Source organism: Bombus flavifrons, chromosome 8 (assembly GCF_040668555.2).
Source record: "Bombus flavifrons isolate JBK064 chromosome 8, iyBomFlav1_principal, whole genome shotgun sequence".
NCBI lineage: Eukaryota > Metazoa > Arthropoda > Insecta > Hymenoptera > Apidae > Bombus > Bombus flavifrons.
The window spans coordinates 1,416,110-1,704,467 of NC_138449.1; the positions used below are offsets into that span (position 1 = coordinate 1,416,110).

The window sequence follows — 288,358 nt, forward strand, 5'->3', positions numbered from 1 at the left end:
TCAGACTTTCTCTTTCCTCCTTTTACCATATGCTTCTACGTTGGAAATATTTTCGTAGAATGTCTCTTATCAACGCTAAATGAAATTCACTAAATTTTTGTTTCGAAGCAGTAGATTTTTGATATAAAATATATGCATTATATATAGCTAAATCTAACAAGTGGAAAAATAATTTTTTGTACCACTTTATAGTTTTCCTTAGGGAATTAAGTGTACTCAAAATCATACCAACTCTATCTACAGAACCCATGTTGGTATTGTAATTGACAATACATGATGGTTTCTTCTTATATAATCCTGTACGATAATCCCTTTTCTCAGATTCAATCAATGCAGCTGCATTTGCAGAAAACAACATCCAAACCTCCTTTTTATCATGCCAATTCCATTGTCAAAAACTACTATTTTAGTCTTTTCCGTGCACAGTTCTAATTCGGCTTACTTTAAACATTTTTTGAATCTCTTTAGCAGTTCTTTTAGCTCCTGTGTTCTATCTGCCATCAACACAATATCGTCTGCATATGTTAGTGACCATACCTTTCTTTCTCCTACTACTATGCCCCCAGCTTGTCCTTTCCTTAGTTCTTCTTCCAGTCCTGCCACGTAGATGTTGAATAACGTCGGGCTCAACAGGCACCCTTGTCTGACTCCCCTCACAGTCCAAAATTCTCTTGTATTGTGGTTCTTGACTCTCACTATATTTCTTGTTGCTTCGTATATTTCTCTAATCCTTCGGATTAGTTTTTCGCTAATCCCCATTTTCTCCTCCAGTTTCTCTCTGTTTAGCCTGTCAAACGCCGCTCTTAAGTCCGCAAAGCAGGCATATAATTTCCCTTTTTCTTTACTCAACTGTTTGTCTATGATGTGGTTTATCACATAAACTCCTCTTCCTTTTCTTAATCCAAATTGGCTCTCTTCCAATTTGTCTTCAATCTCTGTCTTCAGTCGTTCGTCCAGTATCCCTGCGTAGATCTTGTATGCAGTATCCATTAGTGTTACTGCAACATTTGTAATAATACCATGTATCGATCTCGTGCCATTATTTTGCGGAAAATATTGCTTTTCAACAGTTCGCCCGTAGATCAATATTCTCTTGTCACGTCGAAGACACAAGAAATCACGAAACCGATAGATCGCCGGTGATCTCGCGTCGCAGTTCGAACGTTTCACGAATAAGATGAAGCAATTGAACTTCGTATAAGATGATGGAAATTTTATTATATAAATCCAACAGAGTGATGGTTCAAAGTGTTACAACAGAATAATGAGTGTGCGCTAATTTAGGAGGGGTTTTATATGGAGGTTTTAGTCCCTTTGGAGGGTTTATCGTCGGATGTATATCAGAGGCGGCTATTCAGTTACTGTTCAGTTATTATTTCGGTAGGTGTGGCATACAGGATGTTTGGGCTACTTGATCACTGCTTCTGAGCGGGTGGCCGTCCTTGAGCGTGTGACATTCCCCCCTTCTTAGATTCGCTTCGCTCCGTTGAGGCTCTGGTGGGTCGTCTGATTTGTCTGATTCCGTTATCTTCATTTTCTGTAATGTTTTGGAAGGTGATGGTCCCATGGGCGGATGGAGGAATTGGTGTGGTTGGTGCTTGATACATATTGTTTACGTAAGCGGTAGAGCAAAGTATTCTGATACATACATTTTTAGGAATTACTCGACTTAGACATTCGAAAAGTTTACATTTATATAATATATATACTGTTCCTAGTCCTAGGGTTATGTATCCTAATATTTGTAATGTTGAAATGCCATATTCTCTGAGTGAGTTTATACGCCGTTCGAATTATAAGCTATTGACTTGTGTTTGCAACGCATTGAGGTTGACTTTGTATTGGTCAAAGTTGTGAGTTACCTTTGGAGTCGTTTCTAATATTTCTTCTAGCGTTGGGATGTCTATTTCTTTGAAACTGTATGAACTATTTTTAATTTTGATTTCGTAAAAAATATTTTTATGTGCTCCTCCTATTTTCATAATATTATTGTCGTATGTGCTAATTAAACTCGGTTGTTTGATTTCTAAGATTTTATGTGTTTTACATAATACGTCGATCTGCATATTTTTCGTAGGATAATGATATAATGATTTTCAGTCTGTAAGGGTACGAACGTCAATTCTTCCAACTTGAATACGGCCGTTGGGCAAGTTTTTACTGTCTGTTGATTATTAATTAATTCGATTCTACATTCAGGAGAATTGATTCTATTGTGGCTTGGTTGAGTTCTCTTACAAATGTGGACGATTGCCATTCGTTTACAATATTTGTTTAAGTAGTGGCAAAGGTGTATTGTTCTGAGTTGGTTACTATTAAGTCAGTTTCTACTACAGGCGCGATAAATACAGAGTTCTGCTTGAAAGGTATCGGATAAATTTTTGTTATTTTCCACTCGTTACCTTCTAAAAGTGGCACAGTTATCGTATATATAAGTTTGTTATCATTTGCCCATAATTTTAGTTTACTTAGATCTAGAATTAGTTGAAAATTTTCAACTGAAGGTTCGATATGGTTACTCATAAAGTTTTGTTTTGTTATTTGGTCGAGTGTTGTTAAGAATTGTTTAGATTCTATAATTTGCGGTTTTATGATTCCTTGTTTTCCTAATATGATAGTGTTAAAAATTTCGTCGATGTTAATATGGAGCTCCGATGTGGGAAATTCAATCTGAATTAGTGAAGAGATAGTTATTTCGTTTTTTTTCGTCATGTTTTATTAGTATTCAAAGTACTAGTTGCATCCTGTGGATTACCAGTCAGACTGTAATGACATGACATACAATTTTTGTATCTGAATGAATTTCGCTTTTCTAGATCACTTTTCTAGACACTGGGCGTATGTAACAACACTATGCTAGATGTTATGGTCATAGTGTTAATGGTATTCTGGGATCGGTGTAGTCATATCGTTATTGTTTCTGCCATTGTTATCACCGCAGACATCCAACTCAACAGGAATGCAACTCTCTGGCATTTTTCTCAATCCGTCGTGACTGTATTTGTATGATCGTTTACCATCTAATGTTTTTGAAGTATACCTATCTCCTTCTAAAATCTCTGCTATAACAAATGGATCCTTGAATTTTGGATCTAATTTAGTTTGATTTCTTTTCTCATTTTTGCGTAATACAAAATCACCAAGATTAAATTTAACCACTTTAGCTTTATTTTTGCCAAATCTATCTAACTCCGATATGGCGGATTCAGTCTGAATTAGTAACGAGATCAGTATTTCGTTTTTCTCGTTATGGTTTTCAATTTTGCGTATATCGTTGGTAAGGTTTTCGAGTTGATTTGTCTTAGTGTTGTCTAATACGTGTCTGATAAGTGCAGTTTGCTTACTAAGGATCGTTTTTATTTTTTTGTTGGAGTCAAACAATGTGTCGTTATTTTTGTTAATGAGTTCTAAGTCTTCTTCGTCAAGAGTTCCGAATAGAGTTTTAAATACTGAACCTATGACGTTGAACAGTCCGCATTTGCTTCTATAGTGCAATAACAATTTGAGTTGATGCGTTAGGTTCTGGAGATTTCTATACTTAATTTTCTTTCTTTTCTTTGTTTCTTTGATTTTTTATTGTTTGTCCATCTTCTTCACTGCCCTCATGAGTTCTTCGTTAGTGGTCTCGTCCTCCTCTCTCCATTCCGACGCATCAGCTTCCTCTTCTTCCTCGCTGTCCTAAGGGGAGAGGGAGGGGAATCTCTCGGGCTCTTGAGGGCAGGCCTCTTGTCTCGGGAACAAGGTTCCAACTACCTTGTCCAGCGTTTCCGGGTCCTTGTTCTCAGTCTGTGGGGGGCCGGCGGCCTCAGCTTTGTTAGTACAATCTTATATGGCCGTCCCCACGGGTCTGATTCAATCAGCTCCTTCCAGGACCGATCCTTAGCTATCTTGATCTCCCGCTGTAGCACCTTTCTTGTTCTCCTATAGACTGCGTACGTACGGGAGATTTCTTCCTCGCTTCTGGTCCACCTGCTACGCTGAACTCGGGCAAATCTTCTGCGAGCCTGCTTGCATTGCTCCCTCAATTTGGCTATATCCGGATTCCAACAATATACCGTCCTTCCGAGGTCTTTACTCCTGGAGACGCGTGGCATCGCGGCATCGCATGCTGCGCTCATCGTTACCCAGAGGTCCCTACCCCGGTCAAAGCCGGTGCAGGGTGACGGGGAGTCCCACGAGAAGGTGAGGTGAGTGGTCTTGGCAGATATGGGCCCGCCAACTTCTCCGAAATTCTCCCCACCGAATCAGCGAGCTGACGGGTACCGAGGCACCGACCAGCCGCCACCCAACTATAGGAGAATATCAGATCCATCGAGGTTTCCCAGGGCGTGGTCCTACGCCCCGAGAACCCATACCCGCCTCGTGCCCCCCGGTCGATGTCCATGACTTTACATGTCCATGATTTACGCGTCGTTCAACCGGCGTGCGGCTTTCGCTTTGGACTGCGTAATTTAGCTCGTTGAGGTTGACGTCGGGATCTTGAGTTGAAAGATTCTACAGTTTCTGATATTCCTTGTTTTAAATTTTCCAATTTATCTCTGCAATTGCTAACAGCAATTGGAGCTTGACACTTTTTGTCTTAAGCATGAATATAAGTCTTCAAACGAGTTAATCTCTAAGTATCTTATATTCCTTTTTTGCGTTATAGGTTATCTTTTCAGTAAGTGTAAGACCTAATAGGAAGTCTCTAGCACTTGCCTTGCACCTGGCTCTTGCTTTGCGGACTGATAGAATAAAATCTTAAACACCTACGTCATCTCCACCCCGTAGTGTCTCAATAGTGCGTATGGCCTCTCCTGCTTGGAGGCCTTGTTCTTCGCCGCAGTCGTTTCTTTGTCTAGTCGTAACGTGACTAATTCGTTGTCTCCGTGAAGTGTTCGGTCCGTCGGTTTCGTCGTCTGTCATATTATCGGCACCGGTTTCTAAGTGGGTTTCTATAATGTACGAAAGCCAGCTTACCGAGATTCTTTGTAGATCCTACTTTTGATCAAGGAGGTGACCGTGGTCCTTCGCTGTAGAATCCGTACAGTCCCTGTTGAAGTTTCTTCTTGTCACGCCGGAGACACAAGAAATCACGAAACCGATAGATCGCCGGTGATCTCCTCGCGTCGCAGTTCAAACGTTTCACGAATAAGGTGACGAAATTGAACTTCGTATATGATTGTTAGGGAAGTGATACATTTACACTGTACATGAGAGTGTGTGTGTAAGGGTCAGAGGGCGTCCAGGTCTGAGTTGAGACAAAACAGTCGTCGTTAAGAAGCAATTAAAAGAGTCGTTTGGCGACAAGCGTGCGTGCAAGACGTTCTTCAGAGTGTAACATAGATGTATAGCTGTTGTGTGTGAAATAAAGTCAGTTATTTGTATTTCCAAATCCTCTGATTTCCTTAACAATGATAATGGAATTTTATTGTATAAGTCCAACAGAGTAACGGTTCAAAGTGTTACAACAGAAAGGTGTCGAGCGCTAATTTGTGAGAGTTTTTATGCTTCTCTGGAGGGATTATCATCAGGTGTCTTTATACTGAGGTTTTAGTCCCTCTGAGGGGATTATCTTCAGGTGTCTATCAGAGGCGGCTATTCCGTTAATATCTGATAATTGTTCGGATACTGTGGCATGCAGGATGTTTCGTCAACCCTATTACTGCTTCTGAGCGTGTGACATTCTTGAACGTGTGACAGTCACGTACGTCTTCTGAGTACTTGACGGAAGGACCTTAGAGATATCGATGGCCCATTAGACCTGTCTGTTCTTACGCTTTATCGTGGCCTTGCTTATGTTTCATCTGTCCTTCATAAACAACCCTTCAATGATGCTATTATCACATAAAATAAAAAAAGGAATTGAATATGAAAATAAAAAAAGAGAGAATTTATTTCCTAACACTTTGTTTACGCTAATGACAGTTTACTTTCGAATTCGATTATTTTCCCTTTGCCACCCCTCAATATCCCCACTATCCTATTCTTCTCGAACATTCGGCGGAAGGACCGTTGCGATATTGGTGGCTCATTAGGCACTTCGTTTTGACGATATACATTGTTGCCGAGTGTTGACACATCCTTTTTGTTGTCATAGCCCATTGGTTTTGAAGTGTCCCGGTTGTGACACTATGCTATGTACCGACGAAACCGTTGGAAAGATAATTGTTCTTTGCAGCCTAGTGCCGCTACAGAATTTCTTGCAGGAAAATAGAGTTTCTTTGTCTAAGTACAATTTGCACTCTTTAAGGGAAATGTTTGGTACAAACAAATTGTCACTAAATTAGTAATAGAAATACACACGTAATTTCTCAATGGTTCAGCGGTGGAGTTTGATGTAAGGTGCCCAAGAAATACTTGGCGATGTTCAACAATATGATTTATTTAACAATCAACAATTAACGATCATTGCTTTCGACTTGTTGTGTACAATTCTCGATTACCACTGAATTTCTCGTTTCTCGACTTTTTTTTTTTTTTTTTTTTTTTTTTTACGTGGAGAAATCCTCATGGACACCCGCTACTGTGAAAACAGCAGCGGGTAGTGTCGGACTCTTACCGACTAAAACTCCACGGTGGCCTGTCCTGACGTTTGGTCGAGGGACACCCGGGCTCTCTTGCGAAGTACTACCGGGGTGCCCCCTGTCGTCTATCTCCCTGTGTAGATCTTGAAGGGAGACGTCCTGTTCTTGCTTGGTCCGTTAAGGGGGGGGACCACGCCCCCTAACGCCTCGATCCTGTTCTCACGCTCCTAAGGCGGCGGTTGCGCCGCGCCTTCGTGGCGTCTGGTGTTTCTCTGTTGCTGCTGCGACGTCCTCGAGGGATGGCGCGATCTTTCCCGATCTCTTTCCGCCCGCTCCTTCGCGAGCATCACTTGCTCGCAGTATGTGCGGACGGCCCCGAACTCCTGGCGCCCTCTGAGCATCGCCTCGACGACCGCTTCGGGGGCTAATCTCTCGCCGATGTCGAGCCGCAGGACGCGTCGCGGTTCTGCCCACGCCGGGCAGTGCTCCAGCGTGTGTTGCGCCGTGTCCTCCTCTTCCTCGCAGTGGTGACAGATGGACGTCACCTCCCGCCGAATCCTGAGCAGGTACTCGCCGAATACTCCGTGGCCGGTGAGCACCTGCGTCGTCCTGAAGGTTAGCGGGGCCCCGCCCTGTTCTCTCCAGGCGTCCCAGTTCGGAAGCACGGCGCGAACGGCGCGATGTGGTCGTACGGCGTCCTCCTCCACCAGCCGAGAGCGCCATCGCTCCCAGATCTCCGACTTCGTCTCCTCCCGAATGTTTCGGACCGTCTGGCTGTTGGACGGTGGCGCCGACGTCGAGCGCCTGTCCGAGCTCGGACCTCTCAGGTGTTCGTACACCCTTCGGAGCGCGAGGGCCTGCAGCTCGAACGGCGGGGACGCCGCCAGCACGGTCGCCGACGCGTAGGACACCGTCCTGTATCCTCTGGCGATGCGGATGGCGATCGTCCGCTGCAATCTTCTCACCAGGACCAGGCTGCGACGACTCGCCGCCAGATCTTCGGCCCAGACGGGAGCCCCGTAGAGGACTCGGGACCGGACCACTCCCTCGTAGAGTCGGCGGACTCCCAGTCCTGCTCCGCCGATGTTCGGTAGGAGGCCGCACAAGGCGTTGGCCGCGGCTGTCACCCTGGGGACCAGGAGCTCGAAGTGCGGTCCGAACGTCCATCCGCTGTCGATGGTGAGACCCAGGTATCTCATCTGGCGTCTCACCGGCACCTCTTCTCCGTCGATGGTCACGGAGAGGTCGGGAGGAGGGGTTCCTCTGCGGCGTTGGTCGAAGAACCAAAGGGCCTCGGATTTGGCCGGCGACACTCTCAGCCCGAGCGTCCGAATGGCGCGTACCGCGCATGCCACGGCGTTCTCCGCGTTGTTCACCGCCTCGTTCCACCATCGTCCCCCGGCCAGAACCAACGTGTCGTCGGCGTAGCAGACCAGGCCCGCGCCCGGGGGCACGGGGCATCGGAGGACCGAGTCGTAGGCCGTGATCCACAGCATGGGTCCCAGGACCGAGCCCTGTGGCACGCCGCGCTCGACGCGTCTTCTCTCTTCCCCGTCCTTTCCGCTGTACAGGATCCACCGGTCGCTCAGGTACGCCCGGATCACCCCGACGAGATAGGCCGGAACCTCGAAGTATCGGAGGGCTTCCACTATCCTGGTCCAGGGGATGGAGTTGAAGGCGTTCGTGACGTCCAGCGATACCGCCAATCCCACCCCTTCGCGAGTGACCGTGTCCTCGGCCATGGATCGGACTCGCCTCACCGCGTCCACCGTCGAGCGGCCTCGGCGAAATCCGTACTGGCTTTCGTGCCATCCGGGCGTCCTCTCCGTCATGTGAGCCTCCAGACGGGCGGCGATGATTCGCTCGAACAGCTTCCCCACCTCGTCGAGCAGGCATATGGGCCTGTACGCGGACGGCGAGTCCGGCGGACGATCCTCTTTCCGCAGCAGAACCAATCTCGCCGTCCGCCACGTCCGGGGGTAGACACCCTCCCTCAGGCATCTCGTGTACAGGTGTCGCAGGCGGGGAGACATGGTGTCGATCGTCTCCGCCCACACTCGGCCTGGGATTCCGTCCGGACCCGGTGCCACGTCGCGGGATGCCATCCTTCTCGTGGCTTCGAAGAGCTCCTCTTCGGTGACTCCGAGCTCTTCGCTCCACTCCGTCGTCGTCACCGCCTCCTCGTCGTCGTCGCCGAAGTAGGATTGCCTCGCGTCCCTGTCTTCCGGTGGGAACAGAGTACCGATGACCTTGTTCAGCAGCACCGGGTCCATGTTCGCGGTCAGCGGGGGCGCCGTAGGTCGCAACTTCTTCGTCGCTATCTTGTAGGGCCGCCCCCACGGATCGGATTCGACCGCCTCGACCAGCTCTGCCCAGCACCGAGCTTTCGCGATCTTGATCTCCCGCTGAAGAGTGCGTCTCGCCTCTCTGTACGCCTCGTAGCAGCTGGAGATCTCCTCTTCGTCGCGCGTCAGCCTGCGACGGCGGGCCCTCAGGAATCTTCTGCGGGCTCGGACGCAGCTCGCTCGCAGCTCCGCGATCTCCGGTGTCCACCAGTACACGCAGCGATCGCGTCTACCGCCCGGGACGGAGCGCGGCATCGAGGCGTCGCACGCCGCGCTCATGTGTCGGCGAAGTTCTTCCGCCTCCTCGTCGACGCTTTCCAACGATGATGCTGCTCCTGTTGTCCGTCGGGCGTCCCAACTCCAGGCGGAGACGGTGGCCGCCGCCCGCAGCAGGTCCTTGTCCCTCTCCTTGAGCCGCCATCTCGGTGGTGGGCGGGATCGATTCTCTCCTCGCCGTCGGGCGTCGTTGTCGTTGTCGGCCTGTGTAGCCTCGGGGGCCACCTTCATCAGTATGTAGAGGTGGTCGGACAGCGTTTCCATCCCCTCGGCCACTCTCCAGTCGTGGATCCGCCTGAACAGCTCCGGGGTAGTCCACGTGACGTCGACCACGGAGGACCCCCTCCATGCCACGCAGGTGCTCGCCGAGCCTCTGTTCGCCAGCACGAGCCCGAGACCCGCGGCCCAGTCGGTGAGCATCCTTCCCCGAGAGTTGGTACCGGGGTTTCCCCATTGCGTGGAATGGGCGTTAAAGTCCCCGAGGACGAGCGCCTGGCGGGGAAGGCATCTCCTGACGCACTCGCCGACCCTGTCCAGAAAGTCCCCGTAAGCATCCAGGCCGATGTTGGGGGAGACGTAGACGGCCACCACCGCTATTCTAGCCCACTCGACCGCGACGAAGCCGCGGCCGCGATCGAGCGGAACGCCGGGGGCGCTCGAGGCTGACGTCCAAGTTATCGCCGTGGCTCCTTCCAGGTCCGCGATCCAGTTGGGAGCGTCGGGAACGCGGTACGGCTCGGCCACCGCCGCGAGGGCGACCTCGTTCTCTCGGATGGTCTGCGAGAGCAGATCTTGCGCTCTTCTCGACCTACCGAGGTTGCATTGGAGGAGGCGCTCGAATTACGCGGTCACCTCCATGGCCTCCTCCCGACCATCCGCCGCTGCTGCTTTCGCGGCGCTTCCTGGACTCTTTTCCGCCGCTGGCTCGCGGATTGGTCTCCTCTTCTTCTTGGTCTTCGGGGGCGCGCAGGCCGCCCCGCCCATCCTGTGGTTGGCGGGTGCCCCGAGCGACTCGCACAGAGGGCACTTGGGAGCAGAGGCCGGACAGCCTCTGGCTCGATGTCCGCTACCGCCGCACCTGTAGCACAGATGCCCGCGATCCACACCGGACACGCATGTTGCGCGCACGTGCCCCAGCTCCAGGCACTTGAAGCACTGGAGGGGCCGCTTCGGGATCGCTCTGATCCTGGCTGTCGACCAACCCAGGGCGATTTTCCCCGCCTGGGCTAGTTTGCGGGCTCCTGCCACCGGGCATTTGATCCACACGGACCCGAGGCCGCCCCTGGTGGCGCCGATCTCTCCGATGTGCATCTCGGCGCAGCCGCATCCTGCGGCCGAGGCCAAAGCTCGCCGCAGTTCGTCCTTTTTGACCGAGATGTCGATCCCGGTCACCCGAAGCTCGGCCATCCTGGTTGGTGTGGCGACTCTCACCGCCGTCGGATCCAGCGCCTCGGCCAGACGCGTCGCCAGCAGCGTCGCCTTTCCCCTGTCCCTGTCCCCAGGGACTCTGATGATTATGGCGCCCGTCATCGCCTTCCTCATGTCGACGGACTCCACACCCACCTCCGAGAGCGGGACCTTCGCTCTGGCTGCCTCCAGCACGTCGGCGTACGACATCCTGGCTCCCTCGTTCAACGTCAGAGTCACCGCGGATGTTCGCGGTGCTCGAGGGAGCGTGACCGTCTTGGGTGCCTGCGGCGGTCCTCTTTTCGCTGCGGCGGCGCTCGGTTTCGGCGCGCCTGTCGTCCTTGTCTGCGGTAGCCGCTGGCGTCCGCTCGTCGCCGGCGGAGCCACGGTCGCCCCGTTTCTCGCCGTCTCGACTCCAGCGGCGGCGGCGGCGGCGGAGGCGGCGGCTGTCTTCTTCCGCTTCTTCCGTTGTTTCTTCCCCCTCGATTCAACCACTGTCCACGTCTCGCCACCCTCCTGCTCCCTCGGTAGCGACGCAGTTTGGGAGGCACGTAGAGTAGCGGGGCGGTCCGCGCTTCGACGTGCGTCGGGGGTCCTTGGTCGTCGGTTCCCGAGCAGCTCCTTGATGTCCTTGACGATGGAGGGTCTGAGCTCCCGGACCTCCTTCTCCAGGGCATCTAGGCGTGCCCTGTCGCTGTTGTCTTCCCGCGGAGGACGGCCATACTCGCACAGTGGGCCGGTGCATCGCGGACACTCCTGAACGCGAGCAGTCAATATCGCCAGCTATTGGCGAAGGGCTGCGTTCTCTTGCTCCACCGCGGACAGCCTCGTGTCTACGACGTCGCTGTCGCGCGCCTGTCCGGTCCTCCTCCTGCAGGACTCGTGCTTCCAGGCGGCGGTGAGATAGCTCGCCGCGTCTTTTAATGTCTTTATGCACGTCCCTTTCAGGTTGGACGATATCGTCGCAACCCTCATGATTTCGGAGATGCGCATCGTCACCTCCGCGCTGACCTCCGCGGGCGAGCTCGTCCTTACGAGGATGTCCAGTTCCTCGGGCACGTCCGGGGTCGTAATGGCGACCCTCCTCTTCTTACCCCTGGACGTCGCAGAGGCCAGCGACGAGCGCGACGAGATCGAGGCGACGGACTCCTCGTCGTCGGACCTTACCCGCGTCCGCGGCCCTACTGCCACCGATGACGTGGCATAGTCGATCAGGGGCGGAGCGAGAAAAGCGTACTCCGACCTGTCCGTGCTCCTGAGCGAGCTCCTCGTGCTCCTCCTCCTTGGAGATTCCTCCGCCATCTCCATCCCATTGTCCTCGCCAGACGCAGAAACACGTCCGGGGGCCTGGCGGTCCACCCTCGAACGGCCGTGGTCGTGAGATGACGACGCAGCGGGGCCCACTTGACTACCCACGACTGCGCCGGTACTGGGGTCTCCCTCCCCTGCACCGTAAACGTTTTTACCTAGTTTCGTGTCTGCCATATTTAGTTTGTTTGTTTGGTTGCCGGGTCGTCAACAAATCTGCATCCTGGTGCCACTCACTCTTTCGCACCCTACCCCGGTCAAGGCCGGTGCAGGGTGACGGGGAGCCCCACGAGAAGGTGAGGTGAGTGGTCTTGGCAGATATGGGCCCACCAACTTCTCCGAAGTTCTCCGCACCGGATCAGCGAACCGACGGGTACCAAAGGCACCGACCAGCCGCCACCCGACTATAGGAGAACATCAGATCCATCGAGGTTTCCCAGGGCGTGGTCCTACGACCTGAGAACCCATACCCGCCTCGTGCTCCCCTCTCGTTTCTCGACTACGCTTGTGTCATGTAAAAAAAATCGAAGATGAAAATAAAAAAGGAGAATTTATTTCCTAACACTTTGTTTACGTTAATGACAATTTAGTTCGGAACTCCAGCCGTGACTTTCCAAGACTGAAGCTCTTACAACTCGACTTTCGATCGGATTCGATTATTCCCTTTGTCACCCCTTAATGTCCCCACTATCCACGCGTTTGTTAGGCGTCCGCGACCGTTGCCACGCACGCCTTCTCGAAGATCCGGCGGAAAAAGAAATTGTCGATCTCCAAACAGGAGTTCTTTATTTCCACTCAATTTATACAATAATTAATCCCATAAGTTCGTGACGTTTTTCGAGCGGTTATATATGTTAAGATTGTTTATATACCTTTCAGTTTCATGAAAAAATGTAATCCTCCCCTCGTACAACTTCTTACCATTTTTCTGGTAGGGCCATTATTCCGTCTCGATAAAAGTTCTCTTGTTTTTCTCTAAAATAGTCAATATTTTCACATTTTTTTACCTACAAAAAAGTGTTGTAATGCTCTGAACAGGTGGTAATCAGATGGGGCAATGTCTGGGGAATATGGGGAATGTGGTAAGATTTAAGATAACGTTGTTCCTATTCACTAAACCTGGTCGTTTTTCAGCTAGTGTTTCCCTTAATTTTTCTAACTGAGTGCAATATTTGTCTGAATTAATGGTATCACCACTAGATAAAAGTTCAAAATAGAGTATTTCTTTATAATCCCACCATACACACAAAAGAACTTTACGTGAATGTAACCCTGGTTTTGCGCAGCGTTGAGGTGGCTGATTTCGTTGGGACCAGCTACGTTTACTAGCTACGAATACTTTATAGTATTCGCGGTTCGTAACGATAGACTTAATATTCAGGTTGGTTCGGACTTATTTAGACTGACTTGCGTAATTTTGAGAGAAGTTATTTATATTCTTTTCATATATTTACTTATATATACTTATCATATACATATACTTATCATACATTTCTGAGAACGAGTAGAGTGACCGGATGTTACCCCGACGGTCACTCATTATAAGGCTCTTGGAATTTACTATCTTATCACGCAGTTGGTCGTATTTTACCTCTGACAGTTGCCGCGTACGCTTTCTTCCAAATATTCGGCGGAAAGACCGTAGGGATATCGATGGCTCATATTATGCATATCGGTCTTACGCTTGGGTGACATGCTTTGTATCGCAAAGACGTCAGAAAGTTTCGTCGTCGAGTGCAGCCACAGTTCATATCTTGCATACTTAACAAATTAAGTTACTTACATTTTATTCCTTGAAGTACTCTTAAAATAAGTTGGCTGCATAAATTATTTGTCAAGATAGGTGGGAGAGATGGTTGATTGTGTGATGTCAAATGACGAGATAACTCTTGTTAAAACGTAGGGTATATTTTGAAGCAATAAAAAGATACAAGAATGTTCGCTAGGACGCTCGGTATTAAATGAATTCGTTAAGACGGTGTGTAATTCGCTGATGAGATCGCACGTAACTGAGACTGATGAAACCCTCGTCTCCTTACGATCCCGTTCGTTTATATTATACTGGTCGAGGGGGTACCAGTAAAATTCCAATCGCTTTTGTTAGACGGTTCCACGTAGCGGCGACATTGTTTCTGCCCGGAGTTTGATTATTAATACAATATGTGTGTATCCTACGATATTGATGCTCCGAGGCAAAACCACACGTGGTTTGATTTGTCCTCGAGCATGTGTACCGCTACAGATATTTGGACTGTTCAGTAATCCCTGTTCATACCTACTAGCGAACTGTACTTAAGCGATCAATTATTTTCTCTTACAACAGATTCAATTTCTCGTTTGTAATATAGCAGGATACAGTATTATTATTTGTAAGAGTTACGTAAGAATCGGTGACCAATCTTGTCGCAAACCCTGAATCGTCTTATGGAATTCTTTAAGAAACGGAGATTTCAATGTACCTTAAAAATTCTGTAGGATTTTTTATATTTATTTAAAATGGATTAAACAGGAAACTATGGTTATCTCACGCGAACTAAATACAGTAATGTGTTATAACTAAGACACTTAAACAGTTAATTTACAACTCTCGTCACCACGGTTCCAACGCTCTCTTTCACGCGGACCACACTCTGTCCCAACGCTTACCACACTCTCTAATTTCTCAACTCACGACTGCTAATTCGTCTTTCTCCCTTAAAACGTTGACGCCGGTGTCACGTAAAATAACACACACACAAAAATAAAATAAAATAACAAATTTAAGATGAAAAATAAAAAAAGGGACTTTATTTTTTTTTAACACCTGGTTTACAATTTGCTTCCGAGCCCTAAGCGTGACTTTTCAAGACTGACTCTTTACAACTCGACTTCCGATCAGATTCCGTTATTTTTCTTTTGTCACCCCTCAATATCCCCACTATCCGCGCGTTTGTTATCAGTCCATCGGGTTTGAATTATGCCGATCGTGACACCGGTATGCATCACCGGTGGGTCACACATGTCTGTCCCGTGAGGCGGTGTATATTACCGATGGGCCACACGAGTTTGTTTTGTGAGGCGTGCATTCGACACAGAGAAACCCTGAATATGGGCGCCGGGGTCAACGTGTTAAGTATCCCTTTGTCTTTCATCCGTGGCCATGGTCGCGTAGACCTTTTTCCGCATAAATATTCGGCTGAAGGACCGACGACATATTGATGGGCCTGTCGGCAATTATGCTTTCTTGCAACATTGTTTATGGTTCACGCAAAATCAAAAATTGTCTTAGGTCATTTGTCCACGATACTACAATTCGATGATAATTCTTCAATTGTGCAGTCTTATAATTGTGTTATTTGAATGAAGGAAGTATAATTAGGAAAACTAAGAACTCTGTGATCTCAGAAGAATGAAAAAGGTGAAAGAATGGAACGTACACGTGTATTGAATATGACTTCATTTTATATATCGTCGATAATGGATAGAGAAATCGAATTACAGATATGGATATTAAATATTAGGAAAAAAGGAAACCGGTTCGATTCGTACGCTACATAAATATATAAGCTTTCGTGGTGATCAAATGACCGAGGTTAATATAATTGCAGTACTTGACACCACGACTCGTGTAATTTTCTACGAAGGAGTGTTCCTCCACTTAACTTCCAACGACATCGAGAATTGCCACGATATTCCAACAGAATAATTTAATCAATGTAAATAAAATATAGAAAATTGTTCTATTTTGTTTCACTTTTTACTCTTGATATCGACATTTGTGAATGCGTCGTGTAATATTAAAGTAGATCGCGCATATCGCGCTATTCCATTTGCATAGCAAGAGAAAGGTAATAACCACCACTATATGTTTAGAATATTTTCCATTCGTAGTATAACTGTGTAATATTTCAACATCCTTTATATCGAATATTTAAATTTCATAATGGAAAATTAATAAACTGAACGTATTCTTTCTCCCGTCTCATTTTTCTATATTTTTGGCGAATTTATTTTACGGTTTTTATTAATCAGTTCTCAAACAGCGAAGGTTAAATCAATTCTGATTTATGCAAATACGTTACGTTTATTATTTTCTAATCGTAAATCATATTTACGTATTATTACTGCATCAACCTATACGAACGATTTTGCCTTTTAAGTTTTGTTATGACAGAAGTTAAAAGCTTTTTCAATCACTTTTCGTTTTATCGGCATAAAATAAAATATTCCACGTTCATGGTGACAATGAACCCTAGCTGCCGCTAGGCGGCAGTTCACAAATGTTCATTCGAAAAAAATATCGAACCATTAGAACCAGTTCCGTTCTTTGAACCGTTGACAAGAATTTCCATGAATTTAGATGAAAATTCTCGATTTCTCGATTAACAATCGTACCTAATCACGATTATTGGAGACACACAATACAACGTACACGATTATCGCACGGGTGCTCACTATATATTTCTCTTCAGACCTCAAATAAAAACAAGTGTAGCGAGCGTAGAGGAACGTGATCGAGATACCCGATGTTCCGGTCACCGGCGAAAAATGTGATGTGCGAAAAACGTATCAAAAAACGAAACTGGCCGATGTTATACGGAGGATTTTATCTATACATATTAAACGTGCACGATCTATATATATATACATATATATATAATAAATAGGCTCGATCGATCGCGATAAGATTATATTTTTATATGTACATATGGCGTTCCTTCTTGTTATCTTATTAAATTATATCGATGAAGCGGTAGATAGAAACGAACACTGCGATCGAATAGCGTATCCAATTCGAAATAAGGGAAAGAAAGTGATCGGTTCTGGCGTGATCATGAAGTATTGGCGAATCGAACGAATTACTTTACTCGATAAATATTTCATAAGAATCGAAGGCAGGTCGGGAGCACTGATTTTATAAGACTAGTCATCGAACGCTGTTGGACACGATCGTATAACGTTTCGTAATATCTTATTTCGCGAGAAAAGTAGACTTATTGCATTGTCAACTGGATGCATCCTACCTTCAATAAGTCTCTTATATATCTGACTGCATTGTAATTTTATGAAACTCTGCGACGAATTTGAAGGGAAATTTTTAATAGAAATATCTCATTTGTTAGCGACGAAACGTTCGATCGAACGTTTAATCACGAAGACACGTCGTTTCTGCGTCTTTCGTTGAAATTCGCCGACAAAGAAGCGCTTTTGACGAAATTTAATCTCGTTACATGATCCTCGCTGGTGATCCATCATGGAGGAAAACAAAAAAAGACAGAGGGAAAATACACGTTTGGGATAACGAGATTTCCGGTGGAGCCGTAGATCCTCCGAACATGCGCGATTAAATCTTGCTCGATTTTGGAGGTGACGTTTATTTGGCTCACATGGTAAATTCGTATGGCATTTTTCACACACGAGGATCATCCATCTCGCGCGTATTCGAATAAAAATGCTCGACCAGGAACGGAACAATTTCACGTGCGATGCAAACGACATGCAAGATCGAAAATGGCTAGCTCTTTCTCATTAGATATACCAGATGTAATTCCATTTTGATGGACTGTTGCACGTGTGAAATTGAGCGAGTGTCGTGCATCGAATAAATTACAGAAATTTCTATCTAATTGTTATTGCTTCTATATCAATGTTACGATATAGTAACAAATATGTACACTATAATTGTCGGGTTAGATAAATCGATCCTGTCCAACAAATCGAATACAATTCGACACAATGTTTGATTGTAACGTAAAAAGAGCTACCATTGTACCGTAGAACATGCATGCGTTAAATAGGCTGGCATTAAGAGAACAGGCAGTGGTGGTCCAACCGAGTTTCGGGGCTTGTCACGCTCGTAATGAGATTATGTTTGCAATGCGGCAACACGATGCGACAGGAAATGTTACGCGTGGTCCGACATCGCCGAGAACTGTAGGAACTGTGTCACGGAGCTGAACAGAATTTCATTTCATGCCGGACGATGAGTATTGTAATAATTCGGGATTCATAATGCGATCTGACCAGGGGAATTATGTTTCAACGGCTGTACAGATAGTTCGTGGTCGCTCATACTTGATCGTTTTGGTGTTATAGGCGTGAAATTTCAAGTTAGAGTACCTACATACTATGCCAAAGTCTTAGACTATTCGCGTTATAATGTGTAATAAATCCGCGTAATAATGTTATAGTCATAACCGAATATACTTGCAGGAAACATTTTCGTATGTTGATTATATCATGGAAATGACGTTTAAGGTATTTTTTGTTAATGTTACTTGTTTATGATCTTTCTTAATTTATAAATTTGTTAATCCTGTAAGAGGAATAAATTCAGAAATGGAGATTGATTTTGTAAAACAATAGGTAGCAAAGTTGTAGCAAAATGAAGTATGTTAAGAAATTACTCGGCAATTAAAAATATCTATTGTTATACCAAACGAAGGAAGCTTTCTGGAAATATTCATTATTTTAAATAAATAATTATTTCTTAAAATAATTACTCAAATACTACATAGATTATAATATAACCAACATTAAGTATTCTTGTATACATTCCTGAAAAGAAAATTCTGCTTAGTAGACGATCTAAGACTTTTGCACAATGCTATATATCACAATCAATTTGTAATAAATCGGAATAAATATTAACAAGAAAATGTCTTAACGTATAAGTTAAAGGAATTAAAGGTAAACCGTGATGTCTCTCTGAATTGAGGACAAGTAGAATAAACCTGCCACTAGCCAATCATTCTATCGGCATGTATTCACCCCTGTAAACTTATTCCAGTTAAAATTTATTTTCACGATGAATAAACCAATAAAAATTACTATAAAGCGTTTTGCATAATCTCATCTCATATGAACAACTAAAAAGTGCTGGATAAGGAGTTGAATCTTAAAGATCATGTGTATAATTAATTAAAGTTAGAAAGGAAAGTTGAAACTAATATACTCGAGGTAAATTTTGTCTCGATAGGATACTGATCTCAACTATTGAATCACGATATAGGAAAATTCCGTGAGGAAGTGAGAAAACATAACAGTACGATGCATGCGTCAGGATTTCGCAAAATTGTGCTGTCAACATCGTGTCACGGTCGCAGTCTGTCTGGCAACCTACAATTTGCGAAAAATACAGATCCCCTGCGCAGTCAGTTTATAAAATGTGTCAGATTTTCACCATTTGTTATAGTAGTGAACGAGTCACGTGGTTAAACATACATCATTTTAATTTCTACTACCCTAATTGAGATACAGTTTAGAACTCCATTCATCCGAATCACCTTTGTTAGAAATTTCAGTTAGTGGCCAATTAATCGAAGTTCTATAAACTGAAGTGAATTCACATTCGCTTACCAGCATGTGAATTCCTATTATTTGAATGACAAATCGTAGGTAATGTAGAGAATTAGTGAACTTGTGTTACATATGCTATTTAATATAATTAGTAATTACATAATATCCCGTGGATTCGGATAAATGAAGGTTTACTATGTATGCAACATGTAACAGGAAATAGTTATTCACGAAATAGTTATTTCTCCTTATTTACAAAATTCTATTATACATATTTCTGCAATTTCTCAAAATTTTTCTATTAAACTACGCCACTGTTATTTTCAAACGCTGAATCTTCAAAAATACAATTTTCCACGGCTGTTTAATTAATTCTCCATAATTTCAAAATTCCTTTCGCCTACCTTTAACCTTTATACCTTTAACACTTTGACTGCCTCGTCGAAATCACATACTTCGCTCAGGACGCCACGGGAGTATTTTTATTCTTCAAAGCATATAATTGCAAAATAATAATAAATTGTTGATGTAAGACAACATTCTTCTCCAGTGGACCGTTTATCTTATTGGTGGTAACGGGTGACCACCGTGGCGCCTTGGTAACAGTTGATAGCGAGATATTATAACAAGGCTTCGTTTATTTCAACAAACCATTCGCATTCGTTATTTCGTCGTAAGCGAAACATCTAGAATATATTTTTGAAACGTGTACAAGATATTAGTAGACAATAGTTGCTCATTCTACATATAATAGTAAGGTGAAGAGACAAGCGTGACATTTTTATGATTTCGACGAAACAATCGGCTAAAGTGGTAGAGGTCCGCAAAAAGAATTATGTTTGTAATAAACCAATGGTAGTGGTAGATTACAACAGAGGAAAATGTGTTGTAGATTTATCGGATCAAATGATAGCACATTCTACAGCACATAGAAGAACCCTCAAGTGGTATATCAAATTAGCTTTCGAGGTATTGCTAAATACATCAATTTCAAACGCGATGATACTCTATAAACAAGCAACGAAAACAAATATCAAGGTATCAGCTATTAGCAGAACAAGACGGGCAAGCGTACCTGGCACGAAAATGTTGCATAGAGTGCTATAAAAAGAATTTTAAACAGTTAGGATCAAAAATTGCTAAATATCGAATCAAAAAGGTGACCACCTATTGTCCAGACTGTATTGATGAGCCACGTTTATGTTTAAAGTGTTTTAATAACAGTGCACCGTTAGATGCAAGATTCTCATTTCTTTTTTATTGATATTCTAATAAAAATGTTTAATTGTTCAATGGGACACTTTTTATTTCAAAATATCTTCTATTTATCGGTTATAACTAACTGTCAATTTTCATTCAATTTTTACAATTGTGAGAAGTTCAAGCGCTCCGTTCACCAATGACCAAACGTGGCAGTCAAAATGTTAATTCCTCTTTGTAAACAAATTAGCTTCCTTATTCGTGGCTGAAAAGTCGTGTCTAAGATAACTAGTTCGACGTATTATCAAAAATCAAACTCGCTTTATTGTTGGAATTGAATCGAAGTTGAAAACCGCATGCGGTTTTGCGCGCGAATACGTGAACAAACTTGGTATTCGCAATAATACGATAGATCTGGCTAGTCTGAGAGCACCTTTTGGTCAGATGCAATTGCACATTCTTCCCACGGCCGCGCGGCTCCGCGTGCTGATCTTCCAGCTACCGAGCTGCATTCCCCGAATGCGCTACCCTAACTATATGGCGAGAATTTGGTCGCTATCGGGCCACCAATTTCTCGGCCCGCCAAGTGTCAGAACGCTCTACGAGTTCCCGTCTAACTACCGCTAGAGATAATTGGAAAGTTTTTGTAATACGTGACTCTTAAGTCGAAATCGGTGACCCATGGACAAATATCTTTGTTCGAAACTGTACTAGGAAAGATTTTTCAAGGGATTTCCGTGTTTAAAATCGAGGAAGATAAAAGAATGGCTTTGATTTTGAAGAAAACAGAGAATGAGATGTTTCAGGTAAAACAATTTGGCTATTTATTTTTCTCCATTTAAAATCAAGTTGAAAAGAATTAAACCAGTTTAATTCAAAACTGGCGATGAGATTTACAGCTCCGTTCGGCGATATTTTCACGTCGAAGGTTATATCACGTGGATATGCATGGCGTGTGTGCTGCTTAAACTTGTATCGCAAAGGCGGCTATTGTACGCTGGGAACCAGACGTTTCCAACAATGGGAACGAAAATGATATCGCTTGCTAAATTAAACCGATGTACCGAAGAACGTTACAAGCACGATATTGTAGCCGTGTTTCTAATTTATCCGAATGTATTAGCTCCAACAGTGACGTGTTCAGATGCTTAATTAACAACTCCAATGTTACATTGTTCGTATCGTTATTTGTGTATCAAAGGCATTGTTCAATATGTATTGCATTGTATAGAAACTGAAGTTGTACGATAATGTATTCCACACTTTTCTCGAATCAGTTTTCGTGTCTACACGATCTACTCAAAGTAGAATTATCGATAAATAGAATGTGAATATAAATCGAATTAACACTATGATGACCAGTGACGTTACAGTTGTGTCATGTGCGAGCATGTTAACTATCTTAGTTTATAATTGTCATTTGTAAATTTTGCAAAATCTACAGATTTAAGACATGTTTTTCCAACCTATCTTAATTTTAACATTATAAAATAGTTTATTAATTTTTAACAGAAACGCCAGTCAGTAATGATAATTACATTCGAAACAATAGTTTGACTAATAAGTCAAATATAACATCGTAGCGTTAATGTTAATGTTAATTCGTCGTTATGTCTCTCGTTGTTTATCGTACGTTTTTGGAAGTCTATCTCTGACCTATCTAACTATACAAGAACACCTATATAAACCAGATAAAATCGAATTTAGTAGCCGTTTCACGAATTTCTTGCTCAATAACAAATCAAAGACGGACCATCCTCCGCTCCGCGTGCAATGAATAGAAGAGATATTTGAGCGCACGGTGCTCCCGCCTGCCGATACATTCCAAATGAACGAAAGAATGTGTTAAAGCGACGAACGACAGAAAGAAAAGATTACCACTATGAACTAGCGAGATAAGTTGTATAGCTGTTTATATATAAAACCGTACTACGATACGATAAGTTACGTAAAATACCTTAAAAGTCCTTAAAAGTTATTTATCGACTTCACCGCTGTAAAGAACGTTTAAACTCGACGTAAACGTAAATTCGACGCGTCCAGGCCTGCACGCGTGCATTCTTACGAGAGTGAGCAGAGTGAAAAGGCAAAACGGAAGCGGAAAGAAGAGCGAAGAAGATGACGGAAGAAAGGCGAGAAAATGAGACGAAAGAACGAGAATAAATTACGAGAACGGCTGGACGCGTCCGCTCGCGAAGCTGTATATGTAAAGCAATTGTGAGTTATTAAATAAACGAATTGAAAGCACCATTCTGGCCGCCATTCCCTCGGGGACACGGACCGTTTCAGTGGATCGGGGCAAAAATAATTTCGCGCTGGCTTGATATCATTACTGCGGGAACAATTACGAGGTTTGGAACGGGCGAGCGAGAGAGAGAGGAGAGGAGAGAGTAGAAGATAGAAAATCGAAAAAGGAGAAAAAGTGCTTCTGACCGAAAATTGTTTTGTTCGTCAAGCTCGAAACGACGAGTCGTTACGTTGGCTTCTAACTGGCGAAAGAAGCACTTCGTTCTCGTTTCTTTCAATTTTTATCTGATCTTCCACGTCGACGTTTAACTCGACCACGATTTATTTAGGATTATCCAAATTCTTGTTTCTGCAGATGGTGACGTACTTTCTTGGGATATTAAATATCGTTATTGAAGATAGTTTGGGTAAGTATGTAATTAAAATTGAAAGATTTGTACGGTGAAACTCGAAAGGAAATAGATATTCTGGCCTTCGAATTAGGACCAATCGAAACTTTTAGTATCATTTTCATTTTTACTTAATAAAATTGGGACCAAACTTTATCACAACAGAGTTTTTTAATATAATAAAATCAACAATTTGTGTTAATGACTTGTGTTCCTCTCACTTTATTAAACATCATGAACTTTCTTGTCACTTGACACTATTTTTCGATAAAGCGAAAGAACTCTAATCTCAATTTTCTCGGAAGCTAAGCCGAGAATGAGAAAGTTTTATTCTATGTACTATTTTTACTTTTTCCACAAGGAATCACATCGTGCCCGCTTTTACTATTCAGTCGGATCATGCATACATGACTATCTACAGTACTGTACTGTACTGCATTGTATTTGGTAGATAATAATATTAAAAGCCAATTTGTCACTCCTAACATAGCGTTGTAGTTAGAAAAAAATATTTACATGTGATCTTGCAATTCTGTAATGTCAAAAGCCAATTTGTCACTCTTAACAAAGCGTTGTACTTAGAAAAAAATATTTACATGTGATCTTGCAATTCTGTAATATTAGAAGCCAATCTGTCACTCCTAATATAGCATTGCAGTTAGAAAAAAATATTTACATGTAATCTTGTAATTCTGTTATGAAAAATGCTCCATTTTTAAAGAATCAGATCTTGGCTCTTTAAGAAAAGAATTCTTCAGAGTAATCTATGAAAGAACCGTACAAGAAGTATCAAAATTCAGACGGCTGCATTTTAAGACAACAGACAATCGACGCGTTACTTTAGAGCGCGTTTATTTAAGTGTATTTGATTAACATAGCTAGCAGATAATCACGACAAAGCACCATTCTACGACGGCAGGAAACTACCTGCGGATTCATCATAGAACTCCATCCACATTCAACAACTGTGCAAACTGCGTCGAGTGGACGAGGAAATGATATATATTCCCCGACGGAGTAATAGTTAATGAATCAAATAGAAGAAGAGATTTCAAAGGTGAGTATTGTCCGACGAAATCTTTGACCATTCCTCCCCTCTCTTTCTCATTCTGTCGTCTGTTTTACGTTGTCATAAAATTCTATTAACACGAACTACCCCACACCAGTCAAATTGACTGGTTTTACCATTTTATTTTAAAATTCTTACTTCATGTTATATTTTTTTCCCGCAATGATGTAATGACTTTCGGAACGATAACTAAAAGAATAATATAATGAATTTTATTTTGTTTTTTATGCATTCAAACTCAGAATAATTTTGCATCAAGGCTACTTATACCAGTACCAGTCAAAATGTAAATGTACTTTTCAAAGTGTAAAAGGGTCCTGCGGTCTGTTTATCGAACCCCAATTAACCAGTTTCCTCGCTTTCTACAACTTGCCACACGTTTTTAAAATTTTTATTGCTTATCGTTCAATATGATGATATCAGTTATCAGGAAAATTCCACATCGATCGCTGGATCGCTAGATAACATTAAAAATACCACAGTAGTCAAAACGACTGCTTCTACAATTTTATAAATGTGTCAAGCCTCGTTTAGAGATCATGGTTCCAGATGGATTAATAATACCAAAAATGTGCTACATAACATGGAATTCCTTCCGTAAGAAAGTAATAAATCAATTAACATAAAAACATTCTATTATTACGTATTTTCTAAAGACCAGTCATTTTGACTAATTTTTGGTAGAAATAGCTTCGTGTTAACTATCGGTAGTTCTAGTGTTAATTTCGAGTTAGAAAAATTTTCGAGATAATCCCGTGTATCAGCTGATAATCTTGATGCAAGATCTCGTTTAATATGCTGTACGTTAAACTCTTTATTATCAGCGCAATAATTATCGTAACGATTCATTACGATGATAATACGATTTAATACGAGATTGTTAATATCAATGTCCTCTACCATTAGAATGTTAATATCAATAATATAACTGGAAGAACATCGTGTATTTCGAATTACCATCAATAATCATGTACCTACACCGAATATAGTCTGATTATCCTTGAAAGATATTATTTATTGTTTGATCGATAGTCTATGAGAAAGATCGAGGAGATTTAGTTGAGATGAGAGTGGAAAAATGGGCCGAGTCATCGCTATTCAGAATCAAGATAATCGCTACCGGGGTAATCCGATTATAACATGCTCCTGCAATTCACAGACGACATAAAAGAAAGTGATGGATGACCGGGCATCCCAACCAGCCCAAGACATCGAATTAATCGCTTAACGCAGACATGCGTATTAGTAATTCGATGAGATTAATTGCACGAGCTTGATAATTTTAAACCAGGATTTCAATTTCCCGCACGATTAAATCTCAATTCGATCATCCTCGAGCACAAATCTGCAGATTAACATTTTGTTTTTCGTCTTGTTTCGGTTGTTAATATTTTCCATCTAAATATGACCTTGCACGCGAAAATTGAATATTGAAAATTTATAAGACTTAAAAGTTGTTATACATCGTACGAGATATCAAGGAAACTGAGAAGAGAAAAATATTATTAAAAATGTAAATGAGAAACTTTTGTTTGTGCTTTTTATATTACTACCAATACATACCACGCTTGTAATTATTCTCGCTTCTCCCCCTTCTTTTTCTTTAAGGAACAGGCTGCTTTTTTTAACACTTTGACTGACACGCCGAAATCACATGTTTCGTTCAGTACGCCACAGGAGTATTTTTATTATCCAGAGCATATAATGGCAAAATAATAATAAATTGATGATGTAAGACAACATTCTTCCCCAATGGACCGTTTATCTTATTGGTGGTCACGGGTGACCACCGTGGCGCCTTGGTAACAGTTGATAGCGACATATTATAACAAGGCTTCGTTTATTTCAGCAAACCATTCGCATTCGTTATTTCGTCGTAAGGGAAACGTCCAGAATATATTGTTGAAACGTGTACAAGATATTAGTAAACAGTATTTGCTCATTTTATATATAATAGTAAGGTGGAGAGACAAGCGTGACATTTTTATGGTTTCGACGAAACATTCGGCTGAAATGGTAGAGATCCGCAAAAACATTATGTTTGTGATAAACCAATGGTAGTGGTAGATCACAACAGAGGAAAATGTGCTGTAGATTTATCAGATCAAATGATAGCATATTCTACGCCACATAGAAGAACCCTCAAGTGGTATATAAAATTAGCTTTCGAGGTATTGTTAAATACATCAATTTCAAACGCGATGATACTCTATAAACAAGCAACAAAAACAAAAATCAAGGTACCAGCGTTTAGAATGGCACTCGCAATGCACCTTACACAGTGCCATTCATCAGAGCCGTCAAATATACTTATTCGACAAAGATTGCGACACGAAATGCAGAAGAAAGAAGGGCAAGCGTACCTGGCACGAAAATGTTGCATAGAGTGCTATAAAAAGAATGTTAAACAGTTAGGATCAAAAATTGCTAAATATCGAATCAAAAAGGTGACCACCTATTGTCCAGACTGTATTGATGAGCCACGTTTATGTTTAAAGTGTTTTAACACAGTGTACCGTTAGATACAAGATATGTTCTCATTTGTTTGTATTGATGTTCTAATAAAAATGTTTAATTGTTCAATGGAGCACTTTTTATTTCAAAGTATCTCCTATTTATCTATTATATTCAAAATCCCTTAACTATCAATTTTTATACAATTTTTTCAATTGTAAGAAGTTCAAGCGCTCCGTTTACCAATGACCATCGCAGGAAAAACCGTGGGCGGTCATATATGACCAAAGTGGCAGTTAAAGTGTTAGGATAACCACAAAGAAATCTGTGCAATTGAGAGCAAGTGGAATGCGTCTGCCACTGGTCAAACATAGGGCATTCTATCGGAACCCACTTAGCCTTTGTAAAATTGTTCAAACAAGAATTCAGTTTCGCGATTAATGAACTGTTAATTTCCAGCTGTGCATATTCCAGGTAGCGACAGGTTATTCCAATGGAAAGTGCGAACTACGTTGATCAATAAAATACACGTAATGAAGAAAAATTTAACGAAGCCAAAAACGAGCACTGGGAACCCGCGGTGTCTGTCCGCGAATAAAAATAAAGGGGTCGGTTGAAACGCGTAATGGCATTATATCGACTTCATTTAAATTCCGGGACGGGCTACCAAGAATATGAAGAAACAAAGGAAGAGAAATGTGACTGCTAAAATGAAATCTGCCGCGTTCAATGCAATGTTTACTTGCTTTTCTTATCTTTTTCCTTTTTCTTCTTCCTTTCTCCACTTTCTTTTTTTGACGACTGTTGCATCACTTTAAGTTATAAAAAATTGTACCACTCATTCAGGGAACCTCGAATAATAAAACATTACGATAATTCGACATCACGGAACGATACATGAAAAAGAATTTTTTCGAGACAATAAAAAATTATCTCGATAAATGCAAATGGAAAATATCAGCTTACGAAAGTATTTAAGCTTTTACCAAAGGTAACATTTATGTCCACATTATACCTGTTATATAAAACATCTTCAAATCTCATTAGCGCTGAAATGAGAAACGACTTTCACGATTATATGTAGTTTCATTAATATTATTGATTACAAAATTTGAAACCAACCTAAAAATGTATATAAAAGTTACAAAATGTTTACTGTAAACATACTGCAAACATTTTAATAAAAAAAAATTAGTATCCAGCGTGAATAAACATATTTGGCAAATAATATGTGTTAAATCTAGTCCCACTGAATATTGAAATTGATTAATATAATGGTTAATTGACTGTTCACTTATTCCTAACTTACACTGAATATCTTACATCTTCTATCTATATTTCCAAATTTGTTTCGAATCTTACCGATATAATTATGATAGTCGAGTCTCATTGCGGGGCACTAAAATTTCAAGATGTTCCATATAATATCTACACCTATACCTACATTCAATATTTTCTACCTAATATCTTCATGAGGTAGTCTAGGAAATAGCAAGAATTTCAGATTCTTTTCAAGGCTCCTCGAACGACTTGGTCCGCGTACGTGAAAAGTTTATGGCGATTGGCAACGAATCTCCACGATCTTCTCGCTGGTCCGTGATTCCGAGTCATTCAGTGAGAAGATAAACTGCCAATCGATGTGTTCTGTTCGTTGAAGGATTTATACCCGCATGGAACGTTTCTTTTTTCATCGATATCAACGCCTGATCCGAGTGTTTGTCCGGTGAGAACTGATTTGTCCAGCAACGATCGATCGTACCGAATGTTCTTGTTAAATCAAGTCATCTTCACTATGATATTTTGTTCATTTTCTCGCGTCCTGCAATTTGTTGCAACATAAATAACCGTTCAAAAGACAATCCGTAATTTACGAAAGCAGAGAACTTTGACGCGTTTCGAGCTCATCAATTTTAGTTTCGAAAGTATGTGGAGTAGCGAACATTTTTATGTATTTCTTGGAGTTACGACACAGCGCATCTCTTTACATTACGTTCGATGGAATTACATGGGAAACACGCCAAGCTTCCAGAGTACTGTTATTTCGCTGTAACACGACTAATTTCGGGAGAACATCATAAAAAGGATATACTACGTCAAACGATGCAGTCGTTTCGAATTAGAAAGCTTCGCACGTATCTTTATTATAGTTCGCTCGTTATATTTTTTAAAGCAATTGTGAAATAAATAACAATCGTAGTATATGTAGTATATACGTAGCAGCAGAAAGTTACGATGGCTATTTTAATCCTATAGCAAAAGTGATCAGGATGAATATAAAAATTCTAGTAAGATTAGAAATATAAAATAACCGAAAAAAGAAAGGAATTTATGTATTGTTTCAATGTAGAAATGAATGATAAATTTTTCATTTATTATCATTTATTATTCATCATTTCATTTATTATTAATCATTTTTTAGATATTAATCATTTATTATCAGTTTTATTATCATTTTCTATAGAGATATTTATTATATTTTATAACTTTATTTCAAGTAATTACTATCGTATTTTATATTTCGTATAAATATTTTGGTTTTTCTCACACCAAAGAGATATAAAATTTGCATTTTCTGCTGTTTCCAAATTACACTCATACTCTTTCAAGCTAAACATTTTTAAAAATATTCAATTAATACTGTCTTTTCCAAGCATCTATTTCATGACAAACGACACCAAACTATAGGAAGTTTCAGTTTACGAGAAATAAACACGCGAGATGAGATACGCGGATATGTTTATCCCACCTTTCAATTTAAACAAGCCATTTCTACCGATTTAGCGCCACCATTTTTCTCATGAAAAGAGAAAAACCCGGAGAAGAAGCAAAAACAATCGAGCGATTCGTTCAAATTACAGTTTCTCCCCTAGACGGAATCCCCTAGATAGATTTTCGTCCATGGAAAAGTCGTCTTTCCGTTTACCCTGGGAACGTAAAATTAACCGCAACTTTTTCACTGGGGAAATTGGAAAATACGTACGAAGTGGGAAAATGAGCTGGTTAGCTGATTCTTTTCAGCGTGCTGCTCTCTTCCTGGTCGTTTGTTTTCTTGAGTGGAGTCGAGATTTTAATGGGAAAAGTTGCGGCTGGTGTTAAAAAAAAATGACAGTGGGGGGAGGGGAGAGAAAATCGGGCCACGATCTCGCGGTTAACATTTTCAGAATTTAAATAAGTACAAACGGAAGGTAATCCAGTCTTGATCCGCGTAACGGGCACGTTTTGCCCGTGGTGTTCGTGGAACACAGGAACGTGTCCGGGTCACTTGGTACCCTGGACAGTTGCACAATCTCGTGGGATCCATGAATTTCCTGGTTTAAAACCTCGGTCACCCAACCAAGATTTTATTCCGCTTTCCCAACGAGCAATGTACCCGGAACGCTGCCTTTCCGTGGCTCGTTCAATATTATCTGGAGTGAAATTCAGGAAAAGTTCAAAAAAGTTAAAGAATAGAGTAACATTGAGATTGTATCTCGATTTCTGTAAAAGTAACCAATTTGAGGAAGATTTAGGTTAAGTAGGTAGACACTCTTCAACTTTTTTCCTATATCGATGAATTTATTTTTTAGCCCTATTCCCAATAGGTTAGAGTTTATTTTAGATAGTTTTTATTATATTTATGGGACACCTGAAGGTGCAGAAATATATGAAATATATACAATGTGCAAAATGTTTACAATATACCAATATCCAATATTAATATTGAAATATTAATTAATCTAACGTTCCCAAAACTGTTTCCATAAGTAATTATCAAATAATTTAATTAATGATTTTAACGTAAAGATACATATATCAGAACTTTTTGGTAAAAAGACACGAAAATTTGTAGTTACAGTATTAGGTAAATAAATCGTTGCATTTTCTTACAAGAGATAACAGAACGAAATTAATACATGCATGCATAAAAGTACTCGTCCTTGGCACTCTTTTAATACCAAATCCGAGCCAAAATAGTGAGCTACAGATTTGTTTTCGCAATTAGTACAAACATGAAAATGTAACGTTTTTATCGTTAACATTACACGTATATTATTTTTATCACATTGTTTATATATATTAGGTTGTGCGGATAGTCGTTCTTTCACAGACGTGTTTTTCACACCAGCGCACCTTCATACAAACGTGAAACCAAATCTGTGAAATGTCGCGGTGTTTATCTCAACAGAACAAAATGGATCGTACGTAATTCGACAAGATAATTGTAGGATCTTACTACAATTAATTTACTATTATCTAATTTAAAATGGATTAAACAGATGTTGGTTGTTAAACAGAAAACGATGGTTGTTCAACGTGAACTAAATACAATAACGTACTATAATTAAGACAACTAAATGGTTAATTTGTAACGCTCTTTCACACGCGAACCACGCTCTCTCGACAACGCAATTCGCACTCTCTGACTTCTCAACTAACACTGACAGTTGATTCGTCTTTCTCCCTTAACATTCCTTTGTCTTTTGTCTTAGCCCCACCACGCACGTATCCAGCAACCGCTCGTGGCCAGAGTCACGCAAGCCTTCTCCGCGTAACTATTCGATTGGAGGACCGACGATACATTGTTGGGCCTGTCAGCGCTTAGGCTCTCTCGCGACATTGTTTATGGTTCGCCTGATATCTCTTAGGCCACGATACTACATATTTTTTTTTTATTTGGAAGCAGTTTACAATCAATTCTCATTGAGAGTTATAAGTAAATTATTCTGGCGTGGTACTATAACGTGAATAGTAAATGATTATCGTATATTTGATTCTAGCTGAATCTAACGTTTAAATCTAACGTTTAAATGCGGATCTAATCCGTCGTGTCATGTAATTGAGTAACTAATGGGTTTTGGTGGTTGTTAATTCTTATGTTATATTTATTACTGAATTTGGATATTTCTTCTTTAACTGTGGGCATCTTAAGGTCACGATGTATTGTTTCGTTGGTAACATACCAAGCTGCATCTATTAAGGATCTTAGAGTTTTCGATTGGAATCGTTGAAGAATTTCTATGTTGGAATTACTCGCTGTTCCCCATAGTTGGATCCCATATGTCCAAACAGGTTTTAATATAGTCTTATATAGCATTATTTTACCTGCACGCTTAAGTTGGAACATCTGCCAATGAGTCAGTAGAAGTTTTTTAATTTAATTTAAGTTGCTTGGATTTATTTACGATGTGTCGTTTCCATGTCATTCTTCTGTCCAGGACCATGCCCAGATATCTGACTGAATCTTTGTTTGGAATTGGAATATTATTTATGATCTCCTGTGGACAGGATTGTTTTCGCAGCGTGAAGGTTATATGACTGGATTTATTTTCATTTATTTTGAAGCGCCATTTGTGGAACCACTTTTCTATAGAGTGGAGACCTCGCTGGAAAGTTGAGGAGGAATTATTGGGTCTGAGTGGGATGCTAATAAACCTGTATCATAAGCAAATGTTGCTGTAGTTATCTGTGTTAAAGTTGGTAAATCGGCAGTGTAGATGGTGTATGTTTTGGTGTATATCAGCTTCTATTGGAAATGTCTACATAATACAAAACAAAAAACGTTGTGCGTCTAGTATTTCCTCATAAAACGACAGAAACTTTTCGGACAACCTAATATTTATTATATTTACGTATACAATTGCAGTAATAAAGAAAAGAGAACTTATGCGCGAATTATTTCGCAACCAGATATTCAAAAGCGTTTACACATTATTTTCTCCAGAAATTGACTTTTACATGTTCCAAATTACTAGTTCACCGTACATCATTTCGTTTCATCATTAATCATCTCTTAAGCAACAATTTTATCGACAGCTGCACGAATTGCTGGTCGAAAAAATCAACGAACCGTGACCGAGTGTAAAACGCGATACTGGTTTTAACGGTCATCAAGCCTGTGGAAAAGCGCTTGAACACCAGATATAGTAAAGTGGGAAAATTCAAGTTGACGACAGGAAGGAACGGGAAGCTAGGGAAAACTGTGACGGTGGCAAAAAGCGTCAAGCAGGCTCGAAACTTCAGCCCGTATGACAAAGTTTCAGGGTACGGCCAGTTGCAAAATTTATTCACCGCAGCCCTGCGATCCAGTGTTCCACGAAAATTAATATATTCCGCTTATATAAGTAACGATCTACCCCTTTCCCTCCACCTCGTTCTACATTTCAAATCTGCGTGGATCCGAGACCACATTAATATTAATAATATGTCCAACAATTGCCGCGATCGACATGGATCCGGTATATTACTTTGTAGAACTTTTCTCTCTGTACCTTTCGCTCTAGCATCTTCTTTTAAAATGGTATGTTTAACAATGGTATGTTTTTCTCATTTTCATTACTTCTTTTTAAAAAAAAGTTTAACTGAATGTAAATTAATGAATCTAATTTTTACATAACTTTTTCAATGGCTAACATAGTTCATTATCCCAGATTTATATAGACATAAAAATTATCGATTCTAGAATTAATTAATTTTTTTGATGAAACAATTTCAGTTCCTTTATTTATAGTCTGTTTTAAACTAATTTATATATTAAAAAATTGTCTAGGTAAGATAGGGAATGTCAGTAAAATTTTTATTTGCAACAATTTTTATAGCACTTTTTCTAAATTTAAGCTCATGGCAGATAATCGCACGAATATTCTGGTTATTCGTGACAACGAATAACGAGGTATTGATATATGTATTATTAATATTCTTAATAATAAATATATATAATTTATAGATAATTTTTTCACCTTTAATGTGGTTGATAATCAGAGATCAAATGAAATTTAATATGTGGCACTGGTACATCGAATTAAACTTTACATTTCTGCTTTTCAATAGATTATTAATATGAACGATCAGGTTGTTAATAATATTCTGTTAAAAGTTACATAGTTATTGTAATAATTTTACTTGCGGCTATCGTTACCGTTACTATCCCTTAGTGTTCGTTAAACGAACGAAGTACATTCATCAGCAAATTAATCCACTATAATTTTCAAACTGCTCGCTTATTATCCCAGTTGCAACTTTGCGGCGTAAAGTATAAGAGAAGAGAGAAATATCCTTGTTACGCGGATATCATAATCAAATCCCATGTGTCAATGGAGAATTTTCAGTTCACATTCTACCCTCACGTTCGCGTTTTAAGTAACCGTGATCGTGCGTTCGAAATTTTGTCCAGAAAGGAGAAAAGAAATAAAAATGCGGTGAGGGGAACAAAAGCGACGAACGAAATAGCAAAGCACGTGAAGGGAGCATAGGGAATCGTCGATTGAGTAGAAAATTCAAGCGGTAAAAAATACGAAATCAAAAAGAGACGAACGCGTCTGCGTGAAACTCATCCCCGTGAGATGGCTCGAACTATGTCACGTTCCTGTGCTATATCGCGTAATTGGACGTGAGGTGTTAATTCGCACCGAGTGACCGATCACTGACAGAGACAGAGATCCGTTGTTTCGGAAAAAAAAAACGCCGGCGATTTCGGATCGAACTTTCTATCGAGTGATCTGTCAGCATGCTCGAGCCCTTTACCCATCGAACGACAAATTAATTCACTTTTTTTAGTTCACGTCGCTCTTGCGTTGGTTGATACATGGGAAATGTATTGTGTTATATCACTATCCCTTATAATTGATAAAATGATAAATCCAATATAACGCGTGAATGGGTAAAGGAACTAATAATATTGAAACAAAAAGGACCAGCACGTTTGGTGAAAATACATTAAAGCCGATAAGAACATGGACAGCCTGTGGACGATTTACTATGTTACCTTTCCGGCATAAATGGCCGATTCAATTTTTATCCCGGCAACGGTATCCGGTCAGTGGATACATAAATCTATTTCGTGCAACTTCCGTGATGTCGGTTGCTGATAAATTGTCTTGTTGTCACGAAGCGGATCCACAGTATGCTTCATCAAAGTCTAGTCGATAAACTATTTCAACCCCTCCAACGTACGCAATTAATGATACAACATTTCATTTCGATTCGCGCGAGGTTCCTGAGGGTGAATTTCTTTTTCACGATCGAGTCACCGGTAGCTTCGTGAATGCCAGATAAATTGCCGGCATATATTTTCACAATTTACTTCGTAGAAGAACGCGACACGATGGACGTACTTCGCGAGCCTGTTTCCACCCTTTCGAATAGGATTTCCAGTCGTAAAGGGAGATGTGTGTTTCATGGTCTTTGTGAATCACTCGGGGCTTTCGAATGTTTCGAAAATACGTATATGTGAATACAAAGAGAGAAATATATTTTATCAGACAATATTTTGCGGCCGATGAATATATTCAAGACCGTTTTTTGTGCTATACGAAGTCAATAGAATCTTAGACATCGATCTTCCATAGCATCGTTGAACAATAAATTTTTTCATAGACATAAAACAACTCGAGAAAAGATATGGATAAAGGAACTGGAGAAAATAAAAACTCCTCACAGAATATTTACATATGAATAGCTTTTATATCTTATGACAACTATTATTCAGTTGATCATTAATACTTATAATTGTTTTCCACCTCTCCAATAATTCATTTATTCCATCACTTTTGATGTAATAATTTTACTATTAAAATATATCAGAACTTTCCAAGTAATCTGAAGTGGATGTTGGATGAAGTGCCCAAGAAATACCCTTGATGTTCAACAAAGAGGTTTATTTAATAATCATCGATTAATGATCAACAATTAACCCCTTCCCGTACTTTATCGAATCAGACTCGCGATGAAGATTTTGGCCCAAACATGTTTGGCCCAGATACTTGGGCCAAACATAAATATCGCGAGTCTGACTCGCGACCAGATACTTGCGCTAAACGTAAACATAACAAGCCGAGCTCGCGGACTGTTTTTTGCCCGTTACGATCGTGACTGAATGTTAGTTGCTGTTTACGAACATCAGTCTAGTCTGTTTAGCGCGCGTCGATGTCTACCGCTTGGGCCCGAGTTTCGTCGAACTAAATGGCACGGAAAGGAGTTAACAATCATGCTTCTCGAATGTGTTTGCTTCGCTATTTCGCTAGACTTTTCGCATTTCGCAGCTCGGAACGGAATGAATCTTTTCTTTCTTTTTTGTCGCTCCTCAATATCCCCACTATGCTATATAAAGCCATATTAAAACCTGTTTGAACCTATGGGATCCAACTATGGGGAACAGCGAGTAATTCCAATATAGAAATTCTCCAACGATTCCAATCAAAAACTCTAAGATCCTTAATAGATGCAGCTTGGTATGTTACCAACGAAGCAATACATCGTGACCTTGAGATACCCACAGTTAAAGAAGAAATATCCAAATTCAATAATAAATATAACATAAGAATTAACAACCACCAAAACCCATTAGTTACAGAATTACTTGACACGACGGATCAGATCCAGGTTACAGTACCACGCCAAAATAATTTACTTATAATTCTCAATGAGAATTGATTGTGAAAAGTCTACCAAATAAAAAAAGATATCCCCACTATCCACGCGTTTGTTAGGCGTCCGCGACCGTTGCCACTGTGACATCAATCCACATCAGAGACCAAGGCCACATACCGCGGGCAAGATGGCATCCAGATGTCTACACATCCTTATCGCGTACCCTCAATAGTCTTAAGGACCCACCATAAATCTGGTCATTTTCATAGTTAAGGTCCTTCAGACCAAACAAGGATCTTTTATTTCAGGTACCCTTTACATTTATTGTTTACCACGGGAAGATACGGGAAACTTGGTTTTTCTCACGTTTGGTATCTTCTGTTAGCAATTTTCTCTCGAGGAGCTAAGACCTTTCCTAGTCCACCAACCTTCTTATGATCCAATCGAGAGCAATGTCTATCGCCCTCACTTTCCTAGCCAAAATTGTCCTTAACGAATCAGCTCATCTCGTGGCCTTAGACACACCCACCCCTAGCTTTCCTCCGCCACAACATTGTCACTAAACTTCACTTATTCTCTATCCTTAGAATGGTCGACATCTTTTTACCGAGTTTCTATCCTTAGACCAGTCGCGTACTTAACGCATCAGTGTAACTAGGTTTTATATAAAGTTGTTGGTGTGAATTGTGATTTATGTGTATTAATTCAGTGTGTATTCCATTATGATTACTGAATTCATAATAAAGTTTGATAAAAGGAAAGTTAATAGTTGTGTTACGGCTCAACCTTCTTGTTTTATCATCTAACTCTCAAGTTTTCGTGACAGTCGCGAAGCCGTCGGGAAGTTCCGTCGTCGCCTGCTGCCACAAATCTAATATAAATGGATTTGTGGATTTCTATGTACGTATGGGACATTAGTATCATCAATACCCAAGGCACAGTAATCGCTATATTTATTAGTTAAAAAATTTTTCCACCTAGGTTCCATTTTTGTAATTATATTTATAAAAATGTGAACATATATAAGTATATTACAGATAAGTAAGAATACTCATACTCGAAAGTGACTGACTCTACCACGGAGCGGATCATTTGAAAATAGAGCGCAGGCGAAAAAAGAAATCATGTTGCGTGAAGCCACTTATTGAAACATCGAGACTTTCGTCCGCGATTCCCTTTATGTCGGAATCCAATCGAAGAGGAGACGAGCGTGGGACAAAAGAGTGCATCGAGCGCACCGCGAACAAAGCACTTCGCTGTTCCGCCCTCACCATAAAATCTTATCAGTGAAAAGCTTCCCCTTCTGCATCTATGCGGCACGTATCGGCAATTCGAGCAAAAACCAACGCTATTCTGTTCGGCGCCCGCGATATGCAACATATCTCATCGTAAGAAACCGAGAGTAAGAGAGACTGCTTCCGGTCACCGTAAACTAAAAGATGGGCGTGATCAGAATACAACTATTTGTCTGGAACAGTAGTCGGGGATGGAAGAAGAGAACGAAAGATGATCGATTTTTATATTATATTGAGTGGTCCATGGAGTTCCTCGATGATGGAAAGATTATCAGTAATAGAGTTTTAATATCGTTATATAAAACACACACATGACATCCTTGGATATGGTTCATCTCTCTTTCGCGTGTTCACGGAGGCATATATACATATGCATATCTCTAGACCCAATATCGGTACCTCTTTTAAAAGTTAAATCCTGATCTTTCCTCATCCGAGTGCACACTAAATTAACTTCTATCTATCGTTGGTTGATTGAAAGTTTATGTTGAATCATCGTTAGGGAAACTGAAATATTTATAGATATGTTCGAATAAGTTCAATAGTTCCGATGAAATTTAATATTCGTGTTAAAATACAGATTCAGCGATAATCGCTCACGACCACATTGTTTGCCGCAGAACACGTGTCGCGCGATTGCTCAAACAAGAAGCTGAGCACACTTCGACCTATTTAGGTCAGTCCTTACGTATCGAGCCCTTAAAATGTGCCACGAGTCTGCTTTATTGCATATTTAGCACACTTGAAAGAGTCACGAGTATCGATCTTTTTCAGAAAATTGGTGCTAAGAGTATCACGAGAATTAAATATGTCGCTTGGTTAAGACCAAAAGGTATCTTTTCTACTTTGTTCTCTATATATCTCATTCGATGAATAAAAATGAGACGCGTAGGTAGGTGGTAGGTAGGTAGGTATGAGGTCATAGGTAAAAATATATTCTTTCATCTTTGAAAGAAAGGACGCAATAAAAGGACGAGTCTAAAATTGGACACTACTTAAACGGACGTTTAATTTAATTCTGTTCTTCAGAGTCGGCTAAATCGGCGGTCTTTTTACAAGAGCCTTTTCTGTGCACTGATACGTCGCATCCTGAATTTCTAGTCGCGACGACGGTATTGGATTTGATTGAGGTCTCAGCCTTTGATGTTCGCGAATCCTTTTCTTGATTACGAGTCGCGCGTGTGCCTGCACCATCCCCGTGTATTCTTCTCGATCGAACAATATCCTAACGCAATAACGTCGCGATGAGAAATTGCTCGTGGCTGCATTCTCTGTCGTGTAATTTACCAAGAGGTAAGTATTAATCTCTCGTACATAAAATCGAAGAATTATCCAAAAAATAAAGTGGAACACACGATTAAAACTATAATGACAGAAAATTGTCGAGAAATCAAGGGATACAAAAGGTATTCTGGCAAGAATTCTAGGAAAACCATGTTCAAATTATGTAACGCGATCCTATTCACGATTTCTAACACGGAATTCTAGAGCGTTGGACGTTTTATTCCCGGTATGGTCGACGTTTGATGAAACGAGAGTGCGGCCAGCTCGATTCACGGAAATTTCCATCGCTCGGAAACACCTGCGGCGAATTTGGGAGACCATCGAACAGAACTAATGTTGCTGGGCAATTTGTAACGAGACCAGCTACGCGTGCACACCAATTCAGAATGTGAGACAGCGGATCCCAGCGTCAAAGCACAGATAAATTACTTTGTTTTGGCGGTGAAGAACCACAGCCTGGGGCTCGCAGACATCAATATCAACGACTAATGAGTTATCCCTCGCAGCTTCCTATCGACGTGGAGAACCAACCAGCTTCGAACCTGTCACTGAGTTCAAAATTACCGGAATCTGTTAAGCTACTTCGAAAAGGATCAGGGTAAATATTAGACATCGCTATATTAATCTATTAAGACCGACTCAGCGAAATTAATTTGCTCAAAGTAAACGGTACTGAGAGAACGTAAATATTCTGAATTTCATATTATTTTGACAAACTACAAAAAATACATTAGAATAGAAAAAGAAAACATTTCCATATAATAGTTTAAATATTTCAATTTTGTTAAACTGCTTAAAACTATATGGTCTATATAGAAAAGACATTAACTTTCATAACCACATTGTTAAAAACCGAAATTGAATAACGTAAATTGTGTGAGAAGAAATTGCGAGTGAAATGTTATATTAATACACCGTTAGTCTCTAGTGAGTTCACTAAATTAAAATATATAATAAATTGAATTCCTGTAATTTAATATAGAAATGTAAAATTTGTGAATAATAATTTTAAAATACCAATAAGAGGAAGCGGAAAGTTTTCAATGACTCTGATCTAAAGGTATCGAGAGTTAACTTACACAAAACAATTCCTCCGTGTACTTTTCGTCCAATTAATCACTCTTTTATTCGAATAGACCTGAAAGTTCATTGTTCAAAGATAACAGAAGACGCGAGTGGTTAATCTGTGTGGAGTGTACATAGCAGCGTCGTTTTGTTTGCTCATACGAAGATTCTTGAACGCTGGAAATCGCCAAAAGTTCGAATTGCATCGCGGAAAATTGCGGTGAAACTCATTTCACGTTATTCAGACGGCGATGCTTGAGAGCACGGGTCGCGTCTTGAAGCGGTTTCAAGATCGAGTGCATTGAAACTTGCCGGCTCGACGAATCTAATCTCTTTCTGATCGATGTGAACATCTGCTAGCTATTTTGTAACTTGTACCAATTACATTTTCCTGCTTTGTTGAAGACTCGATAAGGATAGGAAAAATAAATAAAATGAAAGAAAAATTGAGGAAGATTTTATTTGAAGGCTACAGATGAAAAATATGATACTTCTTTATGCTGTCGACCCATTCCACGATTGTACAAATGTTACTCATCCCTTCAACAATTTTATATTAAGAAAAAACTTCTTTTTAGCCATTAAATAATAAAAGAATGAAACAAATTGTTACGACCGTTCACGGAGAGACGCGATTGCGAGGAAACGCGTCAGCGAGAGGCGTAAATTCTCGCCACGATTTTGATAATCGACGCCGCAAATCAATCGTTCCCCTGTTTCGATTAGGATAACAGAGGCAGTTCAAATGATTGTAACACTGAATTAACAGGGTTAATATAAGCTTCTATTTTTAACAATATTTAAAATTATACTTAACACTTTACAAATGATTTAACGATGATACAACTAGTTTATTATTATAATTCGACTCGACTTTATAGTATTTCTCGACGTATTAGTTTGACTAAGCGACCTTGATTTCATTTCTCTGAACCTTTCGATGCATTCGGTTTGACTCCACGTATGACACTGATTGCCCTTCGATTTTTTCCTTTGTCTTCTCTTGGAGATGACCCCCACCACGCTCGGGCCTCGCGACCGTTCGCGCCTATGATCACGTATGCTACCTTTTTTGTGTAGGTAAAATAACGGACCGAAGGCGAATCGATGTTTTTTTAGAACTCGCTGCATGACGACAACTATGCGCTTATCGCTACATTGTGTATATTTCGCCGATCATGTAAGACGATCTGTCTGCGACACTGTAGTACCAAGAGAGACGATTAGGAACACGGCCTATAGTGACCCTCGGGGCGTAACACAAATGAACAAAAATGATCATATTATATCTTATGTAGTCTTCACTAATCTTTCTTTGGATATAAACTGTATTATCGACTGCTCGTAATCATAAATAGAACAAAATGCAAGATATAAGATCACGATCGGATTTTTAACCTTATTAATTGGTTTTTTCATTGCTAACCGGATTCCACAGAACACTTGGTCGCTCGATATTCTACAGCTGTGACCAAACATTATTACAATGCTGGATTCTTGATGACGACATTTTTCTTCGTGAACTCACTAACGACGTCAAACCGATTTTTTTGGCCTACCACCGCCACCAGAAGACGTGATGTAGTACATGTCTCGTTAATAACACTCGATGACTCGATCATAACACCTCGATCTTTTTAGATCATAAAATCTCACTCCCCCCTGCACACTACTCTTCTTCTGGCGAATAGAACATTTACAAAAACTCTTTGAAGCTATATTTTTCTCCAGGCTTATAGCGATTCGTTTCCCTGTTGGATACCCGACAACCCTCGAATTCAACGAGTTGTTCTTGTGAAAGTAAGATTTTTCAAATGTTAGAAACTCGTTGCTATTCGTAATCTCTAACACTGATAGTTTGGTCAATATCAGGTCAGGAATTGTTAATATTTCGATAAAAGTAGTTCTGCTTCTTGTAATTATATCACAAATTTATTTATTGATAGGATTCCAGTATATAAATAGGAAACTTTTAAGAAGCAAGCACATTTATTAAATGGCAAAACGAGCGAACACAGCGCAGATACATAGAAACACATCGAATGTATATTAGAAGCAAATACTATTTTCATTAATTATTCATGACAGCCCTTGGATGTGGAAAGAATTCATTCCAATAAATAGGATGTATAGCATTTTCATAAGGAATTTCTTCTTCTAGTACCTCGAGAGATTTAAACGATTCACTGAGCCATAATATGATAAAATAAATCAATTCTACGAAACTAATGATGCTGATGCCAACGTAAAGTCCATAGAGTCCTCCAACTTCACCTATAAAATAAATATTTTTTAACAATTGCAGATTTGCAAGTTATAAAATATTAAAGTATTACATTCGACATAATTTCGAAATTTTCTAAACTCAAATATTTCAATCTTATGAATTCGATGTATGTATGTATAGATATAGATATATCAAAAATAGACAAAAATACAAATATTTCCAAATTTTGTGGAATATATTTAAGTATATATCCAGATTTAGACAGACACAAGAAGAACTCCAGCCTCTGAAGCTGACGCATGCGATAGCCTCAGGTATGTATATTCGACAGCTTAACGAAAACAAATGGCCCCAGTGCTGTGTAGCCATCTAGACACTCTGTCTGTTACTATTCATTAGGATTAGATAGTCGAAACGCTAATAGGCTATTAAATCGGATTCGAGACAATTTATTTATTATGCATTTGTTTTATTACGCTAGCTAATTATAATATATATTATAATATATATATTAAATATATGTATGAAATATTTTAACATTTATTAAAGATGTTTGACTGACGTAGTGATTTTCTCCGTCCGTTACGTATTATTGACATTTCTAAATAGCGCGATAAAATGTTGCAATGCATCGCGAGTGAACGTATCATATTTTTCAGTTTATTTTTTACAATTATATGAGTGCTAATATCAGAAAAATGTGGCCTGAAATGTGTATAAATTATGTTTATTTCGTTTATCGTTGTGGAATGTATACTGGTCAAAGAGGTAAAAAGAACAGTGTTGCCAGACTGAATAACTGGGAATGGACAAACAAGTAAGTGAAAATACTTCATACAAGATTTCTTCATAGAAGAGAAACATTCAAGTAAATCACTTTAAATAAATAATTGAAATTTCATCACAGTACGTTTATTTTCTTGTAATTCTTAGAATAATCGATAAAGTTGAACAAACAAAATTAAATGTTTTATTGCCATTCGTTACTAGATGAGAAGTAGAAAGGTTATTGTTTACAATGGTCGTAAATAATTTCATCTACGATGATTGTTAAGAACGAAAATAATCGATAAAGTTGTAGTAGGAATATCCTATAACCTATATCTTTTAAAATTACGATAATAGATCTTGAAACAGTGACAGCATGACATGCAATAGTTACTAGAAATATATTCATTGTATGTTTTAGTTGAAATATGGAGAAGATAAAATGTATAAATACTTACCCAAATACTCGTACCAACGAGTAGTCACGTCTTGTTTCAAAAACTCGGTTCCTGAGTTTGAAAAATACACGTGCAGAACACTATGATTCGTTACGTTCATATCTGGACTAGGAAGTATTTAAAAAGAAGTTAGTAATAATATGTGCATTTAACAGAAATACGATAATATTTTAATATTCTCTTACAATAATTCCGTGTCGAAGTATCCAGGCTCTATGTTAGATATAGTACTTTGTACATAATATCTCATATCGTCACATTCAGGGTAACAATCTTTGCAATACATTGTTGCATTCTGATCATCGAGCGAGCTATTTAAATTATTGTCCTTATAAGGTACGATGTTAAATGCTACATCTGTTAATTAATTAATCGATAAAAAATATCATATATAAATTTCTTGTTGAATTTAGTTGATTGTAAATATAAGATAGTTTCTCACCGTAATATTGCAATAAACAATGTATATTCTCCATATTGCAAGTTTTGTGGAAATCTGAAAACGATTGATAAAGCAAAAGTTTTGGTCGATGTTAGAATATTACAGAAATATTTTATACTTTCTTAAATGCTAAAGACAAGATAGAATCAAATGATGCAATACGTTGATTACTAATCGAGTTTCCATTATCTAATTCATGCGCTAATATTTGTAATAAAAATAAATAAATTTATATAATAACTATCTTTATATTGTATTTCACATTGTGTTATGTTATATTGTTAAAAATTCTAATTTCTAATCTTTGAGGTTCTACCATTGCTCAATTGCAAATGAATACTAATCAAATTTAAAAAGTTTCTTATTAGTGAATATTTATTGTTAAAATATAATCTGAAATTAATAAATAATAGAATAGGGGAGTGTTTGGATTCTTAAAGATTCATTTGCCTCTCTTACTTAATTAAAGTATCATACGATAGCTACAAGGAACGTGTAGTAAAATTACACATTGACTCAGATTTGATATTTAGAATGAAAACGTAAACATGTACATTGCTTTCTTCCAAAAACACAAATCTCCATCATCTGGACATTATTTCAAATTCGAATTCTACAAAGCACTATAATAACTCTTAAACTTTTTTTTAAATTTCAACTTAAAACAGACTATATTTTCTTTCTTTTTCATAGAAACAAACGCTTCGTCTTAAAATAATATTACTTTAATTGAGAATTCAAAACAAACGATCCTGTGAAAAGAGAACGAGTTCTACCGGGAATAAAGTAGTTTTCACCTTCGTGATATGGATAGAAAAACACTCTACATTTGCAATGGTTCCATACGTGCTTCACTTTGCAGGCGACTATGCAGTCATTATAGGTATAAGTCGTGTGGTCCGAAACGTATTCGTCGGGAAAAATGCAGCCCCGTTTCTGCATCGAATATGGGCGAATATTGTCGGTACTGTACAATCCAACCGCCTTCAAACGTACGTACTTCTCGGTTAATGGGCCAAGCAGAATGTCTGAAACGCTGCCGCTACCCGAATCAGGGTAATCGTAAGGGTCGAATATCATCACCTGATAAATATGCATATCGGTATTGTACTATTCGGTTGGCAACACAATGAAATTTCTATGAAAAATTCTGAATTGGTCGTTTTCGATAATTCTAACGTTAAAGAAGTTTCATGGATAGCTCACCTGTCTCTAATTGATTGCATTACAAAACTGCAAACATTTATACAAATTCATACTTTTATTAACATAACCGGAACTTAATTAGAGATCTATTTCCTTTATCAAGGGTTATAATATACTTAGAACAGTATATATTTTTTTATATTTTTATTATATATTTATGTGTATTATATACTTTCTTGAACGTTCAAATTTTTTATAAATACACAGACATCCGCAGATTGGCCATAAATCTTTAGAAACCCTAACTAATGCTCATTCAATTCTTTCGTCTTCGACATTGTATCGACATGACATTGATCGCGGATTTTGTCATTATCATCTAATGACAAAAAATTAATAAAAAAATTTATAAAAATATGAATTTGTATAAATGTTTGCAATTTTGTTATGACAATCAATTAGAGACGGCTGAGCTATCCATGAAACTTCTTTAATGTTAGAATTATCGAAAACGACCAATTCATAATTTTTCATAGAAATTTCGTAAATTTACGACGGTACGTTTTTGGATTTTGTCCGAAACAAAATGTCATGGGCGATTGTGATTTTTTGCAATGTATGTATATAGGAAAAAGCTTATTTATTCTTATATTTTTGCATTTTGATTTCTTTAGTACAAGTTTCATTCTTTGATTGTTGCTAGTTCTATTGGTTATTAGGTTATTGCATATTAAATGTCCTTTACGAATGGCTAAATTGATTTAAAATGACTATTTTTAATTAAAACAAGGTTCACTTCAAAGAATCGATTCATTCCTTTCTACGATTGTAGACAAATTTATCGATTCTAGTTTTGTAAAATCTGGTGCTCTCAAATATTGAAAATTGCTTAAAAATGAAACGTAAAATATATTGTATTCGCTTTGAAAGTATCGTCCCAGTGCAGAAAAAATAGAAACAAGTTCTTTTATTGTTATTTTATATAAAAGAGAAATTCGAGAGTTTATAGTAGAAGATTAAAACGAATAACACTTTTGAAATACGCACAAGGATTTTTTGCGTACATTTAAATGTCCGAAATATGGTTCGCTTGCTCTAAAAGAGAAGCAATGTGATCACACGAATAACCATCATACGCTCGTTGAGTTCCTTCGCTCAAAAGTTCCGCGTTCTGTATTTCCATCAGGTGCAATAAATCCGTTTGAATAGATTTCGTTTAAAAGAATTTGCCCCTCTCTAGTTCCTTCTTCAAATATTCCGACCAATCTATCACGTTTCCACATGACAACACAGTAAACCATTTTGCATTTCATAATTTGTAATTACTCGTGCTTTTCCCCACGAATAAATCTCAAATCGTTATAAATTTAAATGCTTAAAGTAACATTTAGAGCATGAAACCAGTGTTTAGAAGTGTCATTAAATGGTACACAACGCAGGAAACGTGCATTGGACAGTGTGAATGGTCGCAATGCTGGACCAAGCTTTTTCAAACACGAAACGAAACGTTGCGTTGTGTTGCTGATGACTTTCGCCGAGTTTTTGTCAACAGGCATTCGCACCACATCGTTGACGACCATGTTCGAACGAACAAAAAACAATTAGGAATGCGAAATGGCAAGATTTTCATGTTAAATACTTAAATAATTATTTGAAGATAATAATATTTATAATTAACCCTAGAGTTGATCTCTAATATGTACCTTCCGGTATGTGAAATTATCTTTCTGTCTCATCTACTAAACATTTGCATGTCTTTAGTAATTGCAAAAACAGGAAATGTGATAAATATGATAAGTAGAAATATAAGAGTAATATAAAACAAAAAGACGATAAATAATTACCTTCCAACCAATAGTGGGTAGTATCGTGTAAAAATAATCATCCAATAAGGGATCCATCGTCACAGTTAAACCGTTCTGTATACCTATGTCTCCGACATAATACAATTTAAATTCCTCCTGCTTAAAAAACCTATTACAAATAAAATTAAAGAATGTCGAAGGATTATCAATATTATAATACTGGGAAAAAAAATTATGGAAGATTTACTTAGGAGCATCACCAAAACTCTCGGCAATATAATTAAAAATGCAACAGAATCCATTTTTCGTTTTTCCGACACTGAATATATCAGAGCAATTCATTCTCTGATTGCGAAAATGACAGTTGAGTAACATAGACGAACACTGTGGTGTTAGCTGAAATTTCCTTTGCTTTATTAACTCTATAAAACTAGATTTTTTATGATCCAATAAATGAATTACGTATTACCACAGAGCATGCATATATGTATGTATAATTACTGCTACTCACGCGTTCCATTATGTCGGTGATATCGTAATTATTCCCGTAAAACTTGGACATCAGCTGAATAATCTGAGTGTAATCACCAGCAGTGGTAAATGGCGAATCGTACAAATCACCGACCTTCCGTATTTCGTGAAGAATTTCATTCACGGTCAAATTACTGATTTTCGCTTCATACCTGACACTCCAACGAATGCAAATTAAAATCCTTTCAATTGATAAAATTTTGGTTAAAATGTAACATTTATTGGTGATTGAACACAAAACGCAAGCATATCAACGAGAACGATAATCGAGCAGCGTAATTCATTCTCAAGCGAATGATTCGAACTATTTGCGCCATTAGTATCCTTTGGTTGCCCGTAAAACTTAGCAAACTATCCCTCCCGGGGTGTCATTGGATTCGGTGCATATTAATACTTGATTAAATTGGCGAAAGTTAATCGGACGCAAATTAGCGTTCATTAAATCGGCTGGCGCGAATCGATAACTATGTTAGAGCCGCTAGCCGGCGTAGCCCGACAATGAACACGTTCACGGTGATTATCACAGTGATTAGGTGGCGGCGGCTGACTGCCGGTGCTTCACGGTTCTTCAACGAGGTCACGCTTTTCGAGTGCAGTTATTGAAATTATCCGTGCCGGTGCAATTTTCTGCAGTGCGGCGAAACGACGTGCTATAACCCTCGACCAACTTATCCTCCCTACCAACCCTCTTTCTCATTCTACTCCACCCTCTTTCTATTAAACCCCGTGGTTGCTACGCATTAAAAGCCACGATGCTTGCTCACAATCACTCCTCGCGAGAACACCGGTGTTTATTTAATACTCAACAGATCCTCACATTTCAGTCGCGAGTTTCGTGGCGGATTGAAGACTTATTCTGTTAATGGTGCAAACAGAGACGGCTAGAAAGACAGTAATCAGAGCTGGTGAAAAGGTTAGGTTTTCGTGTCGTGGTTTCGTCCATAAAATTTAAAGGCTGTTCCCACGCTACCCGTTCAAATCGCTTAATTAAAACGAGATCGCTGAGGGCTCCGGTTTTTAATCGAACTCAGACGTTCAGGTAGTAAAAGAATGAAATTGGACGATGATTTTCTTGTTTTCTCTTTCCTTTTCTTTTTTGTTTTAACAATGTAGTAGCTCGTTTGCGCATAGCTTATCGATTTTCTGCTTCGAATTTTCATTATATGTATTTTAACTTACCGGGGAATTTTATTTCATTAGTTGGAAAATACTCCGACTCTAACGTGGCTGTTACTGGGATATCTTTGTACGCCTGATAAATATTGACCATCTGGAGAAAGCCGCAAATTATGGAGATTATGTATACGAGAAGCCATAGGAACCTAAAAATATTCCAAATATTTAAATACTTATATATTCGTTCTTCTCTCGTACAGTGTATTGATTACACAGATTTTTACTTTTTAAATCAAATTTTCCATAAAATATAATGTCTCATTATAGGAAAGGTAATAGCTAACTGACGAATGAAAAGACTCTCGAGTTCGCTTTTTTAATGAACATGATACGCGTTTGATTGCCATTAAACACCCTTGATGCTACGTGAACTCCTATAAAAAATAACACTTCAAGCACTCGTAAAACGACGGTTCACTGCTTTTTTCATAGAAAATGAAAATCTCGTTTATTACCGAATTCGTTCTATAAAAGTCGCGCACTATACGTAACTTTATGTTTAATTATTCACCCTCCATGGCGTATCATTTTCCCTAGTGGAACACTGAAATTTCATTGTTATCTTCCTTATTCCTTCGTTCATTTTTTTAGTCTCATCTTTCCTGACTTTAATCCTTCATAAAATCTTATAAAATAACACATCGAACTACAAGATCTTCCTGTACTCAAGATTTTATGGGATTTATGGCTATATGCCTTGAATGTTGCCAAAGGAAAATATTTTTCCTTAACACAGATATTCACGAAATTTTCTTCATGAAAATATTCAAAGTATAGTATTCTTTCCAGCATTTGATGCGCAAATATAAATTTGCATATATCCATATACCATTTTTAGATATTCTTTTGTTCGCCACTGTATAGTATATAAAAATACATCGAAATGTAATACTAATATTTACTGTGTAAAACAAAAATCTCTCCTCTTAGTTTCGACTTCTCTACTTTATGTTAATAAAACTTATAAAACTATGAAAATCTTTATAAACATCTGTATTCTAATGAACGTTTCTGGATTAAATTTTACCAAGGTCCTTGTGCTTCACGATAAATTCACTACAATGGTAAAACTAACCAACCAGGTTCAATATCGTAATCTTGTAAGTAAAAAGGTACCTGCATTTTTTCTTTATGATTACATTACCCTGTTACGCGATACACTGGATACGCTATTTAAAGCAACGAAGCGATCAAGTATCCTAGGAAATTGTGCTTGGTGCATCGAAGAATATACTGAATATAGAATGAAGATAATATCGTGTATTTAACAGGAAGCATTTCAGCGAACGATCAAATTAGTCGAACAGATAATCGTTTGGTTACTCAAAACGCAACGTATTTTGCCGTGCATATGAAACGGAATAATTTCGTAATGCGATTATACGCGATTACCTGAAACACTGGGAATATCCATATTCCATGAATTTCACTTACTTCTCCAACCAGGTTACTTCATCTTTCAAAAAATACTTCAGACCCACTAAAGTTGTGTGCTTGCAGTATAACCGCCAATATTTCGTGAATACTCCGCTGTAATTCAATACGACAATGTGTTTGCTTCGATTTGATATTGGACGTTCGTAAGGAACGTTGAACTTTCTTCTATCTTCTTCGTTCATTGTACTCGTATCGTCGTATCGTTGATCCACAAAATTGTGAAGCATGATTCAAGCAAAAATAAACGAAAACGCGAGAAAATAATGAATCTTGTTCAACGATACTCAACGTAAACTCTTGTTATCCTAGAAAAATTGTAGTTAGTTATTAATCAGTTTATTACTTATAGAGAATCGAACATGGAAGAAATATGATGCGTAGAATCATAGTTCTCGTTGCGACGCGGATAGAATAAAATAAGCGTGGATGAAAAAATTCCGGATTTATATTAGTGAATACAATCCTTGACTAAGATGTGCGTATGTTTGGGCAAAAATGGAAGAAAATAAACATAGGCGAATAAAACGAGTTAGATCTAGTTACGCTCGATTTGAATTGTACACGGTGGAAATTGGCGATATCGATTGAGTAAATTCTTAATTAAGTCTATGGTTCAACTTTTTTACCTAGCCAAACCGGTTGTTTTTTTGTTTAAATATTGCAAAAAAAGGAAAGAATGAAAAATATATTAAACAAAAGTAAAGCGAGATATATATGGCGATAAAATATTTCTGAAACACGTTTATGTATACCGATGGATGGAGTGTGCATAACCAAAGTTTCAGCCGCAGTTATACTTCAAACGAATATATTGGGTGGTTGTGCGACGTTCCATTGGCAGAATTTCCATCGACGACTGGGCGCCACGTTGTTCCTCGATTAGAATCGTAAAACACTAGCGGCCTCGTTTCGCGTGTTGCACGTGTCGCATGGGTGACGGAACGATTCCACTTCGAAAAGATCGCATATCTTAAACCATTTAATTACTGATACGCTTCGCTTATCTCATGCACAGTCAGTCGCCCGTTACCACTGGAAAGTTACGGATCGTGCTTGCACATCGTGCTTCGTAACATATCTATTGTCCTAACGTTACGCTCTTTCGCACATTCTCATTAAACGTGTCTTTGGTTTCTAAATTGTATAAGATCGCTCCTGAATTTATCTACATCTTTTTCCTCTTATACATCGTTTGTTGTATCATTCTTTAAGTGGCAAATATCTTTTTTTTAAGATGAACATTTGAATACCAAAAATCTTCTCATTTTTTAGAGATGAACATTTAAATACCAAAAATCTTTTTATCCTTTTAAACACCAAAAATATTCTTTTAAGATGAACAATTGCGAAAGAAAATCTATTAAGGATAGACGCATGCGCTGCTACTACAATAATACACGGCTAATTTTCCTCCACATTATTTTTCCTCGGAAAGATCCTTATTTTAAGTATTGGGTTGTAACATATGAAATATGCACTTTTTTTGTATCAATCTTTAAATCTTCTTTCCAGTAGCTTTATCTTTATAGATTTATCATTGTATACTATTTTAAAGTTGAACATTTTTTTTCTATAACGTATGATTTAGTGATATATCAATTGATAAAAGCTTCATGTGTTCACCTAATAACAATGATTATTTTGATATTATATTTTCATGTTATATTGTTCCACTCGATTAGCTTCTAACAATTGTGCTAGCCAATGGAAGAAATGGTACATCAATGCTCAACAAGTGAGTCTAACAAGTAACTAGAATCTGCCCTTTCGACAAGTTGTCCTTGAATTTACCCTGTAACTAGTTATTAAGGTCATAAAACTTCGGAACTTCATCAGGTGTCAGGTTCGTGACTGGAATGATCTAGCAAGGTGGGTGGCAGTTTAGTCGCTAATCCAGCCTCGACTATCTCACGCTCTATCGTTTCAAGCGTGTCACAAGCCGCCTGATGTTGCGTACGTGTGCCGTTATGAAAATGCGTGGTTCGCCGGTCTACGCTCGTGAATATATTATAAGGAGGATGTACGTGTAACCGTGGGTTGCAATCTTGTAATCCTGACACAGGCTCAAAGAACGAGTTAGCTGTACGTAAAGTAGATCAAGTTTACACGACGTTAATCGAATCACTATACTCGACCGTCTTCCTCTCAGTCGCCCTAAATCTTTCCCTCGTCCCTTAGTATTGTCGATACGAGAACGTCTGTAGACAGGATGTGTCTCACCCTACCTCTGTAGAATTATTCCTCCGTGTTTCCTCGTGGAAACGTTTCGTGAGTCTCTGCTGAAGTTCGCACGAGGATTCCGTCGAGGAACCATCTTGAGTTGAGAAATTTATTCGCAATTGTTTGCCGAGGTATTACCCGCCGTTTGAGTAACTTGCTTTCGTTTACTCGGTGTTTCATTTGGGTTTAGTATGACTGTTTTATTGCGTAATTTAATTGCGCTGATATTCGATTAGGAGAGACGATTCTGTTGCGTTTTACTGCCCGGAGTCTGACTAATGGTTTACTTGTACTATTTTATCGCCTATAGGATAATAAAATTTACTTAAAAGGAAGGCTGTTTATATAATTTAGTAGCATAATAACATGTAAATGCAGCTTAGAAATAAGAATAATAGATGAAATTTATTTTATTTACGTCATAGTTCATTCGTATTTCAGTTATGATTATGAAGAATTGATACAAATCAAAGAATTTATTAAACTCTGCATTTTCCCTTTTTATTAGGTTGCCCGGAATGTTCTTTTCTTTTTTTAAATAGGAGGCGAGTGTAAAATATATTTCCTTCCGTGTACTTTTCTTAAAATAATGTATGATCCTTTCTCTTCTACGACCTTTTGCCATCTCTTCGGGAGCCTCATAATGCCATTTTTCCAAAATTCCCTTGGCTTACTTTTAAAATATTCTTCGAGCCCGTTTTTCATTTCGTTTACTGATTTGAATTTTCTGTTGCGAAGAAAGAAACAAATAATAGTCCAATGGTGCAAGGTTTGGAGAGTATGGAGGATGTGGTAAAACATTCCAATCAAACTCTAGAAGTTTCATTCGCACCGCTAAAGAAACACGTAGCCTTGCGTTATCGTGGTGGAACACGACGCCACGTCTGTTCACCACTTCAGGATGTTTTGTGATAATGGCTTCCTTAAGTTTTTAAAGTTGGGTGCAATATTTTTTACTGTTGATCGTTTGCCCTTCCGAAAGTAATTCGTAGTAGAGAATACCCTTCCAGTCCCACCAAATTGAAAGCAGCACCTTCTTCGGGTGAAGTCCAGGTCTTGCTACCGTTGGAGGACACTTATCTCAACTCGACCAAGTTGTAGAAAATCCAACTTTCATCCCCAGTAATCAACTTTTTTAAAAATGGCTCTCTTTTGTTGCGTAGAATTAGCAAATCGCATGTCAAGATTCGATTCAGGAGATTGCTCTCCGTCAGTTGATGGGCGACCCACACTTCGTAGCGATTAACGTACCCAAGCTTTGTCAAATGTTCATGAATCGTTGTTCGCGGGATGTTTAAAACATCTGCTATCTCACGAACACTAAAGTTTGGGTTTTCATCGAGGTAGGCCTTGATAAGGTCAGTATCAGTGGTGGATGGACGACCGTTGCGATCTTCATCTTTCAGATTAAAATTTCCGGCTCTAAACCTCCTAAAGCAATTCCGGACTGTTTGAGCAGTTATAGACCGATCGCCATAAACGTCACAAATCTCCTTTGCAGTGTTTTTAAGCGTACTATCTTTTTTAAAGCAGTGAAACATAACGTGGCGAAAATGTATCTTTTGGTCTTCCATCTTTCACCACGCAAAAAACACTCGATATATTTTCTACTAACGTCGAGAACTGTTTTCTTGCCTTACCAGAGGATAACTCGTGACCACACGATTGACGGTAGAGTGATTTGGTGGTTTGTTTACTTAAGTAGAACGAGATAAGGCCCCGAGCGGCGAACGCAAAAATCTTTCCGGATGACCTAATGTTTACATTTCCTTACGTTACCCTATGTTTACGTTCCACGTTTATTCGTTTATTCTATTTGTTTCCGTTTGGTATCTAACTAGTGATATACTTATATTACGTGGAAAATGATGTATTGCGGTATACCATTGATTAATAGACCCACTAATTCTATCAATACGCATATAAAATTGAAACCTAGAATATGTAATCAATCGATGCTCATTTTATACTCAGTAGCACGAATCAAAGCAAAGCTCGTTTCAATAATTAATAATGCTTTGTTTTCTGTAACTGCGTTGCCTAGGTTTCGTGGCCTCACATTAGATCCGTGAAAGGCGATAATTCGTAGAACATGGAACTGCGTATTTCCACGATGAACATTTGTGGTATCATATTGCCTTTGTGAGATTCAATGTAACTGTACGTAGTTATCATTGTTGCTGCGCCTATGAAACAATCACGACCCTTCGTGTATCCTCAGCGCTCCATCTCTTTGCTTGTTCATATTGTTTAGTTGGAAAATTCATTAGAGAACTAATTACACAGGATATACGGTCGGTGAACAAGGATTGCAAAGCGGAAATAGGCAACGATTTAATTTATCCGTTCCTCATTCGCAATGAAACTGTAAGTATGCTACAGGCTGAATGTTTGAGATCACTGCGTGCTCCGTTAAAACTCATAGAAATTTAAAAGAATATTAATTTAGAATGCTAAGGTCTTTTTAATAAAAAATAAAGATAAAGAAAACCTTTAATACAAAATTTATTTTGATAGTAGGGAATAGTAACCAATAAGAACCCCAGAATTTATTATCATTGCTAAGTGGTTGATTAATTCATAATTTTATTTTATATTTTAATAACAATTTTCTAGGAAATGTACATTTTTAAATTGTATCACTATTATAGCGAACCACAGGATTAAGAAAAGGTCAGCTTAAAATTTTGTTATCTTAAAAAACTTTCGTAAAAGATTTGATCGAAGTAAGGCATATTAATATTAATATTTAGTAGATTAATTCCAAATTAATAGTAAAATTGGAAAATTTAGATTCTAAATTCAATTTACATAAATACACTTGGAAAAATAATACTAAACTTTTTGGTCGATCCTGCGTCTTTATTTATCCGATTGCTATCGTTCAGAAACACGTTTTCAAAAAAGATATCGGAAGATTTTTAGATCATTGAATGATCAGGGAAATAATGTTAAGTCGTGCAATATACTACGAAAAAAAAAAAAAACGGAATATAATCGACTCTTTTGCTGCCTGAAACGAAAACGTAACCATGAGACGGATGCTCTTTGAACGGGCTACGATCTTTTTCTTCTTTGTGGATATGCTACGGACGCCGTTATAAAAATTCATCTGGTTGCCTACGAACGAATTTAATGACGACAGGCGGTTTGTGTAATGCCTAAAATTGAATGCAAAACCGCGACACCAGATCGGTTCGATAAAACCGTCAATTCCTATGTGTAAACCGGTGTAACGATAAAATCCCTGAACAAACAACTACGAGACATCAATTTCTGCTTTGTTTCTAAATAACAGCCCGTGGCGCAACGATTAACCCTTTGCACTGGGAATTTTATTTCAATTTCGTTAGCAGCAGCTCGCAACGCTTTTAAGTGTTTTATTTGAAATTTACTTTAACTAAAAAATAGGACAGTTTAAATAAATAAAGGAAGAAAGAAATTCACTTAAATACCAGTTTTATTCACACTATTGTTGTATTTTGTAATTTTTAAGTGTATGATATATCTTGAAACAATTTCCAGGATGCAATCCTGCTTTTCTTTCGCACGTCTCACAAAAAATGGTGGGACTGAAAGAATGTCGAGTGGGACTTGACAAAGGAGCTTCTGAGATAAAAACTGATGTCGAGTCACACTCGACATAGGAAAGAGGGTTATTGTTCGACCAATCTGTTACGAACTGGGACATTTCGTGGCGTTTTCCAATGTAAATGGTGTAAATCGCGAAAGGATAATCTGACATGAAACTGAGTTTATTCTCTGGGGAATTGTAATGACTGGCGTCTTTTCTGAAAGCTCGTAATGGTGCATTACTGAAACAGGATAATCGAGTAACAGATGAAAACCGAGTGGTTATTCAGGGAAGTAAAACATAATTATTTGAGAAAGAGATTGGTTAGAACCATGAAAACGTTCAGATGTTTCCTTTCACGACGGTTTGTTGAAAGGAAATCTATTATGATAGTCGAGCAACAATTAAGGGATATCAATATCTATTTCCACAAAGGAGCAACCAGGCTTTTGGAACGCCGGCAATAATTCACTCGGCTGGATCGCTTATTCACGCTGAATTTCATCTTCGTCTGTGCTGGCCGATGCAAGTCGATCATCTCGAAACCTCAAGCACATTCGAATGATCGAGTTTCATAACGACGACTCGAATAAAGCTACCTGCAATAGTACAAATGACAGCATCGAACGTGTGTATAGTTTGAAATTTTAACCTGTGAAATATATTGTTGTACAGGCTTTCATTGCAATCGAACACGATTAATTTGCGTTTTTTTAACACGAACAAAGAATGGTCTTGATACGGCAAAATTGGTTATTTAATTTATTAAATTATTTAATTGGTTATAAAGTATTTTTGTGTTATTTCTATTTTGAAATATGTTCCTGATTATTTCATTTTATATTTAATGAGGAATATCTTGTCCATAATCCGATCTTGATCCCAATCCCGGTCTTAAAAATGTAATTTAATTCTTTCGATTATTATCCAATCCTCGAAAATGATTAATAGTAATGGTTGATACAAATTTAATTTCTTTAATTAAAGAGACAGCAGTAAAGCTGTTTAAACGAAGTGCAGTGTACTGAATAAAACATTGTCCCGATCCCATTCATTGTCACAGACCATCCATCCACTTTTAACATTATCGACAGACAGTATTTTCACGTCATTTCGAATCATGGAATTATACCAATGGCGAATATCGTTGACGCTTGTTATAATAATAATATGCACCAGTCGTAAAAACATCAATTTTATGTTTCGATCGTTTTAGTAATTTTTCACGCAATTAATTGTATGATTTAAACATTAGGAATCATCAATAAACATGTATATGAGATATTCATATTAATATTTACCGAACCACGCTACAAGCAAGGTATTGTGCTTGGCCTTAATGTATGTGTGTGTGTAGGTGTGTTTGTGCTACTGTAATTTTAAAACGGCTTAACCGATTCTAACCTTATAGATCTCAATCGATTCGTGTCCATCCCCGGAGTGTTGTACGTTGTATATTGAAAGGATATTGAAAATATAAAATAACGGAAGACACAGACTGGTAAAAAAGTTCATGTACCTAAATCGTTGAATTCAGGAAGAGAATGCTGTATCAGGCAGTCATAGTATTTCTAGAGTTTAATCGTCATTGTGACAATTTTTAATTAGTGCGGGTGACCGACTGCGGCATTTTCAACTCTCTGCGCTCCGACTTTTATTTCAATTTCGTTACCAGCAGCTCCCAATGCTTTTAAGTGTTTTATTTGAAATTTACTTTAACTAAAAAATAAGACAGTTTAAATAAATAAAGGAAGCAAGAAATTTACTTAAATAGCAGTTTTATTCACACTATTGTTGTATTTTGTAATTTTTAAGTGTATGATATATCTTGAAACAATTTCCAGGATGCAGTCCCGATTTTTTTTTCGCACGTTTGACAAAAAAAAGGTGGGACTGAAAGAATGTCGAGTGGGACACGACAAAGGAGCTTGTGAGATAAAAACTGATGTCGAGTCACACTCGGCATAGGAGTGCAAAGGGTTAAAGGTTACTTATCTAAATTCGGTAACTGTACCAGTTAGCTGCTTAAAAATATCCGAATGTGTAATTGTCTCATATTTCTGAGTGAAACATACATATTGTCTTTTTGTAATTTTTTTTTAGTTTTGCACAGACGGGTATCATTTTTTACAAATATTAATTTTTTTATCTTATGCATTGAATATTCCATTTGATATACTTTTTCTCACTGACTGATAGTATCACGCGTCTATTGCAATCGATAATAATTAATTTGATCGAATTTGTTTCTCTTCCTTGCAACTTCAATACAATTAATAATGAGGAAACATTCGGAATTATATTGCACATATATTAATATTAGAAATTTTGTATGTGCATATGTGTGTATGTGACTGAAACCTATAGCGTATCTTTCATTCGTCTCTGCGCCACGCTTGATGAGATCAGCTTTAAGGCTTTAAACGAACCTGTAGCAAAGGCTTGTTAGAAAGCTTGCAAGCTTACAGCGCGCAGTATTCCCTTGTAGAGTGCTGGATTCCCCTTTGCTAAGTCCCAGGAGCAAGAAACCAGAAGAATCGCTAATTCCTCCAGGAAATATATGTCTTTATTTTAATTCTTCCCGAGGTTGAAGGTGGATATATGAAGTAGCTTATAGAATATTTTCTGTTTTCGATAGTGTTGAGGTTGACTGATAGAAGAACGAGTGGATGAATTTGTAACAGAAAAATATATTGAAATAAATAAAGGTATAAGTATAATGTATAAGTTTATGCTGATCCAGACCCTCACGCTTAGTGTGTTACAATACAATACAGTCGATAGGGAGCACGTTCATATATTTATAGATATTACCAAAAAAGTTAACCTTGTAGCTCTAGCTAAAGGCTACAAGAAACATAAATAGAAATCTATTTATTAGCTGCTTTGTTCCTAGACCTTGTAACCCAAAACATAATTTATATTCAAGGGCACAATAATATGGACCTCTCCGTATTTAGAATATTTTTGTTTCACTAAATTCTATTTTCTGCGTAACAGCGGTCTCCAAGCCACAGATGTACAAAAATAAAGATGTAGAGTTTTTCTTGAAGTAATTACTTCAACAAATAGTATTCCATTTTTGGTGAATTTTAGATATGATACAAAGGAATTGTTAAATTAATGCAAAGCTAAAGTACAAAGCTAATACCAAAGAAATTAAAATGAATGAAATGCGAAAAAATACATAATGAAGGGGAGAAACAATATCTTATTTTGTCAATATTTTTCATAAAAAATCATTTAAATCCTCAAAATTGCACCGTTATTAATCTGTACAAATAAATTGTGGATTCTACTCTCTATTACACGCCACGTTGTTGGTTAATGAATGATGCCCATTAATAACTATTCATTTTCATAAAAATTATTTTTTAACCATTGTCTGATTATTATAAAGTATTTATGAGACTACTGTTTTTCGTTTTAACTATTTCTGTGGCCAGTGCCTGTCTTTTATCAATAATAGAAAATAATCTCTCGCTCCGACGATACCTTCCCAAAGTACACTGCTCTATCGTGATGGAATTGAGACTTAGTATAAGACTGTACATTCGGAGAAACAATGCTATCAGCCGAAAAGGAGAACTCGAGTAGTGACGGAATCCAGTTGTCTAAGGAATGAAGAATTACTCCAATAAAATGTGCAGCGGAAGGCAAACGCTAAAAAGAATTTCAAGAGTAAAAGGAGCGGCGTGGCAGGTGGAGGAGGAATTTCAGCGATGACAAAACAGGGTCAAGACACCGAAAGGGGAAGTTCTAGCAATTTACAAAGAACACTACGATTTCAGAAGTAACGATAACAATGGGGTCAGGAACAACACCACAAAGATTCATTACAAGATTCTACAATAATATACTGCTGTACTACGTACCACAATAACTATAATACTACAAGAAATAAATATAATGAAAACTAACAAAATACACAAGAAAAAACAAAGTTTACAAAAGTGAAGATACAATTAATTTTAACGAAGCTGATTTTTAGATTTCTATTACAAGATATCTTGTGATTTTAAGAAGCACAAATCCGAAATTTAAGAAGCAGAGGTACAAAAGTAAGGTGAAATTGAACTACATTATTCAAACGAACGTTGAAATCGTGAAACGTGCTAATATTTACGACGAGCTCAATCACGTTGATTCTTTGTCGTTCTCGCGTACGAATACAACTCGCCCCAATAAATTGACTGTATTGGCGTTTGTTCGCTCTCGGCCCATTTTCCATCGGTCGGAGTTGGTCCCTTTAAAAGCTCGAGTACGAACAGTCCGACGAAATAAGCGAACTCGACGACCACGATCAGGCTGAAACCGACGAAGATGCCGCAAATACCGCTAGCTTCACCTGTAAAACGTCGATCGAACGGTTAAATTACTTCCTCGACCACCTAGAACCGAATTAGGATACATTAAGAAGGGAAGACAGAAAAAAAATGAAGAATATTCTCAGAAGGAGGTAGAGGTTCTGAAGTATATTTGCATTATTATCATCCTCATTACATCATGCAATAAATAAAGTATCAAGGCATATGCAAATTTATATTTTTATAAAGCAAATAAAGAAACAGAGCCTAAGAGATTTGTTTCATCTATCAATGAATATTTTTTTGCACATTTTTATGTATTTTTACACTTTTAGGATTCCTATAAATGCAGAACTGTAAATAATTTAGTGACAAAATTCTCAATCCTTCGATATGTTTTGTTGAAGTGCAACTTATGAAACGCACAAACATTTTTTCACTCAATGGGTGAAATAACCAATCACTATATGTCAACATACATGCGAACACGTGATCATATTTGGTCGAACACGACTGTAAAAGCGTGTGAGTGGTGAGAGTACGAAAACAGTTAAAAAGGGTCGCTTTGGTGGAAAAAGAGGTTGTTGTTGTTGTTGGTTGATGTAAGCTGTAAGTTATGAGTTGTCGTTAGTCGTTAGGAGTTGATTAGTTGTATTGGGATATGTGTCATTTTGTGCGCTACACTAGATTAGCCGAGTAGTAGTGACACACATATATGAGTATGAGTGTGTTGGAGTATGTGCATGCACAGCGTCTCGTAAAACAGATGAATGCAACTGTTCCGTTTGTAGTGTGGTATAGAAGTTGGTGAGACAAAGAGAGTGTTGAGACGCGTGCAAATGTGAATCGACGAAGATCTTGTAAATCACATATTAAATAAATCCGAAACTATTTTGATATCAATTCTAAATGTAATCTAAGTGTTCGTATACATTTATTTCGGCGATTAAGATCCACAATTCTCAATTAATACATTAAAAAGTAGTTTTAGTTAAATAATTATAGTTTTCTGTTTTATCATTGTAAATAAATATGTAAAATAAAATCATTATACATATACTTACTGAAAAGTCATAAGTCACGGAAAAGTCGTTTACAGAAAAAAAATTTCTAAAATAAATTGTTACCTAATATATATAGTATAATGCAGAAATTGCTTTATAACTTGAAAACTAAAGTCGGGCTTTGGATTGTGAGATCGCCCCTATTTCCAATAATTAATTACTAAAGCTATTTCAATTTTAAGTATTTTGTAATCTGTAATATAGCTGTAAACAAATGTAACCAATTTTCTATGTACTACTGCAATAAAATTCATATCTTCATTGATACAACTGAAGAAACGTAATAAGCAGAGATTTATTTCATATGCATAATATTTCATATGCATAATTTGAGTGATTCGTATGTTTTTATGTTTTACACCTTTTGCCTTTCTGTAAATACGTTAATATCTACAGTCGAATAATAAAATTCTCAGTCCCTTTGTGTATATACGTTTAACACTGATTTTCCATTAAACTTTTAATGCCGTTACTTTGTTACTTTGTTACACGTTACTTTGTGGAAAACGTGTTTATATTTCCTTGTTACAGCTACGTAATATTATGTCACCATGCATCATGGGACAAAAACGTTTCCTCTCCTATCCCGTTACGCAAAGGAAGAAAGCGAGTGAATTTTCCTAACGAAAAATGTATGTTCTTTATCCCGAGTGTATTATATTACTTGTAACCGGTACCACGAGCGTATGTACATAGCACAATAGATCAACTCGTAGCTGTTTCCCTGTTTTTATTTCCTTCTTTCGAGTCACTGACCAACAGATTACACCCCCGTAGAAACCTTGCGCTACGAACCTTTCGTTACACAATGAAATCGTCTGTATTTTGTGATCTTTGCTTTTTCGTTTCTCGAACTTTGCCCTGGGAGTTTCCAGTGATGCTAGTGTCGCTAAACGAAGTCTCTTAACCTCGTTTTTTTTTTACCCTTGAATGTTTATTCTGCACCGAACACTTTGAGCTAAAAATTTAAATGCAAATGGAAAAGGAGAGATCTGCTGGAAATTTGATGAATTTGAAATGACCGATGCTCGAGCTTGGACAATACTCGAAACGATAAAAGATAAACGAAATAGAAATGTATATTATTAATCGTAAGAAAATATTAGCTCATTTCACTTAGAGAATTTATAGAGAAAGATTATATTGAAGAAAAATTATAGAGGTACAAGCGGGAAAAGGTGCGAATAAGTCGAAAATATAGAATACAATTTTTCATATGAAGCTTTGTTTTCAAGGAAATTAATTTTAAATATTCCTCTGGTAGGGAATTTTTTTGAATTATAAGGGACTTGTGAATTAATAATCTACGTTTATGTTTGTGTTTATTATGGTGGAGAATTAAAAACACCGAGAGATACGAAATATTCATGCACGATGAACTTTATTATTTTAGAAATTGTAAAATTCCTCATTCTATTCTAAATATACAATAACTGTAATAAATAATAAATACAACTTCATTATGATAAATCATTCTGAAATTAAGTTTCTATTATTGCATACAATTTATTATATCATTATATATTGGCGTAAAATTTATGGATTCATTCTCTGTTCTCCACAACAATATAACCAATACAAGTATAAGTAGAACTATTAATTCACAGCGTGACGCGCTAACTTTTATCAATAAAATATTTAATCTCCATTTTTTAAAATAAAGCTTCATCAAATTAAAGTAAGGACAAATTTTATTCTACGTTTTCAAGTTATTTCTTCATCTAGAATCACTCTTTTCCTGTTTGTCTTAAAAATACTTTAATTTTAATATAGACTTCACTCACCCATAACTTCATACCAACGATAAATCACGTCTTGCTTCAATTTGATCGTACCAAAGTTGTTAAAATATATCGTCAGCAGTGATTGATTCTTGATTTCCACGTCAGTTCTTCGAATTTAAGATCATATCGTTTATTACAAGATGATAGAGCCATTAAATAGATATTTACTTACAAAACTTCGGCAACGTGTTGATTAGACTCCAAACCAGACATAGCCATCTTCGCATTATACTTCACATGGCTGCATTCAGGATAACAATTATAGCAGTACAATGTCTTCGTTTTATCCATATTTTCATTGTTATTATATAGATTTTCATGTGGCACCACGGAAAACCATGTAGCTGTAATTTAAATACCAATCAACGTGTAGACTTTGTTTTATCCTTATAATATAATCAAATACATATCATCGTTAGAATACACAAGGAATGATGAATTTCGTAGCGTTACAATTAATCATGGAAAGTTCATTAATTAATCAATTTCGTGTAGAGACCATGGCACAATGATAACTCGGCCGGACAATTCAACGCTGTTACATGATTGACGTCACGAGAATTTCGACGGTGCTTACATTTATGTTGCGACAAGCACGGCACATCTTCCAAATTGCAGACCCTTCTAGATTCTGGAAATAAAGAAAACAAATATCAAAGGGAACTTTTTAATATTTTGAGAATACCAATAATTAAGTGTTACAATAACCTACGTAAGATAGCTTTAATTAAATATAACCAAAATGAGAAAATTTCTAATCCTCGTAAAAACACTTGGGAGGAAATATTAGAGTGAAAGGCACTGAATATGCTAAGTCGGAAAATACAGCTATTGGTAGTGTGGAATTATTCAAGAAATACGATTAAAAGACATGAAAATTGCAAAAGACAAAACTACACGCAACCCTGTTTGACGAAACTACTTTGAACAGAAACATTTGCGAGTCACGAATAATAATATAATATTAAAATATTATAGATAATAGTATTAAAAAACGTTCTAATAATAAAAATATGGAAAATAAGTAGAATAAGAAGAATATTAATAATACTATTAAAAATACTAAAATGATTCGATCTGAATTATTCAAGAAACGCCGTGAATATCGTAGCGCGGAACCTAATGAAATGGTTTAAAACAAAGATAAGCTTAAAGTTCTCTCACGGTGTGATATTAGAACTACCTGAACTTTGGGAATGCACATTCTGGTTGGTGAAATTGTAACAACTTTGAACCATCTCGGGAAGACCTCGTTAACGAGTCGGAAAACAAATGGTGCGAGACTTTAATTGAAATTAAATTGAAGCAGCGAAGCATTTAGAATACTTTCTAGCTTGCTCCATTCGTTCCAAGAGTATTATTATTTTAATAAGCAACATGGCAACATTAAACGTTTCAAAGAACGAGAGCAACGATATGAAACTATTGTCGGATTTACGACAGAATTGTAGCAATCTTCTTTCGTTTCGTTTAATACCCCATTTCGTACGATCCGCTTTAATGCTTTAAGTCGTTGGGAAGCTCGCCGGTAAAAAAGGTTGCTCGGCAGATGGGCCGAGTCTCGTAGTTTCTAATCTCAGGAGAAAGGGCAGGGTGCTGTTAATGTCTTGCAAAGGCCTCAGCCAGTCTACGTCGTCGCGGTTCATTTCGACGCAGAGTGAAAGTGAAAATAGGAAATGGTGGAGGACCCTTTCAACGTTTCTCACGCTTCGCGGTGTCGACCTTGTCGCGCCTGTCTCTGCTTTTAAAACATTACGCGCTGAAATAACGGGGCTGCTGGGAAAGCACGATCCTGCGTTTGCCTTGCTTGTTTTCTCGGTTAAGGGATTAGAATTCTGGAACGCGCCAGTTTCACGGAATCTTGTGGGAAGAATTAGTAATAAGCATGTAACGACTCCTAAGTTTAATAAATTAGAGAAACCCTAGTTTCATTCAATTAATATCCATAGTCCTATTTTGTGTATACATATATATATATTCAAATGAAAGTTTTTTTTTCTATGAAATTTTATTTTTATTTCTTACTTTCATAGTATATCAAATTTTTGCAATCACATCTATAAATAAAATAGTGTGCCAATATCTTTTATAGTCACTGTATTACTAACCGGAAATTAAAGAGCAAGAAATCTGCATGAATGAATAGTAGAGATTAATGATAATAAAAGATAAAAATCTAAAAGTGAGCTAATTTAACTATGTGGGATGGAAATACCTAGGACAATGGCATAATAACATTATGATATTTAACAAGAACTGCGTCGCAATTCAACATGGGTATTTTAATGTTTGTTTCAGTAGAAAACAATACACGAAGATTTCCTTACTAAGTACTTGAACAATACTCTAATTCAAGCTTTGTATTTCAAAGAAATTTTTTGAAAAAATTGTCACTGTTAGTTACATAAATTCTACCAAATGTCCAAATTGGACAAATTATGAATGTAAACAACTACATAAAAAAAAAAAAAACTGTTAGTCACATCGAGCTCTTATAGAAAACCGACGAAATTCTTATTTCTTATTCGAAAAAAAAAACACTTGATTTTGTAACGAGAGTTTCTTTCTTATTTACTCAAATTGCCTTATAGGTACAACCCTTTTTAATCCACAATATCACGTCTATTTACTAATTTCAATGTATAGAGAGATGACGAATCTTACCTCGATTAGGTAAAAAGAAAGGTATACACTTGCAGATTTTCCACATATCTTGCGTCTTGCAATCAACGATGCAGTCGCTGTAAGTGTAAAACATCCGAAGGGAAGTCATTTCATCCTCGAATACACAATCGCGTTTCTCCAGAGCATACGACATTATACTTCTTATGCTGTAAAACATGATTGCCTCTAGCTCCACGCTCCGGTGCACCCTGGGCGAGACTAGAAAGTCGATCACGCCTCCACTTGTCATGTCCGGATAATCGTATGGATTAAAGATCGTCACCTGATAGCGTAAAATCTGCCCATTAGACTTTCAAAACAAAATAAAAATACCGCTATCTGTCCGTCATTCATCGTAGAAAATGTCAACGTTTATGAATAACTACGAAATAATCGCGTCAAACCGACCAGCGACGAGTGAAATATTCACGTGGTATATTTACGTCGTAAGCGAATCGTTTCTAGCAAGAGAAAAAGGAAACTGCAATTTGCATAATGCACCGAACCTCGGCTGTTGCGCGAGATAATCCTCACAAGCTACCACGATCCACATTTCTGGCGGCGTGATCACGACCGAGACTTGTTTCTGCCTAATTTCTGGTTGAATTTTCGCCAAATTATTTCGGAACTGACGAAGCTTGTCTTCGATCCGTCGGAAATTGTCGACTAGCACGTGATATTAATTCAGAATTTCGTGGAAGATCGTTGTACGATCTGACGCAAAAGGCCGATCAACAAGCAATTGACCATTATGATCACCGTCGATCTAGTTTGATAATATTTGACTTTAATAATCCATTAAATGTCGCGCACGAATACATCGACGATGATATTATTCGAAGATTTTAGCTGAATGTTAAACAGCTTGTTTCGAAGAATATCTGTGCGAGACGAGCAACACAAGGAAGAAACGCCACGTCCATAGAATTAAAAATTCCGTAAGCGTTCCGTGCAGGCGCTAGCTTCAACTCGGCTGATGAAAAATTACCTTCCAGCCGGCGCTCGGGAAAATAGGGTAGAAGTAATCGTCCAGAAACGGTTCCAGCAATACCGACAGCCCGCCGTTCTCGGTCAAATTTTGCACCTTCATCGATTTCACTCGGTGACTGACCTCGCGGTTCCTGCGAACATGATCGATGAAAATTCACAAAGACACAACGAAAAAATGGTGAATCGCGTGCACGAAACGCAGTTGTTACTCGTGAAATAATTTTTATGCAGCGAGAAAGAAATGGGAAGGAAATTGCACCAACGTTAACACTAGAACTACCACCAAATTGACTGGTTTTACAATTTTATTTTAAAATTCTTACTTCATGTTATATTTTTTTCCCGCAATGATGTAACGACTTTCGGAACGATAACTAAAAGAATAATATAATGAATTTTATTTTGTTTTTTATGTATTCAAACTCAAAATAATTTTGCATCTAGGCTACTTATACCAGTAAAATGACTGGTACTTTTCAAAGTGTAAAAGGGTCCTGCGGTCTGTTTATCGAACCCCAATTAACCAGTTTCCTCGTTTTCTACAATTTGCCACACGTTTTTAAAATTTTTATTGCGTATCATTCAATATGATGATATCAGTTATCAGGAAAATTCCAGATCGATCGCTGGATCGCTAGATGTTAACATTAAAAATACCACACCAGTCAAAATAACTGCTTCTACAATTTTATAAATGTGTCAAGCCTTGTTTAGAGATTATGGTCCCAGATGAATTAATAATACCAAAAATGTACTATATAACATGGAATTCCTTCCGTAAGAAAGTAATAAATCAATAAATATAAAAATATTCTACTATTACGTATTTTTTCAAGACCAATAATTTTGACTGGTTTTGGTAAAAATAGCTTCGTGTTAACTATCGGTAGTTCTGGTGTGAAAACACATACGAAACATGAAACGAACAGAAATTTACACGCGGATCTGTGCATGAACACGGTCAGGAGTACTGAAAAATAAATTTCTCGCACGCGGTTGCGACGCTGCGCTGTCCGAATAAATGATTCATTGACAGGACGCAAAGAGAATTTAGGTGGTCTGGAAACTCACAAATGCGTGTCGTCCCCTTTAGTCGCGTAATTGAAGGTACAACAGAAGCCGTCCTGCGTCTTGCGGAACGCGAACAGCTCTGAACAGTTCCGTTCCTCGTCATGAAACCGACACTTCGACAGCATGGAGGAACATTGTGGCGTCAACTGAAACGTTTGCCACGTAGACATTGGTTAATGGCAGACAGAAATTTCATCAAAGATGAAAGCACTGTTAGAGGATATTACGGAAAGTATTAGGTTGTCCGAAAAGTGTTTTTCTTTTACAGTCACGTCTTTTACAACGATGCATCTTTATACAAACATGAAACCTAATCTGTCGAACATTGTGACCTTTATTTCGATAGAACAAAATGGATCATACGTAATTCGATAAAATAATATAAAACGGAAAATATTGTACATCCATTATTTCCTTATAAAACGAAAGAAACTTTTCGGACCACCTAATACAGTAGTTTACGTGCTGAAAGAATAGATGACACGAAATATTGGAATTTAAATAATGTTAAGTCATTCGATAAGTTCGTGGATTACAGCGTGTTGGAAGAATAGAATATTTTTTATTTGGTAGAATTTTTACAATCAATTCTCACTGAGAATTATGAGTAAATTAGAAAGAATAGATGACACGAAATATTTGGTTCATATGATGTTAGATTATTCGATAGATTCGTGGCGCGATGCGTTTATAGTTTTTATCGCGTGTTTTATGAATACAGAACGATAAACAACAAAAATACCGATCTTAACAAAATCACATTCGGTCTAGAAAAGGCACTTGAGATGAAAAAGCTAGTGAATGGCAAACATTCTGATTTTAGCTCACTCGTTTCATTATGTCGGTGATGCTGTAATAGCCATTGTAAAACACAGTGAGAAGTTGGTCGATTCGATAGAATCGGTTTTGCGGCTTGAACTCCGAGTCGTAAAGATCGCCCAGTTGCGAAATCATGTTGAGAATCTCGTCGACGGGTAAATCAGAGATATTCGCCGCGAAGCTGAATGTTAATTAAATGGAACTTTGAAAAAAATTACAAGGAATACTGGTTTTGATAAAAGGTTTATGCAAAACTCTTGTAAAATATGGAGCACGCGGAAGGAAGATGTAGATGCAATTTTTTAAATTGTTCAGACAAATTTTCATGGATACAGCTGGTCAATTGCGCGAGGTGAATGAGTAAACGATGTAATATAATAAAACGTATTCGTTAGAAGGCAGTCGGCGATCGATGTTCTCCGAAACGTTTCGGTGAAAAATTAAATTAAAAATTCTATCTCATGAAAATTAACGGCTGGACGTTACATACGCGGACAAGCGGCCAAAGTATCCATGGAAATTAGTCGCAAATTTACATCAGATAGAATTACACGGATCGAGTTAAATATTTATCCTCGTCGTTATAAATCATGATTAAGTGAAACAACGTTAGTTGCGATTTCAGTATTAATTACTCGTTCATCTCTCTCGTGCTTTAGAGAAGGAGAAATACAACGCTATACGTTGCATATTAATGGGAATTTTTTTCAAAGTAAATTTAAAGTAATTCTCGCTAACCGAATATTAATGGCCAGTTTTTGCAAATTCGAAGCTAATTAGGGACACGTTTTTGCGTTCCCTTTTAATGAACGTTTCCTTCCATCAACGCGAGCAACTTTCTAAATACACCGGCGCGGCGCGATATTATCGCGATGATCCGAAAACTACGGAATAATGTTACGTGTTCGCAAAAATATATCACCGGTACCCTTTGTATTTAAATTATGGATCTAGAAATATTGGAACGAAGCATAAGTTTAGATTATAGAGGGGGAAATTTGAAATCTAATTCAGAGAGAAGTGAATCATGACATCCATATATTGTACTGTCAATTATGAAAATAATTAATCCGACAGATTAATATATAAACTGATGAATAAAAATATTGATACCGATCAGATTATCCTTGTAAAATCCTGCATAAATCTTTGTCTAAATTGCTCTGTAAAACATTATATTATTTTCGAAACTGAAATTTAAATATAGCATAATTCAATATCGTTAAGCAGCTGAAAAATAAAAGTAAATAATAAAAGTAGATATTAGACTGTTTCTATTGGAACATAAGATTGCAATGAATGCGAAATCGATACAAGAATCAAATCCAGGAAACGATACAGACTTAAGAAATTAATTTAGGAGTGGTAGAAAAACCAGTGTGGAATTTTTATAGCAATTACTGGGAATAAAGATTTTATATGACACATTTAATAATCGAAATCGATAACCTAATTGTTTTTAATCCTTGAAACTTATAATTGGATAAAGAATGAGATTTTTTTCAAATTTGTACAGAATTTTGTAAGGATATCTAGTCTGTACCATTCACTATTTATTAAAATCTACGTATAAATTTACAAAATATAAAAAAGGGATATTAATATGCTGTTGATAATGTACTGTTCAAAATAATAAATACATTGCATCATATTTCTCTGACAGTGCTTATAGGTCATGCTTAAACAAGCACTTGACAAATATCCATTCTCAATATTTCATGATAAATAATAAATATGCAGAACTGGGCACGTTACAAACTGCTCCGTACGACAATATGCTACATATTGTACGTACATCCCTATATTTTTATATATGTAGTCCTATTATATAAGCATCTGGTGCTACTTTAAACTTTATATCCTACAGAAATATTTTCTCTGTTTTCGTTTTACAACAAAGTTACAAATTCGAAAGTTGAAACTTGATTTTGGCTATTATACAGTCAAACTCCTAGCGTTTGCTCATAAGTTTCCTCATAACGCTGATGCTGAAACTCCTCAGTGAATTTTCCTCGTTTGGAACGAATACGTAACAGCGGCTTTGTACGAAATAGAATTTTCGGGAATGCAGGAAAATAGCGGTGGAATTCGTTTATGAACGAAAGGCAATTCTAAACGCGAAGCCGCAGCTTCGGCCGCAATTGAAATTATTCGTGCAGCGCCATTCGGTGCTACGGGGTGTCCAATGAACCTAACCGCCCTGCGCTCGATTGCATTCTGCTTCCTCCGCGGCTGCGTTTCGGCCCTTCGTCAATGGCACTTGTGTTTATTTAATACTAGACGGTGCTCACATTTCGTTTGCCAACTCCATCGCCGATCGACGACTTATTCGATTGATGCTGCAAATCGCTATGCCTTAAAAAAAAACAATTTGTATGAAATCGTTCTCAAAGAATCGACAATTTCGTTGAAAATTCCTTGCTTTATGATTTTTTTTAATGACTATTACTTAAGTAAGCGAGTGTTTATTATAATCCATGCTTATTATACATACATATATATGTATACACACAATAAGACAAATTATAAATAAGGACCAAGTAATGAAACAGAATACATAAAAATTTGACTAAATCAACGCAAACAAAAATTTGCATGATTTCAAGAAAAGAAATTAGTTTAACAAAAACAGAATTCATTGACAGAATAAATAGAACTACAGAATAAACCGAGTAATAAAATATTGACACGACAATGGACTTTAGCAGAGTTAAATAAAGAGAAAATGCTCTTGCAGTAAGAATAAAGGTTCCAAACAATTTCAGCCAGATAGTAACTTTGGAAAGCTTTCAGGCATTTTAACTGGACGTTCATTTTACTTCTGAAGAAACTGCAGCAATTTTCGAAGTAGTTGGAATAAACGATCTTTCGATATTGAAGCATCCAGCTTGTCTCGTAAAAAAATTACTCGGTCCTATTTTTAAACAATAGCACAGCTAGATATACAAAAGCATGTTTAATTTACCTGGGAAATTTAATTTGTATGTGGGAAAGTATTCCGTTTCGACGCTAGTGAACAGCGGATTCTCCATAAATTCGAGATACCCGTAATAAATCGTGCAAACCATAGCGGGCACCGTGACCGCGTATACCAGGAACCATAGCGTTCTGAAAATATCGTCCCGGAAAACTCGATCGGATGAATTTTTCCGCGTGCAACCGCGCGAATTTCAGTTAACAAGTTTTCTCTCCACCCCGTCGTAAATTCTAAATATTTACATCGTGGAATAGGCTTTCGTCGAACGTTACGATGCGGCAGTACACAGGCTGTTTCAAAAAATGTAGCATGCAGCATGTAGTACTCATTACATGAAACAGATACGTTTGAACAAATATGGCTCTAAAAATTTGCCAATCCTGAATTATTAGAACGGAATCACCGATGATAGCAGTAGTTTAGTTTAAAGTTTAATTTAAGTTAACATGAAGTCTATTTTAAAATTGAACGAATTAATCTAGTAATAGAATAAAGTAGTACAATAAAGTATTCCAAATGACAATCTAAGACAATAGATAGCTACTTTAAAGTTGAATATACCCAAACTGTCATGAAACAACTAACTAACACTTTGACTGCCACATCAAAATCACATGTTTCGCTCAGGACACCACGGGACCATTTTTATTATTCAAAGCATATAATGGCAAAATAATATTAAATTGATAATGTAAGACAACATTCTTCCCCAATGGACCGTTTATCTGATTGGTGGTCACGGGTGACCACCGTGGCGCCTTGGTAACAGTTGATGGCGACATATTATAACAAGTCTTCGTTTATTTTAACAAACTATTTGCATTCGTTATTTCGTCGCAAGCAAAACGTCCAAAGTATACTGTTGAAACGTGTAGAAGATATTAGTAAACAGTATTTGTTCATTCTATATATAATAGTAAGGTGGAGAGACAAGCGTGACATTTTTATGATTTCGACGAAACATTCGGCTGAAATGGTAGAGGTCCGCAAAAAAATTATGTTTGTGATAAACCAATGGTAGTGATAGATTACAACAAAGGAAAATGTGCTGTAGATTTATTGGATCAAATGATAGCATATTCTACACCACAGAAAAACCCTCAAGTGGTATATAAAATTAGTTTTCGAGGTATTGTTAAATACATAAATTTCAAACGCGATGATAAACAAGCAACAAACAAAAATTAAGGTATCAGATTTTAGAATGGCACTCGTTCGCACCTTACACAGTGCCGTTCACCAGAGCCGTCAAATATACTTATTCGACAAAGATTGCGACACGAAATGCAGAAGAAAGAAGGGCAAGCGTACCTGGCACGTAAATGTTGCATAGGGTGCTATAAAAAAATGTTAAACAGTTAAATTGGACAATTAAATCGGACCAAAAAGGTGACCACCTATTGTCCAGATTGTATTGATGAGCCACATTTATGTTTAAAGTGTTTTAACACAGTGCACCGTTAGATGCAAGATTTGTTCTCATTTTTTTTTTTTTTGATGTTCTAATAAAAATGTTTAATTGTTCAATGGGGCACTTTTTATTTCAAAGTATCTTCTATTTATCAGTTATATTGAATGCAATAGAATAGAGTGGGAAAGAGGGGAGGTAGACATATAAGAAGAGAAATAGACATAAGAGATGTAAAACCGAAAGTTCGTCCAAAGCCGAAAGGCACGGACTAAAGCAACAATAAATAAATAAATAAATATCAGTTATATTCAAAATACCCTAACTGTCAATTTTCATTCAATTTTTACAATTGTAAGAAGTTCAAACGCTCCGGTTACCAATGACCACCGTGGCCGGTCATATATGACTAACGTGACAGTCAAAGTGCTAAACAATTTAACAATACTAAACGAGAGTAGAAATTTTTGCTTATTTTCATTAGTGCTACATTCTATACTGTACCCGCAACCTTTGGAAACAGCTGTATACAGTATCTGTATAAGCGTCGAAATTGTTTCATCGTCAACACGGTTTATTTGAAATTCGTTGCGTTTCGCGTGGAAATCCATCGGTGCGTGCACCTGCGTCTAAATTACCTGTCGAACCACGTTGCTTCCGAATCCACGAAGTACCTGAATCCAGCCAACTTCGTGTACTTGCAGTACAGCTTAGAGTATTTCATCAGCGTTCGCGTGAAACGAGATCTGGACCGAGTCGTACGCGTCTCTAACAGCCAATCGAGTGGAACCTCGAATTCCTTCTTACATTTAGGTTTATCCTCGTACCAAACTTTCATTTTGCTCTCGTCGTTACAGTTAATTCTGGAAAAACTTCCTGATCACGGATAACACTGTGCTCGTCGTATTTTTAATATTGCGTCGGCCATCGTGAATTTATAAACGAAAACACGGCCAAGTGAAATTACGGATTCCAATGAACGCGATAATTCGAAACGCGCGAGTCGCTCTCCGTAATAATAATAACGTTTAACGAAAAATGAAATTTAACGAAATCCCATGAAAAGAGAGGCGAATAACCGTATGCGAAAGGATCTGAAATAAAACGTATAAAGAGGTGTGGAATATGGAAATCCAAATTTTGCAATCAAGAGAAAAATGTTGAAACTCGAAATCACGTTATGTTCGATACAATTATACGTCTAGCCATTCGCTTTCGGTATTTGCATGGCGACTGTAGTTCGCAAACGTAAATTACTCGTCCCATCCTTCTCCTCTGTTTTCTGTCACGCGTATCGTTCTTCCGATACAAGTATGCAAGCAAAGCCGCGTATCTCTGGCATCGTTTCACCACCGATGGTCATCGCTTGTTTCACGCACATCCACGATAGAATCCTTCGTATGCTCGTGGAATTTGTTACGACTTTTGGACCTGCCTTTGTAATGAAATTTTTAAATGCAAGTATATAGCAGGGAATTGAAATAAATATTACGTTGTCGTAAATAAAAGTACAAATTTATTATGAAAATAAGGAAGAACCTGAGCACTATTCTTGAATTCATGTCGGTAGAAAAGCTATCTATAAATTTAATTATCTCCATGTTCCATCGTTTAAATACTTTCATTTTTTTTTCTTTTTTTTTGTAATAAAAAATATTTAATCTCACGTTTCTAGTTTCACGATCAGCCATCGATAGTTTGATTAAAAAGGACGACACGAAACTGATCGATGAGCGATAGTTGAATAAAAAGGAGAAGAAGGGGGGAAAACGAAGTTTCGTCCAAGTTTCCCGAACGTTCGCGAGTCACTGATTTCGCAAACGTCTCTTCTATTAACGTCCTTAACTTTCACGAGAAAGTTGGAGCTGGTTGGAAATCGAAGAGACAGATTTTCGGCTATCCGTGTCTTATCAAATGATCCGTAACCGAGGGTGTAACAGCCATCATCAATTTACCGCAGCGATCATCATCGTGACATCCGAATCGCGATACTGCCTGAATTAAATAGAACTCGAACGATGATTGATCGGTTAAGTTGTTTGCGGGTGAAATATTAATCAAAATTTCGATCCCATAAAGGATTTTTTGAATTGATAGTTGTAAATGGTTTGAATGGCTTAAGGGTTATTAGAAAGCTGACGTTTATATTTATCCAGAACTATTAATCTTATAAATATTATTAGGACAGTAACATATTTGAAAAAGTGTGCATTACGAGATATTTACAAAAATTAAATCTAAAAATAAATATCATAATTACTAAGAAAATTATACTATTTAGATAACAACAATGACATAATTTAAAGTAAACCTGTTTGAATAATTTAATAATAAATAATAAAATAATAAAATAATTTAAACAATAGTAGTTTAATATATAGAAATAATATTATAATAAATTTATGTTTAAAATTTCACATAAATTGAGGATTGAAATATAGAAAAAAACGAATAGCAAAGAATAGCGAAGTCATAATTTCGAAATCGTTGCGCTCTCTTTGGAACGGAAACGGAGTAACGCAGTGTCGCGATTGCAAATTGAATATTAATGACCACTTTATGGATTCCGATCGAGTGAAGCTAAAGCCGAATTAAATATTAATGAGGCCCTTTCACAGGAAGAATTAATTATAACATTCGCGTGAAATCTGAACGAATCATACGTATTATGAATTTCAAATATTCGACTTCAAAGAATTTGCTAGTTCCGCTTTTATCTATGTGAACTATAAAAAGTCAATCGATTGAACACATGCATTCATTCAAAACAACTTTATTTTCCTATCAAGTTTAGTTGTTATGTATATAATCTTACATAACAAATCTTGATATGATATATTCAAAATCTTGAACATTTCTTTTTTTTTATTTAATTCTTTACATTCGCAATTTGTCCAATTTGGACATTTGGTAGAATTTTTTAGCTGTTTGATTATCATATGGGTGGCTACCCCCAGTGGGATACCATCTTCATGTCAAATCTTGAACATGAACGATGAAAGACGATATTGATTAGTCGAACACGGACTAAATGAGAATAATTCTATTTATTCAATATTACTACTTATAATTTTAGCAAGTATGTAATTCAAAATAGAAGATTCATAAAAAAAGAAAAAAAATATAGTGCTAATCTGCACTGTATGTAGTCTGCGACAAAAGATTAATAAGGAAGATACACTGCAGACAAATACCAAAAATCTTGCATCAGCCGCACCGGAAGTTGCTGTGCAACGTTTCATTAAATCACGATACACCGCGATGTATCGTTACACGAGCCTCACATTTTCTCGAACATTATGTCATTCTTTTCGCACTGTCTACCTTCTGTGTGATTTGCGGCCGGCTTGATTTGCGGTTTCTCCTAAATTTAACCACCCTGCCTCTCATATTAATTTCTCTCATCTACCAAAATCATATTTCTCCGCATGCAAGACTATCGTGATAATTTCGTTGCTACGAAACGGTCAAATGTTTCTAATGAAAGCTAATTACGTTCTCGAGTATTGAATTTTGGATTTAGTTCCTTCAGATGCAACATTTGAATAAATCTGTTATAGTTTATTTAATTTATAAAGTTTGTGAATTTATGAGTTTAGAGGTTTTACGTTCTACGTTCTAGTTATCTACGTTCAGATAATATTCAATTTTCTTCGTATAAATAATTGTTTATCTCACATAGTAAATAATTCTAATTAAATAATATATAATTAATATAATAATGATTTAATACATTTTAAATACTATATATTTTCGTGCATCTTTATAACTGCGATATCTTTGTAATTTTCATTTCTGCCATGTCTCTATAATATATTACTCTGTCATAAATCTAATAGTTAGTGTTTATGCCAATGATAGAGCCTTGTGGAAATTTTTACGAAATTGACCAAATTGTTGTCTAGCTTCATAATACACTCCTCGTCAAAAAGATAACCCAGGTGTGCTATCTTTAATTTCTCAATAACGCGTGTAAAGTTTTTCGTCTGTAACGTGTAATATCGAAGCATTATGAGCTCAGAATATGCGGCTTGCTGGAAATAAGTCACAATGTCGCAGATGTTTGTACACAACAAAGAAAAACTGTTCCATACTAAGGTCGAAATGATAACACACTCTGTTAATATGTTGAGAAATTGCTCAGTAGTTCATGATCTATCAACGAGTAAAGATTACAGTACAATATTATATAAATTTGTAAATATGGGACGCGGAAAAAAATTAAACGAGTGTGAAAAAAGCAAATTTTTGAACTAAAACAGCAATAGTTATTAGTAGCAAAAATATCGAAAGTAATAGGAAGAAGTCGTAGAGTAATACACAATTTCTTAAAAAATGTTAAAGATTATGGCAGAAAGAAAAGTACTGGTCGGCTGTCATCGTTATCCGATCGTGATAAGCGAGCAATTTTGCGTGTAGCTTCCAACTCGCAGTTAACAACAAAGCAAATAATGGAAAAGTCTAGTGCCAGTGTTTCAAGTGTTCGTCGAGTTCTACTATCCTGCAAAAATATCAAGAGGCTAAAATTGAAAAAGAAACGAAACACAAAGTAGAACGTTTACGCTTTGCAAAAGAAAGACTGCATTGGAAAAAGAAATGGAGAAGGGTACTATTTTCAGACGAAAAAGATCCAACTTGGATGGTCCTGATGGGTTACAATATTATTTTCATGACATAAGACAAGAGACAATGTCAGCAATTCGACGACAAATGAGAAGAGGTAGCGTGATGGTTTGGACTGGCATCGGTTATTTCGGCAAGACAAGTATCAAGTTTATCAATGGGAGAATGAATAGCGTCCGATACATAAATTTAATCAAAGAACAAATAAAAAATCATGCAGAACGCATTTCTGAACCTGATTATATCTTTCAACAAGATAATGCACCTGTACACATATCAAGATTGGTCCAATCATACTTTAATGAAAATAATATATCTATTTTGCCGTGGCCTGCACGCTCCCCGGATCTTAATATTATTGAAAATTGCTGGGCAGAACTTGTTCACGGCGTATACGCGAATGGAAAGCAGTATCAACACGTACAACAATTAAGAAATGCAATTATACGCGAATGGGATACATTAAGTCCAAATTATATCCAGAAACTATATAAATCGATACCAAATCGTACAATAGAAGTAAAAGAAAATAAAGGGGGATGTACCCATTATTAAATAAGTATATACGTTTGATAAGTAATTATTGTTAGTTACAATTTACGTTGATTATTATTTTCTTATTATACATGTGCTATCATATCGTCCTTAAAATAAAACAATTTTTTTTGTTACACACTAAACCTCATAATGTTTTTAATTATTTTCAACGAATCGCATATCTTGAGCTCATAATGTCTTGATATTATACGTTACAGATGAAAAACTTTACACGTGTCATTGAGAAATTAAAGATAGCACACCTGGGTTATCTTTTTGACGAGGAATGTAGGGTGCTTTTGTTCCTATGATTTTAAAAACTCATAGAGCTGAAACACAGTTTCAAATAGACATACAGAGAATTCAAACAGTAGAGTATGAGAATCAGTACCAAAAAATACTTAGAATAAAAAATATAAAACAGGAAGTTAATACATAGTTAGAATACAAGTTAATGTATCATACAAAAATCTCGTACAACAAAAACACGTGTATGGCAATAAATGGCAATAATCTATTGATTTATACAAATTCCAAATCCATTTACACTTTGATTATTCTTCACTTCAATAATATTTTCTCAAACTAGAATCATTCAAATCAGAAATTTAAAGTATAGAGTAATTACACTATAATAAGTAATTCGTATAATGGTGCAATATTCAGCGGCGATACTATCAACGACCCTAATAACAACCATAACAAGAGAATTTTAGGTATCTTTGTCTTATTTATCATCTCGGCTACAGTCATATAAATTTCAATTATCTCAAGTTAGCCCTCTGATCCTCAACGAGACACACACGAAACGCAACGTACTTGTATGGCTTGAAATATTTTATTAATGTTCAGAAGCCGCAGATTTGGGCTTCAGCTAGGGATTTGCGTGTAACCCGTTGCATACGAAACTTCGATTTCTCGATGCCATACGGTACCGTTTCGTAGTTCGCGAGAGATTTCATTTGTTTTCTGTGATCCTAGAACGATTGGAATTTACGATACGTCGAAGTGGATCAGTGGCAATGTGCAACGGATCCCTCTTTTCACGAGATAACTCTTAAAATCGTAGTTGTTTAAATCGGAGACAAATTGGAGAAAAACCGCGGAAAACTGCAAACATGATACAGAATGAGATATGCAAATGTTATCTAAATACAAAATTTGAGAAAACCAAGTTGTATTATATCCACATAGCACAGTTATGTATTCGACGGTCGCATGGCTGGCTCTCACCTTTGGGATCCCTGTGCCGGTTTCAGCCGGTTTCGTTTACATTAGGGATCATAAAAAGGTGCGAGGCGATGCTCTGTTTCTACTCGCGATGTGCCAACGATGGAGAATATAGTGAAAACTGGGTTATACGGTCGACGTTCGATTCATTTATCGGCGAATACTGTTCGGTTTGAATGATTTATGTCGTTTGAGCTATGACAGAGCTGTACTGCTGTCGCACCCATAACTTCATCGTTTGTCTTGTATGTTTTAATTTTAGATAACATTTTCGTATTAGATTGAAAGATATGATATTTATATTTATTTATTATTTCATATTTTATATTATACATTTATATATTTATATTATTTTTGTTAAGATATGGAGAGAACTTGGAGAGAATAAAAAGTTAAACTTTATTTACATATTAACTAAGTTTAGCTATACACGTGGGTTACTCTCTGAAGTCACTCTCATTTGCTTGCTTTTTTTCTTCTCACACGTACAATACAAATGTACTATCTATTTAACAATTTTATATTAGAACAATAAATATTGTCTGCTTTAGGTGATATAAAATTCTCACTTTTGATGTCTAACCGCCTTTGCCACTGTTTCACCATCGGAATAACTTTATCCTTCGTCTTGTCGCATGCTTTGATTTCAAAGATATTGTATTTCTATTTACAATAAGAAATATTGCTTACTCCAGATGATATCCTACTTTCGTAGTCTCGTTGCGGTATCTGACTTGTGACAGAGTTATAATACATATTCACAGTCTCCATAATCTTGCATTTCACATCCCTTATCTTGTAATAACATCTTCTTATTTGAATTGAATTCAAAGTAAACATACTCTTAACAGTACTTTTTATTACATTTAATGCTACTATATTTTCAACTTTCATTTTGAAATAAATAAATAAATAAAGTACACATACTCTTAACAGTACATTTTATTACATTTAATGCTACTATATCTTCAACTTTCATTTTGAAATAAATAAATAAATAATATAAACACACGCTTAACAGTACTTTTTATTACATTTAATGCTATTATATCTTCAACTTTCATTTTGAAATAAATAAATACATAATATAAACATACTCTTAACAGTACATTTTATTACATTTAGTGCTACTATATCTTCAACTTTCATTTTGAAATAAATAAATAAATAAAGTACACATATTCTTAACAGTACATTTTATTACATTTAATGCTACTATATCTTCAACTTTCATTTTGAAATAAATAAATAAATAATATAAACATACTCTTAACAGTACATTTTATTACATTTAATGCTACTATATCTTCAACTTTCATTTTGAAATAAATAAATAAATAATATAAACACACGCTTAACAGTACTTTTTATTACATTTAATGCTATTATATCTTCAACTTTCATTTTGAAATAAATAAATACATAATATAAACATACTCTTAACAGTACATTTTATTACATTTAGTGCTACTATATCTTCAACTTTCATTTTGAAATAAATAAATAAATAAAGTACACATATTCTTAACAGTACATTTTATTACATTTAATGCTACTATATCTTCAACTTTCATTTTGAAATAAATAAATAAATAATATAAACATACTCTTAACAGTACATTTTATTACATTTAATGCTACTATATCTTCAACTTTCATTTTGAAATAAATAAATAAATAATATAAACACACGCTTAACAGTACTTTTTATTACATTTAATGCTATTATATCTTCAACTTTCATTTTGAAATAAATAAATACATAATATAAACATACTCTTAACAGTACATTTTATTACATTTAGTGCTACTATATCTTCAACTTTCATTTTGAAATAAATAAATAAATAAAGTACACATATTCTTAACAGTACATTTTATTACATTTAATGCTACTATATCTTCAACTTTCATTTTGAAATAAATAAATAAATAATATAAACATACTCTTAACAGTACATTTTATTACATTTAATGCTACTATATCTTCAACTTTCATTTTGAAATAAATAAATAAATAATATAAACACACGCTTAACAGTACTTTTTATTACATTTAATGCTATTATATCTTCAACTTTCATTTTGAAATAAATAAATACATAATATAAACATACTCTTAACAGTACATTTTATTACATTTAGTGCTACTATATCTTCAACTTTCATTTTGAAATAAATAAATAAATAAAGTACACATATTCTTAACAGTACATTTTATTACATTTAATGCTACTATATCTTCAACTTTCATTTTGAAATAAATAAATAAATAATATAAACATACTCTTAACAGTACATTTTATTACATTTAATGCTACTATATCTTCAACTTTCATTTTGAAATAAATAAATAAATAATATAAACACACGCTTAACAGTACTTTTTATTACATTTAATGCTATTATATCTTCAACTTTCATTTTGAAATAAATAAATACATAATATAAACATACTCTTAACAGTACATTTTATTACATTTAATGCTACTATATCTTCAACTTTCATTTTGAAATAAATAAATAAATAATATAAACATACTCTTAACAGTACATTTTATTACATTTAATGCTACTATATCTACAACTTTCATTTTGAAATAAATAAATAAATAATATAAGCACACGCTTAACAGTACTTTTTATTACATTTAATGCTATTATATCTTCAACTTTCATTTTGAAATAAATAAATAAATAATATAAACACACGCTTAACAGTACATTTTATTACATTTAATGCTATTATATCTTCAACTTTCATTTTGAAATAAATAAATAAATAATATAAGCACACGCTTAACAGTACTTTTTATTACATTTAATGCTATTATATCTTCAACTTTCATTTTGAAATATATAAATAAATAAAGTAAACATACTCTTAACAGTACATTTTATTACATTTAATGCTACTATATCTTCAACTTTCATTTTGAAATATTTTCCAAGGACTTCAAAGACGTTTCCTTCGAAACATAAAAATTGATAAAAAATGATTCCTAATCCTCGATATTGAGTAAATTTTAATAAAATTTTCATCAAGTTACTCGAGTTGCTACTATTAATATCAAATTGTATAACTTTCATGTTCGCGATTCAGCGAAAAATTATCATTCTAAAGCACACAATATTCTATTACAACGGCAATGCCGTTGATCGTATAACGATCACTTAAGTGTATATTCGCGAATTAATCTCGAGTATAATCCGCGTTCACCAACATACCGCGGACAATCCAATTTAAATAGCTCGGGGATCGGGCGTCGTGCTGTAAATTGCACACAACACGCTGGAATGGAAATTACGTTGACGAGATTTCTCTTCTACCGGAAGGATGACGCCCCTTTTACATACGGGGAATTTCCAGGTGAATCGCCAGCGAAACCGTGAACGTTATTTTCCCGTAACAAAATCAAGGCGGTGCGTCGTCTTCTGAAAAAGAGGCTTGTTTCTGCAGTCTCGTTAAGATCGTTTAAAAGGATAGACAGATGTGGGGAAATTTCAATCTTCACAGACTTTCGCTCATCTTTAAGGAAATAGAATCACTTTTAATTTTTTTTTTCCTTTCAAAAAACCTGATAAAATCTAGACAAGAAGCTTTTATCGCATAAAAGTCACGCGATTAAGGTTTTATAGAGGGACTTTTATTGTTCTGCTTTTTTCTTTCTTCTCTTTCCACTTTTTTTTTTTTTAATTCTCGTAGTATTTAGAAAAACAACTTGAATTCGGTACGCATTAGATTCGTTATTTCCACGATGGCATGTAATTAAATAAAACGAGCCACTGTTTCTTTTTCGCGAGAAAAAAGGAGAATCTAGGTTAAAAATTAATCACGGTCTAAGTTTCCTGGAAATTTCCACGGCTGAATATGGAACAGTAGCGTTTTATAAATATGATAATTAGCGACATGTGCAGTGGAATTAGCGAAACAGAAGGAAGCGATTCGAATATTCGTGTCTCTGTACGACGCGTCTGATGACTTAACCCCACATATATCTCGATAAAATAATACTGAACCTTGAGTGATGGACTCGCAGATTAAATTCATCTGTCTCGCTTTTATGTTTGTTGTATCGCAAATGGATTATCTATAATTATTTAACAAGCTTAGAGATGTAATTTCATTGAATACATTTACGCCGTTGTAGAAAAGGCACCAAGGACAGATTCGAAACGAAATTCAATCTTCCCGCGTATGAATATACAGGGTGGTTGGTAACTGGTGGTACAAGCGGAAAGAGGGTGATTCTACGCGAAAAAAGGTCGAAAATATAGAATAAAAACTATTTTTTCAATTTTTTTTTTTTTTTTTTTTATTTTTCCATCGAGACAACGATCTACAGTGAGATCCGTTATAACGAGACGTGATAAAGTGCACGCGTACCGAGCGAAAATTCAAAGTCGATTTTCTCGAAAACAAAGCCTCAAACGAAAAATTTTTATTCTATATTTTCGACTTCATTTTGCGCGTTGAATCACCCCCTTTCCGTTTGTACCACCAGTTACCAACCACCCTGTATATCGTTCTCGTGACAATTATTTTAAATAGCGTGCTACAATCGATTTCGTGGGACCGTTTTGGTACCGTCGTTATCCGCGTATTACGAATCGCGACATTAATCAACCATACAAATAGTTTTGTCACCGCTATTAATTTATAATGCCCTAGTAATATCCTCCTATAAATTCGTACCGGACTCATGCACGCTGCTCGCGCATTTCCATGGATTACCTAAATGACGCATCGAAACGGTTCGGTAACTGATATTGTCAGTCGAGAAGCCTTGCGCGCTAATTGAACAACGGCCAGGCATTAATTTGAATATAACAAAGACTATTGGAAACCAAAAACTGCAAAATTTAAAGAAATTATTTATGTTCGATCACTAAAGTCTATTTATATACATTTATCGATTTCGTGTATTTGACTTATTCAAAGAGATTGAAAATATATTTTGTCACAGAATCAGAAATATATTTTGGAACAGCAATTAAAAAGACGATAAACGTTTAATTTTATCATATCATCGTTAAACTTTAGTTTTATCTCTAGTAAAAAAAGAAAAATAGTATATAATACATACAAAAATAAAGATAAATAACGATACGTCATAATATCTTGATATTGTTGATAAAAATAATTCGCTGTAGCACTGTTCGTTGTATTATATCTCAGTACGGTGCTGGAACGAATCTAATATCGTTATTTATAATATTTCAAATGTATGGGGTCTGTGTGTTAAGAATAAAATTACAAAACAAGAAAATTGCATCCCATGTTTTCACATCAAAGAGACGGTTAATTCCTCTGTGACTAAAAATGAAGATTACGGACGATCTTCCGGCAGAATGTAGTGAAAAAACAAACGGGAAGAAAGCGAAAAATTCCATTTTACGCTGCGACTTTGGGCATAAAAGATTAAGTGGAGACTTAATTACGGTTCGTATAGCGAAATGCTTGAAGGAAAACGCATATATGTAGCCGGGTGGACGCGAAGATAAAGGAAAGGAAATGAAGGGAAACGCGGCAGCGTTTTCATGCGCGGGAAAAAGAGGTTGACCCTTTTGTTTCGTCCTTAATTGCGTGACTAGTCGCGTTACGTGTTTTTGCGTCTTATCTCAACCTTTTGACCAGCTGCATTTCCGGCTGCTATCCTTTGTCTCCGTGCTCTCGTGTTTAAAAAATCGTCTGCCCGCGATTTTACAACCATAAATTTGTCCGTGATATACTTTGCCAAGTTGTTTCTCGAAACGCTTAAGAAACTCAGTGACGTTTATATTATTTATGCTTAGAATGAAACGTCTTCTTTACTTATTGAAACACGTCAAATTTTTGAAACGTTATCTACTGTAGTAGCGGACAAAAATTTAGGACGATGATATGTAAACCGGATTACAAGCATTTTATACTCATATTATTATTATACAGGGTGATTGGTAACTGGTGGTACAAGCGGAAAGGGGATGATTCTACGCGAAAAAAGAAGTCGGAAATATAGAATAAAAATTTTTCGTTTGGGGCTTTGTTTTCGAGAAAATCGACTTTGAATTTTCGCTCGGTACGCGTGCACTTTATCACGTCTCGTTATAACGGATCTCACTGTAGATCGTCGTCTCGATTGAAAAATTAAAGAAAAAAGAAAATTTTTATTCTATATTTTCGACTTCTTTTTTCGCGTAGAATCACCCCCTTTCCGCTTGTACCACTAGTTACCAACCACCCTGTATATTGTTCTTTTATTCGGTTTGTCTCTTTGGAATGACATAACTGTATGTTTGACCTGTAGAGGACTTGTGCAGTATGTTTGACCGTGAGGTTTATTGAACGAGATTGCTCGTCGTTAAAACCGTCGAATATATTTAAAGTAACAAATTAGTATAGAATATAAAGTAATATATTAGTATTGTAGTATCGTGGACGAGGGGCCTAGGGGGGGTGTCGTGCGAATTATAAACAAGCGGTTGCTGAGCGTGTTCATGATGGGGCTTAAACAAGAGATATAATACAAAAGGCAAAGGGTTGCTAAGAGACATAAACGAATTAACAGCAGTATGAGTTGAGAAGCCAGAGAGTGCGGATTGCGTTATCGAGATAGTGTTGTTAGCGTTGTTGAGAGAGAGTTGAATCTGTGTTGACGAGAGTTGTTAATTAATTATAATACGTTGTCACGATTAGTTCATGTTAAATAACCATTGTGTTCCGTTTAATCCATTTATTATTAATAAACTAATTGTTATATTTACGATACCTCAGTATATTAGTATATAGTTAGTTATATTCCCTGAGACGATCGTACAGTGTATAAGTCGTAAAATAGGCTTGTTAATTAACGAGTGTTAATTAGATCGATAATTCGTTGATAACTGATCGACTATCCTTGCGATTGCGTCCGCATATTTATACTGGTCGGGAGAGAGTCGGAAAATTCAAATTCGTCTTTGTTCGACGATTGCACGTGGCGGCGACATTGTTTTTCTCGGAGTTTATTTATTCTTACTGTTGGAATACAACGATATTAATCACGTACAGATGAGGTGATCGACCGATCGGATTATTCCCTTCGTTGCCCAGCGCTATCCCCACTAGCGTGCGTTCGTTAGATGTACCGCGGCTGCTAGCGCGTGCATGCTCTTCCGAGAATTCGGCGGAAGAAGTATAAGGATATGGACGGAACATTCGGCACGTCGGTGTCGCGCTTTGACGGCATAGCGCTTTGCATCGCGAAGCTGCTGGAAGGTTCCGTGACACGTGCCGCCACAAAGACATCCACATAGGTCACACTCATTACTGTATAGAGAGTGGGGATTCAAAATCTTTTCAAGGGCCATGGATCACTTAGTCAGTCTGAGAATAACTAGCCAACTGTCAACATTCATAACGTTTACTTGTATTTTACTATAACTTTGTTTAATAAAAATCATATAGTATTGTTTCAATACACACATTGTGTCTTCCACAGTTTATTAATCTTAATTTCAAGATTAAATTCTAACACTTACATTACGTGTATCCTAACGATCTTGATACTCCGAGGCAAAACAACAACATGATTTGACTGTCCTCCAATTCATGTGCCGTTACAGACCTTCGTAACCTCAGACCGTCAGTTGTTAAATACAAACAATATAGTAGTTACAGCAGTTAGTTACCGCTTAGCACTTGTAAACAGTGGACATTAGTTTAAGACGATCTGTGTAAAACGCGAGTATGAGTACAGTTTTTGAACATTTTGATTCTGAAATGTCAAAATCATTGTTTAGTGTACCTTTTACTGCTTAAAATTCATTTAAGTAGGAACAGATTATGGGTAAAACAAAGAATTCACTTGAAAGCGAAAGGGAACAAATCGTAAGTTCACCTTCACCGAAATAGCAAATATAGTGAACAGATCAGAAACGACTTGTAAGCAAGCTTGGTATAAATTTTTAAAGGCAGGCATGTATTGCGATCAACCGAAAAACGGAAGACCTCGAAAAACAACGCCAAAAATGGATCGCCGGATTCATCGATTGAGCGCAAAGGATCGTTTTCGTAGTGCTGCGGAGATAAACTATAAAAACGATACACAAATTAGTGCTAGAACTGTTAGAAGAAGATTAGAAGACTTTAACTGAAGAGGACGAAAACCCCAAAAGAAACCACTGCTGAGTTCTAGAAATCGAAAAAGACGACTTGCATTTGCTAAAGCTCGTAAGCATTGGACAAGTGAAGATTGGCAAAAGGTACTGTTTTCTGACGAATCGAAATTTAATCGCGTCTCTTCTGACGGGATACGGTATGTTAGACGTCGAATTGGCGAAAGTTTGAAAACACAGTGCGTTTTAAAAACTCTTAAATATGGTAGTGGGAACATTATGGTGTGAGCGTGTTTTTCTCGAGGCGGCCTTGATCCGATATGTCGTATCAGTGGAATTATGGACCGTTTTCAATACATGGACATACTCAAGAACACAATGTTGCCTTTTATTTTATTTTTCAAAATGATAATGATCCGAAGCACACGGCTCGGATTGTGAAACAGTTTTTGAAGAAGAAAATATTACCGTGCTGCCGTGGCCATCGCAATCATCAGACATTATCCAATGGAGAATTTGTGGAGCATCATAAAAAGACAGCACAAGATTATAAACCAAAAAATTTAAATGAACTTTACTCTACAATTGAAAAAGCTTGGAGTAATATTGCGGTAGATCAGTGTAAAAAATTAATAGATTTTATGCCAAGAAGATTCACCGAAGTGATAAGAAATGACGGATATTGGACAAAATATTGAATTTAAACAAAAATTGTGTATATTTTCTCACCAAAAATTAATACTTTTTGTGTAGTCTTAAACTTTTGACCGACCAAATATTATACAGATTTCGTTCCTTTTTTATAACTTAGCTACTGAGCAAAATATCAAAACGAAATTTTTTTCGTAAGTGTACAAACAAATGTCTAACTAGTTAATACCAAAAGTAGAACACTGTATTTATACTTTTTATGGAAAGTAAATCAATTATTTATTTCCTCCATTTCGTCTTAAACATTCAACGTGACACAAGTCTGTGAAATGTCTGTGTTTGTCTGAACAGAACAAAAAACGTTGTACGTCTATTATTTCCTCATAAAACGAAAAAAACTTTTCGGACAACCTAATACAATGTGTAAATGCGTAGGAAACACAATTTGCGTAGATGAGAAAACACAAAGAGACGCAAGGACACAGAACAAATACGAGAGGACTGTTGGAAAAAAGAAAGTAGAGACCCAATGACTATTTCTATACTTTTCTATTTCTATTTATCTTTTTTATTTTTATTAGAAATTATTTCATCATTGAACAAAACATATTTCTGATTCTTCTTGATGAAAATTGTCTGAATTTCTTTCACCAACGATAAAACCATGAAATTCGAATTATTAAACGATCATCATTTATTCGGAAGTCGAAGCGATCAAATTATGCGTGACACTCGGTAATCCTCGAGTTTTCACGCCCACTATTTTCTGCGGATGGAAACGGAGTGACGAAAAGACGAGAATTAAGAGGAAAGTCGCTGCTTTTTCTTACATGAACGCAGTCGAGTCGCAAGCGGCTGTAAAAGAAGATAGGAAGGAAGGCTGGGGCTTTGTTAAGCGCAAATTGAATGGGTAGCCGCATCCTGCTTTTTCTACCACATCGTTTTGTAAAGGCAAGCAAGGTTGCTCCTTTTTAAGCGGCGACGATCTCGCTTATAAAGATCGTTTCGATAACATACGTTCGCTGCGATTTATGCTTAAAGAAAGGATTGGGACGAAGATACGGAGCTGATGCTGAAATCTGGAATTTTTTTCAAAGATAATCGTCTGAGATATTCGCTTATACTTATTCTTAGTGTCAGTGATTTCTGCCACAACTTGTAAGATTTATCTTTATTCATTTTTATCATAATGATAGAGGACAAATCAAGAACAATTTGGTACAGAAAGTATTTTTATTTTGCAAGAAAATAATCGTCTGAGATATTCGCTTATATTTATTCTTAGTGTCAGTGATTTCTGCCACAACTTGTAAGATTTATCTTTATTCATTTTTATCATAATGATAGAGGACAAATCAAGAACAATTTGGTACAGAAAGTATTTTTATTTTGCAAGAAGGTAAATAGGTAAATGCTATAATAAATACAATGGTGTGCCTATACTATTTGTAGCCATAGTATTGTAGGTTTATTAGCGTGACGCCTGCTACGGTGATAGATTACTATTGCAACAAACAGCTAGAAAACCAGCTGAGAAAAGCGCCATTGGATAAAATGTATAGACCAATGTTCGTGATTCGAAGAAATATCGTGACGCTTGCAATTTATCTACTATGCGATCTTCTTAATTATTTAACCTATCAGATGCGCAAAATTAAAGAAAAATATACAACAGAATTTGAGAAAGAAATAGAAGAGAATTTATGATCGAAACGATTCTTCATGTTCTAATAGATATATTGTCTATCACTGGGACTAATAACCGGATAAACAGAGAAAAATCACGTTGCACGCGCGGAATTAATAAATCGTTATTATATCTAAACATTTGCGCATGTTCAGTTGATACGTATAAACAACATGCGGCGCTGTTTGCTGATTTCAATGCACGCAGACGCGTTAATTCGCTCAATAAATGAAAAGCAAATATTTAACGATATGGGTTGAAACTCTGCTACGGAAAGAAAAATTCTACTGAAACAGGCAGTTCGAATGAAAAAACAATGATCGCGGAGTAACCGAACGAATGTAAACCAAAAAAAAAAAAAAAAAAAAAAAAAAAGAAAAAAAGGAAACAAAAAAGAATCGTTTATAGATTACAAAAACAGAGTCAATAAAAAATTGTAAACGATTCACAGGTGAATGAAACCTGAACGAATTAACTTGAAAAAGTGGGAAGCTCCGGAAGATTGCAACGCAATTTCACATTTTGCAGTCTTTTTTAATTAATTCACCATAGCTAGCATCACGTTGTTGCGTTAAGAACCAACCTCTAACGTATTCACGATTAAGCTTTGTGTGGTTCTTCCATGAACAACTAAAATATTCACAAAGAGTAAAAGGATCGGTTGTTATCTATCAAGTGTACTACGTAATAGCAGCAATTTAGAGCCTTTACGTGAGCTTGTGTGCTGGAGCACGGTCGCGTAGTCTGATGTACGGCTAGGAAAAGGGTCAAAAGAAATTATTTGTAACGCAAGAGATTCTCACGTGGCAGACGAGATCCGGCCGCGTTGCTTCGTAACGTGGTACACGATGAGAAAAGGGACACACTTTGTTAAATTGCACGCAGCGTATCTCGTTTCATCTGGACGCTTTCTTTGTTCCTCGTCTGACAAAAGAAGTATCCTCGTGCAACCATCTTCCTCTGCCATCTGATAATTTTCAATGAAGAATCCAAGTTCCATAACGAGAAAAAGGAAGGAAATCGTCGATGAGCGCGGAAGAATCGTCCTGTTTTCGAAAACAGGATCCACTTAGCGTGATTGCGTGTATAAACGCGATATGATCGCAAAGAGACGAGCAGAATAGGGGAATAGAGGCGTGGAATCGTAAAACATAAATTACGAGGACCGTTAGCCATTGCTGTACGTCTCGTCCTGTCTTCCATTGTTCGTCAACTTCTCTTTGATCGTTAAGCCATCGAACTCCTCATTTTTAATGCATTAAAGTACGCCACTACGAATAGGTCGACCAGGAAGACACGAATTCTGCAAAAATTTATCAGCGATAGAAAGGAGACGAATGAGAAAGAAAAGAAGGAATCGATTCGTGTCGAATAAAGCTGGACCGATGCCGAAGGATGATCATAATAAAACCGTGGGACCGTGTACATTCCGCGGAATAAGAACCGAGAATATTCTCAACGTAAGAAAGGAAGGTGTTAGCAAATGCATGGAAAGATAAATCGACCCTCGTCCAACGTTCATATTTTACTTCTCGTCTCTGGCTGCTATGCTCGGTACTAGGAGACGATTTAAAAAATTGCAAAGTCAAAGATGTTAAACTGGGACACGGTAAAGAAACGTGGTAAATTAATTAAAATATCAACTGACGTTCAAAGAGACAACTTGGATAGGTAACAAGCTTTCGTCTCATCTATATCGGTTTTCAAATTTGTATATATATTTAATGCATAAAAGGCTTAGGTATAAGAGATATAGTACAATCGCAAGAGTAAAATCGATTCGAATGTCGGTTCGAGAAGAATGATCCTGCATCGACGATGTTATCGCAAATTCAATTACGGACGAGAGATATAACGAGGAGTATAATTATTACGGGTATCGTGTCTTACAATCTTGCCTAGTGGTTACGCGAATCGCAATTAACCTCGCGCGTTATTTCGAACAATGTGAGCCTCGCTGTGTAACTTAATCCCATTGCAAGAGCTTCGGAATCCATGGGGAGTGTTTACGAGTACGCGGTTGGAACAACTCCCTGCCATTTGAAATTCTTATGATACCACCGAAATGAATCTCGCTGATGCATCAGGACCTATTGCACTCCAGTTACGCTTCACAGTATTTACTTTTTTTACGTTGTACTCATAGCATTTGTAAAAATTTTATTGCACGGTTTCAAGAATGCCGAATAGATGAAATTGTAACAACATTTTTATATACTGATATAAAATTCTAAATAAATATATTAAAACGATTCTTTAATACAATTTATTGTAATATTTAATATAATTTGGCGATGTAGAAAATATGAAGAAAGTACTCAATGTTAAACTTGTATTCTCAATATCACTCAATAATTAATTTTTACTATAATCAAAATACATCAAAATACTTCAAATACATCTATAAAAATATCTATATTTATCGAAGAGAAAGATATAGAAAATTCTTGCTTCGTATCTTGCTTCGTTGCAAACTAAACCGGAGTTAGATTTTGTTATATGAAAGAGTGGAGAAATATACCAAACTGACTAAAATGAAGCGTGGCAGTGTCGCGGTATTATATCATATATTTACATAAAATACTGGAAACGTCTAACTTAACATGCCGCGTCTGCCTATGACGGTAAAATTATTATGATCCTGGGAACATTCAATCGACCGCGTTCATTCAAGCATACAGTCAGTTAGAATTTTTCCGAAATATCATACGATCTGAAGAAAAATTATTGAATTCTCTTTCATACTAAAATGATGGAATGTCTCTGACAAATACACAGATACATATATTGTATCTTTTTATGCTCCATTTAAACGAGCCAATTTTAATGATATTATATATTACATATCATGGTATTATACGTATCGGTATCTACATATGTGATCCGAAATGTAAAGTTAAAAATTCATTCTATTAATAGAGAATTTGCCTTAAACAAGTTCTGATCAATACTGAATAATTTTAGTATTTTTATATTAGGAAATGAGCATGAGGAGAATGAAGGTTAACGAGAAGTTAACCAGAAGGATAGAGAAGATATACGAAGAAACAAAAAACGTAGTGAGGATCAGGAACCATAACACAAAAGAGTTTTGGACAGTGAGGGAAGTAAGACAAGGGTGCCCGTTGAGCTCGACACTATTTAACATCTATGTGGCAAGGCTGGCAGAGGAAATAAGGAAAGGTCAAGTAGGAGGCATAGTGGTATGGTATGGTCACTATCATATGCAGATGATATTGTATTGATGGCGGACAAAGAAGAGGAATTAAAGGAAATGATGAAGAAATTTAAAACATTCCTAAAGGAAATGGAACTGCAATTGAGCACGGAAAAGACTAAAGTAATAGTGTTTGAAAAGAGAAGGAACAGTGGGAGACAAAGAGAATGGAGATGGGACGAGCAAGAGCTAGAAGAAGTGGACAAGATAAGATATTTAGAGTACATACTGCAGAAAAATGGAAATGATGAGAAGCATATTCAAGACAGAAAAAAGAGGGCAACAATTGCGATGAAGAAGACATGGAGCGTAGGAGAAAGGATATTTAAGTGGGACTACAAGAGGAGAATGAGGATGTTTGAAGCACTGGTGGAGAGTGTGGCGCTGTTTGGAGCGGAGGTGTGGGGATAGAACGTAGAAAAGAGATTAGACAGAATAAAAAGGAGATATGTGAAATGGATTCTAGGCTTAGACACAAGAACGCCGAATTACATTTTAAGAGAGGAGTGCAAAATAGAGGAAATAAGAGAAAAGGCACTGAAAAGAGCAATAACGTATGAGGAGAAAGCCTTAGAATCGAAGAAGGAATTAGTAAAGGAGTGTATAAAGAAGAGAGAAAGGAATTGGGGAAAGGGTCAAGAAGGGAAAAGAACAAGAAAAAGAAAGAAGAGGTTAGAGGAGGCGAGAGAGGGAAGGACACAAGTGGAGGCAGGAGATGGACAAGAAAGGATGACAGCAAACCGAATCATAGAAGAAAGAAGGAAGAGATAAACAGAGGAGAGGGAGAAAAGGATAAGGGAATCTAAGTACAATAGATATTACAGAAACATAGCAAAAGAAGAGCTACCAAAGTATCTAGAAAGAAAGATGAAATGGAAGGACAGAAGTATGGTAGCAAGATTTAGATGTGGTAACAAAAACAGAGCAAGGGAACACTGGAAAGAGGAGGGAGAAAGAGGATGCAGATTATGCAAGAAAGGAGAGGAGGACTTGAAACACATATTAGAGGAATATGAGATAACAGGAGGAGCAAGGAACATGGTAGAAACACTAAATGAGACTAGAGAAGGACTGGCAGAATTGAAAGCGATAATAGAGAAGAGAAGAGTAGCAGAAGTGGGGGAGGAACGACTGGAAGGGAGCACAGCAAGGAAATAAAAGCCAAAGACGGAAAGAGCACTTAGTTATAAGTGTTAGTTATAAGTTAGTACATAGAGATAGATCAAGGAAGGTGCAATAGTTAAGTATAAGCAGTTGTATATAGTTATAGAAGAGCTAGTGTAAGAGATATATAAGTGATGTAATGGAATTATATAAGAAATGTAAACCGAAAGTCGTCCAAAGCCGAAAGGTATGGACTAAGTATAAATAAATAAATAAAATAAATACTAGAAAATGAGCAAGAAAATATAAATATCCAAGAGCTAATTCTTAAAATATAAGAAAGAAAATATATGTAAAAATGATTACATAAAGACTGAATCGTAATAGAAAGCCGATGACTACCTACTACTATTTTTATTTGTTTAGAAAATTCACGAATTCTTTGAAATCCTACCTCAACAATTCAGAGTTAATATAGTATTATAAAAGAAATAATCCAGAAAAGCAATATAAAATTTAAATTTCTCCAAAAATCACATCTAAAAGAAATCCATATTTCGCTTACGAATCATTCCATTTAAAAAGATAAATCTGATTTCACATTTCTTGTACATAACACAATACCATTAGAGATGATATCGCGAAGAATGAATGGAGGGCTGGAATCTCGATCGCTGCCAATCGTCGAACGATCTCCGTGCAAATGGAGGAAAATCATATTGGATCGGGCAACGATCGAGCTATTCCTAATCGCCGGCTATTTCGCCGCGGCACCGAGCACGTGTATCTGATGCACCGAAATAGTGATTTGTGGACATCAGTCAAACAGTGCCACATGTTACCAGTGGACGTCATAAACGCGCGTCATATCGTTGTCGCCGGCTGCGTTTCGTGTTTCCCAAGTGCTTCTCACTGGCACACTGCAATTTCAGCCATCGATTGTGCTAAATATCGCGAGAAGTTGCGAAATCTCATGCGATCTCGATAGACGAATCTGATTTGACGACGATTTGGAATTAAAAAACGACTGGCAATCACTTTCGAACAATTCTGAATAGCAGAAAAGGAAAAAACGAGGGAAATAAAGGAGCAAAGGGAATCAGGTGGAAAATGAAGGCGACGCGTTTGCGAGCATTTTACTCAGCCTTGTCATCGAGCGGAAAAAAAGGCGAACTTACTGGGAAATTGAATGCAATCAAATGCAACGTTCGTACGGTCGGGCGTTCATGAGATCTCTGCGAGTTTTTGGAGATCGGTTCGTTCGTGGCAATCGTCTAGAAACTATGGCGATTCATAGGGCGAGCTTTTTTACCTCGTCTGGATTTTTCACGCGTAATGAATACCGCTGATCTATAAAGAGTGGAAAAGAATGGGATCGATAACACTTTCTCCTGCGATGAAAATCTACTGAAGAATAAAAGTTTGGTGTTTCTTCTACATGTTGTAAAACTAGAACTCAATCTCTTCGAAGTAACGAGTTTTAGATTGTTAGTTCCTGAAATTAATGAAAACGTGCAGGTGCTCTCAACAAACTTTTTGAAATTTCATTAAAACTGTAATAAGATAAAATTATTATATTGATAAAATTTGAAATCAATTTGAAAATGTATATAGAAACTAGGAGATATTTATTGCCAGTAATTAACTGTCAAAATTTACTATTTAACAAATCCACCACAAATAAGATACAAGTGATTTTCAATCGTCAAAAAGCAATTTCATGAGAAATCACATGGGGACAGATTGCCTTAACGCAAGAAAACGCTAATGCAATTGACAGCAAAGTTACACCAACGTTTCGATCATTTCACGTGTAACAACGCATCCAGACGTAAATCTTCATCCTGGGAATTCTTTGGTGATGCAATTTATTTCGCGAAACCTGTATGCCGACATAAATATTTTCTCGTTTCATTCTATAATAAGGATAATTTCATCGAGACTTGTTACATAAATTATTAATTCAATAAATTACTAGTTCATTCATGCGCATATTATTTGTTTAATAAATGAATACAGTCACTAAAAATAGTAATTTGTATATAAATATTACAAATATTAAATTAATTATGATATGGATATTTTTACTCGCAATTAATAATCTATAGTCAATAACTTTGCTAAAATTGTATGTACATAACAATCTTTTTACACTTTATAAGATCATGTTTATTTAAATAAAGTATATTTAACATCATGCAATAACACATTTATTTTGTAATATACATAAAATAATAAGCAAACAGTTTTTGGTAACTTAGAATAGGATACATTAGGTATAAATTAATTATAAATTACATTGGATATAAAGTAACATTCTGTAGCATTTTATTTTAATAAAAATGGCGTTTCTATAATATGTATGAAGATTTCTATGAGTGACTATTGTACACTGACTAGTCAGTGTGAATATTTAATAATTTTAAAATATATGAAATGTCACAATATCAATTAAATTCTAGAATAGTTTTATTCGATATATAATCGATTAATAACATTCTGTAGAAAAGCTAAATCGTTAATCCTACCTGTTGATTGAAATAATGTAATATCTAATATCATGATTTAATATTTATGACAATAAATATGCAAACTTTAATGAATTAATAACACGCTTTTCATAAACAGTAAACATCAAAGGTACATTTTGAGATGCATTATGCATATCAGCTATCTAAGAAATATTTATCTCGCAACATCGACAAAAGATTCGATGCATTCCAAGGCTCGTGTGTATCGAGATCCGAGCAATTCCAGCTCTATCTGACAGCATATCGACGCTCCTTTCAACCGACAACTCTGATCTGTGATTCGATGCCGCTGATAAATCTTTGCACCACAAGAGGCTGGAGGATTTCTCCGCAGAAATATTTGAGTAGTTCGATAACGGGCAGGATTTACGCGCGACCCGTCAACGTGGATCCTTCCCAGGCTGTTCAGATCGAGCAACACACGCTACTGAGAATTCTTGGATCATCCTGTCGATATGCACACGATACGCCTTCATAGCTACATAGCGCGTTCTTCCAAACTCTTCCATCATCTCGCTTCCGTCAGCTTGTAAGTGAAACTACCGTGAATAAGAAGTATATACGTCCCATTTATTCGATCATACTTCGCGAGTTTGCTAATAATAACTAAAATACTTCGAATTCTTTGAAAAAAACCTCGATTTCATTGAATTGAAAGAAACAAAATCTACAAAATTTAACGAGAAAAGAAGGTTGAGAAATGAAACTTTTATTCGTTCCTTCGTTCGAAATTCCATCCGATTTCGTGATCATTGTATGCTGTAACACTACGATATATTCTATATCCGAGTACTGTATATTCAGAGGGATCGAAGAACTCGATCAGAAAGCGATGCATTATTCAGACTGCATTAATAAAACAATTTTTCGTTTCTGATTCCATACAAAGACAGTGTAATCTTGATAGAATAAGTTATTTCGTGTATTGTGGAGTCACAGTGTGATATCAACTCGAATCTTGTTAAACGTTCATTCGCGGATACTGTCATTGGAACCAAGGTAAACGCCGAGAAGCGTACATTTTGCGAGAATCGACCGGATGTTATAACGTACGTGCGTGGAATACTCGGGACTAGACATCCGAGCGGTTTTACGCTACGCGATATTGGAATGAAAGCGGAATGACTTACGGGCAAAAGAGCTACTTTATCCACGCCATGTATCATTCGATGGGGTGGAAATATATCGAGTCGTTATTTTAGCAGTACACATTATGAAAATTGTGTAAATTAATGGACGTTCTGTGTACAACAATTTATGGAGAATTTTGGGAATAAAAGTCAATAGAATTTTATTTTATTATACAGTCAACCCTCCTATAACACGCTTAATTCGTCCCGCGTTGTATCGAAACCGTGTTAAGCGAAATCAAAACAGTGTTATGGAAACATTCGTGCTATATGGAGGTTGTCTAACTTTATTAAGTCGTGTTATATGGAAGCTGTGTTATAAAAATATCGTGTTATAGGAGGACTGTATATGTCGCAATTCTTGCATCATGTTATATCGAAACCGTGTATTTGGAATACCATATTATAAGAGACTTTAGTGTATAAAATTTTACTTTGTTGAATTTTAATATTATCAATTTGGAAATTTTTCAAGTTTTTGTCATGTATCATTCATTGCAATAAAAATATATATAGAGTCGTTATATGAACGATAATTTGTCGACAATTTGCAAAGAAAGGATTACATTTTATTATTTATTTTTTAATATTGCAAGCTTCATACTTTATACGCTTTAATACTTCTAATATGTTAATGAAGATTTTCCAATTATTCGATAGGATAAAAATATATTAAGTCATTATTATGATAAAAATTACATTATAGATTGATACACATAATAAAAATGTTCTAATTCTTCGTCACATATCACAAGCTATAAAATAATGAAATGAATTCTTTCAACAGTAAATATTATAAAACTTATGTACCTAAATGTACGTTATGTAAACAATAATTTGTTGAGAATTTTTAAATAAAACGCTTTATTATTTTACTACTTTTTAATATTGCAAGCTCGATGGTTTTGCAAGTTTTAATGTGTTTGCAAAGTAATGGGGATTTCCAATTTATCGATAGAAACAATTCTCTCCTTACGTAATATTCGAAAAGTATCCTTTGTATGCAAATTGTCTGGGTAAAAGGAAGACAAATACTTTACGTAACTTCGTCACAAACATCGTAAAAAAGTCTATGTACCTCCTCTCTCTCTCTCTCTCTCTCTCTCTCTGGATAATTTTGTTATAAAGAAAGTGTGTATTTCCAAGGATATCGAACAGTTTAATGAGCACACCATGTGATTATTAAAAATTAATGACATTAATTTTTAATCATCAAAGCAGTATTAAGATGTCAACTGTAAAAATAGTACGAACGGCGGTGATATTCAGATAGATTTTCGTCATTAGGCTGTGGATGTTTATGTAAATCCATATTTTTATAAATACAATTAAGGAAATGGAGTGTAAACGATGATTTGTTTCACATGCTACGTAAGTCGATAAGTGAGTTACTCTTGTCTGTAGAGAGCATAACCACTAAAGAGAGTATAAATGAATAAAGAAAGTATTGGTAACATAAAATTGTATATAATTAGTACTTTTCAACATAATTCTCCGGCATCAGCGAAAATTTGTTATAAGCAGAAACTAATTTATGAATTGCATGTTCAAAGCATTCAAGTCTTCATTTTCCAATACCATTTTAATATTGATCGTATAACAGCGTGTATTTCAAATCTGGACGCATTTGTTACATGACGCTTCATGTTTAACATACCATAACATGCGATTGACTGCAATCAAGTTGGTACTTACTATGCATCAATGTTATTAACTGACCTATGTATCAATGTAGATCAATATACAATCAAATATATATTTACCCTTCCGTAGGTAAATTCAGTTAATTCATTCCGTGTTAAGTGAAGCCAAAACAGCGTGATGGAAACATTTGTGTTATATACAGGGTGGTTGGTAACTGGTGGTACAAGCGTAAAGGGGGTGAATCTACGCGAAAAAAGAAGTCGAAAATATAAAATAAAAATTTTTCGTTTGGGGCTTTGTTTTCGAGAAAATCGACTTTGAATTTTCGCTTGGTACACGTGCACTTCATCACGTCTCGTTATAACGGATCTCACTGTAAATCGTTGTCTCGATGGAAAAATTAAAAAAAAATTTTTTTTATTCTATATTTTCGACTTCTTTTTTCGCGTAGAATCACTCCCTTTTCGCTTGTACCACCAGTTATCAACCACCCTATGTATATATGACCAAGTTTAAGTCGTACTGTATGGAAACCGTGTTATAAGAATATTATGGTATAGGAGAGCTATCGGAATTTTTGCACCGTGTTATATCGGAACCATGTTTTCAAAGTACCGTGAAATATGTGGATTGAGTATATTACGAACAAGTATTATATTTTGGATATCTTACGAAATTTTGTATTCTGTGCATTTTTGCATTTTAAATTATCCATATGTGCATAAACATCTGTTACCCATTCATCACCGTACAATATGTCTCGTCAAGGAATTCTACTTTTAACTTTTTCCGAAAGCATCCAAAAATCGCTTTTGCATATAAAAATCGTGCAGCGTCGCATCGAAGATTTTCGCCACGAAATGGAAAATAACAAGGAAGAGAAAAGAAAACGGCGGGGGATAGAAAGGGAGAAAAAAGAAAGGACAACAAAAGAAGCATCGCGATTGGCCAGAGGCGTCGAATCAAATAGTTCGAAAATTTCATTCCTCTGCGGCCGTGCAAACAACGATGAAGCACGCGAGCGCTTCCTTTCGCTGGCGAAACGCAATATGCCTAGCAGAGTGGTGCGAACAACTCGCTCGGAGCATGTTCGACAACAGAGATCCAATTTCGGGCGGCGACGTTAAGCGGCATACGCCGATTTCAAAGCCTATCGATCGTCGAAGGCTGTGGCGACGACGATTCAATTTTCTCCCCGGCGACACTTCACGACACGACCCGATAAAGCGGCAAGGTTAATCGCTGTAATACGGATTGCACGCGTTAACCTGGCACGCGCGTGTTAAACGAACCTTCGCTCGCGATACGCACACCTGCAGCAGGCTCATGTTAAATTTTCACAGGCTTACCCGAGTAACGACTCTGCAAATATTCTTTGTTAACGACCCAGTACGTTTGTGTCAATTGTTGTTGAGTGATTTTTCCGAAATTCTTCTTTTTATTTATTTTTAGGGGATCCATGGTTAATTGTAACAATAGTTTTAAACGATCGTTGTTTGACAGACTTTTTAGAAATTCTACAGTTTATGTATTTTTACAGAATGAATAGAGATAAGTACAGAATTGTATAAATAATGGCTAAGTAATGATTGTTGCTAAGAGACCCTTTCGAAAATTATTTATCTTTTAATGTCTATTGATAAATGGAGAATGAGAACAGATTAATAGATCAATGTTAAGAAGATATATGTATTACGATGATAAATCATATTTAAATTTGTTGAATGTTTAAATGAAAAATAAAATTATCTCTTGCTACTATCATTGAACAAAACTGTTGGGTATTAACAATTGGAGGAAATAATGATTCATAAGAAGCAGTATACTTTCCATTATACAAGAATTAGATAATACAATATTACTAATCAAATTATAATTGTGACTAAAATTTTAACATTGAATATCGAATTGCGAATTCTGAATTATTAATCTGAAATTTTTACTATATAAACGTTAGAATACATAGAACATTAATAGTTTCTCGTTTAGAGCGTCAATTAAAATAGACGAACAATACAATCAAACAATTTCATTGGAAAAGTAGCTGGCAATTGTGGCATTCCGGTCACGTGACGAATGAATTGCCTTGATATTCGCGTTCGTCTCGTAAACGACTTGGTTTTAATTCGATTTCTCGAATAGGCCGACGACCGACATACACGATTTTTATATATTTTTTAAATATATAAAAATATTTTTTTATTATTGACACAATTTTTTCAATATTTCTTGATTAATTAACAAACACCGTTCAGGCTTGTAACTGTTATTAGACGATATTTAATTATCAAAATTGATGGTTGAAAAGGTTGAATACGTTTGAAAACCGTTCATCAAATATTTGTACGTCAATATATTCACGTGAAACATATTGACGTAGCAATGAAATCTGCTCCAGCCAGAGAATATTAACAAATAGAGCTCTGTGTTTCCCTCTGAAACCGTAACTCCACGAACAAATACAACGAACTGTCCTGTTATATATTCATTAGCAAATTGACAAATACAATAGATACACGCTAATCGTGTTTTATATTCCTCTTTGAAACCTTCCCAAGCTATTACCAAAATTTCTTATCTGGAATACTTCTAGCCGTTTTACACACAACGAGTCATTTTACAAGAACATAGTCACATAATACCATTGGAGGAGATGATCGAAGAAAAGGTAGACCAGATTGTAGGAATGTTTCAAGTTCAAACAAGATTCGCCTATGAAAGCTCAAACGAACCGTAACTTGGATATTTTAAGTATTGTTAGCGTCGTCCTTCTCCCTACGTGAGCCTTCCAGTAGCCGTTGCTAACGATCATAACGCGGTGACGAAAATCGGCCAAAGATCGATTGGCACGTACCTCAACCGTGTTTAATACTTTGACTGCCACGCCGAAATCACATGTTTCACTCAGAGCGCCACGGGAGTATTTTTATTATTCAAAGCATATAATGACAAAATAATAATAAATTGGTGATGTAAGACAACATTCTTCCCCAATGGACCGTTTACCTTATTGGTGGTCTCGGGTGACCACCGTGGCGCCTTGGTAACAGTTGATGGCGACGTATTATAACAAGGCTTCGTTTATTTCAACAAACCATTCGCATTTGTTATTTCGTCGTAAGCAAAACGTACAGAATATATTGTTGAAACGTGTACAAGATATTAGTACTATTTGCTCATTCTAAATGTCGAGTTATCATTAGGTTTAGGGGCGTGTAACGAATCTTTATTTGGACTAGAAGTCGTTGTTGTACAATAGAGATTATATTTACTGGTATAAATATGGTTTTTACAGAATTTGACAAATAACCGTGGTAATTAGACACTCGAGATGTTAATGACAATGATCTTAGGTTCAATAACGAATCCACGGTCAACGGGGAAAACTCTTTGTTCAATAGAATATATTTTGAAACACAAAGTGACGTTCGCTGGGACACTCGGTATATACCGCTCGTAAAGACGATGTTAAAACTCTCCAAGGAGATGGCACGAATAAAAGACTGATGAAAACTTTTCTCTCCTTACGATCGCGTTTGTTTTGTTGTATACTGGCCGGGGATGCCAACAAAATTCCAACCGCCGTTGCTAGGCAGCCGGCGTAGCGGCGACATTGTTCCTGCCCGGAGTTTGATTATGAATACAGCGTGTGTCCCATAATATTGACACTTGTGAGGCAAAACCACACATGGCTTGATTTGTCCTCGAGTCCGTGTGCCGCTACAACTATATTTTTTTAAGGAGAACTATACAACTACTCCATACCTTTGTTAGGTAAAAGCGTCCATCCCGTGACCGTGGCTACGTTCAGTGACCAGTTGTGTCACCTTGAGCCCAAGCCCACTGTCACAAATCTCGGCCAAACATAATCGAAATGAATCATAAACAACTACTTCTAAGTTTTATTATTTAAGTACAGCTATAATATATAGTCTAGACTAAAGTATTGGGGATCTTCCCAAAAATTCCAAAAGAAAGGCTCCGATGTCCTTTCATCTCCAACATGTATATAATAGTAGGATATGGTCACACTTCTAACTTCAATTATATGACTATAAAGCAGCATTTACGATTATTTTCTAAGGTGTGTTTATAATAATATTTGTAGATTACCCCCTCAGAGATATGGATGCAAACATAGTGCACCGTTAGATGCAAGATTTGTTCTCATCTATTTTTATTGCTGTTCTAATAAAAATGTTTAATTGAAATTTTATTTAAAAGAATCTTCTATTTATCGGTTATATTTAAAATCTCCTAATTGTCAATTTTCATACCATTTTTTCAATTGTAAGAAGTTCAAGCGCTCCTGTCACCAATGACCACTGTGGCATCACAGGAGAAACCGTAGCTGGTCATATATGACCAACGTGGAAGGCAAAGTGTTAAGGCCTTCGATAACGGATTGTTTCAACCGAGGGAACATCTTACCAGGCTAACTTCGAGACGCGTGACTTTTGATTTGGATCCTCTGTGCCTTGTATACCTCTCGACGAACGATCAATCTTCTGGAAAATTGAGATTATCGCGGGTCGACCTGCTTCTTTGTAGACTTTGAACCCTTCTCCTTTTGCTGTAAGAGGCCGTGGAAGAACGCAGTGAGCTTTGATTACTGTAGGAGAAACATTGAAAAAAGATGGGAAAAGATCTGCAGTCTGAAGTTTTTTCAGCGCAGTAGGTACAAAGAAATGCAAAATTGGTTTTCATCTTAAAAATTAAACTTTATCCAATATTACACTTCTCTATAGTTCTTTATTTTATACGTGAGGGTAAAAAATATACATTAATTGTTTTCACTAATTTTTTTTTCATAATTTCTATTATGATAATGAAACTATAACGAAGAAAGAGAAAATTTCCTGGAAACTTATTTTTGGCAGTAAAACTCTTCTTCCATCCTATCAGATATTAGTATGATTGTTTTTCATCAATAACTAGACAAAATACAAAATGTTCATTTATAATTGCATTCTCGTTATATGATTGAATTTGAAATAAACCTAAAGAAACGTAGACGATATTAATACCATAAATTATAGTAGAATCTTTCTTATCGAGAAAGGGGGACGATTTCTGAAATGAATACTACATTTCGACGAGATATATCTTACATCTTCATCGTTCAATTCCGGGATATAAGCGTAGATCGAACGAGGGAACTTTTATTTGCTCAATCATATTACGTAGCCCTGGATGCCAGAGGAAGCTCCACGAGTCGAATAAGGTCAATTCTTTGTAATCGTTTTCCACGCAATGACAGCTTGATCTTTCAACTCTCGAAAAAACTCACGGACCCTATCATTCTCTCCGATAGATACAGAATTCCCTCGATGATACAATTGACCAGAAATCGTCGACGGGAAGCTTATCATTTTCTCATTTATAAAAAGACAAAGTTCCTCGTTGATGTCAAAGGATAACAGATAACGAAATGACTAATTGCTTGAAGATCAAGGTTTTACTTAAACGACTTTAGTCCCAATTACAATATTGACCTCTGAAATAGTAGTTCCTCGCAGCGGGATATTACATAAATCTCTGCTTCGAATTAACTAAAGGAACACGTTTGAAGATATTTGCTCGAGAAGTGAAATCATTTTTCGTGGGTAAAATAATTTCTCTTCAAGCTGAAAGTCTCTTCGCTATTTTCCGCACGTTCCCGCATCAACTTCTCCATCGACTAGCGAATATCACCTTTCCTGTCCAGAGAGTATTTTTCGAAGTCGAGGAATCCTCGAACGTGTCCAAAAAGTATCAAGGATTAATATTTAAGCGAAAAGCGGACAATCTTGTTTCATCAAAAATTTAAACTCGATGATTTTGAATATTTCCATCGGGAAAAGTGCTTGGAAAATCCAAAGCTTCGAACGTGGATTAAAGCGAAGTGGGTTTACTTCGAGTTGAGGATATTAACCTACATATGGCTATCATATTTCCAAAGATATTTAGATTTATCTCGCGACTTCTCAGTTCTGTTCACGCAGCATACTATCCTTTTAAAAGGATAAAAAATGAGAACAAATTTTGAAGAATTAAGGTAATAATCAAACATTTAATTAATATATTTCATTTGGAACGTATATTGGAAAAATATCTTGAAAAAAAACTCGTTTTAGTTTTAACCCAAAAAGAAATCTTTGATATTTCCGGAAAATGTCCAACAAGAAATTTAAGTGAAAAATTGCGCATATAAATAATGATTCTTCCATTTTTCCTGAAATTTAAGAAATTTTCAAAAAAATACGATACAGTCAAATATGAAAAAACGTAGCGAGGTTAATATATTTAATTGCAAACTTGATGATCTTGTTTTGAAAAATTACATCAAAAAATGCGAACGTTAATTAACTAACTCTCTGTTTAAATTAACGTAAGCTCTGTGAAATGAAGCTTATACAAACATCTCACTGGAATCAAGATTCCATCCAGGGAGTTAACATAACTTCCATCGCGCCCATACGCGATTTGAACATTCCACCGCAAGTTAATCGACGTTCTACACGAAATTCATCAGCTTTGTCGCGCGTACATACCAGAGCAAACGTTCAATTCTGGACCAATAGCCATTACGTCACGGGATAATCAAAATCTCAGCACGTACAGCACGTATTATATTCCCGATCGTAAGTTTGTCAAGGATTCTACCTTGAATTAATCAAACTTTATGTGAAAGAGCTTTGCAGGGTGAAGTTTATCGAGGACTGTAAGAGACCTGTATGATATGAAATTTCTCGATCGACCGTTTGCTAATAATTTTGCTTCTTTGGCCAATCCTCCTAATTACCAATGACGCGAGCTCTAAACGAGCTAAGAAGTTCTTAGTGCTTAGGTCAAAGAGAATCACGAAGAATGCCAAGTTTAAACTGGAATATTCTTAAGTAACTTTAGGAAAATCTTCGTTGATAATTAACACAATAATACAGCTATACTAATACTACTACATGATAATACTAATTTATAATTAACTTTATTTCCAAAAACGCTTACTGTTCTTTAATTCCCTAAACTTGCACTCACAGAAGGTAACAGATTTCATTCGAAATGTTGCAAATATTTTTCTAACACTTTTCAAATACATGACATGGATAGTATTGGGTAGTATAAAATGTTCGTAATGTTTTTGACATTCGATACCTATATTCTACTGTATAGATTGATTGTTTGGTTAAACTGAAACAGGATTTATTTTATCTGTCAAATAACAAAATACTGCATCCATGCAAACACTACTCTTATTGTTAGTTGAATGTTAAATATAAATGTTAAAATTAAAGAGGAAAATTCAGAATTGATTCAAAGAATAAATATTATCTTTCAATAAACGTGTTATTAGTAAAGAAAAAGTATTGTTTACAGTGATTAAAATAATATTATGATAGTATTGTTACAAGACGATAAAATTAAAACAAAATTCTCATGGTGTTAAGTTATATCTACAACAATGAGAAATATTTATATCGAGACACATTCTCTTTAAATTCTTTTTAACAGACAAACTTTTTTAACAACTCGATAATTCTTTCACTATAAAAATACCAGAGTTTTTATTTCCTAATATTCCTTTTAAATACATACGTTGAAAAAGATTTCTGTTGAATTATTTTAAACTTATTTTAAACAAAACACAGAGAAACATTTACGTATGTCTCCTTAAAATCCAAAAACACACGAATATTTGCTTCGAAACGAATCATCTTTGTTGATCCATTTTAAAAACCATTGGTTCAAACTTAACTGGTCTTTCTAGCGTTAATGAACCACGTTTCCTTCAATCACCTATCATCCTCACACCCTACCGATCACCTGTCACGTCGAGTCAACTTGATAAGTGCGTATCGTGGTCAAATCGAAAGCTACAAGTCAAACACTCCTCTCGTGTAGAACACGAACGTGTTCCCATACAGCACGTTGTAATTCGCGCGTCACTTATCGGTTCTGTACTCTGTGCTACTTCCCTCACACGTGGAAATCACGGTCGGGCACACGTTTTATGCAGCCGCGACTCCACACAGGAAAGGATAACATTGCAACGCGAAACCACGGACGCTTCCGGCGATCGGCTGCCACATAACGGCGTCATTGATCAACAGAACGTTTCATTTGGCTCGATAGAGGGACGCGAAATTCCTGTTGGAAGTCACACTCGTTCGCGTTTATTATGCACTGTCCCGTGAATCGACTCATTCAGGTGCAAATCGAACCGAATTGCGGTCGAGTGTCGGCCGGAAAGCGTTCGCGCATACTGTTCACGTGATTACCTATTAATCGGCCGATGAAAAAGTTTGTCACCTCTTCCTGACGCTCTATTCCAATGGTTTTGAAGTACCGTGTAGAGGATTGTGTAGGTGTTTAGTCTTTGTATAGGTTGGTTGGTTTGTTCGAATAACGAGATAACTCGCTGTTGAAATCCGTCAAGTGTATTTTTAAATAATTAATAAATAAATACAGATAATGTCGCTGAGACGCTCGTACTAACAAATTCGCTAAGACAGTGTATAATCGCTAAAATACTCGCTGATAACTCGTTGGTAACTCTGATATTACTTCGCGCGACTAACTGATAACTGATAACTGAAATCCTTATGATCGCGTCCGTTTATTTATACTTCAAAATTCAAATTCGTCTTCGTTTGACAGTTGCACGTAGCGGCGACATTATTTTGCCCGAAGTTTATTTATTATTACGTTATGTGCATCCTAACGATATTGATACCCCGAGGCAAAACAACAACATGATTTGAATTGTCCTCTAGCTCGTGTGCAGCTACAATCGGAACTGAAGGGTTACAGAATTTTGACACGTTGGGTGTCACACGAATTTTGTGTATTTATCCATAATGTTGAAGGACAATCAGTTGTTTCAAAGCGGTACACTTTTATATGATGGATACTCTCAAAAGCTAAACTAAACTAACTGCATCTTTTTGTTTCTATTCGAATATAAGATTAGTATTTTAGAAGGGAGGATGAAGTGGAAAGACAGAAAAATATTAGCAAGATTCAGATGTGGAAACGAGACCAAAGCAAGGGAATATTGGAAAGAAGAGGGAGAAAAAAGATGCAGGTTATGAAAAAGGAAAGAAGAAGACCTGAGAATGCAAAATAACGGGAGGACCAAAGGACACAGAAAAAATACTAAACGAGACTAGAGAAGGACTAACAGAATTAAAAACAATAATGGAGAAGAGAAGGGCAATACAAGACGGGGAGGAACGACAATAAGGAAGCACAGCAAGGAGGCAAAAGCCCAAAAGTTGCCATAGTTTTAGAGACAGAATAGTTAAGAGAGTGCAATATAATAGAATGGATAAGAGGGAAGGTAGATATATAAGAAGCGAAATAGATAAACAAGATGTAAAACCGAAAGCTCGTTCAAAGCCGAAAGGCACGGATTAAGCAATAATAAATAATAATAATAATATAAGATTAGTATTGAACTTTTCAAAAGACAAATAACTAAATTATATTTACGCTTGCTTATTGTCAGAACATTATGTAAAAAGATCATAAATTTTAATGTATGTTTTTTTAAAAATGGTATCTGTGATATTGTAAATTGTAAAAAACATTTATGACACCATCATCTTCCTCCACTTCTAAGTTTAGGGAATTGATTTTATAGTTTCTGCACGATTCATATAAGTTTCTGGAAAGAATAAAATTATTTAATCTTTTTATAGTAACATTCAGTACTTCATATTATTACTACGGTATTAAAAATGTTACAAATTTTACAAATGTGACTGTCCTTTTAATTCAAATGCTTTAATTAATTCCAATATTGCTGACCACTTATGACCATCACTGACAAATCTACTTCCGGTCACCGGTAGTTTTACAGTAATTAACGTGTAAAATTTTCCACTAAAAATGGTAAAAAGGTGAATCTTGTGACTGAAAAGAAAAATTGCATTCTATCGTTTAATGTGGGGAAAAAGAAGGAAATTTCGTACGAAGAAGACAGGGAAATCTGAAAGTCTGATGGCACGGTGGGAAAGGTGAGGAGAAGTTGCTAAATTGCGAATCATTGTAGCGAGGTTTTGCATTACTTTTCCAAAGTACCTCACCTTAAAAAGAAGGATTATGTTGCCGCAACCGGGCGTTGAGGAAATGCATGTAAAAATAAGACGAAGCTCCTGAAAACCTTAAACCACAACGACACTGTAGAAAAGAGGAAGCAAAAGTCTCTACGTTTTCAAACTACGGGCCACGAGCTTTGCCAATTTGCATTCTTCACGGCTGTCAAGATCTCGGTCGTTTTGTTCTCTATTTCCTTCGCGTCTCTTATTTCTACACGAGTGAAATTTAATACAACGATCAAAATCTGAGGAAAATACGTTTACAACAGCAGATGATAAAAATAAAATTCAATTTTCGAAACACAAATTTGTGTAATTGATATCTTCTTCTCGTCAGAGGAAATAATATACTCCTCGCAGTATGAACATTATAACGCGTCAAAGCCACATTCTGAACATTCCGTACGCGTTTACACTAAATTGTATCGGATAAAAACGTCACCATATAAAAACGTAACTCTTCTAATGTACCAGTAGATACAACATGAAATTTCTCATATTTAAGCAAATTCATATTCTCAGTTGAGAATTAAAAAAATGGAACCGAAGCAATAATTTGTTTGATCTATTAAATATTGCAAGAAGCATTGTACTATACATTGACTATCCTACGTATCTTCACATATTGTGTTATGTATTCTGTGGATTTTTACATTTTTAAATCTTCCATAAATGAAAACCACTCGTTAGATTCAAAGATATAAATTTCTTCTATAAGTTGCTTATGAGTTAAAATTTTCTAGGAACCAAAGATATAACTATTAAGACAAACGACATTTTAATATCTTCAATTTCTATGTAATATGTTTTCAGATTAATTTTTATACAAATATATCTAACACATGGTTTCATGATCCGATATTGTATACACCAAATACACCGTCTCTGTTACTGGGTGATTTTATTTGTGACAAATATGCAAAAACTTGCATAATTTTCAAGGAGTTCTCAGCTATGAACGTGCATGTATCATCTTTAAGGAAATGCAACGAAAACTTGGTCTAAATAAATTGTAATTAAGCGGCCTTTTAAGCGGCGAAGTTGAACCGACTCGTCCGCGGCAAGTGGATCTTTTTTCTTCTTCCTAGTGTTACGTAACGCAAAATATGCGAAAAAGTTATGAAAATAGGCGAGGATTGTCGACCAAAGTCTCTCGCCCTCGGAAGGTTGGCAGCGGTATAACGAGAAAGAAAGATTCTTCGCTTTCAACCGAAGGATTCCTTAATGTGCACATTACTAAGTAATTAATTACTTAGCTTGGCCGCTAATTAAGAACTTTTGTTCTTTACCTACACTTCTCTGTCTCCAGCTCTTTGATGAAGTCGATGCGTCAGAAGCATCTCTGTGTATTCACTGCTCTTTTTTTCTCTTCCCTGTTAATTATGGAATTATTAAGTTCCTCAAGAAGCTTATCAAAGTCGACATTCTGCAAACTATGCGTCTTTTCGTAACTTTTAAGAAGGAAGCGTAAGAAGGACTGAACTGTAAATAATATGGATTAATACCAACCAGTTATTAACTTTGAGATAAACATTTTTGTTCGACCTTCAGAGGGTTTGAAATTTTTAAATCTGAATACATTAATGAAGAAAGTGCAGCATTTTGAAAATTCAAAGAAATTGAAACTGAATTTTCGTTTAGCCAAACTTGTCTTGTAAGTGACAACTCTTAGAATAGAATTTCAAAATCTGATTTATGTTCTCCGTTTTTTTACTCTGTCTTATTATAGTATTACCACGTATTCTTGAGAAATTTACCATAGTCGATATCATGTAAATTTGCATCTTTTGGAAACTATTAGGAAAACAGCATTAAAAGGCGTGAACTACGTTTAATATTGAATTAAATACCAATCATCCATTTTCGTTAACTCTGAAACAAACACTTGTTGTTCAATTCTCCAAGGATTTGAAATTTCGAAAGCCTAATACTAAGTGTAAACTCAAAGAATAGAATCTTAAAATCTGACTACCAAAGTCCAAACTTTTTACACTCGACGTCAGTAACTCCGTTAAGTCCGTAGAAACTGCGTTGAAGTTCCAACTTGGAGCAAGTTTACCACGGAAGGAAAGAAGGGAAAAATCGAGACTTAAAAAACAAAATAAAGGAAGAAGAGCGAGAGGAAAGGTCCCCGAAGAAACGTGCAGCCCACGTGGAGCTACTCGAAACTCAATTTTCCTTATGCGCTTTGTAGCTTTCTTTGGTGAATAAGGTAACCCTTGGTAGAGAGTATCACGTACAGCACGAATTCTTTGTGCTCGTATGAACGAGTAGAATGGGTATCAAGGGCTGAACGTAGAATCGGTAGTATACTTCTGGAAAGAGTATTTGAGGTAATTCCTCCGTCCCAACGGTTTACCCTGAAATTAACAGTTTAAACTCTGTTGACTGCTACCATGTTCGTGAAACCGATCATGAAGCGAATAAAAAAAAAGTTATTTGCTAATAGGAAATATAAATGAAAGTTCTTGAAACCTGTGAAGTTAACAGTCTAATCATCTATCTGTCGTCAAATTTTTTTACAAACATTTTTAGAGCAATAATCTACCCAATCACAAGTCCTGTTGCAAGTAAGTGTAAGTCTAATTTTTTCAAGTTTCAGAGATTCCCATAATTTTGTTTTCTGTATTATATTATTATTATGTTTATTATATTATTTCCTCTTCATAGATTCTACAATTTTATAAAAGCTAACAAAGTTGAAGTATTTATGACATTACGATAAAGTATAGTTATACAGGGTGGTTGGTAACTGGTGGTACAAGCGGAAAGGGGGTGATTCTACGCGAAAAAAGAAGTCGAAAATATAGAATAAAAAATTTTTTTTTTTAATTTTTCCATCGAGACAACGATTTACAGTGAGATCCGTTATAACGAGACGTGATAAAGTGCACGCGTACCAAGCGAAAATTCAAAGTCGATTTTCTGGAAAACAAAGCCTCAAACGAAAAATTTTTATTCTATATTTTCGACTTTTTTTCGCGTAGAATCACCCCCTTTCCGCTTGTACCACCAGTTACCAACCACCCTGTATATCACATAGTTGCCAATAAATTATGCAGAAAACATTGAGCATTTAAATATCAATTAAGTGTCCAATACCTTATCCATCTAAACATAACGTTAAATAACTAAAAAATGGCAAAATAATGTAGTACGATGGGAATGTAAATAATCCTCAAAAATAGTGAATATTATCGATTACAATAAACTTTAAAGTTTAGAGTCATAAAGCGACAAAAAAACACAAAAATGAACCTCCTGATTCCCATAATAATAAACGTTATTTCAAAAATACCATTTAAAAAAATAATGGATTCCTATCCCGGAAGGAGACACGAATAAAAGTGCGAGAAGGAAATATAGTTACCCGGAATGCTCTTCCACGTTTGTTGCAAGACACCGCGCCGTGACAGCTTTTCCTTCGTGCCTCTACCGACATTCCTTTGGCTCGTCCCAGTGGAAGACCTCGTCATCCCTCTTTATTCTACTATTCCCTTGTTTCCAATCGCCACCTCAGCAACGGCCATCCCCCTCGGGCCATCCCGCGGGAAGACAGCGGTACCTAATTCCCACTGGGAGAATCATCGGAAACAAAGAAGCCGCCGATGATGTGTCTGGCGGACCATTCGGCCGGATAATCTGGCTACCATTCCAGAAATGGGATCGATGAAGAAGAAGGAACGAGAATTCGGTAGCGGATTTCGTTTTCAACCGGGGAATTGGAAATATTGAAGTTCTGACTTTCTCATTCGCTTTTTTTGCGATTTTCGTAATTCCATCCCAATTCATAGATTATGTTTATAGAATTTGTATTAGATGTGCACGAAGTAGGGTCAGTCGTAAGGATAACGCATTTACGAGGGTCAACGAGTGACTCTGTACCTATTGGCTCGTATGTTTATGTTTTGTCAAACACAACTTGGGAAGGATACGTGATACGCCACATGGAAACCCCCATGTGAAATGCAAGGACGTAAGATAACGGACCAGGAATGATGGAGGATGTTTGTTAGGTGGCAACGAGGCCATTTCCCTTCGTAGGAGGGTCTTTCCTTCCCGTAACACGAACGAGCAGTATTGTATCGAGTCGGAGGTCAGCTGAACATCTTAGAAATAGCGACAGTGAAGCGTAATTCAAATTGTATAATTGTATAATTATATATGTTTATAGAAATATAAACCATTGCAAAACATATGTTTGTTACCGAGTATTAACTGACTGAAAGATAGAACATTAAATGAAGTTACTTTGAATGTTATTCGTTATTTGAAGCTTCGAATAATAATGGCTAGCTACTATATACAAACTATATATAAACCATATACATATTGTAAGATCTTTACTACAATTAGTTTATTTACAATAAATGGATTAAACAGATGTTGATTAAACAGGAAACGATGATTGTTTAACGTGAACTAATCACAATAACGTATTATAATTAAGACAACTAGATAATTAATTTGCAACTCTCTCTCGACAACACTAGTGTCACGTAGGAGACACAAGAAATCACAAAAATGATAGGTCGCCGGTGATCTCCTCACGTCGCAGTTCGAACGTTTCACAAATAAGGTGAAGTAATTGAACTTAGTATATAGTAATAGGATTTATTATACATATCCAACAGAGTGACGGTTCAAAGTGTTACAACAGACTGATTCAAAATGTTGCAACAGACTGGTCTCGAGCGCTTGTTTGGGACAGTTTTTATACTGAGGTTTTAGTATATAGTATATAGTATATAGTATATAGTATATAGTATATAGTATTTAGTATATAGTATTCCGTTACTATTTGGTTATTGTTTCGATGGCTGTGGTATGCATGATGTCTTGCCTATCCTATTACTGTTTCTGAGCGTGTGGCCTTCTTGAGCGTGTGACACTAGCAACACTACCTCGACAAGGCAATTCGCACTCTCTGACTTCTCAACTCACAATGCTGTTAATTCGTTTATGTCCCTTAGCAACCCCTTGTCTTTTGTCTTAGCCCCACCACGCACATGTTCCGCAACCGCTTGTTTATAATTCGCGCGACATCCCTGAAGCGCCTCGTCCACGATACTACAATATTATCTATACTTCTTGATACGATAGGTGAAACGTTACAACTTAATAGAATGGTCAAGAGTTTGAATATAAATGGCTGTTGCGTTTCATTGAGCGATATATGCTTGATCAGACATACAAACACACAAATACGTAACTATATATGAATATTACTGTTGAGAATTGTGGATCTTTGAAGGCGAAATAATGTTATAAGTACACTAAATTTATACTTGGGATTAATATTAGAATAGTAATATATTTATTTTATGGACGATTTCTTATATATTCATCGACACACACTTGCACGCGTCTCAGCACTTTCTTCTATACCCGACTGTTAACCGACTGAATAGTTTACATTCATCTGTTTTCGAGATACCTCACACATACCTCCACACACTGATACCCACATACAAGTATCTCTATTACACATTTAACCCAGTCCAGCACAGAAAATTATGCATATCTCAACAATTACATTTTGTAACAAGAAAGATCGTCTATAAAACAAGAATTTGTAAAACGATATATATCTAGTTGAGTACTATTGTTTATAACGTTTCATTAAGAGAGTAACAGTAAATCTTGTGATTGAATTGATGAGAAATAGACAGTAGTAATGGACAGTACTTGGTCAGACACCTGCAAGATGCGTATTAATGGCCTTGTTGACGCCAGCATGCGCTCTAGTCCCAAGTAGTATATACCGTATTTAGTCAGACGCGGGATGTCAGAATAGTTCCTCGGTCAATTAATCAGGCCTACGGTAACAATTAGGTATTGTATTGTTAGATAGAGTTTCATCCTAAGATATACACGCACAATAGTTATATATATCATGTCCATAATAATAAATAACGGAAGACTGGAGCTCTATATAAAATTCTAAGAAATTCATCTTCACTGCGACCGACTAACAGGTACCACAGGAAAGAAAACATATTATCTTCCTACTCTTCACGTGCACAGGTCAAACGCGTTAAAAATTTATTAACTAAGTTCAACTTGCAGCATAGTCATTGTCGAGAGAACCGCCAGAAAGATAAATCGGTCCTTAGCGGCTTGCCGATGGATGAGTTCGACGCTTTTATAAATAATGTTACACAACATCTGTAGACGCTGCAAGTATCTTATAGATTCTTAGAAAGTTCGTCGAATGTCAGCCGATCTGTTGAAAAACTTTGAAACTGCGTCGATAAACATCGAATCGAGGAAAAAATATTTCTTTTGAGACAAACGAACTAACAGGAAATTCTCTGGAGAATCTTCACAGTAGAATCGTATTTTTATTGGCACTCCGGAGCGTCAACCGATCGTCATTCCATGAGATCACGTTCGTGATTACGGAGAAGTCTCCTCGGAGAAGAAAACTTTTTATTCCGCAAAACATAGCATAACCTCGCTGTGCTTTAGTTACCATCTTATCGAAAATTGATCTTTTATCACGAGATAAGACATTAATCCTTCGATAGATCTTTGTAAAAGTGTTGAGGTCGACTGATAGAAGAACGAGTGGATGAATTTGTAATAGAAAAATATATTGAAATAAGTATAGGTATAAGTACAGGTATAGTGTATGCTGATTCAGATCCTCAGTCTTTAAGTGTTACAATACAATAGGAAAATAATAGGGAACACGTTAATATATTTATAGCAAAGGACATTACCAAAAAGTTAACCTTGGTGTGTAACTCTAGCTGAAGGTTACAAGAAACAGCAATAGAAATCTACCTATAGCTCTTTTGTTTCTAGATCTTGTAACCCAAACAAACAACATTTAAAACAAAATGTAAAAACAACATGTAAAACAAAATTTATATTCAAGGGTACAATAATATGGACCTCTCCTTATTTTGAATTTTTTCCAGATCACGAATATACAAAAAAAAGGTGTAGAGTTTTTCTCGAAGTAATTACTTCAACAAAAAGGATCGCGGAAAAACGTAAACAAAGTTTTCAAGAATTCTGCGGTAACCTAATCAAAAATCAAAGTATGTATCACTTTTTTCCATAAAACAGGAAACTTTCTCTCACAATCATACACAGCTCGAAAAACATCATACATCATAATATGAAACGAATTCATCTCCGCGTGTTCGTGTCGATTTCCACCATCCACTGATCTCCAGTGTAACCGATTTTTTAATAACTCTCAGCCGGCCCATTTACCCTCTGTGCGCTTAACGAAAGGATCTATCTTAAACGCTGGAAAGAACGAAGGAAAAAGATGAAACGGTAAAGGTCGGGAAAAGAGCCCGGAACCCGCAACGTCGTTCTGCAAGATAGAGGCCCTCGAAGGTTTTATTGGCTCTGCTCGTCAAGCACCTGTCAGTCGCTCAAACATGGTCGTAATTACGAGCAGATCTCATCGAGGACTGCCCTTCTGAAACAGATCTTGTCTCCTTTCTCTTTTCCTTTTATCATTTTCTCGTCCGTCTATTCGGCTGAAAGACTCGAGACTTCAAACTACTCGCGTCGACCTCTATTTCCATCGTGTGTGTGAGACAAGTGCTTCTAAATTTTTCCAATATTTCATTATGTTTCACTTTGAAATTTACCGTTCATTACCCGCTTGCCTCTTGCACGCTTGCACCGTACGATAAAGTACGATATTATCGGATACACTTTCTTTCTTCTTTTTCCATCGACAAACCGACCGCTTTAAGTTTCAAGTGTCGTATATCTAATCGTATCGCTTATTACGTCCTGTTGCGCCACAAGGACAATCACTTTTATTCTCTTCTTTCAAGTGGTTTTCATAAATTTATTTAGAACGTGAAAAATGTGCAAAAGGGTTTATCTCAATCTTTGTCTCTTTGAAGAAATAATAAATCAATTTCTTTCTAAAACTGCGCTGTTTAATATATTACAATCAGCAATTATATCGAATATTTATATAGAGCAGAAAAATGTGCAAAAGCATTTCCTTTTCTATCGTCATTCCTTTGGAGAAATGATAAATCAATTATTTCTAGAAACTCCAGTGTAATAATAAATCATCCCCCTTCGATTTAAAGACATACAACAAATAACTCTTCCCATAAATCTATGTATGAACGTTTCATTTACAATTTTCACAACGTTTCAAGAATATTTAGCTGAATCAGGGCAAAATCACGTTTCGATCCTGTACTGCATTTTTCAAGCGAGGTGTGAGCCTATGAGCGCTAAAAGCCCACCCCATAAACGAGGGTATCTCTTCGCAGCACCATAAATTCGGCTATTATCGAAAATCCCTTTGGCGTGTTCACGCGGCTTCTGGTCGAGGCGCATATGCGTGGGACGAGGCGGAAGTATCGCGGACCGTATGTGTCCCCAAAAAGAAACGCTTTATACCGTTTGACGTTTATAACTGTAATCGCGTTAAACGGAAACGACAGCTTTGTGCGTTTCCAGGCACCGAAATAGATACATTGCGAACGATTCGCCTGCTTTTTCTACCATTACTTTCAACCAGACATGGTTATAACGTATCGAACGTCTATCATATTTAACTTATACAGGTTTAAAAGTTATTAATATGTAGCGACACACGAGCTAGAGGACAACTCAAATCATGTTGTTGTTTCGCCTCGGAGTAGCAATATCGTTAGGATGCACATAACGTAATAATAAATAAACTTCGGGCAAAATAATGTCGCCGCTACGTGCAATCGCCAAATGTAGACGAATTTGAATTTTCCGGTTCTCCCCGACGACTATAAATAAACAGGCGCGATCGTAAGGAGTTCAGTATCTACCAAGTGTCTATCAGTTATCAACGAATTATCAGCTATCTTATTTACGATTTATACGCTGTCTTAGCGAATCTATTAGCACGAGCGATTATTGTCTGTATTAATTTATTTATCATTTTAAAATATATCTGACGGTTTTCAAGAACGAGCAATCTCGTCTTACAAATCTCACGATCAACCATCCTCTACATAATCCTCCACAAATATTGCAAGAACTATAATTTCGAATATAACTTTCTCCAATCAGTCGGTTATCTTCGTTAAAAATTAATACAATATAGTTCTTGTTGTGTTTATAAAAACATAATTTTGTATCTGTTTTTCATTATTTTAAGTATATAACAAAATTAGAATTTAGTATAGAAATTAGAAATTAAGATATTACAAGCTCGTAAATTATCGTATTTATAAGTACTATCAAATAATTCATATCTTTCCCGTCTTTAAAGATCTTAGTTTGTAGTTTTCTACTGAACTAATTTTTTTATAAACAATATCATACGTTTAACATATAATCATTACGATTAATGACAAAGAGTGAAGTGATAGTTTAGGTGGCTTGTGTGGACCAACTTCTGTAATTATAAAAAATTATCACGGAGTACCACTTAATACCAGAAACTAAGAAGGATAAAGACACGATGGAAATCAGAAAATTGCACAGCGGAAAGTCGCACAAATGACTTTAAAAGTTAATAAAACCAACATCCGGAAATAGATTTTAAAAAGCAGGAAAAGTATATCCACGGGTCATGAAATTAAATTTTATTATCTCAAAATACCGGAGTTGAAAGCTCTTGAATGTGCCAGTGCACAATATACAAAATTACATGTACAATATTTACATATACTCTGTTAGAGATTGGTGAAAACAATTTGCAACACATTTTCAGCAAAACATTTCGCACTGTTGTTCGTTTCGTAACAGATTAACAGAACACGTAGCGCGTGAACGCGAAAATTTCGATGAGATTCGCCTGGATGAATGACGATTCAACGTCGCTGTAATATCCGGTCGAACTTTGGTGAAACGCTTAATAATTTCGAGATAGAACATCGCGATGTGTCGCGTGATGTCATCCGTGTCGAAAAGTTTCGACCCCGGTAATGCATACGAGAAACAAGAAACCGCGGAAAACTTTTCGCTCGACGATTGCCCCGGAGAATAATTTTTATTCCGCGTCCACGGTCTGTTCGGTCTCCAGCCACATAAATTATCAGCAGTTACGTACGTATAATCTGTTTACCAGGCTGGCTTGCCTTATACCGTAACGACAGGCATTTTTAAAGCGTCTCCAGCCGGTTCTTTGTCTCCTGTCCCCCGTTTCGAACAGTTACTACTAGTATCTCCGGTACAGTAACGGACGACGAGAATCTCCGATAGAAGTAGCCTCGATGGTCGCCAGTTAAATCGAGGACGTTACCGTTAATTACTTCTACAGTTCGTAAAATATTGTATTAAAAGTATTAGAGTAGTGAAAATGATCAATTAAATAATGCTTCAATTTCTGACAATTATACTACTTTACGAATTATACTACTTTAGAAATTGGTAGTTCTAAATTTAACATATTTAATTGCATTTTTTATAACAGCTGATGGAAAATGTCTAACTGTAGATTAAAATTCAGTGTGAAAAATATCAGTGGAAGTATTCACTGTAGCAGATAGTTTGTTAATTAGTATTGAATTATCAATAGCTAATCACCCAATATATTGATTTAATTTCATCAGTCTATTTCGATGAGGAAAACACGTTCGCAAAGGCGTTCTAGAGGAGATGGATATCGGGTAAATTAATTTTCTTCTACGGAGAAAGTTAATGGTTTGATAAAGTGTTCCTCGAGGGGGGCTAATTACAATCGGGGTATAGGGGTGCAAAAACGGATACGAGGTATCCAATGAACAATGAACAACGTGCCCAGAGTAGCTATTTATTAAATAGGAAAATGAGCGCTAAAGTTATTTCGTCGAGATCTAGGCGATATGGACAGATTTATCGTTCGTAACTACGTAATATATTCGTAAACAGTGAACCGACTTTCTAATCTACGATTTTTCCTTGTTTCTTCGCTAGAATGTACCTTGAAGATGTCTGTTAATTTAATTTTCCAACTGCATTTTCGCGTTCCTTGAAATGTTTTCACATGAAGGAAAAACGTTAAACAGTGTATCACGAGTCTCCATCTTTCTTGTAGGCGATGAGAGGGATGCGATTTAACCTCTTTTCGAACCGAGATTTGACAAAGTATCGTAGGTCTTTGGTCCCGCGAGGACAGTAACTATCGTTAGAAGCAGACGCTTCCACTATCCCCCCAGTTAGCTGCAAAATTAATCGATGATAGTTCCGCGTAACGATACACGGTAATCGACTGCCATCAAATATTTAGTAAACCAAGCCTTTTGCGCCGTGAGAGTAAATTTCTAAACAGTAGACCGGTATCATGGGACTTCTGAGCTATCGCACGTTTATGGAAGAGTAAATCTCAGCAAATATTTGGTAAATAACCGCTCATTATTAATAGTGTAATATATTTAACAGATTGACTCTGGTAGTAAAAGATTTAAGCATGAAATTTGAAGATTAACGAGGAACAAAACTATACAGACACACAAGAGATATTTTGAAATAGCATCTTTTTGTGATTCTTTTTAGAAGGGAAAGAAAGAAATGAAGTTATTGAATTTTGAGGTATGGTATAATATATATTTAACGAACAAAAATATTTTTTTTAAAGTAAAAAAGAAAATTATAACAGATTTCTAAGCCTATTTCATGGGCTGCAGTTTTCAATCGGCGTGAAAGATCCACCTCGTAATTCTTGACCGAAACGGAAAAACCAAAAGAGGATTAAATTCTTATATATTTTTCTTCACGATGAACTAAAAACGTTCGTCAAAAAGTTTATTTAAGTAATTGTTATAGCACCTTAAAGTTTATTTTTTCCTTTTATAAAACACATTTTTTCTTTAAACCCGCCAAAATTTTTAATTTCACACTATTTTCTGCCTTTTTTTTAGAAAAGGAAGATGTGGACTGAAAATGATTGAGGAAGCGAAGGAATAAATTAGAAAAAGGACATATGCTTGCAAAAACTGTAAATTATTTGTAGTCCTTAAGACAAAAATTAATAAAGATCTAATAAATACCATACTTTTCAAAGTCAACATTAATTAAATACAGCAATATATGAATCTAATAACTGCACAAACAAAATATATAGAACCTTTCATTTTAACACATTTTACTTGTTCTAATATTAAGACCAGGCTTTCAACGAAAAGACGTCTTTAGCAGCGAAGCAACTTTCTTACTTTCTAGCGAACCACCCATACTTAGACGCAGACAGAGCTTACGTTGATTCCAAGGCGTTCCCATTTCACGTGATTTTTGACGCTGATTCCCCCTGAGAGCTCTTACACAAGCCGATGACAAGGTTCACCGGTCTTAGCACCGGTTTCATCCCCTCGCGAACGATTATCGATCACTATCGAGAGGCAACTGGGAGTATAGATTAGTTTGAAACTCGAATCAATTATACGCACGACGAGGAGGAGGCGGCTCGGTCGGCCAGACGAGCTCGGTACACCAAATCTAATTAGTAATGCCGATTTAGCAAACCCTAATTGCGCGCCAACATATCACCCGCAATTTATGCGACACCCGTGTTATGAATCACTGGGGTCCAACCTCCATGTTTTCCTGTCAGCCTCCAAACCACCACTTTCGTAACGTATGTGCGTTACCTGCGTGCAAGTCTCCGCCTTTCTCTCGCCGATTTCATATTAATTTCCATACTTATCGCGATGATCGTGACCGTGGCTTCATCGTGTTGCGAAATCTCCTCTGATGGCGTTGGAAGCCGCGCTTCGACTAATGCCCCGCATTTCAAACACGCTGACGGTGATGCCGTTCGCGTGTGATTCGCTTGCGGCTCTCTGAGTGTGATTAGAGGTCCCGGAAAATGATTAAAGTGCTCCCTGATTGAGGGATATCATTGAAGAGATTTTGGGCATTTGTGAATAACTTGTGGAGTGGATTCAGAAGATTTTATGATATCGATGATTTAATGAATCGGATAATGATCAGCTTACGCGTAATTTCGTTGCATAATAATTGATCTTGCAATAACGTGATTGATCCGAGCAGATTTATAAAAGCATTAGGTTGCCCGAAAAGTGTCTTTCTTTTGTAGACCAGTGTCTTACAACAGCGCATTTCTATACAAACGTGAAACCAAATCTGTGAAATGTCGCGGTGTTTATCTCAACAGAACAAAATGGATCGTACGTAATTCGATAAAATAATACAAAACGGAAAATGGTGCGCATCCGTTATTTCCTTATAAAATGAAAGAAACTTTTCGGACGACCTAATAATATATAGATATTTGTAAACGAACGCATGATAAAATTTGTCAACGAAGTTATTATATTTCTGTCACATGTTAGCCACATATATTTTTCGTATTACGTATATTATACGTATATCGTGTTATTCGTATGTGTATATTTTTCTAGGCGAGTAGAAAGAAATAAGAAAAGAGAACAGAGACCGCTGTGAGAAAATGTGTTGTTATGAAAAGCAGACTATATATTTGTGAATATACTTTGGAATAAAATACAAGAATTTTAATGTAGTAAACAGATTAATCTAATTCATCAATAAACAAAGGTGCAAAACTTCCATCCATGGCTCTAACATCGATAGCGTCCACGGTGCTGATGTTTCGTCGTATAAACAAATTAATCGTTAAAATCGAATGCATACGATTAGCGGTAGACTGATTCATCGATAAGCTGTCATTACATCAGTCTGCTAACGATCACGTTACCGTACAAACGTTTTAATAGTGGCGTTGATACCCCGACCGCTTTGTTCGTGGCTACGTATAAAACTCATTAACGATATATTGAAATCGAAAGCGATGGTAACGCGCTCGAATTTGCGGTCGATAATGTGAGGTATCCCCGTTTGTTTCGTTATTGTTCCACACAGAAAAATTTGACAAGACGTCATAATAGATTCCTATGTTATAATTTTAATCTTATTAAGAAAAGTAAAGTGGATAATGATTACAACTTGCCATTTAATCTACAGAATGTTTAAATCGCATTTAAATTGCAACAGCTATTTAGAAATTAATAATGGTCGCTCGTATCATTCTAATAATGATCATTATTACATGGTCCGCGTTATTATGATAATTACAACATTCGGAGACCATTCGATCACCGGCAATTAAATTATGAATAACCAAGTTACTTGCGTATGAAATCGGGAATAACAATCGCTTGGTCTGGTATATTGTTAATTTATTTCAATTCATTTTGTCGGACGTAATAATCGAGCGAACGTCGAGTCGATCGATTTGCACAGACACCTATGATAGGGTATTAAACGGTCAGCCAACTTCTGACAAATTTAAATTGATGACTGTAACGGAGCCCATTTTTCGGTTTATTAACTTTCGTCGGTTGTTTAATTGAAAGAAATGATTAATCGATGGCGAAACTATCGACGTACGGGCCTGGTAAAAAGTTGAAAATTCGCCTGTAACCTGGCTATAATCGAATCCGTGTGTAGGTATGTATCGATTTGTCGCGTTATTGGTTCACCGAGGACAGACTCCCAATCAGAATAGAGGTAGGGGATTGAAAAAAAAATTAAAATTAATCGTTGCCACAACCCCATTTCGGTTTATTAGTTTCCTTTCACTAGCCACTATCAATAGAAATGATTAATCGTTTGCCATTCGATGGCTAATTAATTGAAAGCTTTAATCTATCGATGTCGTATATCTCGTCGTTAAAGGCGACTCGTTAAACGCATACCTACATTATTAGTACAAATTAAACGGTTCATCGATTCAACATCTTCTCGTCAATCCTCCTCACCAACGATTGCAATCGAATCAACCGAAATTATAGACATAATTTCCACGCTGAAACGTAGAAATAATGAAAGTAACGATGAAAGTGAACAATTCGATTAGATCAGAGGCAGCAATCAAAACTGCATCAGACCAGTTGATTAAATCGTGAGCTGACTGAAGTTTACGTTCGATAATTGCAAAATGATTTCTTCCTGGCGCTGCTGAACTTCTGTCTTCGACTTCGACTTCGTAATTAGTTTCTTCAAGTATCGATAATTCAGTTTCAACTTTTAAAATGCCACGTTTATCGCGATAAATCCATACGAGATCGAATTTTTCGACCACTTGACAAATTATTAAAAGAAATCGATGATAATATCTTATCGTGAATACGATGGAAGAGCTTTCCACAGGGACAAATCGTTGAAAATCTCCTTCTACTTCTCCAGGGAGCTGCCATAATTTCAAATAATCGAAAAGTTCGCTGGGGGAGAGAAGTTCTGGCAACTCAATTCACTTTGACAATTCTTCGTTGAATATCGTGACCGTCTTCCTTCTCCGTGAAAGACGCTACTTGTTTATGCATTCACCAAGACGAAAACTCTATATCTGTGCGACGTCCGGTCCCGTTAGAATCCACCTGTACGATTAATTCGTTAAAAGACAATGTTTATTCTACGAAAAGAAAACACGATCTATAATGTAGTCTCCAATTTCACGAACATCACTGAACTTTCCAAGCATCGTTGCGAAGTGACAGGAAGTAATTTTGTAGTTTGCAACATTGCTGCAGATCGCTCTAGAGAGTTTCCGGTGTTTCCCCTAGTTTTCGAACAGTTCCAACAGCGTTGAAAAGGCCGTTTAATGGGCATTCGTAGAATATCGCACTGTTCCTCCATTATTGTCGCTTTTTTGTACCGTTATTTTACGAAATGAACATTTGACGATTACATTGGACAATTACAATTTCACAAGCGATCATTTGATCTTTGTATATCACAGGAAGAGACTGGTACGTCAATTTGACATAGTTGCATCCCGTACTATATTTAACATGTGCTTATCGCATTGAGCGTTAATCATCTTATATTAAACTTTGTGTCCGACCACATAGTCGACCAGTAGTCCTAAGCTACTTAACCGCGTTCTATAGTAGATGCCTGGACATTATCTTTTTTTTTTTTTTTTTTTTTTTTTGTTTAACGTGGAGGAAATCCGCGCGGACACCAGGTCGCTTCTGGGGAAAAGCGGCGTGGTAGTGCCGGACTCCAACCGACTAAAACCTCCACGATGACCGTCACGGCTGCGATCGAGAGGGGCCCGGGAACCGGTGTAAGCGATACACCGGGCCCGCCTGGACATTATCTGCGACAATTGTAACGTTTCTGTTATTATCTGTTATTACACAAACTACTAAACTAAATGCTTCATCTAAAGTATCTTTGAATTTCAAACAATTACAATTAACTTATTCATAAATAAAAATTCAATTTGAACGTTCGATTAATATCCAATCAACATTTAAGCAACTTTCACCTTTTACAGATAATAGATTAATAGATTTATTTATAAGCGATTAGATCGATTTAGTCGATAGATGGCAGAACATCCGAAAAGTGTTGTGTAAGTGTGATATCAGAGACGATACTACGGTCAATTTAATTGCTTTGACGCGGAACGACTCGACAGTGTATTTGAAATTTATGGCATTGGCTTAGCGACCATTTCATCAGACGTCGTATACAGCTGAAAGCTTCTTCAGTGAATACATTTATTAAGCAAATTGAATGCGGTGTCATATTCCTTATCAATATTAGAAGCCTTGACCGCAGAAGGAATAACATCCATTCCACGTCTTACATACATTTCGATGTAGTATCTTAACAATTTCTGATAAACAATTGGGATCGTAGACCTCGTCTACAAATTAAAATTTTAAACGAATAACTTTCACGAGGTTACGGTCTTAAATTTAAATCACGGAACATTTTCACGTTACGACACAGTTCACCAGGAAATAAAAGTTGGCAGTTTTATGAGGACATGCGCGTTACGCACCCTGCGATAAACCATAAGACGACCATTTCGTTGGGCTTTATTACTGTTTTCCATCTTTTTAAATTGTAAGGATAAACACATGGATATCTTTTTTACTTCCCCTCCATAAAGCTGGACCTTCGTCTAATGGTTGGAAAATGTTTAGGATTACCCAGAATGAAATTACAGAAACAGACTGCAGGATTGCTGAAAAAGAAGCGTACAGCAGAGATCTTCTTCAGTTTCTATGCATACGCTATGTAAGGTATTTTCAACGCGGAAAATTCTCCTATAACACATATGACAGAAGATAACATAATATACTATAATACCAATATAATATCAATTTTAAACTTTCTTAAATGAGAAAATTACATTTTGGTGTCGATGTTATTCCTTTAATAAACTTGCACACGAACAGAACTAAAAAAGTCGGATGACTTTTAACTGCGATAAAAAATAAAAGATACAAATAACATATCCTTTTTTGTTGATGTAAAAGTTACTATAAGAATAATTATTTATTGGATGTTTCAAGAAATACACGATACTTGTCATCCTCTAATATCTTTCTATTGAGATCGCGTGGAGGTATAAGGTGATAGATTTTTCATATTGAATAAATTTAGACGATCATGAAAATACTTTTATTTTATACCAGATGTTCCATGTATACGAATTAAATATTCTCAGCATCTAACTATTCGCTCAACACTCTCAACGTGATATCAAACTTCGCTTTCTTTACTCTATCCTTTTACTGTACGCTGAAGAAAGTATCCGCAACTCGCTAATTAACTTCCCACGAAGAACAATAATAAATGAGCGTTTAATATCATTGTTTATTCCCACGAAGGCTCTTGAATTTGGCCACGAACTCGAACCGAAGTTTGGCCTGAAGATTCTTCGTGCAGAACTTTTGTAGTATCATCGGTCCGTAAAACTTACCGAGGTCAACTACCTTTTGATGCAACGAGGCTTCCGTCACGGTTAATAAAAGACAATTCCACGGTGACCACTCTTCGTCATTTCGAAATCTCACCAACCTCAACTCTTCTAAATTATCGTTTTCAGAAATGGCCGATTTTCCGTGCCAAATATCGTTCACCAAATGGTAAACGGCTTTTGCATCAATAACAAAAGCCAGACTGGTGTAACAATAGATTCTAGCTTCACGACGTCTTACATCACGAAGAAGTCTTTGATACGGCTCGTATACGAGCCGAGGCCCAGTGCGAACTCTCACGTAGAGACAGTAATTGCACGAAGAGGAACGGGACCATTTCTCGCGTGGGAACTTCTCGAGAGGCAATAGTCTGCCGCAGCTCCTGCAGATAGTTTTACAACTGGTCCGGAACCAACTGATCAGCCTCGAATCCTCTCGCTCGTTTCTCAAGGACTCCCTTGCCAATCTCAAAAAAGCCATCTTCAGGCCACTTCTTAACCAATTCAACTTACTTTCCTCCACGTTACGGGTCAACAGATCAATCTCTTGATTCAACAAACGTACCAGTTCATCAGATTCCTTACACGTATGAGGCTCTATATCCTTTCTCAACTTAGACAACATCTCAATTCTTTCCTTAACAGTCATATTTTCCTTCGACAACTCTTCGAACGTGCCTCTAAAGCATCTGGCGTGCTGTACAAATGGTGTAATTACAGGAATCGATTCTCCATGACTGGTTTTCCATACGACAGGCTTGCACAACTCATCCAAGAATTTTCTGTATGATTGCTCTCTCTTTTTTAATTTGATAGTGGTTTTCCTCGAATCAATAGCTCGCAGTAGCTCTACCTCCTTTGATAGGATTAAACTGCACAATGCGATCCTGGACGACACGAACAGCTGTTCACTCGCACTCTTCGTCTCGTAGATACGCCAACGATCCAGCAGATTGTACAGCAACTCGAAGTCCGCCCTGGTACTCGGCGACGTGCGGTTTAGTATCACGAAATCCCGGCTGCGATAGAATCTCGGTACTGGCTGTATTTGCCGCCGGTTCGTGTTCTTAGCGCAGGCTGAAACGCCGCTCGACGAGATCGTGGTTTGCCGGCCGCGGTGAGCTCTGCGGGCAACGTCGAACAGACGTTTGAACAGGTGTTCCTCGGAGATTTTGTTCGTCGCCAAAAGTTTACGCCACGGAGTTACGAGCTCGTGTGCGCGCTGTGTTCTTCGTTGACACGTTCGATTCGAGGAAATCCAAAGGATTTTAGGGAACAGACGGTTTGGCGAAGTTCGGGGGTTGAAAGCTGGGCTCTTGGAAATATTTCATCGGGTGAAAAGTCAGTGGAGAGCATTAAGCGCCAAGTACTAAACTAATACTTTGAATTGTAAAACTGTGTAAGTTAATCGAAGTAACAATTCGATAAGGTTGGAGAGGTTTAAAATTGATCTATATTACGTTAAATTATTGAAAATGGCGTGAGAAAGTTTCGAGTCCCGGAACAGTGAAATTCTGTTCTCTTAACCAGTTTCTCTTCGACCTACCTATGCAACGCGAGTAAATTGTGTATCTTACCGCAACATCGAGCTTTACGCTTCTCTTCGTACCGGCTAGAGCACTTAATTAATAAAAATAACTGATTTAACGAAGCTTCGTGGCTTTATTTCTGCCAGTCACGAGATATGGCGAAAACCTCCCCTGTCCTGCTCGTATTCTACTCGCTACCTTAATATCCGCCGTTCGTTACTTTACCTGTAAAACCTCTGTATCTTTACGATGCTCTCTAGAATCTTCTCGTTCGAGTAATCCTTGAATCTCGGTTCCTTGGAATTTCTAAAACTTTGTATAAATCTGTCACGGACGTTAGGAAAGAAATTCGTCTGCACTTCAACGTCACATTCCACATTCGTAAATTTATTCACAGTAAAATTTGTCTGCGTTCTTTTGTCATTTTTGTCATCATGTTTACCAGTTTGCGTGCACGTGTTCCGATAAATAGTTCCAGTCAGTTTGTGTTTCCAGCCAACTAAGTATGATTGTGTTTTAATCTCTGAATTTTCCATTTGAACTTTAATTAGTCATCAGTGGTATGGCTACACGGTCGATCGAATTAACTATGAAAAAAAAAGGAGAAACGCGGTTGTGAAAGTATAACCATGGGCTAAGAGCTAGCCTGAAGATAATGGTAATGTGGCTAGTAAAGAAAATTACTGTGCCAAGGTTTAAAGGATTCGTTCGGAGGATTGCATCGTCCGCCGTTTTACAATTCCAAACGAGCGTTGTTGGACTCCACGAGAGAAAGAGCGACCGAAACTGACTACTCGGATTTAATCGCTGGAATTGTTTTTGCGTGTCTTCCGACTTCCACCGTCGTTTTCCACGTTGATAATCGTTTTGTTTTACTTTCCTCTACCTATCTTTGGATAATTTCCTTGTGTAAGTTTCTTCTCGATTTTAAAATCGAACTGATCTTTGGAATACAAAAAGATTCTTAATCTTGTTGTCTTTTTCTTTTCTTGGTGTGATAAATAAAATTATTAATACCTGGAAAAAATGGAGGACCAGCGATTGTAAAGTTTGCACTTTTCTCGATCTTCAATAATTTCCTCCTAGAAGCTTCTCCTTCTTGTAACCAAACTGCACCTGGAAATACAAGAGATTTCTTGATATCTTTTATTCTTTCATCTTTTTAACGTGGAATACAAGTAACGAGCCCATTGTACTCTGGGAAAAATAAGAGATCAATTATAAATAAATGTAAGGATCGTTGTCCTTGAATCTCATTTGCCGTAACTCAATATTTCACTTGATCTAATTGTAGAATTTACACGAAATCCATAATTTAGGCTGAGTAAATGCAATTCGGTATTGTCCATTACAAGTGTATCGCAAACCAGAAGTCACATGATACTCTGCACAAACAACGAACAGTAACATTGGAGGACACGTGGCGCATTGTAAACATAATCACGTGCCATTAACAGTGTAAATCACTGATGTGACATTAGAAATCACAAAGGGCAAACAGGCTGTCTGGTGAATCTGGCAACCTCATAAAATACCGCAAATGCAATCAATGCAGTGGGCCCCTATTAAATGCAATTTAAACATCGATTACTAAACTTGTCACTTATTCGTATACTCTCTACTGATTCACAAAAGATGTTTATGCATACATAGAATGTAAGAAAGTTTTTAGGAAATTATCAATTTAAAATTGTTCAGTTCCATTAGAATAAAGATAATTGCAGAAATTAGTATGCTTTTAATGGTACAGCGTTTTCATTTGTATTTAATTCTTTGAAAGAAGCAAAGGTCCAAATTTCCCATTAGAGAATGAAAGTATAATATTCCGTGGCACGAGTAGCTTTCAAGTTATTAGTCTTGAACATCGTGGTCGAATGTGTTTTCTTCCCCGTTAGTTTTCGCCCCGTAATGGCCAATGAAAAAATCATAAGCATATAAAGTTAGCCATTGATATCCGAAATAAGCAAACAGCGTAAATATTATAACGTCAATCATCGACGTATTGCGTCATAAATTCAGTCATAAACGTAGATGTTATCGGTGACCGCTTAGTGTAGCATAAATTTCACCGTAAACGAACATGGACTGGCACAAATTCGATTATGAATAAGTATATTGCAAACATAAATTTGACCACAAATAAGTTGGAACCAGAAAACTATCGTTTCGTTCGCGAAAATATTCCACGCGACTAATCAATTAAAATAAATTATAAGTAGACTGTGGCTATTTATGAAGATTTATGAAAATTTAAATTTTTATGAATATAACGAAAGAAATAAAACCAGAGCAGAAATTAGTTTCATACACTAAATATCATGACAAGTACTAATTTTGTACTAACTTTGGCTTCCACAAAATTTCGTCAACCTATGAGATATTTTTAAAAAACATACACTATAAACCTACCAACTTGTTTTCATTTTCAATTTATATTATATTAAAATTCTATTATTTAATAAAAAAAATGATATTAACATCAGAAGAGTAACAAAAATATACTGATTATATTCTTCTGTTATGATCATGATTAAATTATGATTCAATTTTCCATAAACATAAATATCATAATTCAGAAAACACCGAAAAATGTTTTCTGAACAGCTTAATTTTTATCTTTTTGCGCACACAACTAAAGATACGAAAGGATATGACGTATTACATGAGGAAGTTTAACTTCCACAGACTTCCAAATTATAAATACCTGTTAATTCAAGCCCCGAGCAGCGCTTAATTCTTTGTTATCCTGCCAAACGCCGGCTAAAGCTTTAGCATCTGCGGCGAACAGAGAAATGCACCCTTCAAGGTTTTATGGCTGATGGAAATCCAGCCGGTAATTCCGGAGTGCGCGGAAATGCACCGGCGAGAACGCGGAGAACCGTAAAACTTGTGTACCAGCGCGCGTTGTACGGTCGATGCATTCAATGCATCGCGTATAATTTGGCCCTTTAAACAAGAAAAACACGCATGTGTGCCCGCGTGTAGTTTATTTCTACTTTTTTTTCACCCTCTTATTTCGTTTAAAATGATTTTAACTTTTCTATCTTTTTTCCATCCCCTTCTTTCGTTTAACACAGTTTCAATCGAGCCATTATAGAATACCGGGTCGTTCCAGATATTTCACTCTCTCTTTTTCTTTGTCTCTCTTTCATCTTGCTCACGAAAACATTGGAAACTCTGGAATAAGATGATACTGGAGTAAACGATGGAAAATGAAAATTACGATTTTCTGAATTTGTACGTAGGATACGCAGGCTTCAGAGAAATAGTAAGCTTAGTTAGTTGGAGGTTGGTTGGATTATATACATAGTAAGACTCGCTATAGATTTTGGATTGGACGAATTGTAATTTAATTAGATTTCGTGGAACGTGTAATAACATGGAGAATTCATTTTGCACGTGTAAACTAGTCCCATGAACTAAGTGTTTACATTTCGTTTATTAAACGTTTGTGGCCGACTGAACACGGAAATTTAATTTGTGTTTAATTGGATCGCCAGCAGCTGACTAAAGGTACATCTGCACATGAAACATTCATGATTCTGCGAGGAGGCGATGAAGTCAAAAATGTACGAATCGTAACAACTAAGCAAGTGCGAGCAAGCATCTTCTTCGAATCGCGTTTTATCCACAATTCTGTTTTTTGTGTTAACAAGAAATAAAAATAGCGGGCATCATATTTCTCTTCAATTTATGAAATACAGAATGACGATGTATTTTCTATTTGTGTACACTCCCAACTTGTTTGTAAACATTCTCGCTTTGTTTATTTACATTGCAAGGATTTGTTTGTTTATTTAGGTTTTTAATATTTATGTTTGCTACCATGCATCTTCATATTCTACAGAGATTTTTGTGTCAAGAAATTGTCAGAAAAATCCATTATCTTCTCAAGCTACGAGAAACATCTGAAGATATTTCAAGATCGAAAGAACGCCCGAGTAAAAGTTTCCATAAATTATTACGTACGATTTTTCTAAATTTTCCACTCACCGTGAATTATGAATTATTTAACGGGGAAACGAAAACAAAGGTTGTTAAGATACCGATACGAATGCAAAAATATTTGAGTAAATTGACTGGAATGGTGAAGAAATGCAAAAAGGGAATCGCCAATGTAACCGCTGCATCTGCGAGTGCACCCACGCTCAACCGCCGAGTGGATGGTTTTTCATCCCTCCATCGGGATTAACGTTTTTTTTTCCTTTTCGAAATCAAATATAAATATTCTAAAATAATATTCCAATACCCTGAAACGATAACTGCAAAACTCCATTTTGCTGAAATTCCATTGAAATTCACGTTCGAAAGAGTTCTGCGTCGAAAATGAACAACATTTTCGAGCCAAACCCAACGAAAGATACATTTTATAAATATAAAAATATAACCGGAGGAAATATTACTGAATATTTCGATTAAATCGTTATCGTTAAAAGAAGGTAGAAAAGAGACGAACTCGCAAAACGGACGTTCGTATCGATGATAAATAAATGATAATTAAGGGTCGGGTTTCGTTGATAATGCTATCACCAAACGTCGAAAAAAAGAAGAATGAATTCGCAAACGTGATTCGCAACACACTGTATTTATCTCGAAACGCGCGAATAACAAATGATTCTTTTCCTTAGAATCGATACACGATAAATTAATAATCAAATTTAAAAATTAACCTCATTATACATAGATAAACGAGAAAATATTTAACTAACTCGTGACATAGAAAATTCGACAAAGCAAATGTATAAATGTAAGAAGCAGAAGAAATAAAGAATTGAAGTATAGTCGTAAATGAATGCAACGTATTCAAAATGCAATTCGTCCTTTTTCGATTCAAATAATATTGTTGTACTCTACACTAAAGCTACTTTAAGCTATCCTATACCTCAACTCACTCGATGTTCCTCTTGTTTTGTATAGTTTACGACGCTCTGTGTTACTTTTATAACGCCTCTGTTTATCAGCTGCTTTTAGTCTCACGATTATTCATCGTTCGTTTCGTCGTGATTTGTCGTCGTCACCGAGAAATTTATTGTCTCTCGTCTTGTTCAGCTATAAATTGCCCAACGACGCGTGCACTAACGACCAAGAGGCAAACGATGGCAACGGCGATGGCGGCATAGCGTGCCTTGAAATAACGCATGCTATTAGATTTATCAAAACGACATCGTTGCACAGATAAAAAACGTGAAATCGGTGCCGGGAACGATCAGACAGAAAAGAAAGAACGGAGCTTTCAATGCGACGCAATCCATGTAAGAGACTTCTGCACCACCTTAAAGGTCAAACCCTTAAATCCACCGTTGCCAATGACAACCTGCTTGGTCGATCGAAAGCACTTTCTAGTCCATTATTTTTCGATTTTATATATCGCACATTCAAAAAAAGAAGGAAATCACCATCCTCCAACTCTCCTCTCCTCGATCGCTGCCAGATACAACAAAAGAAATCTAGATGAAGATCGTCTAACTTGCAATCGTCTATTTTTTTCTTTTTATATACTTATTTTCTATAACAATTAATTATATGTATACAGGGTGTTTGGTAACTGGTGGTACAAGCGGAAAGGGGGTGATTCTACGCGAAAAAAGAAGTCGAAAAAATAGAATAAAAATTTTTCGTTTGAGGCTTTGTTTTCGAGAAAATCGACTTTGAATTTTCGCTCGGTACGCGTGCACTTTATCACGCCTCGTTATAACGGATCTCACTGTAGATCGTTGTCTCGATGGAAAAATCAAAAAAAAAAGAAAGAAAAATTAAAAAAAAATTTTTGTTCTATATTTTCGACTTCTTTTTTTCGCGTAGAATTACCCCCTTTCCGCTTGTACCACCAGTTACCAACCACCCTGTATATAAATACATTTAAGTAGAAAATGACCTTATAATTTAATTATATTGAAAGAGTGAACAGACAATTAGATACAGCAAAGTATATCACGTAAAAAGATAATCGTCCACTTTGATCGCTGGATTGTACACCGCTTTATCCTCGATTTTCTGAAATTTACCTTGAAACTCCTTCTCAAACTGTCTCAAATGCCTGCAACGAGTTCAATCGATACGTTATTTCCACTTCTCTAGCTTTAAAACCGTATGTGCACGTACTTGAATTGGTTTTTCGCTAACTGATGAGACAACAAGATTTTTTCGATAAGTGGCTTCGAGTATACGCTCGCGAAATCCTTGATCCTGCAATGAACGTCAGCCTCTTCCTCAGTTAAAAGGATACAATTCCACGGTGACCACTCCTCGTTTACGTCGTATCGAACGATCCGTAATAGGAACATATCTCTATTTTCACTGACTACAGAGTGGCCGTGCCAAATATTGTTCACCAAATGGTACATGTCGTGTTTTTGCATCATAAACGCGATGGCCGAAGGTGATTCTCTTTTCGTTTCCTCATAGCGTACACAGTCCAGTAGAAATTTGTAAGGGTCGTAGTTCACGTGTCTAATATTTCGTTCACGCAACCAAGTACAACCTTAAAGCAGTAAAAAAAAAAAGTTTAATGCATATTTTCCGTTTAAATTTTTCGAGAAATTTAATGTCAAACGAGCTCAATAGTACCAACGCAAGTAGACAGCCTTTTCATCCTTCCATGAACAGTGAATTGGTGAATAGGAAGCAATTTCAAACAACTGTGACACAATTTCGTTATAGGTTCTATTGGTTCTCGCAATTTTTCATCATCTACGTTCTTACAAAAGTATCTATCGTTGTTCACGCAACAGCACGAGTGCGACGTCCGTAAAAAGTTCAAGTAACTGTCTACATCGTGAAAGAGAAAGCGGAAAGAAGTTTTGTTAATAATTCTTCTGCCACCTTGGAACGTTACAGGACAAAATCTCGTATATTATTTTTTTCTTACAAACTATCCTTTCTCGAAAGTAGCCTAGTGACATGCGTTTCATCCCCCTTGCCAAGTAGGTCAGCTCTTCGTCCAAGAGTCGTATCAAATGGAAAACAGACACACAGTTGTGTATCTCCAACGATTTCTTCAGTATCGTGAGCATCTCCATGCGTTCCTCGCGAGTAACATCGTAGTTCATCAACGAGTCGTAAATCATTTTTAATTCTCTTGCCTTCTGGTTTCTCATTGTGTCCATTTCCAGCAATTTATTCTTGTAACCGTTCCACAGAATAGGCTTGCAATTAACCGCAACAAATTTCGCGCGTTTCCGCTTCCTGTAGCGCTGCTTCACCGCCTGTCTTTTCTCGTCGATTACATTCAACATTTCTATGGTCTTTTCTAAAATTTCGTAATTTTCTGCACATCTCGCAGGTTTAAAGAAACGTAGCTTCGCGCATTCAAGGCGATCGCGTCTCCATTTTTCAACCAAACCATATAACAGATCAAAATCCGATCGAGTTTTGGGATGAATTGTTCGAAGAATTTCCTGCTGATGCCTCTTCCTGAGACATCAATCGATATATATAATATGGGTTTGAGCAACTTTGTACATTTCACGTGTTTTAAATGTTACATACCTGTATAACATTATCTTTTCTGCTTCGTATAGCTTACAACCTTTGACTAACTCTCGATACTGTCTCGCATATTCTTTAATATACTTCAATAATTTGTATATTCTATAGTTTCTTTGGATAATTCGCGCCTTTCCATCGTAATCCAGTCGTTTCATCATTTCTTCGTATGTTTCGTATGGTTTTGATGTTATATATTTATCCGATTCGGCCGATATAAAGTAATCAGATCTAAACAAAGAGAAAAATATAAATTAACGAAAAAGAATGATAAAAGAAATTCTCGATTATTGAAACCAAGCAAAGGAAACTAAGAAATTGAAGAAGGAATTGAAAATAAAATTAGAAGTATTTGTTTTAATTTAAATGCAAGAAAACCACGTATACCGCCACATCTGTGTTGGATGAACGCATGGTGTTTGCGTAAATACATCTGTCCAAGAAATATATTGCACTTTTTTACTGCACTTTTCTTTTTCTGGCTTCCTTAGGGGGCCTGTTTGCGATTCGGCATTTAAATACTCTACTTGAGTAATTTTATGCTTCCATCCTCCCAAATAAGGTTTTTTTATTCTTCGATCTTCCACTTCCACGGAACGGCAGCAAACCATTTTGAAATTTTGTATATATTAATAAGCGTTTTAAACAAAAAAATATTTGCTTAGTTAAAACGATTTAGTTTTAAAGAATAATAGTTTAAATGTTGAATATAGATGCAAACTCAAACGAATCTTGTTATTCATTTTTTTTTATTAATATTCATGTATATATATATATATATATATATATATATATATATATAACATAATGTATTATTATCGGATAATGTTATTTATTAAATACACAACCATTTCAGAGTATTATTTTTATTAGACATACATCACTTTCTCTTCTTTCTGATTTTACAGTGAAATTTAGTGTTTCAGTTTAATGTTACAATATTCTCTCGTTCCTGTACAATACAGAATTTAATAATGTATAAATCATGTCTTCCTAAAATGTAGGGAATATAATACTCATAGACGCAAACAATTTAGATCACGTTTGATTAATAAAGTTACGGATTGTTATTATAAAAAAGATTACCGGAACATGTGTTACATAGCTGAAGCCTGCAATATATATTCAAAATGTTGCAGATGTCACTAACAAGAACTGTTAACAATTTCATTAATAAGATGTGTTACTATACAACATTTTGAGACTATACATTCTATATTTTTGTTATTTACATTTCATAACGATCTGTAAATTTCACGAACCTTATCCTCAAACGATCGACGCATTCATTCCTAATATCCACATGAATTCACTTAAAACATACGATTTATGATAAACTATATACAAATATCATTTTCATTCTTTATAGAAATTTATCCACAAAATATGTACGATAAATAATACATATCTGTACAATGAAGGGTGTATCGTTAATAAAACAAAAAAGGGGGGGAGCTTTAAACATTGTATTAGACAAAAAAAAAGGCATCCAAAATCAACACAAAAATATTTTCTGCACGATTAGAGCTAGAATAAATAATATGTCATTTATAGCATGAAATGATGGCCGTTGCAAATGATTTAGATCAATTTTATCAATGGGAAATGTTGATGATACGAAAAGTCAAATACTGGAGGTTCTTTGGAATCCTTTTTATGCCCATCAGCGAGTAACTTTAGAACCACGAAATTCGTTTTCGCCACTTTTAATAAATCATTGATCTGTAAATCAAGCACTATAATGAGTAAAATATGTTTAATACAAACATAGGAATCGAAAGGTTTAAAAATATTTACCTCATTTAGAGTACTAGAATTTTGTGGATAGAAAGACAAAGCTCGTTCTAACATATTTCTAGCTTGATGAAAATGACGACAACCGGCTAAGTACAGCATTTCACTAGTAACCTTTTCCTAGGAAAATAGAAGTTAAGAAAAAATGCTCCATGCTAGTTAAAATCAAGAAGAATAGGCCACTATACTCACGTTTCTTTTATGCATCTGTGCGTTCGTCATATCTAAGAATTCTTGATAATGTACCGGAGGTGGAGTGAGTAATGAAGAAAATGGTAATAACCTGTGCTCATATCGAACTCGTTCTGAATCAAATGGCGACTCAGGAAGTGGTATTTTACCATCCATACGGAAACCAACTAAAGCCTATAAAACAAATTTTATAGATGAAATTAAATCATGAAGATAACATTTTATAAAAAATCAGACATGCGCAACTTACTTTGTAATATCCTCCACATATATTTTGCATCGCTTGATACATTAATATTTCTAAATTATACGGTCTTGATGTTGATTTTTTCTTCTTGTTTTTCGCACTCTTCTTACCACCTCTACCTTTATGTGTATCATTATGTACATCATGTTCCATCAAGAACGTATTGGCTCTTGTAATAGCCGATACTAGCCATCCATAAAGAAATTCATATAGGTACCAAAATATATAGTGATATTCATGCACCGAATATAATTCCAATTCAAAGCCACTTAATAAATACATGACCATAACTCGTAGTGTATGATACAAGATCCATGTTCCAAAGCAAGCTAAATGTGACCTTGGTGTATCACTTTTCATTGACAAGGCATGTAAAAATCCATCAACTCTTTCAGCCTGGCAAAATTTCAAACATACATTAGTTTAAAGTTATGAAATATTCCAATGTTATGAAATATAAATTAGCTTTTAAACTCACTTCATCCTGTAATATTGCAAAATCATCCAATAAATGTGCTAATTTGTCTCTCTGTCTTGCTCTATTATGGCCAGTAAGTTGCAACAAACTACCAAAGAGGCCCACACAATGAGATAAGAAACTATCAACATATTCCTTAGCTTGATGATTTTGAAGTAACGTGCTCTTTGGCATTAGTACCGGAGGTGCTATGAAATTCCGCGCTGCATCTTTCAAAACATCGGCAAAATTTTGCACACCGAATACTCGATTTGTTGTAGGTAAATAAACTATTTGCAACATTGATCTGGATAATATACATGGACTTCGTCGTGAAAATTCTAAAAAAAAGTCCTAAAAAGAAATCAGTGTACTTGGAATTTATGCCAAAAATTTTTAGTAACCTATAGATTTTGTCTTACCAAAGCTGCATGAAAACCATTCTGATTAGTAATCGTAGTAACTGTTCGAAATCTGTTTAATAGCTCATCCAAATATTTTAAAGCCTCTAGTCTTGGCTTTATTTTTGTATACCGTGGAAATGTTGGTGGTAATAATCTTTGATTCACCATAGGATCAAACCCCATAATATTTGGATAATTTGCTACAATCATTACATAATACATGATGTAAACTATATACTATGACGTAAACTATAAATTTTGAAAAACTTACATATTTCATCAGCTTTTTCTCCACTGTTTACTGTTTTAATCATCATTTGAATCATATAAGAACATCTTGATAACAATGTATGACAATCGTTTAAATTTTGTTGCAACTGTTCTTTCTTTCCCATTAATGATAAAATTTGATAAAATATTTTAGTAAATCTAATTCTGGCATAGAGTGCTAATCTATCACCATACTGAAAGAAATAATAACAATTTCAGTAATTAGTTATATCCTTAGTCATTCACAAAAGTTTAATAAATGTATTTTGTGTTTCAAAACATGCACCTACTTCTTTCTCTGATACTATATGAATTGGTTTTATTCTTTTCCCAGGTAGTTCATCTTCTACTTCTCTCAGCATGGATATGATCTTTTGTTCTGTAATATCCTGTTGCAATCTATAACCATAAGTAACACTCTGGAAATCTTCTTCCTCAAAAACTAATGCTTTATTGATGCAATCTTTAATTATTTCAATTATTTTATATACAGCATAACAAAAGGTTCTCAAAGGTTTATCCACTATTTGACTCGGTTGGTGAAGATATAAATTAGTGAAAACTGTTTGCGCTAAACTATGGCCTTCAAGCCAAGACACTATGCACGCATATGTTGAATCTATTATTCCTATAACTTCTGATGGTGTCAAATTGTCCAATTTCAATGCACCAGAGTCAACAGCCTGTGTAAAAGTGCACGGTTTGTTGTTGCCTCTATTACATAGCATGCCAACATCCATTTTTGGATCCATCATTTCAATTGCAGACATAGCCTCAAATAATCCAAATAACTCATCACGCAATAGTTCACCCAATTCCAACTCTAAATAAACATAACAATAAAGTGTTTTGTATTGTATTAAATAAATATTTTGTATATAAAATATTGTTTCGATTAATTCATGTCATTAATCATTATAAATTAATTTCCCATTAAATAGTGATACTTAAATGCTAACAATGTTATTGGATAAAATTACATGATTATTTGAACAAAACAAGTTGTATACAAATGAAAACTAAATCGTCTCTACCATAATAAAACAAAAAAATATGAGGGGAGAAAAAGAAATAAAAAAAAACTTGTAAAGCAAGCATTTGCAAAGGAGAAAATAAGTTTGTAAATAAGCACCTGTAATGGCATCGAAAAATTCTTGGGTAATATCCACCCAATTGTAAGTAACTTGGTCGAATCTGCAATGTAAATAGATATAAAAATTAAAAAATATCGCCGAGAATTACAAATAATGTTATACGTTAGGTTATTTTCCCAAAGCCTAGCTGTAAACGTAACATTCTTATTTTAATATTTCCATGTAATTACACGTTAGTTATCGGTGATTTTTCTATTACAATTAATATATCACAACTCACTGTGATTCTTTATCTTCGCCCATGTCAACCGAATTCTGTTCCTCTACCATGGTCGCCATTCTTGCAGACTGACCTGTCACATTTAACGGCACTGCCAACAGTAGAAGCTTCTACATAATCCTCGTATCAAAAGTTAACCCCTGAGAAGCTCCCCTTACGTCAAACAGGAGTTATATACTCACAGTCTTGAAATTATTGGATAAGTATAAAATCTCCTATATTGTTTTATATTTATCAGATGAAATGTATTTAGACAAATCGTGTGTAGATATACAATGAAAATATATATTCAGATAAAATGATTTTAAGAACGTTTATATTCAAACATTTGAATTTATGACAATTTCAGGTATCCAAAACATATTGTAAACTAAAGAGCAATCCACGGAATCAAGCGTTAATGTTTTGTCTTGTTTTATGTTTAGTAATTTTATTTCAGATTTTAAATGGATGATAAAGTATGGAAGAATAAAGTCTCGCTATATTTTGAAAATATTCTCTGTCTCTATCAAAATTTATTTGAATACTAATGTTATTTTCAGGAACTTTTAAACAAACTAAAAATACTCCGTCAAATAGGATTCGAATTACAAAAATTTTATAACTTGTTACGATTAATGACGATTGATTTGAAAAAAATTATAGATTATTTCACTTCGTTAAATTATAATTAATTTTTTATTCTTATTAACGGGGTTAGGTTAATGATATTTATTAACACTTTGGTAAAGTACATAAATTTAATAATATTTCTTCTAGGTGAGTGAGTTAAAGCATTTTTGAATATAAATATTTGAAATCTGTGTATATATTTAAATAAATCTGCAAAATGGAAAAACATATAATGAAATTGGTACATTAGGTAGGTGTTATAAATTAAATGTTCTACAATTTAATTAATCGTAAATTTTTATAGGTTATTATAAATCAGGATAAATTTAATCTCTTTATGTAAGTAGTTTATTACTATTGTCGTTTGTAACATGAAAATATTATAATCCCTAGGACGATACATTTTCTGAATGAAAATTTTAGTTTTACATAGGAATTATCCTTAACGATTCCTTTGCACTCTTTCCAGGTGTTATATATATATATATATATATCATTGTCAGCATAACGTAGCCGTGCATTTTCTGCTGCATTATACAGAATACATATTCTAGTCATACACACATATATATTCACCTGTATACATATATATTATGTTAAATATCTATGTATCTTCGCTTATGGGTCAGCATTGGCTCGATTCCAAGAATATTTTACAAATTTGGAGCTGTTCGAAGTCTGCTCAATAAAAAAAAAAGAAAAAAAATTGCATGAATCTCTTACGTTTGATCGGTTTTATCTTTGACGAGAACTTATTAAAATTTGGACATAATGGGGATTATATTATCAAGATTTCGCGTAAGTCTCCGGTAGTATGTAAATAACATTAATACTGTATTACGGAGGTTAACATTTTGTCATGTTATAAATCTTTTACTAAGCATTCGAAAATAATTTAGATATAATATTTTATAACAAATGCTTAAACTTTTAACGCATAATGTATTACGTTTTATAATATTTAAATGCAATTAATTCAAACACATTTCTTTATATATGACAAATTTTTAGGTTAGGCGCGAAAATAAGGAAGTTTTGAATAAGTTTGCTAAAAAATAACTTTATTATCATAATATATAATAATATAAATTCTTAAACATTTATAATTTATGATTTTTGTAGCTTAATGTCTATAATCATATTTGAATAAGATTTCAATATTGAATAATTAATTAACATTGACTTTTAATATATGCAGAATTCTCGTACAATATAAAATTATTATTCAATGATATTACGTTCAGATTATTTAAATTTTGTCAAACCAAAAAGACAGAAAGTAATATATACATACAAAGTAAAAATACAAGAAAATAAAAATATACATACAAATGTTTGTAACTGCTTTGTCTTAAAAAATTGTATAAAGATACTTACCTATTTTATGTTGTATAATAAAAATTATTATATAAAAATAAAGTATTATAACCTGAAACATAACATAAATTTCCATTTGAATTTGATAATTAAATTTCATTTTTTTTTTTAAATATATTAGTATGTAAATAAGTACATTGAGAGAAGAGAGAGAGAAAGAGAATATTATATATGGAAATACTTTTCCTTTTATTACTAATGTAATTGGGTTAAAACAAATTATTTTTATATTTCAGAGGAAGAAAACAACAATTGAAATTTTGGAGGATCTTGATGCGGTAAAATATTTATATTCTTTTACTTGTATTTATGTTGATAACTAGATAAGTAATCAAAAATTCCTTCTTTAACAGAAAATTAAAGAGATAGAAAGATATGGATATAGTACAGAACAAAGACATAAAAAGATTGTTGGAACTCTGATATTATATAGTGTGATACTTTATATTATAACAGCATTCATTTTTTACTTTTATTTCTTCCCTGCATCACTATATGATCAAATATTTTATATCATTCCACTGTTAATTTTTCCAATTCTGTAAGTATTTTAATTGTATTTATTTCCTTTACTAAATTATTCAAGAGGTATAACAAAATGTATCTCATTGTCACAGAATATTGCTTACAAAAAAAATGGTAACCTGGTATTATAAATGTAAAATTTCTAAAAATCAAGATAGATTAAGTAGTATGCAATCTGAAAAAAAGAAAATTCTAGATGAAGTTACAGAGACTGAAACATATAAAAAAGCTAAAGAAATTCTGTTAAAGTTTGCGCCTGATCAATTAAGAATGACTCCAGTAAGTAAATCTATAATATAATTTCTTTATTTTAGTTACATAATATAATCTTTACAAATTTTTAATAATTGAATTATTTTTCCATCTTTCAGTTGTCCCCGCAGGTTTGTATTTTACACGATAAAATATATGAAGAATGAATTTTTGATAATTATGAGTATCTTTTTGGATAAGAAAGTACTAGAGAAACATTTGAATATATAGAAGATAAAAAGTCTAGTAAAAGATTCTTTCATTTTAGACAACTTTTAAAGTGTCATCATCAACAGAAACTCCTAAACGATCAAGTACACCACAGCATATAATATCTCCAGTATCACCTTCTACGGAACTGAGAAGACGTATAATAATAAATCAAAATCAACCACTGAATGTGCATAGTGGTATACCTGCTAACACTGGTCTTGCCCCAGTTGGCATAGCTCCCACTCAGAATCCATTAAATACTTCCTTCCAGGGTGGTATTAGACCAGTTAATACTCCAATTCGTGATTATCGTTAGTATTTTTAGGACTACGATTACTATTTTTTATTTTTTTAATTTATTAAAAATTAATTTATTCAAGTAAAATTTTTTTATTGAGGTTTTTTGTTACTAGGAACTCCGTTACCACGTCCAGTATTATCGCGGCAAAGGACTTATTTGGATCGATTGATTGATTATCTTGTTGGAGATGGTCCATCGAATCGATATGCATTAGTGTGTCGAAATTGTGAGTCTCACAATGGGATGGCTCTCAAAGAGGAATTTGAATATTTCGGTAAACATTTGTCATAATCTGCCAAAAAGAGTTAAGTATAAAGATTTAATTACGTTACTAAATATTCAAAATATATGTATTTTGATTTTGTAGGATTCAGATGTTGTTATTGCAACTTTTGGAATCGTGCAAGAAAACAGAAGCCATCTGCTCCGAAATTAACGTATAATGTTGCACATAGTAGTTCATCTTTAAATACTTCTGAATATGTAGCATCTGATCCAAATGTAGCAGAACATTTAAATCCTCCGCAAACGGAATCAATAAATGCATCGGATACAGGTTTGAATAAAAAGAAAGCTAATGTATAAACTGTTTGGGATTGAAGAAATAATTGGAATCAATCGAAAATAATTTTTAGATTCAGATATCGAAGTCGTTGAGCGACCAACAGAAGCATTGGAAAAGATTGAACACGTAACTGAACCAGTTAAAGATACATGTGGTAAGTAACGTTGTTGTTAATCATACTCATAATCTAATATATTTTTTGGTATTATAAATAATTATAATTACAGATGAACCAAACAATGCCGAGCCACACAATGCGGAATCGGACACTACGGAGTCCGAAACGAAAGAAGCACATAATTGTGACGAGAGTGATGAAAAAATGGATATCGACGAATCATCGTCTTAAAAAAATATATTTTGAAATAATTTATAACACGAAACTTTTTGTTATGAAACGCTATGTGTTAACAAAATATATTTTGAAATAATGTGCAACATGAAATTTTGTTCAATCCTAATCGTAAGATCTGCAAAAGGTCCACCCTAAGTCCATGCTTTATAATGAATCCTTACTATATAAGTAAAATATATACTTACTAAATAATTATGATATTGGGTTCTTTTGCAAATTTTTCTCTGAGATAAATCTTTCATAGTTACGTTAATTCAGATCTGCCATCTTTACTAGTGATGAATCTGAACTCTTAGGAATAAAAAAGCAAACAAACAAAAAAAAAGAAAAGCATAGATAATTTAAGAATATTTTTTCGAAAACTGATCGGCTATTTATTGTCTTTACGCGAGAGGACAATTATAGGTATTTTATAATTTTCAATTAGTTCCGCGCTAGAAATGGGGTGCGCTAATGTCGCAGCTTCTTGGCGCTTTTCTATGTGCTTAGTAGCAACTGCTAGTAGTCGCTATGCTATATTCTTTTATGTCAAATAAAATTTTTAAATTATTAAGTAAATGTAATTGTTTTAATTGTTTTGTTATAGTTGATTTCTTATTTATCAGATACAATATATTTAGAAAAATAATATAGTAAATATACCATGAAAATAAGAATTATTTATTATTATTCAAATAAAATGGTTTTAAGAACACTTGCATTCAAACTTGTTTGAATTTGTAACAATTTCGGTTGATAAAAAAAAACATTGTGGAATGAATGCATAATATTAAGTTAATTTTTAAAGTATTTTTCTTGTATCTATTTCTACAAACTTTCTTTTAAATGGATAATAAGGTATACAAAAATAAAGTTTCATTGAATTTATGTAAATATTAATGCGTTACTTTCAGGACCTTTTTAACGAATTGATAGCACTTCGACAAATGCAACTCGAACTCCAACGACTTTATACTTTGTTACGTTTAATGAGGGTTGATTTGGAAAAGATTATAGGCAATTTTACTTCATTAAGTGGTAAGTATTTTTTGTTTTCGTTCATCTTCGTTAAACTTTGTTAACACTTTGGTAAAGTACATAAACGGAAATGTCTGTTTTAGGTGAATGAAAAAAGGCATCTTTAAATATATTTATATATATTTGATCTCTGTGTATATATTTAAATAAGTCTGCAAAATGGAAAAGGAAATAATAATATTAGGCACATCATCGTCATCATCTCTGCGAAGAAAATCTTTTGTACTACAAAGTACATTATCACCCAAATTGGTAGAAAACAATGATGAAGCTGAAAGATTGGCTAGACGTCATGAATTAAATGCTTCTACAGCATCAGTAGAAAATTTAAGCACAAATAAAAAACGAAGATCTTTGGGTCTTGGTTTTCTAGCACATATGCCAACACATGAGATAAAGGATCGTATGGCTGAATGTATAAAACTTAATATTGAAAACAAGATTAATGTGAAAAATGCATTTAGTCTTGAAATAATTGACTTCATGTCCTACATGATAAAAAAACAAGATGCCAACATATCTAATTTGCAAGCAGCCAGTACATCTTTAGATGTAAGCACAAAAATCTATGGTTTTCGTGTAGATGGAGTTTATACTGAAATAATGAAAATAGCTAGTGGAATAGATAAGCAACAAAATGATAGCTCAATTGATGAAGTAAGTGGAGAGCTAAATACCGAGCAAGGAGATCAAGTAAAAGATATACGAATACATAAGAAAAAGGGGAAAAAGAAAAACAAACAGAAGATTTTTAGTACGACAGATAGCTTAAAAGGAACTGTAGAAATTATGAAGCCTTCTTTGTGGATAATGGAAAATGAGGATTCACAAACTACAGATGCATTATATCAAGTAATGCTGTCAAATCATGCAAATTCAAACTATTCTTTACATTTATATCATGATGTTATTGTGGATGTTGTAGAACATAAAATAGACAAAAAAGACGCGAAAATAATTATTCCCCAGATGGAAGATTTTTCTAAATTAGAAATATGTCCACCTTTAACCAATTTTGAATTTCAAAATTGGATCAACGATATTGAGAAAGAAACAGAAGAAGAAAAAGAAGAAGATAAAGGTATAAAGTCAAAGAGTGACAATGAAAATGGATTTCAGTTTGATTTAGATGCTAGCTTACCATCTGAGGAAGAAGTGCCTCATGATGATATGAATTATTTAGATATTCAAGATGATGTGGAAAATACAGAGAAATGTGCAGAGGTACAAAAACCAACAGAAAAAATTGTAGACTTCTGTAAAGTTTTATCTAATGTTGGAGTGATTAAAACATCTGAGTATTCCTTCCTTCAGAAAAGTTTGAATATACACTGGGCTGGTCCATCTCATTGGAGAATAAGTAATTTTTCAAAACTATCTGGAAGTAAAATTATCGCCGCTTGTCCACAGAAGCCAGGTAGAAAAAAAAAAGAAATAGAAATATGTTATGACGACAGTATAAAAACAACAGTAGTACCAAAATTTGTTGTAAGTAAAGTTACAAAGTTTGATGCTGCCAATTTAGAGTGGTATGAAGAAAGACTTACATTACCACGAGATATGCATTATGATATTACAAGTGCTGCTAAATTGTACCTTCATGAATTAATACATATAAATATGAAAAAGGATCAATTAGATGCTACTCATGTATCTGATATAGAGAATTATAATTATGATAATGAAAATGATATATCAAATTATTGTCCATATGTCCCTAATGAAGACTATGCATCAAATGAAGACAATAATGATCTTGAAAATAATGATGAAGTTGAAAATGAAGCAGAAACACAAATGATTTTTACTGGAGATAACTTAGTAGCTATTCCTAAATTAACAAATAAGATATCTATTGCATATAGTACACGTGCTAAAAGAATCGATATGCGACAACTAAAAAAATCCATTTGGAAAAGCCTAACTATGTGCAATGATACAGAAAATATAAATACAGAAAATATTGAAAACCGAGAAAAAGAAAGTAGAATGAAAGAAAATAGATGTTTTAGTGAGATTTGTAAAACATTACCAAATTTATTAACAAAAGCCAATATAGAAGTCTTAAGTTTTCCTATTTCTTTTGTATCATTGCTACATTTAGCAAATGAAAAGACACTAAAAATACAGTCTGTTCCAGATATGTCTGATCTTATCATAGAAGCAAGTTAAGTACATATATACTATAATCAACAATAAAATAACAGAATAATATTAAGTCCATAATAAAATGCAAATATTATTTTATATATTGTGATGACGTTATATAAATCATGCATTAAAACAGAGTTTTATTAATATCTAGTTGTGTCTAGTTCTTTCCATTATTCTTTAATTACATTATGATATATATATATATATATGAACGAACAATTTCTAACTTTTGTAAATATAATGTGAATAAATGAAAAATGTAAACAACATAGACAATATGTATATTTATTGTTTTCTTTCTATTTTAATGTCACTTTTTCGGCTCGCTCACGCACTCTATCTTTATATCTTTATGTTAGAATCAATGTATTTTTAAGTCTATAACCTAAGTATTCTCCGAATTCTATCTTTTTATCATCCTCGACAGTATTAAGAAATTATCGTCAATGATTCACATAAAAATTAATGTTTAGATATGATTGTAACAAAGCGATATCTTTTGGTATCTATCGAAAAATGCATTTCACGCCGTTTTTACCGGAACATTTCAAATATGCCGATTGACGATGAAAAATCAAAATGTGCAAAAGATAAAGGAAATGGTCAAAAATCGAGAAAAGAAGCTAATGTTAACATCAAACCTCAATTAAAAAATTATGATTCCTTTTCACCAGATCATAAAGGTGACATAAACGTTTGCATGATTGGAGGCGGCGAATCATTGATGTACGCTGCTGTTCTTCTAAAACAATTTCGTCTTATAAAACGAATACATGTGGTAGATACAAAAGATTTATTGGCTAATGCAATTTTAGATATTAGTCATATTGACACATCACCTCGTGTAAAATATTTTAAAAGAAAACATTTAAAAGAAGCTCTTAAAGAAGTATGTATTTATTTATTAAACAACGAAACAAAATGAGCAGTACGTCTCCAAATACAACACTGACCCAACGTTGATAAAATTGATACGTAGAAATCGATATGATTTACAGATAGATATTATCGCATTGATGGATGAGACAAATGTTAGTATTGATGTAAGTCCCGCAGCACAATTTGAGGCTGCATCGACATACGTGAGCGAAATGGCTGAGCAAATGGTACAATTGAGTTCAGAATCTTTGGTAGCTGTTTTTACTCGACCAGTAACGGCTATACTTCCCATGGTGTCAGAAATTTACAAACTTGCTGGATGGTGGGATCCAGACAGAATTATTGGTTCCACTGCACATGATCGTATGCGAATGGAGGCATTAACCGCGAATCTTCTGGATTTAAATCCTGCTTTCTTATCAGTTCCAATGGTTGGCGGGGCAGATTCAAACACTATTGTTCCCCTTTTGTCGTGTGCTTCTCCAATCAATCGTTTTAACAATGTATGAAAATGTAGTCATTTACATTAAACTGTTATATGTATTTAGGGAGAGAATTTTTTTATGCACATTCTAACACCTTATATTAAAAATTCATGTAGGCGCAACAAGAAATGTTGTTACAATCATTACGTACCGCAGATAAAGAAATGGCAAATATTGAATTTAAAGGTCCAGTGCTGTCTGATGGAGCTGCAGCTGCCAAATTAATCCTTGCGCTTGTCGAAGGACTTAGCGGTTATAAAAATGTTATTTCCTCTGCTTATGTACGATCAAATATTTTGCCGGGATGTCGATACTTCACCAGCCAATTGCAATTCGGCCCAGGCGGCATACAAAAAAATTTTGGACTACCAAAAATGTCTGCTGTGGAAATAGTACTTGTAGAACAGGCAATCCCTTCTATCAATGAATATATCGAAATGGGATCGAAAACAGTACATAATAATAGACATATCACACTGAAAACTGTATAAATTCATCTTTTTTTTTATAAATGATTTTATCTTATATAAAAATTATACAACTCCATGAAGTTAATATCTTTGTTATTAAATGCAAACTAGCTTTTTTTCAGGTAATTTAACAGGAAAGATGCCTAAATTTTTACCATTTACTCTACTGCTTCGTATACAATAAAAGTAATAGGAATGTATCGATTATTATGTGATCGACCATAATACCTCTGTTCTATTTATGTATGTACAATAATATCATGTTTGAAGTTTATACCGTATACATAAAAATTGTACTTCAATATGTGTAGGAAAGATGAAAAATGTTAAAAAGATGCCTTAATTTTTGAGACGTCAAAAATTTTTCTCCTAAACATTATTTTTATCTAAAAGGAACCTATTATATTTTCAAAGTTTCGTCTAAATTAAAGGTCGTTCTCGGAAGAATAGCTGAAATTATTTTTATAAGTATTTATAATATTTTTAGTGATATATAATATTAACATATATTTTATTTATTTCTTTGCATTTCTTTCTTATTGATGCACAAGCCGAGTCGTTATTCTATAACATATACATACAATGTACAGTTGTTCGTATCAGTTTGATTTGTAGTTTCAAACGGAGCGTATCTCGACTGGTGAATAGCCGATAGGAACGAACAGGAAATAACAAGGAACGTAACTTAATACACATTTTAATTGAAAACAATATATTTATGCTCAATTGATTTATTCAACAGAAAGTGACAAGTGAAAAGAAAATTTTTTGATATCTACTAATTTACCGATATATTATTTAAATATTAAATGAACATCCTGTGCCATAAAAGTACTTTTTTATAAAGGTCATGACAAATATGTTAGAAATCATGACACTTATAAATATTGAAACTATAAACATAGAAACAAAACACAAAGTGATTTAAGTTTAAATTTGGATCGATCGGCACCAACGGTTGGTTAAGATGGGAATCTTGTTTAGATTTCTATCAAGATTTGGCGTAAGTCAGTGCATCAACTTTTTATAAGTACATACTATATTATTTTATAAGTAGTACAAATTTATGACTTAAAAGTTTATAACCTTTAATTTTTATAAAGAGGAGATTTAAGCTTTTTAACCTAATTAGAATGAGATTCATAATATTGAATGATTAATCAACATCGATTTGTAATTCATGTAGAATTGTCACGCAATACGAAATTACTATACAATGACATTACATCCATATTATTTAAATTTTGTCACTGTTGAATTAAAAACAGTTGAAAAATTATATACATAAAGATATCTGTAAATATCTTTTAAATAGAAATATATGAGAACCTTTTTTATTAAAATATGGTATAAACGTATGTGTTTCAATAAAAACTACTATATAAAAATATGATATCATACTTCCAAACAAAAGTTTTAATTAAATATGCTATGCATGTAGTTATTTATAAAGTTTCATATTAATTATTATGCCAAGAACATCTTTGGTTCATTGTGCTGAATTCATTTCAATTCAATAATTGAAATTCACCTTTTTTTAAATATGTAAATATGTACACTAAGGGAAAAAGAGAATAAATGTAATGTATATAATGTAATGCTCATAAAGTAAAATAAATACTTCTAGAAAATTGATCTCATATATAAATATGCTAATATTTGTAATATAAATTTATAATGTAAATTACTTTTACATTTCAGAGGAAGAAAACAACAATTGAAATTTTGGAGGATCTTGATGTGGTAAAATATTTATATTCTTTTACTTGTTGATAACTATATTTATGTTGATAACTAGATAAGTAATTAAAAATTCCTTCCTTAACAGAAAATTAAAGAGATAGAAAGATATGGATATAGTACAGAACAAAGACATAAAAAAATTATTGGAACTCTGATATTATATAGTGTGATACTTTATATTACAACAGCATTCATTTTTTACTTCTATTTCTTCCCTGCATCACTATATGATCAAATATTTTATATCATTCCACTGTTAATTTTTCCAATTCTGTAAGTATTCTAATTGTATTTATTTCCTTCACTAAATTATTCAAGAGGTATAACAAAATGTATCTCATTGTCACAGAATATTGCTTACAAAAAGAATGGTAACCTGGTATTATAAATGTAAAATTTCTAAAAATCAAGATAGATTAATCTATATGCAATCTGAAAAAAAGAAAATTCTGGATGAAGTTGCAGAGATTGAAACATATAAAAAAGCTAAAGAAATTCTGTTAAAGTTTGCGCCTGATCAACTAAAAATGACTCCAGTAAGTGCATTGATTATAGTATTAATATAATTTTCTTTATTTTAATTCATTTTTCAGTTGTCTATAATATACAGCTTTATATCTCAAACAATTAGTTATATGAAAACAGTTTGAAAAGGAAGGCAATGCATCTATTAAAAGAATCTTTCATTTTAGCCTGCAATAGAAATTCCTGAACAATCTAGTACACCACAATATATAAAATCTGCTAGATCTCCTTTTGGGGAACTGAGAAAGCGTGTAACAATAAGTCAAAATCAAGCACTAAATGCGCAAAGCTGTGTATCTTCTAACACTGGCCCTGTCCCAGCTAGCACAACTCCTGTTCGCAATTTACCAAATACTCCTCTTCAGAGTAGTGATAAACTAGTCGATACTCCAAATCAGAATCATAGTTAGTATCTTGTGGATTACAGTTAATAACTTTTATTTTTTTATTTCATTTGTATTTTATTATCTTTTATTGTAAATTTATCAAAGCAAAATCTTACATAATAGGGTCTCCTTTATTATGTTCATCAATCTTACCACGTCCAATATTATCGCCGCAAAGGACTAATTTGGATCGAATAATTGATTATCTCATTGGGGATGGTCCATCTAATCGATATGCATTAATTTGTCGAGGTTGTGAGTTGCACAATGGAATGGCTCTCAAAGAGGAATTTGAATATTTTGGTAAACATTTGTTATAATCTGCCAGCCAGAATTATATATAAAAATTTAATTATAATAATAAATATTCAAAATATATGTATTTTTATTTTGTAGGATTTAGATGTTGTTACTGCAATTTTTGGAATCCTGCAAGGAAACAGAAGCCATCTGCTCCAAAACTAGAATACAATATTACACTTAATAATCCATCTTTAAACAATTCTGAACATTTATCAGCTAACACCAGTACAGAACATTTGGAAGATGAACAAACTGAATCAAAGGGTACGTCTGATTCAGGTTTGAAAGGAAAATAAATACGTGATCTTACGAGTATACCTTACTATGATCTTATTGATTTAAAAAAAATAATCTGAGTCAAGAAAAAAATTATTTTTAAATTTAGATATGAAAGCAGTTGAAAGATCTACAGAAACGTTGAAAGAGATTGAATCTGTTACTAATACTAAACCAGAAAAAAATACGTGTGGTAAGGAACTCAATAGAGTTAATAACAATTAAACATATTTATAACTCAATATTTTTTCTAAAGGAAATAATTGCAATTATGTAGATTAACTAGATACTGCGGAATCGGAACGAAAAAAGTACATAATCGTGAAGAAAGGATAGAAAAAATAGATATCGATGAATTTCCACCTTAAAAAAAATATGTAGAAGTAATTTCCATTGCAAAACTGTTATAAAATATGCGTACTACAATATGTGTATACTATAAACATATATTATAGTTTTCATTATACTATACATGGAGATATACACACATACATATAAATGTACGGATATACATACATGTAAATATTTCCCTTTTTAATAAACTTTTTATATTCTTTTTAATATTTATTCGTGTTTAATATTCTTGAAATTATTTTCGAAATGAATTCCGTAAAATGCGATGTTTTCTCTTTGATTTGCGTAGCCAATTGCGGGTGCTGATTTAACAAAATGTCTGCTTGCGTTTTGTGTTCTTAAAAGTACAAAACTATGCTCATTCGAGTACACGTGTGAATTGGTCTCAGTTTACATGGTAAAAATAGTGCTCGGTCGTCGACGGATTATCGTTCGAGGTAAATCTAACGATTTTTTCGGCATCGTTCTGTAATGATAGTAAAAGAGCGCGAATATCGAGAGACAAGTAACAAACATATCCCTTTGTGTGAATCATATCGCGTGTAATGATTTATTGTCAACGATGAACGTGCGAAATGTTTGTGCTTCGATGATTTTCATGCACGAAATTCATCGTGCTGCATAACGATATAAAACATCGTATAAAAACGCGGATAGACTGAAAATGTGTCACTCACAATTATTGGAACGCAATTAATCTTGTCACGATAGTTAAACATAAATAGCAACGGGAATTGTCGATCGTATCGTTGCAAGTATTTTTCGGCTACCTTCAGTGGGCGCCATAACAACGTCCATTTGTCTGTTACAATCATTGTGTGATAAGTGTTTATTTTTTCCATTTAATTGTTTTATATTTATTAATAACATACAATTTGTTCATCAATTTCATCGTTATTTTATCTACACTTGTGAAGTCGTTCATGTTCATTGAAAGTCATACTACAAACGAGGGTATATTAGGTGGGGCAGATTTTGTTAACCCGGTGTAATACACGTGTGGCCGATTTTTATGGAGAATGATTGTATCAATGTATAAATTATGTTAATATACAGATTCGTTAATATCGTATAAAATTATACTTTTTACAAAAAGAGTAAATGCTGACCATATATATTTTGCAATTTGTTTCAGTTTGTAATGTATAATAAAAAGTGGTAAATGTACATTATTATTTATTTAATGTAATTATTTGTTACAGATCAATAAATATGCCAGAACTAACTGAACTCGACAAAGCTGCAAGCTCTGAACCTACTAAGGTCGAAGCAGCTGCAGCAGGATCTGGAACTGATACAGATTCAGATGATACTATCCCGGAATTGGACGATGCAGGAGCTGGGGGTACTGTTGGTTTCCCAGGGACAACCGTCACTGGTCTTCCCATTGATATGGTTTCTAAAGCAAAACAAAGTCGAGGAGAGAAAAAAGCCAGGAAGCTTATGAGCAAATTGGGATTAAAGCCTGTATGTCAGATGAATGCAATATATCATATACTTTTTTTATATGTATGAATAAATAAATACTTGAAATTGTTTTATTCAGGTGCAAGGAGTTAACAGAGTGACTATTCGTAAATCAAAAAATATTCTCTTTGTAATCAATAAGCCAGATGTGTTAAAGAATCCAGCTTCAGATACTTACATAGTGTTTGGTGAAGCCAAGGTAAAATTCTGGAAATATCTTGAAGTAGTATGTTAGAGAAATAATATCTCAGAGAAGGTGATGATTAGTTTTGTGTTTCGCATATTATGAATTAAAGAAATGTAGAAAAAATTCCTTGGCAGACTGATACGTTTAATAATTGTACATTTTTTCAAATATTATGGTTTTTAATTATTTAACGAAATTATTTGTTTTACAGATTGAGGATCTGAGTCAACAAGCTCAAGTAGCAGCAGCTGAGAAGTTTAAGGAACCACCAGTTATTCCAGCAACTGAAGCTGGCGGTAGTACTACGGTAAGATATTGTATTTGGTTGCTATAAAAAAACTGTAACGCAACATTTCATATTTGATACTAACTTTATCTTTTAACTTTGTATTTTTAAAGGTTGTTGCACCAATACAGGAAGAATCAGAAGAAGAAGTAGACGAAACGGGTGTCGAAGAAAAAGACATTGACCTAGTAATGTGTCAAGCAAATGTGTCTCGAGGGAAGGCTATTAAAGCTCTTAAAAATAATCAGAATGATATTGTTAATGCTATTATGGTAAGTTTACAAACGGAAATACAAAATTTTATAGAACACAATTATGTGATGATTTTACCAACGGTTTCGCATTTATTTTATAATCAGATTTATAATATTGTTGAAAATCTTGGCAGACTGATTAAATCTGTGTATAAAAAAAAAAAACGATTTCATCTATATCATTTGAAAACTTATACTTCGTTTTTTGTTGGTTTCAGGAATTGACAATGTGATGAAGCTACTTTGCAGTAGGGTATGCTACGTCGTAGCTATCATTGTGACATCATCTTATTTTATCACTACGTCATCAGGAAAGAACATCATCCTTTTTTTCTCTCATTACACGTTGAAAGGATTAAGCTCGAATACTAAGAGGCATGGAGACCGTGATGTTTGTCTCAAAAGAATTCACATGTATATACATAATTCATATGAAAAAAAAATAAATACACTAAGGACACTATGTTGTTTGCGTGTTATTTCACAAGTTTACGATACGAAATTAAAGAAAAATCGAAGTAGACTTCGTTGACATCGTTACATAACGCTGGAATCATCGGTGCGCGAAATAATGGCGCGTGAACATTATTGATTATCAGCATTGCGATGCGGTAAGACAATGGTGGTAATAAAGATTTATTTCTCACTTCTATTTTATCGACAGATGGTTAAATGTCAAAAAATTTCAGATTCGAGGAAATATGAATAGATGGCAGTGCATGACATATTCCACGAATTACAGATATTCACAACCTTTTCAAATAATTCTTCTGATCATCTAAAATATGTATATATATGAAAATATACAATTTTAATAATTAAATATTAAATAGCGAAACTGTGAAGAAATAGCAAAGTTAAATATATTTTACCTTATCAAAATTGCAATATCCTATTTCATATAAAAAGACTATTAGTTTTTTTCTAAAAATTTCATCAAGCGAGAATAAACGATATAAGTACATACATCGAAAGTATAACTAAGGACGTCATTTTTATTTTCTTTAAACACTTGTTTCGTGTATACTCCAGTTTCATCAGTCGGAGATAAGTAATGTTGGGAATGATAGCTATTCGCGATGGCTGTGCTCGACGAAAGTTTCATAAGCCGTTTCGTGCACATGTCGCGGCGCGCATCGCATCGCCGAGGGCTGGAAAAAAGCTGCGATATTAGAGCGTGGACGTGCACCATTCTCTCTATCCGGCCGGGAATCTGCTAATATTTGAGATTTCGGTCTCGTATATGACGCTACCTACGGTGACATCTGGCACGGATCTTAAGACGCTTTATTGCCGACAAGAAGCGTTTGCAATATTGTCACGTAATAAAGGGACACCGCGAGGGAAACACCTGCGGGACACGAGTAATCGAATTTCCATTCGGTCCGCCATTGGATCTTTCCAGCGTTGCGTAAAACGGTTATAGATCGTTTTATAAGAATGACACGCCTTACCAAATGAAAAATGGCAATCCTTTAGTAATTTTGAATTTAACTTCTTGTTTTATGATATTGTGTGGAGATTTGTGATATTTGTGGACCAAAATTGAAAAATTTGTCGTCGTGTTCGTAGTATGAATTATAGGTTAAGGTTAACTAATAACATGGATTGATTGATCAAATAAAACCAATTTAGCGGATGTGAGAGATAGGACAACAATAATATGTATATACTACGAACTTTGTAAGTTTTAAATGTTATTGTACACAGCGCAATTATTAATTAAAATTTAGCAGCTATCCATTTGAAAGTATACGTTTATTGGATCTGACGTTACAAATATTACAAATTTTGACATACAATTTTCGATGTTGTCTAGTTTCCTATACTTTATAACACTTTAGAACGCTAACAAAGTATAACCTTATAACACCGTGAACAAATGAAATCATTCCGTGTCTCACGCGGTTACAAATTAGATTTTATAGTAGATAAATAAACATATAATATTCTACTGCAGCAAAAAAGCGAAATTCTGCAAAATTTTATGTCAATTCATGTAAATGATGAATCTTTTTATCGCTTATTTTTTATTATATAGTCGAAGAAGCTGCGAAACATAGTGAAGGATTCGACGTTTGCGAATGGAAAGACGTGTCACAGGAAGGAATAAAAGAATAGTGAAGAAGGAAAAAGAGGATTGCGATCAAAGAGAGGAAGGGTAGAAGTGGTTGGCAGCCGATCCGTCTCCGACATGTCTGATTGTTCCCTTAACGATCGGCTGACAGCGAAGACGTATGTCGGTGCCATCAGATAATGCGACCGGCGTTGATGTGTACGCGGCCCATGGTACGCGTAAGCGTTTTGTAAACGCTTCGCACGTCTCCATGGTGGCGTTTGTTCAGCGACATCTTCATAACGTTCTGGACAAAAAGACTGTCATGTCGCGTCGCGTCGTTGCGTCATGGCCCACGAACATCGATTCAATCGATCCAAAAATTCTCGTATCTGATGTTCCACCTTTTTATCTTTTTAATTATTCAACGTTCATCATCAATATTCTTATTGAACAAAATTTTTTCAAGTTCTTTAAGATCTATTTGATCTTGGTCGAATAATATGAAATAATATGAAAATCTTTGGGTTACAGGTTCGTGTTTGACGGAAAAGAGCAATTTTGAGACACGTTTTATTCCATGCTGATGACGAGAAAAATCGAATGGTGTAACTTTTATAGAAATTTAATAAGAAGACGATTATTTAATTGCGTCCTTCTAGCTTGTTCTTGATCACTTTTTTAAAAATAAGTTAAGTAAGTTATTCAACCACCGGTATAATTATACTTTTTTCTAACTTGTAATTTAACTTGATTTTTTATATTTTACTTATTTTACACTATTTATTTATATTATAGTATCTATTCGTAGCCTATTTCATATTTTATATCTTGTTCGACAGTTCGCGGAGAGACACGATCTCGAGGAAGCGCGTCAACAGGAGTCGTAAATTCTCGTTACGATTATACAATCGATGCCACGAAATGATCGATCCCCTATTTCATTTAGGATAATAGAGGTGGTTAGATTGATTATAACATTGATTAACAAATTACAATTTACACTTTATTTCAACAACTTGTGGACATAAAAAGTTATGCTCGCTGCGTATAGATATAGGTTAAGCAGATGACTGATCTAAAGTAGATATAGATAGTGAAGAGATGTTGACTGATCTGAAGATGATGAATCAGTGAAGTTCGGTGACGATGCTGTCGCAGAGGAAAACTATTGCTGGGTGTTGGTCGCCCCACCACCGATCGGGTGCGGGTGGAAATGACCGTTGAACATGGGAAAAAGCCGACTTTCCCATTTTTTACCTGATGGAGCAATAGCCATAAGGAACCTCTTGAGTTGAAGGTGTTTTATACCAATTAACGGCCTTAACGGTAAAATTGAAAAGCTTAGGTTTATGACAGTTCCTTATGATTATTACGGTCCTACTAATTATATTTGCACAGCGAGTGGTCGCGTTGACAGAGGGATGAATTCTGATTGATGTAAAGAGTCACCGGACGTAACATATCTACTATTCTGATATTTCGTTTCGAGTATGAAGAAATTCTTTGCAATTATTTAGTGCGCTGCACAGAAACATACTTTTTACATGCCGTGATGGAACGGAAGATCGAAGTGGTACAGAAAATATTACAAAATAGAAGGAATGTATCGAGAAATATTAGTTTGTCCGAAAAGTGTCTTTCTTTTATAGCCACGTCTTTTACAACGATGCATCTTTATAGAAACATGAAACCTACTCTGTCGAAAGTTGTGATCTTTATCTTGATAGAACAAAATGGATCATACGTAATTCGATAAAATAATATAAAACGGAAAATGTTGTGCATCCATTATTTCCTTATAAAACGAAAGAAACTTTTTGAACGACCTAATACATTGCCTCGTAGATTGGAAGCTAATCTTTGCAGAGCCTGGGATACTCGTGGTCTTCCAAAGCGCACAAAGATAAGCCGCTCTTCAAACATGTGCGCGTTTCTTGTACTTCTGCAATACCACGCTGCTTCATCGCTACCATATCAAAAGAACGTTCGAATAAAATTGTCTCCTACTCGCTTACTTCGTTAACTAAATAAAAATTCATTGGTGCTGAAACGTGATCACATACTACGAAAGGTTAAAGTTAAATCTTAAACTATCTAGAATCGTTAATCTTCAGAATAATGTGTAATAGATGGTTGTTTTTAAAGTGGTTTCCAGTTTTTCTAGATACTAATAGGCGTTCTATTATACGATTAAGTTACCTAAATGCTGCACGCGAATTCATTTGCAATGATGCACGGTTCCAGTCGATGAACCCTTGTTGAACTTTCTGTTCGTGTACAGTGTTCACGCGCCATCGTCGTGTTTAACAAGCCGTTGACGAGTCGTATGAACACGTTTCCCTTCGACGAACGTGCACGTGTTCCCTGGGATCCTGGTGCTGGCGTGCGAGTTTGACGCACCACTTTTAAAACGGATTGACGCGCGTCGGTTTCCCGCTAATGGCAGGGTTCGCATAAACGCACAGACACACCGCGATAAGGCCAATTTGACGGATCGTTTCGCGTAGCCGACGAGCTGCCACCATGTTGTTTGTCTGTGAATATGAGACGATATGACGAATCCAAATAGACGGCCGAGAAATGGAAAGTTAGAATTTTCTGACGGTTGTTGTCGTTTGAAGACATCGGAAATATAATCGCGCGTTATGCAATCAGATTATGTCCTTTGCGAAATGTCAAAGTACCAGAAGTACCGCGTATTAAGGAAGAAAGTAACTGTAAAACCAGCTTAAGATTTTTCATACTCGTACAAATACAAGGTGCAAGAGATAAAATCAGATTTAGCAGTGTGTAAGCAAAAAATAGTTCAAATCTATAAAAATTAGCGTTACAATTTCATTTTATCGTTTCCGGAGTTTGATTTTTCAACAAGAATAAATAATGTCTTCTATGTTCTTCTTTTTTATAGTGAAAACTGTCTATTTTTCTGGAAGAAGGAAAGGATATTTCAAACACAGTATACTTCGTTCCTCTAACCCTTTGCACTCCGAATTTTGTTTCAATTTCGTTAGCAGCAGCTCCAACGTTTTTAAGTGTTTTATTTGAAATTTACTTTAACTAAAAAATAAGACAATTTAAATAAATAAGGTAAGAAAGAAATTCACTTAAATCCCAGTTTTATTCACGCTATTGTTGTATTTTGTAATTTTTAAGTATATGATATATCTTGAAACAATTTCCAGGATGCAATCCTGCTTTTCCTTCGCACGTTTCGGACTCGATAATGGAGCTCCTGAGCTAAAAACTAATGTCGAGTCACATTCGACATAGGAGTGCAAAGCGTTAATACAAAGGTAATTCGTGTTAATATGTAGAAATATATAATGCAACGATATAAAAGGTCAGAGATACAGTGTATTAATGTAATAAATAATATAAATTCTATCCGACGCTATCCGACAACTTTCCATTTATCTAACAAACTTCCATAACTTTTTCATTCAAGCACACGTGACAACAAATGCACGCACGTAGCCTAACAATCATGCACATCGGATACCCGTGAAAGTGCAAGTTACAAACTCAAAAGAAGAACGAAGAAAGTGGAACAGAGGCTCGAGCGGAGAAGAAAAGATCCATCGAGCCATGTGGCAGGCGCAAACGGTGTGAGTAATGGCGTCGACCAATCGCTTCCAGCTCTTAAAACACGAACGCACCTCTTATCCCACTCTCCCTTCCTTTTTTCTTCTTTCTCTTCCTTTTGCATCTCTTTATAGGTACGTCTTTCCTCTTTCGTTTAACCGATGAGACGCGTATAATAACGAGCGAGCTATCATCAACGGGATCATTATCATCGATCGATCCACGGCCTTCGCGTTCCCCCTTCTTCTTCACCCTCTTTTGTGTCTCTCTTTCGCTACCTTTCTTTCGTTTCTCTTTCCTTATCGTCGATACAGGATAAACGCATATGTAGAGAGGAAACAGGCGAACGGCCACGCACACACAGCATGGCAGAAGGAGTTTAATCACGAAATTATAGCGACCGCGTAACCTCGGTGTCCATGAAGACGTAATATTTTTCGGCCGGTACGAAACGATTGTTTACAGCCATCGGGTATCTTCAGCGAGGGTCTGGTGATTTCGCGGCCACGAAAAACGAACGAGCACGCGTGGCGTTGGCCGATTTTCTGCGCCCTCTTCGCTCGACCCTCTGGGCCAGATGCTCGGCGCGCTCGAATTAAGCAATGAAATTATCGTACGCGCCGCACCACGGCTTCGCTCCATATTTACTGCGCCTCGAAAACGCTTGATAAATATTAATACCGATCCCGACAGAGATTGAAACCGCCGCGAACACTTGAATCGCCTCTCGTTCCCTATTATCGTTGCTGTGTGTTCGCTTCGTATCGTGTTCCTTCGCCTGTGTGTTCTTCAAGCGTGGTACGAATGCGCGTTGAAATTGATAAGCAAGAGGGAAGAAGATACCGACTGTTCTCGATTAGGGTAAGTATAGTTCTAGATATCAATATGATATGTATCAATATGATACAGTGGAAATTTGGTTATACGAGTTTTGTTTAACAGAATGCTATTTTATGTATTGTAATATTCGAGTAATTATTGTTGCGTAATCGTGCGCGTTTGTTAAGCTCTTTCATCTCTGTCTATGCGTTTTTACTAAGCCAATGATCGTTCGCAGGTTACTCGATATGTATGAATTGTATGTGAATGTATGTATGTATGTATTTGATGTATGAATTGTAAATGTGAGTTGAAGCTTGGACGTTTAAAATTGTTTGTGTGAATTTTCAGGTAAAAATATCCAGGCAATTGGCATTAGGAGCGGTTTTCTATAGAAACCTAGAAGAGAATTCAATTGTCCGCATGTATAAACAGATTCCTCTAGGCTGAGATCACTTATCCGAACGTGAACTTGTGTGAAAGTAGTGTGGAAGATCAGTGAACTGCTACTATTCTACGAACTGTCTGTTATTCAATGGGTTTAGATAAATGGAATACTATCTTAGCTGCAGAATATCGAACGATACTGTGATTACAATATAAACGAAGGAATAAATCATTTTAATCACTATGGTTTACACCGAAGTACTAGGAACAAATGGGATTTTTAACGAAGGTTTCACGCGACTCAACTTCTTATTTAGAAACTTGCAATCCGAAATGCATTACGGTTGTGGAGTACTTAGTTTTGGACCGAGAACGTTTCGTTGCGCTTAATTCGATCGTTACACGCGAACGTTCCATTGCCGTGGTCTTAATTGCGTTATTGAATAAAGTTCTTTGTGAAAACGGGGACAACTGACCGGTACAAGGAGGTAAGAAGCATCGGTAGGACTTCGCATAAATGGCTACCAACGATTCACTGCTAATACTTTAATCGTGCTTTCTTAATAACAAGAACATTTCAACCAGACCATTTTCAAAACCATTTTATTCAACTTTATACCATATACAAGAAAACAATATCAGAGAACGTATTTTATTTACCAACTTCCCTTTTTAACACATTATGGTCTCTATTATAGGTATCTCAATTTTGTATTATGGTCTTTTGAATTTTCGTCTTCAAATTTTATCATTGTTTTAACAAGCAACGTTGTTTTTATCGTTTTAAGAAATACTTTAGCATGCTTATACTTAACCATTCCATACTCGATGTTATGTATATTTTTATAGATTATTAGTTAACTAAATGATAAAAGTATCTGTTTTTAATGAAACTAATTTTAAATTTTAGCGCGTTGTGTCTTTGCAAAACCGTTTTAAAAAGTGTTTCTACCATTAACAATTAAGAGAAAATAATTTTCTTCACAGTCTAAAAGAATCTTTCAAGTGTTTTTAATTGAAAACTAATCCAAATTTAAACCATTTCTCACAAATAGGAAAAACACGATTAAGTGATTGAAATGATCCATTTTAGAACGACTCAAAGAATGCAGTAGGATTGAAAAAAGTATAGAATTAAGAAAGGAAAAAATATTATATGTACTATATACATATATATAAAGCGTTTTGAAGGACAAAACAGGAGCAAAAAATATAAAAGAAGTTTCTGTATCTGTAACAACAACGTCTCAAATTGACCAATGGCTGGACTTCCGTGGATCGAACTCATCAAAAATCTGTCGGTAAGCAGCCGTTTCCTGGTGAGAAACGAGCCGCTGAAACCGCAAACGGTCTTCAGAAATATCGGTTTCCGTTCTCTGGAAGATTTCCCAAACGTTGCTTGAAGAAATATCCTGAATCCATCGGTCGACCAGCAGTAAAGCATAGAATGGGCGTGGAATTAGCGATCCGGCGCAAATGGTGGTGCTTCAATGATTCGGACGTAGCTTGCTTCTTCGCCCGATTATCCCAGAAGTAGCTGTTTTCGCTGGTAATATGGCGACGTCGTGCAAGAACAATAACCTCTCTGATCAGCAGAAACCGCTCCGCGCTCTCCCATTTTGATATTAACGTCGTTCAGCATCGAGAATTTCTTCTTTCGCGGTGTTTACTCCGAACTGGATGATCGATGATCTTGAAGTGAAGAAAGTTGCTACGATTATCCTCTTTCGCTGTTCAGTTCCGTTCATATTGTTCTGTGAACCGACGTTTCTTTCGTTTCCTCGGCTCGAGAAATCGCGTTCACTCACGATGAAATTATAACTATAGAGGTATCGCGGCTGATTATTCTTTTATGATCATAGAGAATTCTTTAATTTTTTGAACTATCGTTTCCTGTATTTGTTGGATGTTCCAAGGCTCCTTGTTTAATATAGTAGCGTATTGATTGGCAACTAAGTGATTGCGTATTTTAAATAAGAAGAAAAATTCAAAATTTTTGCGTAAAAATATAACTTTATTCAATTAGGTATTGTCCGTTTTTGTCGACGACCTTTTGGCATCTTTCGGACAGTTTCATAGTTCCATGTTCATAAAACTTCTGATTTTTGCCAGTAAAAAACTGAATTAAATGTGATTTTACATCATCGGCGTCATTAAAAATTTTACCATAAGGAATTCTGCATGGAACGAAATAAACGGTAATCTGAAGGCGCAAGGTCAGGGCTATATGGTGGATGTGACAACACATCCCAATCTAAGTTCCAGTAATTTTTGGCGAGTGACCAAAGATGTGTGGGGCTTTGCATTATAATGCTGGAAAACAGCACCCTTAAGATTTGCCAATTGTAGCCGCTTTTCTTCAACTGCATCGTTCAGTTTGGCGAGTTGTTGAACGTACACGTTTGAATTAATCGTTTGGTTTCTTGCTAAAGGTTCAAAGTACAGAATTCCTTTATAATCCTACCAAACTGACCGCATAATCTTTTTTTGGTGAATCTCAGATTTTGGTGTCGTCTGGGCTGGTTCATCTTGCATCAGCCACGATCTTTTCCCATTAACGTTGTTATGAACTATCCACTTTTGGTCGCCAGTAATCAGTCGTTTCAGAAATGGATCAATTTCGTTGCGTTTCAGAAGCGAATCGCTGATGCTAATGCGTTGCTTCAAATGAATTTCCTTAAGTTGATGAGGGACCCATAAATCGAGTTTCTTGACATAGCCAAGCTGTTTCAATTTTTTTTCAATGCATGTATGCGATACATTGAGCTTCTCTGCAATCTCACGCGTTGTGCTATGACGATCTGAATCGATAATGGCCTTGATATGGGTCCCATCAACTTCAACTGAACGGCCAGATTGTTGAGCATTTTTCAGTGAAAAATCACCAGAAGGAAATTCGGTAAACCAAGTTTGATATTGCCTTTCTTTCAAGGCTTCATTCCCATATACGGCACATAACTTCTTGTGTGCTTGCGATGCGTTCTTGCCTTTTTGGAAATAATACAATAAAATATGTCTGAAATGCGCGTCTCGTTGATCCATTTTTAAATTGGGATAAAAACGAAACTAAATAACTAATCGATAGAATTTGTTTACTAAATTAAAGGTGGAAGTCCAAATAACAAGAGAACAATATAGATTAGGTGCTTTGAACACGTTGACATAATGTGCTAAGACCACGTATTGACATAATCCGCAATCACTTAGTTGCCCAATAGTTGACAATTGGCGTTAGAACACGATTCGATAGATGGTAGAATTAGCCCTTTCAATTTAACTCTCGAAGCGAAATGAAATTTCGTATGCATTGATCCGTTTGGTTAGGAAAATTTGATACTTTTAATACTTTTTGCTTCTTTGATGAAAAGTGAGAGGTATGAGCGAATTTTAACAGTAAAGTTTCTTACTACAACGTTGTACATATATATGTTAATAATTTATATATGTATATGATGCTATAATGATTTGGTCTGTATAAGTAGGTACTTGTATCATCAAGTTGTCGTATTATTATAACGTCAAATTCGTTGTTAGGAAATCATATCCATTTTATAAAATTTGACATTTTAAAAATTTAATTATTTTTTAATTAATTAGCACAAAGACTATCAAAACATATTATAATCGAAGAAGCGAAATTTTAATTCGATGGCCAAGAACTGCAAAAATCCAGCCAAAGATCGATCGGTTAAAAAAAAAATCTGCCGATCGTCAAATTTGTTACGTTTACAATTTCCTTTCAGAATTAGGGCTATGAGAAAATCGGTCTGCTGTTGCTCGTCGAACAAATTCTTCGGCGTGACGAACGCCGAAGTCATAATATTTAAAGCGACGAACCGATCACGAGACATCGGATTCGACTCGAGTTTTTGGAATGTTACCTGAGGGAAACGTGCGGTTCTTTTAACTGTGCCGCGTGACGAATCGTTCTAGTATCAGTTTCCAGGTTCCATACTTTCTGCGTTAAATATCGCGTGGAACTTTGGACCTGAGGTACCTGTGCACGCTCAGGACGGTTTGCAAGATTTTCTTTGAGATTAGGCGAAAAGGCGGGCTCTACATTTGTTGTTTCGTTTCAACAGCGTCGCCTGATGCTGCACGTGTGTAGTCGAGGATCGTAAACAAAGTGGAAAGACGAGTCGATTATCTCTGGTGAAAATATGCTTCGTAGTATTTTTCAGAGTTAATTCCTTTGCTGTTGACAGCAAGTAACTGGATAAACTCGTTCGTTTCGCAATGATAAAAGACACAATGCGTTCATAAATATATGGCGAGGGAAGTGTCGAACTTTCCTGAGGGCTTCGCCGCCATTACGACGCTTGCGAAGCGGCCTCAAGCGACAGAGGATAATTGTAGCACGGAAGCTTGAACGACAGTGGGAAGTGGGTTCGATATCGATGTATCAATTTGAAATTTCACTGAAAATTTTGATTATTTTAAACACATGAGAAAACTCTAATGAAAATATTCTTCTTTCGATTTCCTGCCTATCGCTGTTGCTCTTAACTGAAAAACTTAATGAATTTTTCATTGGATGACGATAATCCTAATAGCTCTTAACTATATCTACATGGATGTAAAATAAATGTATTTTATTATCGGTCTCTGGTGACCGGAAGTATCGACGAATTAAATAATCAGTCCTCCGTGAGATCCTACAGTAACGAAATTAAAACACTCGTATAAAATAATAAGATAATTCTATAGTTTCCAAAATAAAGCAGGCATTTTCCGACTGTAATCTTTCATGGTTATAGAATAATTTCAGGTCAAACAATTCCATTCCTACGGATCTTTCCATTTAATTCTACGACGTTTTAATCTTAAATCAACAAGAAAGAAGAAAGAAACAAAGTTTTGGTTCAATTTTTGAAATTTAACCCTTGCACCTCTGCACAGTTTACTCGCCCCTTTAAAGTTGCACTTCTTACAATTTCACAAACTCACCCCTGAGAGTAGAGTAAAATCGTGATCAGGTCGAGGGAAAAAAGGCCACGCGATCCGGTGTGTTGTCCGCGCGACAGCTTTGGCCATGCGGCTGAGCGCGGCCGAAGAAGGTAATACGGTCGAGGAGCAAAAGGGCCGAAAGACATCGTCCGTCGAGTAATTACATGCCCCGGGAGAGGCCGGCAATGGGATCCGAGGAACCCGTGCGGTTAGAAGTAGGTGGTTAAGGGTTTAGGTGTGCCGCGGTCTCCGTCAAGCCGAGCGGAGGCGGAAGGGGGCAAAGGTTGTTAGAGGAAGAAGAAACAATACAGAGAGGGAGATAATAACACGAAGGAGAGAAAGAGAAGGAGAAAGAGAACGAGAAATGGAAAGAGAAAGAGAAAGAAGAAGAGAAAGAGGAAGAGAAAGAGAAGCTTTACCTCTATATAGGTTGCCGTGACGTCTCCGTGGTGGGATAGTCGGCGCGAGAGCACTATATTACATCATTGGCGGCCATTTTGGACCACCCAAGTCGCTGTCAGAGCATAAAAAATATGAAGTTCTTTTAGGGCCGCCTTTTTTCCGTGCCGCCAGCGGCGCGGCTCTGCCGGATCGTACCGTAACGCAGAAAGGCGGCGCGAACGCTCGAGAAAGAGAGAGGAGGAAAGGAGGATCACGGAGAAAGGAAGACAGGGAGGAGGTTGTTGGAACGAGGAGAGAACGAGTCTAGTATGGGCTGCAGCGAACACTGGAGGGAAAAGAAAGGGAGGACGAAGAGAGAGAAGGGGGTAGAAGAGGTGGTGAAGAGGTTGCTGAGGAGCTTCTTTATTGGAGAGACAAAGAAGGGAACGCACGAGAGGAAGAAAACGGCCTGGGCTTCGAGAGGAAGATTTAGAAATTGAAGAAACGCGCGGGAAGGTGTCCACCGCGGAATAATAGGGTGCAAGAGGAAAATCGTGGCGGTTGAGGGATGAACAGAATCCCGAGGTACGATCTTCCAAAGGAAAAGTCGAGAAACGTCGACGAAAGGAAGAAGAGTATCAACGATGAAAATATCGGTATATTTCGCTGGAAAACGTGGGAAAGTGATGAAACCAAACAAATTGGGAAACCAACAAATGTAAAAAGAATAGGAAGATTCATCCGTGGAAAATCAATATCGTGGTTGGTTCCGCTTAATCTTAATTTTCCGCTTGTAAAAGATCCGCGATAACTTAACTAGTCGTTCCCGTATGAGAAGCATAACTTGCCGAAGACTATGATAGAAGATAGAGTGAATGGTATGAAAAAGGATGGATGAAAAAGAATTGCGGGAGTGGGACGGCCACGCAAGGGGGTAGAAGAAGGCACGATCGGATAGGTGAAAGGAGAGAAATAAGGGCTCAACGAAGGACGAAGGTGGCGAGAGGCTGCAGGCTCTGTTCGCGAGCAACGTAAAAGAAAGATGTACTTATGTAGTTAAGCCGGCGTTAGATCGTTTCGTCCGCCATCGCCGCTCCGTAGCGCACTTTTTAAGCTCTACGATTACTTATCTCTTTCCTCCGTCCATTCTCTCCCGTTCCAGCGTGATGAATCGCGACTATTCTTCATGCCGCGCGGACGCCCCGCGATTTAGCTTATGAACAATCATTAAAATCACCCTCGAAAAATCGTGGTTCCGCTTAATTTTAGGTTTATGCTTATACTGCAATACTTCAAACTGTGTATTAAATTACTATGATATATTTGTGTGTTTTGAAAGCTTTTTTTAAATTTTGTTTAATAATCAAAATGAAACGAATTCTCGTAGTCGATGAAAGCACCAATTTATATGGTTGTTATGTGAACGAAGCTTACATTAATCCGGCAATCGCTTATCGATTGCACCATCACACGAACGAAATTGAGCTTACAGGGTGTTAAAGGTAACGTTTTCAATTCCAGCTCCCACACCGGAGGCAGTAACGAGCCATCAAGTCTCCCGGTAATCGAATGCCAACTGCGGTCTTGTGTTTGCTCTAACGCCTTCGCGAGAAACATGAAGCTAACTAATCGCTATCTACGCTTACGTGTCTCTGAGGAAATACTACTTTCACTTCTAAATTTATACATATATGTCGTCCAATTGACATTCGTTGCTCGTTTTTTTGTATTTTAATCGAATTTAGAGGCTTTTTCCACGGAACGGCTAGAATCTGGTCGAGAAACGTTAAGACCGATTTTAATCATAAATATGATAATATTTTTAATATTTTTAATATACAACTGTGGATAAAATTATTTACTAAATTATTGAGAGTAGATACTTAATATTGCTAAAAATTACGGGCTCAAAGTGGTGTAAGTCAGTTCATTGTTACTGTTTATAAAACGATGCTCTACGTTTATTGTCATAAAAATTCGTTCTATTTTCCAAGTTATGAAGACGTATTGTAACAGAGGATGAAGTTATAACTTAATGAATTATGAAACTAAATGGATGATATCTGTAAGAGTTGTGATACGTAATTAAATTAAAGTTTATTAAATTTTCTCTTCCATATTTCTGCGGTTCTTAGTTACGTAGCAACCAATTAGACTTTTCCTAGATTTTTCACTTCTTGAAAAATGAGGCTGACTAATGTGTTTGAACATAGTGACTCAGTCGTATTTAGCACTCGACGAGTTAATGACCTAGTCATCCAATAAAATGTTCAAAACTCGAAAGTCATTCGTTTCCTTGAAAATCTTCCCTAATTTATTTTCTCCTTTTTTTCACGAAGAAAAAGAAACTTAGGGGAATATTCATTCCAGATGAAGATAAGTCACGCGGTTATCATGTTCACCATGATGTTTCTTCGTGGTGAAGCGCACAGAAGAACAGAGGGAACGATTATTTTCAAGGCAATAATTCAAGGCCGGTCGGTTAAACGAAATATCTCTTAAAACTCGGCGCAAAGATTAAACGCTAGCACAATTAATCACCATCGACGGTTAAACTCCTCGCGAAAATCGATATATCGCGCGCGCCATCCTCCCCGGTAACCCTTGCGCAAGACGCACGCTCGTGATGGGTGAATTTATTATTGGTAATCGTGAATAACGACTGAGCTCGATGTTTTCGACCTTGAGAAATCAGCCTTCGTAGCAGTGTCGGCTGAACGGCACGCAATAAAAGCGGAAGCTAATTACGTTTATTAAACGTACGAGTCTTAGAGATCGAGTCGTATCTATTAACCGTAAATATCACGGTTATTGGAACGGATTTATACATCTCCTCGATCCTCGTTTCCTCGTTTTGCTATTAGAACACGCGTTTAATCATCTTTTGTTAACTCTGGGTTACTGCAATGATCGTTTTATCCTGAATTAGGTCCTCGTTCTTTTGATATAAATAATCCAGTCTTGTATAGCATGGTTTAAAAGAATAATTATATAACAAAAGATATTTACATGTTATGGTATACATATAATTATAGAGAAATATTTATAGATGTAAATAGAGAAAGTGCTTATATCGGAGTTAATTCAAATATTTTAAGTTTGTACTGGCTCGAAATAAAAATTCGGAAGCTATTCTGTGTTTATGGTGTTTAAAAATGTGACAAATATATTCGTAAATCGTATTTAAAACGTATGTGTGTATAATATATTCTAGTTCATTTAATTTGATTAATGATCATGCGCTGACAAGTAAGATCCTGGTATTCATGTCGAGGATCTTCAAAGTAATTTGGAGAGTACTTTTATCTCGACCTTCGTTATTTATTCATTTCCTGAAATTCATTTGAATATTAAGTGTTTCTCTTACATTTTAACAGAACTCTTAATACCATACTAATGCTTCGTTAATTACAATCTTTCTTCAAACATCTCCTTTTACAGAACTAGCTCAACGTGTCTTTGGCATGGTTACTTTCTTCGGCAGTCCCGTAATTGCGATCCAACTTAGCTCGTTACTAACATTAGTTTGAACACACCCAGAAAATGAGTTCTAATTTAATACACCTCTGACAATTTCCATTTAAATAACCGATTTTACTCGACGAAGCAGTCCAAAATGGATACTCGTAGCTTGACCGAGCAAAAATAAAATTCTTGAGAAAAAGTAGCGACGCAAAACTTTCTATGCCAGATTTCTAAGAAGCAACGCGATCTTCTTCAAAATTGTGCCTTTTGAAAGTTTCAAAAGTACATCGATGGAAACGTTTTTCCTACTTCTTATAGCAATGTTAATTCATTAGAATATCTGCTTGACTGATCAGAATCTTTTTAGTGTTTCAGATTGTGTGAAAGTGAATGTTGCGATATAAGAAATTACACCAGCGACTACAATTTTCTTTGCTGTTAAAAATTCATTGTATCCAGTGTAATTTTCATGGAGAGCTGCTTGCCACGTCGCGATGCAGCATCTCTGTTTCACCAAACATGCAATCATTTATTTAGCAATTGCTTTATATCGATGAAATCAATTAACACGTGCGTATTACGTCAATAAGATCCATAGATCGTAATAATTCATTTGTTTTTGTCAGAGTTACAGGTACGCGTCCATTCGAAAGTAAATCTACCGCGAGTTACTTTTGACAGCATTTCTCGCAAGTGGACGCTGCGTTGAAAGTGGCTATCCAATCTGATAGTGACTCGGATAATCGCTCTCAACGCGGTGTTCGCTTGCAAGAAGTACTCTCGTGAACAACTCGCGATAGCTTTACTCTCAAGTGAACACTTACTTTACCAGTCAGGCAATGAGTTATAAGGAAAGTAGTTTCATTATTTTTTGATCAGACCGCATATGCGAAACCATACATACAATGTCGACAATCGGCATACTGTTCTTTATCTATTTGACACATCTACAATGGGACATTAAAATCGACAGATAGGTATTTTAAGATTGCATATATATGGTACTGTTCCGAATGTGAAAATTGAAATGTGAAAATTTGAATGTGAAAAGTATTTTATAATAATTCATATTGGACACATATGTGAGGTTCCACGATACAAGAACAGGCATTGCATGAAGATTATTTATTCGTACAATATCGTAGGAAATGAAAATGGGACACGTGGCCCATGTGTTAACACTAGAACTACCACACCAGTAAAATTGACCGGTTTTACAACTTTATTTTAAAATTCCTACTTCATGTTATATTTTTTTCCGCAACGATGTAATGACTTTCGCAACGATAACTAAAGGAATAATATAATGAATTTTATTTTGTTTTTTATGTATTCAAACTCAAAATAATTTTGTATCAAGGCTACTTATACCAACACCAGTCAAAATGACTGGCACTTGTCAAAGTGTAAAAGGATCTACAATCTGTTTATCGAACCCGAATTAACCAGATTCCTCGTTTTCTACAACTTGCCACACGTTTTTAAAATTTTTACCGCGTATCATTCGATATGATGATATCAGTTATAAGGAAAATTCCGGGTCGATCGCTAGATCGCTAGATACTAACACTAGAAATACCACAGCAGTCAAAATGACTGGTTATACAATTTTATAAGTCCTCGTTTAGGAATAATGGTCCCACATGGATTAATAATACCAAAAATGTACTACATAACATGGAATTCCTTCTGTATGAAAGTAATAAATTAGTAAATATAAAAATATTCTATTATTACGTACTTTTTAAAGACCAGTCATTTTCACTGGTTTTGGTAGAAATAGTTTCGTGTTAACTATCGGTAGTTGTAGAGTTAAAGCGAAATTCCGCGAAAAACTGCGGGTTTTTCTACATTTATAGGAAATTTGATAGTGCAAAATTATAGAGAATTCACATAATATGAAAAAATATTAGTGATCCCTGTTCTTATTTAACTTTATTCTCCAAACATACAAATCTGTATAGAACATAATGTGTTGTATAGAATTATCCTTATACAAGGAAATAACGTACTTCAAATTTCATATTTTCATTCTTAGACGTCTGAGTAACAAATACTTTGTCATAAACCACGTAGTTCTAACAAGTTACGTTCTCTCACTGAGAACGAACTATCTATTCTATTCTATTCTAACTATCTAACTATTCACTGAGATAGAACTATCGGTAGTTCCAGTGTTAAACATGCGCGTCGAAAACAGCATTTTTGCTTGGTCAAGAGATAACCACGCTTATTCGGATAGAGCTGAAATTTCTTATGATCTCTCGTAATGTGGTGAATGAAAAATTGTTTAGTTTATCACGGAAGCGTGGTGAATTCGAAGTCGATCGATTTAATATCGGGATGGAGAAAACACGGTCGACAAAAGGACGAGCAAAGAGGAAGCCGAGATACAAATTTATTCGCGGAGCGTGTTTGGTAGGCGTTGGAAGTGACGCAGCCCGCGCGGCCAATTTATTCCGGCGTGGTAAAGGTACCTTGAGAGCGCGAGAAGACGAAGCTGCCGCCGCGATCAAGTCATTCCATTATCTGAATTGAGTGCTGCTCGTGGGTACCTGCAATCAGTTTTTTCCCCCACTCTGAGCTTCGCTTCTGCTTCGTATCCTCTCGTCACGCCCTCGACATCTCTCGCCGAAATGAATGCACTTCAGAGAAAAAAAGTGAGAGATCAGAGGGTTGCTTGGTGCAGCTGCACATCGGATATTACGTGTAATAAGCGATTCTTCTTATCGTTGTTGTACTCCGTTCTGTGCACGACGTTTAGGATGTTTGTCGACTTTTATAGGCGAGAGATTATGCTGTTGGACGAGAGGTGATATTGTTTTGCAGTTCGGGGGATGGGTATATTCGTTTAATGGGATAGGATCTTTGTTCTGATTATTAGATTGTGGATGCAAAAACGTACGGAATGTATGTAATGTGGAAAAATATATAAAATATTTAAAGCGAAGGACTTATTTTAATGTTTAATGGATGAAACAAATCTGTATTTAGATTTTATATATTGTTTAAATTATTGTTATTGTATATATTGTTAGTATATGTGTGGTTATATTGATCAACTTCCTCTATGTAAAAAATTAATTGAAATTTTAGTGCGTTCTTCCGATAATTAAGAGGACGTGATGTCATGAAAAATAGTTCATATTCATTAAACAGGAAGAGTATTAGGTAACAGTATTAGCATGACGCGATCTTATTCAGGCTACGAAGCAAAATCGTGAATTCGAAGTAGATACATTTACGTAATAAAATCGTTATCTTTCACGCAATTTTCTTCTTCTAAAAATTATATACACATATAAGCTCAATGATAAAATTTTTGGCGAAAAAAATTATGGTAACCAAGAATCCTAAGAGTAGAATTTTCTAAAAATCATTTGTTGTTTTTTTCTACATTCCAACTATACGAATACTTTTATCTCTCATTGTAATATTCATGCCGTCCTTCGATTTCTTCGAACATTCCTCTATGAACACCTGTAAACGATCTCGGAAAGCTGCGTTTTCGTAACTGCCCGATGCAAACAGTCATTTCCTTCGATATTAAAATAATCATGGATTTCTACCGTGCAATAATCGCGACTAAATGTGCACTTCGGATCTGACCGGTTCGTAATTTACGTCGAGCTCGTATGATCCAGACGTTTCTCTGGTGCCGCGACTGCGTCTCTTCATTTTTCGTAGAGAGCGTGTGTGGAACGGTTCGATCAACGGAAGCGGCGTTCAATGTCTCGAACAAAGTGGACGAGGGGGCACCCCTCAAGTAACAACAACTCGCCCCGAATTACAGGATCATTAAATCCAATTTGGGATTAAAATATTGCCTGCTAATAAGAATCGCGCCAGCCGCGTATGTAGCTCGCGCATAATTGCATTATTACGCTCTCCCTTTTAGCGAACAAATTGCCCCCCCGTCTCTTTGCCGTGAAACCGACCGATTCTTTCTTCCCCTTCCTATATCCCGTCGTTCCCTCCCATTATTTTCTCTCTTTCTTTTACCATCATGATTTTGTTCCACCATCTCACCGATTTCGTGAGAAATTACGCGGCGAGCGAGACGAATATTCCTGTTCTTGAGGCACTCTTTGAGAAAGATAGCCTCCCCGAATGGTTCTTTTGAAAGATTGCGTTGAAAGGTTTGAATAAACTCACCGGTAAAAGCGTGTGTTTTTCATACGAACGCGTAAGTAAAATAAGGTGGATAGATCAGACACGGATGGCGCGAGATGTGAATTTTAAGAAGCATCGTGCGTAATTATTTTCTCATTTAGATCGGTCGGTTGATAAATTCCCAAATGGCTTATTAATATTATAATTCGAGTATGTTTGTATGAGTTTGCGTGTGTGTATCGTGTGTAATTAAAATTACACCTAACTAGTCACGTTATATCCTCGTTCGTTTATGGTTATGTGGTCGTTCTCTTCTCTTTATCCACGACCCTCCACGTCTCTGTCAAGCCTTGCACCGAGTATCGACACTTTCGTGTGAAATTATGCAAGTTTCCACGCCAGTTTAAGTTGATAGTTTAATTATTTTATCGCTTTTTCCCCTTTCTTCTCTCTTTCTCTCTCCTTGTCCCTGTTTCACGTAATTTCACTTCCCTCTATGTCTCTTAATTTTTTTATTTACTTCTTTAATCTCTTCGGATTTCTTGTTGGTATTTTATATTGTTCCTCTTTTATTTCCTCGTCCACGTAAACTAAGTCCGCGTGAAAATAATCGGTGAGATCATCCATCGTGAACGATTTTTCTTCATGGTGCATCTACTACCTACATAAAGGGTGAGCCGCAAGTATGGCGCGGGAAAGTTTACAGCTCAAAGCGCTTTCCGTCGCACGAAGATTCATTTTTCAGAATAATTTTGACATTCTATCGAATACATTCGACTGAGACTTTGGAAAAATCGAACTAACTGCTGTGTTTAGGCAGATAAATATGAAGTCTGTATTTCAGTACGACTAACTCGAATTACGACGCTTGTAAACGAAATTCTCCGGCTAATGAAGCATTTAAAGAAAGATTATTCTTATCGTTAGTTGCAATATATCGACTTCCAGCGTTGTAGTATAGTATTTCGTGAACATAAGGTAAGGAATATTCTTCGATTGATCCTAAAAATATTTCTTATGTGAAATTTCCTGGATTTCAGAATTGAAACAAAAAGCATAGCTCGCGAATAAATTTCGCTCCGATGTTTTTATGAAACAGTGTTCATCACGAGTATTATATTTCTCAGTGGCATAGTGATTTTACAAAAAGAGCTATTATACCAAAAAGCAGTAGAAACGTTATACAAATTTACGTGTACGTATTATATTTCGGAAACAAAGACGCGATTACCGATCATCGGATCAAACTTGTAATTTACTTGTCACTTACTCGCATCTCTAATCATTTTATCTAGATCAGGTGGTAGGAAAAATTCAGATGCGTGCTTGGAGAATTTTTTGTTTATAAATCAACGACTATTCACAGCTTTTCTTCAACTGATCCTCCACCCTTATTTATTATGTAATTAATCGTAATTGCTCTGGGAAATTCTTGTTACCGTTTCGATTGGGTAAGCATCGTTGCTCGCGAATATGGCGAGCTAACGGATCGGTGGCAGCTCGTCACAGAAAATCCGCCACGCTGCCTTTTACAACGGCTCGTTGTTACGTGAACGTCTGAAACGCGAGCTATTTCCTTTAACGGGCGTAAACCGCGTTCACGCTGGTCAACATTAAAATGGCGCGTGTGTTCAGGGAAGCCGAACGAACGTTCAACGATGTCGAAACCCGTCTAAACTGTTGAATTATATTTATTTATACGATCCGACACGGCCACTTTACCTCGAGATTATAAATTTCCTCATTTAAATTAATATCATCGAGATATCTAAAATGAATTCCAAATAAATGGTTACTCAAATAAGAGACGATAATGTTCGATAAGAAAATGAAATTACCGTATAACGCAGCAAAGTTTATTCCTCAATAACAAATCGATTAAAACACACTGAAACATTTCTGCATTAAGTTAGGCTAATAGGAGTATAATAGATCTATTTCAATTATTTTCTCATTTTTGATATTTTACCTTACTGCACTTAAAGCACACGATATTTTGATTATTCTGTACAGAGTATATGATTGAATTTTAAGTATAACCCTATCCATGCTGTATCTAGTTCTATTATTAGGTACATAAGCAATGAAAAATGGGGTAATAAATTTCGAAATTATATTTCTTTTTAAATAAATGCTTATGCCATTATCCTTTTCAATGCATATACATATAACATTTCGAACGCTTTCGAGATCTTTTTCTATGACTGTTTCCGGTAGTCTCTAAAACATGCTTATGAGAAATTATTCTATAATTTTCAAAGTCGCGAATAACGATCAAACGTTTTCGTCAATTATTCGACAAATATCGTGTACTCCTAATCTAAAATGAGCCAGTAGTCATGCCAATCGCGAGGGTTAGTACAAAAGACGCTTAAAAGACGCAAGATGCAGCACGGAAACGCATCAGGATCGCAAAGGAAGAGAATTTGAAAGCAGCGTGGCGCGACATTCGTTCTCGTCCAGGTGGTCAGCGCCATCAGCGAGAAGAACACCACGATAGGACGAACGACGGGGAGAAAGGGGGATGATCAGTGGTAGTTTAAACGTTAAGGCCGAAAGTTTCACGAGACTGGAAAGCTCGAGGAGAAGTCAGGCCCACGATCTAATCTACCGGGGATTTATCCTCTCCGGCCCCCTTTCGGCGCCATAATATCTGCGGGCGCAGCTGCTGCTGCCGTTTCGGCTATCCTTTCTGGTAGGCGGCGACTTATCTCTACTTTACGACTGACTACGTTCGACGCTTAACGTCGAATCCGGCCTGGTGCTGCGCTGCAACAGATAAAATGGTGGTCCACCGGTTCCCCCGTGGTGGCCATTTTGCCTCTAATTAATTGACGGGACTTTCTTGCCGACTATCGGCCACCAAAAACCCTTCACCAGGCCTCGACAATCCCATGCACCGCGTTTCGAACCTGCTTTAATGTATTCGGATACCTATCTCGCCTTTGGTCGCCTCCTCGCGGCCCTCCGGACGCGCTTCTACGTTTAAATTTCACATTGACTGACGATTCAATGCCGCCTGGTCTCGACGATCGTTCCACAGGTAAATGTAAATCCCGGCTCCGGAGGAAGACGCCACGTTCCTCGAGCATCGTGTGTCACCGACCCTTGTCTCCAACGAACCGATACTCTTTGATGCCTTTCTGCTCGATTCTCGCGTCGACGCCTGTTCTCGCGCTTCGCGATACGTGTTGCAAAGCGCCGGTTACTCTTATAGTCGTCCTTTTGTGCTGCGATTGTGTGAGAGAATGTAGAATATCGCGGAGGATCGTCTTTGGTGTTGAAATAAGCAACTTCTTTGTAGAACTTGCGACTGCATCGTGACTTATTATCATTGAAAGGAGTTTTTATCGAATATCAAAGTCTGCTATGATTAGTCACGAGAATTTCTTTACAGTGACTGAGACTATATTACGGTGTTTATTAATAACAACCAATTTTGATCAATTTAAATATTATAATTCTTCGTGTGTTCCCTCTAATGAACGTGGTGCGGATTTCTTTATATCGTCTGTGACTAAATACATTGTGAAGCTACTCAGTTTGGTTAATTACAGTTTCAAAATTCACGAATATCCGCTAACAATTATTGTGAAAACTTTCTTATAACGTTAGCAACCATATCATGTGTTGGAATACAACGATATTAATCTTATACAAACACCTACACAGGCATTTGAACAGGACACTTACACAGGTCATACCCAATACTGTATAGAGAGTGGGGTTCAAAATCTTTTAAGGGACCATGGGTCACTACGTACAGTCAGTCTGAGAGTAACTGGCCAACAGTCAACAATCCATAAATTCTTCACCTGCACACTTTGTTAATTATACCATATCCCTCACTTATATTTTAAATACATTTGGTTCTGTAATTCTGTTTAATAAATATCACCTAATATTATTTCAACATAAACATTGTGTCTTCCACAGACTATTTATCTTAACTTTAAGATCAAATTCTAACATCATGGAATCATTATCATTGAAAACTATTTCTATTCAATTTTAATTAATCCCAAACCCAAAATACCTCACCTTATCGACACTTCTTCCCAATGTTTGCAATCATATCGCGCGAGTATTACCATTTTGTTTAGCTTTTTCTTTCAATTTTAACTGATTCCGATTCCAAAATTCCTTTCTCTTCCAACAACCATCCTTTATTTACTTTCCACCCTCGATCCAACGATCTACGATTCACGCGAAGACAAAGGAGCTCGCCAAACAAAATGGTAATAACCCTTCCACGTACTCGGGAAAGTGGTACCAAACGGTTGGACGAAGGTGTCGCGGCAAGTTTGCGATTCACCGTTGGTGGTAGCGAAGAAACGCGCAACAATAAGCGCGCATCGTAGTCGGTTCATTTTTCTCGGAGCCTTAAACGGTTGCCTTCTCCGGCTCTCTCGTGGTCGCTTAGAGGAAGGGAAGATCGTAATCTGAATGGGCCTCGGTGTTGTTGCCGGCGTGGCGGGTGCCAGCGGCAGATAGGAATCACCCGAAGGAGCGCGTATCGTGAGTCCCCGGGCACACTGTGTCTACGTACACGTACAGACGCAATCCACGCCGGGATATAGGATAACGTAGGACCCCACTTAGCTACTAATGCTGTCGCTACTCGCCCTTTCCCAGCGTAAATTATGTCCTCGAGCAGGATCGTCTGTTTCGCCTCGCGACTGCCCTCGCCCACGGGGAATATAACACGATCTCCAGGCTAATCGGCTCTCTCGTACGTGCTCGGGTCCCGACAATCGCTACTAGAGACAACCGTAAGACCTCCACCGGACCTAGATGCCAAGCCATGTCTCTTTTTTTCCTTCTGTCTCATTCCACTTTTTAATTTTTAAAGTCTTTTATTTTTTTTGTTCTTTTTACATTAATATCGAGGCAGGCGGTTGTTGTAAGAGGATACTTCGACGATGTTGCGCGTTCCATTTTCAACGACCGAAGAAACTACTGTTCGAGAGCGGCTTTTGGGGGAGAAGATTTGTAAAGGATTGGTAAATAGGTAACGAGAACTCACCGTTGCAATCCGTCAAATATATTTGAAATAATTAAATAAATATAAATAAATAAGTATTGTCGTGAGACGCACCTACAAACGTATTCGCTAGACAGTGTAATAACAACTCGCAGGTAACTCGTAGATACTGATAGATACTGGGTGTATACTGAACTCTTTTCGGTTGCGTCCGTTTATTTATACTGGTCGGCGGAAAGTCGGAAAATTCAAATTTGTCTTTGTTCGATGGTTGCACGTAGCGGCGACATTGTTTTGCCTGGAGTTTATTTATTATTACATTACGTGTATCCTAACGATCTTGATACTCCAAGACAAAACAACAACATAATTTAAATTATCCTCTACTAATGTGCCGCTACAGATTCATTGGGAAAATAAAGAGGGAGAGAGGATTTAACGTTAGTTTGGAGAATTGAAGTGATGCTGAAAATTTCTGATGTTGCCAAGGTGTGTTTGTTAATTTGTCTAACAACAAATAGAAATAATCACGAAACTTAATAAATGTGAAGAAGCGTGAGTTTATATTTAATAAATCAACATTGATAGTTTTTAATTAATATTTAGAACATTATATACTCAGAATCTGAAAGAGTTAAAGTCAAACACATATTCCAATTAAGTCTTCAAGATCTAAGGAAGACGATCAATTTTCAAACGTCAATTCTGTGCGTTCCCATTCTCACCGAGCAGCCAGCGCGAGAAGCCTATCTGCTTGGCGATTCAATAAGCTCGTGGACTCGTGTAGCACCTATGCAAAGTCTGTTGGAAGTTGGCCGTCAGCTCGGCGAGAAGCAGCCTCGTTAGCGTCATTTTAGATCGGATCGTGGCTGGCTAAGGTGGATCGAAGAATAGAGAAAAGGAAAGGTAGAGGGGGAAACGGGTGATTTGTGGCTTTTCCCAGTACCACGCGACGTTCGCCCGGACAATTTGTATTTCCGATTTCTATGGCGAACGCTTCAGGGCTGCCAGGTGCTGGAAAGGTGGCTGTTAGATGGTTCGCGTCGCTCGTCTCATTGTGTCGGCGACTTTTGAGACATGTGGAGTTACGTTGCGTGTCATGAGAGCCACGAGTAGAACGGATAGACCAAGCAGAAGAAATGTTTAACGAAGGAGCAGACTTTCGAGGATCGATAAGGATGTCTTCGGCTCGTAAATTGGAGAATAACGTGGATAGTAACGCACAGCTTCTGGCCATGAAATTATAGGACCATTCGAAATTGAGGCGCAAACAGACTTTGTATATAATAGTGAAGATAATTAGCCTTGATTTCAGCTCATACTCTTTATATACTGTATCTTATTCGTACTTTATGTACTTATTATTTTGTCTCAAACATTTTGAATTCTTTTTTTTTAATCGAATAATATGGTGTTATGGAACGAGATTTCACACACATTCCTAACCGCATCCAAATCAAGTAAATTATCTAACAATAACGCCTATCTATTTAGAAATAAATTAGACAATCAAACAATTTTCTATCTATAACATAGTGATGCAGTTAGGAAATTGTACATTTAACGATTAAGCGTCGTAAAGAAGAAAGTGGAAATTAGAATTAATTTTCTCTCGTTATCTTTTCATTTAAAAGTTTCGATGAACTATAGAGAACATCTGAAGTTGAAAGGTTTATCAAAAATCTACTCCTACAACACGTCAAGCAGAGAAAAACAATTCTAACTAACAAATGCCCAAACACGAGGTAAAGGACATAAATAGAAGAAAATGAAAAGTTCTTGAAAAAGAAGCACCCTATGAACTTGATATTGAAAGATACATGTGGACTTCTAGAACGTATCGTCCTATTGTGACGGTCGTGTAGGGTGGTCACTAGGACAAATCTGTCCCTTTTGTCGACGACCGGTGACGCTCATTGTGCATTGCGGTAACGTCGACAGCGAGCACGGCAACAGCGGCAACAACAGAACGACAATACCAATGTACAAACGATCGAGTGGGCGGTAGCCGTGTTTTCGGATGTCCCGTCCCTTTCATTGTCGCCGCAAGAGCGCAGTATCACCCCGATTCCTTCTCCGTCGGTGAAGTCTGCGCCCTGCTGTTAGGACACGCGCGTCCAACCATTCATCTTCTCGTCCTTCGTGTTTTCCTATTTTCTTCTATACAGAGAAATCGCCGGTACGTTTCTTTTTCAGGGTTGAATAGAACAAATACCGATTTTGTGTCACATACGTTTTGGTAATTTGCGTTCTACTATTGGGCTGGCAACTAAGTGATTGTGGATTTTGTCATTAGGCGGTATTGACAAAATCCGCAATCATTTAGTTGCCAACCCAACGTATATCTGGAATCTTCTCAAAAGTGTAAACTTCTTAAAATTTCCATGAATTTTGGGATTGCGATGACCAGCTATATATGTGAAATCGCTCTATGAGAACAAGTTTCAGTAATTTAATGTATCTAAAATTCTGAGAATTAATTAGAAACTAATGTGTTTAGGTATGTACCAGAATATTCGTAAAGTGACAAATCAATTTGGTGTGCGATGATTTGAATATGCATGAGTATATGTATGAGACCTCCTACTTACAGTTACAGACAAAACGCGATCACAGTAGCTTCCTTAATCTATAGAAACGCTTCCGGTTGTCCAGAAAAATTTCACGACTGCTATGTAGTCTACCAATGCATCAGTAAATTTGCAAACTGAAAAAAATAGAGTCTTAAAATCAGTAAAAAAAAAAAGAAAAATGATCCATATTAATACTTAAGACGACAACCCTTAGAATGACAACCCTTACGTTTCGCTGAACCCCAGTTTGTAATAAAATATTTCTTGTGGTTTCTCAGAAAAGCATCTCCCACGTATCCTCCGCAGTAAAGTCAACCCCTCGAACGTAGATTGCCCAGCAGTTACGGTTTCCCAGACGTCGTCGTTTTGCCAGGCATCATCCGCGAGACCGTTGCCTTTTTTCCAGGGTGCGTACACAAAACGTGGGACGTAAAGCCGGCTTCCACCGAAATGGAACATAGGTATCAGCGATGATCCCCGTGTGAGGCGCCAGCTGGCTCATATTGAAACCAACCCCCTAACGTGCTCGGCCAATGCCCTCCCCACCATCCTTCTACAAAGAACCTAAATCATTTTCAGCCCCTCTACCGGTGCTTCCTGCGTGTACTAACAACCCCTGGTTTCCTCAGGGGCCACACCCTGGCTAGCCAGGCTCCACCTACCGAAAGGTCTAGCGTTTATAGAGTCCTCCTTCGCCAGTCAATGGAATCGTCTCTCCTTTTTTCTTTTTTTTTTTTTATTTATAGTTCTTTCTTCATTTGCGGCTCTTTGACTTCTTTATACAAAAATGTCGACAACTGCGTTGTATATCTGAGAGAATAGAGAATGAGAGGCGGAGATTTTTTATTTTGTTATTTCGCTTTAGTAGTTTATAAATTTTGTTTGGACTAATTAATTTTTAGAATTTTAGATGTAATGAATTATTAACATTTTTAGCCGTAATATTGTTTTTTTTTGGTAATTGGGAGAAAATAATGGAAAAGTTTATTTTGTTATCAAAGTTTAATAGTTTTTGGAATTTTATATAGTGGATTACTGAAGCTTTTACTCATGATTTTGTATCTTTGGGAATGGAGAACGAGAGTGTTACAGCGAAAATACTTATTTCATTATTAACATTGGTCTGAAAGTTAATTTGAGGTAACTAACAGTTAGAATTTTAGATACATTGTAATCACTGAAATTTCTATTCATAACGTTTTTAAATATAAGAATTTGATTGATGAATAACGTCGTATAAAAGGAAGAGAGTGTGTCATGCTCGATAAGGCACTTTTCATTCCGTTATTAATGAGATTCCTGTTCTCACGATAATCGATTAGACGCGGACCCGGAAAGGATTTTTAATTAAATCGAACAAATAGGAATTTCAAGCGTACACATATCCGTGCGATTTTGAAATGATTATTTAGAGTTTCTGTTGCTAAGATTTGCCTGAACAGAGTTTCCAGTGAAAGATATTAGCTTTCTCTCTTCCTTTTCCCAGGGATGTAATTAGATAATAATCACTTGTAGACCTGACGGAGCAATCTAAGCGACCGAGTAATGACTCACGCGGTTGACAAGCCCAAAGACAAACGATGATCGCGAACAGAAAGGTAAAATCGTTAGCCACGAACAAAGCCAGAGCCATATGTAACGACGAAAGGAACACTGTGTGGATTCAAGTGTTCTTCATCCTTGGTGAGCTCTCATTGCCAGACACGAGAAGATTGATAGTGTAACATTCTCGTACGAAAAATATGCCAGAAACTATGATCGTACGTACCAGCGAGTGGTTTCCAACGATTTTTGTTTCCTTTTGCTAAATGACAAGAGAGTGTTCGAGAATCGAGGCGCGAACGATTCTTCCACGCCGTACAACTGTACAAATATGGAACGAACGGACGCGACGCTATACAAGTAATTCAGACTTCATTTTGCTTAAATGATATTGACACGACGTCTCACCTATTAGCACGATCCTCTTAATTGATTTCAATCGACCATTAACGGAACAATTTTAACTATACTCGTTTCCATTAATCATATCATCTCAGTTCTTTCACCGATCACCAAACAGCTGTTCTCCATTTCGTTTGCATTTTATTGACACTCGTCGTGAGCAAACTTAACTAACTCGCAACTGTACATTTTTTATATGAATTTATACTATGTAAAGTTGTATATCCTTGATGCACGTTAATTTTATTACTTTTTTTCTATAGACCGTTGGAAATTTGGTTAATTAGATTTAATATATGGAGAATCGAAGAGGTCAATGATTTCCCCACTTCTATATCGGAATATCGATTTTTTAGAGGATGAAAGTATTCTTTCGTATTTCGGTCGGACAAAAAGAAAGAGAAGCTCTTTCTGGTCACGAATTTCATTGGACAATAAGAAAAGATGCCGGCCACCAATGTAAGTACGTTGTTCATCGGTTGAATTCGAGCCGCTTCGAAGGTAGTCCACGTCGTAATAGAATCGTTCGATACGGACACGAAACCGAGGCGAACGAGACGCTGAAGACGTAATTACGTAGGATCGAATTGCCGGCAGGATCTGACAAGTTCCTTCGGTTTCATCGGTAAAAAAAAAAAAAAAAAAAGAAAGAAGAAAAGGAAAGAAGAGGAAAAAGATGTCGACGCGGGACGAACGAAATTGCCGCTTTCGTAAAGCGTCGCGAGCCTGACGTTAAAACGATCGCAAAGAATCTTCGTGGAATTCAAGATCCGTGGTCGTCCATTACAATGGGGCAATTAGAATTTTTTTGCAACTGGACGTATTAATACGATCTTACGGATGGAATTCGCTAGTAAATTGGGAAATCGTGTGTGCAGTTTTTCAGGGCCATTTGGGCACCATCGAGGTACCACGACCAAACGATTTTGCTCATTGGTGAAACTGAAAAAGGCGATCAGGTAAAAACGAGGTTGGCCCGCAGGTCTCTCGGGAAGATAGCTTGGGTAATTGCGGGCCTGGAAATGCCCAGGGATTAATCGCGAATGAAACATGCACCGCGTCCATCTCGGGCCTTAAAAACAGCGACGCGAGCCAATTATGCAGGCAATTGTCTAAATTGAAACCAGCCAATTGTTGTCTTCGGACAGCTGGTAGAATTAACGAGATAATTGTCGGTGAAACTGCGTTCGGTAAAAGGTAGGTTAGACTATGGTTATCTATTTTTCCTTTGTATAATAATCTTTAACTAGATAGGAGAGGCAGGAATTTTCTTTTAAATATTCTTAAGCCTTGATAATATGTAGGCTTCGTTACAAAATCCTAGATTCATTGTCAGTCGTATATTTAGGAAGATACATTAGCAATAATGTTTCATTAATTGGATAGAGCCATTGGAACCTTGTCTGGGCATTTGTCGAAAGTATATGTATTTCTAGAAAATCGCGAGTATCTATTTTTCCTTTTCATCGAGTATACACGTAAGACCAAGGACTGTTTGTAGTAATTTACAACTTAATATTAATGAATTGAGGAAATATTCGATCCATTAATTATACAAAGTTCGGATGTCATCAAGAATGTTTAAAAAAGCCTTTTAATGTTTAAAAAGTACCTTTTTATCCACAGCTGACCATTTAGCTGATATTGCTTTTCACGTAAAATTATAACGAATCGAAATCCACGTTGAAAATGAATTTCCTGAATTTTTATTAAAGAAAATTCGCAAAAACATTTAACTTCATATTGGAGAAATTTTCGCTAATAACTATAACTTGTAACTTGTACAGTTGTCATGTAATATTATAGTTCTGCAAAAAGAAAAGACTCGGACGATAAAATTGATTCTAAAAACCGAGTTAGTGAAGGACAGTTAACGAAGCCCTACTGTAATCTTTTACGACTTAATAAAGACCTAACTATAACAATATTTCTTGTACCGCTACTTCGACGTGAATTTAACCAGCATACAACCAATAACATTAACGAGGCTAATAGCTCGTCTTACGGAATATTCACAACAAAATGTTCAAAAGGTAATCGAACAACAACCACGTGAATCACGGATCGACAGGCGGCGAACGAGCTGAAGACGAATGACTCGAGCGAGTTCCAGATTCCCTGATCGATCATGACGAGCGGCTATCATAATCGATAATGGTCCCGCTGACAGACAAGCGGAGTCGAATGGCCACGGTGCTGATCGTTATTCATTTCCTTTACGAACCGACAACACGCGCATCGTCATCGCATCGTCATTTGCAAGATTCTCTGCTACTTTTTTCGTTCGTGTACGACGCCTTTTCATAGGCCCTTCACCAGCTCCCATTTCAGAAGAATCCAACTCCAACCCTGTTCTTCCTTCACTTTCTCATTCTCTACGAAAGATGGACGCTGGAAGTGGCTTCCGGATCGAATTTCTAGCGCTTCTCTGCATCCATTGATTTTAAACTCGTCGCATTCGTCTGTTCGATGCAAATGATCGTAAAGTAGACACAGATGAAGGAAGGAAATTTTGTTCGTTACAGTTGTTTATTCAGTTGCGATTGAAATTTTTAGATATAGTTTTCATATGAATTAAATTATACAGAAATATACGTAATCTTTAATAAGAATTTTGTAGCCTGGGTCGTTGAGGAATTAGCATTTTGACGACGGAGTACTCTAATTGGCATTCTGTGTGAAATAATCACACTGAAATGTGTAAACATGAAATAGGTATAAATATTTCAAAAAACGTCTATGTAATTAGAACGATATTAATATAAATAATATAGACATGAGAATCAAAGTTTCTTCGATATATTCTTAAATTTTGCCCTTTTTCCATATTTTCATTATGAAATCATTATTCACAATACAAGGTATACTAATATTTAAATAAAGATCGCAAACAAAGCCACATAAATACAAAATTAGACTGTAATAAATATAAAAATATTCTTCGACGATAGAAACAAAATTTTCTCAAAGATAAAAACATCGAAATTGCTAATTCGAAGGCAAATTCAACCATCGCAACAAATGGAACGTTCGATAAAGGGATGACGCATTCGATTCCATTAGCGGTTCCCAGTTTGGACGAGCAAGATCTCTCTTACCGTTTCTAATAGACCGATGTTCGATCAATCATATTACCATGTCGTTCTGACAAACGATCGCGTCCGTTGCGCCCGTAACAGATAACAGATCCATGATGCCGCGATCGGTATGATGTATCGCGCGGGAATCGAGCGTTCAATAGCCAGACACTTAATATACCATCTAAATCACAGGTAGTATCTATCGACCGGAGCCTGTGTACTGGTAAATATAGAATTCTCTTACGATCAACTTAATACGTGACAGGAAGCGGGAAGTCAGATCTGATTTCCTGAGCGAGCACAGTTAGGGAAGAAACTAATCCCCTTAGCTAATATGAAACAATGAAAACGTTGTTTGTTATTGTTGAAATGGTTATCACTTCTAAGAAAACTCTACATCTGGTCTTTTTAGTTTTCTCAAGCACTGAAGCCATCGACAGCGTATCGACAAAAGACTGCGACGAAGGCAGACCGTAAACAGTAGACAGGCGACGTTGGCTTCAGGGTTTTCAGTTATTGGGTAACACAGCTAGCGTGCGGATCTGAACCAGCTCAAATTGTATTCTTACTTATAGTTACACTTCTATTTAAATATATTTTCTACCTTACAATTTATCCACGAGTTTCTCTGTTTACACATCAAATAACCTCAACAGTTATTAACCTGTTAAGTAGGAAACAACAAGTAAAACTAAATGCTCTTTCTATACGACACGGGATCTCTGTTAACACTTTGACTGCCACGCCGAAATCACATGTTTCGCCTACGACGCCACGGGAGTATTTTTATTATTCAAAGCATATAATGGCAAAATAATAATAAATTGATGATGTAAGACAACATTCTTCCCCAATGGACCGTTTATCTGATTGGTGGTCACGGGTGACCACCGTGGCGTCTTGGTAACAGTTGATAGCGACATATTATAACAAGGCTTCGTTTATTTCAACAAACCATTCGCATTTGTTATTTCATCGCAAGCGAAACGTCCAGAATATATTGTTGAAGCGTGTAGAGGATATTAATAAACAGTATTTGCTCATCCTACATATAATAGTAAGGTGGAGAGACAAGCGTGACATTTTCATGATTTCGACGAAACATTCAGCTGAGATGGTAAAGGTACGCAAAAAAAATTATGTTTGTGACAAACCAATGGTAGTGGTAGATTACAACAGAGGAAACTGTGCTGTACATTTATCGGATCGAATGATAGCATATTCTACACCACATAGAAGAACCCTCAAGTGGTATATCAAATTAGCTTTAGAGTTATTGTTAAATACATCAATTTCAAACGCGATGATACTCTATAAACAAGCAACAAACACAAAAATCAAGGTATCAGATTTTAGAATGGCACTTGCAATGCAGCTTACACAGTGCCATTCATCAGAGTCGTCAAATATACTTATTCGACAAAGATTGCGACACGAAATGCAGAAGAAAGAAGAGCAAGCGTATCTGGCACGAAAATTTTGCAGAGAGTGCTATAAAAAAATGTTAAACAGTCAGGATCAAAAATTGCTAAGAATCGGACCAAAAAGGTGGTCACCTATTGTCCAGATTGTATTGATGAGCCATATTTATGTTTAGAGTGTTTTAACACAGTGCACCGTTAGATGCAAGATTTGTTCTCATTTTTTTTATTGATGTTCTAATAAGAATGTTTAATTGTTCAATGGGGCACTTTTTATTTCAAAGTATTTTCTATTAATCGGTTATATATAACCAAAACGTCCAGAACATATTGTTGAAACGTGTACAAGATATTAGTAAACAGTATTTGCCCATTCTATATATAATAGTAAGGTATGTTCACGCTTCTAACTTCAATTATATGATTATAAAGCAGCATTTACGATTATTTTTTAAGGTGTGTTTATAATAATATTTGTAGATTACTCTTGAAAGATATGGATGCAAACACAGTGCACCGTTAGATGCAAGATTTGTTCTCATTTTTTTTTATTAATGTTCTAATGAAAATATTTCATTGTTCAATGGGGCACTTTTTATTTCAAAGTATCTTCTATTTATCGGTTAAATTCAAAATGCCCTAGCTGTCAATTTTCATTCAATTTTTACAATTGTAAGAAGTTCAAACGCTCCGGTCACCAATGACCACCGTGGCGTCACAGGAAAAACCATGGCGAGTCATATATGCAACCAAAGTGCTAACATCTTGTACGACATATCGATGCAATATTAGATACCAGTCTTACTTATATCTACTTACACGAGATATAGATATAGATATATATATAGATATATACCTAGATAGGCTACTGGTTTAAGTATTTCATAGGGTAATGAAATAACGTGCCATTTAGAAAAAATGATTTTTAGAATATTTTTAGTTGTTTTAGCTAATTCCTTTTAACAGTGGTTACGTATCAAGGAATGACGAACGACCTCACCGATTTCAATGTGCTTGAAATATATCGTCAAAGTCGACATTTTAAAAAGCTTTTTTCTGTATGTGTTACCGTCGCGTCGCTTGGCTTTAGCTTCTGCGATATTCACAAAAGTTTCTATTTCGACGACACTACGATTTTGACAATCGAATAGTCGCTTTTCTAATCTATCATGACTGAATGCTATCATGGTTGTTTCATGATTATATAATATAAAGTTTAGTATGAATTGTAGCTGTTTTATTATTGAATAATTTATCTTATTTCACAGCCTAACTATATTAGGTTGTCCGGAAAGTGTCTTTCTTTCGCAAACGTGTTTTTTATAACAGTGCACCTTCATACAAAGGTGAAACCAAATCTGTGAAATGTCATGGTGTTTATTTAAAAAAAAAACAAAATTGATCGTACGTATTTCGACAAAATAATATAAAACAAAAAACGTTGTGCGTCTATTATTTCCTCATAAAACGAAAGAAACTTTTCTACCTTATCTACTTTAAACCTAATGCCTTGATTTCTCTTTCTTATATCAATTAAAAATGATTATCGAAAATGACTTAGGTTGGTTTATATAAAAGTATACAAAAGGATGCCCATAGCGGAATGGAATATAATCGCAATGTAAATTGAATTGAAGTATGTTGCCAATATTTCGGCAACTAAAGCCGAGCGACGGTAACATACAAGGAAAAGTTGTTCGGAGCGTTGATTTTGACAACGTATTTCAAGGTTTTTAAAATTATTGAGATCGTCTGCTTTGTAAATAATTGTCGATTAATCTTTTACAATACGAAGGTTTGCCCCCAAAAATTTACTTTTTACTTTCAATCGTTCAATAGTCTAATATTTAAATTTATTGTAACTGAACTAGTTTCTTTCAATTTTAATTCGCAAAATGTATAAGATAACAACAGAAGATATTCTTCTAACAATCCCGATTTCTAAAACAATTTCCATCATAAAGTAAATAAAAAAACGTTGTATCTCTCTCGTACCTATCCATTCAAAGTAAAAACGAACAAAATTCAAGATTCACGTCCACAATCACAAGGTTAATAAACCAGCGATTCCATTGATTCGAATCGCTAGTGGCGCCCACTTAACCGGCTCCATCGAATCCAACGAGCGATCGAGTAACAACCGCAAGAACGCTCCCGAAGGTGCAATTAACCCGTCGATCGTACTGGATGCGGAAGCATCGAAAAACCGTGTGCTCCTCCTCGATCGGATCGTATCGAATCGAAATCGAATCGCGTTTACGTAGGCGAAGGAGCGTGTCCCACGGCGGGGAACGCTGCGAATAAGAAGGGTGAGAGGGGGTGAAAAATAGAAATTAAGGGCCGGTGAGTTATCGCGGTTGCGTGAGAAGCGGCCCAAGATAAATCAAACCGCAGCAGCAACCACAACGCCACCCCGAGTTCGGATCACGAACGCAAAAACCCCCATGGCAAATCCCCTGGGATTAATAGTGTGCCACGTCTGAAACCGGTGCTCCTGATTGGTCCAATTCCCTGGGGCAACATGTGCTCCTTTTTTACCCCCTCCCTATATCTTCGCCTCACCCCCAGTGTGCCCTTTTCCCTTGTTTCCTCGTCCTCCTATTGCCGCTGATCCACGGAGGACCTTCCTCGTGTTCGATGCAACTCTCGTCGAATTTTAAATTGACCGATAACCTCGACGTCGTCGAATCTTGAACGTTTTTTGCTTTCTTTTATAGAGAATCAAGTGGAAGGGTGGAACTGTTGGCGGCCATTTCGATAGAGATGTTTCGATTTACGTGGAGAATCGTATTGTTTGTTTGCGAGGCAAAGTGGAGGAATTGGTTAGGTGGTTCATCTTTTCTAATCTCCTTTCGTGTTTGAATTTGAATAATTATGACGTCTATGATTAATATTAGGCGATTATTGTAGATTATATATAGGGGACTATTATTATTTTTCTCTAAAATTATATTTTCCTGTGTTAAATGTAATGTACGTAAATATGGTACCAAACCACGCATATCCAGTAAATGTATCAAAGAAACAAAAAGAACTACACATAATGAAAGGAGAATATTTATTTAATCTTATATTATATTGCGTTCACGGTCTTTGTATTCGCTGGACTAAAAAGAAAACCACTTTCATATCGATGGTATTCAGGTGATTGTTTTGTCGTATGGTAACAGCGCTACTACTGCTTTACATTTGACATTTGATTTCACTCAAATTCTAAGACAATTTTAAATAGCAACATATCAAATCCTTGTTATTCTGAATCTATTATTTCGGAATTTATTATTATTTGTTATCTTTCTGTATTGACAGTAATGCAATTTCATCAATGCGAATTTAATATTATTTTGCAATCATTAGAAATCTAATGAAAGATAATTTTTATAATTGTCACAGAGCCTTCACGAATCTTCTCAATTTCACATGATCAAACGCAGATCGAACGCTAAGGAACAACCGCCTATATATAAATACACACCGAACAGTGTAACAGTTTTCATCTCACACTTTCTTCATCCGGCTTATTCCAACTTTAACACCAACTGTACGATAAACCGACTACCTGAAGGGGTGCTAGTACGTCAATAGAGATCCTCTGGGTTAATTCCTCCGACACCGTTTCGAGGAACAGGCCATGTGGGACTGGATGAGTAAGACAGCCGTCGAGAGAGTTATGATCTTCACAGACTATTAACGACGATCCGGCCACATTCCATGGACTTGAGTTTCTACGCGGCCTGTGGGCTGTAGAAAATGCAGGTAAGATGGTTAACGATTTGGTCGCGTTTACATATATAACCGGAGTTAAGTAGGAACTAAAGCTTGATGAGGGCTCTCACAAGGGGGCCGTACGAGGCATCGGTTCCACGGTCAGAAAAAAATTCATGTTCCCCTTCTTGAAGCGTCCAATAAAATGGCTGCACGTTCCATCCGTTGTATATATTAAAACTATAGGTGTCACGATTTACGCTTAATATCGATGGACAGAGAAAAAGGAAGATAAAGGAACCATGAGCTGCGACCAACTTCTATAAATATCGCTAACGTTTCTGATGGTCAATTTTTCAGAGAAACGAAACAATATTCGGTGGATTTACGATGTTTCGAAGACTTGCTTGCTTTTGTTAAAGTATTTCGTCTAGCTAGCGCCTAGGAGAACTGTGGAGAACACTGTTTTATCGTGTAGCTGTGACAAACGGGAAAAATATTTATGTACCACCCAGAGCGTTTCCGATTTACCTCGGAACGATACATTATTATACCGCTGGAAATGTGACGGTGAATATTATTCAGATAGCTGAAATCGATTTTTAAAGAACAGAATTAATTCTACGAAAGATTCACAATATCAAGATTAAAAGGCGAATTAATATTTCATATCTGTGAACATAACAGAGAACGTGGAATTTTACATATTAACCCTCAATTTGTATTATTGTATGATAAATAAGCTACAAGGGTTAGCTTAAATAAAATAATTCATTTTAATTTATATTTTGTATTTTAGGTCATAAAGATTCCAAGTAGAAAATTAGAATCAAGCAAATCAATGAAATCAAATAGTTTCAACTCGCGTAGAATATTAAATAAAAATGATGGAAGCTAACTAAATAATCTAACTCAAACCATATAAATTACCTATGATCCAACGATAGAAATAAATATTGATATTCAACGATATCCCTTTCCAAAAAATACCATCGTGAAACGATTCCATAAACATAATTTAACTTCTATCAAAACCAATCCAGACATACTTTCTCGAAATCAATATTCGATAGAAAACTACAACCATCCCTTTCACCATGCCAACAAAAAGCCTTCAAACAATTGTTCCAACCGATCGATACAATGACAATAATAATCAATGAAGTGGAAAAACAAACGTAACGAGAAGAACGAGATCGATGAACGAATCGTTAAATATTTCGCTCCGTTTCTACTAACAGCGGCACGTTGAAAACAGGCGCGCGTAATTGAAGGTGCAAAAATATGGCTGCATGTGAAGTGTGTGGTAGGCGCGCGAAAAATGGCTGGGCAAATGAAGCTCGTTTTGTCGCGGGCTGCCAGATCCTCATCTAAATTACAGCGCCGCGTCGGACGCGCGTGTGCGTGGTCGCGTGACACAGACAAGTGTTACGCGTCGATCTTATCCGCGTCGTGAATCAAGTATGAATGCTGCACCTGTCATTATCTCATTACGCGATGCGACGATTCGGTGGTGTATCGGCTCGTTAGCAGGGAACCCGGTCGAAATTCCGATCGCAATCGATTAAACGGTCGCTGTCGTATCGCGTACTTTCATCGTGCGCGCTTAACAATTTCAAAGTAATGAGTCGGATTGGCGAAGGTTTAAACGGAGAGAACGACGACGCCTCGTTAGTGGAAATAATCTTGTTTTAATTAGAGAAATTGATCGAGGGTAATCTCTTCTTCTTCAGGTTATTAGATATATGAACAGAGGAACGCGTGGATAAATTGTAAAGTAGAAAATATGTTTTAATACAGAAGTGTAAGTACAAGTAGGAATATAATTTGAGCTGGCCCAGATCCGCACGCTAGCAGTGTTACCCTATAACAGAAAACCTGTCTACTGTCTATGGTCTGCCTTCGTCCCAGTCTATTGTTTATACGCTGTGGATGGCTTCAGTGTTTGAGAAAACTAAAAAGACCAGATGCAGAGTTTTCTTAGAAGTGGTGACCACTTCAACAATTCTTTGTAAGAAACAAGGGAAGGTTACGAATTTTTATGGATAAATGAAATGGAAAGTAGGATGATTTTTTTATTTGTATTATTGGGTTGGCAACTAACTGATTGCGGATTTTGTCAGTATCACCTAATGACAAAATCTGCAATCACTTTGTTGCCAACCCAATATATTGTATCTTTTGCTAGTTTTGTTTAAAAATTTGATGAAAATATTTTTGCTCGACTCTTATGAAACTTAAACTTTAGAATGATAAATAAGAATTGATCTTTATATTCCTGGTTTTACTTAAAGTTTCAATTTTTATTCTATCAATACATGGAGGATAAGTTTCAAAAGTTTCACCGTGTATTTCTAGTTTACCCATAGGGGGTCGATGTACGAGGTATTATCTGACGAAATTAGTAGCTAGGTGAAGACTCGATGAAAACCGCAGCCCCTTTGTGCTCAAACGAGGTCCACAATTTCACGAAGAGCGCAGGAGTGATATTAGAAGCAACATTACAAGGCTTCGCGTTCCGTACTCTGAAATCATAGCTGATTCTAAATGGCAGTGCGCGAAACGCACGAAACGTTTCGATTACACGGTTTTATCCGTGAACTCGTTTAACGCTCATGGTACTAACTGATCTGCGTCGACGAATGAACTATGTTTTCCTCCTTAAAGATTCCTAAGGGCTGCAACCACGTCTCACTTAATCGAGAGTGCACGAGGAGTGGTCACCTTCAGCAAGAAGAATCCCGCGAATCTACAGGATTGCTAAAGGAAACAACATAAAAGAAAGAAAAGGTAGAAAAAGGTGGATAGGTAGGTACGAAAGAAGGGGGGTTCCGTGGCGTTATGCGACCTGGCTTTTACTTCATCTGGACACGAACTGGTAGACACAGGTCGGCCTGCGTGTCCGCCATTATCTGATCCATACGTGGGGAGCCGGTGACCATGCGCGAACTTCCAGCGAAATGCCATTTCAATCGTTGAAACTCTGCCGTAACTCGCTGCTAATTTCGGCATCCACCAAGCTACTACCACCAAGCCAAACTTTGCCAATTTCTCTTTGCCAGATATTTATCTACTCGTTGAGTTTGCTGGCTCGATTAATCTGCTTCGGTGTTCCATGTGGAAACTAAGTACATACGTTGTGTTTCCAAACTACGTTCTTGCCATTTTCACCATTACGTATTGCACGAACGAAGCTACGTTACTGCTAAAAAATTTGGAATCATTTTTTTAATTGTATCTATATAATCAGCTATATAAACTATATAATCTGAAATCTCTGCTGAATTCGTTAATAATTTGTTAAGATATCAATGGTAACTTTTTTCGTTGCAATAGACGTTTAACTAAATAATTTTCTAAAGGAACAGAATTCAGATATTGATTTTTATAATACAGATCCTTGGTGCTTTTTTAAATTCTTGGGATCTATAGATATTACATAAATTATTGGGATTCATAAGAGTGTATATATTTTTGAATGTAGCTTATTATAATAATGCGAGTTTCTCGCGATTCTGTAGAAAGGCAGATATTTATCTTACGGAAGGAAAAGAATAATGCAACGAGGTAAAAGAATAACGCGACCATGGTAAACGTGCGAGACGAAATGCGGGACACGTCGATCATTGCAGATGATGAAGATCGCAGAAAGATAACCAGATCACGGAGCTCCTGTTCCAACTTTGGTAAAAATCGTTGGTTGCGTCCGTGTTCCCCTGTATTACTCGCGAAATAATCGTGCTACGGTAGAAAAGGGATGGGATAAAGGGCTGGAAAGGGAGAATGGAACAGAAGCTTTCGTGGAGAAAGAATGTGTCCGGTGTACGAATGAGCGAGCAGAGAATGGAAGGAAAAAAGTCTGCTCTGAAACGGGGTGCGAAGGATGAAAGAAAAAAAAGGAAAGAAAAAAGAAACCGGCTGATGAATAAAAGGGAACGAATGGTAAGAGGAAACAGCGGTATGAGGGATACAAAAGGAAAACCGAATGAAATAAAGTAACACGTAAGAATAGAATGAAGCAGACCAGATGTACAAATAAAATAAAATAAAACAAAATAAAACAAAATAAAATAAAAACAAAGAAAATAAAATTCATAGAAACACGTTGGAACAAATTAAAAATGGTAAAGGTGGACAATTTTCAGAAAACCAGCAACTTGTTTGTTGTAGAACGCAGAATAGAAATGAGTTAAGGAGGAAATAGTAGCGAGAGTACACGATGTCCCTACTTCGTCCTTCCTTTTATAGCGTTTCATCGGCCAAAAAACAGAGAGAAACGAAGAGACGTGTAGCACGGTGCCTAGAATGGGACAAAGAAACAGCGAACAAGTCAGAAGAGAAACGGAGACGCCGAAAACAGAAAGTCCAGAAATAGGGAGCAAAAAGGAGTCAGAAAAAGATCGTCGGTATTATGTGGTCGGGCCCCTACTTCATCGAAACACGAGCGGGCAAACAACAGGCCGGGGGCCCGCGTGTATCCGCCATTGTTTGGCCCATGTGAGGAGGCATGCGGCCATGTTTCCCGACGTATACCGGGCGACCGGATAAAAAGAGGACGGCGGAAGGGGAGCAGAAGGTGTATGTGAGGTCGACTGGGGAGGGAAGTGGGGACTTGAAGAAGGGTGGAGGCGAACGAGGCCCTGTTAAGTCCCTTAGGCCCCTCGAGGCAACGCATCGATACATGTATAGGTACTGGCCTTTGTGTGCGCTATGTGCATACACTAAACGTCAAAAGTTTCGCTACGTCTATTAGAACGTTTCTGCTTTCTTGAAATTGCTGCCAGGTGTGACGCGATTGTATGGGTTTCTGTGGCGCATAGACTGAAGGGAAGTGAAATATGGGATGATGGAAGCTTAGGTTCAGATAGGTATATCGACATATAAGATATTAAAGATTAAATTTTGGGGACTTTTGCGAAATATGGGTAGATGAAAGTTTGTATTGATACAAGCATCAGATATGGGGAAAGATTTGCATCGGTAGATATAGGTATATTAATGTGTAAGAAATTGAGAATTAAATTTTTCAAGTTTTACGGATATATTGTTGCGCGAGAAATTGTTATCTAACGATAAAGCATATACTTATCATAGATACTTAATCGATTGGTAATTACTTAAAATTTCACGCATAATGAAGGTTTTTAAATTGTATTTTTTCGACGAAGAACATTCTTTGAAGAAAATAATCTTCGCAGCTATATTTCATTTCCTAAATACGTAATAAAAGGAACATCGCGAGATTACAGAGCGTACAGCTTTCTCGTTAGCATACGTACTTATGCGTTTAAGTTTTTGCACGATGGTACATAAGACAGACCGGTATTTGTTCGTTTATCCGTATAGGTATGAATTCGCGAGCGTGTGAGAATGTAAGTAGATATATACGTGTGACTGTCTTAACATTAATTATTGAGTATCGATAGGCATGCACGGCGTGCATTACACGAGCTCGCGCGTAACACGTTTCCCCGCGGACAATTCCGTTCGTGTGTGCTTCAGTCCCTGTAAATTTACGCTTATGCGCGCATCGATTTTTATATTAATTATCGCATCGGTGGTCCGCGAGACACGCTCGGACCGAGAAATCCTCCGAAGCTGTTCGTTCATTTTTCTTCGAGCCTTTCAATGTAAACACCGTAAATAATCGTATTCGCCGATGAGTATCGCGATAGTAACCCAGGGGAATATCTCGTGTGATTAAAATCCAGTATTTTCTTCGACGCCATACTGATTTACAGCAATAACTTCGTTTCATTCGGACGCATTTATCAATCATCGACGATAGGAATCAACAGGATCCGATATTTACTTCGAATTTTTATACCGCTTCTTTTTCAAATGATTATTCGACCCGTTTCCAAGTACCTTCGTTTTGCGAACACGATAACACTCCATCCATCTGAATTCCCTTTTTTAAAAGAAAATTTCAGTTACTGTCTGATCAAATGAATCCTTCGATCACCTTGCACAATGAAATTGATGAACGATGAAGCTAATACGATCCAAGTGATATAACACTGTGCATAACAGTAACGATAGCAAATGAATTAAATTTTTACAAAGTAATTTTTTAAGCTACATATTATTTGATCGTGTAGTTTGACTAAAAGTTACAAAACCATAAAAGAGAAATCTACAACTTATAATTTATATCCTGTTCAAAAACGAAAAATCATAAATAGTGGCATCGGTGAACTGTAGATTCACATAAATCGAGTTCTACTATACTATGAACCTTCGAAAAACCAAAGAATATAAAGAAAAGTTGAAAGTATCCATTATTCAACGATGTAATTAACGGATCCACAAATGTATTCCTATACCGATCCCACGCTCGAAACCGTCTTCAACAGCGTATTCGTCGTATTCGAGAAATTAGAGATATTCGTGAGCAGGATCGGTGATGCACGTAAATTGGCATATTTAATTTTTCGCCGAGTAAACATACGTGTAGCCGCAATCACGCGTACTCGCGTGTGTATAAATACGCTCGCAGATATATTCCCATAAATTGACACGTACGGGTGGCCAGAGCTCGACGAGCGGCACACATTGCCGTGCAAACTACACGTTAGCCTGTTGTGTGTGTACAGAAAGGACTGGTTCGGCTTGAAAGCTAATTATAACCCATAACGATCGGTCCATCAAATCTGATCACCTGGACGGCAGAAGATCCAGCGGAACGGCGTCGGTGTATGGGTGACTACCACCAACGAGCCCATGGCTACCATAACGTTATCCACCGACTTGGCAATGCCACGGCTAAATGAAGCTTTTACGCACGCCGTTGGATTGAGTTTGTTATGGGATCAACACTTCCATCGCGCCGCTCCGCGTTAGGCATACGAAGGCCAGCCATCGCTCGCGTATAATCGTTCCTTAAGCGTGGACGTGCCACTTCGACGAGTGAATCGAGAGCCTCTTTGTTCCTCCTACTCTCTTCCATAATGCTGACTATAGTCTTCCTTCGCATCTAGATAGTCTTCTTGTTCTTGTGGTGACTAATCAGGCTTGGAGAATCGTTGTCTTATAGCTTGCAATCCTTTTGCGTTCCATGGCTGTTAATTTATTTGTCAAACTTTACTCTACTTGAGTAGAATTAATATATATGTAGATCTTTTATGGTAAGAACAATTTATGGAAAACCGTGAGTAATGATAGAAGGTAAGACAGGTCGTGTGATTAAATAGAATATTTATTATGCGGTGTATACTTATTATGAAAATACACTTGTTGTCGATAGACGTTGAAATAATAATTTCGTGAAACGTGGTTGACATGTATTATATTGTCATTTTTGCTGCGATTGGAAGGAATGATTTATGAAAATGTGCTTGTACTTTAATGGTTGATTAAGTAATATATAACACACACCACTTGGGATTCTAGTCGATGCATATACAGTGGCTCACGAAAGTAATCGAACGCTTACATTTACAAATTTTAATTAATAAAATGAGGTGTACTAAACTAATTTGTTAAAACAATTTGGTATTTATAGTGATCAGAAAGTGTCAATACTATATTCAATATAGATTCAATAATATAGACAGGAGTTATGATACATTTATTAGAAACATTCATGATAAGTGTTTCAGAAAAGTATTCGAACGCTGTAACACTGTTGATAGTTTTTCATCTTCCTCTGCACCGAATGTAAACATCATTGCTAAATGAAAATATTGGTACGTTCGCTTGATGTTAGGATATCGTTTCAGTAACAGTAACGTAAAAGTGTGCACAATAGTATTTAAAATGAATACCAAAAAGTCTGAAATAAAAGTGTGAAAGAGAAATGATATTCCGATTACGCGAGGACGGCAAATCATATAACGAGATTGCCGGAATTGTGAACAGAAGTAAGTCCACAATACATTATATCATAAGAGTCAAAGAACGAGAAAACATTTGCAAACAAAGTTCGATCAGGTCGACCAAAGAAATTGACTGGAAGAGAAGAGAAAGTTATCATTCGCGAATTAAAAAAAAATCCTACTACATCCGCTCCTCAACTCGCAAGTATGGTGCTGATATGTTTGATAAAGAAGTTCACCCGAAATTATGTCGACGAATCTTTCGAAACAATGATTTTCATGGCAGAGTACCGCGAAAGAAGCCATATATTAACGCTGTAAATCATAAAAAAAGATTGACTTTTGCAAAAACCTATATTAATAAAGATAATTCTTTTTGGGACAAAGTTATCTTTTCGGACGAGTCAAAGTTTGACATTTTTGGCTTAGATGGTCAAAATTACGTGTGGAGAAAACCAAATACGAAATTGGAAATTCCACGTTTACATGAAACAGTGAAACACGGAGGTGGATCGGTCATGGTGTGGGGGTGCATGGCTGTCAGTGGCACCGGAAATTTGATATTTATTGATGGAATACTTGATAAATATAAGTATTTAAACATTTTAAAAAATAACCTTAAAGAAAGTGCCCGTAAATTACGATTGTTGCAAGATTTCCACTTCCAACAAGATAATGATCCTAAGCATACTGCTAGAATTGTGAAAGAATGGATCGTATATAACACACCACACATGTTAATTACTCCACCACAAAGTCCAGACATAAATCCGATTGAAAATTTATGGGCTGAAATCGGAGAAAGATGAAATAAATTTCAGATAATCTCAAAGCAAGTATTGAAAGGTGAAATTATAGAAATATGGGACTCCATTGAGTGTAGTTTTACAAAATCATTGGTTTACAGTATGGAACGTCGATTGAGGCACACTATTGCTGCTAAAGATGGTCCAACAAAATATTAATATTAGATAATATAATATATGTAGCGTTCAAATACTTTTGTGAGTCACTTACAATGCGTGTTTCTAATAAACGTATCATAACTCCTACCTACGTTGTTGAATCCTTTTTAAATTTTACTGACATAATCTTAAGACTTCCATCTCCCTATTGACATCTGCTTGTCTAAGCAAATTACTTTAATGTACATTATTTCGGCCATTCAAGTTTGCATATGTAAGCGTTCAAATACTTTCGTGAGCCACTGTACATTGCATACACACGCAGATAGACGAATTCGAATAACAGAACAAGAATAACAGTAGAATTGTAATTTGTTTTCTTTCGAAGGATTTGAAAGAAAGAACGTAGATTTCCATCATCCGTGACTATTATAGGATCGAAATCTCCAGAACATCATCGAGCAGTTAATAAGAAGAGGAGCAATAGCAGCAGCCGTCGATATTATCAACCTTCACCCTAGTTTCGCTTCATCCCAGCGTATCTAGCGTTCATGAATTCGCGTTGGTTCATCCTCTAATGGGGGAACAAGTTAGCCATAGCGGTGTGGCGAAGGGGTGTGTCGCGACAGATGTTCCGTCCCCGCCGCTAAGGGGATAATTGAGTATTGTAAGGCGACAACAAAATCAAATTTCCTTCTGTATACACACACATTAGTCACCTCCCCTTTGATGGCGAACTCTATTCTCATTCCGAATAGTCAAACGGACGACAGATTTTCGAGGCCTCCTGGTGAATCTTGCTGGGTCCCTGGGTCCAATGTTCAATGAAGAAACGATAAATAATTCAAGCAAATATGTTGTAACGACAATGATTTGTGTATATTATGTGGATATGATTTATGAGTGTTGCAAAACTGTGCAATAGGAAGCGCTAGTCTAGCTTTCAATATGAAGCAACAAGGTGTTTAATTAAAATTATAAGGTTTCAAGTTCTTGGAAATCCTACCAGATATGTGAATATGATTATTTGGATTATCCGACGAAATTAAGTAGGAGAAGATTAGAAGACTACAGCAGAAAGTTTCAGTAAAAGATTTTTCAAGATCTCTCAAAGTTACGTGAAGAAGGCTATTTGAGTTACATATACATTTGAAGGCTATCCAAGGTCATTTGTGTTTCATTCAATATGTCTTGAAAATCATTCAACACTCATTGAAGATCATCTAAGAATCAAACTCACTTAAATATCACCTAATCACCACCTAAAAAGTTTATTAAACATATCAAATTCTCAGTGAAGATTTAATTATCCAAGCACTGCTGAATCTTTTGGTAAAATCGCTATTTAAACCAAACACGAGGTGACATTCCGTTTGCACGGATTTTTCCAAAACAACAAATACGATTTGTCCCTGGTCTGAAGGGAACGTTCTTCATTTCAAGATCGATAGATGGGTCACGAACGAATCGACGAATTATCGAAACGAATTGGTCTTCGTTGGCAGATGTCCCCTCGTATTCGGCGGTGAATTCTGGCGGTTTGCAAGGATCATCGGTGGTGGTGCGATAAAATGTAAATCGTAGGAGGGACGATGACTGAAAACGATGCGATGAGCGGTTGATCGTAAATCATGGGGATCTACGATTCACTTACCGCTTTTTCTTCTATACCAACGAGCGCAGGCGATATACCGCGGACAGGCAGCAACGTAATTCCACCGATCGGCCCGTAGATTAACCCTTAAACGGACTTATTCGTTCTGACAGACACCCGTGATTCCTTTTTACCTGCATCTCCACGCTTCGCGAGCCATTCCTTTCACGGATCTCCACTCCGCCATTTTCTTCTATTCACCATTTATTAACCGACAATTTCGGAGAAACAATCTGCTTCTCTTCGTGCAGGATTTTTAACGGATCGGTGTAGCTTTCGTTGAAAATCAACGATGGAATAGCAAAGGTTATCAACCGATCACATACCTATATAGCTTTGCAACTAGGATCACACATGTGTGTTCAATCTTCCTGGTTTTTTATTATCAGAATGCATATAGGTTTTCCTGGACGAGGTTCGCAATGTCGTTGAATAGTATCAAGAAGAAGAGAATAAGAAATAGAAAGTGTATTTGCAGATGAAATTAGTAATTCTAATTGTAATGAAAATATTATCAGACTTGTAAAGCGATGAAAGTACGAAAACGATGTAACTGATTCCGTGGAAAGCAAGTACTATTAGATTTGTGTCTTGAGAAAAAGAGATATTGTACTTATTAGTATAATTATCATAATATTATATTGCCCAATTTAATTATTTTCATACCGTATAGAAAGTAATGAAACTAATTTACTGTAAGAAATTAATCTACATTGTTTTTCTTATTATGCAACATGATGAGTATCTTATATTAATAAAAAATCTGATTATATTTCAGAATGAACTAACCAAGTTATTAAAAAAAACATAAATCTGATGTTGATGAATTTAGCTGGATGTAATTTATGCTAGATAGGAAGATTATATCTATGTTGTACTATTCAAATAATTTAATGTGATCATGATAGTTTGTCAAAAAAAGTTTTCTGGTCATTTCTCGCATCACACTTTGTTACCAATTTGGTACGGTCCTGTATTTTTCTATCAGATTTTCTATCAGAACACGTTCATAAATTAGTGAACTACTAAGTTTTTACAACTTTTCAAGTACTAGCACGTAGGCATAATATAAAAATTATTTAGTGATAAGAGTAATAAGAAAATTAAGTAATTGCGGAATTTGTCAATAGGTGGTCTTAGCACACTCTTTTGTTTTGTCAACATGTTCGAAGCACCTAACCTATATCGTTTTCTTGTTGTTTGGACCTCCTTCTTTAATTGAGTAAAAAAATTCTATCGATTAGTTATTTAGTTTCGTTTTTATCTCAATTTAAAAATGGAAGAACAAGACGCGCATTTCAGACATATTTTATTGTATCATTTCCGAAAAGGCAAGAACGCATTGCAAGCACACAAGAAGTTATATGCCGTATATGAGAATGAAGCCTCGAAAGAAAGGCAGTGTCAAAATTGGTTTGCCGAATTTCGTTCTAGTGATTTTTCACTGAAGAATGCTCAACGATTTGGCCGTCCAGTTGAAGTTGATGAAACCAATATCAAGGCCATTATCGATTCAGATCGTCATAGCACAACGCGTGAGATTGCAGAGAAGCTCAATGTATCGCATACATGCATTGAAAAATAATTAAAACAGCTTGGCTATGTAAAGAAACTCGATTTATGGGTCCCTCATCTGCTTAAGGAAATTTATTTGACGCAACGCATTAGCATCAGCGATTCGCTTCTGAAACGCAAAGAAATTGATCCATTTCTGAAACGACTGATTACTGGCGACCAAAAGTGGATGGTTTATAACGAGGTTAATGGGAAAAGATCGTGGCTGATGCAAGATGAACCCAGACGACACCAAAAGCTGAGATTCGCCAAAAAAAGATTATGCGGTCAGTTTGGTAGGATTATAAAGGAATTCTGTACTTTGAACCTTTACCAAGAAACCAAACGATTAATTCAAACGTGTACGTTCAACAACTTGCCAAACTGAACGATGCAGTTGAAGAAAAGCGGCTACAATTGGCAAATCTTAAGGGTGCTATTTTCCAGCATTATAATGCAAAGCCCCACACATCTTTGGTCACTCGCCAAAAATTACTGGAACTTAGATTGGGATGTGTTGTCACATCCACCATATAGCCCTGACCTTGCGTCTTCAGATTACCATTTATTTCGTTCCATGCAGAACTCCTTAAATGGTAAAATTTTTAATGACGCTGATGATGTAAAATCACATTTAATTCAGTTTTTTGCTGGCAAAAATCAGAAATTGTATGGACATGGAATTGTGACACTACCTGAAAGATGGCAAAAGATCATCGATAAAAAAGGATAATATCTAAGTGAATAAAGTTATATTTCTAAGCAAAAATTTTGAATTTTTCTTCTTATTTAAAATACGCAATCACTTAGTTGCCAACCCAAATACTTTATATTTTCCCTTAGAATGCAAGTGAGTTGAGGAGTTTTCACCCTTAGAATGTTGGAGCCTCATTGTCTATTCCATTTATCCCATATTCTACTTCAAACACTTCTTTAGATAGTAATCAGCAACTCCACTTTAACGTAGAATTCAGAATTTATGAACGAACTCCATTGCCCATCAGAAATCGTTTCCGCAGAATCCTTCTAATTCCGCGCTGTTTGCTAATTGACTCCGCAGCAACAGTCGTAAAATCGTCGGAGTAGAACAGCATACCGTTTTTAGGATCGCAATCACGGATCCGTTGGATCGTAGCGATCCTCGTTACGAGAAAAGCCAGCTGTGGGAAAGCAGGAAGCACGATGGCCGGCTCGCGGACTTATGGCTTCCCCGAACTTCTGTCAGCGAACCGGTTTCACTGTTCCAACGCTTTCGCGCGAATATTCCGAATAATTAGGCAGCATTTTTTACCGAATTTGTTGCAATTTACCGAGTCGTTCGAGATTCTTGGTCACCTGATTTCATCGATGATTTAAGGACCTCTTTCACGCACTTCCGCCACCCCTAATCAAGCGGCTGTTGATTGTGCGCCGTGTTATTACGCGAAAGGGGCACCCTGCTCGAACTACCGATCTGATAAAAAAGCTTCACATAGACTATATTGCTTGTGGAGACTTAAAGTGTGCTAGTATACACACATGGTACGCTTGCACGCACGTTCGTGACTATCGGGTGTAGTATGATGCGCCGATGTAACTAGTTGAGAAAGATTTACAAATGGTTAATTACATTCCTAATTGTGGATGGCACTTTTTATGTCCCTTTTTCTTATCGACCATCTAATTTGAATTTTATTCAAACTGATGACATGTTGTTCACAATGAAATAATTTAGAGCTCGTAGATTGTGAAGTTGTATTTATATCTAATTTCTTTTAACAAACATACGAAACTGAAAGCTCTTCGAGGAGTTAATCATCGAAGAACGGCTTTCCAATTAACTGTTGAGTCAAGATGACAGTGAGTAATGAATAGATAACATTATTACAAAGATATAACTCTTTATATGCTCCAATAAATATTTATACTCGAATGAGTATAAAGATTTTCAAAAATGAACAAAAAATAATGTATCAATTTTTAAGTTTAGGATATAGTATCCTTTTTTCGCTAAGTAAGAATCGTTTCGTTATCTAACAGTTGATAATTCATTCCGCCTACCTCTGTTTAACACCGTCCGCGTAACAATCCCCTCTGAAGTCTTGTTTCTCAAAGCATAGTTACCGCGGGTAACTAACTCTCTGTAAGTTTCCTCGGAGACGTTGATGACGTGACCGTTCCCCATTACCGTGTTCTCGGCTACCCGCCGCGCCATTCTACCACGCGATCTCTCTGTCACCTAATAACGCTCCTCCTAATCGGTTGATAAGAGGACACGCGAGTGTCGTTGCATAAATAAAGTCAAGAGCCACCGCATGCTTCACGAGCGAACTCCAACTTCCAAGAGGGTGGAATCACGCAGACACCACGTCTTTCGTTCTAACTTCACCATTATCGGCTACAAAGCTAACTTCTAATTAATATATTCGTTGATTAACATTTTCTTAATTATTCAAATATATTCGACGTATCAAAGATTCGAACAAACAAATTTGATAAATTATCGGAATCTCCAAGTCTAAGCAGAATCTTTGTTTCACTGTAGGGGTTCACTGAAAAGCTGATATGTAAATCGTACCCGTAAATCAGTAGCTACGATAAACACGTTGTACGTGTCGGACTTTTTTATGGGGGTTTTATGAAAATTGCACAATTGAGAGATAACCGGTGACTGGTCGCGACGTTGACTAGCGTTCTACGCGCATAAACGTGCTTTAAGATCCTTGTAATAATGTATCGGTTAGAATCTAACATAGATACGGCATCAAAGCGTGACAAATTTTCTACGAGTTACGGCGAAACCAACGAAGTAACGCCTGATGTAACATACACCTGCACTTCTGTCGTTCTAATACAAACATATAATTCTTGTCCTTTACTATTTTTTAGTAAGCTACCACGAAGAACAATGTTTATGTTTGGAGAGTTTAGCTAATTGAAAGCTTTGTGGCTCTTGTAACTTTGCGAGCTCAAGTCAGCTTAGCGTATTATAAAACGTATGTCTCTAAGTGCCAGCTTTGAGAATTTGATTCTGAGAATCGGTTCTGAGAATTTTTATTGGACAGTGAGCTTCCTACAGCTTCGAAAGCTTTGTAGCTCTTGTAATTTTGCGAGCTCAACTCAGCTTAGCGTATTATAAAACGTATGGCTCTAAGCGCCAGCTTTGAGAATTTGATTCTGGGAATTTTTATCGGACAGTACACTTCCCACAGCTTCGAAAGCTTTGTGGCTCTTGTAACTTTGCGAGCTCAGCTTAGCTTAGCGCATTATAAAAAGTATAAACGCTCTAGGCGCTAGCTTTGAGAATTTGATTCTGAGAATCGGTTCTGAGAAATTTTATCGGACAGTAAGCTTCCCACAGGTTCTCTATCTAACTGAGGGTCATAATTTTCGACGTTACTCTGAAATGAATACACAATTTGAGAGTACGGCTATCTAAGGTACAGCTATCAGCTATATAAAGCAGCTATCGTAGAAAACTCTGAAATGGACACCTACCTTCACGCTCTGGATTTTCCACCAAAAGGTGTTCGTCGCAGCCGAAAAGGAGGAAAGAAAGCGATCGTCCGCTTTCCAAATTCGAAGGAGAGTAATGTTGGTCCAGTGACTCGGCAACAACCAATCTCTCGCGCACCTCGTCGAGAGAAGAACACGAGGTTCGTTTGCCTTCCTCCTACCACCTCCCCCTCGAATCTCCTACCTGCAGCTTCTAAACGAGCACGAGGGGAAGAAGAAAAGTGATGCATCGCGGGGCGTGACTGGCCGACCAAAGAGGATTTCGTGGCCAGGATTGTGTTTTGACGTGTTTTGACAAACGGGCGCCATTATACCGGCACCGAGCCTAAAGGCGCTTTGAGTGCTAGCCGGCTAACCGTGCGACCTAGGTGGCCGTGTTCGAGCAAACCAACCTGCCATCTGAACGATCCTACGAAACAATTACACCACCGGAAGCCTCTACTTTCAGCCACACCGAACGTCATTTTTCCGACCGCTTGCCCTGGTCGCGGATCTTGCAAATCTGTATCCATGGTTTTTCTATAGAATTTATTGTAAAATATTCTTCACCAAGTTTCATTCTTTTCGTCGAGGTGTATCATTTTTGAAGTACTCTTATCATAGTAAAGTACAGAATTTAGACATTGTATTTTGATATCTGTAGATACGATATCTCTCTTATAATAAATATCTATATATCCATAAAAATATTTCTCTTATGGACTTTATAAAATTTCACTACGCATGCTTATCTCATTTTTCATTTTCAAGACTAGTATCGTTAGAAGAACATTGGGAAGATCAACAACGAATGGTTTAGGGGTTCAAGTTTATAAAGGAAGATGATTGGAATTGTTTGTGCATTTTGTGTTGTAGTGTTGCAAAGAGGATAGAAACTGAAGAATTTTCCACGCTATTTCAAACCAACGAAAACGAGATAAGTTAACACTTGTATGAAAAAAACTTTTATATAAAACATATTGCGGACAAACAATGTGGGTATTATTTACTATAAAACCTAATATTTAACGGAGAATTCTTAAATATACAATAAAATTCGATTCACCGTACGATACTATTTATGATTATAATTTACAACCATTTTCTTTAGCAGATACAGACGTATAAATACATAAATACAAGGTACCTGCTGTTGGATTCCAAGAATCATGCCACTGATAATTACATTTAATCTTGGAGGAATTACGTAAATTACGTGTGTTTTTCTCGGTGTACAAATGACACGGTGAAAATAAAAAGGATGAAAAATGGAGGCAGGACGAGTGGTATGGTAGGATGTAAATCGACCGATAAAATTTCCTGGCAAATTGAAGCGTTACCAGTGGTGTTACAGTTTCAGATGGCACCAAACTAGTCGCTAATTAATATTAATGCGACGTGATCGTGGAGAGAATTCAATTCTGGAGGCAGGAGGATGAGATAAATTGGTTGCTTATCGCCATCTCGGTATTTCCAATTAATTACGCGGAAGATTGCGATCTTCCAATCGCGAAGACTGGAAATAAAGCGTTGCTCAGAGGCTGTAATGAAATTATAAACGAAGAATTAGCGAGAACTACATCTTGCCGGCTGACGAAGAAAATGGCGCCTGTGCGTTGTTAACGAGCTTTCGATCATTGGCCAACCAACTTCTTTTCTTGTGTTGATTATACTATACGAAAGAGAAGAAGGCTCGTATAATAACTTGTACACCGTAATTACAAGTCGATAAACGTGAAGCTGTTTTCGTGAAGACTCTTGCAATATTTATGAAACGGATACAGTCGAGGATTAAAATTAAGTAGTATTTTATATGATGACTATACGGTAAAGATATAAGTCCACTTTTTACGAATTAACTTCTTGGCTTTTATGTCATTTGCTGGCTGAAAGGAAGCACTTTAATGCGATGAAGTATTTTAATAGACGAAGAAAGTCTTTAAGTCTTTGAAAATAGGCGATATTTTCTAAGTAACGAATGATATTAACTTAATTGTTATTTCGGTTAAAGTTAATCTATCTATATGTAGATAAATAATAATTCTTAATACTTTTGAAATATTTAAAAAGATAACAAAAAATATATATACAAAAATATGTAATTAAATGGCAATATATCGAATTTTAAAATTGCTCTTTTATAAAAGACAGGAAATGTGTTCATATGATACAAGTAAGTAGGTGATTACTTTGAATTTTGTTTCGCCAGTTCGAGAATCTTACCGACATGGGAAAACTTTTGTTAAAGTTATGGTGGCATGTGGAATTCCACGTAGAAACGCGTCCCTGGGCGCCTCCCCTGCCGAAACGTCCCACCCTCTGATTTCACCAGAACGGAACAACAGATGATCTTACGAATCTGTAAACTACCGACTAACATCGTGTTCTGGGGGCGGGGTTCCCCATGAAAATTATACGGGGTGAACCGCTACGATGGCCATCTCTTAATATCCGCCGTAGTAAACTCTTAAGGGAATTTTATTTTTATCCATTTCGTAATTTTTGGTCCTCGAGGCTTCTATAATTTCGTTTCGTTTCTTGCTGCTACAAAGTATACGAACGCTTCTTTGTTTTAGAATAAGAAAAGGAATATTTGTTTGAAGAAAAGATGATGAAAAACTCTATTCAACTTAGAAGATTGTAATACGAGATGGTGACATTGCTTGTAAGTTGGGGGATGTTATGGAGGGATGGAAGAATAAAAGGACGACAGCGTGTATTTTCTGTCGCCAAAAGGAGACGCCGGAGAATAGGGTGAATGGATCCAGCTGTCGACTTTCTCACTACTTTCTTTGCTACTCTGGCTACGTTTCATTGAAAGAGTCTTCACTGCTCTTGTCGATGCTGCCCTCTACTCGGAGGTCTTTGTATTAAGAGTGTCTACATAGTTTCTCATCTATACGGTATCTCAGGCGTCTCATCATTATGCATTGTATAAATACGATTATTACAATAATTTTTCGTATACAAATCTTCTAGATTCAGAAATAAGTGAAAGATAGTTTGTGTTCTTAACATTTCCTCCAAATTATCGGGAATTCCTCATGTATGAAATAAGAGTGGCTGCAAAAAGCCTTCGTTTTCAATGACGCGTCTTTTATCACATACTATATACAGGGTGGTTGGTAACTGGTGGTACGCGAAAAAAGAAGTCGAAAATATAGAATAAAAATTAAAAAAAAAAATTTTTTTTTTAATTTTTCCATCGAGACAACGATCTACAGTGAGATCCGTTATAACGAGACGTGATAAATTGCACGCGTACCGAGCGAAAATTCAAAGTCGATTTTCTCGAAAACAAAGCCTCAAACGACAAATTTTTATTCTATATTTTCGACTTCTTTTTTCGCGTAGAATCACCCCCTTTCCGCTTGTACCACCAGTTACCAACCACCCTGTATATGTAGCGGTACATGAGCTAGAGGACTATTCAAATCATGTTGTTTTACCTCGGAGTATCAAGATCAAGAGGACACATGTAATGTAAGAATAAATAAATTCCGGGCAAAACAATGTCGCCACCGTCGAACAAAGACGAATTTGAATTTTCCGACTCTCCCCCGCCCCCTTCCCGACCAGTATAAATAAACGGACGCAACCGAAAAGAGTTCAGTATCGACGAGCTATGTAACTGTAATCACGAGTTATCTACCGAATTATCGACGAGTATCTAGCGAGCATTTATTGAGTATTAATTAGCAATTTAACTTTGCGGTTTATACACTGTACGAGCGACTCAGCGAATATAGTCTGTATATTTATTTATTATTTTAAATATATGCGACGGTTTCGACAACGAGAAATAACATCTAATAAATCTCACGGTCAAACATCCTATATACTAGTCCTCTAATATTTATTTTATTTCCATAGCATCAAATTGCTGTAGTCATATGAAAGGATTACTAAAAAATGGTACGAAATTTAATATTAGACGTAATTAATTAGTATGTAAATACCAATTGATACAATGCCACAATAAATATTAGGTTGTCCAAAAAGTTTCTTTCGTTCTATGAAGAAATAATAGACGCACAGCGTTTTTTGTTTTATATTATTTTGTCGAATTACGTACGATCCATTTTGTTCTGTTGAGATAAACACCGCGACATTTTACACACTTGGTTTCACGTTTGCATGAAGATGCACTGTTGTAAAAAACACATTTGCGAAAGAAAGACACTTTCCGGACAACCTAATACAATGGTGTACAAATACTTTTTGTAGCCTCGTAGATATCATTATCCTGTCAAACTACGAGTTTGTAAGTCTTCCCAGTCGGTTTTTTGATTTATTACGATAAAATAAAATATACGCTTGTGGTAACAGTATCCCAAAATATTCATTACACATTCATTCTCTGATCCACTTGAATTGAGTCGCATTCAGCTTTATGGTCTCTCAGAATCTTTTGTTTTTCTTGAATTACTTTTACTGCCAATAAATTAAAAATAATGTAAAATCCTGTATCCTTCACGCATCTAATCTATTAAGTTGTCAGAAAAGTTTCTTTCGTCTCATAAGGTGATAATAGATGAACAACAATTTCTGTTTTATATTATTTTATTGAATTAGGTATGATCCAGTTCGTCGATCCATAATTCAAAAAACTAATATAAAACAAGAAACAGAAACCATGATCGCGAGTTTTATTTACGTTTGGGCTAATTAGAGTAAAGGTCATGGTCAAGAAATCCAAGCAACATCGGAATCACTGTCTCATTGTATAAATAGGTATATTTTACCATTAGATAGTTTCAAGTAATTGCTGGATTTGTAAATAAAAAAGGCCTTGCCAATATTCGTCTTTTTTTCAAAACATATAAAATATACTCAAACTTCTCCGTTTTCTGTTGTATCTTACTAAACTTCACTAAAGAAATATTAAATTGTCCGAAAAGTGTCTTTCTTTCGCAAACGTGTTTTTTACAACAGTGCACCTTCGTACAAACGTGAAACCAAGTCTGTGAAATGTCGTAGTATTTATCTCAACAGAACAAAATGGATCGTACGTAATTCGACGAAATAATATAAAACAAAAAACGTTGTGCTTCTATTATTTCCTTATAAAACGAAAGAAACTTTTCGGACAACCTAATATCTCAATACCAAAAACTCACTGATAGCAAATCTCCTGCATGATTCAAAATCGATTTTTCCCGGCTGGCTAATTACGATTGGCCGAACGACCGGTGGAACGTATTCGTCGAATATTTACGAGTGGCGAGCGGTCGGCAGTAAACATTCGACGAACCAACGAACCAAAGGAGCTTGCTTAATTTCTCTTAACGACCGGCTCCGCTCGACCGTTACAACGGTCAAGCCAGCCGTAATTACCAAGTCACGGAAACGTAAAAGCCACCCTGTGAAGCCGCGTCGCGGTTTAATCACCTCCATATTGAGGCTCGATCTTGTATGCAGAAAAAAACACGTGGCTACCGGTCTTTCGAAGGGAGCGTTCGTCGCCTCGTACGACCACCGTCCATGGCTTCGACTTTTCTAATCGCGTCTGGAAGGGTCCCGTGCTCCATGCTAATGCGTCCTCCTGCTCGACGATCAGCAGACAAACGCGCGTTCACCAACTTGCAGGGCGTAACCGAACGACCATTCCGATCATTAGAATCGCGCGTCCTTACATGCAACCGATAATGAATACATAGTTTCTACTGCGAGTTTGTAACAAGATTGAAAAGACCAGGACGGATGATTTTGTATGAGATTTTTGTGTGCAGTTCGCCGTTTTGGTATATTTGTTTCATGCATGAAGGAGGAAGTAAGTTTAGGTGGTGATCGAGAAGTTGAAAGCTTTGTACATTTCACGAAAACGTTATTTTTATTTACATGGAAAATATATAATTTATAATAATATGAAACAATAGTTGTATGTAATACAACTAATATGTATGTAATAATTGTATAGTAATATGAAACGAAAGTTGGAAGCTTTGTACACTTTACGAAAACGTTGTTTTTATTTACATGGAAAATATATAATTTATAATAATATGAAACAATAGTTGTATGTAATACAACTAATATGTATGTAATAATTGTATAGTAATATGAAACAAAAGTTGGAAGCTTTGTACACTTTACGAAAACGTTATTTTTATTTACATGGAAAATATATAATTTATAATAATATGAAACAATAGTAAAATAAATCTTAATCATTCTGGTAAAAGTGCACTTACTTTGAGATGGTATTTTGAAGTATTTTATTTTAATGAAAATGATCTGTTTGTAGCTCGTGCAAAAATTCCTGTGGGCTAACTGTAAATACCAGAAACGAAGACTCCTAATAGAAATAAGCGACCCAGTTCTCTTAATTTTACTGCTTTGAATGCTAATTATATTATTAATCACTTGAAAAAATACACGTAGATCCTTAGCGCTTATCACCTTCATGAATTATTTAAAATCCCGAATTTACATCCGTTCTCGCTAAAAGAAATCGTTTTTTATTCTTTTGACACTTACCTTATTCTTCGAAAGTTTGCCACCTTCTTATTCCTTTGATTTACCATTTAAACTCTTCAATTATTCAACGTTTTATCTTTTGGGTATGAAGAAGATTTCTAAACGACAACAGTAGGAAACAAAAGAAAACGACAGAGGAGAGGGAAAGATAGGTTTGTTGTTTGAAAAATTTCTTTCTCTCGAGACTGTTTCAGATAAAGTGATCTTCGAAAACGTGATATCCTAATGGTTCAGTGGGCGCGGAAAAAGGGAAAAGGGTTTGGCTCGAGTGGATGCACTGAGAAGATCGTTGGTGGTTAATGTTGATCAATGGAGTTAGGCTATCAGTAGATAAGAACTGATAAACTTTGGTGAAACGAAAGAACTTTACCGATATCTCATGTTCGTAAAAACAACGATTTTTTGCTAAAGCAATGTCTGTTTGTTAAGGAAAATTCAATCGTGAAATGAAATAAAAAGTCGTGGTTCTAGCAGTAAAACTCGTGTCGAAGTTACTCTGTTAATCTGATAATCACAGAGAAGATACGATGGATCGTGTTCGGGACAGAAATGGGATTTATTTACGATATTTACTGGCTGTGTAGCGGTGACATCAATAGCCGGATCTCTGGATTGCCTTTGGACCCAGGTATACAACGAACGCGCCCTCTTTTTTTTCTACCTTCCAGTCGTATAGATCTTTTGAAAGGTCCGCACTTAATAGACCCCAGGGACCCGGCGACTTGTTTGGACGTTTGTGGTATAAACAGAGCGACACCTGGTGATCTATGCAGTCGCCTTGTTGGGATGAAACGAGCCGAAACGCGAAAGTCCAAGAGCTTTCGGCATTCAGGGCGTCCCTGACTTTACCATACACCAGGAGGATGTCACGCGTCGACCGAGGACTCGGAAAAATCGTCCCTTTTGCTGCTACCGAAGTCTATTGGTTGCGAGAAACTAATCTGATGTTCTTCTTGTAAGTTAGTATACAATGTCTGATCATGTACGTCATGTAGCTGATTCTATTTATTAGACATGGCGTATCATTCGACGGTCTATATTGACTTGATAGGTGTGAAAATTGTTTAGGAAGAAAAACTTGTTAACACTTTGACTGCCACGTTGGTCATTGGTGACCGGAGCGCTTCAACTTTTTACAATTGTAAAAATTGTATGAAAATTGACAGTTAGAGCATTTTGAATATGACCGATAAATAGAAGATACTTTGAAATAAAAAGTGCCCCATTGAACAATTAAACATTTTTATTAAAACATCAATAAAAAAAAATGAGAACAAATCTTGCATCTAACGGTGCACTGTGTTTGCATCCATATCTTTCAAGAGTAATCTACAAATATTATTATAAACACACCTTAAAAAATAATCGTAAATGCTGCTTTATAATCATATAATTGAAGTTAGAAGCGTGAACATACCTTACTATTATATATAGAATGGGCAAATACTGTTTACTAATATCTTGTACACGTTTCAACAATATGTTCTGGACGTTTTGGTTATATATAACCGACTAATAGAAAATACTTTGAAATAAAAAGTGCCACATTGAACAATTAAACATTCTTATTAGAACATCAATAAAAAAAATGAGAACAAATCTTGCATCTAACGGTGCACTGTGTTAAAACACTCTAAACATAAATGTGGCTCATCAATACAATCTGGACAATAGGTGACCACCTTTTTGGTCCGATTCTTAGCAATTTTTGATCCTGACTGTTTAGCATTTTTTTATAGCACTCTCTACAAAATTTTCGTGTCAGATACGCTTGCTCTTCTTTCTTCTGCATTTCGTGTCGCAATCTTTGTCGAACAAGTATATTTGACGGCTCTGGTAAACAGCACTGTGTAAGCTGCATTGCGAGTGCCATTCTAAAATCTGATACCTTGATTTTTGTGTTTGTTGCTTGTTTATAGAGTACAATCGCGTTTGAAATTGATGTATTTAACAATAACTCTAAAGCTAATTTGATATACCACTTGAGGGTTCTTCTATGTGGTGTAGAATATGCTATCATTTGATCTGATAAATCTACAGCACATTTTCCTCTGTTGTGATCTACCACTACCACTGATTTGTCACAAACATAATTTTTTTGCGGGCCTCCACTATCTCAGCCGAATGTTTCGTCGAAATCATGAAAATGTCACGCTTGTCTCTCCACCTTACTATTATATGTAGGATGAGCAAATACTGTTTATTAATATCTTCTACACGCTTCAACAATATATTCTGCTTGCGATGAAATAACAAATGCGAATGGTTTGTTGAAATAAACGAAGCCTTGTTATAATATGTCGCTATCAACTGTTACCAAGACGCCACGGTGGTCACCCGTGACCACCAATAAGATAAACGGTCCATTGGGGAAGAATGTTTTCTTAAATCATCAATTTATTATTATTTTGCCATTATATGCTTTGAATAATAAAAATACTCCCGCGACGCCTTGAGCGAAACGTGATTTCGGCGTGGCAGTCAGTGTTAATAAACAGGATAGTAGAAAAATTAGTTAGTTTAGTTATTATAACACATAGAAGAATTTTGCTACTATTTTTAATCCCTTAATTTAATTTAATTTAATTATCAATCATTCAAATTAAGAAAGCGACAGGCAGATGATTATATAGTAGGTTGGGTAAAATCTATTTGCTATAGCTGAACAAAATAGCTAATAACAGCTACTATTAATATTCTTTTTCTAACATGGAAAATCTATATCAGTTAATGAAAATTTCTCTCGCTTACTTTTCCATAATTGTTCACCGATACCCAACAAACTCCAATCAATCTCGTTATCAAAAGTTCGTAAGTCAATTTCATTCGATCTTTACAGCCTTCCATTCCCCGCATCATATGAACAATTTTAGAAGTCGACGTAGGAACGTAGAAACCAGAAAAGAAGTGTTAAGCAACAAAATATCCAGCAGATCGGATCGTTTCACAGCGGAACGTAATTTGGAGCGTACTTCTCCGGATTCGTGGCTAAAGTAAGCTATTAAATTCTTCAAATAAGCCGCCGCGGATGAATACGATCGGCAATTAGCCAATCGTGACCGGCTTTCATGTGGACGAGATTATTCGATTGGCGGCGAAATCGGTAAGAACGGTAGGGTGTATGCAACGAGGGCGCAACAGAAAAGGAGAGGCTCGTACGCCGTTACATTCCAATATTCCTTTTTCGGCGTTTGCCGCGATTTTTCCCCGCCACTGGTCCTTTTTTCCCTCGCTAACCACTGCACAATTGGGAACGCTTTATATAGTTGCGTGTCCTGCATAATATTAAGAACGTAACGCGTTTTATGGCACGGCCACCCAGGATGCGTTTTCTCAGTCCTTCTGTGTTCCCTCTGTCGAACCAGTGTGACGAGCATAACGTTTATCCTGATTGCTCGCAAGAACTCTTCCACCTATTGACGATTCTATACAATTCTCCTGTGTAATCCGTGTCATGCGATGCGTGACAGCCCCATAAATTAACTCTCTGTCTCGTTTAATTGAATTAATACGACTGTTTTCAAGGTTCGTTATGGTTTTATTCGTTTTTAGTAGAAAGGTAGAAAAAGTTAGCTCAATGCGCAAGAGTATTCTTCGATACCCCGTTCGAAGGTTAAAATGCAGGACGATAAAAACTTCAAGATTACGTAATTTTTATGTAAGAAAATAAATTTCAACGAGCTCGAAACAGCCTTATAAACTGGCTGCCTAATACGTTATTCTGGGATAATAATCTTAAGTGGATCTTATACATTAGAAAATGATAGTAAAATATAACATAGCTGAGAGGAAAATGACACCTTTCGATTGCCCTATAGGAAATTTGAAAGTGAAAAAATCCACATAACGCAGTTAATATGCAAAAATGTATAAAATGTTCAAAATATTAAAATAGTAAATATTTAATTATACTGACAAAAATATGAATTTACATAAACATCTACAATCTAATTGTAAAAAACCCTGGTTTCCTTAAAACAACACCGTTTCACAAACATGATTTTTCTATTAATTTGTATTAAAATATCTTTCCCAAAGATGTATTGAAATACTCGAAACAGCTTGTACCACGCGAGGTGGACATTGCACGCGCTGCCAGTATTACACTGCTATCTATTCGTTTAACATCGTATTCCTGGTGGCACGACCACCCAAGGTGATCGTTTCCAACTGTCGCGAAAGGTACACACGACGTAGGGACGTGTCTCAAGGTTTTCACGTATCACGAATGGCGTTGACAATCGTCAGACCGATCGATATACGATCGGAGAACGAGCGAGAACGAGAGAGACGGCAGGAACGCGACCGTAGGAGGTCCTCCATTTCGATTCACGACGGTCCTGAGGATCTTGTCCTGGGAAAACCATAAAAGGTGATCAAGTCGTGCTGATCCAGAGACCTTGACCATGCCACGTACCTCGTACGTCGCGCGAAAACCTTAAAAAAATTTGCCGCCACGTTCCCATTGGTCGAACGAGTCTTTTAAATTCGAAGGAATCACGTGGAACGTGTCGGATTACCCTCGAATCCCAATGAAAAATTATGGAAATTATTTTTTTATATTTATATTCATTTATATATTTATATTTACTTATTCTTATATTTATATTATATACTTATATTTTTATATTTATTTTTATTTTTATTTTCACTGTACGAGCCGTGCAGAAGCTAACCTGATCAAATCGATATAGGTGAACCATTAAGTTTCTGAATGTTTCTTGGTTCAGAAAATAGAATCAATCAAGTTGGTGTTCCGAGTGGCTACGTATTTAATTATTTTCATCGCAATATTTTAATTATAATAATTTACCGATATATGATATCCAACGACAAATTATAGAAAATTTAAGAGTTGCTTCTACAATTTAAAATGCGAATTAAACAATTCTGTCCGTTGTTTCTTTTCCAGTTGTTGATATTTAAAAATCAATAAAAATATTCTCCGGTACTAAAAAGAAAAAAAAAAAAGAGATAGAGGTGAAAAGAATTCTACTTTCTAAGAAAACGTTCTGGTATTCTACAAAATATGTTCAAGAAAAAAGAAACAGAGAAGAACACGGCGGTAGGTGGATTTAAGAGGACGACGACAAAGGTGCAACAATTACTTTATTTTGACTTTGCGGCCGGTTTTGGGAATCTTTGAATCGACCCGCTCTGTTTTGTCCCATGTCGGTCGTGAAAACGTGGCAAAAGGGGCACCTGCGGCGCATTTACCTGTTTCGTTCCTGTCAACCTCGCTAAAAGATCACGCCGATCTCCCGTATCGCGACAAATGGTCTTACGACGGCCAGTCGCTTTAAGACCATGCCGAATTCTATACTCTCCGATGTGTATGCATACCTAGCTGGAGTTAAAGGACAAGTCATCCAACGCAGCGTCGGAAACCCCTTGGAATTCCAGCTTCCTCCTTTCGAATCACGTAACGTTTGCAAACAATCCGTTCTACTGGAGATTTATGGCATAAGAAACTTTCGACTGCTCGCTGAACTTTTAAAGCGATGCAATTTGGAATGAAAATGCTTAGAATGTGTGATATTTAGTAATTGATACTTTTAGGAAAAGCATTTCCAATCGAGATTCTTCAAAGAGGTGGAATTTGCATTCAGTTTGCAAAATGAGCGATGAAATTTGATGAAAAATTGAGGAACTGAAAAAATGAAAAATTAAATAAAAGTTGAATTAGGTGGAGGGCGAATATTTCGTGGGAGATTTGGAAGATGAAAAATAGGAAAAAGTCAGGAATGTGGAAAATTGAGTATAAGAATGGGTGTTCGATTGGATATAAAGGTAAAAGAGGCTTAAATATTTTTGATATTTAGCTCAAAGGATATTTGTAACTTGACTGGTTTCTTTAAGGGGTTTGTCGTGTTTCGGTAGAGATCCCAAAATTTCCGCGTCGAACTCACGGCAGTCGGTTCAGAACGTTGTTTCAAATGGAAATTAGTGAATATTGAGTTGGTTTTAATGCTTTTCACACAGTCGAAATCCGTAGTTTGGAAAAAAACGTTGCTCGAAACGGATGACGTTGAGAAATCGACTGGCTCCTGTCTGTTTTGCAATTGAATGACCTAATTTCGGAGAAAGGTATAGTTCTGGTTTCATTTGAATGTCTAGCTGTAACAATTGATTTAACGAAGATTTACGACTCTAAATTTACCGTACCCTTCACCTATATTCAAGTTATTCAATCAAAAAGAAAAGTATTTCGTTTTTCGTTGTAGACTAAATTTTTTTTACGCAATAGAATAAATTTAAAATAAATTAGTGAACAAAATTGGTAAAATTTAATACACAATAGGAATTTCGGATAAAATAGTAAAATTTAATAGAATAAATTCTTCAGTGTCCGTTTGGGTAATTGTTTCTAAAAATAGTTAAAATAATCTCAAAAGAGAAGCCTGCTGAAAGCTTAAAGAATCCAACGAACATATAGATCAAATGTTAAAATGGTTCGCAAGAATCTCTCGAAGATCATGAAAGAATGTATGGTTGATCCTGCTTTGCACTTGAATGATGTAATTCCGATCCTCAGCGGGGTGCTCTTCTAACGTGTTCGCAATAAAGTCGATCTGTGATGTCTTTGAAGCCTAATCTCCTTTGCAAATGAATGAAAAAATACACTGCGGTCGAGCACTCTGATTTTCCGCGGCGACAATCTTGTTAACTTTTTGTCACGATCATTGTGAACCGGCGGTGCGATTCGAGGACCCTTAAGGCCCTCTTCACAATGCAATTATGCGGGTCTACGAGCCGTTTCGTAAGATTTCAGGGCGACTGATTCTCTCGAGCAGTTTGTATTATGGTAAACGAGCCGTTTAAAAGTCGTTTCTTCGTGTGACTCGATCAACTTTTTTGTGTTTCTCAAACCACACGTGAAAAGGTGTTCTTCCGTGAAACGGACTATCTGTAACGAATTCAACAAGATTTATAAAGGCCCAACTGGATCGATTTTATCGACAGTGGATTTTAAACGAACGTTCGATTTCTTGCGCACGAATAAATCGCCAAACAGATGACGCTGTCGTCATCTTGGAAATACAATTTATGCACATATAACCACAAATCATGAAAAATTATTACAAGTATCTATCATCACTTTACAAAACAGATGGACAGTAATGGCACGATAAAGCAAATTATAAATGATAAAATTACAATTCATCCCATAATTGATGGCAAAATGTATTAAACAGAAGGAGAAAAGACTACATTGTGGATGGTACGTAACCTAATTAACACTTTACGCGATTTCGCTTTCTTATAAGGAGCTAATCTTTTTTCTATCTATGACCATAAATTTGTGGATGTACGATTAAACGTGTTGGTGTATATAGTGTCGAGACGAGCTAATACTTTGCAGAGTCAAATGTATTTAAAACTATTTGCAGTACAGAGTTAGTCGTCGTTCGCTCAGTGTTGCTCGATATGCGTATACACGGTAATGAGTACGTTCGCTCGATAGTAATCGCTATAAGATTGCTCGATATTAATTCGTTATAAGAATGCTCGATATTAATTCGTTATAAGAATGCTCGATACTCACTGATTGTCTTAACGATCGTGTTCGTTTATTTATACTGATCGGGGGAGTACCGGAAAGATTAAATTCAACTTCGGTTGACGGTCACACATAGTGGCAACATTGTTTTGCCCGGAGTTTATTTATCGTTACGTTTTGTACGTCAAGACGATGTCAATGTCCCGAGGCAAAACAACAACACGAGTCGCTCTCGATTCGCATCGTCCTCTGACTCATGTGCTGCTACAAATTTGATCGATGTCACGTCGATCGAAAGAGTAACGCGACTAGTGCAATTGTGATTGTTGGTTATCAGGAATCAAAACGAGGATGCTGCGCGCCTACTTTCTCTTCGATTTCCCCTTCGGCCGGTAATGAAGCACAGAGCAATCGTTATCAGACGATCAAACCAGTAACGGAATGCTGCAGCTTGAGGAAGTGTAAGTACGCGAAATCACAAGTAGAGACGGAATTTTGCAACACACAGAGATTGCTCGACAGGATTCGACACTTGAAGAAAAGTATTCAGGAGCTAGAATGTGCTCAGCAACAAATTAGACCAGTAAAATAATCTTAATAACTAAAATTAAGATACGCTTTGTCTTGTTAGCGAGAATGGTAATTATATCGATATTTACTTAATAGAGAGTTAATGAGAGGAAAGATGCTCCTTGTCAAACGCAAGATTCATTACCATCGGATGTAAATGATTTTCGAGAAATTTTAGACAGTTGTATCAAAGAAATGACGAAGCTGAAAAGATTTTTCGATGACGAAAATTTCTGGTGGAAGATATTCAAGAAACGAAATTTCAACTGTTGCGAACAGAAATTGCCACATTTGCATGGTTACTTAGATGGAACTATGGTTACTTTGAAGATATTGGAGGAAAAGATCGAAGTATAAAATTCTTATATACTATACAATTTTTAAATAAATACGCATGTACAATTTATTTTGATTTTAGCCGAACGATGGTTTCATTACTTCAACGCCGGTAAAATCAGGTTCTTCGTCACATTCGGCTAAACCATCTACTCAGAAAAGAAAGTATAGGGAGCAAGACGGAGATGAGGTTGAGGGACGTCCTAGAAAATATGTAGATGCGTCCGTGAATACTGAAAGGTAAAGAAATATGTTTCCGGACTCTTTCGTGGTTTTCTAAATTAATAGTATAACTTTTTTAATATTATAACATTAAAAAGAGTTATTTTTTATTTTTCTGCCACATGCATTGATCATCATTTTTACTCTTCAAATCTATTCTATCTAAACTTACTGTAAATTTATCTTTTCAGAATTGACGATTCTTATCAAGATGGAAATCCTGTCATGTATAAAAAACATCAAGACAATCCAGGAAGTTCGAAAGCAAAGAAAGAGGATGCAGAGGTCTACCAAGAGCAACATGATTCAGGGGAACCACAAACATCAAAAGATAATCACGTGGTTGATACTACAAGTAAATTTTCAGAAAAATATGAATTTATAGTTGAATAAAATATTTATCTTCGAATTTTTGGTTTAGTGAGATTATCTAGAAATTGGTATACTAAGAATGCCATGGATGTTGGAAATATGGAGAGACCATCGGTTACATTTAACAGCGAGAATATGGCGAAAAGATCAATTATTGCTGCTGATATCAGCACATCGATGGATATACTACCGGTATTATTATATACAGTACTGTACATGTAGATAAAAAAATCGTTACTCATAAATTTAGCTAATTGCAGTATGCAAAATTTTATTTCTTTTCCTTTTTTTTATAATATAGAATTTATAAAAATATTTAGTCCTTATAAATATACAGGGTACCTCAGTTAAGTCAATCACCTCGAATATCTTCTGAAGTATGCGTTATATGAAAAAATTGTTTACAAAAGTTTCATGGTTGGAGGGACATATTATGCGGTGCGTGTATCTTTTTTATAGGTGAAGGCGTTTCAGAGATTTCAAAATCAACTTTATTATTTTAAATGGAATGCTATATTTCTTGCGTCAAAATATGGGAGAGTGCTGAATTCTGAATAAAAAAGTATTGACTTTTATTAATCCTAAACCTAATAGTCGACGATTCGTTTTTGGAAAGTTTACTCTGTGTGCCTAATATCAAATTGCAGATTGAATATCACTCAAGATTTTCGTAAAACAGCGGTGTTTACGTAACAATGCTTATCAGTACTACAAATTTTACCTCTTCACGCTCATTTAACTCTATTAACTGTTGTATAGTGTTGTAGATGTTGGAGATGATATCCATTGACATTAATACAATGATGAAATCTATTAACCAATCAGAAAATTGGACCCCGAAGAGTATCTGCACCAATCGTAATGCATGCTTCACGAATTCATTCTTTCATATTCTCTGATATTATTGTTGGTTCACGGCATACTATATTTTTTAACGTCCCCTACAAAAAGTAATCTAGTGGCTTTAAATCTGGTGAACGTGGCGGCCACAGAAATTCTCCATCGCAACTAATCCAACAATTGAGAAATTTGTCTGCCCAGCATTTGCCTTGTTACATGTGCGTGATGTGCAGGGCAGGATATAAGCACCGCTGCTTTACGGAAATCTTGGATGATATTTAATCTACAACTTGATATTAGGTACACAAAGTAAACTTGCCAGAAACAAAACGAAATTAATCGTCAACTATTAGCTTTAGGATTAATAGAGGTCAATACTTTTTTTTATTCAGAATTCAACATTGTCCCATATTTTGACATAAAAATGTAGCATTCCATTTAAAACAGCAAAGTTGACCTTGAAATCTCTGAAACGCATCCACCTATAAAGAAAGATACGTGCGCCGCATAATATACCGCTCCATACCATGAAACTTTTGTATAAATATTTTTTCATACAACGCATACTTTAGAAGTTATTCTACGTGATCAAGTTAAGTTAGCTTATACATCTTATAGAATAGTTTTCAAATTTTCATTTCGAATAATTACAAACTATATCGATTAAATCGAATTTGATGCAAGAACTTTTCCTATTTATATGTTTGCCGCTGTATATTAATTGTTAAAAATTGTTTATAAATTCGAAGAACAATTTATTTCAGAACACTCAACATAGGACTATAAAACCTTCGATTAAAAACTTAAAGAACGTAACGGAAAGAAATTTTTCAGTCAGAAATTCCTTTGCGAAAGAGCAGAAAGGAAAGATTAAGAGACAACAAGGAAACCATTAACGTGAAAGACGTATATGAAAGTCGACGTTCGCATGTTTAAATGGCGCCACCCTTCTAAATCAGACGAGCACTCGTTTTACTTTGATGGACAAATTTTAGTCTGTCGTTTTCTCGATTTCTCATTTATCGCAACATGTTGCTGTTTTTAACTACCCGTCTCATTGGATAATTTGTGTGGCAAGTTCTTCGACAGCCTCCGAAACTTACGAAAAATATGGAGGAAAATGCGAACGAGGTTAATGAAGGACGAGGTTAGAGTATCGATATTTCTTACGAAATTTGACAGATTCAACTAATGGGGCGGTATTAATTAATGATAAATATAAAGTCATATTATCGAAAGCTCTTTCCGGTTATTTTTTTGAATATTGAATTAATGTTTAACTGTAATGTTTAAAGGATCATGACAGAGTCATCATAATAGCAAGGTGCTCAGCTCCTTCACACGATGAAGACTTGAAAGTAGGCACCAAAACCATGCTGATCTTACGCGAATGGGCGATACTGCGAATTCCGTATTCGACTTCGATTAGTTCCTGTGAAAGCACATATTCCGCTGAAGTTGATAACCCCTAAAAAAATTAAAATATTCAACGATATTGAAAAAATCAAAGATTATAACAACTCACCAGATTGAAAAATTCTATAGACATATCAATATTGAAATTCGTGAGAAATCTTGAAATCGAAACGCGTTAAAACTTCATGGAGTGTCCAAGATCAATCTTGAAGTGAAAGAAACAAGATTAACACTGTGGTAAAGGGAGAAAATGGAAAGATATGCATAAAGAATCTGTGGTCGACATCGGAACAGGGAATAAAAAAGGGATACTGAAGATGAAGAACAACGAGCACGAACCGGCTACATTGGATGAAATAAATAACTATCAATCAATGCCTTCCGGTGCTCCCAAGAACATAGAACAATTGTCGAACGTAGAACCAGCAGGGTGTTATACGGATCGACGTCGTAAGGATGTGAGAGATTTTAGGACGAAATTTAGGCCACCATTTTTTCGACGAGGGTGCTCGAAACATTGTACGGGATACAGAAAGGATTTGGACACCTCTAGGTAATTGACGCTATTTCTGTTTCTCTTTTGTTTTTAACATTAGAACTATTCGAGTAGTCAAAATAGTTAGCTATAAGAATAATTTTTCACAGAAATTTTCTAGATTTACAATGACGAATGATTTTTTTGTAAATTATATGAATAAAAGTTTGTTTTTCTTTTTAAATTATATAATTTTTCTTATATATTTTAGTTCAATTTCGTTACTATTAAGTTTTGTATTTTGGTTCTCGGTAGCTTTCGTAAAAACTCGATAAAAATGACAGTATATCCCTGAGGATTTAAATGAATTTTTCTAAAATATATAAAGAAAAACTTGCTTTTCTTCTTCTGCTAATATACGTTTTCGTATCCTCTGCTTTCCGATTTCTTTAATACAGTTTAATTATATTTTAGATTTAGGCTTCAATAGTTCTAATCGTAGTTCTAGTACTAATTGTTAGGAATTTAGAAAAATTGTAAGCTGAACTAAGCGTTGCTTCAGTTTCGAATTGACAGTGTGCAAATCGGTAAAAAAGAATAATTTGGCGCACAGGATAAAAAGAAGCAAGAGGAAGTTCCAGCAATTTTCAAACCAAGTAAAAGTGAGAATAAAACAATTTTAATAATACCCGTATGTTAGAATCGATTTGATGTGATGTACAGACGGTTATACTTGTAGAAAAGAACTACGGAGTCTGTAAAGAAAATAAGAAAAGTGTACAGGGACTTCGCTGCAAGGAGAGTAATGGGGTTCAACTGCGATTTAAACAAGTGTCCGAGCACCATAATAGAGTGCAGCACGACTTCCTGCACGGAACCTACTATGCTCTTCAACAAGTTTCACAAACTGAGGGATCCTGAGAAAATGACAAGGGACCAGGACGAAGAATATGACAGCATATATAGTCCGACAATTCGCGCAGGAGCGACGGATCACGAATTCAAGGTGCTGAAGGATCAATCTGTGGGAACAAGCGTTGACAAAGAAACGAGCACTTAAAGGCCGCACCGATGTTTTAATTTCGTCCTATCGTAATACGTCTTTATTTCTCTTTATTTTCTACATATTCCACGAATAAAAAAACAACGATAAATATAAGAGTGAAAAAATCCACAAAAACTGCAAAATGAAGGAAACTATATAATAATTTACACTAAAAGTATGTGTTCTTTTTTTAACTCTCTCTTTAGCTCTTAATTAATCTCTCAGATCACTTGGTGTTTTATACATTAAATCTGTAACCTTTTGTAACATCTCAGACTTGAGTTACCGTAACTAAAACAGGATATGGAGATGTTTAATATTTTTGGCTGCTCTTCAAGCCTGTGAAGTCTTATCGAAATAGGTGGCGGACCATTTACGACCATTTCTTGTTAATTCTTTCACTAAAATAAAAAAACTGTGATCAATAGCAATTCATTGCCTCATCTCCAAGAAGAAATATTTTATACAGGATTAATTAGCAATCTAAATTAAAAGCAGAACATAAAGAACTACTTTGAAGCTGACTCTAAAACATTCGATATCAAACACCTAATCTATAAAAGACGTAACAAGAGTACGGCAAGTCTGTATTAATGAAGTGGCACTCAGTTTATAGCATCGTTTCCGGCCTTCCTCACCTCTTAACTCTTCTGCCATTCGTCGTCCATTAGGTATTTAGTCTGGCATAATAAGCGATCGTCCCAGGGGATCGGGTAATCAGCGGGGAATCAATTTGTCGACGGAAAACCGGCGAGATTGACGAGCGAGATAATCACGGATCAGGAGTCGAGGAATATCTGAGCAAGTTGCGGCGAACATTTCGGACTTCTGCTCGATGATTCGATAATAATGAATTTATAATTCGTCCTCTTGATTATCTGGTCTCTCGGATCGTAGCTGCGATAGCTGAGCAAATTCCACTCTTGACTCATCACTGGACTATGGATTTTTATGGGAATTTATATTCTTGAGAATATATTTAAAAAAGTAGAACCTGGACAGAAGATTGTCTTATCTACCAAGTATTACAGCAAGTGCTATACTTTCGATATATTATACATTTTTGCATTTTGTGCACTTTCAAATTTTCTATAAATGCATAAAAATCCACTGATACTTTTCCTTTATGCTAAAAATTGTTTAAAGTCGTTACAAGCTGTTTATTCGATTAAAACGAGGAAGATGAGATTAAAATATAAAAAATTCGAGGATCGCAGCAGAGTTGAAGTTGTGGCGGTCGGTGAGCTCCTTAGTTACGTGGGCGCTAAAGTGCAATATATCACCAGGTCCGTATTCACCAGGCAAATCGACTTTTATTGCTTTATAGCTGTTGTAAGCCGGCCACGGCGCGGCGCACGTGTAATCTGAATGTAAGGAGCTCGTTATTACCGCGGGACCATTCACGACGCGACTTCTTAACGATGGACAGCACGTCGTAATGGCCGGTTCGAGTCTGACCGCAGGATTAACTGTCGCAAGCTGACGACGTTATCGTCCCTTCTTTTCTCTTTTCTTCTTAGTTTTCATTCTTTTATTCACTGTGTTCCACGGTTGTGGAGAAACAACCAGAACGACGTGTAAATGGACTCGTGGAGAGATTGATACGCGTTAAATTTAATTATGAGACAGATAGAAAAGGTAACCAGGTGGTGGTGATTATGTCATAGGTAAACTTTATTTTTAAATAAATAAACAGATCACTTTTTCTAGATTTATGCGTACCATTCCATGCCATAATCAATCGATCATTATTGTACTTAATGTTTGGGACTTTGTTCAAACTGAAATACTCCCGCTCTTAGGTTTTTGATTAGGTTTTTGAAATTTGCTTTAGAATTCACAATAATTATTTTATGTTCATACTTTATACGACAGGAAAGTATACTATTGTACTATATAGTAATGTATATTCAACAACTTTATATTAAAAATGCGTAGCATTTAAAATGTATATAATCCACACTGCATATTGAAGTTTTTTCAAAAATAGGAGATGTCCTAACAGCAGAAATCTGTTCAATTAAAGGTTTAAACCGTCATTTTTCTAATTATACGCTACTTTACAACAACTTTATTGCAACAGCTTTACAACAGATTTATGGATAAAAGTGTACGTAATACTTTTACTAAACGCAAGAAACGTACCAACGAGATAATGTTAAGGCGCTAGGAAAAAACAAGCAGCGCCCAACGAAACGAGAGTCGCTCAATGCCTTTACATTCTCTCCTTCACTCGTTCGTTTCTTTCTCCGCTATGTCTGTGGCGAGCTGTCAACGTTCGACCGCTCAATCCGCGTGATTAACTTTCGACAGACCCTGTCGAGGACAATTTTCCACGATCGCAAGTTCATTTAGCAGCACCCTCCTCTGGTACGCGTATCACGAACAAACACGAACGCAGAAGGATCGAGTGTAGCACGAATGGCGTGTTTTCCTTATTGGCTGATTGAATAATACATGGAACCGAATGGTATTAGAGCGACGGTGCGCGACACGCGATGCCCATGACGCCTGTCATGTCGTGCAGGTCATGTGTCATGGTTTTGACGAGTTGTTTAGCCCGGCCGATTTATCGATCAGGATGGAGCTCTCCGCGTACGATCTGCTCTCCTGTATTTCTCTTTCGCCCTACTCCAATGATTAATAACGCTGGTCGAGATAAGAGGTAGATTGGATTTATGGGAAATTATCTTGACCTATGAATTATATTTCACGGGAATATTATAGGTTTTCAGACTGGTCATCGAAATCGAATTATATCTTTTTAGGTTCATTGTTTTATTTTATGAATTATTAGATATTGAGATAGATTAAAAGAAGGCTTATCTAATGAAGGAAACGAACATTGAAAGTGATTATCGAATATCTGAGAAAATCGTTCATCGAACAGTAGTCAGTGTCCCGTGTAGTGGTATATTCGAGATGAGGATCCTGAAATTGAATTTGTTGCAAATATAATTGAAGATTTTGTTAATGGATACAAACAGAGATTAAGAATCAGCCAAGTATCTTAGTTAATAATCTGTACAGCAAATATATGTTAAGATGGCTATAAGAAAATACCCAAGTGATTTAACCCGTTAATTTATGGTATGGAGCATAATAAGATTTTTTGATGTATTACGAATCAATGTGTAAATTTCGAAGGAATTCTAGGAAATGGAGAAGTGAAAAGTAAAAATAGTCTTTATTACCTATTCGAGATTCACTTTCAATGCTCTGTCGTGGTATCAATTTTACTTAATTATTCGAACGTTCTAATGGTGTCGTCTCCATCTACATAACTATGCCTCTTGACGCGGTACGAATCAATTTGTAAATTTTGTGTAAATTCTGTTGAGATTTTATCTCGGAATAGAAAGAGGCAATGCGTGAATGAATGTATACTAGAAATATATTTAAGTAAGTTTAAGTATATGTTATTAAATAGGTTTTGGAATTTGATATTATATTTATTGGATGATATTTATTTATTCACACAGATTCAGCTTTTACGTTCTGTATTTCACCACTATGTACAACCATATGAACACACCGGATACACTCAGATAATCAACACGTGGCCAACGCCTAAGACAAAGGGGCGTCGTTAGAAGTCGTACCAACTTAGCACGTAGGAACTAGTGATCATACCAACTTAATATTTTCCTCAACAGTATAAGCATGAGGTTGTCCGAAAAGTGTCTTTCTTTTACAGACTCGTCTTTTACAATGATGCATCTTTATAGGAACATGAAACCTAATCTGTCGAACGTTGTGATATTTATTTTGATAGAACAAAATAGATCATACGTAATTCGATAAAATAATATAAAACGGAAAATGTTGTGCATCCATTATAAAACGAAAGAAACTTTTCGGACGACCTAATACAATGTGTATACTAATGAACTGCACGCTGGCAGCGTTACTTTACAAAAGAGCTTGAAGCCATGGGCCTATGGATATTTATATGTCGAAGATGAAAGAACATCGGGACCTTTCCTTTGGAATTTTTGGGAAAATCCCCAATACTTTAATCTAGACTTTTTTATTATAGCTGTACTTAAATAATAAAACTTAGAAATAGTTGTTTATGATTTAATCCGATTATGTTTGCCCGAGATTTTTGACGGTAGACTTGGACTCGAAGTGACACATCTAGTCGCTAAACGTAGCCACGGTCACGGGATGCACGTTTTAACCTAACAGAGGTATAGAGTAGTTGTGTAGCTCTCCTTAAAAAATATAGTTGACCCGAGGGGTACGGAGAGGTACAGAGAAGAGTACATAAGTGGAGCGCCACTTCTACTGTGGACAAGTAAGATGAATTCTACTTGTGGACGAGTAAGTTGAGTTACGCTTGACTTAGACTTTGGAAGAAAGCGCATTTGCTATCCCGTGGACCGTGGATTCGTTATTGAACCTAAGATTATTGTCGTTAGCATCTCAAGGGTCTAATCTCCACGGCTAATTGTCAGATTCTGTAATAACTACATTTGTACCGTTAACTATCATCTATATTGTATAACAACAATGGCTAATCCAAATGAAGGTTCGTTAAACGCTCCTAACCCCAATGATAACTCGACATATATAATTACGAAAAATTTGCCTGTATGTACCCCGTTGCACCAACTGTGCAAGGTGTGTTCCTAGAAAAAGCTATGGGGCTGACAGGTCCTTCAAGTTCATTGAGAGGCTTCGAGGACTAAGAAAACTAGACATTAGAGAAGATGCAGAGTTCTTCTAAAAGTGAGAATTACTTCAACAAATTCAAAAGAATATATAAACAAAGACTAACAAAAAGAAGGAATCCTGTCAATACAAAAAGATTAACTAACACCTTCAATCCCCGTATCAACGTATAATTCTCAGTTTGATGTGAAACTTGTGACCGTAGTTTTCGTACGAATCTCTGGCCGGTTCATCGCAAATTTACAAGCAGCAGAACAAGGAAGGTGATGTCTTGACACGGAGCAAGTTGACCGCGGCATAAATCACAATGAAACGCACGGCTCATTATACTTGCAGGCACTCGTGTAATTGCTACGGGCGTGTCCACGCGTATTTACTCGCCAGATCCGACGTTTCGGCGCTCGCCAACTCGCGCGACCGACTTGTCTGCATCGTCTGTCTTTCTCTCCTCAGACAACGACGTCGTGTCCAATTCAGTGCTTTTCGTAGAGCGGAAATACCCGGCCGGATATAGGCGTGACGCGTACCCTGTCCTTAAATACAGCCCCGAGCTACACCTATTTATTTGTAACAATTGTACTCACCACGACGACCATGTTGTTCCTAAGTATCTGTTAAGATTATCAACAATCGTTGAACAGAGTTTGAAGTATTCAATATTAAAATTGTTCAATATTCGGAGGGTGAGAATGTTTGCATATGGCATAGTGAGTGCCTCGTAACTTGATGAATACTTTTAATACTTTTGAGTATGCCATTTTTGTAGTATGAAGTTTACGACTACGGAATTTAGAATTTTTTTTATTATTATTTAATTTGTACTTTACAATTTGCCCAACTGGACATTTGGTAAATTTTTCTAACTTAATTGCTAAATAACATGTGGATGGCTACCCCCGACGAGATACCATCTTCGAGTTTGACTATTTTATTAGGTTGTCCGAAAAGTTTCTTTAGTTTTATGAAGAAGTCACAAATGTACAACGTTTTTTGTTTTACATTATTTTATCGAATTACGTACGGTCCATTTTGTTCTGTTGAGATAAACACCGCGACATTTCACAGACAAGTTTCATGTTTGTACGAAGGTGCACTGTTGTAAAAAACACGTTTGCGAAAGAAAGACACTTTTCGGACAAGCTAATATTTCTTTAGTGAGGTTTAGTAAGATACAACAGAAAACGGAGAAGCTAGAGTATATTTTGTATGTTTTGAAAAAAAAGACAAAAATTGGCAAGGCCTTTTTTATTTATAAATCCAGCAATTACTTGAAACGACCCAAAGGCAAAAATATACTTATTTATACAATGAGACAGTGATTCCGATGTTGCTTGGATTTCTTGACCATGACCTTTACTCGAATTAGCTTAAACGTAAATAAAACTCGTGATTATGGCTTCTGTTGCGGTTTTCACCAACGATATTTACGATCCTGTGGAGAAATAGAGTACCAGAACGAAATGCAAACAGAAGAGGGTGAAACGAATCCTCGAGCTACCTGCGGTGAAAACTGACCCGGCATCGAGGTTTGCGTTCATACAAATTACTCTTTAAAATAACTGCTACTAATTTTTCATTCACAAACTTTCTAACTGTTTGAAATCGATCCAATTGTTGAATCCATATACAATATGAATTCTGAAATATATCTGTTCTTGTTTATAGTAGATAAAACTTTATTTTTATGAGCTCATTAGGGAACATAGAGTTTATGTATCGTAATTAGAATTATTTCTAATAATTCACTAATTTTCCCCAATACGTATTGTCTTTCATTCACATAATAGAATTTGAAAAGGCTGCTGCAATAAATGCTAATGAATGCCAATAAATATCCAATTATAATTAGATTAAATCACTTTTTGGAAGGTGCTAAATTCATAGTCAGTTAACATTCATGGTAATAAACGTAGACTATAAAACTCTTCAGTATAAAACCTATACATTAGCTTTTCTTTTCTAACTACAACTCAAATATCGTAACGTGTTCTCAGTGCTACAAGTCCTTCAATACAGGTCGAAGTAAGCATTAACTAAAATTTCGTTTCTATAAACAGAATTCAGAGAAACGCAGTCCTATTGTAATCTCGATTCACGGCGCATAATATTTAAACAGTTGTCAAAAGACAAAGTAACCGTGTTGTTTCGATGGTTCCCAATAAATTAGGGTCAAGTTACGTTCACCCTGCAGGTTTACTACCCTCATGAAACTGAAACTAGTGGGATCAGTTACAAAACAATGGAAGGTGAATTGTATCCGGGGCAAATTGCCCACTGAGAAAGAAGAGCGGCCACCCGCAGTCTTTTACACTGAAGTTCCACAATTTTCACGCTTTTCCTTTATTCTTTCGCTTCCTCTTTCATCCGCGTCTTGTGCAAATGAAGCGTCACGAGGGTTAAATGGCGGTCAGAGTTTAACCGATACTCTGTCCATTGGGTTCGTTATGGATCGTTACTCAATGTTCACAAGAGACAAGTGGACTTTCCAGGCTGTTCGAACTTGAATTTCTTAAAACTTAACACACTGGCTGCTATTGGCGCATACGTTGGTCGATGTAAGTATTTTCTGCTTTTAGAGTGAGAGCTGGGTCAATTCTGACTGATATAGATTTCTGATATTTATAATTAAACTGCGGGTTTTTTATACAAGTTCATATTTTTGCGAATATAACTAAAGAAATGAGATCTAATCAGAGGCTTGTCTCGTTCGTTGAATATTGTAATGAGTGATATACTTTGGATATTTTCTTTATTCTTTTGTATTATATGCATTATTTGCATTATTTGCATTTTTCTTGTTTTAAATTTGCTGCTTTAAATAAATGCACAAATGATGTCGGAGTCTACTTATTATTATTCTATCAAACTATTTCAATGATTTTATTTTTTGAGTAAATTTATTTATTAGATAATCCCAATACGTAAATATAGATTCTATTAAAAATTATATAACAATTTTATTCCATTATAATGGCACATGAGCTACAGGATAATTCAAATCATGTTGTTGTTTTGCCTCGGAGTAGCAATGTTGTTAGGATACACACAATGTATTAATAAATAAAATCCGACCAAAACAATGTCGCAGCAACCTGCAACCATCGAACGAAGACGAATTTGAATCTTCCGACTCTCCCCTGACCTGTATAAATAAACGGACGCAACCGAAAAGAGTACAGTTATCTATCAGTTATCAGTTAGTCACGCGAGTCAGTACCTATCGAGTATCTATGAGTATCTACGAGTATCTACCGAGTATCGAACAGTTATCAACCAGTTATCAATTAGTCGCTCGAATCAATATCAGAGTTACCAACCAGTTATCAGCGATTATATTTAGCGATTATACACTGTCTTAACGAATCCGTTAGTACGAACGTCTTTCTGTACTTATTTATTTAACATTTTAAATATATTTGACGGTTTCAACAACGAGCAATCTCGTCTAATAAATCTCACGATCAACCATCCTTTACACAAGTCCTCTACACATTTCTGGGAAATTTCAAAGGGCAAGATTGCACGGAATGCATGCTAATATGTAGAAATATATAAACTATACAAATTATATTACTGGTTCTAATTTGTAGTCAGTGAAACAAATTTCTACCGAAGCTCCGTTTTTAAAACTATAAATTGGCGTAAATATTCGTAATCTAATCACCATACGCAACGCGATTAACAATATCCATCTACCATTAACATTGAAAATATCTATTATATGTATACTTTTATATTTGGCATCAGGAATTGTAAAACATCTTGATAAGGAAATAATTATCTGTCTCCACACAATCTCCATCGATCTCTACACAAGTCCTGTACACCATTATAAAAGTAAATGTATGGAGGTTGGCAAGGGGGAGGGATTTGGAAAGCCTTTTGAGTCAACTTTTCGATATATCAAAGTAAAAAATTCCACGCTTCCGATAATAATGATCCAGTCTTTGCTGGGTGAGGGTTAACGGTTGAGTAATACTACTGACTCAACTATTCAATTTGTATTTCGATAGCAGCGAATATGTAATGTGTTACTGGCACCGGGTCGACGATATGTTATGCAATTTATTGTGCGTATTTTTATTCAAAGGTACCTAAAGATTATTACAAAGTTGTACTGATTAGGAATTTCGAAATCGTATTTCCACGCCTTAGCTATGTAAAGAGTCGCTGTTTTCTATTAAATTCCTCTGCTACGGGAAACATAGAAATATTTCAATTAGAAATATTTCATAATGTGGAGGATTTACAGCGCATAGCTTTGCTAATTCAATAGGATAGAAATAACGCAATCTAAGATATTGATTTTAATAAGTAGGATATTTGAGATTCTATTCAACATTTAAATTTCTTCTTTACTTTATTAACATATCATTCATTGTTACTTTAATAAAAAATTACAATTTAACAATTTTATGTCATTAAATAGAAAAATAACACGTTGACTAAGTAACGGATTTTATATATCTTGCATGCAGCGTTAAAGTGTTGCTGCTTTTTTCAATGCGACATACATATTACACATTAGACAGATTATGTTATATCTAGTATTAAGAAAAAATGTATATGAATATATCTATAAGATGATAAGAGTACAAGAGTTAGAATAAGAAAGAATATCTATGAAAGAATAAAACTGCTTAAATATTTTATACTGCAATTCACTCGTTAGATTTTTATTGCAATATTAAACATACTACAAATTGTAAATGTATGTAGTTAAACACTTTAGGAATCCTGGCATTATCACTCACCAGTAATGCTCATGCTTTAATAGGCATCAACATAATAAAATTTTGTTCTTAGTTTCTTAAAATTCTGATTTTACCTTAATTTAGGCTACGTACATTTTATTTAGTTGATTGGGAACGAACTTCTAAAATGTTGATGAACATTCAGAAACTCTGGTGTTATTATTACAATTACAAAGCTTTCTCCTTAGCATTCCTGCCTTACCCTAATCTCTGTACTTTCCATTTTATTTTGATTATAAATGATTTTCTTATGCGTTAACATTAGATTTATTAAATTTTATTCTTATTGTCAGTCCTCCAATCTTATTCTGCTCTTCCCCATTTTTCATTTCGCTATAATTGGGAACAAATTTCCGAACCCTCAGGAAGTATCTAGGGTTGGCAACTAAGTGATGGCGGAATTTGTTAGTAGGTGGTCTTAGCACATTCTTTTGTTTTGTCAATGTGTTCAAAGCATCTAACCTATATTGTTTTCCTGTTGTTTAGACTTGCACGTTTAATTTAGTGAAAAAATTGTATCGATTAGTCATTTAGTTTCCTTTTTATCCCAATTTAAAAATGGAAGAACAAGACGCGCATTTCAGACATATTTTATTGTATTATTTCCGAAAAGGCAAGAACGCATCGCAAGCACACAAGAAGTTATGTGCCGTATATGAGAATGAAGCCTTGAAAGAAAGGCAGTGTCAAAATTGGTTTGCCAAATTTCGTTCTGGCGATTTTTCACTGAAAAATGCTCAACGATCTGGCCGTCCAGTTGAAGTTGATGAGACCCATATCAAGGCCATTATCGATTCAGATCGTCATAGCACAACGCGTGAGATTGCAGAGAAGCTCGATGTATCGCATACGTGTATTGAAAAAAAGTTAAAACAGCTTGGCTATGTCAAGAAACTCGGTTTATGGGTCCTCATCAGCTTAAGGAAATTCATTTGACGCAACGCATTAGCATCAGCGATTCGCTTCTGAAACGCAACGAAATTGATCCATTTCTGAAACGACTGATTACTGGCGACCAAAAGTGGATTGTTTATAACAACATTAATTGGAAAAGATCGTGGCTGATGCAAGATGAACCAGCCCAGACGACACCAAAATCCGAGATTCACCAAAAAAAGATTATACGGTCAGTTTGGTAGGATTATAAAGGAATTCTGTACTTTGAACCTTTAGCAAGAAACCAAACGATTAATTCAAACGTGTACGTTCAACAACTCGCCAAACTGAGCGATGCAGTTGGAGAAAAGCGGCCAGAATTGGCAAATCTTAAGGGTGTTGTTTTCCAGCATTATAATGCAAATCTTTGGTCATTCGCCAAAAATTATTGGAACTTAGGTTGGGATGTGTTGTCATATCCACCATATAGCTCTGACTTTGCGCCTTCAGATTGCCATTTATTTCATTCCATGCAGAACTCTTTAAATGGTACAATTTTTAATGACGCTGATGATGTAAAATCACATTTAATTCAGTTATTTGCTGGCAAAAATCAGAAGTTTCATGAACATGGAATTATAACACTGCCTGAAAGATGGCAAAAGGTCGTCGACAAAAGTGGACAATACCTAATTGAATAAAGTTATATTTCTAAGCAAAAATTTTGAATTTTCCTTCTTATTTAAAATACGCATTACTCAGTTTCCAAGTAATCATAGTTATAAAACATTATCCCTATTATCTTTCATCTGTATTCCATCTATTTAAACAAAACCAAATTCACAAAACTTCGCCGGGCATTCACAAATACTTATCCACTCATGTGTCACCGGATAGCAAGTCTGCAAGACCTGAACAGGCGGAAACACTGCCACGAATCGGTTTCTCGGGACATTCCGCGAGTGTCACGACACCCGTAGAAAAATCAGAAATTACGAGGTTATCCGATGCGCGGAATGGTACTGGGAACCCACACATGCCACAGCGACAGGGCCTCGTGCACCGCACCCACACGGACGCTCGTGCGGCCCGCGACGAGCACCCACACCAAAGTACGGGGCGCGCGAGTTCACATGCTGGTTTCCACACGCATAATCACCTGTCTCGTCCATCATAAGCAGCGTACCTGGCCAGATGTAATGCGCCGCGGGCCCACGCAAAACCCGTCCGACATCGCAACGTTTCAACACACGCCCACGATCGGTCGGCTCGCTTTCAAAATGTCGTAAGTCAAATTGCCCCGGCCGCGCACCGTTTCATCATCCGGATCCGGGCCATGGCTCGTGTACGAGCTCGCGTATATATGCAACGAACGATGAGTTCGTCGTGTCGATCGATGCGCGTTTTCGATGAAAAATGGTACCTTCCAGGCGAGATTGGTGTTGATGTTACCGTTGTTGGCCAGGTTTTCGGCGCTGAACGTTTGGTACGAGAGATAGGGCGGAGTGGAGGGAATTGCAGGGTGGTTTGGTTAATTTGACGATGGTTGAGCTTCGTACAGTGACATTTATTAATATTTGGATACGACGATGTCAGAGAAATTAGAAAATTAGCGACAAAGTTTATAGCAGCGAGCTTCTTATGTTTCCACCTGCGATTTTTTTTCGCCTTATCGATAATTAGTCTTATCACTAATTATTACATCCGATGGGGAAATGATATGTACAAAATCAGAATATAGGAAGCAGAGCCACATTTCAGTTAAAATTACGAAATTTTTATGATTTCACGTTAGTTTCGAACATAATTGTGTTCGATATTTTAGACACGTTTGAGAATACTTTTTAATAAAATTTTAAAATATAATGTTTTATACGTATAACAATAATATTTATGTAATATAATTAGAAATATATAGAAAAATACAATCTTTCAGTTTTATTTAGGCGTAGTATATAACGCAGCGTGTGAGTCACGTTACTACGTGTTTTAGCTACCTGAGGTGGAAAATCAGCTTACTTATTTTTATGTTTTTGCCTGACATCGCCCCTTTACTGTAATAAATAAATTTATCACTTCGCGAGTCGGCTATTTCGTAAAACAAGCGTTCGTTTTATCGATTTTAGTTGAGATTTCGAGGTGTATATATCGCAGGGTTATATTCAATGAAAGAGAGTGTGTTTGAGAAAATGGAAACTAGAAGCTTCGATAAAATATATTTGCAGAGTACGATAAAGGTGGATCATTGGTTTGAAACTTACAACCAACGATCAAGATTTGCATGCATTGTTTTATAATTTACGGAAAGTAAAAGTAGATCTCCGATCAAGTGCCGCGATAGTGATAAAAAAGAAGTGGAAGTATCTTGGGACAAAGTAGCTATCTCTGTAAGAAGAAACTTACGACAAAATCAATAGCAATGTATCGAAGCTAGCGACAGTTGCAATGGAGTCATAAACGTGAAAGTGAATTACAAAAAGAAAGAGAAAAGGAATTCGTTGACTCACTGGATGATCTTCTTGATATCCTTCGTAATGATGTGTTGAGATGATAAAAATTGACGAAGATAATCTTTTTCTTTTAAGTGAAAGTAAAAAGTGCAGAGTAGGATCAATGACTGGAGCAGGCAGAAATTTCATGAAAAAGGAGCACCGAGCAGCAATTCTGCAAGAAGTGGAAGATCTTTGCAAACGACGATTTGATGCAATTTCTGAATTTGTTTTAATATATTTGTAGATTACAGATTAATTTTTTTTTCGTATATTGTAAAATGAACACAACTGTAATCAACTTTATCTACCGGCGAACTAGAAAATTCCGTAGTCGAAGGTTTTATCAAAGATGAGCGTGTTCTTTTTAACAAACTAGAGCCGAGTAATCCAGAAAAGTCAAAGGGCAACAGCAAGTAATTAATGTGAAACTCGTCGTTACTTTAGATAAATTTATAATAAATAAGACAAGTGATCAGGATGCAGTTATAATCTTAATTGCTACTGCACGATGTAGATAACCAAATAATTCATTCACGATTCACTTTTCGTGCAGAACGCGTAAAACGAAACCCGCAATAAGAAACTGTAGTGGCGAGGAACAAACGATAGCTATATTTTAGTTATTAGAAACATAGGAATTAACAAATAAAATATAATTACTCATTGTACATATTTAAATGCATGGAATTAATATTTTGATGTACCTTGTTTATTATCTGAATATTTTTGTGATGTTAAATTTCATCCTTAGGTATTTTATTCGTCGCTTATTACTATTCTGCAAAAGTTTGTGTATTAAATAAATAATATTTATATGCCGCTTCCTACAATAAGCGGAATAGAATACGAAAAAAAGCAATAAATTCAATAACATCATTATAAACAAATATATAGATAAATATATTTTCATAATTGCATTTTACTTTTTTATTTTATTCAAAGATCATTTTGATTGTCACTAGCATTGTTAGTTTACAGCGTTTTTGTAATGCAAAGAGATGGATCAGTATCAGGATGGTGACAGTATCTTCTACGAATCGATTTCTACGGCAACGAGATCGATTCTTACTGGTTGTCACAGCGTCAAACGAGTCGGATCAGCTTCTTCGATTAGACTTCTCGAGTTCCTCGCCGTTTTCAAGTTCATTAAAAACAGACAACTTGCTGCAGTTTGCAATAAAGAATATTCCGTGAAAATCAAGCAGCAGAAGAGTAGCAATCTAGCATACCACGTTTCAGAAGTAAGCAGTCGACTCCTTCGACAACTTAATCGATGAATCCAATCAGCTGGTAACCGGAAAACTCAATTCTTATATGCATATACTCTTTCACCAAAGCAAATACGTAAAATACGCGAAAAATAAGCGAACTCAGATATTTCCACAGATTTCACGAGAATTGTGATAACCGACTGAGTTATTGCTGGAACGAGGGTTTCGCAATTAATTTTTCATCCATAGAACGGAGGAAGCATTTCGTTAAAATCGTCTTCTCGACGGGAAATTTATCTTCGTTCGGTTGGCTTCGCGATGAATCCTCGCGTACACAATGGCCACGGCTCGAGCATCGATTCGAGTTTCGATTTAGCTTGGCGCACCTGCGAACGAAACCCCTGCTCTCGCGATGGAAATCACGCATGGATCCATCGCGGATCGTTAATGTCCGGCTGTCAAGCTGTCGCACGAGTCGCCTACGTCTTCCTTCGAAAGTTGAAACGTCGACTGACCGGCCGATTATCCCGTCGAAATTTGAAATCCCTGAACCGAGAGGTGCGTACAGCTTCTCTCTCTCTCTCTCTCTCTCTCTCTCTCTCTCTCTGTGGACATGTTCACGTGAAAGCGGAAAGCGGAAGTCACGGTGAATCGATTTCGTGGCAATATCCTTTTGGGACGAGAGAAAGAAGTTTAATTTAATCGCGAAGCGAAGTAATTTTAAAATTGTTGCGTTGATCGATGGTGTATGATAATGCAGCGTGTACAAGTAAGCGTAGAAAAACATAAAAAGTACGTGTCGTCGTGTAAATTATCATTTGAAAGATAAATTTCCACGAATGATAGCTCTTTTAAAGAAGTTTCAGCTCGTTAGTAGCGACAAGAGAAGATACGCGTTAAATAATTGGAAGCAATTACAGCTACATATGTATAATAAGCGTAATTTAAAAACAAGGTGAACGGCTATCAACGTGGAATGAGATTCGAAAAAAAGGGAATGATGGTGACCAATTAGTCCAAGATCGATCCAGTGGTATAGTGGAGAAGTAATTTGAAAAATTTGAATGGCAGGTGACGATTGGACCGATGGTTCTGCTGTGCTCGTTACGCATCGCCTAATGTGGAACAAGACAGGGAGGAGGGAATGGAATCGGTTCTTATACATAGCCCCAAGGAACGGGCACGTACGGCCGCCATTTTTGGTCGTTTCGTTAATTAATCCCGAGTGCCTAGCGTGAAAGCCATTACTTTTTGTCTCAGCCCGAGCAGACACGGCTAATTTCATCGCAAACTGAACTCTCAGAAAGCACGCTGGTCATCTACACGCGAACCCTTTTATCTCTCTCGCCTTCCTCTCTCTGCTTCTCTCCCCTCTACGCTTATCCGCCACTGGTCGTCCGCCTCTAACGGGCATAGTGCACGCTCGTTTTTGCCAACGAAATTCCACGTCCAGGTGAAAAAGGAATCCTAACTGAATTTTTTGCAACGGCTCCCATTCGTCCCACGGGACCAACGATTCCTTCGCTTGGATCTGCTTTCTCTTCCGATGCACGCTCTTGAAATATTAATTTTTTGCATCGGTTTTGGCGCATCCTTAGAATTACTGGCGGTTAAGTGGCTTTGACTTCTGACACAAGAAACGGAAGCATTTCTTGTTGATCGTCCTCGATCGTGTATTACAAAATCGTAACGAGTGGCACAATGGAGAGAAAAAACATTATGATTTGTGTAAGCGATAAAGGTAAAGATCGTGGTTCACCGGGAACATCGCAACAGTGTAATTAATGTGGAATTAGATGTGTTATACATTTCACAAAGGGATCTAGATCGTGTGAGCGATTAGGATACGAACGAGGATACAGCGTTGTCTAATAATGTTTCACTAACAGCAACAAACCTTAACTCTCAATAGGATCTACGTCGCTTCCTCCGTTAAATTACTCTACATATATTCATTATTCCAACGCCATTAATACATCTTGCGGAGAAGCTACTTACTTGCAGAAGACACACGGACATTAGCTCTCATCAACGGATCCCATAATTAGCCTTCCATTAGGACGTTCAAGATTCAAGTGATAAAAAATTAACAAACAAAGAAAGAAATTTGCAAGAACGAACACCGAGTCTATATATCAAACGCGCCCAACCTGTTAAATGTGTTTCTTCCGAATCTTGATACATCTTTTAACATCCGTCAAACACATCCATAGGAAATATCCTTGTTACATAAACCGCAGATGCTAGAAATATATTTACTACGATAATTTACCTACAGACGATACGGACATAAATTCTTTTCTCGTAAAAATCACATCCATCTCTCTGAATTACTGTAATTGTAAGTACACAACCAATAAAACGTTTCAACTCGTTTTTCTAATTGTACTGTTGCAAGTAGCCTGCTAATTTTATTTTCAATCCGACACTAATCATACGGATACCAATGATATAATTTTCTCGATTTTTCATTTAAACTTCTTGGATTTACGCAACACCGTAGTGACTCCAATTTTAAATACTTTACGAAATCCTATTTGTTGTTCGTTGAACGAAAAATAATCGGGCATTTTTTTGTCAGTCTTTCATCGATCGCTGGTCGATCGGTTTTTCTCGTTTCCACTCGAGAGACGCTAAAAAACGTTCGTCGTGGTGGATGCAGCGAGCAACAAATAAGGCGTGGTGGAGACGCGCGCGAGCGAAGCGATTATTCGACTCATGCGGGCTGCCGCAAAATTGAGAGTTAACGAACCTCGACGAACCCGCTGACACTCGGCGAGTTGCGCAATCGCGTCCGTGGCACAGGTTAAATCCGCGCGCGATGCCGCTGACACACGCGCGCACACGCCAGAGGATGAGGCCACGATCCGTGAAACGCTCGTCGTGGCTGACTCGAAAAGTTGACAGGCAATTTATTCGAACGAGCGTGCCAGACGAGTTTCCGTGGCATGTCGCTTTTCTAATTGCCTGCTTAACCGTTTAACGGTTTGTTTGCGCGACGACCTGCCAGAGGATCGTTTGAATCGTCTCTTTACGTTTCATTCGATTCGTTTCATTTCTCTTCTATTTTTTTTTTTTTTTTTTTTTTTTGTTAGCTACATGATATGACAGTGAAATTAGTGATTCTAATTTGATAGTGTATTCTATTCTTTCTAAGTGTAACGAATGTTCATGTGTATAAACATATACTCGGGTTTATAAATATTAAAAGACCTGCAATCTTCTTGTACCGGTGAACTAATGTTATTGATGGAATTGTACAAGTTATCAGTTGAAAGTCATCATTATAAATAAATATTCTTCAACAGTAATGGCAAAGGTGATAGGCGTGTATCCAGAATGCGTAATTACAATGTTGAAAAGTTATTTAAAAAATTTCAGAAAAATAATGGATTAAAATAAAAAGAAAATATTTTATAAATCGAAGAACTGGGACACTTTCTACTTAATATCTTGAATTTTCAGATTACAATGAATTATCGTATCTTCTCAAAACGAGCAGCAATATAAGGAAAGTTGTAAAATATTCGAAGCAAAAATCTGTATTCAATGATTGACTTCACCGTGGGATGATATACGGGAAAGTTTACGGTCGTTCGAGCGTTCTTGCCCGGTTTTTAATAGAAATCTCCAGTCACGCGCGGCACAATAATTTCTCACGAACGTGCAAGCACGAGAGACGTTCACGGGTCTGCAGTATTTTCAGCACGTGGACGTGAACAATTATATTGTTCGATCGGTCGGCTAGCATCGCGCTAAACGTCTGTATCCGGTGATCTGTATGCGAACCTTGTTCGTATTCTTTCACGATTCACCGTTATGTCCACGACAATAAAGTCGTTCGTAATTGTCGACGCGCATTTTCTTATTCATGCGCTTTCTCGTGAGCAGCGGCGAGGAAAAAACGCGTCATTTATTTTTACAAATATAGCGAGTCCCGATGAAACTTTTATGAAGAATTAGTCTCTCTACGTTTATCAAGATCCAATTAATTCTTTAAGGTGGAAACTCACCATTGTGGATACTTCCAATGACGGAAGAGTCGTCGATTTTCATTGAAAGAAGATCGATTAGTCGCATTTCTGAGTGTTTCTTAAATAAATGTTATGAATATTTTAACGTTCTTTAAGAAACTCTGGTCGCGTGACCGAGAACTTACAGATTGGACCAGGATAGAAGATTATTAGAGTTAATTTTGGAGAAGAGAAGGTATCTAACACAGAAAGTGTGAGTAATAAAGAACCACGTCACGAACTTTAAAATCAAATAAAATGACCATTTTGGCAACTCAAGATTAATTGACGACATACTGCATTTTAACGTAGTGAATTTTGTGTACGTCATTAACACTAAGCTTACCAGGCCCGGTTAAATGACCGGTTTCAAAATTTAATTTAAGATTCTACATTCGTTGTTATTTCTTTAAATTCTTATATTAACAAAAATTGAGAAATTAATTAATCAGATAATATCTGATCATTTGATATCTGGTAAAAATAAATACAAATTCTTTTTCATCTTCACCGTATTCTAAATAATATTCACTTGGATATTTGGATATACATATTTATATGTGTTGAGGTTATTCGATGTGTAAACAGAGAAACTCGTGGATAAATTGTAAGGTAGAAAATATATCTAAATGAAGTGTAATTATAAGTAAGAATACAATTTGAGCTGGTCCAGATCCGCACGCTAGCTGTGTTACCCAATAACTGAAAACCCCGAAGCCAACGTCGCCTGTCTGCTGTTTATGGTCTGTCTTCGTCGCAGTCTTTTGTCTACACGCTGTCGATGGCTTCGGTGCTTGAGAAAACTAAAGAAGACCAGATGTGGAGTTTTCTTAGAAGTGGTGACCACTTCAACAATATGTTTTGCATATTTCGTATATTCTATATTTTTGAATATGTAAATTTTTCATAAATGCATAAGTATCTGCAATCCAGTAATTATACTATCAAACCATCTCTATCCAATCGAAATTCTAACAAATATGATATTATACAGTACCTGGGAATTGAAAGACTCGGCTGAAATAAATTTATCCACAGTGTCAGCTGGACATTTGTTATATTCCTTGTGTCAAAAATCATACGCGACGATATCATTTCCAGGTTGCCCCGGAGAGAAAGAAGGTACACGAGTTTCTTTGGGTTCAAAAGGTGAGGCAGAGGATCGGTGAAAAGGACAAAATTGCTATCCCTTGCTTGAATATAAATTCTCGTGGTGGCAGTGGTTGTTTCTCAGCACGAATTGCGGTGCGGCAAACACAGCGGAAGGCGTTCTTGTTTTCTATGGGGCAGGATCGATCTATGGTCCGCCATTGAGAAGAGGGAGAGAGCCAAGAGGGTTTTCTGGTATCGCCGTATGGCAAACAGCAGATGTGCTGTACACCCGTGCCTCTCCTTCTTCCACCCTTCTCCCCCCTTTTCCATCCCCTTCTCTATCTTTTTCCGGCCCTCTTCGCAACGTCCCTTCTTTCATTCGCCACCTTTCTCTGTTTTATGGACTCATCGTACATCCACGTTCTCTGCATGGGTGTGTTTACCATAAGGCAAGTATTGTCGAACGCCCAAATGACACTCATAGATATGTCAGCTTCTTTTTTTCCCCCTTCTTCTTCTTCTTCTTCCTCTTCCTCTTCTTCCTCGATACAGGCATTCCACCAGATATATACGAAGATTCGATTTACGAGGGATGCTTCGAGAGAGACATGTTTCCCTGTTCTTCGTTCGTAAACGAATGCCGCGTGTACTATGTTTGAGAACTGTATTCGATGATTCTTATTTATCTGTATTCGACAGGATGAGCACGAGAATATTATGAATTTAGAAGCTAATTTACACTGGATTGGTTCGATTGAACATTGAGTTTCGTAATTAACAATGGACTTTTATCCGTTAAGTAAATCACGGTACGATGAATGATGTTGGCAGATCCTAATCTCTTAATGTGATTTCCCTATCGATTGGGGTTTCACACGTTTCACCCCTCGATGAATAGGGGTGAAATTATAAAATGAGGATATCAATGGCTTCCTTAGAAACGTCTCATCCTCAATGATTTTATATTATAGTTGTTATATATTAAAGATAAATAATATCAACAACTATAATATAAAATCATCGAAGATGAGACGTTTCTAAGGAAGCCATTGATATCCTCATTTTGTAATTTCGCATATTAAAGATAAACAATATTAGCAAATTTCCTTTACCGTGCGAAAGGAATTAAGATTTGATGTATTGGTGAAAATAGGACAATTTTTTGTTGAAACGAATTTATTACGCACGAGTAACGTTATACGAATAGAGTATTCTCTACAAAGAGATGGTTAATCAAAAAGGAAGAAACAGAGAATGTTCGGGCCATGGGTCGAAGCTTAGCATCGAAAAGCAGGGGACCATTTTGTTCCTTCCAATTTAAGAAGGAGGAAATGATACGGGGTTCGTCCCTTCTCCGCATGGAGTCCCATGTATATTCCAGGCAGACACAAAAGAAAATAATTAGCTCTCCTGCCGATGGATAGATAAACGTACGCATCCAGACAATTTTGGTGGGCAATGATTATTAACAGTCAGCAGGGTGCCCGCGGTTAGCTGTCCGTGTTCGAACAGCCGGGAATTAATTAGTCGTTAAATCAATCTTAAACGAGGAATAAGCCTCCACTGCTTTAAAGCGTAATTCGTCAGTGTCGACCGATGTTTAATTTAGCAACATTGACGGTTATCTAGCTCTACTTGTATGGTTAACTCCCTACCCTGTAATATCCTGTGGTTCTGGTTTATAATCATATTTCATCACAACTATACTTGGAAAAAAGTTGAGTTTCGACCGCAATTTTCATTCTTTACGCTGCACTGAAGATATCTAAATACAAATTACATAAGTATATGATGTTTCTATATTATGCATCAGATATGCTGTTACTATGATAAATAAAAGAACGATATAATCTATGTTCAGTTTCACGTTCCTGAGACTTTTTTCACGCCGCGAAGTCCCAATTGTTAAATCGATCTTACCTGTCCCGATCATTAAGTCGATCTTTCCTTTAAAAGTCGTATGATCCTTTGCCGATTATTTTCAAAAGTATTACCACAATTACGTTGCGCACGTTGATGTAAAATATGTATACTTACGGACACGACTGTCAACGTGTGTTTCAATGATTAAATATCCTAATGAGTATTATATGTCGAATATTTTATACACCTTTTCCATGAATACATAAAAATTCTCGTAACTTAAACCCAACTTCGCCCCAATACCCAATCTCCCATCTGGAATTATCAAGAAGCATCTCACAAACGAAGACCTAACCATGGACGATTGCTACGAACCTCCTGAACCGATCTTCTCGAATTCAATTCAAAGCAGAGCGCGCAAAAAGTACGTAAAACTGGAATCCAGTCACGTCAGGCCTGTCCCTCTGGATCGAACGATTTCAATTCGCCAGACCGATCTGCTTTTTTCGTCTAGCGTTTCTCTTATCGCGGTCTGGCGAAAACTTCGGCTACAAGGTGTATCGTGCGTGGATTCCAGCGATGGTAGGACCACAACAAAATGCTCACATGGCCGAGGCAGGGCTGGAGGACTCGCGAATTCCGTGCTGTTGTTCGTAGCTACTGCGAGAGAAGAATCGAGCGTTCTTCTACAGGGTGGAAAAAAAAATGGGCGGCGCTTTGGATGTGACGGGACCAGATCTAGGCCCCAAGACCAGGCAGCGAGGCTGGGCTTTAGATCTGTCGGGCCCTTTCCCCTTCCCTTTTGCTCGATCCTATCCTTTCTCCTCTCTTGGCCTGCTAGCGTAGAACAGAGGAGGGACGAAAGAGAAAAAGAGAGATCGGCCAACCATCGCACCGGCAGCCTGCGCGGCGACCCGCGGGAATATCATCTAGCGATGGGCAAGAAACCTTTCCATGGTTTTTACCATTATTAATATTAGACGCACTTTCCAGTATCGAAGAAAAGAGAAAATTGTATGTTTTAAACGTTCGCGTTAAAAATTAACGAAATATGTATGCTTTTGTTATATTTTGTGGAAAATCTCATAAGTTCGGTCATTTAAAAGACAGAATGGTTATACGAAGACAGAAATAATAAATAATAGTAGAGAGATACAGCTATCAAGACTTTAAATCGTTCAAATAGCTTATGAATATTTAATACGATAAACATCCTGCCGATATAAAATGTCTGACACTAATCGTATGCCATTTACGATCTTCAAAAATGTTGATATTACTTAACTCAAAAATTAACGCCGTACCTTCTTCAATATCATCGCATAACCATCCTCTTATTTTATCAAAACTGACACAAATATCTATTTTTGGTTAATTGTTCCAGACAAATAGTTAAAATATTCGTCCAAGAGATTTGAAAGCGCCTTAAGTCCATCGCTGGGGTTCCTTTCAAGGAAACAGCGGCTCGTCATTGTTGCTTATCGTCGTTTGTTGTCGTCCCTTCGGACGAATAATGTTATGATTCTCTCGTTGGACTTTCGTCCTTGTCAGGAACGCGTCTGACTCTGTGGGATTCGGAGGTGCTTTCGTCCGAAGAGGATATCGCTGCGATCAATGCACGTTCCTTTTGCTAGTCGCTGGTAAAAAGAGCAACTATCGCCGGCATGATGGATGAGAAGAAATTCGTTCTGCGCTCCAACTCGTTATTGGATTAACGCGCCCCTTCGGGAACTCGTTATCGACTTATCGTCGATTTTGAATCTCAGCTCTTACTCATCGTAAAGTTATTTGCGTATTTGGTGCGCAGAATATCGTAGGTTGATGCTATTTGAGATTAACGGCAGGATCTGCAAGATGCACGGGAGTTTCTTTTGAAAGAAATTAATGTAATTGATATTACAATACATTATGTACATTTTTCTATAGAAGGTTGTTCAATTTTATCTAAATATCTTCTAAATATTTGTATTTCTAAGATATAAATAATTATCTGTTTTCAGATTCGAACTTGTCATCTGTCACATTTATTCCTTCTTTTTTGTTAATTGTCCGCAAAACAACGTCAGACTGAACAGGCTCAATACTCGAGGCTCGATCAAACCAATCTTCAGATCGAATCATCAGTAATCTCGATTGGATTCGCTCTGGACTCAAGGTTCTCGAGCAAAAAATTCGGATCGAACTCAATTAATCCTCGGTCAGCATCTTTGGCAAGCAGTCGTGGCCGGTTCGGTGAACGGCTCACGCGTCTCGAGTGTCTCGTCAAATTTGCATGCACTTACGAATATTGGCTGAAATGGGCGTATTCAGTTACACGAGGCCTGGGGCCAGCTGATTACCGGTGACACTCTATTCGAGCGAACCTCGAAGTCTTGACAAGCAGCCTGAACACCACGTCGACACGGAGATAGGCGGTTGAAACAGAGACACCTCGCCAACACGAATGAAATATCTCTCTCACGAACATTGGCCACCGGTAGGAAGATTCTCGTTTCGTCGGCTGGATACTCGCGCACATACGCGGTCCCCTCGTGGTCGGTGCTCGTGTCTGCGTCGGGCCCGTACGTATTAATCACGCGATTCGTCCATAACCGTATTTCAGCGCGCCACACTCAGAGATCAGACTACGATTCGACCAGCTCTACGGCTTCTCCACGATTTCCTCTTTACCTCTCTACCAACGTTTCTTCTGTGTTAGATAATTATCTAGAGCTGGCACAGCAATGAGATCCTTTGCTATAGTTGGGACGATCGTAGTTTATATGCCAGGTTACGCGCGAGTGCTGGGCATTTCGCATCGATCATGCGATAGTTTAATGGTCTGATTTATAGATGAGGCACGCTTCGACTAATGATGAAAATTTTAGTGTTATGTCTTTATAATCATGTGAGCTAAGTTTTGGTTTGGAAAGAAAGCGTAGATCAACTTTCTTTGGTAGATAGCAGCAGATAGAGGTTTGGTAGATTCACTTGTCGACTCTGGCCGTTTTGATTTCTGGAATAATCTTGTACTCTCTGAATCCGCTACTGAACATCATGTTTCAATGTCATGCTTGTTGGAATCGTTCGAAAGTTTGAAGAATTTGATCAAAACTCTTTGTTATTTTCTCGGTTCGTCTTATCGAATGCTATTATCATAGAAGTCTGTTTCTACATAAAAATCGCAGACGTATGCAGAAGAGTTCATCGTACATTGTCCAATACGCTGATATCATATCTTTTTCTGAATTTTTCACAGAAATATATGTCGTTGAACACACATTGTATCTTGGTCGTAGGAGTTTGTTTTTCTACTTTTCATGGAATTCGAGGATGAACACGAAGAAACGAGTCGATCGTTATTATGTCCGAGGTACCATAGGATCTCATCTAATTTCTCGTCAGGTTTCTCATTCTCTCATTGGGCCGAAGTTCGCCAACGTGCCGAGGAGTTCCTCCCCGAATTCCAGCGCAATATCTCGAATGCTCTGGCTAATACCTCGGGCTCGTAAAAAGCTCGCGGGAGCGCGGCTTCTAGTGGCGCAGTGGAACGGTGCGTTTACCGAAATCGTTATCAGCCGAGGCAAAGGGCCGCTATCCGAAACGAGCGTGTCGAACCTCTCGACTTTTTCCCGTTGTCCGCGTCGGGTGCTCGTCGCTTGTCACAGCTTGTGCCGGCTCGATTCGCAGGCGAGCCAACGCGCGAAACAGAAAACGAGAAACAAAAAGAAAAAAAAAATTGGAAAGAAGCGGAGAGAGAAAAGAAAGAGGGAAGACACGATCCGGGAGCGAGTGAACGAAACACAAAGTGAGAGAAGACGAGAGGAAGACGAGGAAGGGCCCGAAGAAAGGGTAGACTGAAAACGAGTATCGTAACCACAGCGAACAAACTATAGTGAATTTCGACTTGGGTGGTCCAGGATCGGCAGCAGGCCCTGACTTCCCCGCCACCTCGTCAGATCGGCTCCCTTCGGCCCTCTTCTCTCTCGGGCCTCTCTTCTCTCGCCCCACTTCTCTCGGGGCCCTTCTCTGCAGTGTCGACGGGCCCCTCTTCCCGCCTCGGTATCCCCCTCCATGACGGAAGCCGCGCCAGCCGCGAGCCACTCCTGGAGCTAAGCTATCGACCATAAGCGTTTGCCCACCTTTGCGTTTGCACGCGTTCCCCGTGTTATCCTACACATCCAGGCCCTTTAAACCACAAAGAATTGTTCGCTTGTTCGGAAAGTTCCTAGCGAAATTTTAAAACCAACGCAATAATTCCGTATATTCTACACGGAAAGAGCACTTAAAATTCACTGTATTATCGATAAATCCTATATATATTATCAAAATTGTTTTTATATTTGGCTTTGTAGTTATATGGTTTTTAATCCTCTACAAAATTTTCGAAATGTTGAGCATCGCAAAATCCTGCCAAATTATTAGCTGTCTTCCAAAAGATTTAGTAGAGGGAACTTTCAAAGACTCGTTGCCCTTTTAAACCTATCTCATTCGATTATCAAAATTGTTTTTATATTTGGCTTTGTAGTTATATGTTTTTTAATCCTCTACAAAATTTTCAAAATGTTGAGCATCGCAAAATCCTGCCAAATTATTAGCTGTCTTCCAAAAGATTTAGCAGAGGGAATTTTCAAAGACTTGTTGCCCTTTTAAACCTATCTCATTCGATTATCAAAATTGTTTTTATATTTGGCTTTGTAGTTATATGGTTTTTAATCCTCTACAAAATTTTCAAAATGTTGAGCATCGCAAAATCCTGCCAAATTATTAGCTGTCTTCCAAAAGATTTAGCAGAGGGAACTTTCAAAGACTCGTTGCCCTTTTAAACCTATCTTATTCGATTCGTCGTAGTTCGTTTGATGTTTAAGATTTGCAAGAAATGATTTTTAAAAGTTCGGTCGTTTCACTGAAAGACACTTTCTGTAGATGAATTCGATGGTGGTTGTAGAAATTGGTATCGTTGATTGTCGAACTTGGTAGAGGATAGTTTGAGGACGAAGGTAGAGGATGAGAGAGATACAATTTCGTGGCTAGCCAAATGCGTCTGAATGCGTTATACTATAGTAGTTATGGCTGGATCGAACGATTCAGCCAGACGGCCTGCCGTGCCGTGCTCATTTGTATGCCCGTAATTAGAGAGCCACCCTCTAATACTGGTTTCTGGCGCGTGTTATAGTCTTCGTTTCGCCACCAAAAGGAAAACTCGAATTCTTTCATATTTTGCACACGGCTTCGTCTTTATTATACGGAAGGGTGCTCAACCTCAAACAGAATTCAAATTTACAAATTTTTTAAAACTCCTCTTTTTTATTACATTTACATTTTCTAAAATTCTTGAAAACCAACAACGAATTTGAACCTCTTAGAAGACAAACCGATCAATTGCTGTTTTTATTTTTACTGGGGTACGCGTGATATTATACGGTTAGCGTTGAACTTCTAAAAAAATATCAGGTTGTCCGAAAAGTGTCTTTCTTTTACAGACACGTCTTTTACAACGATGCATCTTTATACAAACATGAAATCTACTCTGTCGAACCTTGTGATCTTTATTTTGATAGTACAAAATGGATTATACGTAATTCGATAAAATAATATAAAACGAAAAATGTGCATCCATTATTTCCTTATAAAACGAAGGAGACTTTTCGGGCTACCTAATAAATAACTCGCATCTACGAGTTTATTTATCGCGAGTAGAGAGGATAAAGAATTATAAATTCCAAGGTAAATTGATAGACGATGATATAATATAATTAAGAAAAAGGAACCTAAATAGATAATTTCGCCCATTAAATGTTATACTTACTCTAATTAAGATATTTAAATTTAAATGAAAATTGAATTTTTTTACATTTTCGAATTTTCCACAAACGCGTAAATATTTCCCCTTTAATCGTTGTATTCCTCTAGTTTTCAATCCATGAACGTTGATCAGTCTAGCTTTATGAATCGCTTAAATCAATATCACAGCATCAGGGAAAATAAGCGATAGAGTTTCACCAGCGGTGACTAATGATTTTTTAAATCCAACCGGCTGTTGTTTCCATTGAACCCGGGTACCGACCTAGTTAAATAACTTACAGCCATGAAAATTTCTACCCGCGGACTCAGGGTTAGATTAACCAGGCGCTGTTCAAACAACGGATTCAATTAAACCCCGTAAAAATGGAAGTCGACGAGTCACGTGTACGTGCACGTCACAAGCGTAGACCGTGGCTCGTCGTGAGTGATAATTTACGATGTACCAAGCGACCCCCACTTGTCGGATTAATAGAGGGTTAATTTAGGCGAGTAGCTCGACGCGCCTGTTATCTCCCACGCAGTATTTGCACAGCTCATCCCAAATCGTACGTATCTCCCCCATCGGGTGAATAATTATTGCCAGCGCGATCGTCACGCTCGTGGCTGTGAATTCTGCATCCTTGCCCGGCCCGTGTAATCGTCCTGCGATCCTCTATTCTCGCCTTCATCCTCTTTTCCTTGTTAGTCACTTAACTTTATTCCACGCTATTTGTCATTTTTCCACTGGCGATCCTTTTAAACGCAACAAAGAACGATTGAAAATATATAACGATATAAAGATTGTTTAAATAAGGATCTGAGATATAAAAGGATATAAAAAAAATTAGGGATGGCCTTAAGAAGGAGATCTTATCGCGTTGGTATTAACCCTTTGCACTTCTATGTCGATTGTGACTCGACATTCTTTCAAGTCCACCTTTTCTTGTGAAACGTGCGAAAGAAAAGCAGGATTGCATCCTGGAAATTATTTCAAGATATATCATAGGCTTAAAAATTGCAAAATACAATAATAGTATGAATAAAACTGGATTTAAGTGAATTTCTTTCTTCCTTTGTTTATTTAAATCGTCTTATTTTCTAGTTAAGGTAAATTTCAAATAAAACAAAATCGAAATAAAATTCCGAGTCCAAAGGGTTAATAACACGAACATGAATTTTAAACTACGATTGTTGCTATTTATCAAAATTTATAAAATGCACGATTAATTTTTTAGAGGAAAGAGAAATAATACAAATAGCGACTTTAAATGTATCTCGTATAAACGTTGTGACAATGTGACACCACTCCTTAGTTGTGTATCGAATTTTCTTCTTAATTCGAAACCAATGCTATTATTTTCGAAGATTTTTCATTTTCAATTCTTCGCTTCAACGGCCAAATAATTCCAAACTTTTGAAGGTAACGTACGTATAATTTTATAATGCGGGAAAAATCCATAATTTAGTAATGTGTGAACGAACACTGACTCTAACGCATATAACAACGAAATTTATCCTTGTAGTAGTAATTACTTCAAGAAAAACTCTACATCTTTATTTATGTATATCCGTGACCTGGAGACTGCTATTACGCAGCAAATAGAATTTAGTGAAACAAAAATATTCTAAATAAGGAGAGGTCCATATTATTGTACTCTTGAATATAAATTATGTTTTGGTTTACAAGGTCTAGGAACAAAGGAACTAATAAACACATTTCTATTTATGTTTCTTGTAGCCTTTAGCCAGAGCTACAAGGTTAACTTTTTTGGTAATGTCCTTTTGCTATAAATATATGAACCTGCTCCCTATCGATTCTATTGTATTGCAACACTATGAAAGTACCTTTATTTATTTCAATATATTTTTCTATTACTAATTCATCCACTCGTTCTTCAATCAGTCAATCTCAACAATCCCTCTGTGCAATGATTTTTCTGATTTCATCGATTGCAACAATCATGTAATCTATTAATCTATCAATTCTAATAATTATACACTTGAATCGTGAAAAATTTCCCAATTCTAATTGAACATATTTACATACGTATCTTGCAGAAACGCAAACTCTCGTTCTCAGTCCATCATTCTGCGCTCTGCTATCTAAAGCTAATGAGATTCCGTTGTATAGGGAACAATAGGCGAAAAGAAAGGATCTGGTTAATTCGATTATTACAGAGAATACCGTGGGGCAATTATATTAATTGACATTAGCTTAGAGATTCCATAGCTCGCGTGACCAACCTATCGGCACTGGATCTGTAAAGAGTTAACCCTTGACTCGGTCGATGCATGAAACACGAGCACAGTGAGAAGCGAGAGAGGGAACTGGACGATCGATTCGACGCTTTGAGCGTTTGTTTACAAGCAGGAACCACAAACGGGTTAGGCAGAATGGAATGTAGATCGAAGAATGCTCGTAACCCGATTGTTACGTCTAATTGTCGATTAAGAACGATTAGAGATCGTTTAGCACACGATTCTACGTGCTTTCGTTAGAAAAACGAGAAACTAGTGTCGGTGATTGGTTAAAACCGATAAATAAGTTGTAAATAAAACGATTTATGGAGATTTTTATTGAAAGATCAATAATGAAATAAAAAAGACTAACAGGTCTTGAAGAGTGTATGAGTTTAGAAGAAGTTTCATTGAGAAATTTGCGAACGTCATTTTGGATCTTTGCAACTGCACTTGAGGATGAAACGGCCAAGTAAAGAAGAACAGATTAAATGCTCATCATCTAAGCTGGTATAAAGCATCTGTACATAATGCGTATCATAGGCATACGCTTCGAAGGTGCATCGAGTTCCTCAATTTATATTTTATGTTTAGTGTTAGAAATATGCTGAACCCGCGGCAAATGTGAATCTAAAGATCGTTTGACTGTGAACGATTCTCTCGTTAAATCTACTTCAAATGCTTGCGTCTTATTGTGAACACTTAAAGTAGATAATAAGTAGGTAAACAGAAAATTGAACAATATAAAAATGTACAGAATCTGTATAATATGCGAAAGTACATAAAATGTTTAAAATAAAGTGTACATGTTAGGATATTTAGTAGTTGAAAGAACATTTCCATGAGGTTCTATCTCCTTACAGAAATATGAAATTATATACATATTCGCAGTGTAATAATAACAAACAGTTTGCCAGATAGAGAAGATAACGGATAAGCAAAGTTTTGTAAGTCTATTTTCCGCAATTTTATTTGAGAGCGAAGGTAAAAGAGAAGAACAAGGAAATTGAAAATGAATGACCATTTTAACCATAGAAAGAGAAGTTAGAACGTAGATGGTAATTACACGAGATCTCCAGATCGGTCAATGTCGTTGCGGGTTATTAATAAAGACGCAAGCTCCGGCTGGTATCCGTCTGATCTAAGACAGGATCGGACCGATGTCTGTGCAGCCTTCGCCCTGTGATAATAATTCATTCGGACGTTAATGTACCGGTGTGCTAATTAGTCCGTGTCGAATGCACTGTCGGTAGCAACGGCAGCGGATCATTTCACTCCAATATGAACGTGGTAATTTTTGTAACAGGCCGGAAAGCATTCTAATGTATTGCGTCTATAATGTAGAATTTTCTAAAAAATGATAGAAACAACTAAAGGAACATCATTATACAGATATCAAGAAGGAACGCAGTCAATTTAAACTGCTTACCTTATAATATGGTAATATAATCACGTTCACTCGCTATAAATAAAAGTTACATATATGGGAGATAAATCTTGAAATCTTTTTTCAAATTTTGGTTCCAGTGTATAAAATCGTTCGTCTGGAGTTACATGTGTACAATATATAAGTCGATAGAAAGTCGTACGAAATAAATCCAAATTTTCTCTGAATTTATAGAATTAAAGATCGTCGAACGTAAGTTACGTACGAGCTACACGGACGACACGCTATTCGACTTCATAAATTAGAAAGTAGAAAACGTCAGGATATTAAAAATATTATTTTTTAAAATCCATCTTGGAATTTATGATTATTTGCGTTATTTGCTGATGACGATGAACCACATATTTTAGAGAAATAGAATGTTAATTAGATACGTATCTGGACACTAATCTCGACAAATTTCTGAGAAGTATCTTTCAAAATTTGTCTTTTAACGATTTTTATATCGATCGAAGCGTTTCGAAATCCAGGGTTAACGCGTACAGTTGTAAAACAACTTACAACGCCACGTTGTATCCACCAATGTACAAATTTTTACTTCTGCGTCCAACCACTTGTCCTATTTAAACATTAAACGCTAAAACCATTTTTGATCTTCCATTAACACGGTGGACAATAAAGTCGCAATTATCCAGTGAAACCGTGGTCCGTATCCACGTCGAAAACGTAATTAACAGGCGAAACCATAGCTTTTTGTCTGGTCTCGCGACGGACGCATAATTGCCGCAAATGATCTCAATCTACAAAGGTGGCAGGTGGAGATCGGCCACTGTACCGCGCCGAGGGATCGTCGCGGTCCGTGACCGTTGTTTCAGCACTTTTTCAACTCTCCACGGTCCTTCCACTCTATGGATGACGACTCCGTGGAATCGAAAACACGTGGGAATTACAATGCGGCTCGTCCAGCCTCCGCTCGTCGCAAGCCAAATGAAACAGAAATGACAAAGACAGGAGAAGAAGCGTGGATTGAAATATTTCTCATTCGCGGAATCGCCGTGGTCGTTTAATTTCATTAGGCCGCGGTGGTTTTCAGAGCGGGGTGACACTAATTTTCTGTCGTTCAAGCGGCGCGTTTATGTCTCGAACGTGACACAGAATGGCCGCCTGGCGATGTGGAAAAAGGGCTTAGGAGGCCAAGTATAGCCGTGGTTCGTTGGCAGCGTGAGTGCAATTTACGAACCGCAATCTGAATTAATAGCGGTAAAAAGCAGTGGTAGCGGCGGTGGCGGTGATTTCCGCTGGATTTCGCGGCGATGTTAAACGAACCGTTTATCTGCAGCGTGTTTTCTTGCCTCAAAGGTGTTGAAAGGACACGGGACAACGAGTAGAACGAAAGTTGTATAAAAGAAAAAAAGCTGGAAGAAACCCTCGTTAATCATCCTCGTGTTTCTTTTCTCCCGCGTTTATCTTAATTCTATGTTATTCACAGCGAAACGTTCCCCGATATGTTAACCATTGGTGTTACTCGTCTCGATTTTATGCGCTATCCGTTCGTTTTCTACCAGAAGCTTGATAGACAGGTTTACACGATATCGCTTGGACTCGCACGAACAGAAGAGACACCAGTGTTCTTCCGCGAAGGAAAACTTCTAAGTTGTTATCCTTCATTATCGAATATCAACAAAGTGGTTTGTCAGCATCCTTTTTGGTATACATGGTCGTCGTGTATCCTGCCGTCCGATCAACACTTTCAGTCCTGAATACTTAGGTATTCATGACTCCACCTCTGGCTCTCAGCGTTCCAAGATTTCTTCTCAGCACGAACCAGCATGTTCGAAGACAGTCGTTTTTCAATGGACGAGCAAGACTTCACGCGGCTTTCCACGGCTGACAAATCGACATTGGCCGGGCATTTCCATCGCGGCATTTTTTGCCGCGTATCCAGTCAACGTGGCATGGGTGGTCCCGGCATTATTCGTTCGTCTCCGCGGGACTCGTTCCTGGCGGGGGTGACAGGGACGCACGAACCAAGAGGAAAGAAAACTAAACGAGAAATCAACGAGACGAGGAACAAGGAGAGTCATCTAAACGAACGAAACATCCCGTTCGAACGAAATGCGATGACAAAGACCCGAAAGACAAAGAGGAAAGACGTTTTGGAATGGAAAAAGAGAAAGAGAAAGAGAATGTTTTTTTCTACATCGTCGTTGATTAGGATTTTATACCAGCGAGGAAGAGACGGTAAAGGGTGGCTGTCACGGAGAGCTCGGCTCGTTTATGGCAGATTATGGGACAGCACGCGGGGTAACGAAGATTTTATCCGGCCCCTTAAGCGAGCACAACAAATGCCGTGGCACGTTCGATCAACCGACGCCTGCCGCACGCCGACGGCCACTTCCACGACCGGCTCGCGTCCTTCCCACCGCACCGCTTCGAAATTTGCATTTTCAGCGCGCGTACGCGTCTCCAGAGAAGTCGTAAGCGATACCGTTCCTCGAGGCCCGACCGCGGTGGCCACTTTGTCGCGCGACGTGTTTATTCGCAGCCGAAAGAACACGCTTTCTCGCCTGGTAGTGCGAGGATATCTCGTGGGCGTAGGCTGCCGTTCGAACCGATAGACAGAATCGGAAGAATCTTGTATGCGAGTTGGCGACAGTAGTTGCAAGCCTTTGGTGTATACCGATGCCGTTCGGAAACCAGAGACATCCTTTGAGAAAAGATCGCCGGATAGTATACGAGCGATATAATAATAATTGGAAATCTCGTTGGAAAATAATTCCGCTCTCTATCGTAAGAAAGCGACAAGTTTACGATCGTTATCATTTCCTACAGGTACGTACTAGGTCTAGAAAACACTGGACAACTTCTCTCTGTTTCGCGCGATTCAATTAACCGCCGCTGTACCGACAAAAGAAGTCGAAGGAAACACGGCAAAGGGTGCGCTCGAGAGGGGTAAATTTCCGCGAAACAGCCGGATGGTCGTGACGGATCAAAAAGATCGGCTCTGGCCTAAGCGGGAGATCTGCGTCTTCGGATTTTTAAGAATTCGAGTACTAAATAAAACATCACTCGCTTCGACCCTCTCTCTTACTCTCCAATCAATTCTTCGTTTCTCTGTCGCTCCGTAGATCGGGAAGTCGTTAGTACGACTGACGTGTACCTCGTGCACACAATCTGGTTCGTCGTACCGCGGAGTCCAACTCCTCCTCCCGTTGGCTGCCGTTTATCGTGTTGCTCGTCCGTGTTGTCGTGGTCGTCTTCTTCTTCGTCTTCGGCGGCCATCGTCGAGCACGGTGATAGAGAAGCAAACCGCACGGGCGTCCATCACTGTCGTCGGCTACGACCGGGTCGACACACGGTGTGTGTGTGCTCCCGCCGACGAGAAAAATCTCGAGAAGAACAGCGCCGGCAACAGGACCCGCAGAGAGAGGAGCGGAACTAACCGACGCGACGTAGGGCTGTTCTCTCTCGTACTTTACATTCCGCGATCTTGTTTCCAACGATGTTTACAGGCGTAAGTGGAAGCGCACGTGCGCAACCGCCACGATCCACTTTACATGTTTGTCGATACGTATTGCGTTTGATGGCAAGTTAATATTGAGATATTTAGAATTTCGTAGATTTCAATGTACACGTTCCAGTGATTGGAATTTTGCAGCGTAGAATTTCTGCTGTTCGAAGCAGTTAAGTTTCATAGCGTAAAAAGAAAAATATTTAGATTTGTAAAAAGTAAGATTTTGAAAACAAGTAGATACATGTTTGTTGGGAAATTAATAAGATATTTAGAAGTTTCAGGTCAAGCGTTTGTGATTAAAAAAAGTAATTAAAAAATAATTCGACGTAAACACGAAACACTTAAGAGTGCCATTTGATTGTTGATAAGTTAAAAAACACTGCAATCAACGATTTTATAATTAACCATGTTGAAGTAAATACTTCAAGAAAAACTCTACATCTTTATTTGTGTATATCCGTGACCTGGAGACCGCAGTTAGGCAGAAAATAGAATTTAGTGAAAAAAAGATATTCTAAATAAGAAGAGGTGCATATTATTGTACTCTTGAATATACATTCTGTTTTGGGTTACAAGCTCTAGGAACAAAAGGATTTCTATTTATGTTTCTTGTAGCCTTTAGCTAGAGCTACAAGGTTAATTTTTTTGGTAATGTCCTTTGCTATTAATACATGATCGCGCTCCCTATCGATTCTATTGTATCGTAACGCTATGAGAGTACCTTTATTTATTTCAATATATTTTTCTATTACAAATTCATCCACTCGTTCTTCAATCAGTCAACCTGAACAAATCATACACAGCTTACCAGCATACATTTAAAGAATCATACTTGAAGTTACATTTACGTAGGTATTATATTATACTAGCACATCGAAGTCATAAAATGGTTCGAACACACACAAGTAACAAGACGGTAACGTTAATATTATGTTATTAAAATATCTTATCCTCTCATCATCCGTAATGATTCTTTGCGAAATTGATGGCCCTGGAATTGTCAATCGAAGGACAGTTAAGTATAGGTGATAAATCGATGGAGAAACGTCCATGAGAGGATCGGAAGACAAGCTCGATGCTGTCTGAATCGGTGGAGGAAAAGAGTTCCACGACGAGCACGAGAAACCTGTGAAACGTGTACTTTGCATTCCGCGATCTCTGGATCGGAGTGATACCCGTGGAATTAAACGTAGCGCTTGCCAGGGGGATCATTCAGCGACGGTGATATCAATTTAGCGCAAGATATAATCTTGTCTAGATAGAGGGGACGAAGGAAACGTATCGCCGATGAAATTTTCATTACCTTCGTTTCTCGTGCTCTCTTTTCATAAACATCGCACAAACAAGCTATATATATTCGCTTCGACGATCTTTTACCACAGGAAGTGGAAACTCTACTTAACAAACCGTTTCATTTGAGAAACAATAAAAAACAAGGTTCGGCGTTAAATCAGTATAGGAATCTAAGATACAGTAAGATAGGGTTATTTCAGTTACTTAAGAACTATTCAACATCTTCTCTGATATCTTGAAATTCGATCTTGAACTTTACACAGAATAATTAAATTCGTTGTATATTATGAGGCATCATTCTTGGTCTTGGTCTTTGGTATAATAACGAAAAACTAAAAAGACATCGTGAATATTATCCTATGGTAATCTTATTTGAATTACAATAATTACAATTAAGACTATTAACATTGAACGAATTTCATTCGTTTCGATGAGCATTGTCAGTGCAAGTATACGATATATTTCACTATTTATCGTGCCACTACATAACAAGTTGAACAATGTGTTTTCAAAGGCAAATCGCTGAAAAATTTCAGAGAATTTGACGAGTTACAAGGCAAGTATCAAATATCTTTCCGATCCAAATCTCACCTTGTTCTATCCTGTTATCAGTCAAAGTTGTTCAACTAAAATTAATTCTACCCCCTGTCTAACACGGATTCTTCCTATGGAAACAACTGAGGGGACCATATTTTTTCCGGATCCCCGAGCAAAAGAGCAAGGAATCGAAACGAAAGAACGTTCCTTCCTAGCCGATTCCTCTCGATGGCCGATAGGATAACATCTATCGATCTTGTACACCGCATAGGCGTACGATCGCTACTTACTTCGGATCTGTTAAACGACTGGTTGGTTCGGTGCATGGACGCATCGTGGCAAAAATAGCCGTGGACTAGATGGGACGAGCCGATATCGGGAAAGATATCGCGCGCGCTTCGCTTTGCCTCCATTTGAATAACAAAACGCTTCACGTCCGTCCGGCTGTAACGCCGGCACGGCAACGTGCGCTGACGCTTCCACGGCCGTAGCCCGAGTCTGCCGTTTTTTCCTCAGGTTCGACTTCTCTTTCGAAACGTTGTCTCGATACGGGAGCACCATGGAACTCTCGCATTCCTAAGTGGACTCCACGAGAACCACGATTCCTTCGTTAAATACGTCACTTATTATCGAGGAGAAATAGTTGGAACGTGAAGAAGCTTCGTGTTGTGAATTGTTCTCTTAAACGCATACTATTTACTAGCGAAATCAATTGTAACAGATTTATACGAAGACTTGGAGGCTTCATTGACAAGTTTCGAATTTTTCGAGAATTTTGTGTAAATGTATGGCATTCTTAAGTACGTTGGTTGTAATGAATATTTTAATCTTAATAAGTAAACATTATTCTGTCCTTGTTAAAATGTATGTAGCACGAGTGACATTGTCTTGTTGTCCGGTGTTTGAACCTGGTTTGCAAAATAGCACGAGCGGACAGAAAATTGGGTATCATGAGATATAAACCGATTCTTTCTGTGTATGAACTGTACGAAATTTTCCAAAACAGTCAGAATTCTCTGAACCTTAAAACCATGGAAAATACCTTTGATCGTGGTTCGAGTAATTTTCTGGTAAAATGATATAAAAAGGATGTATTCTTATGAATTGTTTAATGACTACTCATGTAGCACTTTTGTTTCTCTATTTTCTCTATTTTCTCTATTACAGGCTGAGTGTATTTATTAGCGTACTCGTGTGTACGATAAAGTGCGTGTTCGATGGATGTTGTCCTAATGAACGATCGTACGATGCTACGAGTGATTTAAGATCAATGCGAGTACAACAAAGTAGATACCAACGAGGGGGGTATCACCATGGGAACCGATATTGATTGTGCAGAGGACCAAACGGCACTAACAATCGTCGACGGGATTCACCTGTATTTTTTTCGTTTTACTTCCCCCCTTTTTTTTTGTAATTCTGTTTCGAACAGCAATATCAAGAGTAATTCAATCCGCTACGAAACCTACCGATCAAATAGCGGACGCAATGCGTCGAATGAAAACGCATGTGTCTGCATATATTTTTTTGTTTTTTCTAAAGCGAAATATTTTGTAAAAAGTATATTCGCTCTATTTTGAAAAATAATGTCGTCGAGTAACAATAAATACAATAAGAAACAATTAGATATCAAGAGACATTACATCTGTATATTTAATTAAATTTAATCTATATAATTAATCAGATTATCGTTGTAATATTAAACGTATGTGTTCTGTATAATCTAAGATTTCGAAAGGTAATAATATCCTATTCATTATTTACCTAATTTTTCGTATATATTTTATACTCTCGATCGAGGGTATACTTGCAACGATTCATGTGTTAAGCTTTGATTAAATCGCTTGTACTCCCACTCGTGACAGGAGCAGCAGCAGTTAATTATCGATGGGATAGATTCGCATCGAATCGCACGTTAGAGCGTTCTGCACGGGTTCGATCATCATAAAGGAGAATGAAAGAATCCTCGATTCATTACACGCGCCAGCCATCCCCGTGCGGCCGTTCTTAGCCTCCCCTCCGTGCCATAGGAAATCAATTCACCGAACGGAATAAAAGATAAGGCGAGAGGGCAGCCGGCCGGCTAATGTATCAATCATTCTGTTTGCGTAACCTCTGACACGTGTTTCTTGAACGCGCATAAACATACGCACACGCTTACATTCGGAGGCTGGAGGTACGAATGGAAAGTGAAGCGGAAAGAGAAATGAAACAAAGACAAACGTAGACAGCATTAAGGAATGACGAGAAAGAGAGAAACACGAACCCTCTGGAATCAATAAGCCTATACCCCTGTCGAGTTTCTTCGTTGCACCGCTTTCTTTCTGTCTCTTTTTCGTTTGACCCTCTCTTAGCCCTTCCTTGCTTTCTCACTCCGTTTCCTGCCGCCTTCTCTATCTTACAACACCTCTCCACGCCTTTTCAAACCGTCTTCTCACCCCATATGTTCCCTCTTCCTCTTCAATGCTTTCTTCGTCGCCCGAGTCTCGAACGAATGGCTCTCGCTTTCCCCCTTTCTCGCCAACAAGGTGGAGTAGTTCGACACGTCCATGGCCGTCTCTGCCCTTCACTTTTCTACGATTTTTCGAATTTGGAAGATGTTTAGACTAACATCGGGAGAGGAGTAATTTTTGTAAGAAGGCAATTGGAAAGTATTTTAATTCTTTCAGAATCATCCCTTAATTCTTTCGAGTTTAACGAGAAATTAAATATGTTTCAAGACAAGAAAACTTTTTCTTTTCAATAATTTATTGAATTTCAAATATTAAGATCCTAAATATTAAGATCCTAAAAATTATACTTAATCTATCTTTTTTTCAAATTCCTATTCACCCTGCGATATTACATTGCTTAGTAAAAGATATGTCTGTTCCCCAAACATTAAGCAGAAACTTCTATAATCGCTGAAATGGAAATTAGTAAAGGAATAAATTTCAAGTGATTCGCTTTTTTCCTTGCAAGCGTGCATGGTTTACGGAATAATCTAATCAGTTTTAACAGACGAAAAATGAAATGGAAATAATTACGATACGTAACTAAATATATCCAAGAGAATAATAATCTAAATGACGAATTAACTTCTATTCTTTAATTAACAATGTAATAGCCAATACCGTAAGAAACGTATTTCGGTGCGAAAAGAAAGTTACATTTTCTAAAATTAATCAAACGTTCGAAATCGTTGAAGATTTACAATTTGCAGGAAATCAGCGATTCGAATGCTCGTGACAAGAGCGAGTCACGGTAATGAGGCAGAAAACAGAAGCAACGCGAAAACCGTTCAATCTGCTTGAAGGCATCGGGGCACTCTGAAATCCGTACAAAAAAGAAAAGGGATAGAAAAAATGAGGAGCAACGATGGCCCCCGATGGAGTGGCACGATACGAATATATGCTTTCGGTTCGGTACATAAGAGAACGTCGGACGAAAAGGTGAGGCGCGTTCTCCATTCATTAAAGCCCGCTTCCACAGCCTTATCGGATCTCTCTTACCGCAATGAAGGCTTTCGCTCGGCCACACCGAGGTGTTACAGTTCACGTTTAATTAGGGGCAACGTGCCGGAATGAATAAGTTAATTAAACGCTTGCTAGTTGCTCGTCTGAGATAGAAAATGCGGAAAAATTGCCTGGGAGTGATTTTGCAATTGTTACAGTGAAAGTGGCATTATATTTCTAACAACTTTCTTTTCATATTTATATACTCCTTTATTTTTCAAAGTCAATAATTACTTTATATTATCGCTCGCAGTTTTGTGTAATTTATAGCATTTTGTCTTTTCTTATTCTCCCATATTAATTTATAATATTACTTTATTATTCGTCTCTTAAATTAAAGTCCGTGTATTATTCGATTTATACGAATATTATGTCGAACCATGCATATTTTTTTCAAAATTATTTTTCAATCAGTACTGTTCGTGCTATCTTCTTCTAATGTAACTTCTAATATAAATAGAAGTATGAAGGACAATTAAACATGTTGGTGTATATAATGATGAGAGGAGTTGATACTTAGTGCAGTTCTCTAGTCTTTTCTTATTCTCCTATACTAATTTATTTTATTCGTATCTTGGATTGAAGTACAGTGGAAGTCCGTGTATTATTCGATTTATACGAATATTATGTCGAACCATACATATCTTTTTCAAAATTATTTTTCAATCAGTACTGTTCGTGCTATCTTCTCCTAATATAACTCCTAATATAAATAGAAGCATGAAGGACAATTAAACATGTTGGTGTAATGATGACACGAGTTGATACTTAGTGTAGTTCTCTAGTCATTTCCTATTCTCCCATACTAATTTATTTTATTTGTCTCTTGTATTGAAGTACAGTGGAAGTCCGTGTATTATACGAATTATACGAATATTATGACGAACCATACATATCTTTTTCAAAATTATTTTTCAATCAGTACTGTTTGTGCTATCTTCTTCTTATGTAACTTCTAATATGAATAGAAGTATGAAGGACAATTAAACATGTTGGTGTATGTAATGATGACACGAGTTGATACTTAGTGTAGTTCTCTAGTCTGTTCTTATTCTCCCATACTAATTTATTTTATTCGTATCTTGGATTGAAGTACAGTGGAAGTCCGTGTATTATTCGATTTATACGAATATTATGTCGAACCATGCATATTTTTTCAAAATTATTTTTCAATCAGCACTGTTCGTGCTATCTTCTTCTTATGTAACTTCTAATATAAATAGAAGCATGAAGGACAATTAAACATGTTGGTGTATGTAATGATGACACGAGTTGATACTTAGTGTAGTTCTCTAGTCTGTTCTTATTCTCCCATACTAATTTATTTTATTCGTATCTTGGATTGAAGTACAGTGGAAGTCCGTGTATTATTCGATTTATACGAATATTATGTCGAACCATACAATTTTTTCAAAATTATTTTTCAATCAGCACTGTTCGTGCTATCTTCTTCTAATGTAACTTCTAATATAAATAGAAGTATGAAGGACAATTAAACATGTTGGTGTATATAGTGATGAGACAAGTTGATACTTAGCGTAGTCAAATGTATTTAAAACTATTTGCAGTACAGAGTTAGTCGTCGTTCGCTCAGCTTTACTCGATATGAGAATACACGGTAATGAGTACGCTCGCTCGATATTAATCGCTATAAGATTGTCCGATACTAACTCGCTATAAGAATGCTCGATACTGATGGATTTAACGATCGTGTTTGTTTATTTATACTGGTCGGGGGAGTACCGGAAACTTTAAATTCAACTTCGGTTGAAAATGCACGTAGTGGCGATATTGTTTTGCCCGGAGTTTGTTTATCGTTACGTTTTGTACGTCAAGACGGTGTCAATGTCCCGAGGCAAAACAACAACATGAGTCTCTCTCGATTCGCATCGTCCTCAGACTCGTGTGCCGCTACAAAAGCAAGACATTGATTTTTCCAGAAGTTACTCGTATACCCGGGAAATAAAATTAAGAAATTTAGAAAAGAATAAAGTTGATTAGTTCCTCCAAGGTCTACCATAAGTACTTCGTAGTAGCTTTCCAATTTTCTATTTCCACCCATCAAGTAGCCATCTTTAACCACACTTTCCTCTCCTTACCGAACATTCCTAATTCTTCGACTAATCGAAATCTCTGAAATAGTCTGAATAGTTGCCATTCGCTTGCTCGTATCGAATTTCCATAAACGAACGCGGCGCGCTTGCGAGACCCGTCCAAAAATGCTGGCCGCATTGTTCACCGTCTAATGCGAGTGCAGGGTCTCTCTAGCCATTAATCCGCCACTGTCGGGCGAACTCGTGCCGTCGCGTCTGTGAGGCCCTTTTACGATTTCCTCCCACGGATTCGAGTGTGCTACGTTTTCTGCAACGCTTTTCTGCACGCCTCACGTGTGATCGTTCGCGTGACTCCCCCGACTTTATTTTTCCCTCCTTTTCCAAACAACGTGCCGGTGCATCGTCCCGTCTTCGTTTATCACGTTGGTTCACGCCACTCTGCTTTCTCTGTCCCTTTGCCCCGCTCGCTACGAAACCGTGTTCCTTATTCGCCCGCGCACGGAGCGAAATAACGAGCAAACGACCGACTCGGTCGTAACCTCGTGGTCAAGAGTGCAGTAACGTGTCCGCTCGTCTACCTTCCTGTATGAAAACAGCACCGCGAAAATGCGCCTCTTTGCGGCCAAACGAACTCTCCGCCACCCCGGAGGTTAGCGTGGTAAACTGGCTTTCGGGGTTGCAGCACGAGACCTCGTGCGATTCTATGGAAATGGGGTGAGTGGTAGATGGCAAAAGTAGTTTTCGGGGTTTCTACGTATAGCAAGACTTCGCCGCTTGCCTGAACGTCGTTTGTTCGAACGAAGTTTTAGTTTTGTAGTACTTTTTTGTCAGATTAAGTTATATAGCTTATTGCATTGAAATTTATTTGTTTTATTCGAACGACGAGAATCCATTTAAGTTGCATTGTAAATGAAGAGGATTTAATTACGCGAACTATCTTTAGTAGTTCTTTTCCCTTCTATTTCTCCCCTCGTTTCTTCCCTTTCTTATTTCCTTCGTCTTCCATACCCTGTTTCCTCTCCTTCCCATACGTAAAGTGGAACTCCATTTATACGAACGCCATTTATCCGAACGACATTTTATTTAGTACCTGATTAAATGAATTTTTACTGACTCAATCCATTTATTCGAATCTCTGTTTTATGAACAAATGATCATAGGTAACAGAATCAGTGGTCTCCTATCGTGGCCCTTTCACGAGTTCATAAAAACCAAGTTGATCTACTGTAATAAACTTTTATTATATTCAATGAAATTTCCTTACTTCCTTCATTCTGTAAACAACTTTCGCAGGGAACTTCAGAACCTAATTTCAAAATCTACCGGCGGAGACGTATCCGCTTCCCCCAGCGTCTCGGAAAGATTAGCAATAAGAAGAGGAAGGAGGGACGAGCTACGGGAATTTTATTATTTAATGGCCGAAAAGAAGGGAGTGGCGAAACGAAAGGAGAGTAAGAATGCCGCGGTGGTGAGAAACAATCGTAAAGGGGCACCCACTCACACGAATCTCGTCCAAACTGTGAACGTGTGGTACACATACACCGAGAGACACCCACACGGAGGATGAGGGCGAGTACAAGGCCACAGGCGCCCCAGAATTCAATTTTCAGCTTGATTTGTCAGGCCGTCACTGCCAGCAGAAACTCGTGGAGCCCATTTCGCGCAGTTCGATCTGCACCGTACCTCTCGCCAAGTAGATTCTTTCGTCTCGCTTTTTACGACTAGCAGTCAAAGAGAACCAGGGTTAGTTCCAGTGAGAAAAATCGCTAGATTTTCATCGACCGTTCGATACGAGGACCCAACGACCTGATATTGTGTCTATCCAAAGAAATGTAAAAAATCGGTTTCTTGAGTTTGTTTTGATCTTGCAAGGCGAGGTTCGTTCGGTTATTAACCTTCTGTAGATATGTTTACTCTTAGTACTCTGTTTACTTTTGACATATAACATATATTTCTTTTTGTGTTACAAACGAGTTTAGTAAAAATATGTAGCTGAGTATGTGCTTTTATTGATCGAGAAAAATGGGAACCATGACAATAAATTTTGGTTTACGAGAATTTCTTTGAATCTAAGAATTCATTGGTCGAGGAATCAAAGTGGCGCGTGAATGATAATTTGTCATGATACGAGATGGTTTACGTAGACACGAGATTTTATACGGAATTAACCATTTCCTCGAAGAATCGCCCGCTTGATTTTCCTATAATCGCAATAACAATCCCTTAAACGGTCGTCAAAGCTCGTTTTAAACCTTTGTAAAGATAATTTCCTCTGCCATACGAGCTGAAACGGTTACACGTGTCCGACGTGGATCGAACGCAATGAGCATCGGTCATCCGTTTGCCCGGATTATGCTCGTCTCGTAAAACGTTTATTACTAAATACTTACGTCCTGGTGATCGTTTAAACTGAAAGCGAGGCTTATATATCTACAGGGAAAGCGCTTTGGACGCGGCCAATATCGATCGGATTACACAGATGTTAGACTGATTTTTATCATCCGTTTCCTCTTCGATCGATCTTCCAATCTTTTTTTTTATAATAACAATATTCCCATTATAATTCTTAATTATGTCTTTATTGGGCTTGACGAAATGGGAATTGCCGATGATGTCCGTAACGTTCGCTTTTCATATGACCATGATTATCCACTTTCAGACCTCCAAGGCTTTTACGGCCTCACGTTCTCGCTGTTAGGATTATTGAAGTCCGTATCGGTGCATCTTCAACCCTCTAATCAACCTAACAGCTACACCAGAGAAGAGAAACTATATAATCATTCTTAAGATGCACAGCTTCATTATTAACTTTCTTATACGGTGTCACACCTAATTTTAATCAATTTTCTGGAATTTTCGTCCGGCTATTATTTTCGCCTGAATTAACCACATCACACTTAATTTTCATCAATTTTCTCGAATTTTCTGTCGAACATTATTTAAAAACGTTACACCTAATTTTAATAATTTTGATAAATTATCTATAACTTCTATTGGAGCATAATTTTTGCTCAAATGAACAAAGTTCTCCTAACATAATAGTATTTTCGGGTTAGGAAGGAAGGAACTACTTATATAGTTTACAGCTTCGATATTCGTGTATACTTAGGTACATACGTATCGTATAATGCGATAGCAAGCTATCACTAAATATTTTAGGGCGAGGGCGATCGTTTCAAGCAAGTGTTTGGTAGAGCTGCCTTGGAACCAGAGGGCGATCCTGGCAACGAGAGGAGAGGGTTGAAAACCATAATCTGCTCGACGACACGGCTTATCTCGGTAAGCCGTGTCTCGGTCCGTCACGCGACCCATAACGAATCTTCAACCCCCTTGAACGCGGTACAAGGGGACAAGACGATTTCATCCTGCGACGTAATTGCATCACGAAAAAATTCCTCTTGCATAAAGATACATCCCATAAATAAAAAAATAATTCGAAAAATATTTTCTAACTACTAACAATTGCAAATAAAATAGAATGTTATAAGAAAGTTATGTGGTACGGGTCAAGTATGTAAAATTCAGACGATTGAATATTTGTATAATATTTAAAATAAATTAAATTGAATAAATATATATAATATGATATATTTTAATATAATAATAATATTTAATAGAATAAAGTAAAGTAAATTATATGTTACATGAAGTTTTAAGAGATTAGACAAAAAGATGTACGCTACTAACAAAGCACATAGCCAGCAATTTCAACTTCGTTTCAAATTCGTCGCAAATTGTATTCTCAATAGTCTACTGGTTAATGTTCTCAAGGAAAATGTATTATGGATGATCATTTTTATTTTGCAGAGGCAACGCGTCTCCATTTGGATCTTTACGATAATTATGCGAACAAGTACGCCATGACCACCGATGTTTCGAGGCGTGCGAGGAATCGCAAACGCAGGCTGCCTATTCTGACGGTAGCTTATTAGGTTCTTTTAATCACTAACATTACGACAATACGGATAATTGCCGAGCCACGACGCCTGCCGCGCGTTTATTATGAATATAATGAGCTGCGGAGCACCTGAACACCATCGGCTGGTCTTCCTTCTTCGTATAAGTCGGGGTCGTTCGAGGTTTTCAAAAGTCCCCTTCAGACAGGCTACATTTTTCCCGACTATCCGTACCCATCGATCAATACGCAGACTCGAATTTTTCATTTCGAAACGGATACCGCCGCATTTTGAACGATTTAGCTAACACACACTTCCAATGCTTCCGATGTTTGAAAATGTTTGAAAAGACATCCTTTCAGAAACAAGCAAAGTTTTATTCTAGAAAAATAATTTTCTTTTTTCCATGTAAAGAAAAAGTGCATTTTTTTCTTATGAACGAGATAAATTCGAGCGATACATCGAAAAATTGTGTAAATACTTTTCTATAATTGTAATAATATTTGAGTTAATATTTTAGAACTTTACGAGAGCAGAGAATTTTCTATTAAGAAAAGAACGATAAATCTGCTTATCTTATTGCGACGCTATTTATTTTATTACAGTAAAGTGATTTTTCTGTAAAGTTTATTTTTATCTACAATCTTCTTAAATTATAGATTTTGTCGTTATAATATGTGCCACTTTCTCTCTGAACCCGTTAATTATCATCGTTTGATTAAACAATTGAAAATACAAATTAGCAATGTCGCCAAAAACATTACATGGAATTTTCATTTTCTATTTTCATGAATATTCAAACGCTCTAAACTCGAACATATGGAAGACAATATTTGTCGAAATGAACGGAGATCTTTATGTAATTATGAGTAATTATGATCCCAGAAGTAATAGGGGCGGCATGAATTCAATTTGACCTGAGGATGATGCGACGACAAATATTTTCAACGACTGGGTGTCGACGGGAAAGCCACTTAGGCATTTTACATAAGGGTGCGACGTTGGAAGGGTCCGGTATGCTAGACACGCGCCGTGATTTGTTTTCCCTCCTCCCGCCGCACCGACCCATCCCCTATCCCAACATCCCTGGAAAATATTAACTCGATTCGCAGCTCGTTGAGAAAGCTGCGGAGCGTTCGACACTGCCTTTCGACACCCTCGCCTATCGACGTCGACGCCCCTTCACTCGTTTACTCGTTTCCCTTGCCCTCGAACTCTGTTGTTCTTTTATTTAAAAACTCAGTTTCCCTTCGTGTCAAACAATGAGGATGTAAAATTCTAATAACGAAAATTTTATTTATAGTGCAGTTCGTTGATAGTTTCTTCTGAGTGACAAATTTTTCGGAAACATAGCTCTGATCTATGATATTGTCGAAGTAATTACTTCAAGAAAAATTTGTAGAATTTGCGTAGAATTTGTGATGTTCGAAACAGTAAAGTTTCATAGCGTAAAAAGAATGGAATATTTGGATTTGTAAAAAGTAGGATTTTGAAAACAAGTAGATACATGTTTGTTGGGAAATTAATAAGATATTTAGAAGTTTCAGGTCAAGCGTTTGTGATTAAAAAAAGTAATTAAAAAATAATTCGACGTAAACACGAAACACTTAAGAGTGCTATTTAATTGTTGATAAGTTAAAAAACACTGCAATCAACGATTTTATAATTAACCATGTTGAAGTAAATACTTCAAGAAAAACTCTACATCTTTATTTGTGTATATCCGTGATCCAGAGACCGCTGTTACGCAGAAAATAGAATTTAGTGAAAACAAAAGTATTCTAAATAAGAAGAGGTGCATATTATTGTACTCTTGAATATACATTCTGTTTTGGGTTACAAGCTCTAGGAACAAAAGGATTTCTATTTATGTTTCTTGTAGCCTTTAGCTAGAGCTACAAGGTTAATTTTTTTGGTAATGTCCTTTGCTATTAATACATGATCGCGCTCCCTATCGATTCTATTGTATCGTAACGCTATGAGAGTACCTTATTGATTTCAATATATTTTTCTATTACAAATTCATCCACTCGTTCTTCAATCAGTCAACCTGAACAAATCATACACAGCTTACCAGCATACATTTAAAGAATCATACTTGAAGTTACATTTACGTAGGTATTATATTATACTAGCACATCGAAGTCATAAAATGGTTCGAACACACACAAGTAACAAGACGGTACCGTTAATATTATGTTATTAAAATATCTGCGCTTAAATATAAATTATGTTTTGGGTTACAAAGTCTAGAAGCAAAGGAACTAATAAATATGTAGAGGACGATTGAACGTGTTGGTGTATATAGCGATGAGACGAGTTGATACTTAGTGTAGTTCTCTAGTCTTTCCTTATTCTCCTATACTAATTTATTTTATTCGTCTCGTGAATTGAAGTACAGTGGAAGTCCGTGTATTATACGAATTATACGAATTATACGAATATTATGTCGAACCATACATATCTTTTTCAAAATTATTTTTCAATCAGTACTGTTCGTGCTATCTTCTCCTAATATAACTCCTAATATAAATAGAAGCATGAAGGACAATTAAACATGTTGGTGTATGTAATGATGAGACGAGTTGATACTTAGTGTAGTTCTCTAGTCATTTCTTATTCTTCCACACTAATTTATATTATTAATTAATTATTCATCTCTTGGATTGAAGTACAGTGGAAGTCCGTGTATTATTCGATTTATACGAATATTATGTCGAACCATGCATATTTTTTCCAAAATTATTTTTCAATCAGCACTGTTCGTGCTATCTTCTTCTAATATAACTTCTAATATAAATAGAAGCATGAAGGACAATTAAACATGTTGGTGTATGTAATGATGACACGAGTTGATACTTAGTGTAGTTCTCTAGTCTATTCCTATTCTCCCATACTAATTTATTTTATTTGTATCTTGGATTGAAGTACAGTGGAAGTCCGTGTATTATACGATTTATACGAATATTATGACGAACCATACATATCTTTTTCAAAATTATTTTTCAATCAGTATTGTTCGTGCTAGTTTCTTCTAACATAACTTCTAATATAAATAGAAGTGTGGAGGACGATTAAACGTGTTGGAGTATATAGTGATGAGACGAGTTGATACTTAGTGTAATTCTCTAGTCATTTCCTATTCTCCCATACTAATTTATTTTATTTGTATCTTGGATTGAAGTACAGTGGAAGTCCGTGTATTATACGATTTATACGAATATTATGACGAACCATACATATCTGTTTCAAAATTATTTTTCAATCAGCACTGTTCGTGCTATCTTCTTCTAATATAACTTCTAATATAAATAGAAGCATGAAGGACAATTAAACATGTTGGTGTATGTAATGATGACACGAGTTGATACTTAGTGTAGTTCTCTAGTCTGTTCTTATTCTCCTATACTAATTTATTTTATTCGCCTCGTGAATTGAAGTACAGTGGAAGTCCGTGTATTATACGATTTATACGAATATTATGACGAACCATACATATCTTTTTCAAAATTATTTTTCAATCAGTACTGTTCGTGCTAGCTTCTTCTAATATAACTCCTAATATAAATAGAAGTGTGGAGGGCGATTAAACGTGTTGGTGTATATAGTGACGAGACGAGTTGATACTTAGTGTAGTTCTCTAGTCATTTCTTATTCTCCCATACTAATTTATATTATTAATTAATTATTCGTCTCTTGGATTGAAGTACAGTGGAAGTCCGTGTATTATTCGATTTATACGAATATTATGTCGAACCATGCATATTTTTTCCAAAATTATTTTTCAATCAGCACTGTTCGTCCTATCTTCTTCTAATATAACTTCTAATATAAATAGAAGTGTGGAGGACGATTAAACGTGTTGTAGTATATAGTGGTGAGACGAGTTGATACTTAGCGTAGTCAAATGTATTTGAAACTATCTGCGGTTAGTCGTCGTTCGCACAATTTTCTTCGATATGAGTATACACGGTAATGAGTACGTTCGCTCGATATTAATCGCTATAAGATTGCTCGATACTAACTCGCTATAAGAATGCTCGATACTGATAGATTTGACGATCGTGTTTGTTTATTTATACTGGCTGGGAGAGTACCGGAAAGTTTAAATTCAACTTCGGTTGACCGTTGCACGTAGCGGCGATATTGTTTTGCCCGGAGTTTGTTTATCGTTACGTTTTGTACGTCAAGACGGTGTCAATGTCCCGAGGCAAAACAACAACATAAGTCGCTCTCGATTCGCATCGTCCCCAGACTCATGTGCCGTTACAAATAGATTTTTATTTACGTTGCTTGTAACCTTTAGCTAGAGCTATAACCTATCGATTCTATTGTATTGTAACACTAAGAGGGCAAGGATCTGGATCAGCATAAACTTATACTTGTACCTTGATTTATTTCAATATATTTTTCTATTACAAATTCATCCACTCGTTCTTCTATCAGTCAATCTCAACAGATGTAACATGATACGATATAAAATATAGAATCGGTTTTATAAAAAAACTGCAATTTTTATTAAAAAATAGCATATGTGTATTGGACAGTGATCGTGAAGAAAGCAAAAGAGGAGAAGAAAATGTAAAATATTGACGAGTATCGTGCTGAAGTATACGATTTGTATCAAAGAAATTGAAACTTAGTCCATACAGTTTGCAAAAATTCATTGGAAATTTGTGGTAAATCTGTAGCATTTCTACTTAAAATTGGCAAGTATTATTGTGTATAAGAACTTTGATTCGTGTTATGGAATGCTGAAGCGTTAGTTGTGCGAGATTTGAGTAATTGACAACAGGAATACTGAGTTGTTAAATAAAAGCTGAATAGATATATTTTAGCATTATTTAAAACTGTATAATGAAGCTAAGAAAACGTATGGGGTAATTTGAAACGTTCACGGTCTCATCTACAGATGATGGTGATATTTGAAATATTATTGACGCATGGTAAAACAACATCTGTCTTATAATGCGATCTATCAAATAATTTGTTAGAAAAGTTACTTTGAACAAAGATACGTTGATGTGCGTAATGAAATGGTTACAAGTATCACATCTTCGACAGAAATCGCTGATTCCAAGTACGATTTCCTACCCTGCATATTCTTCAGATTTAACACCCTTAGATCCTTTCATTTAAAATTAAGAAATTTCTTGATGTTCAGCGATTTCCGTCGGATGATGAAGCAATAGCCGCAGTAAATAGCTATTTCGAAGAATTCTAAGAAATGTATTTTCCCATAAAGGCAGGAGTACATGAAGTACATTAAAGTTGAAGAGGACCATATTGATAAATAAAAATAATTCGCTTACCTATTATAGAAAATTTGTACAGATACATTGTATTACATGCGTTGTACGAAGCTTTCCAAAATTTCATTTGTAACGAGACACGACTATCGTGATTGTATTGGTAAGACATGGAACCAATCCGAAAATGTATGTAAAGGTTGCAACATATTTATTGCAAACTAATATTACGAACAAATGCCCTTAACCCTTTGCACTCGGAATTTTATTTCAATTTCGTTAGTAGCGGCTCCCAACGCTTTTAAGTGTTTTATTTGAAATTTACTTTAACTAAAAAATAAGACAATTGAAATAATTAAAGGAAGAAAGGAGTTCACTTAAATACCAGTTTTATTCACACTATTGTTATATTTTGTAATTTTTAAGTGTATGATATATCTTCAAACAATTTCCAGGATACAATCCTGGTTTTCTATTGATTTGGATATGAAAGAATGTCGAATCATATTGGACATAGGAGTGCAAAGGGTTAATATTAGCAAGTTCGTTAATGACACAAATGAAATTGTACAAGTAAACTTGTGAGTTCCCTAACATTATTAATTGGTAAATTATTGTGCAAGTAGTTGCAGATGAATTCTTTCATCTTCGAGAAAACGATCATCGATATCCACACGAGGCAACATCTGCCAGCGTTCTCATCCCCTAAAAGGTATACCAACTACTTACCAAAAAATCATCTTCCTCGACATGGTCTAGTTTCGAATCTGTTTCGCGGATCTCGCAAGGAAGCAGCGTCTCTAGTTTCTCTGGTTCTCCGGTTAGACAAGGAATTGGAAAAAGTGGTGGACACGGGCCAGGATCCGTATCTTCTTCGGTTCTGGCCTTCTCCCCTTTTGTCGCGGGTCTTTGTGAGAGGTTGTCCAGCCGTCGTTACGTCACGCCGCCACGACGTTCCTCTAACAAGGTGCAGTTTTTACGGGCTCGCAACATAATTGGCCGCTCATTTGCATAGATTCGCGGTACTGGGATCGGTTGAAATCGCTGGAAGGCTGAGGGCACATGCGCGTACGCGAGCCAGGCATGCGCGCGCTCGCCACGTAAGCTGAGCTTAGAGGAGGAATCCGCCTCTTACTAAGCCTCATTAAGCTGCCCCGAAGTTGTTTGTGCCCTCCGTTACTTCTCTTTTTTTTTTTTTTTTCACATTCACACTGTTGATTTTTAACCCAAACGTAATCCATTTTTTCACACTAAACGTTCTATGTATATTTTTCCCCAACAAGAAATTTCCATTTATCTCTAAGCCTTCAAATTTCCAGTCTTTCAAAAGCCAAACTGATCAACTTCACTTTTATGTTTTTTTTTTTTTTTTTTATTCAAGAAATAAATGACACTTTCATAAATTTATTCACTGCACGAAGATAACATAAGAAAATTCTAAGGTAAATTTAAAAAGCAATGCTTGTAACATCATCTCCGTTTTGTTCTCTTCTTTTTAGTCACGAAATCACACGAAACTCAGAAAATCAACAAAAATCGGCTTATTATATCTTTTCACGTAAGATCCTCGTATAAAACTTATTATCAACTACAGATTGTGTCAAGAAAACATCATGCTAATAGACTATAAGTAAATTAGACCTGCATTCTTGCATTAGCCATTTCTTTTCGTTTATGAAGACTATGTATGTACATAATGCATATAAAGCTTGCCATTGTACGTAACGATCATTCCCATCGCATCCACTGGCAAATAAACTTAATCTCGACTTATTAATACTTGGTATAATTCGATTCATAAATATAATAACCATCAACGATGAAAACACGAGTAAAAAAAAGTGATCAAGTCAAACTATAAACGAATCAGACACTGCATTCCTTCCACCAGTCTTCCATCCATGGACAGATATACATAAGATAGCATGTAGCGAACGCAGACGTCTCGTCATTACAGGTAACGATGATTTCCACCTCGTCGGCGACTGATTTTCGTCGGAATCGTTGGGGTCTCGAACGTTGGATTAGCAATCCAGAAGCCGGTCGTTCAGAGAGAGGAGAGACGGTGGAGATACGAGGCGATGCGAGAGCGCACCTGAGCGTACCAACGAGCCCGTCCAGATCCTAACGAGTGCGACAAGGACGGTATTAGGCGAGCCGGTAATAAGCCGAGCCAATGGGAGAGTCAGAGAGGGTTGCATGTCCCCTGGGACGAGTTGAAAGAGGACATGGCGAACCCACCTAAAGTAGATTCGTGCCGAGCGGCGTGCCGGTGTATAATGATGCGGTGGCGCGCGCGCGAGTGAGCGAGCGAATTGCGGACCAAAGAGTCAGAGGACGATGGAAAGAAGCAAGAGAGCGAAAGAGGAACGACGGGAAGCGAAACTCTGGGACGAGTACCGTGGCCTGGCGGAGGAGCGACGCAGCGAGGATGCGTGTCGTTCCTTCGTTCCTCTTCGTCTGAGGTTTGCTCACGAGCGACCGAGACGAGCGAGAACGACGGAACAGCCAGAGCGAGGAGGCTAACAATGAAGGGCAGAGGAGAGAAAAGAAGAAAAAAACGCGACGAGGAAGAAAGAAGAAGAAGAAGAAGACGAAGAAGACGAGCAGAGGGGGAAGCTTCGAGTGTCGGCACCTCGCCGCTAGAGCGGACCACACACGTCGATGAGTGGCTCTCAACTCGTGGATCTCTTGCAGATTTAAACTGACCGAAATGCTTGTAATGTCACGCCTGAATCTTTGTCGTCGACCACTTTCTTGCGAAGGGTGCTTTTAGGCTCGTCTAGCTTTCTTATCGAGGAAAGAGGTCTTTTAAGATTTGACTTAAATGGATTTATGGGTTTTGCTGAAGGGAAGGATCTTAATTGCTCCTTTATACAGGCTTTTGTTTAGTTGTGCCGTTTCTTTAGATTCCGCAGATTCGTTTGTGTCTTTATCTTTGCTGTCTGTTGTCATTTCACTGAAGCAGCAAGGATCGAATACAACTTTTTGGAGTACGTTACAGTTATCTTTTTATCAGATCGGTCATTCATTTCTTGACAAATATTTTCTGAATTTGTACAAGTAAGATGGAATATAGCCACGAGATACGTAAAAATTCATAAACATTTGCTTCCTGATTCATGCAAAGTTTGGCAAAATACTAGCTTGGCAAACGCATGGAACGTTCGGAAATAAATAGGACAGTCGCTGAAGATTAAACACCACGGACAAATTCGACTCATCGGATTACAATTTATACGCGTTGAAACGGGCGCACGATTTCGGTGCCGATCGCGACCCAACAGCGATATTTTGATGTCGTGACAGTTGAAATCTCAACGAGCATCCTCCGTCTCGCTTTGTATCACGAGCGGTGTTCACCGTCTCGAATCTACCTACCACCGGCAATTTTGCGAATTTCTTTCAGATGAAATCTGAAAGTGCACGCGTAATGACTGGTTTCACCAGGTGGCCTCGCATCCGGAACTAGATGACACGCACAATGGCCTGGACTGTTCTTCAAAAATATATCGATCCTTCGTATCACGCGAGTGCAATTAGCGAAATTAATGAAAATTGAAGTTAATTTCAACGTAATAACACGAAAGTAAATATCCTAGATATTTAAGTGTTGGTGTTAGGGTTGAATACTAATTCTACCCGATTGTTATATCTTATTTAGAATTATAAACATGGCAATTATACATAATTCATATTAGGAGCTTAAAGATCCTGGAAGATGAATTCCAGTGAGGCCAATTGGAATCATTTAAAATTTCTCATTCTGAGATTTATCTTGTCAGCAATTTTCTGACGCTCACGTCGGAAAGTGTTAATTTTCCAACATGAAGAATGGAACCTTTTGGAACTTAATACTAATATACTTAATACTGAAGCTTTATTAGTCAAAAGAATATTGATCAAATAAAAGCAGATCTAACAGAACATAAGAATATTTTCAAAACTGTCAGTGGCAACGACTTCACGAGTAGCCGGGCGAAACGTAAAATGAAGATAAATAAAACAGAAGAAGAAATAGATGTTTTCGTAGTACGCAACGATAACTTTACATACGACCTTATCCCAGGATTGGATGCCATAAAGAAATTCAAATTAATACAAGATGAAAATTTAAGGGGGTGTCCTGAATTAGAATGTTCGAAAACAGCGTCTTTTTGTGATTTTTTTTAGAAGGGAAAGAAAGAAATGAAGTTACTGAATTTTGAGGTATGGTTTTATATATATTTAACGAATATAAAAAAATCTTTTTAAAGTAAAAGAAAATTATAACAGATTTCTAAGCCTATTCCATGGGCTACAGTTTTCAATCGGCGTGAAAGATCCACCTCGTAATTCTTGACCGAAACGAAAAACCAAAAAAGGTTTAAATTATTATATTTTTCTTCTCGATGAACTAAAAAAGTTCGTCAAAAAGTTTATTTAAATAATTGCTATAGCTCCTTAAAGCTTATTTTTTCTTTTTAGAAAACACATTTTTTCGTTAAACCCGCCAAAATTTTAATTTCACACTATTTTCTGCCTTTTTTTTCTTCATCGAGAAGAAAAATATATAATAATTTAATCCTTTTTTGGTTTTTCGTTTCAGTCAAGAATCACGAGGTGAATCTTTCACACCGATTGAAAACTGCAGCCCATGAAACAGGCTTAGAAATCTGTTATAATTTTTTTTTATTTAAAAAAAATTTTTTTTATTCGTTAAATATACATACAACCATACCTCAAAATTCAATAATTTCATTTCTTTCTTTCCTTTCTAAAAAAATTACAAAAAGACGCTATTTTCGAACATTCTAATTCAAGACACCCCTTTAAGAGTTATTCAAAAAGTAAATCACAAAGGAGAAGAAATAATATTCAAGAAGAAAGAAGAAAGAAAGAATGATCAGAAGAGAAAAAAGATAAACAGTATTACATTTTATTTCCGTTGTTCCGTTCATTTATTTTTTCTTTTCACTTGCTACCTATTCGTAGAAAAGCGTTAGCAATTAATTGGCCGACATAGCGCATTATGATGAAACGTGCCTACGAATTATAAATTGGTCCAACATTTCTCACATCGTGTATTATTATTAGAAACTAACGGAGAGGCTCCCGGGATTTTTGGAATTTAATTTCTATTCAATTTCGATATGTTTGGACTAATTCATATCACAGTTCATATCATAGATGGATATATTCACTACAACCTAGTGCTAACTTCCTGGAATCTATTTAGTAGAAATTTATTTGAATTTTTTCTTACATCAGGTATCGAAATATTTGGACATCGGTATAAGCAGATATTCGCAAAAATACCAGCTGTCGACCTCGTGATAACGAGGCTTCTGTCGAAATGAAATCAATTACAAACTCGCAATTACCAGGTGACTTCTGTGAAAGAAGGAAATCGATGTGAGGTTAATGACACGTCTTCGCTTCGGTTTAAGATTTCTTTGGCCAATCAACGAACGAGCATGACATTAAAATGTCTTGAAACGCGACGAGTCGAATTTCACTGTCAGACAGGCAAGGTACAGGTTCACCGTTCGTTTTACATCGCTGCTTCCAATACCGTGATCGTTCCAACTCATAGCCGTGTCATAATTTCAAAGAAGAATTTCACTGTGAGAAGTTCGTAGGAGCAAAGAAAACCGTCGCATGTTCCTGATGGAATCGCGGCACACTCGCGAGCTTAAAAGGCAATATTAACGCTTCCGCGATCTTAACGAGACGTAATTGCAGCTTTTTCACTGGATGATGGAAATCATTTTCTGGCACTAAAGAGCCTCCATTGTGGAGTAGAAATATTAAGAATAAAGAAAGCTTTATTCCCTTGTATTACCAGAAAATTATAAAACTTCCGCGAGTTATTTTAATTTTGTACGCAAAGCCAGTGTAATCTTCGTCTAGGTAACCAGAATACGAGATTATTCAAGTGTACGGAAAAGTTTGCAACTTCAATATTTGAAACATTTGCATAATATGGAATTAAAATTAACCCTTTGCATTCTTATGTCGAGTGTGATTCGACATCAGTTTTTATCTCAGGAGCTCCCTTGTCGAGTCCATCTTTTTTTGTGAAACGTGCGAAAGAAAACCAGGATTGTATCCTGGAAATTGTTTCAAGATATATCATACGCTTAAAAATTATAAAATACAATAGTGTGAATGAAACTGGTATTTAAGTGAATTTGTTCCTTCCTCTATTTATTTAAATTGTCTTATTTGTTAGTTAAAGTAAATTTCAAATAAAATGCTTAAAAGCGTTGGGAGCTGCTGGTAAAGAAATTGAAATAAAATTCCGAGTGCAAAGGGTTAATGTAAAATTAAAAAATTAAAGATTGTTAAAAGAACCGTAGAGACGAGTACCTGTACATCAGATTGTCTAATATGTATAAATAATAAACAAAATTTGTATGAACGTTTTCAAACATTTACAAATATCTTAACACTAACATGACACATATTTAAATTTGTTGACAATATTTTTAAAGATAATATTAATTATCGTTTCTTTATTTCGGCTTTAAATTACATTTTTTAATTATCGTTAGCTGATTTCTCAAAAATAGCTATGCTGTCAAAAGGATCCTCAGTATGATAAACATTACGTTCGATCATCCTTTGGAAGCCTGATAGATATATCAGATCAGTCAAACACTACACGATCCTTTCCTTAATTTTCAAGAAATATCTAATGAAACTTGTTTTTCATTTTATCGCGAATCATGAAAATCACGTTAACACTTTGACTGCCACGCCGAAATCACATGTTTTGCTCAGGACGCCACGGGAGTATTTTTATTATTCAAAGCATATAATGGCAAAATAATAATAAATTGATGATGCAAAACAACATTCTTCCCCAATGGACTGTTCATCTTATTGGTGGTATCTTATGGGTGGTCACCCGTGACCACCATGGCGTCTTGGTAACAGTTGATAGCAACATATTATAACAAGGTTTCGTTTATTTCAACAAACCATTCGCATTCGTTATTTCGTCGTAAGCGAAACGTCCAGAATATATTGTTGAAACGTGTACAAAATATTAGTAAACAGTATTTGCTCATTCTATATATAATAGTAAGGTGGAGAGACAAGCGTGACATTTTTATGATTTCGACGAAACATTCGGCTGAGATGGTAGAGGTCCGCAAAAAAAATTATGTTTGTGATAAACCAATGGTAGTGGTAGATCACAACAGAGGAAAATGTGCTGTAGATTAATCAGATCAAATGATAGCATATTCTACACCACATAGAAGAACCCTCAAGTGGTATATAAAATTAGCTTTAGAGTTATTGTTAAATACATCAATTTCAAACGCGATTGTACTCTATAAACAAGCAACAAACACAAAAATCAAGGTATCAGATTTTAGAATGGCACTCGCAATGCAGCTTACACAGTGCTGTTTACCAGAGCCGTCAAATATACTTGTTCGACAAAGATTGCGACACGAAATGCAGAAGAAAGAAGAGCAAGCGTATCTGACACGAAAATTTTATAGAGAGTGCTATAAAAAAATGCTAAACAGTCAGGATCAAAAATTGCTAAGAATCGGACCAAAAAGGTGGTCACCTATTGTCCAGATTGTATTGATGAGCCACATTTATATTTAGAGTGTTTTAACACAGTGCACCGTTAGATGCAAGATTTGTTCTCATTTTTTTTATTGATGTTCTAATAAGAATGTTTAATTGTTCAATGGGGCACTTTTTATTTCAAAGTATTTTCTATTAGTCGGTTATATATAACCAAAACGTCCAGAACATATTGTTGAAACGTGTACAAGATATTAGTAAACAGTATTTGGCCATTCTATATATAATAGTAAGGTATGCTCACGCTTCTAACTTCAATTATATGATTATAAAGCAGCATTTACGATTATTTTTTAAGGTGTGTTTATAATAATATTTGTAGATTACTCTTGAAAGATATGGATGCAAACACAGTGCACCGTTAGATGCAAGATTTGTTCTCATTTTTTTTTATTAATGTTCTAATGAAAATATTTAATTGTTCAATGGGGCACTTTTTATTTCAAAGTATCTTCTATTTATCGGTTAAATTCAAAATGCCCTAGCTGTCAATTTTCATTGAATTTTTACAATTGTAAGAAGTTCAAGCGCTCCGGTCATCAATGACGACCGTGGCGTCACAGGAGAAACCGTGGCGGGTCATATACGACCAACGTGGCAGTCAAAGTGTTAAGAAGCGATGCTTATCGATGAATCACGAGTCGATCGCGTTCTTCGAAGGCTTCGAGTCGATAGCTTTTGTCGCATACATTGACGTGCCAATTTTAATGCGCGAAACAACGACCTCACGATTATTCAGATTATTCCAGAAGCTAGTGCCGTTTCGAGCGTGCGATTCGCCAACACAATTTCTCGCGCGTGTAATCTTTCACATCCACATGTTATTTCCAATGGCGGTTAATGGCGGTCGTTCCTGCACGCATCCTGAAAACACGATTTATTACTCAACACCGCGGTTGAAATTAATCCTGCCCGTCGATTGCGTGTTTGTCAACTGTTTTTTTAAGCGACGACCGTACACTCGAACGATTCTCTCGTTTTTTCTCCATTTGAAAGCTTGAAATTATTAGTGTTTGAGAAATAGTAAAATTTTCATGGCAAATAATATTTTTAACGATGTAATGAAATGGAGGAGAATTCGAAACGAAATATTTAACAGATAATTATTTCCTTATCAAGATGTTTTACAATTCCTGATGCCAAATATAAAAGTATACATATAATAAATATTTTCAATGTTAATGGCAGATGGATATTGTTAATCGCGTTGCCTATGGTGATTAGATTGCGAATATTTACGCAAATTCATAGCTTTATGAAGATAATTTAAAAAACGGAGCTCCGGTAGGAATTTGTTTCACTGACTACAAATTAGAACCAGTAATATAATTTGCATAGTTTATATATTTCTACATATTAGCATGCATTCTATGCAATCTTACACTTTGAAATTTCCCATAAAGGTGTAGAGGATGGTTGATTGTGAGATTTATTAGACGAGATTGCTCGTAGTTGAAACCGTCAAGTATATTTAAAATGTTAAATAAATAAATATAATTAATATTCATTAATATTCATTATACAGTGTATAAGTCGCAAAATAAGATCGCTAATAATTCGTTGATAACTGATCGATACTCGGTAGATACTCGTAGATACTCGTAAATACTCATAGATACTCGTGGATACTGACTCGCGTGACTAACTGATAGCTGATTGATAACTGTTTGATAACTGAACTTCCTTACGATCGCGTCCGTTTATTTATACTGATCGGGGAAGAGCCGAAAAATTCTAATTCGTCTTCGCTTGACGGTTGCACGTAGCGGTGATATTGTTTTGCCCGGAGTTTATTTATTATTACATTTTGTGTACTCTAACGATATTGGTACTCCGAGGCAAAACAACAACATCATTTGAATTGTCCTCCAGCTCATGTGCCGCTACAAATACATAAAAATCCGCAATCTGATGATGATATTTACGATATGAGATTTATAACAGCACCTACTCCGGGTTTCTCTTGCACTAAACCGTGAAAGAGTTAATCAAGTATTCACCGATGCTGTTCGATCTTTTCCTTGTTGAAGCTTAAATTAGCTATAAATAATTTAACTTACATTAACTACTGTAAACTACAAATTTTAACATACATCAACAACCATATATTTTTTTATAAATATGACAAACTTTAATGCAATGAAATATCGCCTTAAGGTAAAGCGAATGGAATCGCGCGTTGAAATTAACGTGTCGTCACCTGTGCCTGGTAACCGGTAGCCATTATTACCTGTGTAATCTCCCTTCGACTGATAATTCCCACGTTCCGTGGCCTCATCCTTTTCTCCAGGTGAACGACTGTTGCCTTCCTCGCTGGTTTCTTCGCTAACGAACTTCGCAAATAATATATCTACTGGACGTTCGACTGGTAATTGCAAAAGGCTGGAAGCGATTATTTAAGTAACGATTCCTCAATCTTTCTATCATAATTATCAATTAGAATTTAAGGGACATCGTTAAATAACCGATTTGTTAGCGACCAGGTGTTCAGTTAAATATACTCGAGTCGATTTTATAGACGATGAAACAGTGCACTCTAATTTCTACTTGCAAGTTCAAGGTATTCTCTGTTACAAAGAATCATCAACATCAGCAAAGGATATAAAAATAGAACCTTCATTTACCAACGTTTTTCTCTCATGGAAATCTTAGATGTTACGTTTCCTTCTTGTTATTCTCTTCTTCTCTTCGCAATCTGAACGATCTCCTCGACAAAATAAATTTCTTCTTGTCGAGCATCTCGCGCTACGATACGTCTTCCTTCTTTCTTCTAGTCTTATTTTCCAGACTGGAATTGCCGTTCGCGTTCTCCCGTTCACCGTTTCACACCACACTCAGCAGAATTACGATTTCCTTGGTGAGCCGGTCGTAAGGCTTCGCTATTTCAATTAAGCGCTTCGTGTTCCCCTCCATATGCACCATTATGGCACCGCGGTATCACGACCGATAACGAATATCTGGCGACACGCGAATCCACACTTTTTCTTTTCCTCATTCGCGATTTT

General features: G+C 36.7%; 12 protein-coding genes and 5 long non-coding RNA genes across 30 annotated transcripts; 10 read left to right on the forward strand and 7 right to left on the reverse strand.

Annotated features, from left to right (window-relative positions):
- Positions 1-14,826: 14,826 nt before the first annotated feature.
- LOC138182518 (uncharacterized) lies at positions 14,827-18,651 on the forward strand. The gene is made up of 2 exons (XR_011173818.1): positions 14,827-14,859; positions 14,900-18,651. It is a non-coding gene; the product is annotated as an uncharacterized LOC138182518 (long non-coding RNA).
- Positions 18,652-41,322: 22,671 nt separating this feature from the next.
- LOC138182443 (sodium channel protein Nach-like) lies at positions 41,323-50,820 on the reverse strand. 2 transcript variants are annotated; one of them, XM_069118306.1, is made up of 10 exons: positions 49,456-50,820; positions 48,025-48,167; positions 46,826-46,997; positions 46,562-46,710; positions 46,354-46,483; positions 44,161-44,446; positions 43,364-43,417; positions 43,107-43,278; positions 42,922-43,028; positions 41,323-41,742 (listed from the first exon to the last, which is right to left on the reverse strand). In XM_069118306.1, the coding sequence occupies exons 3-10, from the start codon at positions 46,874-46,876 to the stop codon at positions 41,540-41,542; spliced, it is 1,152 nt and encodes a 383-aa protein (XP_068974407.1). In that variant the 5' UTR covers positions 46,877-46,997; positions 48,025-48,167; positions 49,456-50,820; the 3' UTR covers positions 41,323-41,539. The 2 variants fall into 2 exon arrangements, 1 of the variants encoding a protein (XP_068974407.1); XR_011173797.1 differs by lacking the exons at positions 42,922-43,028; positions 43,107-43,278; positions 43,364-43,417; ... (4 more) ...; positions 48,025-48,167; positions 49,456-50,820 and adding an exon at positions 41,805-42,062 and having other exon boundaries at positions 41,603-41,742.
- On the forward strand, positions 42,281-144,543 carry LOC138182441 (endoplasmic reticulum junction formation protein lunapark-A-like). Of its 3 annotated transcripts, none has more exons than XM_069118304.1 (10): positions 42,281-42,512; positions 142,479-142,520; positions 142,596-142,783; positions 142,860-143,046; positions 143,139-143,150; positions 143,288-143,543; positions 143,646-143,807; positions 143,901-144,089; positions 144,169-144,252; positions 144,326-144,543. In XM_069118304.1, exons 1-10 carry the CDS (start codon positions 42,501-42,503, stop codon positions 144,445-144,447), a joined length of 1,254 nt encoding a protein of 417 aa, XP_068974405.1. In that variant the 5' UTR covers positions 42,281-42,500; the 3' UTR covers positions 144,448-144,543. The 3 variants fall into 3 exon arrangements, with proteins under 3 accessions (XP_068974405.1, XP_068974403.1, XP_068974404.1); XM_069118302.1 differs by lacking the exon at positions 42,281-42,512 and adding an exon at positions 141,373-141,663; XM_069118303.1 differs by lacking the exons at positions 42,281-42,512; positions 143,139-143,150 and adding an exon at positions 141,374-141,663.
- Positions 59,386-71,019, reverse strand: LOC138182608 (sodium channel protein Nach-like). The gene is made up of 9 exons (XM_069118641.1): positions 70,917-71,019; positions 70,243-70,306; positions 67,961-68,132; positions 67,133-67,278; positions 66,060-66,192; positions 65,072-65,354; positions 62,580-62,751; positions 62,408-62,514; positions 59,386-59,600 (listed from the first exon to the last, which is right to left on the reverse strand). The coding sequence occupies exons 1-9, from the start codon at positions 71,017-71,019 to the stop codon at positions 59,386-59,388; spliced, it is 1,395 nt and encodes a 464-aa protein (XP_068974742.1).
- Positions 126,298-128,938, reverse strand: LOC138182609 (IQ motif and ubiquitin-like domain-containing protein). Its single transcript, XM_069118642.1, has 2 exons — positions 128,256-128,938; positions 126,298-127,814 (listed from the first exon to the last, which is right to left on the reverse strand). The coding sequence occupies exons 1-2, from the start codon at positions 128,564-128,566 to the stop codon at positions 126,392-126,394; spliced, it is 1,734 nt and encodes a 577-aa protein (XP_068974743.1). The 5' UTR covers positions 128,567-128,938; the 3' UTR covers positions 126,298-126,391.
- LOC138182598 (IQ motif and ubiquitin-like domain-containing protein) lies at positions 133,962-136,156 on the reverse strand. Its single transcript, XM_069118623.1, is given in 6 exon segments — positions 133,962-134,125; positions 134,128-134,511; positions 134,598-134,798; positions 134,899-135,443; positions 135,519-135,746; positions 135,903-136,156. Coding segments are annotated over 6 exon segments (1,746 nt in total). The 5' UTR covers positions 136,127-136,156.
- Naa35 (N-alpha-acetyltransferase 35) lies at positions 137,025-140,585 on the reverse strand. Of its 2 annotated transcripts, none has more exons than XM_069118268.1 (10): positions 140,254-140,585; positions 140,012-140,073; positions 139,170-139,702; positions 138,881-139,073; positions 138,628-138,809; positions 138,227-138,559; positions 137,752-138,144; positions 137,502-137,675; positions 137,313-137,423; positions 137,025-137,237 (listed from the first exon to the last, which is right to left on the reverse strand). In XM_069118268.1, exons 1-10 carry the CDS (start codon positions 140,310-140,312, stop codon positions 137,097-137,099), a joined length of 2,181 nt encoding a protein of 726 aa, XP_068974369.1. In that variant the 5' UTR covers positions 140,313-140,585; the 3' UTR covers positions 137,025-137,096. The 2 variants fall into 2 exon arrangements, with proteins under 2 accessions (XP_068974369.1, XP_068974368.1); XM_069118267.1 differs by having other exon boundaries at positions 137,313-137,429; positions 140,254-140,575.
- A 647-nt stretch (positions 144,544-145,190) lies between the features above and the next one.
- Positions 145,191-147,790, forward strand: LOC138182434 (condensin complex subunit 2). Its single transcript, XM_069118269.1, has 3 exons — positions 145,191-145,290; positions 145,347-145,470; positions 145,554-147,790. Exon 3 carries the CDS (start codon positions 145,630-145,632, stop codon positions 147,640-147,642), a length of 2,013 nt encoding a protein of 670 aa, XP_068974370.1. The 5' UTR covers positions 145,191-145,290; positions 145,347-145,470; positions 145,554-145,629; the 3' UTR covers positions 147,643-147,790.
- A 203-nt stretch (positions 147,791-147,993) lies between these two features.
- LOC138182442 (malate dehydrogenase, mitochondrial) lies at positions 147,994-150,461 on the forward strand. 2 transcript variants are annotated; one of them, XR_011173796.1, is made up of 4 exons: positions 147,994-148,513; positions 148,623-149,006; positions 149,105-149,701; positions 149,770-150,461. XR_011173796.1 is itself a non-coding variant. In XM_069118305.1 (3 exons), the coding sequence occupies exons 1-3, from the start codon at positions 148,100-148,102 to the stop codon at positions 149,477-149,479; spliced, it is 1,173 nt and encodes a 390-aa protein (XP_068974406.1). In that variant the 5' UTR covers positions 147,994-148,099; the 3' UTR covers positions 149,480-150,461. The 2 variants fall into 2 exon arrangements, 1 of the variants encoding a protein (XP_068974406.1); XM_069118305.1 differs by having other exon boundaries at positions 149,105-150,461.
- LOC138182450 (uncharacterized) lies at positions 148,506-150,145 on the reverse strand. The gene is made up of 2 exons (XR_011173799.1): positions 150,040-150,145; positions 148,506-149,369 (listed from the first exon to the last, which is right to left on the reverse strand). It is a non-coding gene; the product is annotated as an uncharacterized LOC138182450 (long non-coding RNA).
- Positions 150,090-153,216, forward strand: Lnpk (zinc-ribbon metal-binding protein lunapark). Its single transcript, XM_069118308.1, has 9 exons — positions 150,090-150,461; positions 151,160-151,201; positions 151,287-151,474; positions 151,551-151,737; positions 151,894-152,131; positions 152,236-152,415; positions 152,509-152,694; positions 152,801-152,884; positions 152,969-153,216. The coding sequence occupies exons 1-9, from the start codon at positions 150,426-150,428 to the stop codon at positions 152,971-152,973; spliced, it is 1,146 nt and encodes a 381-aa protein (XP_068974409.1). The 5' UTR covers positions 150,090-150,425; the 3' UTR covers positions 152,974-153,216.
- A 132-nt stretch (positions 153,217-153,348) lies between these two features.
- Nacalpha (nascent polypeptide associated complex protein alpha subunit) lies at positions 153,349-155,702 on the forward strand. 3 transcript variants are annotated; one of them, XM_069118311.1, is made up of 6 exons: positions 153,349-153,482; positions 154,248-154,512; positions 154,592-154,711; positions 154,911-155,006; positions 155,099-155,257; positions 155,458-155,702. In XM_069118311.1, exons 2-6 carry the CDS (start codon positions 154,258-154,260, stop codon positions 155,470-155,472), a joined length of 645 nt encoding a protein of 214 aa, XP_068974412.1. In that variant the 5' UTR covers positions 153,349-153,482; positions 154,248-154,257; the 3' UTR covers positions 155,473-155,702. The 3 variants fall into 3 exon arrangements, with proteins under 3 accessions (XP_068974412.1, XP_068974414.1, XP_068974413.1); XM_069118313.1 differs by lacking the exon at positions 153,349-153,482 and adding an exon at positions 153,515-153,587; XM_069118312.1 differs by lacking the exon at positions 153,349-153,482 and adding an exon at positions 153,841-154,008.
- A 3,528-nt stretch (positions 155,703-159,230) lies between these two features.
- LOC138182650 (uncharacterized) lies at positions 159,231-169,422 on the forward strand. Its single transcript, XR_011173842.1, has 4 exons — positions 159,231-160,385; positions 160,481-160,591; positions 160,744-160,901; positions 168,936-169,422. It is a non-coding gene; the product is annotated as an uncharacterized LOC138182650 (long non-coding RNA).
- Positions 169,423-182,570: 13,148 nt separating this feature from the next.
- LOC138182498 (uncharacterized) lies at positions 182,571-183,375 on the reverse strand. Its single transcript, XR_011173809.1, has 3 exons — positions 183,212-183,375; positions 182,779-183,102; positions 182,571-182,683 (listed from the first exon to the last, which is right to left on the reverse strand). It is a non-coding gene; the product is annotated as an uncharacterized LOC138182498 (long non-coding RNA).
- Positions 183,376-204,351: 20,976 nt separating this feature from the next.
- LOC138182614 (histone-lysine N-methyltransferase SETMAR-like) lies at positions 204,352-205,362 on the forward strand. Its single transcript, XM_069118647.1, has 3 exons — positions 204,352-204,633; positions 204,718-204,916; positions 205,136-205,362. The coding sequence occupies exons 1-3, from the start codon at positions 204,352-204,354 to the stop codon at positions 205,360-205,362; spliced, it is 708 nt and encodes a 235-aa protein (XP_068974748.1).
- Positions 205,363-213,191: 7,829 nt separating this feature from the next.
- Positions 213,192-216,312, forward strand: LOC138182467 (uncharacterized). The gene is made up of 3 exons (XR_011173801.1): positions 213,192-215,211; positions 215,287-215,565; positions 215,652-216,312. It is a non-coding gene; the product is annotated as an uncharacterized LOC138182467 (long non-coding RNA).
- A 5,242-nt stretch (positions 216,313-221,554) lies between these two features.
- On the forward strand, positions 221,555-226,977 carry LOC138182603 (uncharacterized). 7 transcript variants are annotated; one of them, XM_069118635.1, is made up of 9 exons: positions 221,555-221,805; positions 222,422-222,545; positions 222,607-222,667; positions 222,751-223,005; positions 223,073-223,230; positions 223,404-223,567; positions 223,634-223,776; positions 225,189-226,393; positions 226,790-226,977. In XM_069118635.1, exons 2-8 carry the CDS (start codon positions 222,526-222,528, stop codon positions 225,318-225,320), a joined length of 933 nt encoding a protein of 310 aa, XP_068974736.1. In that variant the 5' UTR covers positions 221,555-221,805; positions 222,422-222,525; the 3' UTR covers positions 225,321-226,393; positions 226,790-226,977. The 7 variants fall into 7 exon arrangements, with proteins under 7 accessions (XP_068974736.1, XP_068974735.1, XP_068974732.1 ...); XM_069118634.1 differs by having other exon boundaries at positions 222,422-222,667; XM_069118631.1 differs by lacking the exon at positions 221,555-221,805 and having other exon boundaries at positions 222,209-222,667; positions 225,189-225,571; positions 225,720-226,393.
- Positions 226,978-288,358: the final 61,381 nt, after the last annotated feature.

Coding starts and splice junctions, on each gene's coding strand:
- LOC138182434 (XM_069118269.1), top strand. CDS start 145,630: ATGGAAAAGGAAATAATAATATTAGGCACATCATCGTCATCATCTCTG.
- LOC138182609 (XM_069118642.1), bottom strand. CDS start 128,566: ATGGAAAATTCAGAGATTAAAACACAATCATACTTAGTTGGCTGGAAA. Junction 127,815..128,255: donor AAGATACAGAGGTTTTACAG/GTAAAGTAACGA, acceptor TATTTCCAAGAG/CCCAGCTTTCAACCCCCGAA.
- Lnpk (XM_069118308.1), top strand. CDS start 150,426: ATGGGAATCTTGTTTAGATTTCTATCAAGATTTGGC. Junction 151,738..151,893: donor ATCAACTAAAAATGACTCCA/GTAAGTGCATTG, acceptor CTTTCATTTTAG/CCTGCAATAGAAATTCCTGA. Junction 152,416..152,508: donor AGAGGAATTTGAATATTTTG/GTAAACATTTGT, acceptor TTTATTTTGTAG/GATTTAGATGTTGTTACTGC.
- LOC138182608 (XM_069118641.1), bottom strand. CDS start 71,019: ATGGTTTGCACGATTTATTACGGGTATCTCGAATTTATGGAGAATCCG. Junction 70,307..70,916: donor ATACAAATTAAATTTCCCAG/GTAAATTAAACA, acceptor TTTTTTTTTAAG/GCATAGCGATTTGCAGCATC. Junction 66,193..67,132: donor AAAGGGGACGACACGCATTT/GTGAGTTTCCAG, acceptor TCATGTTCGCAG/GAACCGCGAGGTCAGTCACC.
- Naa35 (XM_069118267.1), bottom strand. CDS start 140,312: ATGGCGACCATGGTAGAGGAACAGAATTCGGTTGACATGGGCGAAGAT. Junction 138,810..138,880: donor AGAAAAAGCTGATGAAATAT/GTAAGTTTTTCA, acceptor TAATGATTGTAG/CAAATTATCCAAATATTATG. Junction 137,238..137,312: donor ATTCTAGTACTCTAAATGAG/GTAAATATTTTT, acceptor CTTGATTTACAG/ATCAATGATTTATTAAAAGT.
- LOC138182441 (XM_069118302.1), top strand. CDS start 141,637: ATGGGGATTATATTATCAAGATTTCGC. Junction 142,784..142,859: donor CTGTTAATTTTTCCAATTCT/GTAAGTATTTTA, acceptor TCATTGTCACAG/AATATTGCTTACAAAAAAAA. Junction 143,808..143,900: donor AGAGGAATTTGAATATTTCG/GTAAACATTTGT, acceptor TTGATTTTGTAG/GATTCAGATGTTGTTATTGC.
- Nacalpha (XM_069118313.1), top strand. CDS start 153,517: ATGATAGTAAAAGAGCGCGAATATCGAGAGACAAGTAACAAACATATC. Junction 154,513..154,591: donor GCAAATTGGGATTAAAGCCT/GTATGTCAGATG, acceptor TGTTTTATTCAG/GTGCAAGGAGTTAACAGAGT. Junction 155,007..155,098: donor AAGCTGGCGGTAGTACTACG/GTAAGATATTGT, acceptor GTATTTTTAAAG/GTTGTTGCACCAATACAGGA.
- LOC138182442 (XM_069118305.1), top strand. CDS start 148,100: ATGATTGTAACAAAGCGATATCTTTTGGTATCTATCGAAAAATGCATT. Junction 148,514..148,622: donor TAAAAGAAGCTCTTAAAGAA/GTATGTATTTAT, acceptor TATGATTTACAG/ATAGATATTATCGCATTGAT. Junction 149,007..149,104: donor CAATCAATCGTTTTAACAAT/GTATGAAAATGT, acceptor AAATTCATGTAG/GCGCAACAAGAAATGTTGTT.
- LOC138182443 (XM_069118306.1), bottom strand. CDS start 46,876: ATGTCCAAGTTTTACGGGAATAATTACGATATCACCGACATAATGGAA. Junction 46,711..46,825: donor TCACCGACATAATGGAACGC/GTGAGTAGCAGT, acceptor AGGAAATTTCAG/CTAACACCACAGTGTTCGTC. Junction 46,484..46,561: donor AGTTTTGGTGATGCTCCTAA/GTAAATCTTCCA, acceptor TATTTGTAATAG/GTTTTTTAAGCAGGAGGAAT.
- LOC138182603 (XM_069118629.1), top strand. CDS start 222,341: ATGTGCTGCTACAAATTTGATCGATGTCACGTCGATCGAAAGAGTAAC. Junction 223,006..223,072: donor TATTGGAGGAAAAGATCGAA/GTATAAAATTCT, acceptor TTTTGATTTTAG/CCGAACGATGGTTTCATTAC. Junction 223,568..223,633: donor TCACGTGGTTGATACTACAA/GTAAATTTTCAG, acceptor TTTTTGGTTTAG/TGAGATTATCTAGAAATTGG.
- LOC138182614 (XM_069118647.1), top strand. CDS start 204,352: ATGGAAGAACAAGACGCGCATTTCAGACATATTTTATTGTATCATTTC. Junction 204,634..204,717: donor AGATTGCAGAGAAGCTCAAT/GTATCGCATACA, acceptor CATCTGCTTAAG/GAAATTTATTTGACGCAACG. Junction 204,917..205,135: donor CGCCAAAAAAAGATTATGCG/GTCAGTTTGGTA, acceptor ACTGGAACTTAG/ATTGGGATGTGTTGTCACAT.